At 40.1% G+C, this 288,358-nt stretch overlaps 2 protein-coding genes across 2 annotated transcripts; both read left to right on the top strand.

Moving 5' to 3' along the window:
• Positions 1-56,067: 56,067 nt before the first annotated feature.
• Positions 56,068-250,518, top strand: CPNE4 (copine 4; the record flags this gene model as incomplete). The annotated part of the gene is made up of 15 exons (XM_082499431.1): positions 56,068-56,247; positions 134,651-134,830; positions 149,891-149,962; positions 152,795-152,869; positions 157,842-157,925; positions 158,841-158,930; positions 195,213-195,311; positions 204,535-204,621; positions 205,205-205,264; positions 210,950-211,083; positions 226,484-226,538; positions 236,548-236,599; positions 241,107-241,240; positions 243,464-243,700; positions 250,387-250,518. The coding sequence occupies 15 exons, from the start codon at positions 56,068-56,070 to the stop codon at positions 250,516-250,518; spliced, it is 1,671 nt and encodes a 556-aa protein (XP_082355557.1).
• Positions 250,519-255,915: 5,397 nt separating this feature from the next.
• On the top strand, positions 255,916-288,078 carry MRPL3 (mitochondrial ribosomal protein L3). Its single transcript, XM_082499027.1, has 10 exons — positions 255,916-256,031; positions 258,000-258,178; positions 259,433-259,524; positions 260,070-260,168; positions 264,025-264,124; positions 266,023-266,083; positions 275,216-275,324; positions 277,237-277,314; positions 278,323-278,400; positions 287,459-288,078. The coding sequence occupies exons 1-10, from the start codon at positions 255,934-255,936 to the stop codon at positions 287,606-287,608; spliced, it is 1,044 nt and encodes a 347-aa protein (XP_082355153.1). The 5' UTR covers positions 255,916-255,933; the 3' UTR covers positions 287,609-288,078.
• The last annotated feature ends 280 nt before the right edge of the window (positions 288,079-288,358 follow it).

Below are 288,358 nucleotides of genomic sequence, written 5' to 3'. Positions count from 1 at the left end.
GTTGTGACCATTTGGTTGTTCGTGGGAGTTTAGCACACCAGGTGCTGAACTGGGAATTGGTGATTGGAAGCTATGGATTTTCTGTTGGCTCTGACACTGGTTTGTTAACAAATCCTTTCAATAAATCACTCATTAATCTGTGCCACTGTTTGCCCTCTCATGTCCACCTTGTCTATTCATCTGCTTTGGGACAGGGACTGACTGCTTATTTTATTCCTGGAAAGCCCCAAAACAGGGGGCTTCAGTTTTAGCCGTGATTCCTGGCTGCTGCTTGCAGTACTAGTGTCCAGCAGTTAATCTCACCAATTTATGTTTTGCAGAAGTGGAGCTGGTGTCCAGGCCAGCTTCTGCAACAATAAAAATTGAACTTCAAGTTCAGCAGAACTAAATCTGATGTTTTAAGAGAGGGGAGAAAATCCCTTTTTCATCAGTCTTGAATTTCTCCTGTTAATGCATTTATCTATGAGCTCCTGAAGCTGTCCACGCAGATACTCCTTCACTGGAAATCTGCCTTCTCTTACCTGTTCCAGGTCACCTGCAGTCTCTTTAAAGCATGAGGGGTGAAAAGCAGAAGTAGCCATGTGTAATAATAACATTGAAGGTCAACACGCTGACACCATTGCACAATACAGAAATGAAAACCAGGCTGTGGCTGCTTCTGGGTCAAGTATTGAAAGAAGCAGGAAGACAGATGTCATTGTGACTCATCTGTGAATGCTCACAGCCAGACAATGGTGAATTTAATTCTGATTCTTTAATTGCTTTGCAAGGTTTGTTGATAAAATTATGTTCTTCTCCATGCATCCCCAGCTGCTTTGCAGGGAATCTCAAAGGCTTTCTAGCTTTGCCCATGAAAGAGAGAAAATACACCAGGATGTTCTTCCTTCTCCTCCAGTAGTGAAGCCAACTCTTCTCCTTTTCAGAGTACCACCTTAACAGCCTCTCTTTGCTTGCCCTGGACATCACAACTGGCTTTCCACAGCAAAAGGTAAGAAGATGGAAGCAATGGTTTCCATAATCATCATTGCTAAAAAGAAGGTATTACTTAATGTCATGACTGCAAGAGAGGTGCACTAGGGGTAATTTTGGCCTAGAAGAGCTGCTTCTGAGGTTTAAAATAAAAAATACTAAGAGACGGTAGGAACAAGTCAGACTGGTTAACATTTTTCTGCAGTGAAATACTAAACAATCTTATTAATAAAATTGGAATTCATCAGCTACATTAAGATGTCCTCTTTCTCTATTGAACACTATGCAGAGCAATTAGGAGTCTTAGTTTTCATCAGAAGATACTGAACTTGTGCTTTTCCTGTTTTGTGCATAGAGGATATGTGTAAGGAGTTTTCTGTTGTGATGGTGAAAAACTGATTTTACCTTCATAGAATACTACCTTATTATAGAGAACAGGCTTAACAGTGTCTTTAAATGGTGAAGATAACATGTTTAAGGGCCCTGAATGTAGTTGTATTGATAAATTCCCATTTGGTACTGTACCTCCTTATTCATATGCTCATAAAAACAATAAAAATCACCATCTGTAGGATACAGGGAATATGGGATATTAAATATATTCTATGATATCAGGGCTGTAAGTGTTGCCAGGAACCATGGTACCTTGTAAAGAAACACCTCTGACCCTGATGGTGGGGACTTTTTATTACTGACACACTGAGATAGACTCCTGCTGTGGGTGAAACTTCAGCACAAAAGGAGCTGGGTGTTTTTAAGCAAATCATTCTTTCTAACAAAAGTTGCTTTTTCTCTCTCTCAGCCAATTGTGAGAGAAAGCAACAGACACTTACTGTTAAACAAGCTTTAGAGTTTTCCTTTCCAAGGAAAATAGCATGAGGCTGGCATAATCAATTGCTATTTGACAGAGTGAGAGAAATGCACATTCTATGCAGTAGCTAAAAATCTGCCAAACAGCAGCCAGAATGGCAAATGACTGAGCACATTTCGGCAACAGCATGGCCAAAGTGTTGCATGGAGTGTAATCTTTGCCCTTTCTTAACTCATGGATGAACAAAACACAGTTAAACCAAATCTTTACTTTTAGGTGAAATGTCATGTTTCATTCAGAAAAAGAGCTATGATGGACCAATTATTCTCAGCTTGTTTTAGGCTGTGACCTTTTCTCATTGTCTGCATTGCTCTAGTAGGGGTGGAGGGGGCACAGAAAAAATATTATGGGCTGCCAAAGCACAGAAGAAGCTGGTAAGAGAAACGTGAGACTTGACTGTAAGACTCTTGATTCAGAGTGTTGTTATATTAGCATATCCTTCCCAAACCATAACCAAATTAGATGAGGCCTATTGTAATTCCAGTTCCACCATTGCTATAAGGAAAACTTTCTTCAACAATGCAATGCCATTTTAAAACAGTATCTCTCTGTCTAGATGCTGTGATCTGTTTTCAGTTTTCACTTCTCCATGATCTTCATATGGCTAGTTTACATTTTAACTGTCTTTTAAATTCACCCACATTAAATTCAGATGCAACAAAAAAGGTTGCAAACGGATTCCTTCCATACACTGTATCTTGCATCCTCCTTCCCTTGTCACCATATGGAAGGCAGTATAGTTATGACACTGACCAGAGCCCGTTTGCAGTGTTGCTAGATGCCATGACAGCATCCTTCGTGTTGGGTAGGTCTTACATCATCAGTTTATTGGCCAGTGAAAGGCCATATTGGTTACTGGTACTGGGCTTGAAAATCCATATAGGGTTAAATGGAGCCAAAATAGTGATACTGTAGCAACAGACACAGCCTCTCCTAACTACTTATCTGGTAACATGAAGATTCATGAAATATGTGGAGTGTGGTACCAGTGGGACTTGCAGTAGGGGACTTAACATTGCCTCATTTTGAAGTGCATTTCTGTGATATCTAATTAGAATGAAACAAAAGTAGCTGCAGCTGAATGTGTTTTGAATATGGTTACACAGCCTATAGGGGAGCTACAGGCTCCCTTCTGTAATGAACTCCCTTGTTTTAAGCAGTGCTAAGTCTAAGCATGGTCACAAGTGCCGCAAGTTGTGCCAAGTGCATGGTTGGCTGCTCACCCTGATCTCTACTGAGCTATGTGGTTCTTCATAAATAAACCAGCAAGTAAAGCCTTCAGGCCAGAAGCACACAGACAGGTAATGAAATTGGTAGAACTAAAGACCAGGTGGAATCACAATTGCCATAAGCTCCCCATTTCAGTCCTCTTACACTTGTAGCTGAATTGCATTGCTACAAGACCAGAGGTGTTCTCTGGCATCGCTGGTGGCCCTGTCACTGCAGCCACAAGAAATTCCCTGTGACTTTTCTAGGGAGGATTCAATTTTCCTTTGTTAAGTTTTGGGCAGTGATGAATGTTTTTGTTCAGAGGTAGCATTATTTTTAGTCTTCTCTGTTGATTGACTTGATGTCACTAAGCAGGGCTGGCTTTGTGAGATTACACAATAGGGATGTATGCACTGGAGAAGGGTAACAGTACCACCCCTGGCAGAATGGCCTGGGGATACCTTAGCAAGCTGGACAGGCAAAGCTGAAGCTATTTTTTTGTATCTCGTAATCTTCAACCCTTGTCACTTTCTTTGATTATCTTCCTTTTTTAATAATTTTCTTCAAGACAAGAATCTTTATTACAGAAACAAGGATGTCTTTGCCTTTTTCCCATTCTTCCACTTGGTGTCGCTTCCCAGAGATGTCAGATAGCTCAGCAGGTGGCACTGAAGATAATACAATCTTGCCAAGTCGTTGGCATCAATTTCTATGTCGGTTATTGCTTGCGATTGCCTTGCTTGGGATAACTCTTGTCTCCTGAGAACTTCTGGGCACTACTCAGGCTCCTTAGAGTCATACTAAGGCATGAGTGACTGTGACACAGGAGCAAGAGATGATATTGCTTAGCAGGGCCAAAGCAGCTTTGCTAGAAAGCATGGTGCCTGCCTTTAGGCTAATGTGTACCTTCTCCTCTGTCGTATTACTCAGTACCCAATCCTGCTGACAGCAATGGTGTCAACTTTATGGCTACTTGGTGCCACAAGGCTATGCTAAGGGGCCCCAGAGTGATTAAGGACTGAAGCCAAGAGAATTCAGGGTTCAGATGCTGCCACACATTGCAAGATCACCTAGTTGATAGGGATCCAAAGATCACCTTTGGGATCCAAAGCTATAGCCATAGCCCTAATTGTTGGCTGGGTTTTTTTAGTTTTTTTTGTAATTCCCATGTCATTTTATTTTTCTCTAATATGTTCAGTAGCTCTGAATCCTCTAAAGGCAACGATGTGCTGGCAGAGGCTCTTGGGAATTGCTGGTTAAAATTGTGCTGCCAAAATGATGAGAGTTTTAGGATAATTTCCTGGACTGAGAGATCAGCTCCTCTCTGAATACTATCAGAGCTGCCAATGTATATCTATTGTGCCTATCTATGACACAGATAAGGACCACATACAAAACTAAGAATAGCACCACTGCTGACAGGAAAAAAAACACCCAGTCTCTGTGCCACCTACTCACGATGACTATTGTACGCATAGATTCATAATTCTAAATTTCAGAAGAACAAATCTTACTTTTTTGTGGTAATAACTTCATTAAGAATAAATTCATCAGAGGAAAAGGAAAACTGGAGTTGATCCTATATCAGCATAGATCAAAGATGAGTTTTAGGGCAGTTTGTGACTTCTGATCCTGGAAACACTCTAAAGAACCCAGTTTTCAGAAGGTGGACGACTTGAACCTCAGCCTTCTTTCACTTTCCTAAGCTTTAAAACAAAGGGCTCTTACCTCTCTAGTCATTGCGGAGATCATGTCTTTGGTCTCTAATGCCAGTAATCCAGGCCTTTTGCAAGCAACAATGTCAATGAAGTTTCTAAGCAAAATCTGGTACAAGTCCAGAAAAGTCAGGTGTAAATGTTAGGTGAGCAGACCAATGCTTGCAAAGCCAATAAACACCAACTTGTATGAGTTAAAATGCTTTTAAAACAGGGGAAATGAGGGGAAAAAAAAAAAAAAAAAAAGAAAAACTTTTCCTGACGTGTTTTTGAAGTTCCTGTTTTCCCCCATTTACAACTGGTGGTGGTTGCCAGATTTAAGTTGGTTGAGCTTTATTGTGTGCAATTTAGTCATATGAGCAACTGAACAGTACAAAGCACTCTCAAATTCTGAAGAAAGTGTTCTAAAATTAGCACAAGAATGAGCTTTGTATTCTCATCTTTCATAGCCTTAAGAAATATGGGCTGTGTACTACTCTGCAGGTAAGTGAGGCAGTCATTTGCTCAGCAGTTTACACCCATATAGCTTTGGCCATTAGCACTTGAGTGTTTGAGAGTGCATTTTGGCTTGGGGGTGTGCTGATTTATCATACTGACTTGTCTTAGTATGTTAAGGACTTTGCTGATCTATACAGCTACCAGAAACAAGCGTGACAGTTGTAACATGACAGTTTAAAAACACAGAACAACCCTTCTCCGGTTACAAGTGGAGACCGTAAATCTGTAGCCTCTGATATCCTGGCTTGCACTTACACTTCTGTGTCCGTTTGGACGACTGTGGTGATTCACCTGCATTCATATCTTTGTAACCGTCTCATGGAGGCCTACATGAAAAGATATGAAACTACTCCTGGTGGTGATAAAATTCAGATTTTTCTGAAGTTGTAGAAGCTGAGAGGTTCAATCATGCATTTGCAACCTCCTCTTGTGATGACCGCAACGTGAACACGGCACGGGCGCAAAGTGTGATAGAGCTTCCTTTGTCAGAATTAAAAGGGCTGATGGAGTGATGCTCATTCTTACTGCTTTAAATCATTCATTTAATTTAAAGGTCTACTGGTTTATGTGAGCTTCTTAGCAAAAGCAGGACTCGCGCTGTATTGATATTGGCTGTTGGCAAGCAGGAATACCATCCCTCTCCTCAACAAGCCTTGGTCCACTGAAGATGTTCTGATGCCACCCACAGGAGGACGCAGGTACTTTCAGCAGTTCTGTCCTAATTTACAGCAGCTCTCTGTCCTATTAAGGGTGCTTTAGCAATACTAGCAGGAGACTAACAGGTAATATTAGCAAGCAGAGGAAACGTCAAGGCATGTAGCTGCATGTGAGCATAACAACAGGGTGACAATCAGGGCCCTTATTGTATCCACGCCTCAGAATGGGAAGTATGATTTGAGTGCTGGAACATAAGATAGAGAACAGAAATCTCACACTTAGGGTTCATGCGGACTCAGCTAAGCACAGATGGAGGTTGGATCCTGCTCCGTCCTCTCACAGTCCTCTACTGTAGCTTACCCAAGTGGTAGGCTCCAGTCTACAGCTAGACCACAAATACATTTTGTGAAAATCTTGCTAGCGCCACAGACGTGTGTGGTCTCTCGCATTCCTCCAGGGAATCCTAGGTTTCTTGCTGTTTTCTAGAGAGCCGAGCAGAACATCCGATGTCCCAGTGTGCAGAGAGGCTGTGTCCTGCTAGCAGGAAGCAGATCCAGCGTGCTGTCACAGCTTCCAGCCGTGACACAGCACACCGAGCCTGGGAACCAAGCAGCTTTGCCCAAGAGTTATTCTGGAATGGCACAAACCTGCTTTTGTACTCTTACACGGATTTCCCCCGGGGGCTTCACCAATATATTTCAGTGCAATATGGTTCTGCTGTTATTAAGCTAAAAGATTTGTGGGATCTGAGTAAAACTAAGGGGAACCTTGGCTTTCTGGATAACTTGATTAGTCCAGTGGTTAGGCTGTTATGCACTGGCTGCATAAGGAAAAAAAATCTCAGCTTTACCTTTACAAAAATAGTAACAGAGAAGAGGTAAGCAAAAAAGATAAGGCAAATCATACTGTTCATGACAGTAAATTATATTTACATTAGGTTTGTGTAAATCTCACTGTACTATAAAAGTAAACTAAGTTTATTTCTGTGGATGCATAAGTAGAATGACTGATCTTTGATTTCAATGCTGTGAACAAATTACTGATCAGCAATATTTTTTGCATAATATGTTTTATTTGCATTTTATCTGCACTGTGAAAAAAGTCAAGTTTATAGTGTATATTTCTAACATGTCCAGCAGTATGATGTTAAAGTCTCTAATTATAGAGTCGGGGTTTTCTGGCAGAAGGTTTCAGCTACACCCCAAGTAGCAGTTGTTATTATTTTTAATTTGGAAGACTTGTGATGAGTGCTCCTGGTTTGGGCTAGCGAATGCATTTTTTGGCCTTCTCTCTGTTTCACACCTCACTGCTCAGGAGCAGCAGCCCAGGATCTGCCAGCTCAGCAAACACCTGACATCAAGTTCACAGCATAAGACTGATTTGTTTCTGTTTTGTGCTCCTTTCCTTTCCTTGAAAATTTGCATCACTGGAGAAATCTTCCTTTCAAAATATTTTGTTTATATATATTTATGACTATTTGGGCGAGGATGGGATGCAACTGCAGCATCTCTCTCTCAGTGCATATGGTCCAGGAGCTCCATCATTGTCAAATTGGTGTGCCTTGGAGAAGTTTATGAATTTGTCTTCATCAGATTCTTGTGAGGGAGGGAAGGGAAATGAGGTTATACAGCTGGGAAGCTATGGCACAAAGATGCTATATTCCACAAACATTTAGGCACGTGTTTAACTGACAAGTGCAAATCCAATTCTCCGCGTAATCTGAGGATTTCTGGGAAGCCAGCCAGACTTCGCAAGAACACACTTCGGCGTCGCCGCAGCTGATCAAGAACTGAGTGGCTGTCATGGGTGGGCAAAGTCAAACAGTGGATCCTGCTATCCCAAGTCCTTGTGCTGTGGTTTAACTGTAAGAACTCTTCTTTGCTTAGTTGGGGCCATCCTTTCCCTTCTCCCTGTTAGGACTCCGAGAGAGGCATTGCAGAATCAGCGGGAGGAGCACTGGCCCCTCAGCAACCAGCCAGGCCTGCTCCATCATGCTGCTTCCCTGGCCTGTGGGCCCCGATGCATTTGTGCCGCTTCCCAGCGTGTGGATGTTAATTTACCCGAATTTAACCAAATGCTTAACTTGAACCAGTAGGTTCACTGGGCGTACTGGTTGGACTCAGTTAACCCCTGCAGTGCAAGCAAAGCAAATTCCTTCACCTGGTGACCACATTAGCCAAAACAGCCCCAAAGAAGAGCTCGGTGCTCCCGGCCGGGAGGGCGGAGATGTGCCCAAGAGAGACCCGGAGCACCTCCAGCAACACCCCTGCCCTCGCCCCCACGGTGTAGCCAGCCCGGGCCGCCCCCGCTGCGGCCGCGGGAGGCGGGCGAACAGAGGCCACCGGCAGCGGGGCTGGGTGGACACACGCCCGGCCGGGCGAGGGAGGCTCTGTCCCCGCAGTAGCCCCCAGGGGGCGCTGCCGCGGGTTCGGTGGCTCCGGCACCACCGGGGCCGGGGCGGCTCCGAGCTGGGGGGGAGCGCCCCGCGCGTCAAGGCGCGCCCGCCCGCCCGCCTGCCTCCTCCCTCCGTCCCCTCCCCTCGGCGGCGGCGGTGGAGCCGCCGGGCTCCCTCGCTCCTCTTCACATGGGGCTCGCCCTGCCGGAGGGACAGCGCTCCCGCCCTCCCGCCAGCTGCTGAGAGGGACCCGGCGCGGGCGAAGGGGGCTCTCCGCCGCCGCCGCCGGCAGGCAGGTAGGGCCGGCGGCGCCCCGGAGGGGAAGTTGGGGAGCGGGAGCGGCGGAGGCGGCGGGACGGGCGCGGGGGGTTTTGCCGCCCGGGCCGCTGGTGTCAGTTACGACGCGAGGGGCTTTGCCGCCCCGGCCGTTGGTGTCGGTTACGGCGCGAGGCTGCGGCCGTTGGTGACGGGCGCGGAGCGCGGCGCACGTGGAGCGGGCGCTTCGCAGCCCGCCTTCCTCCCTCAGCGCTGGGGCTTCCCGCCGCGGTTTCGGCGAGGGTCGCGGGCACTGTCCGCTCGCTTGTGGACGCATCGCGGGTGTCTCCTCTTCCCGCCAGCCGCCGCGGTCGGCAGCTTGCCTGGCTGCCGCGGGGAGCGGCGCAACTTTGGGGGGGAACCCGAGCGGGGACGCTGGTCTTCCCCGTTTACCCTGAGGTGATGTAGTTTGCTTAAAGAGCCGGGAATCTCCCACTGCCCGTGCCCCTCTTTTCTCTTAGCTGTCCTACAAAGGTCGCAGCCGCAGAACAGGTCCGTTATTTGTGAAACTGTTTTATGTCAGGGTTTTTTTTTCTTTTTTTTTTCTTTTTTTTTTCTTTTACACTACCAAAGACAAGAGTTGTCGATGCGATTGGTTTCTGCGGCTGGTAGATTAAACACAGGACGAATTCCTTATGCCATTAAAGCGAGACTTACGGACTTGCGGAGTTCATACAATCTGAGATTTTCGCAGCTCAAAATAAACCTTTTCATTAAAAGAGAGAGAACCGGATCCAGTTCTAGCAGCGTTTGATTGATTAGAGCTCCCTCGTGGAAATCAGCGGGGAGTTTTGCCTGATTAAAACCTGTAAAAGCCTCCTGAGGTTTGTTACACAACTGGCTGTAGATGTGCAGTATGGGCTGAGTTAGGTAACTTTGCATCTGGGTCTTGTTTCCACTGGTCCAGCTGAAACACTTTCAAGTCAAATTAGTTTCCGTGCTCCACTTAAAGGAGTCAGCCCTCTCTACTTGATGAGTCTGAGAGAGTGGGGAGGACTGTTTTACCTGCCTTAAAGAAGGTTGGTTAAACTGAGAAAGGGGTGACACCCGTTGGAGGTAGTGATTGAAATTTAGAAACTCTCCGTGTGTTTGGATGGCAGTGCCACGTAAAGTCAACTGTCTTCATCCTGAACGCATTTTATTCCTTATTGCTGTTGTTGTAGTTGAGCCTTAGAAGCCCTTGCTAAGAACCAGGGACCCAGCTGTAATAAAAGATGTACAGGCATGCATGTAATCATAGTATCCCCCTTAAAGAGGATTGCTTTGTGGTGTGATTATGCAGAAATGTTAAAGAAAACAGGGAATTGCTTGCAGGTTGCAATTTCCATGCGTGAACTGACTGTTCTGTTTTTTCTGTATTCCTAAAATAGCTGACAGAGTATGGATTCTGGTCAGTTGCTTGTGGAACTTTTGTTGCTGCAACTGCAAACATTGCTATCAGATTGCTTTTTTTAAGGTGTGAAATTAAGTAAAATAAAATGGAAATTTGCTTGCACTTCAAATGGTGAGATAGGACCAGAGTTGGGGAGGGCGGAACAAACAAAACCCAACACTTTTTCTTTATGCTGCAACTACTTTCAGATGAGAAAACTCCTTTTGGGTGGCATTTCTCAAGTTTGTTCCTGGGTCCTTGGAATTCCAGGTGGCAAAAGTCTGATTGATCTAGCTCTTTGAGTGAGAAAAAGGCACTGTATTGTGGTCTGTGGAGTTCAAGTGCACATTACCGGAAAGTTTCAAATAGCCTTAAAATAATCCTTAGTGGGGTGGGTTTATTTACTGTGTTTGAGACAGTTGGATTTGCATATAAAAGAACAGGTAGTGTTTCTGAACTAGGGCATACCAGTGTACCTCTGTTAGCTTTGGTACTTCAGTTCTGGTGCTCCCAAACTGAGACCGCAATCCAGGATGAATAGTTGCGTGCAAATTCAGTGTCTGTGGATAGATGTTTTGGTATTGCTATAGCGTCATGGCCACACTGGAGGCTTGGATGCCTAATATCCTTAAGGATAAGTCTATGGAACAGCTCAGGCATATGCTTAACAGCTTTCCCGGGCTAGGACGATAGAAAACAAATTGTGCATCGCTAAAAGTATTCAGGAAAGCTGTTAATAACATTCAAAAAAAGATTCTTAATACGTGTGTGAAGACCATTATCAGTTTGTGTAGCTGGACTATCATGCCTAACTGTCCATCTCCTAAACTTTGGGGAGAGATTTTTCTAAGGTAGTGTGCTTAAAGGTACGCCAGTTTAAACTACTGAAGTTAGGTGAATTACAGTGAACTAATTCTACTCATAAGATTGGATGTTTGTACCTTGGACAGAAAAACTATCTTAGCAGCATGCCAAAGCTTGGAGCTCTCCATGCACAGCAAACATAATGGAGTATGCTTTGTGGTGTTACATGTTCAGTGCTGTTTTACAGGAGACATTTATAAGGCAGCTATCACTGATATTTCACAATTGTTGATTTGTCTTCACAGCAGTGGGATAGGAAAATAACACGGATGTGGAGAGACTAAGTGCCTTGCCGAGTCACTCGGAAAGTCTAAAAGAGCAAGAAGTTGAAGTCAGATGGAAAAAGCTCTAGACTGGCCATGCTGCCTGGATTGTTTGCCTTGTTTGCTATAGATTATGTTTGAATGATGCTATAAAATAAAGCTATTTCCAGTTGTTGTATCTAATGATTGGCTGACAAAGTTCAAAATATAAGAGGGATTTTTCTATTATATGTCTTTCTATGTCCTTGCATGCACATGGTGTTTGGTAGGCATTGGTATTTTATTATGCTGTTATAGTTTCCCTTTTCCTAGGTTTGTTATTTTAATGTTTTAAAAACATCTCCATGCAAAACCAATGTTCTGTTAATGGATTGCTAGAGTGGGGAATTTGAATGCCAGCGGTCAGCACTATGGTTCCCAATGCAACCATTAGTCAGCATCACTTCACATAAATACCCAAACTAAAATTTAATATCCGCTGTAGTGTGCTTCATCAAAAAGGTGACTTTAAGCAAGCAGAAAATTCTAACTTGAGGACGAAGAACACATGCTTACCAAGGGCTGTGCTGAGGTTGCTCTGAAATTGGCAACTTAGAGGTTTTAGCATTTGTGACTCAAAACTTAAGTCCGTTTTTGCTCTTTAAAATTGCATGCTGCAGTTTTTAGGAGTGGCTGAATAACTTTAGTTTTTTACGAGATGCCTGACAGCAAAACCTCTGTGTAGCAAAGTGTGCTGCTCCGAGGAGCTCTACTTTTGTCTGCACTTGGAACTGAAGTGTCCTTTGCTGGTCTAGTTGCATGTGCCACTGATGCTGTCTGTAGGCAGTGAGAGGCGTTTATTCTGCATAGACTCAGCTTTGAGTAGCCGAAGACCCTCATGTTGCCTCATGCTAATCAGCCAATTGTAGTTTCTGTGTTTGCTGCAAATTAACAAAAAGAACTTGTGTTAATTTGCTTCTGCTTGCCCTTTTATGCTGCAAACACTATGCAGCTGTGAAGGTGCCTTCTAGCTCTGGTTTAGGAACACTTTTCTTCAAGGTGGTGTGCATGTCCTTAAACAGCCCTGATCCTCAAAGAAAGGTAAGTTGGAAAGTAGCATTTGTACCCTAGAAAAAGCTACACAGATTAGGGGAGCTACGTGCATGCTTAAAAACCTAACACATGCCGAAGTGTTTTGGTGAATAAGCTTGAGTGCTTTGCTGAATCACAGCTGTGAGCATGCAGAAATACTATACCTACAAAGTCTGCTACAGCTGAGTACGGTGCTGGGTAAAGTGCTTGTTACGCATTTCAGTGCAGGTGTTTGGAGACCATCTGAACTACAAAAATGAATTAGGAGAGGGATCGTACATGCTATCACACAGGAATGGAAACATAACATTGCAAGTGGCTTAATTCAGGCTTGGCTGGGAAATCTTATCAGGATTCTCTCTTTCTCCAAGATATTCAAGTACAGGGTGAAGACTGATGCAGTAAATGGCCCAATTCCCATTGATTTCAGTAAGAAAATAACTGTACAAAGGGGGCATCCAAGTAAACTGCCTTGGGACTTCCACCAGTGCCCTGCAGAAACTATGGGATTTGTCCGATACGAACATTTTTGTGACAACCGGTGATGCCGATTTGCTAAGTGGGGCTAGCGCTAAACATGGCAGCTCGCGGCGACGTGCAGTCCCGATACTGACCCGCTCCCGCCTGCACACACGTTAATCACTTCTCTTCATGTGATTAATCTGCCCGAGAGACCCCGGAGGGCAGCGGAGGCGCCGCGGGCAGGGAGCGGTGGGGCATCGGCGGGGCCGGACGGGCTGTACCCCCCCCTCCCCCGGCCCCGCCGGTAGAGGGGCGCGGAGCCGCCAGGGGGCGCCCGAGGACCGGCGGAGCGCGGCGGTGGGGATGGCGGGCGAGGGCGCGCCCGGCGCCCCCCGCTCCCCCAGGGCATCCCGGCTGGCTTGCGCAGCGGGGACATCGACCCCAATTTACCCGATCCGTTCTTCGGGTAAACTACATCGCCCGCCTGGGCGCTCTCCTCTTCACAGTGACGGGCTGCGTTGTGTTGGTCTTACACTCGCTGACAATAGGGAGGTAAACTCAACCGAAACTCGAAGGGCAACGTAGGTGCTCTGCACAAGGGATGTCACACAATTGAAGTGATCCGCTTTGAAGTTGCGTTCAGATGAATTTTGCTGTGTGTCCCAGTGATAAGCGGCTTGTTCCCGCAGGGCCCTGGGGAGAGGCTGTCCAAGCACCCCGGCTTCCTCTCACAGGGAGAGGGCCCTCTGTGTTGGTGGGCGAGATGCTGGCAGGGGGGTGTGAGGCAAGGCAAATGCTGCTTTGGCAGAAGTCCTTTGACAGCAAAGTCCTTTCATTGTGGGCCTGATTATGTTATAGGAGCTTGTCTGACAGGGAGGAGTTTTCTCTCCTAACTTAGCTTGTTGTCATCCCCATGGCCCCTCTTACATTTTCTTACCCCTAACCTTTCCTACTTTTCCAGCCCAGGCCCTCCAAAGCTGGAAATGAAATGGCTGCCAGCTGCTTTGGTAGCCTGACTGAAGGGAGTGCAAGAAGCACCTCAGGATGGGGTGCTAACAGGATCCTTGGCCAGATCAACCTTTTGTGTTTAGAGTAGTGATTTCGGTCTTTAGCTACCCATGTGACTTTGATTCCTCATTTATTTTGAACAGATGCATGATTGACATGGGGAGTATCTACAGCATTTAATTTGCTAATAAGTGTCATTCATGGATCAGCAAAGTCTGTAAGTGGCTGTTACAGACAGTTGGGGTAGCACAGAATAAGATTCCCTTGAAGAGTGGACAAATGGAAAGCAGATGTGTCCTAAGCAAGAAAAGTTTTCTTGGTGGAAAGGATTGTGAGCTGTGGAACTGCTCCGGCATGATACCTGTGCAGTTAATCCATGCCTATTAAACTACTACCTGCTATAATTTCCTTCAGTGAATTATTTACTGCGAATTGATCACTAAATGTTATTTGAATTGTCAGTCATCAGGCAGTAAGACAGACATTCACTATTTATCCGGAGAGGGCAAGACACCCTTCTCACAGGTGGCAAAAACCAATCATTTGGTTGTGGGGTGCAGCTTGGACACAGGTGGTATTTGGAATGATTTTCTAACTCTCTTTTGATTGTCTTTTTACTTAAGGAGTTTCTTCTCTTGCATTATGCTGTCCAGCGCCTTCAGGCAAGATCATTGTGTTTAGTAATGCTTGTCACTGTGGCTCGGCAAAATGTGAAGGACTAGGATTGTTAATATGTTGCTACCCAGAAGAATTCTGTTAATAAGCAACTGGATATTCTGATACATGCAGAATTGGCTCGTTGAATTCAAAAATATCTTGTAAAATATCTGCAGTACGAGAATATCTATACAGTTATGTGAGGGTGGTAAGTGACTGGCACTTTGTCAATGCCAGTAATGTGTCAGTGCCTTGGAAATGTGGACAAATGAATAACCCATAGCTGACAGTGTGCTAAGTAATGTAGACAGCTGGTTCTTATTTGGTTTTATGCTAATTGCTGCTGCTGTTACCATTGCATTTGCGAGTTTATGGAGTTGCACATCATTTGTATACTCCTGGTGCAAATGTTGCCTTGGTACATCATGTGTTGGTAACAGATATAAGCAGATGCTTTTACTTGGCTCTTAATTTACACTGATAGCTTTATGAGATCATTAAGGTTCACTGAGAAATATTGAAAATGACTTGGAGATCTTGCCAGACATTTGGCCAAGTAGGCTCAGCTTTGCATAGTGATCAAAGAAATGAGGGCGAAAAAATCTGTGAAAATATTTGTATGGAATTAGTGTACGGATGAAGGAGAGGAGAAGAATAAGGGAAGGGGAAATAGAAAATTGGACTAGCCTGTCTGTCAAAGTGCTTTAACTAGTGTCCAGTTCCCTGTGAAGGATTGCAGGCAGTTTGTAAAGTGCCCGAGTATGTTCTTTTTGAACTTGCAGAAAGGCTTTCAGTCTTAAACTTGTGTTAATGGTCTGAACTGAGATTCAGCTTCACTTATGTTGAAGAAACAGAAGAAGGTTTGCTATGCTACAGCTTGGGTTGTGGTCATTTTGCAGATGTGTAAAAGACAACATCAGCTCCTGTGTGTTGTGGCTGGTGGTACAAATGGGAGTTGGCCATAGACAAGCATAGAAAAAGCAATAACAAACTTTTAAGGCATGGGTAGTTTTCTCTGAATTTAGGAAAAAAACTTTTGTCTTTTCATCTAGATTAAATGCTGCTTGAGTAACTTTGATTTTAGTTTTGCTTCTTGTTGTTAGCCATGCTAACTCTGATGGAGATTCCCAATAAATATTTATGTCAGCTTTGATTTGATATCATAAAAGCTTACACGCAACTTGTAGGAAAAATGACAGCATCAGTCTTTCTTCTTTATATCCATCACAATCTTATCTTCAAGAAGAAAGAATTTGCTGTAGGACTATAGAGCAGACAGAACTAGGGAAGCTGGTGAAATATATTTGAAAGTAACTTTTTCTTCACAAGCTCAGATACCTTGTGTATGTCTGTTGAAGGGCTAAGAGGTGAAGCTTCAAAATAAATGTTTGTCATACGCATTTGTAACTTCAGTTTAAAATGTCAGATGTAGCTTATAATTAGAAACAAGATACTAAAACCTCATCTCTTTGAACATGGATTTGTGATGAATGGATGATTTAGAACAAAGTATACACAAAAAAGCATAGAAAAATGTTTAAACAATTTTTTTTAATGAGATTATCCCTTAGTATTGAATTAAATGTTGTTTCACTTCTGTAATTATTATAAATGCCAAGAATGATATGAAAGTGACTGATTACACAAGAAAGTATTTTTTTGGGGTGGAATTTTATTAGTCTTGTTTATAGGTGGACTATGTTCAACTGTGGACCCAAGGAAGAGATACCACAAGAGAGACCTGAATAAGCAGAGGTAATGCTTCCCCATCAACTCAAAACAGTTTGAAAAACAAGTATAACTGCAACATTAAATAAAATTGATTGCAAGGAGAATTTTATTGGAGAAGTAGCTTTTAGATGATTAATTCTTAAACGTTTTCCATGGACTGGTAGGGGAAAGATGGTATTCCAGTTTTTGCTCACAAAGATAAAATGGCTAGTTCATAGGAACTTATTTTGAACAAAAACTTTCTTATTTCATTAGCGCATTTGTAACAGTAGAATTTTAAGAACTCTTCAGTATACTTGGTCAGCAGCATAGATCCTGTTAGATGGATCCAGATCCTGTTCACTGCCCCCATGGGGCAAAGCCAATGCAGTTAGCTGTAATGCTCTCTATTGGTCACTTTGTTCACCCTTTACTGTGCATGAAGAGACTATGAAAGCAAGATATACGTAACTTTAAACTAGTTATTTATTGACAGAGATGTGTGGTAGATAACTAGGATTAATGAGCAACAAGGCAAAACATTGACATAGCACCTCCAAGTAAGATATCTGGTTCACAGAATAGCTGAGGTTGGAAGGGACCTCTGGAGGTCATTTAGTCCAACCCCCTTGCTCAAGCGAGGCCACCTAGAGCCACTTGCTCAGGACTGTGTCTACATGGTTTCTGAATTTCTCCAAGGAGGGAGACTCCACAACTTCCCTGGGCAACCTGTGCCAATGCTTGATCACCCTCACAGTAAAAAAAGGTTTCCTGATGTTTAGAGGGAACTTCCGGTATTTCAGTTTGTGCCCATTGGCTCTGGTCCTGTCACTGGACCCCACTGGAAAGATCCTGTCTCTGTCCTCTTGTGCACCCTCTCTTCAGGTATTGGTATATATTGATAAGATCCCCCCTGAGTCTTCTCTTCCCCAGGCTGAATAGTCCCAGCTCTCTCAGCCTTTACTCTTCTGTGAGGTGCTTTAGTCCCTTCGTCATCCTCATAGCCCTTTGCTGGTCTTTCTCCAGTATGTGCATGTTGCTGTTGTACTGAGGAGCCCAGAACTGGACACAGCACTCCAAGTGACACCTCATCTGTCCCGGCAACGTTGCTGGCCTGGCAGTCATCAGTATTCAGGAAGGCTGACTTCTGTTATGTCTTGGATGGACTGATTCTCTGGACTGTTGCTGAGTTGCTATATTCTGACTCTGTTTTTTTTTTTTTTTTGTTCACTATAGGTTTTCATAGATTTTCACAGGGTTTTGTTTTTTCTTGAGTCCTTGGACCATTAACATTCCATGTGTCAAGGATCTTATGTCTAGCTGCAAATTTACTGTTCTTATCTATCATGGCTCTAGTCTAAGCATCGTCACACAGCTTTCTTGCAAGCTGGCAGTTTCCTGAGGAGTTTCATCCAAGGTTACACAGTTCTGCTGTGTCAAAACTAGGCCTTGGATCACAGACAGCTGAACCCCTAGGAGGAGGATTCACACAAAGCTGAGGTGTGAAATCAGTATGAGCTATGCTGTGCCGATTCCCTTAAGAGGACACACAGTGAACAGTAGCTGCAAGGTTATTTGAACTGCTTTCAAAATAACTGGATGCCTGCAGGAGAAGCCTTGTAACGTCAGCCTTCTCTGCGCTGGACATTTACCCATCAGTCTGTTTTTGTATGTATTTCTGACATTAATGTGGTTTATAATTGGCTCTTTGCCTGGTCTTAGACAATGACAAGTGGTCCTGATATGGATTGCCTATGGTAAGGAAAACTTTTGGGTGTTTTTTGAAAAGTCGTTGAAAGAAATAGAGGAAGATGAAGCTCAAGATGTTGACAAGAGTTGTAAAGGAGTGATTGACTGAGGGTGAGAACCAGTACACTGGCCTGCTATATTATATGCTATTTGACAGTATAGGAGAGAGTGGTACAGTAAGTAAAATTGGAGAGAAGGAAAATAACAGTTTTTATGAAGAGAGGAGAAGATACTTTTGGTATTTCCTGAGGGGTAGAAGGATAAAAAATTACAAGTGGGTTTTAATGAAAAAACAGTGGGTAAAGTTCTGACTCTTGTGAAATGCAAAGCAAAATTTACATTGCCTCCACTGGTGCTGGATTGTTCCCATCTTGAATGTCAGGAAAGAAACTTAATTTATTTTTTTGTATTTGTAAGTTTACAGACTTGGAACGTTTGTTATCTGCAATAGAAAATCAGGTCAAACATTGGGAAAAACTTTCTCACTGGAACAGTACTGTAACCTGAAAAAATTTCTAAAGGAACTGAGATTTCAATCATCTAGAAGTTTTAAAAACAGAGAGTGTCTACCATGAGATTTTGAGACACAGTTAATTTAGTTTTGGGGGCAATTGATATTTCAGTCACACCCTTTGTGATTTTATAAAATTTTCCAAAAAGTAGCCTTTCAAGAATGTTTGATCCTTTCTGCACAGGACGCAAAGCTTTCGTAAATTATAGCTCTCTATGCAGCACATCAAGGAAGCCAACATGTTTCTGACGTAAAATCACAAGAATTAACAAATTGTGAAAATAGTGTGGTTTGATTGGGGTTGGGTTTTTCTTTTTTTCCCTTGAAGTAATATTTCTGATAGTGTGCAGCAGGCAATGGTACTAATTTGTAAACTGGCTATTTATTAATGCTCTTCAATATTTTTGCTGTTGCAACTTAGATATTCATTTACCTATTTTGACAACCAAAAGTGGCCCCTGTGACTTGCAACTGTGTGCAAGTATTAGTCTCACATCTTTGAAATGTGCCACCTGTCTTGCGATGTTAGAGATATGTAAAGTGTGCTGTGAGTGACTTCCCGCTACTTCTTATGAATAGGGACAAAGGCTGTGGTATCTTCATCTAAGAGATGCCACTTAAAGCTTCAGACATAGTGGCATAAGCATTCATCAGGTGTTATCAAAGTGGCTGGCACATCAGTAATCTTCTAACTACTTCAGCAGTAAAATGTAAGTAATTGGATTGTTAAGGATTATTTTACACACTGGAGTGGTGGTGTTTGTGTGTGTTTTTTTTCTTTGGTGTGTTGTGTTTTTTGTTTTATTTTGTTGTGGGGTTTTTGTGACATTCAGTTGGAGAGCAATTAAATTGCAGTGGTCTTTACAGGACAATTTCTGCTAGTTTTGTTTTTGGAAAAAATTAACTGAATGGATGGCAAGACGGTATACTTTCCGAAATCATCATTTTTATCAGAATGTGATGCAGAGGAAGGCCTTTCTTCCATCCGTGATGTTTACTTTCTGCTGTAGCAAAACAAAAGCTTGCAATGTTTTTTGCATTCAACTGAGATTTCTTACAGGAGTGTTCTTTCCAAGTGTTCACCTAATTATAGGTTGAATTTGCTGCCTTGTTTGTTTTTTGTTTGTTTGTTTTTAAAAAAAAAGTCAAGAACATCAGAGACCAGTTGTTTCAAAGTCCAGTAAAAACTTCTTTGAAGCATCGTTCTTGAAACCTTTTGGAGTTAAATGCTCATAGAGGTGTATTTGAAGGTTAGCAGTGAATTTCAGGAGGGTTGCCTGGGGGAGTTTGTAAAATTAGCTATTTTAGTTGTCAATGAAAATGGCTTTGGTTTGAACCAAAGTTTAAGCAGTGTTCACAGAAAGTAGTTTCACATTGAAGGTACTTGTTTCCTGACTTCATCCTTAATTTCTACACCTTGCTACTTGTGATGTTAATGTATTGGTTTCCTTTCCTGTCCTGTTAAGCTATATTTGGCCTTCTTTTACTGAAATAAATCTGGTCCTGACAGTTTTTGTACATAAATGCTACCTACATTGGATTAAAAAAGTCTAAACCTGGTCTGTACTGAGTAAGTATAAGATGAAATGTGACTTTCACAAGTAGTGATGACAAAGCCAAACGTGTTCTGTAGGCATTTAGGATTGTAATTGGCAAAAAGCAGATTTGTACGTGACTTGAGTTTTTATTACCTTCTTATATATAATGCATTTCACTGTGGCAAATAGTTACTGTATAATCACTCTTCAGTGAGTACCCAGAGTTAGTTTACTTGTTTGCGCTTATGTCCTGGTGACATTTTACTGTGGAAGTAGTTATGTTTAATAACCCATTTAGCAGGTGAATAATTCTTTCATGCTCTTGTATCCATTTCCCAGTGACCATCCATGACTGTCAGATACTAATTTTTTCAAAGGGTGCAGTTTTACATCTGTGACCAGAGGCTAAATTGGAGTTGAATGAAATAGTGAAGAGAGAATGTTGAGGGTTTGATCAATTTGAAATGGTCCATTTCTCCTGCAGTTCAAGAGAATCAGGGAAGATGGATGCAACGAGCGGCTTGCAATGTAGCTGATCTCCCTAACTTCATTGACAAAATATGAGCTGCACTCAAGCAATGTTCACAAATTACCACTGTGTAGGTTGCCAGCAGAATGCACGAGATCTACTAAAGTGGCAGTGCCCACTGGTTTCTTATAAATATGAGAAAACAAAGGAGAGCGTAGCCCCAACAGTTTTCATGCAGCTGTTGCCAAGAAAATTCAGTCGAACATAATCTCTTATTGATTGTGGTTTCCTTGGCTTAGTGATAATATAAATTAGACTGCAAATTCAGATTCTCTGTACTGATTCTGATGTGACCTGTCCCTGGCTCTGATAGCAAAGAACTTCTGTAGTGTGGATTTTATGCCTTTTTTTTTTTTTTTTCCCAAATGGATTATGGATACTGTAAGCAAATGGAAACCACCAAGCGGAATTGCAGTTGGAAAATAAGCTAGAAGTTCAAGTCACTCATGCATTGAAGTGGAGGAAAAATTAGTATGCAGCTAAAAGCTTATTCATAAGTGAAGGATTGGTGTTAAATGTTCTTAATAGCCATGTGTTGGGAGGAAAACACAGGAGCTGACTTCTGTGGAAAAGGTAATGCATTAGCTGTCAGTAGAATATGTCTTGTAAGCCTTGTAAAGAACAAGGTAGTTAAATTCGGTTTGTTTAGTTTGTAATCTGCCATGGAGAGTGGGTTGCCAGAATGCCTGCTGCAGAGCAACCCATGAGCAACAGAAGATTTGGGGCAGAGGGGCCGAAAAGCGCCAGTAGGAGTGGAGATGGGTGGAGCTGCTGAGCTCCTTGCAGGAGGTCCTACCTGAATTGTCTGTTACTACCTACTTGCTTGTACATTTGGGTTTATATAGATGGTGAGTGTCTGAAAGGGCCCCTTGTGGCAGCTCCCACAGTGAAATCCCTTGTGTTACCAAGGTGTGAGTCATGAGAGCTCTTGTCATCCCTTTCCTGTTGAATGATCTCTGGGGTTTCTCTTTAAGTGTCTTGGGTAAATGTCTTGAAGCTATATGGGGATGCTGGTGTGAGAATCTTAGGACTAGGAAGGCTGGCCGTACCTGTTTTAAATAGTTTGCTAGATCGTATTTAATGCTTGCTAGCATCCAGATGTTTCCAAAGATGCACTCAGACCTTAAACAGAATAGATTAAATAAGCTTTAAGTACGAGTATGATTTAGCAGCATAGATTTCCCCCCAAGGGTACATGGAGAAAGGCTATGAGGTCCAAGGGCACTGATTTGGTGACTTTTCCTAATTGGTAGAGAGGGGGTGATCAGAACATATCCCTGTTGTGAGAAAGAAACAAGGATGCTTAAAAATCAGACCCAATGGTCTCAAGGAAACAAGGGACTAAGACACAGTTCTTGCTCCATTGCTCACAGCATTTTTGTTGACTTGGTAGTCTGTACCCAGGAGCCCTTTCTTTTTCAGCATTAGCCCCACTCCATGTTTTCATGACATCTCATGAACAAGAAGTATGAGGCAAAGATGCTAAGAGGGTTTTATTCAGTAATTCTTTCTTGTGATGTTTAAGTATTTCATGCATATGGAATACTTTGAAAACAGAAAGTGAGACAGGAAACAGTATTTTCTGTTATGTTTTTTCTCTGGGAGTTTATTATGTAATGCATAGTTTGGGGATTTGAGTTGAAAACACAGATGGTTTCTGATTTAAAATGCCTATTGGTATAATCTGTGAGCCATAAGATGTATTGGTTTCTTGTTATTTCTTTGAACAAAAGGTATGTAACTCAATGCAGAATTACAGCATTTGTGGGACCCAGTTTTGGGACTTTATTGGGTTTTTTCCTTCATAAAAAATACTCACAGAGCATCAAACAACACTGAGCTGGGTAGAAAATGAGTAAAGACACCAAAGCAAACAAACTACAGTGTGACATAGTTTAACATTGTGCATTGTATTGTCATCTTGATTTCTTGTTAGGGGTAGAAATAAAAATGAAAGTTATGAGCAGTGTCTTAAAATTAAATGTAAACACCTGAAAACCAAGGATTTTTTTTGTTCTATTTAAACAAATGACCTATGAAGATTTCAGCTGAGCACTGGGGTTTTTTTTTTTGTGTTATTCAGATATAAAAAAAAAATCAGGTTTTAGCACTCATTTAATATCTAGCTCTCGGTTCTACTTAACTCTTACTTCTAGTGTATTTTAAAGTAGAATTTAAGGTGTTTATGTCTCTCTTTAACCATATTATTAAGATTGAAAGAGTTTTTTAAAAACACAAACTTACTTTTAGTTACTTCAGATTTGTATAATAACTCTTATTTTTCTGATTCTAGAATTATACTTCTAATCCATTGACCTGGATTGAAGCAGATTTGCTTTCTGGCTTTCATGTGTCAGGAAACATTTGTCTTTGCTTGCAGGGTTGGGTGAATGAAGTATTTTATTTGTTTATTTGGCCACTGAACCAAGTAACCACAAATGTCTGGTTTGTTCTGATACAAATCTTCATCCAACTTTTTCATTTTGAAAGAAAAATGAAAGATTTTTCTTAAAGAATTGGGAGGGTCAAATGAAATATTCCTTCCCTGAAAACAAATTTTGTTTTCCTCTGAAGTAGTTTTTATGGCAGCAGAACACATAGGTGTCCTTGAAAAAATCAACAGCAAGAATTGGATGGTCCTTTGGTGCACAGGCCAGTAGTTAGAGCACGTTCTGTGGGTGGATGAAAACTTTCTGTAAAATGTTTGTACTGAAGCTGGGCCAGAGGACGAGAGAACCACCTGGCTTCCCTGCTCAGTCAGCTATGGTAGGGAGAGGAGGTGCAGTGCCTCCGGCTTCAGCCTGCTTTCAGGTAGTGTTGGAGAACGTCACTTGCAGGGGTGCACTGTCTGTGGGAGAGGCAAGGCAGCATCAGTAAACTGGATTAATAGCACTAATATTTGGAAAGACAGAGGAAAACCTTTAAATCCTCTTGGTTAGAGGAAGGACTTGAATGTCTCTTTCTTGTCCAGGGCCAATATCCTTTGGACAAAAGATGGAGCTGGTAACAACTCTTTGCTATAGATAGTCATTCAATTTTTAGTCAAAAGCACTTAGCACAGTGAGTGGAAATCACAAATAACAGTGACAGAGAGACTGAAACTCTGGGATTTTGGGGTTGGTTTTCCTAATAGACATTTTTGGTAGCTCTCCCCCCATCCAATTCAACTTGATTGGAAACTCCAAACAGTACTGCTGTTGCACAGGGTATTACTAGGTGTCAGGGAAAGTGGTGACTCAGCTTTTTCTGCTGTTGGCCCTGTAGGGAGGGAGCAAGGTGTTCTGGGGAAAGCAGGGTTCAGGTGTGAGGGACAGCTGGGCAGCAATGCAGGGTGACACATCTGCCTTTGCTCCCTGTCATGGTCTCTCTTATGTGATGTATTTGGGAGCAGGTTTTACCCCCCCAGGATGGAAGAGGCAATATGAAAGGTTGTAGCAGGAAGAAAAGGAAGGGAAGATTAAAAAGAAAAACTGCCTTTGAAGTCAGTCTAACCAGCCTATGAGTTCTTACAGATGTTGAATAGTGGTGCTCCTCTGTGCCTTGGTGAATGAGTCACAAATATTGCTGCTGTGCTTTTTCAAATCCTGTGTAAAGAGGGGAAGTAATGCTGCTCTGGCTCTACTGACTGGGAACTGAGGGACAGCAGGGTTATTTGATTTGTCTGCGATCATACTAGGGATCTGTGGCAGTGAGGCACCAGAAGACAGATGCTTGGACTTCCAGTCCAGCACACAATTACATGCATTTCCCCTAAAAAAAATCTTTGTGATACATTGTTTATAATGGAGGAAATAAAAGCAGGATCTTGATCCCAAAATTCTGATTAATTTCTAGTCAAACAAATTAAGTGACAGGCAGAAATAGGTGCTTGTGACATTTCAGTAGCGCAGGTATGCTTTTGGCCCATGTAGAAGCACTTGTGGAAAATTTACTATTTATGAAGAGATTTAGAGCTATTTCTCTTCCATGAGCTATTTACTTCAACTGAGATAACATCTATTAAACATTCATTCAAAGTAAAATACCCTCAAGAGTCAATTTAGGTAAACTGCAGTACCTCTTTCTAGACTAAAAATTGCTTTGCATAATGCATGTAGAAAAATCCATTAAATTAATTTTTCTGTTCCTCTCAGTCTTTATTATATGTTGAGATTAAAAAAATTTTTTTGATGAGGGAGTAGGGAAGGAGAGAAGAAAGCTCCTTTGTCAGCTGCATAAAGGGACAGTCAGAGCTTTTGTGTGTAAGGGTTTTTTTTAATCATGTCTTCAATTTTCTTTTCTTTTAAGTTGAATATGCTATCATGGCTGCAAACTTTCACACTCCCATTGTCATAAACAATAGTCTAATAACCTTTAGAGCTTTGGCATTTTCCAGCCTGGCAGCCAAATGAATGTGTGCAAGAATGTTGAAGACAGTGACTTAAATCATGTTGCAATACACAGTTAGCCTGTCCTTTACTTCAACTACTGTACTGTATTTTTAAAACCACATGCATGCAGTAGTGGATGATGTTTGAGAATTAGGATCACCTTTGATTACTGTTTGAGAAGACAAGCAGCTGTGTTGTGCTGCAGGTAAGAAACAAGATACTGCTGAACTGTACAGCTTGCCGAGTTGAGAGCTTGAGGGGCCAGGAGGGAGGATGGATCCAGGTGAGACCTGCATAGAGGTGTGGGTCCTGATGGGAAACTGGAAGGATTCGGCTTGTGTTCTATGTTGGGTGGTCATGAGGTTCTTTTGGGTGTAGCTCAAAAGTCATCTAGCTTTGATTATTTTAAAAATCTTTGCTTAATAAGAATCCACCCTTGACAGGTAATGTGGCATTAGCTTGCTATAATTCTGAGTGCAGCTAAACAAGTTTTAAGCTATTTTCAAACATGCAGATCTATATAAGAAAGACTTATCTCTAAATAACCAACATGCCCAGCCAAGCATCTTCTCAACCCAGGGTCCCAAAATGGCTAATTGCTGGTTGTTTTGTTTTTGTTTTTGTTTTTTGTTTTTGTTTTTTTCTTCACTCTGTGTACCATACTGTACTAGTAATATTCTGGCAGTCAAACTGCAGTTCACAGTTCAAAATGCAGATTTTATTTGCTACTTGTTTCCTCACATGACACTTTTGCCATCTATCTTTCTATATAAAATACTCAAATTGAGCCCTAGGAGCCATATTTTCCGAGCTAAAAGTAATTTTTTTTCTCAACAGGACTCAATGGCACAGTATTTAATGCCACACAGGAGTGTAGCTGTAAAAGGTTTTTCTTTTCTTTCTTTTTTTTTTTTCCTCCTTCTTCCCCCTTAAAGTACTGCAAGCACACTTTAAAGTAGCAACAGTCTGGAAGGTTTTTTCAAATAATTAATTGCTTCCTAATTCTTTCATATTTTCATATTTCTGTATGTGAAATATTTTATTAAAAAGTTGATTTACAGCAAGAAGTAGCAGATCTCTTGGCAAAACAATTTCAAGCTCATGTTATATCAAAAAAAAAAAGGAAAATACTGAACTAATGCTGTAAATCAGTTATGAACAACTGAGCATACTCAATAAGCCAGTCATGCAATAAGGTGTTTGTTTTAATAACGTGAATATTTAATCTTTGAACGCACTTCTTATGGATGAGGTGAATTCATTGTTATTGTAAGTTTTATTCATAATTTCTGTCCTTTTAAAAGTTTGTCCTGTCACTCAATGATAAATCAGTCTTGCTATAAAACTTAGGTGATACATTGTTCACTTTGTGATGCAGAATATCAAATTTGTTGTTCACAGCAATCCTTTCTCCCTTTAAAATAAGAGTCTGGTTGCAGAATCAGGACTTCAGGATGCTAGTTTTGTCAGTCTATATACATTGTATTCTACATTTGTTACAATGCACTCATCTAGTTGAATCATATCTGGATTTTGTTGTAATCAACATGCCTACTGGTTTTCCACAGTAAAAACAAGCTCTTGCAGCTCTTGGGGGGGAAATGAAATTAAGGAAAAGCTCAACACGTCATACTGCTTAGGTTTGGACTAGGGGGGATCTGATGATTTAGCAATGATGATACCAGAAACCAGAAAATTACTTCTACAATGATTGATTTTTCTCACCTCTGGCAGACATAGAAAACAGATCTGAGAGCCTGTATTTCTAATTTCTGCTCTGTTAATGTGTCTACAGCGAATTGGATAAAAAAATGTGAAAACAAGTCTCCCTTAAAGTCTGCTAGTTTGTAAAGTGACAAGAGATTAGCGGATATACATATATATGTATGTGTATTTCCTCCCTATTGTCTTGACGCATTATTCCCTAAGTGCTTCTGCAACTCTGTTCTCTACTCCTTGTGCTTTGCTGATTACAGTAAAGTCAAGTGAGCCTACCTCAGAGTCAGCATATTGTTTGTAGGACTGCACCACAGAGGGCTATGGGGAAGAAAAAAGTGCCAAAGAAACCTCTATATATGTTGCCATCAAAGGTTTCCAAAGCATCAGGAAAACAAATGTATTTAAGTCAAGTCTCTTTGAGGGTGTGTTGGGGTGGGGGGAAGGACACTAACTACTTGTTCACTGTGTTATATGTGGCGATAGTGTCCCATTTTAGACTTTCCCTGACCTGAATCTGTCATCTGTAAGACAAGGCTGTTTTAAAGTGCATGGAGTCCAAAGAATGTTTTTCCCGGCCTCTCCTTTACATCATTTAAGTCTCCTTTGTGTTTAATGGATGTAAGTAAAATACCACAGCATGCAGACTGTAGTAGCTGAATAAATGTTATGACTGGTGGGTGTTTTAAAAAGAAAAGCCAGTTTTAGGAAGGGCTGTTTTTTTTCTTTCAGAGATTATAGTTTGCCAGTCTCTGTGAGTATCGTAGCCCTGTCAGATGCTGCTTATGAATCAGAAAAGGAGATGGGAGAGCTGTAAAAGGGCTGATTTTAAAAGACGGAACACATGCAAGATGAATTTTGAATGATGAGGTAGAGCTCTGCTTCAGGTCACTGGTGCTTGTATGAAGGCTCATCAGTGTTGTGCACTGGAGTGAATTTGCTGGTGCCCAGATCTCCTTGTGCTTTTGTGTAACAGGCTGCAGAAGGGAGCGTGTAGGTTAGCTGTCAGCAGGCAGCACAGGGCACGCTCGCCTGCTCCAGGGATGTGCGCTGTGGCTGGTGGCATATGGTGAGGCTGCTGCTAGGTGTGGCATGTAAAGAACCTGTGAAACCCTTGAATGAAATAGAGTAACTCCCTCTGGGATGGCATGAAAGGGTAGGGATTTGTGATTTATTTAAAAAACCAAACCAACCAAATACCACCTCCGCCCCCACCCCACCTCCCGACAAATATCTGTTTCCTCTGAATTGTTTCCATCTCCCTTCCTCCCTGATTCTTGCTTTGGCCTCTGCTCCGAAAAGTCTGCAATTCCCCTTGCTTGGCAGAAGGGATGGGTGCCCTTGATGACTCTGTAAGATGGGAACAGGAGTGCCCATTGTATGTCCAACACCAGCTTCTCAGCTCTGTGCAGTATTTGAATGGCATGCTCTGAATGCCTCTAGTGCTGGTATTGCATCTCTTCTCATTCAAAGCACACCTAGATAGCGATCATAGAGTATTATGTGACTGGTACAGTAACTGTTGTTACTAATGCACTGTTCCTAATACTATTGAATTGCATGGCCTCTAGATTAACAGTGGGGAGAATTGCTTCTAATTCACACAGTAACAGGTTTCTCAATGTGGTCATGCCTGAACTGACCTTTTCTTGGCACTGGCAGTGCATTGCTTGCTTTGCAACCCTATTATCAGGGCATCTTGAATACAAGTTGGAAACACGACGTGGGGGATTTGAAAATGGGGATCTGGAAATATTGGTGTGAATACTTAAAAGTGGTGGAGTGGAGGGGAATTCCCAGAATGTCCTTGTTTTACCCCGTTTCCCTCCACAAGAGGAGGCAGCGTGCCCCTGAAGTGCTGGAATGGTAGGTATCCCACCCAAAAGGTACTGTCCTTTTAAAGGAGAGCGAATATATGGTTATCATCCTTTCTAGTCAATCTATGTGCGTGCTTTCTCGGTTCAAGGTCAGCCACCTCTAACTCACTCATGCAAGTCCTTTTGATTAGTTAATTCGTTGCCCTTATTGAATGTCATTCTGAAATTAAAAGGCTGGCGCATGAAAGCTTCAACACGGGACCTTTGATGGGCCTATTTGCTGGGCTCCATCCCTGGAGCAGTCCGATCCTTTTAACCAAGTTACTGAATTTCTCTGTTCCATTGGGCATATTCTGGTCTCCTGAGTCTCAAGGAACTTGTTTGCAGGAAGAGGAAAATGTAAAACCTATTCTAATTTAATAATCTATGTTCAGAAAAGGGTAAAATTGCTATTTAGGTAAGTAGATAATGAGAAACCAATTTTTAAAGGAATTACTAAGTCTGCAAATACGCTTTGGCAATTTTTCATGACAAATTCAAGTATCAAGGTAATGCAGTTTTCAAGGTTTTGATTTATATGGATGATTTTACAGTTCTGCTTTACTCTGTAAAATAGGGTAAAGTGCTGTGCAAAAGTCATCTTGAGAAGTTTATTTGTGGTGATTATTTGAGACTGCACTCTCAGCCCAACAGTCTCTGCAATACAGAGGCTGTGCACCCTTTTTGGAGGAAGGGAACCATGTTGTCTGCTTGGTGCTGCGAAGTATAGAAAAAAATCTTGCTGAAACTCCTAGATGAGATATAGAATGGATGTCCAGGATTAAGAGAAGATAACCATGAATATAAATCACACAATAAAAAGACACTGCAAAATACTATAAGGTCTCTGAATCACTGCTTGTGTTAACACCCTTTCATAAATACATACTGAAAACTGACTAGAGAATTTCTCGCTGTGGCTGAAGTTATTGCTGTGTTACAATATCAGATTGGAAATACCGCATTACTGACAGCTCAAGTGGTAAATTCAAATGTAGTCTCCAAAATCAAAGGTCCAAAGTCAAGAACCATCTTTTCAGCATGTCGTTTGAAGGATATGTCTTACTCCTCATCAACGGTTTTAATCATCAGGGTGATTAAAAAAAACAACCAACCAAACAAACAACTAAACCAACAAAAAATAAATGAATCACAAATAAGATAGGGTGATTTGCTGAAGCTCAGTTGGGAAGTCAAATTTAAATTTGACTTTCTGAAATCCTGTTCCACTGACCTATCATTCAGAGCAACCTTTCTTGATCAAAGCTAATGCTAAGAGAAAAGCTAACAGCAAGCATCTATAGCATTAGATACTTGCCTGATTCCTATATCTGCATTGGTGGAAATCAGTGGGAAGGTAGGCACCAAAACAGTGTAGAGCTGTCCTGAACTCTATATTTAGTGTTCTCTTTTAATTTAAAAAAAAAAAACAAAAACCAAACCAACAAACATTTAGCAGACACCTGAAGCTAATTGCATCAAAGTTCTATCTAGACCAATACTGAGGTATGCACCGTTGCACATTATGCTGTGACCATAACAGGAGGTAAGTGCTAGGTATAGGAGCAAAGTAGCTTAGCTGTCACTGTGATATCCTGTTATAGAAGTTATTTCTTGTTTAACTTGGAGAAAGAATGTGAACAATTGCAAATAACACGCAGCTTGATTCTGTGGACTTCTTAGAATTGCTTCAGCTGTTTAGCCATCTTGAAGGCTACAGTCCTTTCTGGGGACTGTACTGGTGCTAGCATGCTGGAAAACTTAAAATAGTCTAGAACTTCCAGAAACCCCAGGTCAGAATGGGTAAATGAAATTGATTAAGCCATGAGATTATTTTGAGTTGCTGAATACAAAAATCTATTTAACAATCACTTATCAAACAATGCGTAAAACATAGAGGATCTCTGCTTTAACCTGCTGTGGGGGCTTCAGTCTTAACTCTCTGGTCTTGATAGATCAAGCTGTTAAAGTAACTTTTTTAGAAGTATTTAATGAATAAAGGCATCTATATTAATATTTGCTTAGCTGCTCTTTCTTGCTGTTCCCCCATATTTAAGTATGAGCAGCACATATCACATCCTTCTCTAGAGCTGACCAAGAAGTGATCTTCCTGCTGCCCATTGTGTGACAAGGGCTTTTTCAGTTTTCTCAAGTTTCGCTGTGACTCTGAGGTCTGGCAGGATAGAGCTGGCAGAACAGGAAGGAATTAGGCTCCTCAAAGTTAATTCTATTGTCATTTTCTGAAGGTGCTTTTATTTGGAGAATAGTTAGGTTTTGCTTGTTTTCTAGCAGCCTTTCTTGAATGCAAATGCCTGGATAAACATTCTGGTAATCCTAGTTTAGTTATTTAACCTAGGACAATAGGACCTAGGCCTTGTGTGCTTTAAGAACGCTCATATCGCTCAGGCACATGTGGCTGAATAATTGATCTGGAAAATAAACAGGAAACCTCAGCAAATGGTATCACACAGTGCGAAGACAGAAACATATCTGCTATACAGGCTTAGTGTAGGGTCATTGTCATCTCTTGTGTGACAACCATTGCAAGGTTGGTAAGAACAGAAAAGTACATGGCTTTATCCCAACGCTGTGTGTAAGCATATGCCTTTTCTCTCCAGTGTTTTTTAACGAATGTTTTCAAGTGTGACTGTAAGTTGAAAGCACTTTTTTCAGTACTACTGTCTGGATGTGACTTTGTAGAAAAGGTTGAGTATTCCAGTTATTGTTATTAGTAGGTCTAATACATTAAACATTTTTCAGGTCAGTATTAATTTAAATATATGGTAGTTATGGGTGACAACCAATGCTTTTTATAGGTTTGTGTAATTGACTTACTACCACAGGTCAGTTGCCACCTCCTCCTTGGTGGGTGCCAGACACTTGTATTCATAGCAAATTCAAACACCAGGAAAAACAAATCAATAAACTTTCCATATTTTATTCTGAATTTTTAATAAAAGCCATTGGGAGTACTGGGCAATGCTATGGAGCTTATTCTGTATAGCAGCTAGATGAGAAATATTCTTAATGTGAATGGAGCTATTGATCTTCCTGAAACTTACCCATTTGTTGAATGCTGTTGTTCTGAAGACACTGAATTACTTTCTGAAGGACACTTTTGAGGATCACGGTGTTTGTTTGTTTGGTTGTTTTTTTATACCATTCCTATCATCAGATGCAGAGAGGATTTAAATTTGTTGTGCAAAGAATTAAAGCCATTGTGCATGCAAGTTGGGGTAGAGCCACATAATCGAAAAATGGTGGGAAATGATGAATAATGCTGCTGAGTATTTTCTGAACAGAGCCATTGGGGTAAAAAAGGGCAGGATCAGTTTCACAGTACCAACTTTATATGTATGTTTTTAAAGACAGATTTGGAAAACAAACATGTCATCAATCACAGACTGCTTCACCTGTAAAATGGTACTAAAACTTTAAAATTAGGCATTTAGACTTTTTAAATATTCCCTCCTTTGGGTTTGACTAGATGACCTCCAGAGGTCTCTTGCAATTTTAAGTTACTCTGACTCTCCACCTTTTTTTCTCTGGCCAAAACTACTTGGTAAATTTAATTTCAAATAATTTTGTTTTCCATGTAATTCTATTTTGTGAAGAATATACTGCTTATTTAGAGCAGGTGATTGCTTTTTTCCCCCCTCTTAATAGAGATTGTGCATGGAAAGGTACAAATTGAAGGAGGACTGTGCTGCTAAAAAAGAGAGTCAATACTGTGGGTGTATAATCAGAAGTTAAGATAAGATGATGCTTGCATCAGCTATGAAAAGAGTTCTGTTTGGCACAGATTTACTTGAAATCAATGGCAACTATATCAGCATTTTTTTGGCCCATTTATATAACCCGTAAATTCATTTAAGTCTAGCAGAAACCTCTCCTTGGAGAGTTATTTCTATACAGTACAACTGTAGTGCAATCTCCCTAATTTTGTCATTCGTTTTTATATTGAAAATGTAACCCTACTGTTGACATGTTATTAAGGTTTCTGCACTCAAAGGTCAGTTCCCCCTGGAGTCTCCTTTTGTCTGGAAGATGGCATATATTAAAATTTTATAACAGTTCCCATTAGTTCCAATCCTATAATCTTGGGATCAATCTGGCTGCCCTTCTTCATAGCCTATCAAGTGCAATAAATGCCTTAGGTGAGCAATAAAGAGATTGGAATTGGATTCTTCTAAGCAAGACTTGTTTGCATAAAGGTTTAAACCTGGCCACAGTTGTGCTGATAAGGCTCCCTTCACTTCAGGTGAAAGGAGCTGCTAACACTTTCACATATAAAACAGCTGATCTTCTGAAATAAGATACAGTAAGTATGGGTGCATGTGGATGTAGGGCTACACTTTTAGCCTTAATTTCTTTCACTTCACAGTCTTCTCTTTGTACGCAAGTAGAAAAGAAATAGTCTTCTCTGAGGATAAGTGTGAATTGATAACTTCGCTGAGGTTTCAAAAGGAGAATGGATTGTTACATGATTCCCAAGAATGGTACCTGCCCCTTCCACTTCTGCTCAGGATTTGCTCTGCGTTTTGGTTATTGCTGTCAGCCCCTGGGTGAGCTAGAAGTGGAGTACCTCCCAGCTATTGGGAAGGGGATCCAGACCATCCAAGAATAAGATTGCTTTGACTTGTGTGTGAGAATACTGCCCTGTGGTAGTCTAAGTAAGCTCTGTGGGTTAGCAGTTGTGGTGGGAGCGGACTTGAGAGCAGAGGCCAGAATCCTGCTTGTTCTTCAGTCTCTGTAAAAGGAGGGTACTGAACAAACACCCGTGGCTGAAAGACTGGGTTTCAGATGTTTCCGTCAGAAAACTTTAGATAAGGTCAAGGCAATTATTTTTTTTTCCCACAGATTTACTCCACTGTGACTAACACAATGGACTGGTGCCTCTGGACACTATTATGCCACTGGACATTATTATATGGATAATAATAAGATTGGCTTAAAAGCTTGAAGAGAGTCACTACATTCATATTTTCAGTGTGTGATAAATTTTTCTGAAACAGCATGACTTTTCATAATTGATTGCATTTTTAAAAATGTCAGGCAGTGTCCTGCTAAGTTTATTGATGAATGCAATGGGTGAAATGTAATATTAAGGGGAAAAAAACAACACAGCATCTAACAAACAAATCACGGTTTTCTTTTACATCTCCTCTTGTCATGGTCTCTTCGAAGGTTGCTGCAACATATCTGTGAGAACTAGTATTGCAGCTCTCTTGAGTATTTGTGAATGAGTAAGATATCTGTCCTCTTGGCCAGCTCTAACAGGGAGAGAATGTTGCCAGGGCCAAACCTCCATGATGAAACTGTTTGGTTGAGCTGCTCCTTTTTACTTTTGTAAAGAAGCCAAACTGTCAAATACCTTAACACTAAAAAGATTTATTGAGTTATGCCCTGGTTGTGAAGGGTTTAGATAGCCCCTATCACCACCATTTGATCTGATATGTGCCCCATTGGGACTGATTGATCACTCGGTGCTTCTCGGTGGATAAGTGTGTGAACAGGACTGAGAGGTACTGATTGAGCTGCCAGGTGCCATTACAGAAACTTGTCACAATTCCAGTGTTAGGTGATCCTGTGCTCTTATATAATGTGATTGCTTGACTGAGTTGGGGGTTAATTTTTTTTTTTTTTTTGTGGATTTGGGGTTTTTTGGGGGGGTTGGAGAAGGGGAAAAAAAGTATGTATCTTAACAGCTTTCCCACTTCACGTATGTGTTGAGTTTGCCTGGCAAAAAAAACAAACATGGCAAGGGTCTTCTGTCCTGTTCTCCATTTCTGTGTCTATATACAAACTCCAGACCTGCAACCTTCTATTCTCATGGATAAATGAATAATTAAAAAAAACCTGAAGAAAGACATGTGGATTAAATTAAGCACTTAATTTCTTCAGAATGTGGAGAGCCTTTCGCAGTGTCCTGGGCAAATCAATGAGTCACATTAAAGTATTTCAGGCAGTAATGCCAGCAGAAGTTCATCTTGGTGGATGCTGAAAGTAAGTTTAAATGTTATTTTAAAAAATGATAATAATGGTAAGCTCCAGGGGTTTGGTTATCTTCTGATATTTTGGATGGGAGGAGACAAATGCCTCTCTTAATGTAGGCATAATCTGATGTTAACCTAAAACTTAATTTGTTTTCTCCAGAATGTATGCTTTTCTTGCTGTAGATATAACAACACCCTGTCTTCAGTACCTCTGATCTTAAAGAAGCTGAGATGCTGTTTTGCATACCTTTACACTAAAGAGAAGAACATAGAGCCAGTTATTACTAAGGTCATCTGACAGATTACACTACATTATTCTGAATTGCTTGCTGATTTTGATAAACTTTTATACTGGAATTTGTGTTCCATACCATGTGCAACCTCCTAACTGCAGAGGAAGGCCAAAACATCCCTCAAGTAAGGTTCCAAGAAAGTGAAATTTTTATACTTTTAAAATAAAATACAGTGGTCTCTTATTTGGACAAGACTAGCTTTTCTATGTTGTAGATGAGGGAATTGAAATTTAGTAGAGTGTCAGTCTTCTGTTCCAAAGAATAGAGTAGACTGAAACCCAGTCGAGTATGCCAGGGTATCTCATAGCTCTGACTGCTCACCAGGCTGCATATGTGTCATTGCTTCAGAGCCTCTCAACATACTTCAGCTGAGATCTACAGGGTCAGGTTTTGTGTACAATGGCTAATTCCCTATCATCTAGCCTGTCTATTTCATAGAATCATAGAATGGTTTGGGTTGGAAGGGACCTTTAAAGGTCATCTAGTCTAACCCCCCCTGCAATAAGCAAGGACATCTTCAACTAGATCAGGTTGCTCAGTGCCCCGTCCAACCTGACCTTCAATGTTTCCAGGGATGGGGTATATACCACCTCTCTGGGCAACTTGTTCCAGTGTTTCTCCACCCTCTTCATAAAAAAAGTCTTTCTTATATCTAGTTTAAATCTTCCCTCTTTTTATTTAAAACCATTACCCCTTGTCCTATCACAACAGGCCCTGCTAAAAAGTTTGTCCCCATCTTTCTTATAAGCACCCTTTAAGTACTGAAAGGCCACAATAAGGTCTCCCTGGAGCCTTCTCTTCTTCAGGCTGAACAACCCTAACTCTCTCAGCCTGTCCTCATAGGACAGGTGTTCCATCCCTCTGATCTTTTTTGTGGCCCTCCTCTGGACCTGATCCAACAGGTCCATGTCTTTCCTGTGCTGGGGACCTGAGAGCTGGACGCTGGGGTCTTACCAGAGTGGAGCAGATGGGCAGAATCATTTCCGTTGACCTGCTGGCCACGCTTCTTTTGATGCAGCCCAGGATATGGTTGGCCTTCTGGGCTGGGAGCGCCCATTGTCAGTTCATGTCCAGCTTTTCATCCACCAGTACCCCCAAGTCCTTCTGGGCAGGGCTGCTCTCAATCCCTTCATTCCCCAGCCTATATTGATACTGGGGGTTGCCCTGACCCAGGTGCAGGACCTTGCACTTGGCTCTTGAAGTTCACGTGCGCCTGCTTCTTGAGCCTGTCCAGGTCCCTCTGGATGGTATCCTGTCCCTCAGGTGTGTCAGCTGTACCACTCACCTTGGTGTCATCTGAAAACTTGCTGAGGGTGCACTCAGTTCCACTGTATGTCATTGATGAAGATATTAAACAGTACTGGTCCCAGTGCACACCCCTGAGGGACACCATTTGTCACTGATCTCCATCTGGACATCGAGCTGATGATAGGTAGCCTCCTGAGCAACAAGACTTGGATAGAGGGAGCAAAAGCCAAGGGAGGTTTTCCTTTTGAATCAAACCAAGAAGCCCGCCCCACCTTTCCCCCAAAACCCTACCCCAAAACCAAACCAAAACAAAAAAACAACCAAACCAAAAGAACTGTTGTTGTAGGGAGAGCAGAGTGTTTTGAGAAGCTCAAGGCTGGTAGCTACTTGAACAAGGAAATTTGTTAGAAGATTGGTGATCTTAGTCCAAATAAAGAGCAGAAATTGAGACTGAGCTAAAAGTAGAAAAGAGGGTAGGCAGAGGTGACAGAAAACAGGAAGGATGAATAAAGGAGCAGTATATAGCTGTGCTATAGTCTTGGTTTGTGTTTGGTTTTTTTTTTTGTTTTGTTTTGTTTTAATTCTTCTACATCTATAATTTATAGCAGAGTTCCTGGTGAAAAAAACCTTCATTAACCAAGTGCTTGCCTCCCATCACCTCTGCTGCTCTTGCTGTGCTTTCTGGCACAAGAACTTTTTGCGTTTAGTGTACTCACTACAAAGATCTGAGTATTGTATGCCTGTTCCAGCAACCATCATTGGGTAGTAATCAATCTCCCATGTGACACGAACTGAAAGTGGATGAGCAAAGCTCCTCTGTGCAGACAGAGCCCACTGCCATATGCTGTGTTTTGTCACAGCCTTTACTTCACTGTGGCCTACAGTAGACAGAAAAGTCTACTGCTCCTGCAGTGTTCCACTTCAGTTTGAAAGGCAGATGTCTATGCAATAAAACCCCTTCTGTCTTGTTGATGTCTGTAAGTGTTTGGTACCACCAAGTGTTTGCTGGAATGGATTGTCTGCTTGTGCTTTGGTTTCTAAATAACTCTGACATATTTCATGTTGCTCTCCCCTTTTAAAAGCAAAACTAAGCACTTGAGGATCAGGAAATGCTGGAAAAAAATATGCCATGTGGACTTAATTGAGCCTTCTAGTTTGTGTGTTTTGACATTATCTTTTATGAATTGATCTCATGTCTGTTTTTCTGTGATGGTCCTGCAACAGGAGGGCTGTTGGCATCTTACGTGGCAGTTTTACCACTCTTTTTGAGAGCGTATGGGCTTGTAGATGACTCACTCCATAGCTTTCCTGCACCAAAAATCAAATGCTGCAAAAGCAAGTGGCTACAGGGCCTCCAGGGCCCTTTGAAGTAAATGGCATTTTTATATTGACTTCAGTAGGCTTTAGAGTAGGTTTCAAATTGAGATAAAATTTGGACTGGAATTTCTTCCTTCTCCAATTACTTAATTGACGGGAAGGCATGTAGAAGAACTGCTTCAGTGCAGCTCCGTTAGTTTTAGAAGCCTGTTTGGTTTTTTTCAGACACTAAGTAATACAAAACAACGTTGTTTTTTCTGTTTCTTAAATATTTGTCTAGATGATTCACTGTTCAAGTGTGATCCTTGATGCAATTTATTAGACTTTTCCTTAGCTAGAAAAACATCCTGAACAGTAAAAATTTATGTTCCAATCTAGTAATCCAATTTACATTATTCTAAAGGATCTAAAATTAGATTTTTTTAGGAATTCCTTTTATAATCAAGGGAATTAAAAAGAACAAAGCATTTGGTAGTGCAAGCTGTATGTAATTGTGGTGGAAGATTCACAACACTTCAGTCTTAGGTTATCACTTGAGAGCATTTTAAGAGTCTTAAGCAATATAGGCATGCAGATTGTCATCTTTTAATCAAAGAATGTTAATAAAAAAAAGCATAAAGTTATTTTTATCTGATTGAAAAACAGTTACTGAAAGCAAGTTTTCCCTCTGACATGTAGTTACCACTTACATTTATATGTTGCAAATTTACTTTAAGGATCTGATCTGCTTTCTCAGTGTGCAGCAGGTCTGCTAGTGATAATACTCTCACATAATTCACTGGAACACCTTGGTAAATGAGAGAAGGCTTCTGTTTGGAAAGCCACTGGAATCCTGCAGAAACGCTGGGGAAATACTACTCCGTAGCCATAAAATTATTTTAATCAAGCAAATAGTTTTGAATGGATACTTTATGTAAGGGATATTTGTCTCTCTCCCTGTGTTTGCAGAATGTCCATGAAGAAGGTGGTAATGCGCTCTGTGTATTTGCTGTTCAATAAAATTTAAGTAGCAAACAACATTCTTCAATAAATATTGATTTCCATTTTTATTACATACTTGTGACCGGCCAGCGGGTGATATTTTGTCTTTCTGATTTGACCTTATATGACCAAAATCTCATGGAAAGAGGATTTTCTCTCTGAGTGTCATAGAAAATGCCTCCTTTAATAAAGCTTTGTCCCTTGTTGCTGTGAAGGGGAAATACAGCTAGATTTCTTCCCTTTTTTGAGTGAAGATAGGTAGGCCCGGTATAAGTAATGATCGCCTGTAGTAATCATCACCCTTTTTGGAGCAGCTGTAGACTCTGTGCAGGGGAGGTTTACTGGATACATTTGACTCAGCAGTCCAGATCTACTTTCTTCTTTCTCTTGCCAGCTGAATGAATCCTATCCCAACTCAAAAAGCATCTGTTCATGTTGTAGGCAGAGAATGCTGGTGCCACACTCTGCGTCCTCTGCATTCCACCTCTCATCTATTAAATCTAGAGCAGCAGACTCAGCTGTCCGTAGCTGGTAATATGAGTGACATTGCAGTGCTGCCAAAAAAGGTTGGGAAGCTGGCCAAGGTGAAGACGGGACAGAAGGGCCGTGATAAGTTTGGCAAAGAAAAATAAATCCGAAAGGAAAGGCAGAGGTAGACAGTTTTGAAAAGAGTTTCATGAGAGCTGCTACTTGCGATGTTTTTTGCAGGGGAATGCTGGCTTCTGTCTTCTCAAAAGTCAATCCTGCAGTATGTTAAGTATCTGAAATCCCACTAGGAGGTTGCTTAGGGGCAGGAACACCTTGCTATGTTCATAATCAATCTCTGATGGTCTATGTCCTTTTATTTCCTCTCTCATGGCTTCTGTGGTTCTCCTTGACCGTGCTATTGCCATAGTAAGGATAGTTGTCCCACTAAACACCCTCAAATAATTGAGCTAAGGGCATTAAAAGGTGCACAAAATACCTTTGGCAAAATACTGCCTTTATCAGATTTAAGCTTTTGCCTCTGGAGGTGTCAGGATTTGGATTGCGGTCGGTCTGGCTGTGGGTTGGGTGTGGAACTCCCAACCACACAAACTTCACTGTCACTCCAGAAGGGCATCAGTTGGTCTATTTTGATTATTGGCAAGATGAGCTATAGGTTGCTGCATAGACCCCTTTTCTAACCAAAGAGCATGTGGGTACAGCTGTTGTGTTGGTAGTAGAAGACAAAATGAGTATCCCAAATGTTACCCTTGGAACAGAACATTGGCTGCTGGAAAAGGAGTAGCCCCTCCACAATTTCACAGGAGCTCTGTTCAGTCACAGCAATTGTGCATTTAGGCCCCATAATATCTGCTCTGGAGACGAGTTGTGTGTGGCTTTTGGTTTTGGCCTTTTTTTGAGGCAAAAAAGGAAGAAAGGTTTTAGTCTTACCTTCTGTGGTTTGGAAAGACTGTCATTGGCTTTCTTGGTGATGACTTGGAGGTCATCTCTGAGTCCTACAGGCAAAATGTTGGTAAATGAGCTTCGTTGTTTGATGTGGGGACTGTTTTGATTTGAAATTAGTGAAGTAGGAGCCAGTGCAGTAATTTGTACCTAAGAATTTGTTGATCTAATGTGCAGGAGTATAGGAAATCCTGGAGGTTGTTGTTTGGGTAAGCACAAACTGTGTGAAGGGCAAATTGCTATGGCAGAAAGAAGTGCCAGGTGGAATTTACCTTCCAACTGAAGATATTTTCCCTTATTTCAAAATGTAGTTTGTAGAAGAGATGTCTGTCTTGTCTCCCCACGATCAGCAGGGAGACAGGTAGCCAGACATGCTGCTTTCTCCCTCTGGGTCACTGATAAACCCCATACTCGCAGGTATATTTGTGGTCTGCTTATAAGAAGACCAGGGTGGGAGACCCCTGCTTGGGGTCTCTGGTGTGTCAGTTTTGGAGTTTTCAGCCTGTGGGTGTTTGAGGGGCAATATCAAAGTTTCCTTGAAGGATTAGCATTTCCTGAAATATACCACTGCAAATGGCGTGGTTTAAATTAAAATAATTTTTTCATGGGGAAAAAAATGAAATGCCTGAGTATTGGGTGAGAAATGGAGTGATATTTGGGCAAAGTATTTTGAGTTTTCATGCAGTCAGATTAAAAAGATTATTTTATGGCCTTTTTAACTTTGTTAGACTAAACTCGCTGTAATCACAAATATGGTGGTTTTTTTTTAACTTAAAGCCATTTTTGAGGAAGCGTTTTCCACTTTTTTTTTGGCAGGAAACTTCTGTGTGACCTTCTATCTAGTTCTAAGGACAGTATTACTTCTCTGTTTGTAGATGGGGAGACCAAAATTAAGTTTTGATGTCTTGCAGCTTTTATCTTACTGTTAGGGGAGTTTGAGGCTATTGTTTCAACAAGAATACAAAATAAAGAAGAATTTTCAAAGATAAGAAATCGAAGATGAGAATACTAGAGATAAGGCTATAGAAAATATAACTTCTGCTCTGAGCTGACTTTTTGGTTTTTGCTTTAACTACTAAGGGAAGGCAAGGCCAGCATCTATCAGACGTGCAGGTTCCAGCAAAGTTGAAAATTGCAACCTGTGTGGCCAGTAAGGAAACCACGATATTGTTAACAAAGATAAGAGCCTATATTAGAGTCTGTATCGATAAGTTTGTTTCCAAATTTCTTTTGGTTTTCCTAAACAATTTTATGTAATGGACAAATTTGAAGTGTTTTCATTTTGGACATTAGGTTGAAGCTAAGGCAGTAATTTTTCTAGCAAACTGCTAAATTTCATGCAATAAGAAATATTAATTGTAAAGGGCAGCAAACAGATAAGCTGAGGAAACAAGAAAGATTAATACCCTTAAAATTGCACAGCAATTTTAATTAAAGTTTTAATTTTAAAATGCTGCAGAGAGAAATTATTACCCATTTTGAAAAATTGGAAGGTAAAAGGAACTTCAAATATTTAATTTTGTCAGTGCAGTCTTTGATTGAACAAAATTCGGTGCCGGGGGTGTGTGTCTCCAGATACTATATGTTTGAGTTCAAATATGTTCACTGACTGAAAGGAGTTATTCAGGAATTCAAAAATACCAAGGAGTGAAAGATAAGGTTTTAAACAGCCCTCCCTATTTATCATGTCTACTAAGCCACCTTTCTGCTCAAAAACATCATTATAACAACCCAGACTAAACTTGTGTTTGTTTGTTTTTTTTTTTTTTTTTTATTTTACCTTTCTTGAGTGTCCCTTGAGGGAATGCATGGGAAGTACTAGACCTCCATGAAAGATCTTTGTATTAATAGTTACTCTGTAGGCAATGTGTTAATGTGATGTTCAAGAGCTTGCAGTTTTGTTTGTAGGGTTTGACCAGCCAAAGTTGTCACACGTTGCAAATGGCTTCCTGTAAAAGTCATTTATGGATGCAGCTCCCAGTGCGTATATTCTGTTTGTTTAATGTAACTGTGGTCTTCTAAAGCCTATCTTCTGCCAATAACATGCAGGAAGTGGCAGGGATCTTTTTCCTTCTTTGTCCTAAATTGCTTTAACTAAATTAAGCAGACCTCCTTCTGATACACACCAGCGAAGAAAGTCAATGAAGTCACAGGGAGTCCTGGTAGGATCTGAGAACGAGCTTTGTTCAAGTGTTAAGAGGAAAAGGCTAAGGGGATGTGGTCTTAGTGCTGTCATCAGAGAAGGTGGGGCCAGGTTCTTCTTGGAGGGACAGTAGGAGGATGAATGGCAACAGGCACAAGTCGTAACAAAGAAAATTACAATAAATTGTTCAGGACGAGGGGTAATGGGCACAAGTTAGAACATAGGAAGTTCCATTCAAATACACGGAAAAACTTCTTTACGGTGAGGGTGACAGAGCACTGGCACAGGCTGCCCAGGGAGGTTGTGGAGTCCCCTTCTCTGGAGATTTTCAAGACCCGCCTGGATGCAGTCCTGAGTAATGTGCTCTGGGCAATCCTGCTTTAGCAGGGGAGTTGGACTAGATGATCTCTAGAGGTCCCTTCCAACTCTGAAAATTCCATAATTCTGTGACAGAGATGGTAGTCAAACAGTGGAACAGAGGCCTAGAAGGGCTGTGGGATCTCCGTCCTTGGAGATACTCAGAACTCACCTGGACTGGACCTGCTTTGAGCTAGGGGTTGGAACAGAGACCCCTGGAGGTCCCTTTCAGCCTAAATTACTCTTATTAGACAAGTTCCCTGCATTAACTGTACTGAAGACCTAGTGCAAGTTGACTTTAGAAATACAGTATTTTGTCAGGTGGCAAAGTGTTAGTGATTGAGAATTAAAGAGCTCCTTTGCAGCATCGTTGTCTAAAGCGATGTAGGTATATTCAGACTGCTCTGAGATTTTTCTTAGGCAGCCTGTCTCACTTGGAAGCATAATTTTGGCAGAAGCCGAAGTTGGAAAAGATGGTCACAAATTACTTACCACAGGTGGAAAGAATATAACTGCTCAGCGGCTGAAAAAGAGGAGGAATAGAAAAAGCAAGCTGAAACTTCATATCTGAAGTAGTAGCTAAATAAGAAATGATGCAGTAATCACTTGACTGAAACAGTTTTCTTAACATGTTGCGAAATACCCATGTTCCTGAAAAGGGGAAAATTAAGACCAGCACAAAGGGCAGTTCAAGTAGGATATATACTTTCATGCCAGGCTTTGAAGCTTATGGTAAAAATCTCATGAGAAGAATTGAGGTTTTCCTCCAGTAAGTATTAAATCTTTGTCTGTGCTATTTCTACCTTCAATTAAGTTAACATTTAAGATGTCTCTCTTTATGTGCTTCATTTAATAACATATTACACAAGTGAATCATTTGAAGAATTCTTCAGTGAAATATAGAAATAATTTTCATGTAACATCAGCAAATTAACATCTTACTTTGATGTATTACTCTAGGTTAATATTCCAGCTCAGTCTTTGTTGATCTATTTACTCCAAAGTTGAAGCAATTTAGAACACTAAATGGTATGACCCTGTATTCCATCTCATTACAGACTTAGTGCAACAGCAGTGAAGCACCTGGTTATTGTATAACCCAATTTTTGTAGCAGGCAGAAATTGTAGGTGAAATTTGCATTTTGGCTCTAGAGCATAGACACATTCACCAGGTCAGATCTGAATTGCTTTAATGTTTGTAATTGGCAGACCATGCTTATGACTGAAACAGCAAGATGCTTTTAAAAGGGCATGTCTTTTCAGAATATTTTAGAACTTTTTAGTACATCTTTTCCATAGGTATCCCGGGCTTGATTTGATAGCACAGATCTATATGCAGAAGCGTTTAAAGATATATCGCTAAGACTTTGATAATTGTGAGGACATGCATTTACTATAAGCCATGTTTTCTAATGTTCATGTGTGTGTGGTTTTTGTTTGTTCTTTTCATCTCCGAGCACCTTTACCTATGGGGACTGCTGGCACTAGAGAAGAAAATAAAAACCAAGTCTTTTGCTAGTTAAGAGGAACAAAGAATAAGATTTTTGAGCCTCATATGCATAAAAGCCTTTCAAATTTCTTCTGTCTGGAGTTCCCTTACACTTGGGTAGACTGAAGCATGTTGATGCATTAGACAAGTAGTTATATGAAATTATGATGACATCATTTTAAAACGGTTTTGAAAAAATAAATCACTGACTATTGGACCTATTTGCAGTGTATCAATGCAGATCAGGGATAGAACACAGAGTACATATTAGATTCCTTGTGTAGTTGGTGTATTCAAAGACCACTTCGCGTATCATCGTTGGTACACTTGCATTTTGGTTATTGTCAACGTGCATATTGCTAATTCTAAAAATCTGTAGGCATAGAGCCTGATGGCTATTCTTTTAAAGTTAAAATCCAGAAATAAATACTTGAACAAGGAAAGCATTGCTTTGTGCTCTGAACAATGATCAGGTTGTAGTGTGTTCTCAACACTGGCACTGTAGTGCCAGTTCTTGGCAGCTGTCGTGGATACTTGGAACCCAGTTTAGTTATCACCACTTCTTTTTGGCATCATAGGGTATCCACTGAGGCTCCTCTGTGGGCTTCTACTCTTCTATGCTCTTAGGACATGTCAATCTCTCCATAAGCGTGAGGAATTTGAGCAGGCTGGTTTTGATGTTTCTGTCTCTTGGTGGTGAGGCCAAGAACATGACAGTGCAAGTTCTTGTCAGTCAAGTGCAGGGTGTGCAGCTAGTGTAGAGGGAATGAGAGGCACAACCAGATGTGCAGTTTGGCTTCATTATTTTCACCAAAACTCTGAAGCATCACTTTTGAGTGAAGTGCTGACAGCTCTTTTATTTAGGCTTATAAAGCTTGCAACTGTTTTGGTATTTCAAACAAACCAGCAATTTAGACATCAGCCTAAGCTATGCTCGAGTGAAATGCTTATTTTCTTTCTTTCCTGCTTCACTTATGCTGTTGCAATTTATCCTTAGGGCAAAGATCGTCATCTTCTGAGGTCTTCACCACCATGTAAAGTGGGCTGTTACATCATGGTGTCCCTGCTTTGCTATTCCTTATCTATGTAATCTCCCTGATCCTTTGCAGCTGTCTCTTAATAAACAGCGTAAGAGAGTGGATAAATTTCTGTTTGGAGAGCAATCATATTCAGCAGAGGGCTAGCAGGGAAGGGAATTCTCAGTTTTACAGGTTTGGAGAGAAAGCTCAGGAATGCCTTTAAGCTTTCAATTCATACAGCACCGTGTCTCAGGTAATCTGACCAGAGCTATTGCAGTTGTGAAGTGGAAACATCTGGCTGGGACTTCAATACCAGCCTCTCGTGTCTATAATCCATTAAGTGCCATCGCTGCTGACTTACTGGCATTGTTTTCTCTCTGTCATTTTAACTAGCAACTACAGTGGGTGGTTCATACCTTATTGCGCTTTGCATAAATTTGTCCTTTAAAGACAGGTGAATGTAGGTGAAGCCCTGTGCAGTACATGCCCAAATCTTAGTGGCATTGCCTGCCTAATGTGAACTTCATGAAATGCTCTCTTACCAGGCAGTGATACCAAGACAGCAGTTGTTATGCTGTTCTTTGTGTGTGGTGGTTGGCAGTAGACCTTCCATCAATACTGATGATATGAGTTCTTTTTTTTGGGTGTGCATTGTTTAGGAACTGAGAACCCCTTCCCTCCACCTTCAAACTCTGTAATAACTAGCAGAGCTGAATTGTTTTATCCTTTTGTTGTCAGTATATGCTAACAAAGACTGGTGGTAACTTGCAGATTTCACAACGAAGGCATAACTCCTGTGTATACTCATAGGTTCCTTTTAGAAGAACTTAAGAGACAATCTTGTGTCAGAGAAAGTTTTATAAAAGACATTCCAAGTACCTTGCTTCTCATCTGTATTAGTAATTGACAACAAAGATGTTTCTAATGTCCCAAGAATTCCTGAGGGAGAGAAACATTTGAAAACTCTTGGTGGGTTGGATTCCTAGAGCTTGTTTTCAAAAGGGATATTAAGCTAAAGGCTTGGCACCGTGTAAGGAGGAAGTAGCTCCATGATAACATTGCTGACACAGCTGTTTTGTTTCCAGGGCCCAGGTTAGGATCCGTGTGAGGCTGTGCTGTGTCTTGACACACTAAGACCCAGCTTTGGTAGCTCAGTAGAGCACTGTTCCTGTGGAGCATCTACAAGCCAGCAGAGGAACAGCGAGGCACTGGCACCAGTAGTGCGTTTGGCACTGATAGGACCTTTTGCTGACAGCATGCTGCAATTCTTTTATGAATCAATTTGATACCAAAAGTAGCCACTGGCTTCACCAGAGACTGAGTATGTCATGGTATGGGGGTCTGTGGTTGGGAAGCACTCCCAATAGGGAGCAGGATATAGCTCCACAGAGGAAAGCCAGACTAAGGTAGTAGAGCTGAATCTAAGAAAGAAATGAGCACTTCTAATATAAATATAATTTGGCTGGCAGAGATGCTTCTCCTTCAGGATTTCCTGGTGCCTGCAGTTGGAGCTGCAATGTGATTGTATCCCTTGCTGATTTAGCTGAGACAGGGGCAATGTATGCTTGGCCTAAGTCACGGGGGTGACTCTTCAAACATTTGGTCAAGGATCTTTAAAAGAAAATAGAAAGTAAGTAAATGACAAGAAGGCAAGAAAGGCTCATGCCCTAACTTAAAATAGTGGTACAAGCCCGAGCTGTTGTCATTGAACCTCCATGGCAAAGGAAGTGAACTCAGGACTGGCTCTAGTCAGCAAGCAAAGCTGGGGCCATTGCCCAGCAGCCCCCTGAGGGTGGTCAGGCTGCTCCTTGGATGTCAGAGTCCTGGGCGGCCACAGGAGTTCCTGCTGTTGCTGAGAAAGGGATCAAGCATGTTGGAAGAGCAACTATGAAGTTAGAGAGCAACTGCTTGCGGCACTATCAGTTGCTCCCTTTCTTCTGCTCCTGTCCTACCTGACAGAGCAACTTGACATTAAAGCTGTATCCCACCTTTGAGCTTGCCATGGCCCCAAGAACATTCCTCTGTAGTAGATAAATTCAGTTTTTCTCACACTGCTAAGAAGCTCTGAGCCAACTTGTAGTAAGTATACCTTCTGGTTGCATTGCAAACGCAGGAACTGAATGGTGAATGGGAAGTTCTTCCTCACTGTTGTTCTTGATGTGCCTATCTTTGGATTAGCAGCAGAAAGCAACTTCTCTTGTAGGATCATTTTTGTGCTGCAGGAAAAGCTGTTATGGCCATCTGTTGAGGAAAATGAGCAGTTTGCAATATGTTACATCTGTAAATGGATAAAATCTTCCAAGCATTATGTGTGTTTATGTACATACTTCTGTGTAATTGAGTATAACTGGGGAGCACAACTTGCTGCTTCATTTCCCTGTAGTTGGTAACCAGTGTGCATTTGCAAGGTGGATAGTGAGTAATTGTCATTTCAAATGTGTTTTACGTATGTGTTGTTCAGAATTGGCTAATTATTTAAACAATTATTTTGGCTCAAATGTGTTCTGAAGGCTCTCAGCTGGGTTTATTTGATAGCAGAATTGTAATAGCTACACCTTGGAGTGCTGGGATTATTTGATTTTGTTCCAGGCTTATCTTTCTCTGAAGTATAGTGGAATATCAATTCAACTTCAATTATTTAAGATTCTTGGATAAGTGACTATATTGCAAGGCTTCAGAGTTCTTGTTAAGACTAACACTGTTTTATTTTCCCTCTAATAACTGGGAGAACTGATTTAAAAAAAGCAACAAACACATACCCTCAGAGCGAATAAACTTTTTTTTCCATGTTTCATTTGATGTATCGACTAGTACAAGCGGCAAACTAAAATGGCAAAGTTAAGAAAATTGTGATGGCTTTTAGTGATAAGTAGTCAAATACATATCATGTGCAAGTAGCTTTGAAGTTGTTGATTAGACAGAGAGAGATTCAATTACATTTTTGTGATTTACTATGCTTCCGTGTCACTTATTCACAAACCACACATGGTTTGCATATAATAGTTTTGTTTTTTGTTTTGGGTTTGTTTTTTTTTTTTTTTGTGAAACTCCTCAGTATGGTGTTTGAAGTGTTTCAGTGGTCCTGAGCTTTTCTATGTATCAGTGCCTAGTCCCTTTGCTTACAGCTACTCATGCTTCAGTTATCATCTCAACAGTAATACGGCCGACTTCCAAGACACAATAGCCAAACTGGTAGGCAAATCATTTACTTATTTGGCAGCCTGAATATTACTGGGGCTTCGTGTTATTCAGTCCTACTCATAAATCCAGCTCATGGCTTCATGTTATAGGACAGTCTGAACCTTGCTGGCATTTCTTTCTATTGTTTTTTAAATACTTTTTTAACTTTTATAGTTGGGAGAAAGGGCTGTAGAAATCAGTTCTCATGGCTTTGCAAATGGAAGTGAAATCAAGAAAGAATAATTTTCTTTACTGTTTTCTGAGATAAAATATACCGGTTTCATGATTTGGAAGAGGAACACTGGGACTGTTTAATGTTTTTTCTTAGCAGTATTGAGTTGTGAGTGAAGGATTTGGACAGACATATTTAAGGAAACAAGACTGTGGATAAGAGGACAACTGTGGGGCTAGCTGTTACAGTGTGTCAGTATATAGATGAGTCAGTCTGTTTTCTTTCTGGCTTCTGCACTGTTCCCAATAAAATATACTCTGTTATTCTATTAAGACACCATGCTGTCTTAGAAGGTGTCATTTTGTAAACAGTAAAAAATACGCACCCTCTGTACAAAAGCCTAGACGCAGCCTTGCCACGGGAAGAGGCAGACTCCTGACTGGTAGAAATCCAGTGAATGTAAATAAAGCAGGCTTTCGTTAATTCTGGGAAAAATATCTGCCACTTGTCCACTAAAAAGCATCGGTACTGCCTTCCAGTAGTGGAGGATCCTCTTGTCTGCATTTATCCCTAGGGAAGTTATTTTCATCTCTTATCTGTTCAGTCTCACGTCTTTTGTATTAATGATCTTCAGATTTCTCTTCTCCTGCATATTACAGCATTGTAAGCAGGAAGACAGTGGGAACTTTGAGAAGAAAGCGGTGACTGATGGCATTAGCTACGTACTGAAAGAACACGGGAAAATCTTAGATTTGCACTTCTAATAGAAGATAATAGAATATACACGTATTTTAGGTGCTGACTCTTACCGGTGCTTTGCATTGCATCAAGTGAGTCTGACTTCAATGGGCAATAGTCAGAACATCCAGAATTGAGTGCATTCAAGAATGTCCCAGTGCTCCAGCTATCGTGGGGTTTTTCCCTTCTCTTAACTGAAATGGGGTTATTTGTATTGGTGCAGCACACTTTTGTACAGTGTTCTGTCATACATTAGATATCTCAATTTCTTTCTGGTGACTTTGCCTTCTCCCCTTACAATTGAACCAGCTGGATCTATGGTAATGAGTCCTTTTGAACTGTCAGTGTGTGTATATTTCCATTTACATAGCTGGCACTTTATTCTGAACCTTCTCCCCTTTTGTCCAAATGAATTACTTACATTATCAGATCTGTCTCATTGTTCACAACAGTACTGCTGTGGATTCTCCACATCCTCCTTGCTTACTGGGTTTATTGCTCATTTTGCAAAGGGCTCTTCCAAACTTTGGTAGGTGTAGCTTTAAATAATTCTCATTAATTGTTGTATGAGTCAAAGAATCAAAGGGAAGGAGGAAAAATTGTATTTTTAATTGCACAAACTATCCTGTGGAGGGGTCTAGCTAACCTGTTGACTTTTTGTTATACAGTAATTTATATTCAAATTAATTTTGACAGCTGGCGTTTTGTCTATATTAGCTGTGATCATTTAAACTTCTGTAGCAATTTATAATGTAGTTGATGTTGACCAGAATAATTTTTTATACTGATAGGAGGAGAGTCTTGTGCAGTGATTAGAGATACAGCTGATAATCAGGAGTCTGTAAGCATGGTCAAAGATAAGTAGTTGAATGACCGCGTTTTAAGATTGTACTGATTGTTCATGAGGAGCTAGTTTCCAGAGACGCACAGAGAAAGGCCAAGAGGCAATAGTTCATAGTGAAGTTGGTCAAACAATGTAACAGAAAATCTTATGCTGTGAAAAAAATATTGCATTACAGAGGAAATAGAAGGCAATGAACATCAGTTTCTGTGGCTGATCACTGGTTCCCAATCAATGATATACATTTGCAATAAAGATAGGTCTCTCTTATCACTCCGGGCTCTTACTAGCCTGTCTTCAGTCCTGGGGCAGCCACGTGTCTTAGCAAGTTCCTGATAAAGCACACGGAATATTAATTTAGTCAACTTGCTGAATCAGGACCTCCTGATGAATTCCCATCTTTCCTCATTTGCACAAGGCTTATTTGCCAACCACGCAGCTGAGAGAGAAAGAATGGGTTTGCTTTTCACAACCAAGGAAGCCTTGATGCCACTAACTGATAGAGTAATTCAATGAGACTGGGAATTCCCAATGACATAAAGTTTATTAAAGAGAAATAATTGCTTATCTAAATTAGCATCATGCCCTGAAGGGGGTCCACGGCCTACATTCTGCTGGAGTTCAACAGGTAACTAAACAGAGGAACCTTTTAAAACTTTTCTTCCTGAATACCCAACGTAATTTCATCGTTTTCTATAAATTTTGCTCTTACTGTATTTTGTGTAACTTGGTCTTGCATCATAATGGGAGATAGGATAGAAGCATATAAAATCTTCAAGGCTTAAGAAAAGCACATTTGAAGCCAATGAATGAGCTTAGTGGCATATGGGTCAGGCCCCAAGAGGCAGTTCTGAAGCACTTGAACTGTCTGTGACTGATGATTATGTTTCGTTACTGTGTTGCCAAATGATAAACTACACTGAGAGAGGGCAGGATGGCTTGGAGCGCTATATTACTCAGCCGCCTACTTTATTGAAATCAATGGGTTATTTTCTCACTGACTTCTGTGGATCTCAGATGAGATCCTCTAAAATATTTAGTGTACTTTCAAAATGGCATTTTATTTAATCAGATTCTCCTTGTCACTTAAAGCTAGTGATTTCACCTAAAAATGAACCTGACTACTTATATTTTGATTTTGCCAGAGTTGTAACATAAATCAAGAATCTAGAATCTAAAGGAAAGAGCTTCTCTAGTGCTACAAGGATTGCATTTCTTAATAATGTAGAAAAGTTGTTTTCCATCTCTTTCAAACTGTGGCACACTAACTGTTTTCCAGTGGAAGCTGTTAGTCTGAGCTTTATGAATTTTAAGCTGTTAACTGTAGACTTAGTTTTCATATTTACTTTTATTAGACTGTAAACCCTGGAAGACCCACAAATTCTAGGTTCAAAGCTTTCCGTCTAGAGAGTTCAACTGCTCCTGTGTTTTCAGTGCTAAATGTCTCTCCTGTATATAATTTATAAGTACAAATAAGTAGGGAGCAGCTAGTGCTACAACATCCAGTGCTTTTAGGTCTTGTCCTCTTTTGGAGGCACTTATTCACAGCTCATATTTCATATAACTCTGCCATTAGTATTTCCCACTGCATGCCCATTCTGTAAACATCATTTACCTTTCCAGGAGCAGAGTCTTGCTGTTTGCTTTTGCAGAAGCAGACAGATGCTATTGGCTCATTTCCTTTTCATGACCAGGGTGCCAATAAAACAAATGATTCTGACACAGCCCTCAACATATAGTGATGGGAAACCTGCAACCCCCAAATCCATTTGTGTGGACTTTGGTCTGGAATACAGGTTTCTAAATAATGAGCCCTGTTTCCAAATGCAGAGCACACTGGTCACTGCCTTTAATCTCAGCATCTTTCTCATTCCCTACTCATTTATTACCTGAACAGAAGGTGAGGCTGAGTGTGCATGTTTCCCTGATTCTTCACAAGGTGCTGTAGAGAAGAAATCTCTTTGTACTTCATCCAGACAACTTGCAGAAAAACTTTTGGAGACTCTGTGTGTGTGTATGAGAGCAAAATGAGTGGGCAGAGGAGAAAACTTGAAATCTGAATTTGGATAACATCTTAGATTCCTTACACAGTGAATCTAAGGTTCCTGGTTATATTTTGTGGTGAGGTTCTCTCAAGCCCCTTGTGGATCATAATTTTTTAACAAATGCCGATTGTGAGAGCTGAAATCAAGGGTTTTGGATCTCTGAGAGGCATGTACTGTTTGCATTTCACATCACAGGGACCCTTGCTTTAGTAGGTACTAGATGACTAAATGTTTTTAAGCCATTCAGTACCTCCAAGAGGAGAAAGGCATAGCTGGCAAATGTGTAATGCTGGTTTTCAGTGTAATCCAGTTATCTAGCCAGACACAAACTTCGGGACTTGTGTGCTGTTGCTTTTGATGAAGTATCTACACATAGGAGCCTTTGTAGCACTAGTTACCAGAAACATTGGGCTCATGTCTGTCTTTTGATTTTTCTCTATGGTTTTGGAGACAAGGGGCCCAAATCATAGATCAGGACCCACCTGTGCTAAGCACAAGAAAAACAGCAGATCACAGAGGCAATATGTACCCTAAAAGTTTTACAATTTGATTATGTCCTACTTACTCAGAAAGTATCAGAGGTTGAAAAGGACCTCTGCAGATCATCCATTCTAAACCCCTGCTCAAAGTAGGTTGCTTAGGGCCACGTCCAAGCAAGTTTTGGGTGTCTCCAAGGTTGGAGACTCCACAAGCTCTCTGAGGAGCTTGTTCCAGTGTTCAGCCAACCTTACTGTAAAAAGCTTCCTTTTCCTTAATCAGAATTTTCTGTATTTCAGTTTGTGCTGATTGCTTCTTGTCCTATCACAGGGCACTGGTGAGAAGAATTTGGCTTCATGTTCTTTATTCCCCCCATCAGGAATTTATACACATCAATAAGACACATGAATCTTTTAAAAATGTCAGAGCACATTATCTTCTATTAAATGAGCTCTAAGTATGCCAATTTTCCAAGGTCCTCACTTTGTATTCCATAGGGTACGTGGTGCTATCAAGGTCTTTCACACCTTTTCTTTTCTTTTTTTTTTTTTTTTTTTTTTTTTTTTTTAAATAGTACATATTTTGATTTCAGCACAGTGTACTTTAACTTTTTTTCCAGCTGGTACTGCCTTCTTCTTTGCTGTTTCACCATGGAAAGGTGAAACCGTAAGGCCTGGTCTTGCCTCCTTCTTCTGTGCAGTCTAGAGCTTGCTAAAGAGTTTGTGTGAGAAGTGTGTAATGATATGCTGTTTTCCTCTTTTCCAGAGGAAATGAAAGAGAATGTATGTAGCAATGAACTGGAAACTTCAGTAGTATGTGACTTATCACTTAGTTCACTTACTTTCATAGCTACGCTATCACTTTCCTATTACAAATACAGCTCTTAATAAGTGCGTATTAAAGCCACGTGGATGTTGAAGGAATAATGTGGTTCTAATGATGTGAAAAAGGAAGAGTTTATAGCAAAGAAATATGGCCAATTTAATTCTCCATCAATAATGTATGTACTCAATTGACAAAAAACTTCATACGCAATCTAACTTGTCTATGTTTATGTAAAATAATACTTTTTTTAGCCACTTTCAGTAGGCTCAAAATCTATTTTCCAGGCCCCTAGCTTCCTGGTAACATGACATCAGTACAACAGCCCAAGCTGGTGATTATATTAAAAGAAGAATATAATGAGACAAAAGAATAACACTGCGGCTTGATCTTTTCCATTGATAAATTTAGAACTTGTAAAAGCTGAAGTAACAGTTGTAGTGATAAAAAGAAATATAATTTTATACTTACCCACTGTTCTAAAAAAACAGTGTATAATTATTGTGGGAGGAAGAAAAATACATCTCTCCCCCTCACTCTGCTACTTTTTTCCCTTCTCTTTAGTGTTGAAATCATCCGGTTTAATTAAATCACAAACCTATTTCTGCACAAAGGATGACATTTCATTAATGATATAAGATGTGCATGAGACAGAATTAACCCAATTTTCAAATGGATTTCAATTTGGAAAGGGCAACATGTAAAAATGTCTTGTAAATGTGTGGGATGAGCTTGTTGAGCAGCTTTCTGAAGGAGATGGGATTATAAAATGATGAATAATTAGACAACAGTCCCTCCCCCCACCTCAGTTTCTAACAGCCTTTTTGTAATCCTAGTTGATGGAAACTTAGGTACCTGGCATATATCAGGGATATATTAGGAGCAGAATAAAAAAAAAAACAAACAGACTTGTGATGATTGCTAGCAAAGTACATATAAATACATACCATTTTCTCTGTAATTTTTAGCTAAATAGTAGCCTTGAGTGGCTTTGTCAAAGTTACCATCACGTTAGTCTGTTCCCTTTTTGGAAGAAAAAGCAACAAAAAGAAGAAAACCAGTCTCCCAAACATTGTTTTGAATCATCACTTTTGGTAGCACTTTTTCCAGACACTTATTGTTGTGCTTAGTTGAGGTATCAGATGTCAGGTCCCTCTTGCGTGTGGATCGCTGCTTCTCAAATTATGATTTTATCAGAGTAGTTCCAATTAGGCTGGAGCCCAGTTCCCCCTGTTTGCCGTTGCTTTCAAGCTAGGACTGTGATCTTGCCATCACTGATGCGAACTGATCCAACACAAAATGTTGTTCTCCACTGTGTAAAGATTTTGAGAGTTGAGAGGTGTTGGTCTATTTGCAGTGTCAGGAGTCTTAGCTAAAAATGTATGAGAAACTAAACTAGTGTATAGCAATACACTGTGTAGAAGTTGAAGTCTCTGGGCTTTATAACATAACCTGATATCATTACCTTTCCATATTTTATTTAGTTTTGCTTTTTTTTCCTGGTCATGTTTCTTTCCTAGTGGTGAGTCCAAGGGAACATAGTTTAGGTGTCAGCATTTACAGGTAACTGGGAAGGGCTGAAGGAGGCTGTTTTGATCTTACGATGTTGGGCGCTATGGTGGTGGTGTGGCTCACGTTTCAAGAAGCCTCTTTTACCATAAGGAAATACGCCCGCAGAGCCTGCAGAGAGAGAGGTTAGAGTCCATCCACACCCATTTCACTGACAAACATATTGAACCCAACGGGCTGGGGTTTTCGCAGCAAACTGGTGGTTATACAGTAAGTTGCTGTATAGATTTGGATACATTTGAAGAACTTTAAATTGTTAACAAGCTTTTCTCTCATCTACAAGGAGAGAAGATAATCTGCCTCATCATTCAAATTTATATTCCTGAAGCTTATCTATCTGTATTAGGGGTCCACACCACATTGCCAAATCTTCTTACTGTGGATTCAGAAGTACCTTTCTATTTTTCCCTTTATAATCCACAGGGAACTTGGATATTCTGAAGATGTGGTTTCGTGTGGTGTGTTTTGTGTTTTTTTTTTTTTTAACTTCTCAGAGTTGGGGAAAGAAAACTTGACTTTCCTTTCCAAATTGCCAAAATTTAGCTTTTATCAAAACAGTTCTCAAAAATCATTAATGTCTAAGAACGGGGTGTTATAGAAGAGATAGTGAAGAGGTTTGAAACAGACCACAGAAAAATCTGTTGATAATCTGGTAAGATAAGTCTGCCCTCTAAAAGTGTGAAATTAGTTTTTTGCAACTCTTATGTGTGGGGTAAGGGGGATGAAGGCACTAATCCTTGTATTAGAAGACAAATTTTTAGGGGTCAGACTGTGAAGCTCAGAACAAGTGAGCAAATTAAAGTGTTCCCATGTTCTTTACTGATGCAAAAATGATCATATAATGATTTTTGCGAAGCTTTGTGTTAAAAATCTTTTTTTGTTGCGTCTGTTGAGAGCAAAGGCTTGAGTTGCAAGATCGGTGGTGTGTTTAATGAAGTAACAGCCAGAGGTTCCCACTATTCCAGCCGTCTGTGTTCACGTAACTGTGATTCCTGACCCAAAAGAGCAGACACTGTTTCACAACAAGATTTGCCAGCATAAATATCCTGCCCTTCTGCTTTTGCCATCAAACTTGACTACTTGCTTAGGGATGGAGGGAGGTAATCTTCTGCAGTAAGTGTGAAAATAGTGAAATGTGTTTTGGAATTTAAGGTTGATATGAAGGGGGACTTTGATGGCATTTGCACAAAAAGTTTGTGTAAGATAAAGCACATGCTTTTTAGATGGACTATGGAGAAATAAAAGCAGATCGAAGGAGCGCTGAACAAATTTAACTTAGCGTTGTTACTGGAATAAGGTGCTATCAGTAGAAATTCAGAATTACCATCCTGTCTATCCTTTGCCCTGGGGAAACGTGGCTCTATGAGCAGGAACAGAGCTGGAAGTTGAGGTCACAGTTCATCCCCAGGGCGTGGTGGAAAGTTTCATTCTGAAGTTGGATTATTTCTAAACCTACAAGATGATGTATTTCTTTCTTCCATAGGTATTCCTTTGCTTTTAGTTTCCCCCCTTCTTGCTCTGGATCTCATTCACAGTTATGGGGTCCCATTGCCTAGCAGAACATCGCATTGGCTTCTGCGTGGAAGGACGGACTGTACTGTGCGTGCACTGTTCTTAATGGACCTTTTCTCTCTTGCAGAAAAAGGAATGAAGAAAATGAGCAACATCTATGAATCAGCAGCCAATACCCTGGGAATTTTTAACAGCCCATGCCTGACTAAAGTGGAGCTGCGAGTTGCATGCAAAGGCATATCAGACAGGGATGCCCTTTCAAAACCAGATCCTTGTGTCATCCTTAAAATGCAGTCGCACGGCCAATGGTTTGAGGTGAGTGTTTAAGAAAATAAAAATGATTCTTCTGATGCTTTAGAGATGCTTCTGCATAGAGAAATGGAGGCAAAATTAAAATAGTGTCGTTGTTGGGACGGACACGACACTGAACATCAAGTTGCAGCAATCCAATTTCTTTATTTAACAAGCAGTGCTTTCTTATATTCTTTTACCCAGGTGCTTATCTATGCACATATTCTAGCATTCTACTTTTGCCCGACACGCTCTCACATCACACGCTGTTCATGCTCTGGTCAAAGCCAGGATGTTTGCCAACCCTTATCTTTTTACTTAGCTCTTCTCAGGACTCCCCAGTCTCTTCAAGGGTACATGGATATCTGCTCAAGGTTAATGTTAAACTCGCATTCTGATCCCTCGGACCAGCCGAGGTTTCCCACAAAATAGCAACAACAATAAAAAGAAGCAGCAATTTGAAGCCTGTGGCATAATCTTGTAAGAGTGAAGGGAGATTTTCCATTAACTCTAATACACTTTGAGTCAGACTCTTAATGAGACTTTGAACTTATCTTTGGAGTCTAGATTAAAAATGAAGATGATTAAAGAGTGAAGCGTCATAAAACTTTTCCCTTTAGGCTCTCTTGTTTCATAAAAGCTATATAACAGCAGACATAATGATAGTGACCATCATGCTTTCCAATCTAAAGAAGAGAAATGCTGTGGAAGAGTGGAGTATTTATTGTTAGAGTTGGTAAGGAATTTGGTGACAGAGTAGTTTGATTTGCAAATTTTGAGCATTACAGTTGGATTCACAGTTGAAGTTAGTAACTTAAACTAATGCACTTGCCTTATCAGTTTGTGTTATAGTGCAGATTCCATGTTTGATTAAAATCCCACTTCATGTCATTTTACCTAACCTTAGAAAGCATTTGATTGATGAATGGAAACAGGATGTCTTAGAGACATGCAAATTGTAAATGAAAAATGTGAGAATGGAATGTAATATTTTAAATGAAATCTCGGTGGTTATTTTACTTAAAAGTTACACTTGCGTGTTTGTGGTTAATCAAGCTAAAAGGTGTGAGTTTTAACGGAAAGCATGCATGAGAAAACTAGGAATGTATTAAATCCATTTCTTATTTTGAGTGACTATTCATCCCTCTCTTTTCAACAGTTTTAGCATTCAGAATAAGATTGTGTTATCTACCAAAAGATAAAAATAGTAATAGCTATGAGCATATACAGAAAGCAAAATCCTAAACAGATGAGTTTATTAATTTAGCATTTTCAGCCAAGTCTGTCAGATTTTGGGGGTTTTGTTCCAGTTATTCCAATAGTCTGGTTTGGACCTATGGATCTCTGAAATTTTTCCAGTGCAGGGCCAGCGCCAGCATAGCAAACTTAAGCTTTTTGGTGGTAGTCTTACTTCTTTCTTAGTTCACTGCAGTGGAACCATTAGATAGATTCCTGGTAGAAAACCAGTCTATAAGTAGAAATAAAACTCTCTTGATTGTCCTAGTGCTACAAAATCAGTGTCTTCATGTAATTGAAATTTAAGGTGATAGAATAGTTAGCCCCAAAAAAGGTAATTCTAGCTAGCCCTGTAGAAAGGAACATTTAGCTGCACTGTATGTAATCACTTAAATAGTGGAAATTAACCATGCAATGGATTAAATGTCAAAATAAGTAAAATGCCCCTGTTTAAAAAGGACGGACTGAAATATTTTGGGCCATTTCAGCTCTCTGAGTAACTTTGAGTGCGTTTGACAGTTTGTCTATGGCCAGTTATGAGCAGGGTAAGTATCTTTAAATAATATATTCTTATGTTGTAATGGAGATTCCCTTTATTTGATGTGGTTTTTAATTGGAAAGTGATTGTCCTAATAGAGTAATTCTTGCAGAAAAGATCTGTTCAGTGATACAATTCTCATCTTACGTCAGTTGTTCCTGCTGTCTAATGAAAGTCCAGGGTGTTCATTTTAGTATGAACAAAAAGTTTTTATTAGTTCATGTTCCTATCAGTGCTGCAGAGCTAATACAGCTCTGACATGCTGAGTCTTTACCTATTATGGCCCACGCATTCTCAACAGAATTTTTAATTAAGTTCCAATTGCTGAGCTAAATTGAGCAGAGTCACTCAGGTATAGCTGAAGACATAATCTGGCTGGACGAATCTTCTGCTGATGACAATCAATGATCCAGCAAGACCTGAGAGAGCAGACAGACTAATAATTTTTTAAAAATTTAGTTACCAGTGAAGTAAGTATATTCACCATAGAAAGCACTGAATGATGACCCAAAATGGAGTGGAACTTAAAAGTTTTGTATCTATGGATTTAGTGACATCACGAACTTGTCCTGGATTTCCAGATACCTTAAACCCCTTGTAGGTTGGATAGCTCCAAACAGACTGTAGCAAAATCTGGTATGAATGAAACATGCATAGTGATCACATATTCTGGTTATGTGGAGTTTTTATGAAAAGGGAGCAGCTGGTTTGAAGGTGCCTGAAATACAGGTTGTGGCCTGTATATGGTTGGGCTTTTGCAAACAGATACTTTCAGCTATGGAAGGTACAGAGGACTGACTGCACAGACCCTACTGGGCCAGATACAGTTGAAGCTGGTGGGCTTAACTTGATGGGATTGCACTGTGCATGCTATTAGAGACACTGGGATGTGATGGATTCAGTCTACAGATGCAGAAAGATGAAAGTGAGAAATCTGTGCATATGTGTCTCTGGGAAAATTTTGATAAAACATGTCAGCCTGTTGCTGAGGAGCAATTTTTTTTTTCAGTTCTGCAGCTGTGTGTGCATATGTGTTTGTTTAAATTATGCACCCGCACATATAAATATAGAATGAAAATATCCATGCTGTTGTAGAGTGGGTAGATGCTGTTTCCAGAGATTGGAAATGGCATATATATATATATATTTTTTTTAATGTGGTTGTTTTTCTGGTTTGTGGTTTTGGTTGTTTTTTCCAGTCACAGAATGCGTGAGGTTGGAAGGGACCTTTAGAGGTCATCTGGTCCAACACCCTTGCTCAAGCGAGGCCAACCTAGAGCCACTTGCCCAGGACTGTGTCTACATGGTTTTTGAACACATCTAAGGTGGGGGACTGCACAACCTCCCTGGGCAACCTGTGCCAGTGCTTGGTCACCCTCACAGTAAAAAAAGGTTTCCTGATGTTCAGAGGGAACCTCCTGTGTTTCAGCCGGTGGCTGTTGCCTCTGGTCCTGACACTGGGCACCACTGAAAAGCAGCCTGGCTCTGTCTTCTTTGCACCCTCCCTTCAGGTATTTATATACATTGATAAGATTCCCTCTGAGTGCTCCAGGTGTGGCCTCACCTGTTCTGAGTAGAGGGGAAGGATCACCTCCCTTGATTGTCTAGCAATACTTTGTCTAATGCAGCCAAGGTTACCATATGCCTTTGCCCCCCCCCCCCCCCCCGCCCCATCTACCAGGCCAGTCACTTCATTATAGAAATTTGTCCAGTTGATCAAGCATGACTTCACCTTGGTGAAGCCATGTTGACTACTCCTGATGATTTTCTTGTCCTTAACATGCCTGGAAATGGTTTCCAGGATTAACTTCACCACCTTCCCAGGAATCAAGGTGAGGTTGATGGGCCTGTAGTTCCCTGGCTCAATTGAGGGTGGCCACATTACTCCTCAGATGTGAAACCGTTAGGAACACAGGCAGGACATGGACAAGTACTCAAAGACACCTCAGTGTCGTCCTCAGTTCTGGCCCTGATATGCTTTCTGGTTTTCTCTTCCTGCCTGGGTAGATTTTTCCCTATAAACAAACCCGCATGTGTACATGCACAAATGTGCACACATACCTCCCCTCCCACGTTTCTTTGTGTATGTATGTTGAAGCTGTCTGAAAACCACTATCTCCACCAATCTAGAATTAAAACGATATATTGTGTCTTCCAGGAAAATTGGCAGTTTACTCTTTCTCTCACATGAAGTTCGTATTTTTAGCCTGAGGTGACAGGGTGTGATATAGCAGAATTTAAGATTATGCTATCCATACGTACTAAAAGACAGTTTGCTGATCCAGGGCTGAATTTTAGCTCTCCTGGCCTTAGTTTTGGGCCGGTACACTTGCAGAGTGGCCAAATGTACTTCTTAAACTGTTTGTTAAAGATAATAATTTGAGGTTGCTTTTTGCATATTGATTTGAAAGTGTTCAGGGGGTTTAATTACTGGACTAAGCTTCAGATGGTGAATGGCTGAGTGGGGTAGTGGAGGGTAGTGGAATCAGGCAAAGGTACACTATGATAAATTCCTTTGCTCCAATTATTATTTTACCCACCTGCAGTGTGAATATCCTTGTGTAATAAATGTTAATTGCGTATAGCACTGCAGTCTTCAGCTGAGATGTGCTAGCACTGAAATTCTCATTAACTTCTTATTCCTAAGAAAGTAGCTTGGGCCTGTTCACAGGTTGTTATTTGCATATGGCAAGTAACATACTATTTTGAAAGTCGAGTCAGTTGCTGAGCTGTGGCCGGTCATACGAGATTTACATGAGATCAAGAGGTGTAATATAGACTGACGTAGCCAGAGGGAACGTGAAGTCTGTGTGAGTTTAGGAAGGCAGAAGCCACATTTGGAAATCAGGGAGGGCTTCCTGTAACTGTACTCTTACAGCTTTCTACAGCAGGATGTAGAGCATCAGCTACTTTGTGGATTTTTAAAAAGCTATTTTTGCTTTTTCCCCTAAGTTTTTTATTAAACTTGAATTAACTGCAGAGCAAATAAAGCAGCACCCAGAGACAACACGTAGTTGCTAAAATTCATGTTGATGGAATTGAGTGAATTTTTTTTGTTGAGTGGGTTTGTTGACTGAAATAGGTTTTTTCATTAAAATATTGGCTGAGGTCACAGATTTGGTGAAACTTAGCCTTAATAAAACTGTGTTGGGCAATCCCACAAGTTTTCATTTTGGTCTTTTTAAAATAAAAGGCATTCACTTGTCACTTAGCATGACATTTGATTTCAAGGATCAGCATGGCATGATTAAAAAAACAAAACTAAGTTTTCTTTTTTCCTTTTTCATTGAGCACTAACCCTGCACATCCACACAGACCTTCATGCAAACAGACAGTAGAGTCCTGTTAGCTTGAAAACGCATGGAACTAATTAACGTGTAGAATACCAGTGGAGCCTACTAAAAAGGCTACCTCGGAATCAAGCTATAGAAAGGACATAGTCTTGCTCTTTGTCTCTATTTGCTTTTTCCCTTAGGTTTGCTCTCTCTTTCGCTTAATTTCTGAATTAATTCCGGCATTCTTGTTCCTCTGCCTCCTCACCTGCCTCAGTTCCCCATTTCCATTCCCATCACCTGCTGTCTTGTTTTGCTCTTCTGCATATTGGAGGGTGGAGGAGATTCCCTACCCCTTCCTAGCACAGGGGAAGGATGTGAAGTCCTTGAGGGAGGCTTCAGCTACTTGTTTCCATAGATACCCAAAAGCCTCTCTCATGTTATCCATCTGTGGTTGTTGCAGCCCACCGCAGAAGCCAACAAGCCATGAAATAGGGGAGTCTGTGGGTTGACATGTTCCATGACTCTACCAAACTGTTCCAAAATAACTGCAAAAGCACTGTGAAGAGGGAAGAAAACCCCCACGTAAATAAATAAACCCAAATAAATACATCTTTTTTAGTGTATGTAGATGAACAGAGTAATAGATGAAGTATTTGGATGGAACTGAAAGTTTAATGATCAGAAACAAGAGCTACCACCACTAGCAGCCATACAGAATCAGGCTCAAGGTCTGCCTAACCCCATTTCACATCTGCTAGTTGGTGACAGTGAAGAAGTGTGAGATTATGGAAATATAAAAGTGTCTTTCCACCTTGCTGTGCCAATCTGCAGCTCAGGGAGTTCTTAAACAAGAATTTGTGTCTTTGTAATTAAAAAATGTTGGCAGATTTAACTTCCATAAATTTGTTCAAATAATTTAAAAAGTATTTGTATTTAAAAAAATAAACTTTCATGATGTCCTGAGACATAGAGTTCTGGAGCTTAAGAGTTGGTTGAAAAAAGTAGTATTACTTGTGTCTTTTGAACTTGCCACTTGCTGATTCATTTTAAGTCCTTTGTTCCTGTATTGGAGGAGACACTGTGAAAATCCCTATTCATCTTCTCAATGCCATTTGGGATTTTAGTCTTATGATTTGTCTATGACTGTATAAGAAGGCAACTAATATGTCCTATATTTTGAAGATTAAGTATATCTGTCCCATCAAGAAACATGGATTAGATTGAAACCTGTTCATTTCAGAACATTTTGGGGATATAGTGCCAAAAGCTATTGCTGTATTCCCATAGAGATTTTCAAGCCGTGATTTGGGATTTATTCTCTGCTTCAAAGAGCTGCAAGACTTCAGAATGGATTGGATTATTGGATGTTTGTTGGCTTTTTGGATTATTATTTTTTTACTATTATTCAATGCTAGAGCAGATTCTAGATATTCTTTTTCTGATTTCACTATAAGATTTTAACTTGGTGAACAGACATCCTGTACAAAATTAATTGTAACTAATGAGGTAGCAGTAAGATGAACATACCATCTTATGAAGATTTTTCTCTGACAAAGAAAGGGAGTTACAAATTTCCAATGAAATGTTTTGTAACACAGTATGCACAATTTGGTGGCAGGGAGGTGCTTTCACTGAATATGAATATATTATGAAATTAGCTCTTCTCATTGTGAAGAAACTTCTGATTCATTTGTAGATTTGGGGTTTCTTCTCTTCCGGACATAGAATGGGGCTGATAATTGGAAGTGCTGCCTGCATTTTCTCTGGCCAAAGCTTAGGACAAAGTCTCTAATGAAATACTAGATTTATTGAAAATACTTTTGGATTCATGCAAATCTTGGTTGATGAAAGCCAACAGGCAAGAATTGAGTCTTTAATTGAAACGATCAAGACCTTCATCAGAAAAGATGGACAATAAGATTCTTTTTAATTACGCCACCATGAGGCCAAGGTTCTACCATTCCTGACTTGGAGCTGGCAATTTAGTTGATTGGCCCCTACTACCCAGATCTCTCATGTCTTTGGAGCACTTAGTCTTGGGCACATATCTGTTTTCTGCATATCTTGCAGGTGATGATGTGTTAGCAAAAGTGCTGATTGCTGACCTCTGGACCTAAGAAGAAATGGGAGCAGTGCTGCTGCATTCATTTGCCAAGGAGTATTCCTAGAAGATGATGCTTAAGAGTTTTTCAGGCGTCATTAGAGCCCTCTTGTTCTAACTCATCAAATGGAAAGCTGTGATTTTATTTATGCCACAGCAGTGTGCTTGAGTATATGGCTTTTTAGCCTATTGTAGCCTCATAATGCAATATTGTTTTTTTCTTTCTCCTTTTTCGTTAAGTGTATGTTGGTGCTACTGAATGCTTCTTTGCTTGAGACTACTTGGTAACCTCTGTTGCTGCCAAGATTTGCTTTTAGCCTCTGCTATCTGCTGCTGGTAAATTTCCCTGAAGTCTTTCTGTATGGTGCGAATGACAAAGACAGCTCATCCTTTTCAAACACGACTGGAAGTCTACAGGGTCAGGCTGCAGGCTAATTGAATATTTTATCTCGGTCCATTCTCAGCCTGAATTCATCTAATTGGATATTTTGCTTTCCAAGCCTTAATATTTTGGAAGCATCCTCTGTTCCAAGGGTTTCCTGTTGAAGAACTCCTGTCATTAATTCTTTCCAGAAAAAGTTGTTCACACGGACATAGTCCCATTCTACAACAATTTAAGCAGAGGAGAGCCTTGATGCTGACAGCAAATCACCAGCTGTCTTCTGAGAAAAACAGACTTGGTATCTTTCCTTGTAATTTCGTAGCCTTACACGTATATTTAAAAAGTATGTGCTCTTTGAAAAACCATTTCATTATAATCAAGGCAGGAGGGAATCCACTGTGAAGTTTTCCTCCATATCCTACAGAACATCTTTCATAACATTTTGTTCAACTCCTAATGTACTGAGTACATTTTTACAAACTTATATGCATAAATTAAAAACCTAGAATTGCATTTTATATTACCCTTCTTTTTAAAAAGACAGACAACTCTCTTCCTCTCCCAGGTCTTTTCCAACTACTTATGCAAAGTCAGAAATCTGAACACTAACGGCTGTAAATCTTTTATGTTGGCAAATATTTGATTAGAAGCTAGTACTGGGAATTTTTTCCTCCTGTGCCTAGTTCAGAAACATGAACATCATTAGGTTTTGATGAGATTTTTCTTTTTACACCCCAGGTAGTAATAAGTGACTATTTATTTGAAATCCATTTTATAATAACTCTTTTTTGCTTTATCTCATCCATCACTCACTGCTGCTTTCTCTTGAGCCTCCTCCTTGTCTCAGCATTTAAACATAGCCATGGTGCTTTTTCTCCTGTCTTTGTAAATCAACTAGTCTTTAAACTTGAACTCGTTCGAATCAGACAGATTGTCTCAACTGAAGTCAAATGCTGTCACTTTGAGTCAATATATATGAACTATCATAATGTTCCACTAGCTCAAACAGCATTTTCTGCCTCTATAGTACAGTTTGTGAAACATAATGCATGCGAAAGGAGAGAAAGAGAAAACTTGCATTGCAGAAGTCTCTTTTCTTCCTGAGAATGGTTGTGTTTGGCCTGGCTGCTTCCTCTCTACCAGAGCTGTGGGATCCCCTGCCGCAACAGCAGCAGGAGACTGGCTTCTGGCTGTATCTGTCCAACTAAATCTCTTCAGGTCCTCTGTCTTCATGTCACAGCAAAGTGAAGAGTTTTTTTTCTCATAGTTTACATAAATGAATAAAACCAAGTGTACTCCTGGGAAGTCGGGAGGGAGCACTTCTATAGAGAGGTGGTAAAAGCTACACGGTCTCTTCCTGATCCTGTGGCCTGGAGCATGCTCTGCTGGGAAGATCCGCTGTTGGGACCAATTTCCAGGAGCCCTCTGCCTGGTAAATCTGCCTCTGAGAGCGCCATGGAAATGAAAGAATCAAAAGACTTGTGGGACCATGTAGTCAGGAAATAGTTACCAGCTAAAAAATGCAGCTTAATACTGTACTAGCTTAGATGAAATTCCGAATGACTGGTACTTACATGTTTACATCCTGTTTCAGTTTCCAGTTGTGAACAATTTTTGTATAACCATATTCTGAGAGCCATCTTCAACTAGCGCGCGTCAGTGTTTTTGCAAGCAGCGCTATGCATGTATCTTCCCTTTTGTACCTGTGAAAGAGAGAACTGGCTGCGTTGTCAGATTTCCCTGTGCCTTTGCAAACATTTGTGTATTGTTGCTGGTAGAAACATCTTGAATGGTTTTAAGCTGCCTGAAAATTTTGCCTTCATCTTAAACATTGAGTAATTTGATTGCAGACATGAAATACCAAGAAACAATTGGGAGGAGTTCTCATTTATTCTTGTATTTATCCCATTTGGTGAAAATAATATTGCTGACAAAATATATGACTTTTATTAATAAAAGCTCTTTTTGGCTCGGAAACAAGGCACTTGAATTACTCCCCCTCTCTCCACCTAGTTGTGAATATTTCTTTTTTATTATTGCACTTTGATCAGTATTTCTAATGGTCCTAAGATGTGCTTGCATATACTTTAGTCATGCTATTTGTTGGTTCTCCATTCATGCTTCACTAACTTTTCACAACATTTTCTCAAGATAACTTTCCATGAAAGCTGTGAGTCTTAAACAGTGTTCTCAGTCATATTAATAAAATGACTTTTCTAATATTTACTTTTTAAACCAGGTCAAGCCTTGTAGTTTTGTTGTATGAATAGGGTGAAAAAAACAAAACAAAACAAAACAAACCATTCAAAATACTCGCAAAATTATCTAAGGAAGATATCAGGAAAAGGAAGGCTTTAACTGTTTTGTTAACGCTGGATAACTGGCTTGGTTATCCGTCACAATTTATATGTTTATAGAATATATATGAAGTTGTCTGTTACACCTGTAAGACAGAATACCGATGTATGGTATTTATTAGTAGTAGCCTTCATATTATCCAGAAGATCAGGAATATATCTGATGGCTTGCAAATACCCTTCTTTCCATGGCTAGCTGGGAGTGATTATTTTCTTATACTGCAGAAAGAAATCAGCCTTTCTCTAAAATCTGTAGCAGTAATCCCTGATTGCACAAAAAAAGGACATGAGCTTTTCTATACACAAGTGTGTAGGACAGCTTTTAAGCAGAATGACGGCCTCATCGGGTAGACGTGCTTAAAGGCGAGCGGTATCTTTGTTTTCATGTGTCTCTGTGGGGCAGAGACGAGGTAACGCGGACTGAGAATGTACAGGTGGTGGGAAACCTTCAGTTGTGGCTCCTTTGCAGGTCAAGATAAAAGAATTGACAGCCATGAAGGGTGAGTTTAAGAGCAAGCTTGCTTTCTCTCCATCTCTCCCTTTTAATCAGGAATTAGAACAGAGATTGTAAAATAAAAGCTGTGATATGTTTTCTCATGCAATACTGTACTAGGGTTTTGCAGATATAGATCCTTAGACAAGCTTTTTCAGAGGCATTCAGCAAGTAAAGGAAACCAAAGAGCTGATAATGAAAATGTAAGAAATAATTAGAGAAATGGTGCTGCTACATAAAATTAAAAAAAAAAAAAAAAGTTTTGATGCCTGATGAAGAGATAGCATAGAATACCAGTAGGTCACGTGGCTGAACAGCCTCAGGGAGAACTTTCCAGAAATCCAGCCCCAGTCTGTGAAGTAGACAGATGCATTATCACTACATTTAGCTTTAAGCATATCTTGACTTCATTGACTGGAATCAACCAGAAGGAAACTGCTACAGTTCTGCATGGGCGGAGTTGCCATACTGCCACCAGCAGCCCAACATCCGAAAAAATACATTTTTGATTCTTTTGCTCTCTTTCCCTGCAGTTTAATTATCTGTCCATCAGATACATAATATTTTAAACTTAGGTGAAGAGTCTAAGGTGCTTTTATCATGGGCAGGCAGATGTACATTTCAGATTAACTCACTGATATGTCTGCCTCTCATGAGCTACTTATTACAGATACACAAACTTCACACATCTCCTGGACAGATTTTAAGCCTGACTTGACTTTAGTAGTCTGACAGATTGTGATAAACCTACAGTAAACGGGAATCTTTGGACCTGGTTTGTAAGTGTAGATAATTCACTTGATTGATTCAGTACACTGATTCGTAACCTATAGCATCAGGACGGGATTGAGAGATTGTCAGCAACTTGAAGCTCTTCTGCTTTTACTGGGAGGGCCTAATATGAATTGTTTCCTGAAATGAAAGAGCAGTTATGAGACTCTGAGAATAGGTGATTTAGAAAAACAGTCTGAATTACTGGTAATGTTCTTTGAAAAGTCTTCTATTCAAATATTGATTGACCAGGGACACCAAATTCATTAAGCTGGTTTGGTTTAAAACCAGTCCCTAACAAGACAACATGCTGTTGATATGAATTGATGGAGTTGTAAGTTTATGCAAAGGGAAGCAAAAGCAATTTCACTGGAACTGTTGTTTTTCATTTTCCCTCATGTTTGGTAGTAGCTTAAAAATATATTGCATTAGTTATGTTGCAAACAGGCCAGAATATGAACTCCACGAAATCTAACTGAGAATTGAAGCGTCCAAACTACATTTCCATATAGATGTGCTGACCTTATCTGTTAACAGATATTTTCAGTCTTTGCCTGAATTTTTTCCATTTAAAAAAAATTGACTGGATTGACTTTTTTTTTCTTTCTCACCTGCAAAACTTTACCATTTTGTATATAAAACCCATGAACTCCAAGCAAAGCCACCTTGCATCAATTATCTGCATAGCTCTGCATTGAGATTTCTTGTGACGTTTATGGTATTCATCTTGTATGTGTTGCTGGTGGGTGCTCAGAGCATAAACAAAGCAGACTACGAAGCCTGAGTGTTTTTCTAGATAAATTACACCCTCCTATCCTAATTTCTCTTTTGAATCTTACTTGTCAAAAAAAGGGGCTTTTTACCCATCAGCTCACAGCTTGCAGACCACCTGACTGACTGAAATGGTGTTCTTGTGCTTTTGTCGCAACGTTGCTTTAGGTGTTTCACATTTTCTCTTTGGAAGCTAAGACTGTGTCTAAGTAAAACATCAGAATCGTGACATCAACTTCTGTTTCCTTTACTCTCCTTTGCATTCTCCAAAAGAAGATGTCAGATGGTGGCATCTGTAAACTAGTAAGAGACTACCTCAGGAGTAAAGCAATGGGGCTGAAAAAGTCCCCTGTTCCTAGCAGAAGGCTTGGAATGGCTGCAACTACCATCACACCACTCTGCTGACGGCAAAGCAAACTCTGGCTCTACAAATGTGCTTACTTGCTAAGAAAAGTTCGGGGCGCTATGGGCAGTCTATACAAAGTCTGTGCTGTTTGGGTGTAGGTTACTTTGGTAAACGTTGGCTTGTCAAATTTACCTGCCTTTTGTTCAAAAATATCACACTTAAAGATGGCAAAATAAAAATATGTGATAAGCTAATTCTTGGTTTAAAGTCTTCTCTGGAAAAGCAGGTAAGTCCTTGGAACTGGAATCAATGCTGTAGCTCCCTGTCAATAATTTCTAAGTTCAAAGGCGTAAAGAATATTGTTCAGCCAGTTTCTTTATGATTTAGGTTGAAACTCATCATAAAATATTAACCGCAACTATCTAATCTCATCATGTTGTGAGATGCTCAGTTTTTATTCCACACCACTAACCCAGGATGTTGTGTTTTTGAAGCAGAAAACTATATATTGTGGTAATCCAAATTTGTCATGATATACTTAGCAGAGGGAAAAATATGAGGTTTGAGGGTTTTGTTTTGCAGATGTTTGGAAAAACTCAATGCCTTGCTATTGCATCAGCCAGCTCATGTGTGCCGTTGGTGTAGAACCGGCTGCTGGTGTAGAACCAAGTGCACTACATCACTTCTATATGCTTCTTCAGGGAAACATTGTGATGATCACTGTACCTTGTTGTATTTAACTTTAAATGCCTTTTGAGGGTGATTAGTCTGCTGCAGCCTTGTTACTTGTGTAAACTTAAAAGCTTATGCTGTGTCACTGCCACGTGAACTGGACTCATTTCAATAGCCTTTACTCCCCTGGCTGCCCTTTGCATTCCACATGGCTGCAGGAACTGGTTTTACTGACAGTGACATTTGCTGTTTTGAAACCCTATTTGCACTTCTCCAGCTTATGTTGGGCATGCCGGCTGCCATGCGTGTGCATTTCCTATTCCGCACAGGAGTATTCAATATAAATTCCTATACTGTTTTTTCTCTAATTGAAGTTATTGCCTTATGTTGTCAGTTACCATTCGATGTTTCAGCAGTCTGTTTACAGTCCAGCGTGTGCTTAATTTTATTCAAGGCCCTGTGCTTGCCTGCTTCCTTCCTTGGTTCTTTAACATGAATCCCGAAGTGGTTCCTTGACCGTCTTTGCATTAATCTTATTCTTTCTCTTAATAAAGACGCTATTAATGTATTTTGTAAGGAGTGTGCCTTCTTTCTTCCTTAGGATGGTAGGGCTGACTTGATGTTCTCCCATGTTTAGCCTAATAGCTCCGTGATGAGGTGACGTCCAAAATCTTACAGCCAAATTTTCCTTTTTTTGTATATATAACTGATTTTTTTCACTGGGAATTTATTGAGGTTCTGTAATAATAGTGGAAACTGTTGATCATAACTAATCCTGTGGTAGAGAGTGAGACTGATCCTTAACAAAAGTTAAAATTCTACATGCAACTCTGATTCCACGAGTGTTATTTTTTAGTTCAACTTATATGTGATGCTGTTTTCTAACTTCTAGAGATTTTTTGCCTAGGTTTTGGTTGGTTGTGGATTTGCTGCTCAACATTAAATGGCAGGACTGGCACCAAAAATGAAGTGCTTGCATGCTTGGTTTTGAAATTTATTTTATAGACTTTGTTTTTCTGGATGGATCTAATGTCATGATTTGAAGTGGCCACATCCTGACCTTCAGGTGCCCCTGCGTTCTGTGGGAAAGAAGGTGGTTACAAGGCGCAGTTTTAATGCAAAATAACACACTTAGTGTTGCTCCTTCAACTAGATAATAGTTTTGTCTCTGAGCTTTTCTCTTATGATGGAAACCTTTCCAATTCACATAGTTTGGAGTTAAAGAATGAAAGGAATCATTATTGCACTTTAAGGAACTATTCAAAAGCCTGAAGTTTTTCTATAGAATGTAGAAGAGCTGTGTGTATTCTCTGCTAAGCTGGGCATTAGCTGTTCGTGTTGGTGTTATTTTTGGAAGGGTAATACTAAGAACCCTGAGGAATATGTGCATCTTTAATAAACTTTGAAACCAAGGAAGTCCGTATTTTTGAATGCATTTTAATTGTATCAGGTGGGAATAATTTTAAATAACATTCTGGCACAATAATAGAGTTCACAGAGTTTACATTGTCATAGTATGCCTCTTTCCATCTGTATATCCTCTTTCAAAGCAGCCGTGTGCTCTTATCCATTTAACTGGAGCACAGCTGATGTGGGCTAATTATTTTTTTCCTCTTCTTCATTGTATCACTCTGCTTTTTCTGCTGATTTCAGCTGGAGTTGGAGGTCAGTCTATTTAAAGAGCACACACTTTTATCTCGATGTCTCTTGCGAACTGTTGTATAATTTGGCTACTCCTGGGGATCTTTGCGGTGAGAATACATAATTTACTGACCATCTGCCTGCTTTTTCCTTTTCCTTTCATTACAGACGTGGGGAGGAAAAGCTGAAAAGGAGGCAGTCATATATGCATATATGCAGAATCAGTTGGTGAACTGCTGACCAAGTTCCATACTGTGTTTGTCATTCAGAAGTCAGCTTTGTGTCAGCGGTTGTTGTTGCTACATGAAATACAAAGGAAGGCTGGTGGTGCGTCTCACATAGTACTGAAGAGAAATGTTTATGATGAATTAGTTTGTTCCAAAAGCAGTTCTCTCAGCTTTTTCATAACATGATCGCTGATTTCCTTACAGCTTTATATTGCTTTCAGCCAGTGTTCAAAAACCCAGGCTACGCCTCACTTTGTGACCAGCATTCTTTTACGGTAGCTCTGCGAAACCTTGTTCTGCCCAAACAGGGAGCTATTGAGAGTCCTGAATGATCTGGCTGGAAGGGCTCAAGCTAGATATATTTGGGGATTGTATGTTTGTGTGAATGGGAGAAAAGAGGAAAGCAAGATAAGATGGAATAGACAGTAATGTAGGATCAAAATGAGATTGTATCTAAAAACCAATAAGCATGGAAGCTTTATTACAGCCTAGAGAACAGTGGTGGGCGGTCCCAAAAGAAGCCTAGAGAATAGGCTTCTTGATCTGAGATTTGTCTAAAGGACATCTATGGCTGTGAGGAAGGAAAAAACGTTGGTGATTTGACTTCTTTATGAATGTTTTAAAACAGTTGCATCAAAGCTACCTGACTGTAACCCGTTTTCATTCTCAGTGGCATAATCTTACAGGACCCAAATCTTGGCATGTAGTTCAGGTGGGATCATACTTCAATGAGGTTTATACCAGGATGGACAGTCTTTGTGTTGGATACTCTTCCCTTTTTGCAGAAGTTGCAGTATCTTTGTATGAGAGTGATTTATCGTGGTGTGTCTGCAGAGTGATGTTTCATGGGGCAGGTTCCAGTAGGCATAGGTGTGATGGACTTGTTCTTCACCATTACTGCTAAAGGTGATCTCTTAAACCCCTACAGGGACCTTATATCCAATCTCACAAATTGCAGTTTTATTCTAAAAATATGTGCGTGCAAACTCGGACCTAAAGTAGTCTTTTTGCTCTGATGATTTTTTTTCCCCAATTGCTTGCCATGTTGTTGTTTGTTTATGAACTGCTTTGATAGAAGCTCTTAGGGGCAGGAAAAGCCTCTTCTGTTTTATTTGCAAAGGATAGTAAGAACCTTATTTAGGTCTGTAGGTGCTATCACAATATAAATAATCATAATGATAGACCTCTGAGTAGTAGTAAGTCTAATATAGCTGAGATGAAGAAGTAGCTTACCCTGGAGTGAAAGTTTTTATTTGAAGTGCCGAGAAAAGAGAGCAAAACATACATGGATTATTTTTTTGTTATCTTTTGCTTAGAGAAAATATTAAACATGGCTTGTCACTTAACTTGGCCAGGGCTATCTTGTTGCAGCTTCTTTTTTTTTTTTTTTTTTTAAACCAATTATTCTGCAATATGGAGTGTTTTGATTTAGACACGCTTTGTAAAGATCAGCATTCGTGGCACATGCTGTGAAGAGCAATTTAAAATTAAAAGGCTGCTTTAGACTTTTAAGAGCACCTGGATCTTATTTTAGAAGCAATTGGAACTCTGGGCCAGCACCTTGTAGGGTAATTCAAATTCTTTTTTTTTTTATTTTTTTTAATACGAGTACTTGGTGAGGAATTGATTTGAACAGCGCGGCGCTGAGCTCTCTAGATTTTGAAGTACTTCCAATTCCCAATCACATTTAGCCGCAGATCATGATTTTCTCCTCTCAATCTTACAAGGCCAGCCACCTAAAGAATATCCTCCAGACAAAGAATGAATCTAGGCTCTTTTGAATTATCAAACATTTTATTTCGTGTATTTCTTCGCTTTTGCTTATGCATAGAAGAAATTCCTTAGGTCAACAGGAAGACATTTAAAAGTTTCAAAAGAAAATACGGGCATGTAAAGCTAGCCAATTGTACCCTATCAGTTCAATATATAAAGGAAGTGTTATTAGTGTTAGTAAAGTGTTCACAATTACGGCAGTAAATTATGTGTATTAATTTGTCCAGGGTAAAAGCGAGGGGAAGAAATAATCCTTCAGTTATATCCAATACTCCATTTGGGAGTATGGTCCGTGCTATGCCCCATGTGGGACAGCAGACCAGTGGGGATGAGGTGCAGGGAAGGAGGGAATCATCATGTAACCATCAGGCTTATCATTAAGCACAGGCAAAAGAGAAACTGTGGCTGCATAGTCAGTCTCCGTTCTGGAAATTACTACCCCGAGCAGTTGGCTTTGAACCATAGTCTTCACTTTAATGAAGACTTTATGGATGTTTTTGGGATGCCCTATGCAAACACAGGAATATAATGATGCTTTACTTGTATGAAGTGTTGATACAAGACAGTCATTTTCTTTCTCAGCTTTATTTTCAAAAGTACAAAAATGTGGGGACATCCAATCTCAGCAAGAGGTAGTAGCTGTCCTAAATACAGGGATTTTTGTTCCTGTTCTCCATAGGGCAGTCAGCCCCTTGCAGATGTGCACAGATGGGATTGTGAGCAGCTGGGGCTCTAGCGGTGAGTTAGTAAGTCACTGGGAAGTCACTGGGATGCGAACCACTAGCAAGAACCTATCTGATACAATAGCTGCAATACAACGAGAAGCTGCCAACAGGCAGCTCATGCTAACAGCTTGCAACTGCTTGCGGTGGTGCTTAGAGATTGTGTGGGGAAGTGTACACCAATGAAGAAATGTTTTGTAAACCGGAACTGGGAAACAGTGAGGGTGACATTAAACAGCATCAGCATCTCCCCGTACTGGATGGTTTTCTTATAAGAGGCTGGAGGATGCTGATATTTATTTGGGGAAAAGCTCAGTGTATTTTTGCCTTTGGGTTGAGATAAATAAAACATCATAAGGTACATAAGAGATTTCACTGGAGTGTGGAGGAGGAGAATGTAAAGTCTGAATATTTTGTTTTCTGTCTGAATCACTAATGTGCTACCAGTCAGTTTAATTAGAATAATTAGTCATGAAATATATAATTGGTCTGAATCTTCCTGCAGATTATATAGAGAGCTTTTGAAGAGGAATGTGGTTATTTGATACTGATCCTGCAAACATTTACGCACGCTCTTAGCTCAGTGTGCATGAATCAGCGTGTATGCAGTGACATCCCATTGACTGGGGAAAGGAAACTCTCCGTTAGCTAAGGCGGCGCTCTCAAATTAAGATTCACCAACAGGCTGCATTTTACTGTGACCGTGCGATTTGTGGCAAGGCCACTGTTTTAGGGATTCCTACAGTAGGGGACTGCTTTTACACTGAAACAAATATTGGTGTTTGCAGAACAGTACCTTTGAGTGACCAAGTGGTGGCATGTCCTCTGTGGTTTGGTTTCTATCTCGACCTCTAAGGGGGCGCTTCTCTTCATACCCTCTCTCTGAGGTTATTTGGGCACCAATGTGGTGGGTCCTGCTGTGGGGAAATGACCCAGTTAAGCAGTAACTCTGGGGAAGAGCACGCTCTCACTTTCTTGTGGACTGTGCCATATCATTTCCCGGATCTGGTTCAGCTTGTGGCTGTGCACACACCTAATCCTGCGACGTTTGGGAGAACTGAAGGGAGGATGGGAAGTTGCTGGTGCTGTGTGGGAGAATGGGCCTGGGGTGGGTTAGGCTTGTCTGGGTTTGGGTCGTTTTGCTTTTCCCTGTGGAAAAACTTTAAAAAATAGAGCAATTATTGTAGATATTGACAAGTGCTACCGTTTGATCCCTTTTTCCCATCCCAGAAGAGATTTTTTTGTTCGTGATGGGTTTTGCTGTTGGTTGTTTTGTTGTGTTCTATCATTTCAGTGTCTATGTTCATTATAAATCATATGAATGAATGATGTGTCCTTGATTTTTTTGCAAGTTAGGAGCACTGATGTCCATGCTATTACTGTGCATAGTCCCATCCAAGTAAGTAGGTTTAGTCCCATCCAAGTAAGTAGGTTTACACTTCATAGAACAGGGAAGTATTTTAACTTGTGTATACACGTTTTAGACTGATAGGAGGTTATTGTGAGCTGAAGGAAAAGGACTATGTAAGAAGTGCTAAAGCTAGTGTATTTCTGTATTTCCTAGCTACTGTGTACCTGGATTTTGAATTTCTGCTGACAAGAGTCTGAAATTGCATTCCTTTTGGCATCCCGTTCAGTGTGATAACAGAATGCTTATGTGAACAGGAGATATTTTGGTCTAGAAACACGTGAAATGTCAATTCATCTTGTTTCAATTGCATATTGTCTAATGGTACCAGTTTTAAGTTCTTCCAGTTTTCTGAGAAAGTAACATAAAGAGACTTGTTCTCCTTACCTTATTTGTTTCTTATGTCAAAATTATTTCTCACCCTGAGATTATGTAACAGTTTCATTATAGTCAGTAAATTTAGTGCCAAAGAAATCCTGTAAAGGTATTTAGGCAGCCCTGCTATATGCATAGGATTTTCTGCTTGTAGCATATGCTTCTGTGCTTTGGTCTAGTTTGATAGTCTAATTGACTATAACAGTAGATTCTGTACATCAACTGTGTAAGAAAACTTACAGTATTCATTGTCTTTGGCTGCAAAGAACAGTTGTGAGCGTATGGAGTTTCTTCAAATTTTTATGGTACTTCAGTTAACCCCATTTCTCTTTTGTGGCATGCTGTACGTGTTTAATATAAAAACACATGATTCAGCAAAAGCTATGGAAGGATTTCTGTTACTGTGGTGTACAGAATTGCAGATACTGTGAAACAGACTGAAATAAAAAGAAGGGAATATGGTGTATCTGCAGGGTAGGACTGTCTCACCCTGTGACCTTACTTATCAGTTCACAAAACTAATTATGGTGTTCCCTTGAGTATTCTATAGGCACTAGAAATCCCGCTGAAGCCACATTAGATACCCTTTCCTATCCAGAAAAGCAGAAATCCCCCAGTGTTTAATGAAGTTGCATGTCTCTCTGACCAGTATCAGCCCCAGGTAACCTTCTCATCAGTTCAGCTCTGCACCTGTTATTTCCCAGGGGCTGGTCTTGCCTATTTGGTATTTTTTGTCCCTCCAGCACATCACTCAATGCACAGAAGCCATCCTTACCTTTTAGACCCAGTCCTGTTTCCAGTGTCAGTGACATGAGCAGCACCAGGAGACTGGAGCAGTGATTTGGATCTAAAGTGACATAGGTTGAGGACTTTGCAGATGGACGGAATTGTGAAGCGCAGTCTCTCCTTACTCTATCACAGGGGAAAAAAAAAACCAAACAAACAACAAACTGGGTTTAATTTTTCACGCTTCTGCTTTCACAAAAGTCTGTTTTAAGCTGGGCTGACCCAGGACCTTCCTCTGCAACTTACAAATTATCTTTGAAATTAGGACTCTTTCCAGTTTAAGTTGCTTTTACTGATTTTGTTGAGCCCTCAGGCTATATTAGTATCAGTAAATGACACAGGCCAAAAAGAGCAGATTTGTAAAACAAAATAGTTTGTGCTAAGAACCTGACATCCATGTTCCTCTATGTATTTTATACTTCTTTTCTTTTCATTATTTAGTTGTAGCTCTATTTTTTTTTTTTTTTCATCTGATCCCAGACACAGGATGTCCACTAGTGGCTGGAGTGTGTTAGGTGCACTCCTGGAGTGTATCTTCCAGTTTAATTTCGTGCAAAAGGGGTGTGGATCCATGTGCACCATAATGTCAACCAATGCATAGTTAGAGTAGATGACCAGGTGACTGGCTTAAAAATTTCAGTCCTGACTGAACTAAAGCACTAATGTAAGTGCACCATCAGTTAAACTGGATCACCTCAACTGCAAATGTCTTTTTACTTCTGTGCATGTAAGATATTTTTAATGACCCTTCCTAGTCTGGGAAGGCTGTAGTGTAGCCCTCGTCAGCCGCATTGCGTTTTCATTCACTTAAAAGCATTAAAAATGCAAGTTTTTCTACTATGACATTGTTACTATTAACTATGAATTCATAAGTTACAGAGAGAAAATGTTCCTGAATTGTTGAGTTATGTTCTGGTTTGATGGGTAGTGTTGGCTGTTGTGTCTTGACATATTTGAAAGTCCCATGGTATTGGCTGCTTTGCATACTTTTCATTCCGGATCATGAATTTAGCAAGCAAGTATCAGTGAATCTAAGATGAATTACAACTAGTGTCAGACATGGTTTGAAACTCCTTAAGTGGAATGACAGAAGACACAGTAAGGTGTATGTGAAATCAATGGCATGACCCAAATTTACCGAAGCCCAGCTATTCTTTTAAGGGTGCTCAACAGTTGATAGCACAACATTTCTCTCTTGGCAGCCAGAAAGTTTAAGTAATTCAGATTAGTGCTTTTTGGCTTTTTTGAGGAGCAGAGTACCCCAGGCCTGTCTGTGTAAGTACCATAACATCCTCTCCCAATAAGATGTTGGGTTTTTTGCATGCTGAAGTTTTGGCTACGTTGGAAGACTCTGTATTTGGGGTTTAGTGCCTTATCAATGTAGCTTTCTCTATTCACACAGTGTACCTGGGGATAAGCCAGGTGAAGATGACACAGTAGTCCTTTCTAATACTGAAGGTCACAGATGGGGAGGATCTTGCTGTCACCGTTCTTGAATAACCACACGGCTTCCACTGAGGTCTGGTGAATAGAGTTCGGGTAGAGGGGCTGTTGCCTCAACTGAAAACAGCTCTGAAAAGCCACGTCTGTAGAATGAGAGTTTCTTTGGGATGCTAGAAACTGGAAATAATATAAAATGTCATTCATTTAAGCTACTTATTTTGATGGCTAGCCTTGAATTTATCTAAACTTCTCTATAGTCTTTTGGACTCTGATCAGGCAATAAGCCTAGCAGAATTTATATTTTAAAAAAATGTGAATTCAATGTTGGTTATGTTTCAAATAGCCATTCAATTGCATTCCTGTGCAAACCATGCCTTTCCCGTCCCAGCCTTTCTTTAAATCTCATCTTTGGTGTCCTTGCATAAAATAAAGAAAACCAACTGAGCAAAAACCTCATATGGTAAACTTCATGCAGTAAAATGTCCATTTGTTTCCATAAAACACCAGGGATGTCTGTGATGTTTTATGTGGTTAAGAAAAACAAGAAGAAAAACAACAAAACCCTCTATAAAATTCTAGTACAGGTTCTCTAGGGTTGTCACAAGAAAAATTACTCCACACCGTACAGTCCAGATTATGCAGTAGTCCAGAATAACCTGTTCAGTTCCTTCATTCTGGTGAATGTTACAAGTCCCATTGCTCAAAGCCTAGCATATTTGTCCGTGTTGACTGTTGTTAACTTTTTTCCTAAACAGTTGCTCAGAAATTCAGGACAAAGCTGCAAAAACATGTAGATGTATAGAAAGGAGAGCAAAAAAAGAAAGGGGGGGAGCTCTAAGTGTGTATCAACTCAAAGTAAAAGAAAAAGAGAGTAGAAAAAAGAATATTTGTTTTTTCATGCATTTCACAAACTGTTAGCAAAATCTGTGAGCAGGGGGAGCTGGAGACTTGTGAGGAAGCTGCTGTCTTGAAAGATTTGAGGGGAAAACACTTCTCCTTGTACATTTAAGTTGAAAATTACTGAGTGCCTTTCAAGCAGCCATATGCTATAACGTTTTGGCTGAAAGAGAAGTATGTGTTTGTATTTTTGTATTTTAATATAAAATGTAATGAGAAAATTGACATTTCCTTGTTATAACAACAAAGCCATCTCCTGCCTAAGCTTTGGCCAACTATGTCCCAAACTCTCTAATTCCTTCAGGCATTTTAGAGAGGAAGGTAAGCATCATTCCTTTGTACCAGTGGGTGAGGAACTGAGAATTAAACAGAATTGAGAATTAAAGCTGGTCTGTGGCAGAGCCTGGATACTGGAGTTCAGTGCCTTGACCAAAAAGGCTTGTCTTTCTGTTTATCCGTCTATCTTATCTACCTTGTTCACATAACATTTGTTTACCGGTTCATTTATACTTGTATGACCTCTGTGAGGCTGACAAGTACTGTTGTGCTCTCTGTATAGATGTAGAATCCAAGAACCGGTGATCTAAGTGAGTGCCTATGGTTACACAAGAAATCTATGGACTAGAAGGGACTGAATAATGCTTACTTAAATGCCAAGCAATAACCGTAACTTTTTGGTCCTTACTCATTGGCTTGAGAGAAAAGCAAAGACAAAAAAGGAGGAGAAAAAAAAAAAGAAAGAGAAAAAAAAAAAAGAGGAATGTGGAAGGGGGTTATCTTCTTTCCCTTGAAGACTGGTTTTCCATTTTGATTTCAGAAACAAAACCAGTTGCTTTCAATTTTCATTTCAGAAATGGTACTTTTTTCTGGCAGATGCCAGTTTTTCAGAGTAACTCTCCAACTTCACAGAGAGGTTACAGTAAGGAAAGAGAAGAGGAAGAAAATTAAAAGAGGAGGAAAAAAAAAGAATTCTGTGAATGGATTCTTCCTCTGTCCCAAGACTTCCCTGCTTCCACCTGCCAGTGTTGTGGCTTCCTTTTCAGTCCATGCCTCTGAAACTGGCTTACCCGAATCTCGTCCCTTTCTAAGATGGGTGTTGTGTATTCAGTCAGAGCACCAGCTCCATGCTGGGAGGCATGGGGGAGCACGTAGTGGCATTTCTAGCGACAAGCTTGTCAAAATAAACAGCCTTGCTTTAAAAATATGTATCTGGAATGTGTTGCCTGCTAATGCATATTCATGTCTTAAATGCAAATATCTCCCTTTCCTGCACATATTGTGGATGTTTGCCCTCTCTATTTGGGTTGTGTATCATATGGCATGTAAATAAGAGATGGCAAGTTGTGTAATAAGTGGAGGGGGGCAGAAGAAGAGGAGTTAAGGGGAATTGATTTAATAAGAAACATGCATAATTTACACACACAGCACTATTCCACTCTGGTCTTGCATAGTTTAATTGCCAATCCTGTGGCTTCGTACCAAGCAATATCTAACAAATAATAGTCTTTTACTAGCCTTAAAGATAAGATTTCACAGATTAAGTTTGCTTGCTAGAATACACATCCTGCAGTGGTTTAGCTTTACCCCGAAGTTTGTATATGTCCTTGTTTCTTTGCAAGGTGAAGGCAGATATGTCAGTTTGGCTAGATAAATCAAATATACAGTATGAGCAAGAAGACATGTTTTAGGTGATGTTTTTGTCACACCCACGAGTTGGAAATACAAATCATTTTAGGATGGATTTACATCTCTTAGACCTGTAAAGATCTAAGCTGAGGGCAGAAATTAATATTAAGATGTTGAGGTACCCAACTATCCAGTTGTATGCCTTTGCAGTGTGGTGGTGACATAAAACCAGAGGGTAGTTTAAGAATATTTTTTATAATCACTGGTGTTTGTTCCAGAACATGGAACTGACCGCATGAAATGGGTTCATTTTGATACTGCAGTTGGAGTCATGCCTGGGAATAGTCAGCTAAGTGTAGCCTGCTTAGGCCTGAAGGAACAGATGACTCTCACTCTGAAAAGTTAGACCTAAATAAACACATGGCTACAAAGAAAGCATATGTACCACAGGAAGGCCAAATGTTGAGTTGCTTCCAGGATTCTAGGTATGGATTCCATACACGTGCATATCCTGCTGCATACAAGAATAAAAATAACTTGAAATAGGCAGAAAATTGAAAAAATACTGTGAGATGTCATTCGGGGAAGCTTGTGAGTGCTTGGCTTCACAATCAATGACAGACTTCATGGGGGATCAAATCCAGTCCCAAACTACCACAGGGACTTGACTCTTATAAGCAGGGGGAACATGAAAATGGAAGAGAGATTGCGAAGGGTGGCACAGAGAAAAGAAACGGGGCAGATGAGCTTTCTGCATAGAAAAGCTTAAGCTGGCACCTGTTTTTTGTAGAGACGTCCAGTGCTTTTGTGAATGGTTAACCATGGACCGCTGTGCTAGTTCAGTAGACCTGAGCTCCTTTGTCATATGCTTTGGAATAGCTTTGCTGTGATCGAACACCATTGTCTGCTTCTTACTTGTGGGCTATGTAGACAGGCCACCAATTTGCAAGTTGCTTCCCAGTACCCAAATAAACTGCTTCACGAGCCCTTATTGCCACTGCCACCAAACCCAGAGCAGCATTTCAGGAGTTGATTCTGACCTGGGTCAAAAATGGGTTCTACAGTGAGGCAAACCCATAAAGATTGAACGTGATTTTGGATCCAAATTCTACTAGAGTTTGTGGGTTCATGATCTTTTTTTGTTCATTTTTAAACATGGACTTATCTATAATTACTGTGAAAATTCCATCTCTTCCCTGTTTCCCTGTCTTTTTTTATTTTGATTTTTTTCTTAAACCCTATCTTAGACATCAGTATTTCAGGCAAGTGCCGACTCAAAAAAATGCCATTGGGCCACTGAAATGAATAGCAGTGCTTGAAGTTTGTTGTGATATGAGTAGAGATACAGCTGAATTAAAGAGCTTTTTACTGGAAGGTAGCAGTTCAAAACGTGCTTCAATGAACTGTTCTTCTGGCACCAAGTGAAGCCTTGATGGAGGAGTTCCCATGACATTCCAGCCCTGACTGGTGCAGGCCTCAGGTGTATGTCACAGAATCACAGAATCACAGAATCACAGAATTATCAGAGTTGGAAGGGACCTCTAGAGATCATCTAGTCCAACTCTCCTGCTAAAGCAGGATTGCCTAGAGCACATTACTCAGGACTGCATCCAGGCGGGTCTTGAAAATCTCCAGGGAAGGGGACTCCACAACCTCCCTGGGCAGCCTGTTCCAGTGCTCTGTCACCCTCACCGTAAAGAACTGTTTCCGTGTATTTGAACGGAACTTCCTGTGTTCTAACTTGTGCCCATTGCCCCTCGTCCTGTCACTTGGAACCAATGAAAAGAGCCTGGCTCCATCCTTCTTCAACCCACCCTTTAGATACTTGTATGCCATAATAAGGTCTCCCCTCAGCCTTCTCTTCTCCAGGCTAAAGAGTCCCAGCTCTCTCAGCCTTTCCTCATAAGGGAGGTGCTCCAATCCCTTAATCATCTTAGTTGCCCTTCGCTGGACTCGCTCCAGCAGTTCCCTGTCCCTCTTGAACTGGGGAGCCCAAAACTGGACACAGTATTCCAGTTGTGGCCTCACCAGTGCCGAGTAGAGGGGGAGAATGACCTCCCTCGACCTACTGGCCACACTCTTCCCTATGCAGCCCAGGATTCCATTGGCCTTTTTGGCGACAAGGGCACATTGCTGGGCCATGGATAATTTACTGTCTACCACAACCCCCAGATCCTTCTCCTCCAAGCTATCTCCCAGCAGGTCAGCCCCTAACCTGTACTGGTGCCTAGCATTCTTCCTCCCCAGATGCAGGACCTTGCACTTGGTTTTGTTGAACCTCATTAGGTTCTTCTCTGCCCAGCTCTCCAGCCTGTCCAGGTCACGCTGGATGGCAGCACGGCCCTCTGGGGTGTCAGCCACCCCACCCAGTTTGGTATCATCAGCAAACTTGCTGAGGATACACTCTGTCCCCTCATCCAGGTCATTAATGAATATATTAAACAAAATTGGACCAAGTATTGACCCCTGGGGGACACCACTGGTTACAGGCCTCCAACTAGACTCTGTGCCGCTGATCACAACCCTCTGAGTCCTGTCCCGCAGCCAACTCTCAATCCACCTCACTGTCACCTCATCTAGCCTATACTTCCTCAGCTTCCTAATGAGGATGTCATGGGAGACAGTGTCAAAAGCCTTGCTAAAGTCAAGGTAGATGACATCCACGACTTTCCCCTCATCCAGCCAACCAGTTATAACATCATAGAAAGCTATCAGATTGGTCAAGCACGATTTACCCTTGGTAAATCCATGTTGACCACTTCCAATAACTTCCTGTTCCTCAACGTGATTGGAGATGACATCCAGAATGAGTCGCTCCAATACCTTCCCAGGGACAGAGGTGAGACTAACCGGTCTGTAGTTCCCTGGGTCCTCCTTCTTGCCTTTTTTGAAGATTGGAGTGATGTCGGCCTTCCTCCAGTCCTCAGGCACCTCTCCTGTTCTCCATGACCGTTCAAAGACGATGGAGAGTGGTCTAGCAATAACATCCGCCAGCTCTCTCAGCACTCGCGGATGCATGCCATCAGGGCCCATGGACTTATGAATGTCCAGCTTGGCCAAGTGGTCTCTGACCCGGTCCTCCTCAACTGAGGGAAAATCTTCCACTCTCCAGACCTCCCCCTTTGCCTTCAGAGGGTGGGATTCATGAGGGACAGCTTTAGCAGTGAAGACCGAAGAAAAGAAGGCATTCAGTAACTCTGCCTTCTCTGCGTCCTCCACCACTAGGGCACCTGTCTCATTCACCAGCGGGCCTACATTTTCCCTAGTCTTCGTCAGGTGTCTGGTGTGGTATCTTAAGGCATGTTCTCTTTAGTCATGTCCCCTCTTCATACAGCATGGAGAGGAGGGAGAAAGAGAGTTCAATGTGTGTTCCTGAACACCTACTTTATGGGTCCTTAACCCATGCATACTGTTTCTGGGTCCTAGGCTGAATCCCAGGGAGGAGAAAAAAATCCTGTTGGTTTTTGGAGGCAGTTCAGCCAGGTTTAGTCTGAGGGAATATTAGAGGGGGAGATTTATTTTGTTGAGAATTTCTTCCAGTATAAGTAAAGCTTTTCCCAGCTCTCTTGTATGAGGGTCATGAAAAATGCTAATATCCTATCTTACAGGGGTGGGAAATCTTTGGAGGTAGTGTTGTTTCTCTCTTCCCACTCCCCATACGAAAGACTCACAAGCAGAAGGAGCACCAGGCATAAGGCACAAGTAAGATTTGCCTCCTTCTCATACATATGCCTTAATGATGAAGGAGACCACTTCTTGTCAAAAATAACAGTCCCTTATGATGCTTATAAAGCTCTCTGCAATGACACGAGCAGTTTCATGATTTAACTTACTGGGGAAACCAAGATGCCCATTGCTCCACACATTTTCATTTCCATGCCGCTTATGTAAAGACATGCAGTCTGTAGAGAGGTGTGTTGTATATCTAATCCCCAGTTGGGAATCACTAAACACACTGAAATGGAAATAATTAATGATGATTTTTTCCCCTTATTCCGTATTATCTCCTCAAAAGAGACTGAGCAAAACAAGCAGCAAGTAAATGTTCCTCTCCAAATAAGGAACTAGGAACTTGTCTCCTGAAAGCTGTTGAATAAATATGGAAAAGAGTAAAATTTACTTTTCTGAATTATGGAATGGGTTTCTGAGCAATGAACTACCACTTGTCTCTTGAATACCTTTCATTGGTTTTTCTGCAAAAGTACGGCATATATGAATACTTATTGGAATTTTATCTTCAAAAAAAAAGCAGAATTAAAATGAGTGTGTAGGTGAGGGAGTTTACAAATGCGAGGTAATTGCGTCTTTATCAAGTTTGCTGACTTTCTGTGTTTTCTCCATTTTAATGCTTTTCTCTATTCAAGTTTCCTAATCATCCATTTGAATAGATAAAAATATATTCTGGATAGTTGCAAAAGCGCTACTTTGGCTACGTCCTTCCCTCGGCAGTAGAGGAAAAGTAATCAAACTTTAAGTTCTGATTCCTGGTGCCTACTGAGGAGGGGGAGTTGATGTTTTGCGAGAAAACCAGTTAAAGGGTAGGATCTGAATTTGGTGGGATTTGTTCTGGAAAAAATTGCAATGCAGAGTGGCGTTTGGGTTGGGAGGAGGGTGCTCTGCTACTGCTCTGCTGTTGTCATTTTGGAAAGCTTTATACTTGCTTGTCAGTGTGGGAGAGTTGGGAGTTGCTGAAGTTCCAGCTAACTTGCCCCTTTGCAGGACAGGTGGGCATGCAGCGGTGGCTGAGCGCCTCTGTTGCTGGGGGGTCCTGTGAGTCTGAGCAGCAGTGCAGGATGGTTGTAGGTCATGGGGCCGGGGAGTATCTATCTTGTAAGGCCAGCTAACTGGGGAATAGAGGCTACGAAATGTCACCTGTGTCGGGTAATAACCTCTCTTCCTGCTGCACTGGCATTCCCAATAGAAAGATAATCATCAAGCACTAAGAAGAGTGTAGGTTTTGGCATATCAGCACTGTCTGGAGATAAGCTGGTCAGCAGGTAATGATATCGTAGTGGTCCACTTTACTGAAACCTCTGTACTGCTGGGAGATAGTAACTGTACAGACAGTACAAGGAAGTAGCCTGGTGATTGGAATGGAAAGGAAAGGAAAGTTAAGTGCTATGGTCAGTGAAGCAGTTGATTGGAGAAGCTGATCGTAGAAAGCCTAGGCTTCCCGCCCTTTTATTATACTGTATATATGCCGCCATGGTTGGAATCATTTGGAATTCAGATGTTTCTGTAGCCTGATGCAATGTCAGGGTTGTTTGTTTTTTTTGGTTTTTTTTTTTTTTTTTCAAATAATTACCTATTTAAACTAATGTGAGGAAAAATTCACAAGCTCAAGAAGTGGGAGAAGTGGGCCCGTGTTAACTTCATGAGCTTTAACAAGACCAAGTCCTGCACCTGGGTCAGGGCAACCCCCAGTATCAATACAGGCTGGGGGATGAAGGGATTGAGAGCAGCCCTGCCCAGAAGGACTTGGGGGTACTGGTGGATGAAAAGCTGGACATGAACTGACAATGGGCGCTCCCAGCCCAGAAGGCCAACCATATCCTGGGCTGCATCAAAAGAAGCGTGGCCAGCAGGTCAACGGAAGTGATTCTGCCCGTCTGCTCCACTCTGGTAAGACCCTAGCGTCCAGCTCTCGGGTCCCCAGCACAGGAAAGACATGGACCTGTTGGATCAGGTCCAGAGGAGGGCCACAAAAACGATCAGAGGGATGGAACACCTGTCCTATGAGGACAGGCTGAGAGAGTTGGGGTTGTTCAGCTTGGAGAAGAGAAGGCTCCAGGGAGACCTTATTGTGGCCTTTCAGTACTTAAAGGGTGCTTATAAGAAAGATGGGGACAAACTTTTTAGCAGGGCCTGTTGTGATAGGACAAGGGGTAATGGTTTTAAACTAAAAGAGGGAGGATTTAGACTGGATATAAGAAAAACTTTTTTTTATGAAGAGGGTGAAGAAACACTGGAACAAGTTGCCCAGAGAGGTGGTATATACCCCATCCCTGGAAACATTGAAGGTCAGGTTGGACGGGGCACTGAGCAACCTGATCTAGTTGAAAATGTGACTGCTTATTGCAGGGAGGTTGGACCAGATGACCTTTAAAGGTCCCTTCCAACCCAAACTCTTCTATGATTCTATGAAAATACATGATTTTCGGTGGGAGGAAAGTAGTGCAATACCAGATGTATTATTTAAAACCCTTGCATTCTGACAGCCACTGCTCACAGACTGGAGGTGCTGAGAGAAGAGAAAGGAAGGAAGGGAGGGGAGTGGGGAAGGAGGTGAGCGTTTTGTTCCCAGTACATCTGCTTCCAGAGCCAGGCATGGCAGAAAAAATGGTAGTCCTGGCATGATGCAAAATTTGTCCTGAAGCTCCCTTCTCAAATCGGTATTCATCTCTTGTCTCAAATAGGGGGATGTGGGCTGATCATCCTTTGTGTTAGCATCTCACACTCATGACCTGGACTACTCACTAAGTTAAGTGTTTTTGTATTAAGTATATTAGTTCATACAGCAGTCTGAGGGGATGAAAACATAGCTGCATGCAATGTAAAAGTAATGCGTGCTACTCTTTGGATACATATCCAAAATAGTAAACACATGAAAATTTGCATCAGATAGATTGCAATAGAGTAATATCTTATATCCTTGATATCCACTGATACTAGGATTAACACACATAGAGAAGTTTCTTATCCTCTTTGGTTACCTTCAGTTATCTGAGAAGAGAGACCTTTCCCTCCCCTGTGCATGCTTGTATATTTGGAAAAACTTTGTGTGAGGAGGGGGTATGGTTGCAAGGCTCAGGAAATGTTCTTGAAAGTCCTCTGTTTGCAACACCATGTCCCTTGTACCAAAGCGCCTGGGTGCTTGCTCACTTCTTCATGTGTTATGGCTGGAAAGGAGACCTCTGATGAGCAGGGATCCAGGCAGCGGAGAAGCGGCCTCCTTTGGGAAGCGCAGTGTGCTGCAGGGGCTGCTGGCCTGGCCATATCTTGACCTGCCATTCGAGACTGGAGGCGGCAGAGCTGCCGTGAGCTGCCCACGCTTGCCCCAGCACAGCACCATGCAGTTGCCAACTTCAGTGCAAATCCAGAGTGCTACAGCTGCATCTTTTTTGCTGAAAGAGAAATCACAGCTTGTTAAAGATCTGTAAGCAGTGCGGTGTAAAGTCAGCTGCTCGTGCTTTACAAGGGGAGAGTGCTTCTCTGGCCTCCCAGACGGAGACTTGATTTAGCCAAGCGCGTTGCAACAATGTGGGTGGCAAACTTTTGGGTTGCTGGTCCAGTGCCTTGTGGACATTACTCACACAGTGTGCAGCTCTGGCTGTTTAGAATTCAATGTCTTACCGAGAGGATGGGTAAATCAGAGAAGCTCTCACTCCCCTAGCAAATGGGAGTAATGGGTGATTTACACTTACATTGCTATCTTGGTGTTTATCAAACTGACTCCTGTTTGGCTTTCAAATCCTTAATTTGGGTTTTACACTTGGTTACTATTAAATATCCTTTTATCACCCCAGCAACAATGTCAGCCCGATGTCTCGCTTGTCTTCCTCCTACTGACATGGAAATATCAGTTCACTGATCTGTTTATCATTCCTTCTTGAATACTCTCCCAGGGTGTATTCACTAGAAAACAGCCAATTCATTGTACAATGCTATTACTGCTGAAATCTAAATGAATATGAAATAAAGTTCTCCTAGATTATGCTTCCTGCTACAGGAGATTCCTGCTGTGCACTGAGTTTTAATGGTTCAGGTTCAAATTCATCCATGTTTCTAGATTAATGCATGCGCTTCAGCCTCAGAAGTGCAATGGTTGAACCTCAGTGCCTGTGCTTCTCTTCCAAGCGCTCTGTAACAGACATGCATAGTTCAGAGTTTTATGAAAATAGGCCAGAGGCCAGAAGAAATTAGCTACTAAATCTTCTTTCGATAGATTTCTTCAATGTCATCACTGTCATATCTAACAGTATGGAACAGCGAATACCAACTTAATAATGAGGGACAGCTAATGGGGAAAATGTTGTGTTGTGCCCCACAGGAAAAGATCTCAAAAAATATGTTGCTTTTCTTAATGCCAGACCTCCTGACATAATGACTCTCCATGTTTTTTTGGTTTGCCTTTTTTTTTTTTTTTTCAGAAAAAGTGTATAGGTTGCTTTGTGCAGAGAAAGCAGGACAGAGTATATCTGTAAGGTCGCAAAAAAGAGTGTAAATTTTGGACTGTTGAATATGTAACTGTTTTTAAACTATGACCAAATCAACAACTCATGATTTTTGAAGCCAGCATTACTGTTTAAGATGCTGAGGACTGACTTGCAATTTTTTTACAGACTTCAGCTTAGTGAGACAAAGGATGAGCAGATTTCAGCTCCTCACTTGTCTGGTGTTCCAGTCAAGCAAGATTTGGTAATAGCTGGCATCTTTACCCAGAAATAATTTTTGCTTTGCCTTTTTGTTCTAGCCTCTCTGAATGTCATGTCTTCCTGTGGCCTGCTCATCCCTTTGCTGTCCTCAGTGGCAGCTATTCAATTTCTAACTTGACAAGATGAACACCACTTGGATTAGTTATTGGTGCTTCTGTGCCAAGAAGGCTTCACAGTTCAGTCCACCACAGTGCTTTGGTGTGATACTATACTGTAATAAGCTTACCAAGAACTGCTAACAGCACACTGCTGTATTAACAAAAGCACCGGTAGGACCATAAATGCTTTTGGATGCTTCCATGCTAAAAACTTGTGTTCAGTTGCTTATAATTTTGTGAAGCTGTTTCTGTTTGGGTTGACATATTGCAAGAGAGATATAAGCCTCCTGGTGAATTTTTTCTTCTGAAAATTTGGGGCAATAAAGCTCAGCCATTTAATGCCTAGAGTAGGGCAAAATAATGTTGTTAGGAAACCAGCGGTCAGAATCAAACTTGAGCTGCGTACCCATGGTGTAACCTACACCAGGCTAAACATAGTGACTTTGCCTACATCTCTGCTCCCATCAAACTTTCCATTAGGGGTAATTAATGATGCAGTATGTTGTACCGCCTGTATTCAAAGTATCACTCATTTTATTTTGGGTAGAGGCAGTGCCTCCCACCTGCAGTTTGGTGAAAGAGGATGCCCATTGCTGGCTCCAGGAAAATCTGCACAGATTTAGCAAACTAATAAGCATGGTTTAAATCATAAGCTTATATTTAATCAAGTTTTCTTATATTTTAGTGGATAAACTTGTCACTGATTGTAGAGAACTTGGATACCACTCTGATACACAGCTCAGAAAATCCCATGAAATTGTTAATGCTGTTTTGAGAGCCCGGTTTGAATCATATGCGGTGTATAAGATATGGGGTCATGCATTGAGCAATGAGAAGAAAGGAAGAAGGTGAATAGCTGCTCATTAAGTGAGCATCATCTGTTCTGTGTGTTGAATGAGGCAAAGGTTAGGTAGAAAGAAGAGGGGATGTGAACATGTAATTAATAACTATCATAATGCATATGGACAAAAGGGCCAACATTAGGGTTTTACAGGCAACCCTGAGAAGCAGAGAAGTGTGCTTTGTGTATTAACTTTAATAATGTTTTTCTAATGCAAGTGGGGGGTGTGAGTATAATTAAGCTGCGTAACATAAACATAGTACGCAATAACACTATTGCACATCAGAAAATGCTGAGCATTTCTCCCATTTAAATTTTTTCCTGCTATATCAGAGGAGATATTAATTCTGCATCATAAAAAAAAAGCTAACAAAAAGAAAACTGAATACTACTGTCCCTGCTACTCTGTACCCTCAGAATGCTAATTCAAATCTCTAATTTTCATCATACTTGTAGGAAGTCACTTCTGTTTGGTTAAAACTGACCAAACTCCTTCAAAGTTGATCAAGAGGTGCTTGTAAAAAGGGACAAGGCTGTGACAGCAGGTGGGTGTGAATGGCTGTGGGGTAACTGTGTAGCTGCTGGCTGTTCGGGTTTGGTTTTTTCTGACTGTGCTTAACTCTGTTCCTCCCTTGCCTTCTTCGGACCTGGAAGCAAGGAGATGCAGATCCAGCTCATCCTAAAGGAGAGACACCTGATAGCTCCTTGGCTAAAGTGATGGCTCTCTGGTCTTTCCAGCTCTGCTAAGTCCCCATTGGCCATAATGGGAGGGTTAGACATCTAGCTCACACGTAGACATTAAACTGTGCCATCTTAACCTTCAGGATAAATCCCACCCCTGCAGACACAGGATTCCTGCCTTCTGTGGCTTGAGGCATCATCTTTGGAACTAAGAACTGAAAAATTACTTTCCAAACAGGTTTAAATTGGTTTACTGTGATATTCAGTACTTTTTTCAGCAAGAGGTACTTTCTTTTAAGCAAATGTCACTTATTTCTACACCTTGTAGCATGGTATTTCAGAACAAAAAAAGACAGAATCTGAAGAATGTGTGGTTTGATAATGGACGGCTTTTCATTATGTACCTCACACCATCAGCAAACATCCGTTAGTTTCAGGGAGAAACCAGAAACTTAATAGAATTTTTATCTTCTGAGGAGTATTCCCCTGCCTCCCCCCAATCTTTTTTTTTTTTTTCCCCTGACTTCAGAAATGGCTTTATTGCTTCAGGCACTCCTGCCAAATTGCCAGGTGGTCATTAAATAGCAGTAGAATATCAAATTAACCTTAAAATAGCCCTCAAATTGATTAGGGAATAGGGAACTGTTTGAGAGACATGCATTAAAATGCAGGGCCCTTGTGATTTTTGGAGAGAAATCATATTTCAAGAAAATGTGTTCTTGGTGAGTTTTCAGTAAAATTTTTACACCTGCCTTGGCTTTTCTAAGTTTTTTTATCTGTATCCTTCATATGTACAATGTTTAGAAACTCTTTTAGTTTTAATTATTTGGGGTATTTCTTCAGCATGGTAAGAGAAAGAATGATATAAACAGCATAAATCTTGTGACTAGAAAGAGTAGGAGCTTACGCTTTCATCTGCATGATCTGACTGCCTTTGTGGTACATGCAGTGGCCTCTTCTTGATTTAAAGGCTCGGCCACTGAGACTGTGTAGCTCCGGCTTCCTAAACACCCAAACTGCCCAGGTGAGTGAAAAATCAAGCAGGCAGAGTTGAAGTAGCATTTAGGGGAAAGAATTCTTGAGGCCTAGGGATGTGACTGCAAAATATCCAGTGTGGTTTTGATTATATTTTTGAATTAACGGTATTTTATTACAGGAGATCTTATTGTTCTTAAAAGTTCTTTTCTTAAAATTAACTTGACAGTTGAACGGTCATGTAGCAGTGGGTAACTGAAAGCAAGGATCCACTTGTGAAAGTGATGTTTTGTGTCATAGAAGTGGCAGCCTCTCGTAGAGAGTGCACTACTCTTTGATCAGAAATATTGCTGCTCAGGGACCACAAAGAAGATGTTACCTTTGAGTGTCACTCTCAGCCTGGCGTGTTTATTGCATGCAGCACTTACTCTCCAGTTATGTATTTAAGACTTTCTTCTTTATACTTTTTGAAAGAAGTATGGTCATTGTTATTTAGCCAGTCACAGGTATGGAAGAATAAGCATGAGAAGCAGTGTTGTTAATATCTTCATGACGTATCCCACTGGTTTCATCTCACTTCACCTGATGGTGTTCTTGTACTGCCATAGTTGTCTCTCCCCAGCGCTGCCAGCGGAGTGCTAGACTCTGCACTGCAGCATTTTCCATTTGCTTCTCCTGTTTTCTTGGTGATTTTTTTTTTTTAAACACTTTGATGACAGTGGTATTATTTATCTTTCCCCAAGATACCTCAGTGAGTAATTATAACTGAAATTTTAGGTGGTAAATTTTAGTGGCACCTCCCAGTGGATGCAATGCATTTCATATATATGAAAATAATTTCAATGGGATTTACCATCAAGAGATTAGCCACTTCAGAGGTGTTGCCTACTCTATAAACTTTGAGAGAAGATTAGATAGAAAAGTATAAAAAAATGCTGATCACGGCACAAATGACATACGTGGATGAGTGTTTCATTCACCGCTTTTCATTACGGTATCAACCACTGCAGTGTCTTAGCATTTTCAGCAGGTGTGCTCTTTGATTGATTACTCCCATAAAGACTTTGGAGATTCCTTTCCTCAGTAGACTAATGAAAATGTAAATGCAAATTATCAGCGGTGTAAACTTGCACAGCTCCCCTGCAGCGAGCAGAGCCAGGCCATTTTCTGTCAGCTGAGGAGCAGCCTTGGAGTATCAGTAAGCTGCAGATCGGTATGCTTTGTCGTTTCACTAGAATATGAAGTGCATCCGTAATGTAATTGCTTTCAACCTCAGGTTCCCCAAACGGCTTCATCTCAGAAAAGGAAAGAATGCTGATCATTCTTTTAAACCTCTGCCGGTAAGATTTATTTGTGAAGTCTCACTTTTGAGCAGAATGCAGATACTTGACTAATTACTGCAACTTGTTATTCTCATATCTGCTTGAGAGGGAAATCTGCAGATGTTTTGCCTAGCTCCCTGATTTCTCATCCCATCCAGCAGCCTGCTGGGGGAACTCAGACTGTTGGCCAATTACGGTCAGATGTCTTTTTTTCTTTAAGAAAATAGGTGTTGTGACAAGAAAGGGAAAATTGTCTTTTAAACTTTATTGAGAAATAGTACAGAAAGAACAGAAGGGCAATGAGAACCTGACCTAAGAGCTGCCTTTTTGGGCCAGGAGTGGATTGTTAATACCTTCAGATCACTGCAGGCAGAAACCTCCACCTCTGTTAAGCAGCACTTGCTCAGGAAGCAGAATCAGCAATCCAGCAGATGGTGTGAGCTCCCTGGTAACTGAGCATTTTATTCTTTCAGTTACTCACCTGTTGCCTGTGTCTAATGAAATCCCTCTCTCTGACTGTGTCTGATTCTTAAATGAAACCTAATCCAGCAATCTCTGACACACAAAAAGTGCTTTGACTGTAGCAGTAGCCATCACTAAGGCACCCACCACTCCTGCTTTAGCCTTAGCTGTGTGTTAAAGAAAGCACTTCTCTTTGCAGTACCATTGTGCCCGTTCTTTCCATGTTCTGGTAAGGACGGAGGCCTGTCTGATACTGAGTAGTTTCAAAAAGTCATTCAGAGTTGGTTCTTTTCTGGATACCTCTCCCTGTTGTTCCCCCTTGTAAAGGATCCTTTCGCTGTCCTTCACAGAGCTGGAAGGGGCCTAAGACCTTGTGCATTTTCTGTGTTCTAAAAGCAGATGTATATCTCACCTCTTCCTCAAGACCTCCAGTGGCGGAGACTTCAGAGCTTCCCCAGCCATCCTATTTTAGCACTGTGTTACTCTTTAAGCTCGTTTCATTATACTTTCCATTGCATCTAACCTTAGTTTTGTTTTCTTGCAGTACCAGCGCCTAAATCCTCTAGGCATGAAGCACAGACATTTTACTCCTCTTTTGAAGTAGCTGTTTGTAAATTTTTATCAGTCTTTTCAGGACAGCAAGCCCAGTTTGTTCAGTCTTTCCTCATAAGTCATGTTTTCCAAACCTATGATCATTCTTCACTATTCCGCCTGTGGTCATGCTGAAGTGGCCATTCCTGTTTTGAAATGCAATGCACCAAACTGAGCAGGTACTCCAGCTGGGTAAAGTTGAGTGGAAAGATTTACTTTGTGCGTTTCACGAGCTGTATCTCTCCTTGTACATTGCTGTAAAATGGTTGTCATGTTCCCAACAGCATAATGAAACAGTTGTCACTTGTCCATTGCTGATCTACAGATTGCCTTCCCTGTAGCCAGGTTATTCCCTGACTTGCAATGATATACCTAATTATTCCTGCTGAGGTGTAGAACATTATACTGCTTACAAGCAGCACGTGCGCTGACTATTTTCAGCCTATTCTCCAGTTTGCCAAGATAGTTTGAAGTCCTGCTTTCCAGTATACTTAAAGTCCCTCCCATCTGGGTGCTATTTAACAACCTTTTTTTTTTTCCTCATCCTTCAGTTCATTAAGAAAATTATTCAAAATGTCACACCTAGGACACTTCCCTGTGGAGTATCACTGAATGCATGCGTCTCTCTTTGATTATGATGAGCCATGTATGTTTTCTTTCGGAGTAGCCTTTTCCAGCCATTTCTAGAGCGTCCTAATATTTCCACCTTGTTTAAGACTATTTCACATGAAACAAGTCAAACTTACATAAGTAAAGCAATATGACAGCTACTGTTTTTTCTCTATCCCCAAAGGCCATTATCCTGTCATAGCAGGAAATTACATTGGTTTGATGGGACTCCTTCCTGACAAATCCATGCTGCCTGTTATTCATCCTCTTGTTTTTTTTTAGGTATTTACAAGTAGTTTGATTATTTATTCTGTTACAGTTCTGGGAATTTAAGCTAAGCTGTTGGGTTTATAGGTCTGTGGCTCCTCCTTTTTATTGTTTGCCGTTTTGCAGTCTTCTGGTAACTCACTGTATCCCAGGGGACCTCCAAGATAAATGCCAACAGCTCATCCAGCAGCTCTTCAAGAAAAGCCAGACCAAACTGAAAATGTCTGATTTACCAAGGTATTCTCTAATCCTTTTCTTTCCTGATTAGAGATTCATGTCTCACCATCTGTTGCTGGTATGAGAGCTAACTGATGTTTAATGAAGTGATGATGCAAAAACGAGGCATTCCAAATTTCAGCTTCCCAGGTGACATCCCTAAGCAAGGTCGTAGTTTCACTGAGTAGTGGACTGACACTTTAGTTGGTTTTCTTCTTCTATTAAAATACTTATAGGACGCTTCTTGTTATTCTTGATGGTCTTTGTTAATTGGATCTGACTGTGGCCTTGCCCTTCCTGGCTTTGAAAGTACCAGCTCATACTGTACTTTTTACCTGCCCTTAACAGACTGACCTGCTGCTTTTAAACTGTCTTGGATTTAAGGTGCAGCGTGTGCTCAGGGCTCAGTCAAATCCATCCTCTAGCTACATATGCTGTCTTACTTCCACCCACAGGATGATTTGTGTTTCTGCCATTAGTATTTTTTCTCTAAGGAAATGTCACTCTTAACTACCCTTTTCCTTCAGATCAACATTCCTAGGGATCTGTAGTCACGCCTCTGCGCGTGCTGGAATTCGCCTTCCTGAATGCAATTGATTTTTATTTTGCTGTTCCCACTTTCCTAAGCCAAAGATTGTGAACTCTGTTGTAGTCCCTGTTGGCTTTGGTTAGGTAGGAGGAAAATGCAAAGGTACAAACTTCCACATTTAAGCCAGGCCATTCAGATTTTGGGAATATACTGATTGGCAGTGGCTTTCCTCAGCCTACCTTCATCCTTAGTAAGTTCAAGGGTAAAAATCACTGGTTCAAGCAATAAGGTCAGAACCTAAAACCCCTACGTGGTGGCCCGGTCAGTCAGAGCAGTCAGTGAGAGCAACGTGTCTGAAAATGTGAAAACCAGTGGGATTACAGAGTGACTACTGTGAATGTTGGCTACCGTTCCTCTTCTCCGCTTTCACACCCCTGAGTATCATGGAAGCAGTAACTCACTGCCATCAAGCCTTTTTTAAAATAAAAGCAAAAATCATTAGTTGTCTCTTCGATCCTTTACCAATTAGAGAAGTTAACTTAAATTGTCTGCATCAAAAAATAGTACAAGCTTGCTTTGAAATTTTGGGAAATGCGTAACTGTAATAATTTAAAAATAGGCTTTGAAAATTCATTTTCTCTTTTGGCAATGTTGGTTGCCATGGAGTTCAAGTAATAGGTTGTGATGTTTAACACTGAATTAATTACTACTTCTCACTCACAGAGAACATCTAATTATACATATTCATAAAGAACGGTGTTTGGCATTCCTGAGGGAGAAAATATCTTTTTTAATACTGTGTATACGTACTTTTGGAACCAGATGGGGTCTGTTGAATGCATAATCTTACAGCACTTTTTCCCAGGGTTTTTAATTATTTCCTAGTTTAACAAAATTTGTAGTTTTAAATATTGTCTTAAAATAAACTCCTTGTATTATGAATATTTACATTCGGTGAGTACAGGAATTTACTTTTAAAGTTCGAGAAGTTTAGATGGACATATAGATGGATGAATACGTAGGACAACATATACTTTATTTTTTTCTCAGGCAAAACAGGACTACAGTGATTACTTAGACAGCTCTTTGGCCCTGATATTTATCAGTCCTTGCTCTGTTGTGGTCAGAGCAGCTAAATTAATGGATATTGATTATAGATGTGGGCCTGGGATGTCTGCAATGAGGGTGTTGTGCACTTCTGGCCTTGCAGAGCTCTTGCATTTGGCTTTCTCTAGCTTCAACAGTAGCTTCACAAACAAGAACAGCCCTCAGCATAAAGGCTTACAAACCTAGATCTTATTTCAGCGGGACTTTGGCTCCTAACTGTGTGTGTGGCTTTGGGTCTCTGCTCAGGAAGGCATCTTTGCTCAGAAAGATCTGTTGCTGCTGAGCACATTCTTTAGTGCTGTCCTGAGTGATAGTCTACTGATGGGAACCAAAAATGGTGGCGTAGGGCATAATTCCTTGCAGACAAGCTATTATAAGTGCTTTGGCTTACGCAGACAGTTTCCTGGCTCTTCGAGAGTCACTGTTACGAGCACCTCTGTGTAGACAGTCTTGATGGGCCCCATGAAAATGCCTTTTATGATACAGTTAAAATAGCTGGTTCTGACTACAAGCAGTTTTTATTATAAAACATGCACCTAAGCTTAAAAATGTTTGATCTACAATTTCTGGGGATCATGCAGTTTTGCACGTAACTGTCTTGTGCTTCTAGAAACTGATCTTGTGTACTTGATGTCAAATCACTTATTTCAAAGGAGGCATTCAGTGTTGAACCTGTTTTCTACATAGCATATATAGTTGCATTTACCTTCAATGAAAAGTCATTTAAACATCAGAGGCAGATGGAGAGAAGGAAGCGAATCCTTGCTGTCTATTTCAGCTGATTTAGCATTTTCGAGTCCTCCATAGGAAAGAATATGATGCTTAGAGATAGATTTGTTGCTTTTAGATAGTAAATCACATTCTGTGATGGATACTAGTATCTATGGCTTTGGTGAGCTAAACTGAGAATCACCCTAGATAAAACAAATGAATTACCTGATAAAACATCTCTAGAAAACTTTTGTGAAAACTGAACAACTAACAGCAGTTAAGTATCACTGTTGTTAACTAGAAAGGATGAGGTGTTAAATCACTGGTGTTCTCTCATCTATCTCCAGTATATTTTGTTTTCTAAGAGTGATCAGCTGAGCTGTGCTTTTTTTAATGCAAAACCTCATAAGGCGGAGGTTGCATGAGTAACTGTCTTTTTCTTTCTATACAACCTCACTCTTTCCACATTCTGTCCACTGGTGTATATCTAGTTGAAATTAATGAGATCTGTGCTGTCATTCCTTACGCGTCCAATAGCAATAACTTGCAGTTATAAAAAATTGCAGTGATTTTCTTAAGACAAACTTGTCGTTGTAGAGACGGACACGACACTGAATATCAAGTTGCAGCAATTCTTCTTTATTTTACAAGCAGTGCTTTTTTATATCCCTTTACCCAGATGCTTATCTATGCATATACTTTACCATTCTATTTGTGCCCAATCCACTCTCACATCACGCACCAGCCAGCCAATACAATTGTTGATCACGTGCTGTTCATGCTCTGGTCAAAGCCAGGATATTTGCCAACCCTTAGAATGTTTATCTCTTCAAGGGTACACGGGTACCTGCTCAAGGTCCATGTTAAACTTGCATTCTGATCCCTTGGACCAGCCGAGGTCTCCCACACAAACTACCTTTACATTCCCACTTTTAAAACAGTAAGTCAGATAGCTACATTATCAAATGTTAAGGCAATAGACTATATATGAACTTCAGCTAAGCAGATAACAGAAAATGTTGGAGAGAAAGGTTGCCAGAAAGATTTCTAAATTCACATCTCTACTTATGTGCAACAGGTGCAAGGAAGTAGTCATGTGGTGTTAGTGGATTTACTTTCTTTGGGCAGTTAGGGCAATTCTGAGTTGGTTTTACTCTTCTAAAGAAGTGCTTTAATAAACTGAAACCTGTTTCCTTTTCCCTTCTTCTGGCAGACAAAAAATATTGACAATAAAGTGGGTAAACATGTCAAGAATGAAGTGGCGATGCAGGAAAAATTTTGAAGGATGCTTACAAGTTTGCATGAAAATGTCTTTAAGAATTTTTTTCAAGAGGAAAAAAAGTTAATAAATGTGTAATAAATTAGGCACTTAGTACCTTTAAAGTAACTACATTAATTCAGGTGTTTGAACCAGCAATTTTCAGCAGTTGGGAACCAGCTGGGGTTTTTTTCCCCTGTGGCTTCCTATCAAAAGAAAAAAAAAGAAAAAATGAGGCTCAAGAAACAATGAGGTTTGCTAATCATCTTCTGATGGCTGCATAATCCACACTGTGCTTTTCTACAGGAATTTCTGATCCTTTGTGTCATCACAGCACATGATGGTACTTGGAATTCCAGCTAGCCCAGAGTCTGGATTTGGTCACTTTCTTGTAAACCTGGCATTTAAAACAATTTCCCTTCAGAACTGTTGCATTGTTAGCAGTTTTCAGTGGTAATAATGAGCACCTTGCTATACTTCTTCTAGTACTTCTATTCTTTGGATGTCAAAGATGAGGTAGAATCAGAAGTAGGAATAATAAGTGAGAATAAAGATGGTTACAACAGAGTGCTTCATTATGAAAGTTCTTGTATGAGTAGGACATGTAACATGGGAAGCATTACGATTTTCCTTTGTGAGTTAGTGTGGAGTATGTTTTGTATTCTTGCAAGGACTATAGGATGGGGAGGTGAAACTTCAGTACTGCTGTGTATGACACGGAAATTGGGCATGATGAGTGGCACTGGTACAGTTTTACTGATAACTCACAAGCTCTTGAGAAATACAACATTCTGTTTTGCTCAGGCAAAGAAGCTATATCCACCCTCCAGAAATCAAGGGAAGACCCTACAAGCCCCTAGTAATCTTGTTATCCTGTTCAAACCACAACTTTTAGTCTGCTTTGTAACCAGTAAGCAGCACTATTGTCACCAAAGATGGTTTGTATCGTCACAGCTCTGATCGTGCTGGTCTCAGTATTCCTTATTGTTTGTCATTGCCACCTCTCTTGTCTTGCACTGAGTGCATTGCACTGTCTGTTGCTATTGCAGCTCTAAGGTCATGCGTTTTTGCTATCTGTTCTGAAAAAAAAATCTGTGAGCGCGCTGCACATTTTTGTTCTGGTCTTGTTTCTGTGAAAAAATGTATGACGAGTTTGGTTTCACGATACACACTAGGAATCGTATAATAGCAGGCATTTTCCTTCTTCCAGATTCCAAAATTCTGCTCTCTCTGTATTGGCACTCTAGGAAAAAAGCTGTGTTTCAGACCCTCTTCCCTCTTGGGGTCAGGATATGTAAGTGCTTCCGTGGATGTCCCAGGCTTTCTGCCATTTCTGGGTTTCAGGTTGTTTGGGTTTTTTTTTTCTTTTTCTTTTCCTTTCTTTTTTTTTTTTTTTTTTCTGGCAGTAAGTGTTCACATACATGATTCCATCAAAGCAATACCCATTTTTTGCCTTTTCTTGCAGCCATCCAGAGAAGCTCCATCCACCCTCACGTTGCTGCTCCTGCATGCAGGCTCTGCTTTTGTGTGGTGGCTCCTATTGTTCAAACTTGTACTATTCAAAAAGGAGCTTAACATCTCAGATTTAACAGCTGTTGTGACACAATGTGTTCCTCTCAACTGCTGGTCCACCACAGTGCAAGCCACAGAAATGAATTTTAATGAAAATGAAAAGGTTCAAGTAGGAGGGCAATTTGGAAATGTCACTGTTTCCCCAGGAAGAGAGTTGCCGACAGTTCAGTTGATTACAGACCATGTGCCTAACGAGGCTGGCCTTGGCCAGCTCTAATTTTTGTCAGCGAGGGAGCTGACATTGAAGGTGTGGCATGGCAATAGCTGTGTGCGTGGAGCTGCTGTGGGAGTTGGGTGGTAGGGCACGATGTCCCTATGGGAGGATATAACATCCTTTCTCTCTCATAGGGAGTTCCAGGAACCGTCTCCCTTTGGGTAGATTTTGAGGAGTTGCTGGCTTTGATGATAATCGGAAAAAAAAAATAATCTGCTCTTTAGCTCCTCAGATTGATAAGTGTTATTCTTGTTTCTCTGCTAACAGGGGATCTACATGCATCTGCATATCGATATGATTCTCACACATGATTTTTCTTTTTTACACTTTAAGATACCTAAAGCCTGCACCAACTTTATCTAGTTCCTTTCAATCATAGAGATTAATATAAACTGTAAACCTACCCTGATCTTATTAATATTTTAAGGTGATGTCAGATTTCAAATTAAATCTCACTTGGCTGTATTAAAAAGAATGGAATCCAGCCAGCCTGAAAGTTGTCATTAGTTTCCAAAATGCTTTTAGGAAGACAAATATCTGGTAGAAAATAAAATGTGTAATTAGAAGAGGAGCTCTAAAGAAGAAAGTTGTATTTAATATTTAAACCCATAAGTAGTATAGTAATAGCATTTTCTGCCAGTAACATACTTTTATTGCATATTAATGCAATTAAAATTACATCACAGTCTACTAATTTCCTTCCAGTTCTGTACACTTAAAAGCAAGAGTAAATCCTGCTGATTAATGTTTGTAAAGGGAAATCTTTGTGTGAAAAGTATTGCAGAAGAGCAAAGTTACACAGCAATGATGGGTTGTGCGGCCCTGTGCAATTTTTCTTTTTGCCCACTTTTGTCTCTTTTACATAGTGTTAGTCAACTGAAAGCCTTACTACTGATTAAAAATGACACTGCAGATAGTAAACAGTCTTGAAGTTCTAGATTAAAAAAGACACTGCAGATAATAAAATCCCCTCTGTCTTAAGGGGATCACATAGCTTTGTATGTTGGTGGGTTTTTTTTGTGCAGTCCAATACTCCAGGCATCATATAAATTCTGGCACAAGAACACAGTATTCAGGATAACACAACCTTTAGAACTGCTTAGAATGAGGCTGGTGGAGCTCAGAATGGCAGTCTTGTTTCAGACAAACTTTTCAATTCTCTCAAAGTGAGTGAGTTATAAATCACATTAAAAAGTTTGATTGACATTTTCCTCAGAAGGGATTTGTCGTGAGCTTTGGACCTTGGAAATCCCAGGCTTCTTTGGAGCTCTGAGCTTGGCTTGTAGGTCCCCACTTGGAGGTCTTCAGCTCCAAAGTACTGTTGCTGGCAGTACACCTAGTTTCTAAAGTAATTTCAGGATAGAGCTGTTTTGTTTTGCTTTTGGTTTTTAATTATTTTCAGAGTGAAATGAATATGGCAATGCCTGGTACTGAAACACCTTGCTGGACCTTTCCTCGCTCTACTTGGATCGTATTGTGAAATTCAGAGGCGTCCACATGTGATGTCCCACTGGACATTCCAGCCTTTTCTGGATTGCTTATTTACTATTTTCACTGTGCCCAAATATTGCTGTAATTAGACATTCTTTAAGAGAAACTTTTTTGTTGTTTCTGAACTCTCCAAATGTCTCCTGATGCTCTTTAGCTCCACTTCTCATATGTGTGATGATTTATTTTGTTTATTAACTCTTTAGTTTGTTTCTTAACTCTTGCATTCCTAGTAGCAGTTGCAGAATAAGCATTTCTCTTTGCAACGGTTGCACCAGATTGACTTAAATGTTATCTTGGAGGAAGTACAGTTCAGGGACTGGCCCTCCAGTGGCATTTGGCTTCTCCTCTCACTTTGCCACTAGCCAACTGTAAGAGCTAGGATAATTTGCTCCTTTTCCCTGTCTTCTGATACATGGCAGCGGTTGCCAGTTCTGTCCAACTAACCCATAATGCAGAGGCATACAGGTTTAAAACAGATTGGATTAAGAAGTGATGTAGCCACCCAAGCCAAGAAGCCCAACTGCATCAGCACGGCACTATAGATTTCAGATCCGAACTGGTGTTAATCTATACTCATCTCAGATAGGGTATCCACTAGATTTGGGGGGTGAGGGAGGGTTCGATCTCTGTACTGCACTCATTTTCCAGTGTAAATGAGACCCATTTTTCAATCCTGGTCTCCGAGACAGATCTTCTGGCTTAGCAGCAATAACTTTAATCTGCAAGGGATGACAGGGACTTCAGCATGCGCTAGCAATCACACCCATCCTTGAATCTCTTCTCCATTATGCTGGTTGTGGCTGCAGGTACGGCTCGCTCCATTGCAGTCAGATCTGCACTGGCTCTCGCCTACCTGCCTCGGGTTGCCCAGCTCTCTGACCTGAAAGGGAGGAGAAAAGAAGCTGGTAGGATCCCAGACTGTGAAAGTTTGTGGGAATCAGTCCCCTGCACAGGCTACTCTTCTCCATAGCATCTCTGACCGACCCTTTGGGCACTTGGAAACTCTTTCATCACCTTACGTGATCACTGCAGGCTTTGTTCGAACAATCAGTGCTGCAGTTCATAGGCTAGGGAAGGTCTCCCGACCTAGTAGGCACTGTTGCTGGGCCTGGCATGGGGTCCTTTAAATCGAAGTAATCTTTGAGAGGCTAAAACGAGAGTTTTGACTTTTTAGGTATGCTGTATTTGCTCACTTAGGGGCTATGAATCCCTCCCCGTCCTGTGGATATATTGCCTCAAAACAAAGTTGCAGCTGTTTAGGCTTGCCTGTTCTTGAAATCGCCAGTGATCTATGGCTAGCTACCAATCAGGGAACATCCGCTAAATGTGCTAATACAGTATTTAAATTATTGAGTACTAAAAAGTACCAGCTCAGAGAGCCTCTGTGACATGAGACAGAAGCTTCTCTGAGCTGGCTTTATTAGACTTTAATGGAACAGCAGGTGCCACACAGAATAATGCATATTGTCCATTTGCTTGGAAATGTTGTCCAGGCTTTTCTGTGTTCTAGTTCTCTGGCAAGACTGCAATTTCTGCAGCTCCACCTCCCTGCCTTCAGGTCTGAGAATATGATATCACCATCTCTTTGAGTTTTCGGTCATCCAGCAGGTATTCAGTGCAACTGTCAGCTCTAGGAAAAGACGGAATAAATATTTCATCTTTCATTTATTAAAAAATAATGTAGTTTGTAACAGCATTCTGGCAGGTGCTCAGCCATGCCTGAATCGAATCTGTGATTCCAAATAAGACTTTTTTGACTGGTTCGATTTGGCTTTTGAGAGGAGAGGAGCTCAGACAAAATCAGGAGCATCTGTTCTGCACATCTGGCCAAAACTCATACTCTGGAAACATTTCAGAGGTTTTTGTTTGGGATCAGAGATCTCTTTCAGGGTATGCATTTTTTGATACATTCCCGCTCTATCTTTCTGCAGTGTTTGATTTATGGCATCTCTGCAGGGACAGTTTTACCAGGTTCTTAGGGTGGAGGTTATTTGAAGAAAAAAAGCTTGCCAAGAACTACAAAAATATGAAGCTGATTTCATTTAAATCTGAATGACAATACGTGTTTATGTAATGCGGGTTTTTAACTATTTATCTCATTGCTAGTGATATTAATAAAAATAGGCTTTTTCATAGCTACTGCTTATGTGAGCTGCCCATAAATAACATATAAGCCAAACGGTATTTATTCAGAAATCTGTTTCAGCTTATCAGCTATATTTAATAAAATACTATAATATGTAGTACGTTTTAAATGCTGGTTTTTAAACCACACTGATTTCATTTGGAATTAGCAATTATTTCATTTGGACTTAAGTCTATTATTACTGGAACTTATCTGTATTATTGAGCATGTGACTGACTGCTTTGCTGAGGAAAGAGTCACTGAAATGCAACTTAGAAGCCCGGTTTAACCGGGGCTTGAGCAGTTGCTGATTTATATTTATATGGGGTTTTAGAGTGGTTCTTTCTTGATTTCAGGCTACAGTCTTAACAAAATCTAAGGAACTGAAAGCTACAGTTAATTGCTCATTTTTATATAATCTTTGATTCAAGTGCTTGAGGGCTGTTGGGAAGCGCAGGCTGTGAAGGCCTAGCAGATAGGTTTACACAGCATAAATTTTGCAAGTGAGTTTCCTTTAAGAAAACTGCAAAAGTAAAACGATAAGGGAATGAACGTACATGAAATCTTTGAGGTAATATCTTTCCAGGATACCTCACAGACAGTTATTATTAAAGCCAACCAAACAAGATCAATTTAAATTCAAAATGTGACCTGGGTGAACCTTTTATAGTTTGATCTCATTTGTACTCAGTGGCGCTTTGAGAGAGAAGACGCTAAATTCTCTTCCCGTATAAAGCACTAATCCAGATTTTCATTACACAGTTTGAATGGGGCTGATTTTATCTCTTTATCCTTGTGGATTTCTTTTTTTCCAGCACTGACCGGAATTTCTTCACGTGCATCTGTCCCCTTCTTTTTGCTAATTTGAAGTGAAATACTGTGCTTTGTCTACCCCTATGGAGCCTGTACTCTACAGGCAGGGCAGCGGAGCTCTGAGAGCACAGCCCCTTAGCAGAGATGTAAAGCGTGGTGCTGTACCTACGCTTTCTGTCGCTAAGATGTGCACCAAGAGGACAACTGCTCTTTCTTCAGTATACCTAGAAGGGGCTTTTTGGGTTTAAAAGTAGTGTGATTTTTTCAACAGGGAGCTGGCAAGTATTCCAACCAAACCCCTGGGAACACAGGCTGAACTGAGGAATAATTCATCTTAGGTTTAAATGATGCCTTTTCCCTCAACTTCTTTTCATACAGAATTTAAGTATGTATTTAAACCTCCTGGGTATCAGTTGGACTTGACTATAGAGTGTGCAGAACCGGGGCAGACGTAAGAGTGTGCTTGAGACTGAACTAGCTTGAATAAAGTCCTTCCGTGCTGCAATCCTATAATGTATTATGAATCAGATTATATACTGTGGTATGGGCATAAGTTTTCTAGTGGATTTGGGGTCTATTGTAGTAAATTAATTATTGTGGAAGGAAGATGATATGATAAGCCTAATAGACTTTGCTCATACAGAAACACAGAGGGCTGGCTGGCAGAAATTGAACAGTGCAAATATAGGGTCTGCTAGTTTAGATGCTCTGAGTATCCCTGTCATTGCACCAAAGTCTCTATGAGTAGGGCGCGTACCCATCTGAATTACACCTTCAGTGCTTAACGTACAGTGCTTAACGCAGCAAATACTGCACTAAGTGTAAATAAGGGAAGGAAACGATCCTTATAGAGTTGTGTGATGTTTTGTCCTTTTTTACAATTGGAAGAGAGGTAAGGAGAAAAATGGTTGCCAGATTTTAAAGAAAGGACATCAAAGTTAAGTAGAACAAATACAATTTTGTTGATTTTTTTCTCCTTGTATTAGCTGTTGAGGACTCAGCTCAGAAGACCCGTCAGAAGGGAGTTTCTGCTACTTTTCTGACAGTCTTACTGTTGGTCATGAGTGTTGTTGGGAGGCCTTTTTTATGTCAGAAAAACAAAGCTGTTTGCAGACTCCTGTGGTCCGCTATCTGTCTGCCAGTTGAGAAATATCAGTACGCGTGCTTAAGATGTACAGCGAATTACTGTCCATGTTGAAAGAAAGCAGGCAATTTAGAAATGATCCCTCCTGTTGTTAAACTAGATCATTTTACAAAAGAAAGTGTAAACATTTTGCATTTATCTTCATGACTGACACTTTCTGTAGGTTTTCAGCGAGTCCCTCAGTTTCATGGGAAAAGTCTCTTAGGTGTGTGCTTCAGTTGTAGTGATCATTTTTTGGTAAGCAGCGGGACTCTTCTGTTTTAAAATGGCATTGTGCAGGTACAGAGGAACTTCATGGAGAAGAACGTGTGAAGAGAGGACTGTGTTTATGTATATATCCCAGCCAACTGAGAAATCACTTGAACAGAAGAGGCTACAAAGCCTCATTTTGTTTTCTATTACGTTTCTATTGAATTTTTAATCTTCTGATTATTCTCCTGAAAGAGAATTAAGTAGTACTGTTGTGTGGGACTTTTTTAGACCACGGTAAGCATTTTTTCTTACCCGGTGCGTTGTCTTTTGTGTGAACCATTTCCCTTTGGCAGTCACATTTACTTTCAGCCCCACAGCAGGTACACACAACTTCCTAGATTTCAAAGACACAGGTAACCGAAGTGTGAAGTCTGCACGCACTATTAACGTGTGTATGCACATACATACACAAGTTTGTGGAGAATTCACAGTTAGATTGCCAAGTATGTCAGTGCTAAACGGCCACCTGTACATGCCCTTTATACCCATGCATGCGTCTGTACACACAGTAAAAAGAAAAAAAAAAAAAGAAATACACACAATTAAGGCAGGTCATTTATTTTTGTGCAGTGGGAGTTTGCAACAGGGAGTGGAGAAAAACACCTCCTGAATTTTATATCCTCATCTCCCCCCGCCCCCCCTTCAACCCCTTCCTTGAATTCACGTACTATAAATATAGTGTTTATAGAGGGTTCGGGTTTGGGGTTGTTTTGGTTTTATTTTTTCAGTCGGTCTATTCATGTCTGTATTTGGCTGGCATTGTGCCTTTTCATAGCTAGTTTGCCTGCAGTGGATGCCATATGATGATGGATTTAGCCACCTGTGTAGCACTGCAAGTGATATTGCTATAACATATGTTTGCTCTTCACCCCCAGCAAAACTATTTCGAGGCAAAGCAATGTCAGTAGGGAATGAACGCAGTCCAGATTCATGTAATCAGTGTTGTGACTGAGCAGCTTTTCCACCAAACAGCTCTTAGGGGGTACAGCTAACATTGCCCCTTGGCTGGCAAAGCCTGTGCAAACCCAGAAAACATCCCGGGTGAAATACCTTATTGGCAAAGAACAGTTTTGTTGGTAGAAATTTATTTGGTGGGACTTGGTGATATATCTGTGTTACTCAGGAATCACGCCTGATATGGCTAAATCAGCATAAGCTCAGGGCAGAGAGCTGTCACCAGAAGGTCAAGGGAGGAGAGTCTGAGACAAGAACCAACATTTCCGGAGAGGTGGATTCCTTTTTTTTTTTTTTTTTTTTTTTTTTTGTAGTGGCTCTTTAAGTATGTCTCTCGAGCTAAATACACCAACATTGTTGTCCCCCTAACAAAATAAACTGCTATGTAGGAATCTAGACCAAGCTGGAAACAACCACCAAATAGCATCCAGTGGTTGCACTTTGTGACTTTGTATGCGCTCCTCCAGTGGCAAGATAAAACTGTGTGCGTGGGGAAGGCAGCGATAAGAAGGGGGGAGATGCTGAGTGGTGAGAAACAGGGCTAAGAGTAGCTAAGCTTGACCATTGCTTGCAATCATACATTTATATGGGACTAGATATAATGAGGTCCAAGTGTGCTGGAGGTAGCACGTGTGACAGAGCCAGGTGTGTGTATGGGGTGGCTGTGACACTGCCATAGTTCACTCATGCTTGTCAGCTCTGTAGGTGGAGAACACTATAATATAGACACTAGAACAGATTTTCAAAGCCAAGAGAAGACTTGGATCCTCAGCACCATTTTGTGTCCTGATTTCTTGAGTGACCTTGTCCCACCACACCATTACTCCAGGGGACTGATAAACATCTACGCAGCTTAAGGAACATGCTCAGGCTGTTGGAAGTACCTTCAACAAAACTGAGACCAAGTATGTTTGATCTTGCATAACCTCCTGGACACGTGATGCACGTGATGTGTATTGTTAGAGCGCTCCTTGAACCAGCTCACACAGGTAGAAAAGAAAGGCCACACGTGGCTATAAATGTATTTGAACGGAGGCCGGGAAGTGCTTTATCTGCCAAGCCCATGGCACCTCTTCTCACTGGTGGGAACATGCGTATTACCCTGCCGGTAAAGTATTCACCCTGAGAGGAAGAAACCTGCGGGCCATTGCTCTTCCTTGTGACTCCACTGAAGCCTTTTGAGTAAGAGGCTCTGTTCATTTGTAAATGTGGTGACATTTTGAGCTTTTGTACAGCAAAGGGAAGCTCCCTGGGAAGCTCATGGCTGAGTGATTTCTTCCTAGAGAGCAGTAAATGAGGTTAAATCAATTTCCTCCTGCAATGGGAGGGGGACGGAAGGAGAGGGAATAACATTTCTCCCTTCAGCTCTCAGAGAAAAGTAGTTTTATTTACAAAACTTTTCATTATATTTCACCTTTTAGTTTCTTTTAGTCATTCACGTTTCCAAAACTGGGAAATCTTTTGTCTTGGGCACAAAATCATCTTTAAATCTGTAGTAACAAATATGACACTGGCTTATCAAGAATCTAAATACCAAGAATATTCCTTTTGCATCAAACCCCTGTTACTGTTATGGAAAAATCAGTAATCGGTACTTAGAAGTTTGGTAACACACTGATATTTAATATCTCTTGTAACTGTCAGATATGTGAGATATTTCTGACAGCTGATGGAAACACTGTGGGAGTCAGGTAGTACCTTTGCTAGATTGGAAAAGTGAGGAAAAATGCCTCTCCTCCTCTCCCTGCCACCCTGCCTTTGATTCCTTGCAGCTAAAGAGGTTTATATGTATTTTGTTACCTTGCTGTCCTTTGCATTCAGATGTGACGGGGTGGAAGGAGAGGAAGAGCCATAGTCTTGTGGAGCCATAATCTCACTTCAGACATGCGGATGCACACATGGGTGGTGATGGTGGACCGGGCAGTTTGCTATTTCTGTGTATTTCTCCTCCCTCGGCGTGGGATAAGATGTGAATAGCACTGAGAGATGAATGATTGCATGGAAAACAATAACTGGGACATTTTGAGCCCCCTGAGAAAGCTTGGCTTTGCTGCCCTCTGTGTTTTGGTTAGTTCTGAATTATTGTCTAAGATGATGTATGCTTCTCTGAATGATTTTGAAAATTCCTGGAAATCTTTCAAGGCAGGATGGTAGCACACTTGAATGACAAAGACCAGTATCTAGAGCTCTGTTGCCATCTCAAATCCATTTCTGACTAAAATGCAAATGCATTGGGTGAATTGAGCCTGGGAAGGGCTGATAACCTGCCCCGAGTAAGGGCACTGCAGTGAGGTTTATCCCTGTAAGAAAGAATATAGATTTGGAGAGAAATATTGAAGAAGGAAAAAAACTCTATGAGCATCATTTCGTTCAGAGGTACTGAAAACTTCCTCCTCTGATTGAAGTGCTCAAGTCCTTCGTAAATACGACTGAAGTACCTATTTCTAAAAGCATATATATATGTACATATATTTTTGAAGAAGTTGTGTGGAAAGAACTTTTATTTGTCATTTGATAAATACAGACTAGAAAATATCAGTCACTTTCAGTACCTCCCTAGCCCAATAGCGATGTAAACCTGAGTTAGACTGAGGCTGTCCTCATTTTCCTTTAAACAGCCTTGTATTCTGTATTCTATTTTTTTAAGTCTTCCTGAGAGATTTGGGGTTTTTTATTTCTATCAGGCTAAGTGGTGGAGGATTTTTTCCCTTACAATGATGAGCATTTTATTGCCCATGTGGTATTGCATTACATAGGATTTCCTCCTCATTTACCAGGAACAGTCCAATGGAAGAAATTCTTATAGGAATGGTATTTGGATTCAGGAGAAAGGTAAAGTAAGGACAGGTGGCCTCAGAGTTGCTCTTTAGTTCTAATGACTCTCACTTATTTCACACTGTACTCCCGTATGTCTTAGGTTACTGGAGGCAAAATTCTCCATGCTGAACGGGATGGCTCTGGTGCAGGTGAATCAGAAGTTCGTAGTAGCTACACCACATGTTTCCTGAGGTGTAGCTTTTCCAGGAGTGTTTTATAACCCTAGAGCAATTCTGGCCTTTGTTTGAATTACTTCATCTAAAACACTGGCACTGTCTCTCGATGCCCATGATGCTCATGGTGTTCACGTACAGATTTAGGTCCATTTCTTTCCCTGACTGATGGTATGCATCAGAGTAAATCATTGTGGCTAAATGATTTCTGCAAATATTTTTTTATCATCATCCTTGAAGATTAATGAGGGCAAGGAACAATATTTTATAATTTGTTGACATGAACTTTCTGACTGTATGCTTAATAGGTGCATGATGGGCTTAGTTTCCCCTTACCGCTGTCAGACAAGACATTACTCTTAAAGCAGAAAAGGGAATCTTAACATAAAGATTGAATAGAAAGGTGCTTGTGTTTGCAAAGTCAACACAGAAACAGCCATTTAAAATGTAAAACAAACTGAATTGTGTTGGTTTTAGTGCAAGTGGACTATACATCCACTGAACACTAAGGAGGTTTATGGTTTACTACCGGTTCTTTAGGACAGTCATCATCTGCTCTTGAGCACGTTACTGAGCAGTGATGTGGTTTTGTTTTGACATCTTACAATTCCACCCCTCCCCCCTCATGTAATTCCTTCATATTAAGTGTACAATTACTGAAGTACATGAGTATCCAGGCAATAGGATGATGCAACCATAAAGAAAAAATGGGAAGAAAATGTCAATGTTTACATGCAATGTTGGTAAACAGTATGTATAATTAGCAAGTGTTTTATTGGATGGCTAATATCACTTCTGTTAGCAGTTGTTCAGGAAAACAGATTTCAGAGCAGATTCTACATGTGTGAAAATCTAGAGACACATCTAAATATGCTTCCATGTGCATATGGATTTACAGCAGCTCTTCTGCTTCTCCTGACTTTTCTCTGCTGTTACTTCTTTGTGAGAAGTAAAGCCTGTGGTGGGCATGTGTTCAGCAGAGGCCTGCAGCTTAGAAGGATGGGGTGGACAGTCTTCTCCACTAGTGTCAGTGCATGTCCTTCTGTCTCTGGGCTGCCTGGAGCCCTATTGAGCAGTCACTATTTGATGAGACATGCTTGGATTCTGCCTTTCTTTCTCTAAAGAGAGTTAGCTACGGTTGGCTAGCACAGCCTTATGCCACTGATGGATCATACTACAAATGACCGCTGTCTGACCAAAGGTCTACCTAGTTCAGCTGCTTGTTTCTTACAGTGGCCAATGATGGGTTGCATGGAGAAAGGTACTAGAAACAAGGCAAATATTGGCTAATGCTTTCTTTTGTATAGCTTCTTAGCGTTTGTCAGTCAGAGACTTACAGGTCCCTTAAAGTCAAGGCTGGACTCCTTGATGAGGGCTGGCTTACAGCTACCCAGCTTGGAGCACAGGTAAAGGAGATCGGGTCTTTGTGGCCTTCATCACAGGCTGCCCAAGAATGCGGTTCTCTGTTGCGTGTGGTTGAGTTTTGGGGGAAGCAGGTGGGGATAGTAGTGTGTGCACACACAGTTTGGAAGTGATATGAATTAAAAATGTGTTAAGTTGTAAATAGAGGTGTTGATGATACGGTTGGCAATAACAGATGTACTTGACAGAAGGTGTGGGTAGCTGTTTAGTACTCAGGAGGAGAGCATTCAGCCCCCCTGCTCTTCAGGAGTTTTATTAAACACTGTCAAACCCAGTGTGTATTTGAAAAGCACCCTCATCCTTTCAGCCAGCAGGACTGTATGTGAGGGAGAGCTTATGCTGGACTGGATATGCGTTCGCTGAGCTACCTCTGTTGTAATGTACACCTGCTGTGAATAAGAGAGTGCTGTATGATCCTGATGGTTTGTTTGGCTGTTTGTCACAGGATGCACCTAAAACCAGGTTCGACAAGTCTTCTCTTGTAACTGATTGGTGCAGTGTCAGAGATATCATCTCGCTGCTTGTTAGCCACTTCTAGTGCTGTTGAGAGCCTCCCAACCATATGTGCACTCCTGCACACGCTGCTTAAATTTTCCATATGCCACCTGACAAGCTTTCCGTGGCACTTTATACCACCTTGAAATAACTCCCACGTCTTGTAACAAAATGTGTCATGTGGGAATATTTTTGCCCTTCAGAATATTTCACAAAGGCTTCAGACCTTCTCATGATGTGAGCAGTGCCTTTCCAGAAAGATTTAGATTTTCAGATTATTACAGTCTGCCACCATCACAAGCCAACAATACTTTTTATTCTTTTTGCCCGCTTAGATCTTCTGGCAGCTTTTTTCCATGGTAGGCTTTTGGTATCCCTGTCTCCATAGAAGCAAAAAAGTCTCTCAGAATAGACTATGTGGTATCTAATGTGGGAACTGTATTATTTTCTCATTTTTGTTGTGACTCTAGGGAGTACATTTCTGCAGGTAACATCAAAGTCGTCCCTTCCCTCTGAATCTCAAGCCTCTGAATGATTCACTGTGGCAATCACCTGTGTGGCATTTTATCCACAGAAATTGGAATTTAAGCACAGTTTCAACTTAAATTTTGAAATCCGGAGTGGGCAATTTTCCCTAATGCATCCAGAGCTCCATCCAAGCATCACCAGCACAAGTTTGGATTTCAGTTTTTAACCCAGGAACATCTCAGAAATTCAGTAGCATGAGAAAAACACCTACTCCAGAAACTTGCTGATTATTTCTAGAGGTGTTGGCTTTTTTTCTTTTCTTTTTCATACTCTGATTGGTTTTATAGCTGAGGAAAACTGTGCAAAGTACACATTCTTTTGGAACTTTTATGTAAGTTACCTTCTAAAAAAGAACTGGACTCTGGCCTTCCAAATTCCTTTTCTGGAACTGGCTGTTTACATAGCTGTGTCACATTGTGAAAAGATCAGTGATATATTAAGAGTTTGAGTGTATAGTGGGGTGGGTTTGTATTGCAGGGGGGGAAAATCCAAGATAATGCTCTCAGGACTTTGTAATTAGGTGGGGGTGTTTGCCTTTGCCTTACAGTACTTACATGCCACGTTACAATTAAGAAATTGCATTTAAAAATACAAGTGCTCTCTGCAGAAGATAAAAGGGGCAGTGATTTCATTCCTTTCATTAAGGTGGGTGTCATGATTAAGACAGACACTGAAAGGCATTCTGCTTGATGCTAATTCCCAGTAGGGTTTTACAGTACTTCTGTAATATAGGTGAGAGATTTTAAAAGTTTTTTTAAAAGCATAGATTAAAAATCCTGTTGCCTCCATATGGAGTAGGAGCAAATGTCAAGAATTGTAATTTTCTGTTGCTGAGGAAATCTGTGGTGGTTTATCTGTGTTTTTTTCTTGTATAACTGAGTATGTTTATGGCAGTCCTTCAAAGAAATGCCACAAAAAGCAGGCCTGCTACCTCTGGGGGATGCCCAGATCTTTTTGAGTTTCTCTGCCTCATAGACCATACTAGTTGGAGTGCTGAAGCCAGGGTCCGCACACCCTGCCTTCTCTGCAGTAGTTTTCGCCCCAAATGATGTGCGTCTGAAACTAAGCCATAGCAAAGCTTTCCTGTTAGACTGAATAGTGCTCGAACATTTAGGAAAATATTTGTGCCGTTGTGTGTAGCATTACTAACTGAAGGCCCAATTATAACTGTAGCAAGCAAAAAATAAGCTTGATTTGAACTATTGAGATAATTGTTGGGTCTTTGTCATTTCAGAGACATGTCTAAAATTCCACTGAGCAATGACAAATTAAAACAGGACCGGTGTGCAATTTAAACAGCAATATTGTAACTGTTAGCAGAGATTACTTTTAAAAGTTACATTGCTACATAATTAAAGTATTATGAAGTGCTCCAATTCACAAAACTCTTAGGTGCTTCATTACCTTTTGCAGTCTGGTCATCCATTAAAACTGGGGAGACTTCTGTGCCTGCATGAAAGTAGACACGTAAACGCTTCATTGAATCAGGGTTAAACTAGCAGCACTACCTACTATTCCATGAAAACTTAGTTTCTGATGAGCCTTGCAAAGTCTGGAAGATTTCATATATACACTAATAAACAATTTTCCTAGAATAGATAGGGCAGCACATGAATAAAAAAAGGACATTTTTTGAAAAAAAAAAAAAAAAGATATGACAGCAAATCTGTTCTTGTAGTATTTGTAGAAACACTGAAAAGTTTAGCAATGATTGAAAAACATCTTTCTGCCTTGTGGTTTTACATGGGTTCTGAATATTGATATATCAAGCATGGATTTACTGGCAAGCATGCAGTATTAAACAGCTTTAGGCCACATTATCACTGATGTGTGTGATCTGCATTTCTGCGTCATCTGACATGGGTTCAGCTGCACAGATGTCCTTCTTAAATCTTCCCACCCCTGTTATATCAGTGCCTGTGGTGAAATAATCTGCTGCTAAATTAGATTATAGGAACATCCCCACCATATCTTAGAAAAGCTAGTTCTTGCTTTGAAGAGTCTATGATTAGGAAGACAAAATACAGGCTAAACTGGGACGATGGGGAGCAACGAAGGAGCAGATTGCTTGGGTTTGTCATTCATGTGTCTTGTTTTGTGGTTTTCTGTTCAGAGTGGTTTGGTTTTGGGTTTTGATTTTTTTTTTTTTTTTTTTTTCATCAACAGTTTGTATACCTATATTCACTGTGCAAAATTGTGTGTCGTCCATATCTGATTCATCAAATCAGTTTGCTTCACAGCTCATTATCCCTAATGTTGAAATGTTCTCTTCTGAGCTGTGGTCTGTGTTTTGGTACACCTATCCCTTAAATATTTTGTGGCAGCAGCCTGTACGGTCATGTTATAACATATTAGAGTAACACTTAGGTTTCTCTGCAATATCTTTACATATTTAATGGAAAAAAAAATGAGTTTTTTCTAATGCTGAGCTGGATTAGCAGAAGATTGCCCTTCCCTGCACCAAAACTGATTCTGAAATTGAGATAAGTGATTTACATTCCAAAAGGCTCATTAACTGTCAAACTGCTCTGGATTAAATCACTAATGGCATCCTGATGGTTACATGCAACTTCCAGCAAATTTGTTGGTTGCTAGCATCAAATCCATTTGAATTATAATGGGGAGGCCCTAATACATAAACATTTATTAGCAGAACTCTGTAGCTATAATGACTGCCAGCTCTGTATTTTAATTTTCACTAATGGTTTCATGCTCGTGCTAGATATTGCTACTCACAGGAACAAGTGTGATGGTATGCTTTGGCAGTTTATGTCAGAGATTCAAACCCAGGATACCAAAATCTACAAGTGAAATCCTGGATTCATTCCCTACATGTGACCCAACCAATCGTGTCATTACAGCAGGGATTACAAAGGCTGACAAGGCCAACTTCACATATTTCAGGGCATCGCATCAACTCTCCCAGCTTGTGAGATCATTAAAAAAGAAAGAGATTAAGAAAAATCAATCTTACCACCATTTCAGTTGCTTGCTGTCATCCAGTTTTCAGATTACTAGATAATTCTCCGTATATTTCAGGACTCTTCCCAAAAACATAAAGAAAAGATCTTTAGTTAAGAAAACTGGTATTTTGTCATTTGGGATCTTTATGATAGGTGTGAAAACTCATGAATCTTGCAGCAAAAGCAAGACAATTGGAAACACTGGAAGGGATGGAAAAGGTTATTGCAATGAAGTTTTCCATGCATTTACCAATTCCCTGACCTACCTTCCTCCCATCACTCTCAGCAGCATCCTAGCACAACTTTGCGTAACTCCCAGGATAAATTCCGTGCAATCCTCTTCGCTTTTCTTTCCTCTGTGCTCCCCCACACCTCGGAGGAGCTGAATTCTCTTGTAGGAAACCTCCAAGATGGGTTGTGGCTGTCCTGCTACTCACAGGTTTAGATGTGACCTTCAAAAGTGGTGAGTGCTTCCAGTCCTTGCTGGAATCAGTTGGAGCTCTGGGAGCACAGCAGCCTTAAAAAACAGACTGCACATTTCTCAGCGGATAGGCCCTGAAACAAAGATGCCTGAAATGAAAGGCCACTGTTGAATACATTTAGTCCTAAGAGATTTGCTTTGTGCAAATGCGGGAAGTGATGTTAGAGACAAAATAAAATCTGCTAACTGTTAGAAACATGAAGCCATCCTTCACTAGCGATAAAATAAAAGCAAAGGTAGAAAATTGAAGTAGACAAAGAAAAGAAGAATAAACACTGTAGGACTCAATCTCAGTGCATAATTAATTGATTGTACTATTTTCTTACTGGTTTTTAGCATTTCTAGATAAAGAAAGACATTCTCCTTGAGCTGCTTTCTTCTGATTAAATAGAAGCATTGTCCTATCAAAAAAGAACAGCAGGAATTTATTAGAAGGGGTAACTCTTAGTTTAAAACAAGTTGGCCTTCTGGAGATGCAGATCGTTTGAAGACCAGTTATGTCTCTATTGTATCTCAGTATTGACATGTTTTGTCATGGTTGGTATCTGCTCGACCTGGTTCTGTCCATTTCAAGCTGAAGAGAGCCGTGTGTCTGTGGTAGTTATTCTTTCATACCACACTCTTTATTCTGCAGGAATGGCGATAAGATAGCAGAATGAACAATGTTCCACTCCTGATTGTATCGTGGGAGCTTTGTGCTACTGCTGTTGCTTTTCCCTATCCTTTATTGCCCTCTAGCCATGCTAGCGATTCACCTGTCTTCTCCCCACTTCATACGTCACTCTGCTAGACCACTGATGCCACTGCTTCAACCTGGCAGCAAGCAGGTCCTGGTTTTGTCTCATGCAAGGAGAGTCAGCTCAATGTCCTGTGCTGAAGTGACACGGTGAGATGAGTCATTTAGTGCAGTATGTTTAAGTCTGTTTCAGGGCTGGCAACTGGAGCGCCGAGCACACAACAGACTGATCGGGAATGGATAACAGGACTTCTCACACTTGTTGAGCAACCTACCAGTGCCCTGTCGGTGACAGAATCAGTGACCAAATGGCCTAAGGGCTCTATCAGTAATATCTACGCACAGGCAATACTCCTACAGTAATTGGAACAGTTAAGGTTGTGCCCCGACATGCTGCTCCTGCTTTCCACTGCGTGGTTCAGCCAAGATCCCTCTTGTATGCGGTCGCTACAGGGAGAGTTGTCTTTTGACGTTGTCAGTCATTGGAAGGATTTGCTGCACCATTCCTGAGAGTACCTAACACCAGGGTTGGTTGGGTAGGTGGCAGCCTGATGGAGGTTTTCACAAAATTACGCCTCAGGATACATGCAGTGTGCCTGAACCCATCTCTTCCTTGTTTAAATTTAGCCCTAATAATCCCAGCCTGTGGTCAGCACAAGGCTCTGAGCTGAACCTACTACTGAGAGCGTCCTCTCTCAACCGTCACGTGTTTTGGGGTGGCACTGTCAGTCCAGGAAAAGAATGATAAGTGCATTGCTGTAACTCTCTTAAATTGGAACAGAATGCAAGAATGTGTTTTCTCTTCTGCCCAAAACTGCACAACAGGAATGATTTCTTAGAGTATTCCAGGTGTAAAGATAAACTTCTATCAAGCATTATTTACATTTTTTATTTTCCTATCAGTTTGTTAATAGAAAATTCCATGTTGCGCAGGGAAGGTATTGAAAAGAAGTCTTGTCAAAGGGAATCTCAGAGGGGATATGTGGAGAGCGGGTATTAATTTTTTTGGATGGAAGCATTGGATAAACTTTCTGAATATGTCAGCTGAAATATATTAGCATATTACTATACTGAAAGACCAGTTTAGAAAACATCTTCTATTTTATGCAAAAAAATTGAATGCTTTTTACACTGCAGATACGTAACAACAGTACTACTGGTTTCCATTGTTTTCCGTTTCCATTGTTTAGCAAGACATGAAAATGTGTATTTGAGTTTTGTTGGCTTCAAGATTAGTGGTATCAGGCAAAGACCTCAGATACGCAGAGAGAGAACTGAAATCTACTCAAAGCTTTCTTAGGTTTATAATAGGTTTACAGTTGCTGAAGGTGAAGCCAGGACAGCCTTACTGCCAAATGTGGTACCTCTGTGTGAGTCTGGCATGGCGACCTTTTGGGAGAAGAAAATATTTGGTCATATTTAGTTGCATTCATTTTTCTTTTTTTTTTTTTTTCAAGTGGATAAAATGCAGGACTTTTTAGCCAAAATGTCTCTCAGTGATGTGTTTCATTCCAGAGGCAGCTCATAGCTTTTCAACAGTGTCAGCAAAATTAAATTTTTGGACCCTATGCATGAAGACAAAGTGGCTTATTAATTACTTAGTAACTAATTAAGCAAGTTCCGTTGCAGTGGTCCCCCAGGGCAGGTAGTATCAGAGCTGGGGGCAGGGAAGTTTGAGTGTTGCGAACAGCCTTGGGCACGACTGTCTCCTGAGCCATCAGGTTGTAGCCCCAGCTGGGCTGTGCATGCAAACTGGGTGAGAACTGGGCTCTTGCCACATGGTCTCGGCATGCTGAACTGCTTGGGTGTGCCGAACGTGTTGCCTCTACTCTCTAAGCCAGAGCAGCCTGGGCAGTGTTTTCATTTTGAAGTTGTGTTTTCGCATGCCTATATGTCTGCCTGTGCCTAAAGCCAGCCTTAATGTGAGCCCCAGAAGGGCAGTCCTGTTCAATATATTCATCGATGATCTGGGTGAAGGGAGAGAGTGTACCATCAGCAAGTTTGCTGATGACACTAAACTGGGAGGAGTGGCTGACATGCCAGAAGGCTGTGCTGCTTTACAGCGTGACCTGGACAGGCTGGAGAGTTGGGCAGAGAGGAACCTAATGAAATTCAACAAGGGTAAATGTAGGGTACTGCATCTGGGGAGGAATAACCCCATGCATCAGTACAGGTTGGGGGCTGACCTCCTGGAGAGCAGCTCTGTGGAAAGGGACCTGGGAGTCCTGGTGGACAACAGGATGACCATGAGCCAGCAATGTGCCCTGGCGGCCAAGAGGGCCAATGGCATCCTGGGGTGCATCAAAAAGAGTGTGGCCAGCAGGTCGAGGGAGGTCATCCTCCCCCTCTACTCTGCCCTGGTGAGGCGGCATCTGGAGTACTGCATCTAGTTCTGGGCTCCCCAGTTCAAGAAAGACAGGGATCTGCTGGAGAGGGTCCAGCAAAGGGCTACAAAGATGATTAGGGGATTAGAACATCTTTCATATGAGGAAAGGCCAAGGAACTTGGGTCTCTTCAGAGAAAAGAAGAATGAGGGGGGATCTTATTAATGCTTTCAAATACTTAAAGGGAGGATGCCAGAGGGATGGGAGGAGTCTTTTTTCAGTGGTGACCATTGATAGGACGAGGGGTAATGGGCACAAGCTTGAACACAGGAAGTTCCATCTTAACATGAGGAGGAACTTCACTTTGAGGGTAGTGGAGCACTGTAACAGGCTGCCCAGAGAGGTTGTGGAGTCTCCCACTCTGGAGATGTTCAAAACTTGCCTGGATGCTGTCCTGTGCAACCTGTTGTAGGTGACCCTGCTCTGGCAGGGGGATTGGACTAGATGATCTCCAGAGGTCCCTTCCAACCCTGACTATTCTGTGATTCTGTGTGAACTAAGCCTGGGCAAGTCTCCATCAAAATCTGCCTTGCTACAAGCTGCTGCTTTGCAGCTTCAGTCATAGCTAATTTTAAAGTCTACCAAGAAGACCAAACCCTGTTGATGCTGCTTATTGATTGTGGCCATTAGTGCCTACAGTTTCACGGGGCTTGCCATGAGTTCCATGGGGTTTACCTGAAGGTTGCTCAGATTTAGCTATTCTGTGATATTTTTGGCCTAGGTTTCTTATATAGCCCTATTGACTGCTCTCCTAATAGGCAGTACCCTCCACAGGACATGGTGCTCTGTCTGTTGGCTGTTTCATTGTAAGTTAAAACCCCTGAGTGCCAGGGCTGAAATATCTCATGGTGGAATATACAGAGTCCGTATCGTGAAATGGTTCTTTAAAGCAGTCGGTGACCTCTTAGGCACCCTTCATACTCCAGTGTAAAAACCCCAAACTCCCTTGCCATTATGGTGCTCTGTAAGGAGACAAAGAAGGAAGTTGGCAGGTATAATTTCACTGTGATTAAATATACCTTGTTTTAGGTTCTTCTCTTCATGCTATTAGACGTGTGTTTTCTTAAGCTTACCGCCTCAATAAGACAGGAAAGCCTTGAGGTGAATTTTGTTTTAGCCATGAAATTATTACCGCCTTTTCAGACTGAGTTAGTAAGTAAAGGTTTAATTAGCTCATTGCTGGTCTAGGGCCTGATTGCCTCTATTGCACATCTGAAGTCTGTGCTGTAAAGTGGGAAGTAATAATAGCTCTGACTGACAGGATCTGAAGGACAATGAGATTAGTTGGGAAATAAAGAGAGAACATGCAGAGATGGGAAATTGGTTAATTGTAACGACATAGAAGTAAAATGAAGTTTGGGAAAAAAAAATAAAAATTGAGGGACCACTGGAAAAACATTGCTGAATAATGTTAGAATCTGCTCTATTGAATGAAGAATAATGAAAATACCCTCTGACATGGAAAGATGTATTTAATTAATTGGTATAATTAGGGTGCTCTTGCAAATGCAGGTGTAAGTGCCAAATTGTTTTTTTTTTCTTTACAGCAAATGAATTTTTGAAGGAATTAAAAGTTATTTTGCTAAGACAACATAACTCTGTTCTGTTTCACATCTGGTAAGGCACCTGATTAAGGAGCAAATCAGCTACTAAAGAGTATATATATCACAGATGAGGAAAACCTTTCTGAGCTCAGAGCTCTCCTGTGCACAAGGGAACTTCCTAATCTTTCTGTCCCGATGGCCTCAAATAACAAGGTGCCAAAACTTTTGAGAAACAGAGGACTTAGGCACCCAACTTCCTTGAAAATTCCAGCTCTAAAGTAACACACTCAGCAGTATAATATTGAATTAGGGCAACTAAGATGATTAAGGGAGTGGAGCATCTCCCTTATGAGGAAAGACTGAGGAAGCTGGGTCTCTTTAGTTTGGAGAAGAGGAGACTGAGGGGGTGATCTTATTAGCGTTTATAAATATATAAAGGGGGAATGTCATGAGGATGGAGCCAGGCTCTTCTCAGTAGCGACCAGTGATAGGACAAGGGGTAATGGATTCAAGCTGGAACACAAGAGGTTCCACTTAAATCTGAGAAGAAACTTCTTCTCAGTGAGGGTGACAGAGCACTGGAACAGGCTGCCCAGGGAGGTTGTGGAGTCTCCTTCTCTGGAGACATTCAAAACTCGCCTGGACGCCTTCCTGTGCAACCTCATCTAGGTGTTCCTGCTCCGACAGGGGGATTGGACTAGATGATCTTTTGAGGTCCCTTCCAATCCCTAGCATACTGTGATACTGTGATACTGTGAATCATATGGAGCGTGTATAACTTACACCAATAACCCTGTAATTACAATATGTAGAACATGATAGTAGGAAATAGTGTTGTCTGAAAAGTGGATTTGTGTGTGGCGTGCAATTAACCAATCTCACACACTCCGGAGAGATACTGTGTTTATTCAGGCCTGGGTGCTAGGTGGATTTTCCACAAATCAAGCACACCTTATGCTGGTTTTCTCGTTATATTTGCACACAAAAGTTAGAAGGTATTCCCCTCCCAGTTACAATGAATGGTTAGTAATTTACATATAGTTACAATATCTGCTGTGTCATTCTCTTCAATCACTGCGCCTGAGTGGGGGAAGGGTCTTCACCTGGGCAAGGGTCATCTTGACCTGTGGCTGTGTTTTTTAGTATTATAATGAAGGTCGTTCACTTCAGGATATCTTAAAAGTAAGTTCTGTTGCCAAGTTGGCCAGCTGGGTCTTTATCTTGCTAGGTTGTCACTTAACTCATTCTATAGACAATCAATCCTAGATGTTTAGGTCCAGAGCACAGGAACTTCAAACAACACAGCATTCTGTTTATTGCTAGCTAATTAAAGCTAGAAGGACTTCAAACAACACAATGTCCTATTCATTATTAGTTTCATTATTAGTTAACTAAGACTATCATAAATAATATTAACATAAGCTAACTTATTAGGTCAGGATGACCTCTGTCAGTAAGAGTAGATATATGGACTACTTTCACTTAATGGAGGTACCCACAAGACTAACATTTGTCTTTTATGATCAGGTTTTGTGCTCATTAGTTGAAAAAGTCAACACTTAGCATCCCTGCTGTTGCCGAGAGGCATGCCAGAGGTAGATTTGGTGTGATCTGCACGTTTGAACCTGCTTCACAACTACGCATATACCAACCAGTTTTATAAATCACAGTGAATGTAAGCAGGACTGATGTGTGTGTGTGCTGTGTATATCTCATGCATGTGGGCATGTCAGACATATTGTTTACAAGCAACTGAAAGTCATAACACCTTCCAGGAGAGTCTGCAGTCATTACAGGAAGCAGCTTTGGGCTGCTTATTGCCCAAAGTGGTTGTGGGGGCAAGTCAGGTTTAGTAAAAAAGGTCCCTGCACGTAGCATATCCCTGTCTGGAGTCATTCTCAGGGAAGGGAAAATTGTGGTCGTCTCAAATAAAGCTTATATATCTTTGGGTAGCATGCATGTATATCAGGCTTGATTACAAGGCTTTTGTTTTCCACAAATCATTTTGGAATAGATATTCCCAAATAAACACAGGAACCATAACTCACTGACATCCTTCAAGATTAGCACAAACCAAACAGCCCCTGAGTCAGGAGTTTGATAGGATGCTGTCTGCAAAACTGTAATACCGGTCAGCTAAACTTGCTCTCTACTTCTCATCAGTTAGTTGTGTGCTATGCAATGCCAGAATGTGTGCTTGTGGGTGTAATCGCGCTCAAAGCCAAATAATGTCATATTCTATTTTCCTGGGTTTTGTAGTAGTTCACAGAAAGACTTCCACTGCTGTTCCTGGGTAGTGGATCAAGCTGTTGGGCTGCTATGGTTTTGGTAAATGGCAACCCCATTGACAAGCTTAACAAAATGTGTGTGTAAAAGAAAAGAAAGAATAAGAGTTGCTTATAATGGCCATGAGTCACAGGAAAACTGTTACTTTCCTAGGCAGTCATTTGAACACATGGTCCGTATTCCCCAGTTGTGTGGGAAGACTTGAGCTGGTTTAAATGGGACTTGTAAATTGTTACTTCTGGTATAGGAATTCAGTAAAGCCTGGTAAAGCAGTGTGTATCTCGCCTAATAGTGCGTGGCCTTCCTGCTGCTAATGCCTCAGTGATATAATTGATTTAGCAGTTGAATTACAACATTAAAAGTAAATTAATAAATCTTTAATTATGAGCACTTCATTAGCAAATAAATTTCTTAAACTAACAACTTGACTAGGCCTGTATCAATTGATATAATTCATTAACCCATCTGAGAATCCATATTAGTTATGCTTAACTTACCTGAGTGTATGAGGCAGGAGATCTTTCTCGGTATAAATAAATTATCAAATCACTACTTATAGTCAGTTAATTAAAGAGCAAATTACTGAAGCAGTGTAGATTTCCTGCTTAGTATAATGTAGTCCCACTGATATTCAGTGAGCAAAGGATCATCCCATCACTTAATTTTTCTCCATTCTCAATTACCTGCAAGCTCCTGAGAAATGGTATGAGGCCACATTTCTCTCTCGATCAATCCTGTGATGCTATGCAGTCTTCCAAAGGCCTCTTCTCAGCCTTGATTGCTGCTCAACAGCAGCAAGCATCTGCACTTGTCTTTGAATGGGCTGGCACTACTACACTTTTGTCCAACTTTGAAGTCTCTTTCCCTCCAGGACAGCAGGCAAAGAAGAAACATGTCTGTAATTGCTGTGGAAGCAGAGGATGCGAGATTACCTGAAAGTGGCTTAAAATTAATTCCGGAAGTCAGCCTTGGAATAATGCAGGGTGATAAATAATTTGCATCCTGATTAGAGAAATTTTGAGTTCATTTCTTTGTAGCCCAGTGCTGCAGCAGAATCTAACTGTGTGAGTACAGTATTCTGGTAATGAACTGAGGATTCCCAAGTGTCGTGGTTTAACCCCAGCCGGCAACTAAGCACCACACAGCCAGTATCCCCCTGGTGGGATGGGGGAGAGAATGGGAAGAGTAAAAGTGAGAAAACTTATGGTTTGGGATAAAGACAGTTTAATACGTACAGCAAAAGCCACACACACAAGCAAAGCAAAATAAGGAATTCATTCACTGCTTCCCATGGGCAGGCAGCTGTTCAGCCATCTCCAGGAAAACAGGGCTCCATCACATGTAATAGTTACTTGGGAATACAAAACGCCATAACTCCCAACGTCCCCACCTTCCTTCTTCTTCCCCCAACTTTATATGCTGACCATGACATCATATGGTCTGGAATATCCCTTTGGTCAGTTGGGGTCAGCTGTCCCGGCTGTGTTTCCTCCCAACTTCTTGTGCACCCCCAGCCTACTCGCTGGTGGGGTGGGGTGAGGAGCGGAAAAGGCTTAGACTCTGTGTAAGCACTGCTCAGCAATAGCTAAAACATCCCTGTATTATCAACACTGTTTCCAGCACAAATCCAAAACATAGCCCCATAGTAGCTACTACGAAGAGAATTAACTCTACTCCAGCCGAAACCAGCACACCAAGCAATGGTGTTTGGAAAAAGCAACCTTCAGGTACTTGGAACGTTTTAAATCATATTCCAAAACCCAGTCATATTGTAGCATTTTTTTGTTGCTGTTGTGCAAGCAAGGTCCACATTGCACTGTGAATCAAAAGAATATTCAAAACAGAATTTCCTTTTAAAGTAAAGAACTTAAAATTTAGCTGATCAGGAGACGTTAAATTATCATCTGCATGGGGAAAAACAGTGCAGTGACTGATATATACCTTCATAAAAACCTGTCCCTTCTTGCGCAAAAATAATCAACAGAACTGTGTTCTCCCTGAAAGCAGACTAAAAATGAGCAACCAAATAACAGTGAAATTGAAAGTCCATCAGTGAAGACCTGTATTCCCAAGGTTTACTTTCTAATCTGTGGGGGAAACTGTGTGGAGAATATATGTATGAAGAGCTTTCAAATGGCTGCATAGTGCTCTGACTTGCTGCCAGGCACCGCACTGCTTACTAGTGTTTTGCGGCTAGTTGAGAGTAGAGCTAAATGGTATAATATGTGAATATTTTTGTTGCCACGTCAAAGGATCAGTCTTGTTCTCTACAAAAAGCCTGTGTCCTCAGAGACATGCAGATTAAGAAGATTGGATTGAAGCTCTCAACATCAAATGAAGGCTGGGGAATAATAAATGGCAGTCGTCATAGTCTTTAAACGTCTGGGCTGTATTTGGGATATAAAGTAAAGGAAGATTTAGCATCCAGGGTTCAGCTTTGACGTAGCGTTCAAGAGTTTTCAGTGAAAAAATGAATTCTCTTTTTTCCTGTGCCAGTGTAATCACATCTGAGTGGCTTACACCACCTTATCCCATGAGTTGATGCAGGTCGTTATCCACTTGTGTTGATGTTTGCTGAGTGCTTGTTAAATATGCAGGGAGCACAGCACATGTACATCTCCTGCCACCGAGCGATTTCTGTGAAGTCCTTCTGCAGTACTTAATGGCTGGGTCAGAATGTATTGACTACCTCAGAAGAAGTACTCTTTAATACCAAAGTTTCTATAGCTGCCAATTTTATATGATTGTTAAGGTTCTGAAGGTCTTACCAGAATAAGATAAAGGGCTTTGACGTAATTCCATTTACTCTCTGAACCTTCAGCAGGAATAGCATAATCATTGCTTGACTCTGTTTAATTACTCTGCAGTAGGTAAGCTGGTGCAGAGGAGAGTGCAGCCCTTTTATTGCTGCCTGCTCCAAAACACAACTCAGTCCATGGCCATGGTCACACTGGAAGGGGTGGCCTCCAGAATATTGTCTCCTGCAGCTACTGTGCAAAGGTAGCCTTGGGGAATTTGCTGAGCTTCCTCACTAGGAGAGTGTGTGTGGGGCGGCTCAATCTTTTTTTAAAACTTTAATTCATGCTCATCCAGTCTGGTGTTCATGCAGAAAGGTAGCTCTTGACCTGTTGCAATTTGCTGTATATGGCAGCTGGCAGTAAAATCAGAGGGACAGTGGCAATTCACATTGAACAGAAATCTGCTCAAAACACTTCTGGAAAGGGAGTGAACAGATTTTGGAGATAAAAAGGGAGGGGTCCTCAGGCACCTTTGGGAAATCTCCTGTCAATGACACTATGATCACAGCATGTTATCAGCACAGAGGCTTCTGTATGAAGATGGAGCCATACACTCCCCTCAGCTGTTGAAGAGCATCAAAGGTCTGGCATATCATTTATACGCAGCGATAGCTGCCACTGGGGAGTGATGGCTCTGTCTCACAGGCTGATACTACAGTCCAATCTACTGTGCATACGTTAAGTTAGGTAAACCGATAAATATTGTTATGAAAGTCAAAGCTTTAAAGCAACTAGTTATTTGGAAATGTAAGCCTAAATTTTTGGGTGCCTGGGATGGTATTGTGTTAGGTCACCTCTGAATGATAGCGTGTAGCTCATTGTAAGGACATTGTCACGGCTTAAGCAGCAATACAGATGAAAGGGCTTACACAATCCTCTCTGCCTAGGCATGAGTGCTACCTAGGGCAGTGATAAGACAAGGGGCCAAAAGACAAGAGATCCCTGAGCACCCAAGGGAACCTACCCTGGAGGCTCCAGGTGAGATTAGTTCCTTCTGCTGCTTGCAGGAAGTTTGGTTGCTTGTCAAGAAATTGCCCAACTCATTTATGAGCACCTGAAGTGACATTCTCTCTTCAGACTTGTCCTTCTGATCTCTACCAGGACTCAAAATATTACAAACAAAAATTCTGAAAGTGTTCCCATATTGAATGTAAGAAAATGTAAAACATCTTCTACAAAAGGCAGTTATTGCTATCTTGCTAAGTTATCGTGGTCCTCTCAGTGTTCAGTCCAGTTAATCATTGTTCATTGGAAAGACCTTAATTTACGCTGCATTAATGATGTGCTCTAAAGAGAAATTGTGCTTTTCAGGTTCGCTGAAATGTTCTGCTACTGCCTCTTCAAAACTGGCTTGAATATTCACAGTACAGCAGCTGGTACAAGAAGTATTGTCCTTTGTAACCCAAGGTCAATAGATGGGAAAAAGCCTCAAGTTTTACAGTTTTTACTTACAGAAGAAGTTCTGCAATTAGGCTCAGAGAAGCTGCAGCATTTATGTTTGTCCTCAGTTAAAATTTCAGGGCTGGAGTTCTTTACTAGTCCATGCTTTATGCCAAATCTTAATTCACAGGAGGCAAATTAAAATTGCCATCCATGTTTCCCTTACCATCCCTGAGCCTGGACTGGCCAGGCAGTAAGTGAAAGCCTTTGCAGATGACACAGTCTGGGGCTTCCTCCTTTCTGGGAGAGGAACTTCCTTGGGGAGGTGGTCTCAGTTCAGGAGTTCACCAACCCCTCTGTCCACCGTTGCTTCCCCCTAACGAGCCGGCAGACGGAGAAGAGTCAGTGCAGCGCCGGCAGTGAGCTGAGACAGCGACTAGTTCAAGAGGCCACGACGGGTGGAGGATTAGCAAGTGATGTGTGTGCAGACATTTGGCAGTTGGGGCTCACTTGTACGTGAGCCCAGCATGACCCAGAGGTACCCCTGTGCCGGGGTCCTGGTGACCCTTCCTGGCCTTACGTACCGCATGGTGGGACCGGCGCTGGTGCTGGGGGTCGGCTGGTGTTCCCCTACCACCAGCGCAATGGCACTGCATTCATGTGTCAGGCAAAGTGAAGGCTGTATGTGTCACTTTAAGGCATTTCTCATGGTCGGGAAAGGTGAAGTCACATGGTGGGACATGGGACATGAAATCTGCTTCTCTGGGACAGTGAGTATTTTATAATTTATTGGAAAGGGAACACAGGGGGAGGCATGTGAAATAGCCAGTAGCCTGGTGGCTCAGATGGCCCTCGGTGGTGTGAGGGACCAATGTTAGGGTTTCTGGTCTGAATCAGAGCAGAGACCTTGATCTGAACTTCTGATGACCAGGAGGAGCAACTGGGTTATTTTCAAGCCCTTCCAGTCAGAAGTTTCATCAAACCTCTGTGGCTGACAAAGCCACCAGACTTCTTGTTTGACCTAAGTTAATGTTCCAGTGATACACACTTTCCCTGGAAAATGCCTGACCATCTCCATACTTACAGGGGCACAACAGGTATGACTCATCTCCTGTGATACAAGCACATATACTTTGTGTATTTTTTTACTGAGTGTGTATAAATCAGGTGCTTTGCAGTTTACCACTAGGCCAAAGTAGCCTTTTAGTCCTTTGTAAAAAAATGTAAAAAATATTCTGTGTGACTTAATATTTTAAGCATTTTACTATTATACATTAATATATTAATATACATTAATTAATATTGATACTAACATGTTAATATTTTTTATATGGTGGTTTTAATATTTTACATACTTTTAATGTTGTTATTTGGGAAGGTTTTATTAAAATATTGTTGATAGGAAATGGGTGAGAATTTACCCAGATTGAGTCAATGTCATCCAACTAACACTTTCATAGAATCATGGCAGAACAGGTCTCCCAGCACTGACAAATGCAGATGGAGTCCCATCAGCAATGTTAACAGGAAAGCAATTAGAGATCCAAAGGGATTACATGAAAGTCTCCCAACAAAGTAACAATTTTAGTCTGTTTGCTTTCATTGCAGTCCATACAGTGACTAAAAATTATCACTCCAGCCCAGAAGATTTGGGTTTTGTGACATTAGGCTGAGAAGACTTGGTGTCCTCTAACTCCCAGAACTATTTGAATGAAATTAAAGCATTTCTTTACAGAGGAGAGTAAACTAAAAGTGGGTATCTAGTCCATTCAGGGACGGTGTGACTATGCATTAATGCATTAGTTGAGCACTTGCTTTTTTCCTCTCATATCTGAGCTTTCCTAAATGAGAGTGAGTGGGAGGAATGCTTTTGTACTTTCCAGTGTCTTTATGCAACCTAGAAAGCCTGGACTTAACAAGGACGTCAATGACAAGAACTGCACGTGGTCCTAAAGCGAAAGAGTGCTGTTGTAGCTTCCCCAGAGATCTCTTTTGTTCCAGAAAACTGGGGACTTCCTTGGCACGAGGGTTCCTAACCAGTTTAGGTCCTGCTTTCTTCATACTGGGGATTGAGCATCACTCTTGCCCATCCCAGCTGAAATGATCTCCATGTTCTGCTCCTGAATAATGTTACCAAGATTTGCCTGCCACTAGTAGTTAGCCTGTATTGTACCTGCAGTTTTTTGCAGGTTTTCTAGCTGTGAGAGCTTGGGGTTTCTCAGCTGAGACTCTGAAATTTATACTGGCTGGGGGTCTGCCAAGGATCAGCATAGGGCCTTGAGTGCAAATATTGGATGCCTGTCTGTGCGGTGGCTATTGTAACTATACCATATTTTGTTTCTGAGTAGATGAGATCAACTGTGCAAATAGTTATCAACAATCATATTTCTCTCTTCTTTTAAAAGCTAAGACTGTATAAAGCAAACTCCATCCAGGAACTTCTCAAAGAATTAATACATAGTATATATATTATAAACTGTTTCCTGCTTCAGAGCAATGACAAGTAACTGAGAAAGTAAAAGTAAGTAAACAGAGGACAGTCAGTGGCCTTGAACAGAGAAGCGGGATTTCTTAATGAAGAACTTTTCAACTAAGAAATAATAAAATTGCTTAGACTGGAGCCCCTTGAGGCCTGGGTTGTTTATATGTATTAGTTTTTCCAGTGCTTGAAAGCAGGTCTTCATGGTTGTGACTTGGAGGTTTACAAGCTATCCAATATTTATATCACATAAATAAAAGAAACTACTTGCAGATAATTTCCAGACTGTTCACATTAAATGCTTCTCCTCCAGCCAACCTGCATGCATCCAAAAGTTTTTTGCTAATGTTGACAAGATTGTGCTTAGCTTTGAGCTCTATAGCCTAAAAAGAGTTAAAGACCTATTGGTTTCTTCTCACTGTTTTCAAACATCGATTAAACTGAAAACAAGGGCTATAAATTATGGTGACCTTTGCAATGACTTTTCATTTGTGGGATAGAGATGTGATGGTGTGAAAGCACTGTTAATAATAAAAAAAAATTATTAATAACTTCCTCAGGAGCCACCAAGCAAAGTGTAAATTGCTTTCTGCTTGGTATCAAATTTTCATGTAAGGTACTGTATCATGGAAATTTTCAATCTTGTTAAAATTCAGATGACCTAAATATAATGTTACCCCTTCACCTCTGTACATTTTGTCATCTCAACTGACAAATGTGATTTTTCTAGATTTAATCAGCATTTTATAATGACTTCTCCTGAAAGTACAGCCTGTTGGTTTTTCCTTGTTGGCCTGTAAAATGTACAGGGAACAGTCGGTTTACTTGTTGGTCTAGGAACTTGCTAAAAATGTAACAGCCACAAAAAGCATGCTTTGGGCCAAATAGCAGCACCCGCTCTCTAATTAATAGAATTTGCATGGTTACGACTTTTCAACCAGTTTCTTAGAAACACTTAAAAGAAATGCAGCACCAGACCATAAATCTGTAGACCAAAGATTTTGCTTAGTTCACGAGGCAGCTGTACCATTATTGACTATAGCAATCCCATGCTATTTCATGAGCATGATTAAAATTTTCCTCAAAGAACTGCCCTTTTGGTGAGACGATAGTGGATTCTCCATGGCCCTTTGGATCTTGGCTGCTCTTTGCCTCAAAGATGTCAAGTAACAGCCACTGAAAATTTGATGTTTTGTGGTAGTTACATGTTTTCAAGAAATAGAGTGGAGAGCAGATAGGTACCAGTTACCTGTGTGGGCCACTGAGTTCTCCACACAGATGATCTGGGCCAACTGCTGAAGCATGGCCTTGAAGTGATGAGCTTTGGGTGCTGTAGATAATTCACCATTTCTCTGGTAGCTCATTTCTCGGTAGCTCACAGCAAAAGATGCAAACAGCATAAGAAGCCTGAACTTTAGTATTTGTTCATCTGTCATTTGAGCTTGCTTTAATTTGGTGCTATCTGACTGCAGTTTTGCAGTTCTTCAGCAGTGATGGTGGGTCAACAGGAAAGCAAGCAAACATTTCTGCTAACTGCCCATCCATGGTAAGCAGTACAGAGAGAAAACAACTTTCAAACCTAGCTTCCAGCTTCTTCTGAGTTTGACAGGAGGATTCAGAAGGCCCAAAGCAAGAAGTCCTTTTCTTTTTTATATTTTAATTCCTGCTGTTGAGATGGTGCCTTACACTGTGGAGGCCTACTTTGGTGTTTGTATGTCATTCATAGTTCCCCAAGGGGAATCTCACAGGGTGGCTGCATCCAGATGGGCCTGCCAAATAATCCTGGTGGCTCTGCAGGGTGCCACCTTCTGTGGAGTGACAAGGGCCTAAAGAGATGAAGAGGGAAAGCAGCGTGAGTCCATCCCAGGAGGGCAAGATGCAAGTCCTTTTCTCTCTATAAATTGTCCTTCAAGGGAAAGTGCAGGTAAAGCTGTACCATGAAGCAGATGTTCGGATCATGGTGTCAGCTGAAGCACTGCTCTTTTTAAGGTCAATTTTAACTGTTGACACAGCCCAAAGGTGCATGTAGCTGTCAATTGTTTCTTTTGAAAATTCATTCTGCTTTAATAAATTGAAGAAATTTCTTGTTCTAGCAAAGTCCAGAAATAACAGATGGCTCATTTGTCAGGCATCAGCAAATCCTAAAGCTGTGGGCATGACCCCTGTCCATGTCCTGTTAATAAATCTACCTGCCTTCAGGATTAGGTTGCCCAAGAGTTTGGTATTTTCTGTAACAAGACCAAAAGTGTAAGTTCCACTTGCTTATAACATGCTGTTGTTGGACTTAAAACCTCTTTTCTGCAAAAGTAATGGAGATTTAATGTGGTTGCTGCTGTTCTTCATTGTATTTTGGAGAACATTCAAACTGAGAAGGTCTAACTTTCTGAATGCTCAGTTGAGGCTGGGCAAAGCAGAACTGTGTTTTCTGCAAGCATTTGAGCCTTCATCATCCATGCAAGTGGAAGTGGGGTAACAACTGGATTAAGGACAAATGGCATGAGGTCAACATCTTGTTAGACTGCTATGGGCCTCTGTTTTGGGTTAGCATGGAACATGTCACCAGATTTTGCTTGAAATGAAACCAGTCCTGCAGGTATTGGGATAAGTTGTTGTGGTCAAAAACAAGTCAACCTTTTTAAGTGTCTACAGCACTGGAGATCATGACTTCCTTGATGATTAATTATCAGCATGAAACTGTACCTAGCAATAGTATTCTCACCAGTTTTCATGAAGGTTTCATGCTTATCCAGCGTTTCTAAAGAGAGCATTAAGTCTTTACAATTGAATAAGAGAGCAGGAACACTCAAGAAAGAATGGCCTCTAATGAGTGGCAGAAGTCAAAATGAGGTTATACATTTTGTTTATATAGCATCTTTTAACCTAGAGGGTTCCGTGAGAGTTAGTGAATTTATTGAACTGTTCTGTTCACCATTGCTTCTTCATCATGAGTCACTCCAGCCAGTTATCAGTGCTTAGTCCTGCTGCACAGTAATCAAAGCAAGGGAATGGAGCTGGGCTTCCCATGCTGAGGACCCTGCCAGACTTTCTAGCCAAAGAATAGTGTAACTGAAATACGCTGACAAAGCAGACTGGAGACAAGGTGGACTAATAGGGCTAATGCTACTGCACGCTGCTGGCTGCTGAGAGAGGCATGAAGAATTTCATATTGCTTGTGGGAGCTGCTGGCATTGCTTCTTTCTATATAGATTTTTCTCACGTAATCCCATGCTCTGACATGCTGGCTTGATGTATCATCTCAATAATGTGGGAAGACTGGGGAAATTCAGTGAAATGGCTATATTTCAGTACTGTGTCTGTCAAGGGAAGGATGTCAGTCAATCACAGGGTGGAAAAAGCAAACAGTTTCTTATCGCTATGTGAGACTAAAATTCTTAATGTCCCTGTGTGCAAACCTGTGCCTCCATTTTCAGGCACTTCACTCCCTGAAACAGTCACATATTTAACCTCTGTTGAGCTTGTGTAAATCTTGCTGCATTCTGCAGCGGAGAACCATTTCCCCACATTCCAGCAGCAAAGTAGAGATGGAGAGAAACATAACAGAGAAACTTCAGTTACTGACTGAGGAGATCTGTCGTAACAATGAAGCAATTAAAATGACGCCATTAAATTAACAGTTTGTACGCTTACAAGGAATGAGTTTAGGAGATTGCTGTGGCTATGAAGAAAGATTTAAAACTGATCATCTAAATGTTTTGATTATTGGATCTGCTGATGCGGTATTTCATGAGATGACAGCTCTTCTTCTGCAAGTGGATGGAATGACTTGCCACTTAGAAGAGATCTCAGGGACATCCCATTGAACTGGCTGGTCATCTGGCATAGGGAATATTTCATGTTGTAGCAGTAATAGTGATTTCAAGTTGCATTGATTGCAAGTGAGATCAAAAAATATTTGAAATACGCTAAGCACCTGAATGAAGTTATCTGATATCCTTTCTCACTTATGTTATTCTTACTATGCTTTGCATCACTGTTATGATAACTGTTGTTTTTAGCCAATCTAAGAAAGAGATTAAGAATTGAATTTGTAAGTAAGGCTGCTTTCCTTTTTGTGATGGTCTCATCTTGACATAGTCAGAGCACATTGACACAGCTGTGTGAGGAGACAGCAATGGTAGCACTGGTTTGCATCTGCTCAATGACTGGTAGCATCTGTTTGATGATTAACGAAAGGATTTCAGCTGTTAGAGCTGTCAATCTGGCACCTTTGATGAGCACTAAAATAAATCTGTGCTACCAAGAACTGCTCATTTTTTTTTTCCCCTGCTTTTGATTTACTTGACTCTTAGTGTCCTTGCCGATAACTACTAGCAAGGCTAATGCATTATAAACTCTGAAAAGTGAAGCAAGCGGCTGTCATTTTTTGCACAACAGATGTTCCTGATCAGGAATCAGACAAAGGATCTCATCACTCTTCCTCTGAGCAATTTAATTTGTCTGTTCCATGGCACACTCGCCACCTCCTGTCTAGTGACTGACATGCCCAAGTCCTACTTCATTTTAGGATCAGTTCCTTTAATCTTACAGAATTATTAGGGTTTTTTTCTGTGCCAGAGCAAAGAGAGTGGAAAAAAGGAAATTGCTTCATTGCTTACGGTGTCACCAATAATGCATCATAATGAAAAGTAGCAAAGACCTACTTCAAAACAGGAAGCCCAAGTACTGCATTTTAAGAGAACTAGAAAGTATTCTATGAGCACTTTTTTGAAGAAATGGCAATTTAGATTTGATGCTGTTTCTTTAGCAGTTGTAAGTCTCAGATGTAGGGATAAGCAGCATATAATCCATCAGATTCTTGTAATGCAACTTAGCAAGGTGGAAAAATTGATATATTTTTAAGAAAAGTTGTTTGCTGTGGATCCAGTTCTCCACTCCTTAATCACACAAGTTGTCCAAAATGAGTAATTACTGGGATTTTTGCTTGCTTTTCCCTTTAGTTTGATAAAACTGTATCGCTCTGCTGCTCTTTTGTAGTGATGGATGGGTACTGCTGGAGATGTAAATTCTATAGTTATTCTATAGTTAATTTCCCAGTAATTAGTCTCGCACAAGACCATCATTTTGCCTATGCACAGCTCCTGGCACTGCCACCTGACTGATGTAGTATACCCAATGGGGGGCAGTCATGGCACACCCTGTAAAGGAGGCTGTGGACTGTGCCCTGTGTCCCTACCGGTACCTGCCAAAGACTTGCTAGAAGGGAGAAAAGCAAGGGAAGTTGGCCTTATCTTGTGCATCTCGCCAGCCCTGCACAGAAATGGCAGCTGCTGCCGCCCCTACAACTGGTGGTGTCTGTGGCCACCATGGCAGCTGGAAGTCCTGATAAATGAGCAAACTGTATTCGCGGATTTCATTGTAGCCCATCACTGGTAGAAAGAGAAACCACTCATATGGCCTCTTTTCCATTTGGCAGGTTGACAGGACAGAAGTGATTCGAACCTGTATAAATCCCGTCTTCTCCAAGCTGTTCACGGTGGACTTCTATTTTGAAGAGGTGCAGCGGTTGCGGTTTGAAGTCCATGACATTAGCAGCAATCACAATGGGCTGAAGGAAGCAGATTTTCTTGGTGGCATGGAGTGCACTCTTGGACAAGTAGGTATCGCTGCCATTTTCCCCCCTTGTCTGTCATAGTTTGTATGTATATGAAAATTAAATGACTGATGGGTGAGATTTGTCATTCATGACAAAATTCTTAATTGATGCTTTTAACAGGATAATTAAGAACTTCTGCTGATTTGATTTACTGCTGTAGTATAGCTTCAAGTCAGCCAGTACTATAGGAAACTGAGTGTCGGTGATTGGCCTTGTACAGTAAAAGCCCAGGCTTATTACACCAGTGTTGAGAAATAGACTAATTTGGGAGAAAGTTATTGCTCCTAACATTATATGGTATTTAAAGCAAGTTCCAAGTCCAAGGAACACTTATAAATACACTTTACTCACAGAGGATAGTGCCTGGTGATGTGGTAAATAGAGAGGCAGGGTTGGATTCATTTCCCTGACTCTCAGTCATCCAAAAGTTAGGTGTCTAGGCTAAGTTACTCTTCTGATTTCCATCTTTAGTTCAGCGGAGAGAAACAGACAGTTCCAGCAGTTGATTCATTCCACCTGAGACACCCATCACAGATTAGGATAAATTGCCTTTAGGAGATACCTGTCTTTCCCCATCAGTTATCAGGAGAGTCTAGACAGCTGGCTTAGAGTAGATACCTAACTTTTTAGATGGCTGAATTTAAGTGATGAGTCCTACCCACAGGATCGATATCTAGAGGTTGTCAAAGCCAAATCTGCAGCAAATTCCTGTATTGCTGACTGGTAGCACACTACAGTGTCCCAGGTATCACAGTTTATTTCTAACTGGCAGACTTTTTGTTATGTGGGGTCTCATAACACAAATCTCGGTTCTGTCCGTAATGGCAAAGCCGAGGATGGTCTCACACTGAGCTAAGTGTAAATTTGTTCTCCACTCTGTGGTGGATGAGACCAGGCAGTGTTTTCATTTAGATTATCTTTTGCAGTGCTTCCGCATAAGTTTGTAACCTGAATGTGGTAGCTTGGCATGGAAGACGCTGCAAATCTTTGTTTCCTATTTTCTCACCTTTTGTTGTTGCTCCCTTGGCCCCACCACACATGAATCCCTTGATTTTCTCCCCAGAGTTATTGGGCCAAATGTGCTGAAAGAGGAAAAGTCCTCTCAGTGAGAGAATTGATATGAAACATATATATATTTACGAACTTGAAAGCTTAACGTGCAGGTGTTGGTATTCAGAATACCTACAACGCACAGTAAAGTGTGTTCTTTTTGACAGACTTCTTGTGGCCTTAATCAGTGAAAACAACCTATCCTATAACACTAAGGAGAATGAGAAACAAAGAAAAAAGTTATTACAATGTTCTTGTTGCTTAATTGGCTTGAAAATGAAGGGGAAAAAAATGTCATTGCTGCTGCCTGTAGCATAAATGTCTTTATAATGTCTCTATAAATAGCACACAGCTGGGTTGGTTGCAGTGTAATTTTAATGGTAACCAAGAAAAAGTAATAACAGGGTGAAATCTGTTCAGAGTAATATAGCCTTGAGGACTCTCATCTCATATTTAGACTTTTGTGTATGTGGGTGGGTTCCCCCCTCTTTCTAGTTTTTTAACTTTACATAATTCCTCCACTAATTTAAAACCCCAAAATGTTAGCACTGGAATTGTCATCCAAGCAAAGCCATTATGAGGAGTCCAGTGCTGAAAATCCTGCAGCACAGGCTGTACATATGAAGCTAACACTCATGCTTAGCTGGTTAGTGTAACTACTGCGTTTTTGTAATGACAATAATAGAGCTGTGGCTTTTCTTGAGATGATTTTCACATGAATTTGTTGCTCTACATCATTTTAATGCCTGAATAAAACATGATTTTGTGTGAGAGTGTGTGCCTGCCTATCAATTCACTTTCCCATTGCAAGTAGGTCTTACCTGAGACATGCAGGAAGGCTGTAGATTTTTAGGCGTAGTCTGAAAGAGTGATTCCCTCCCCACCCGCCAGTAAATGTGCCAACTTCTATTGCTCTCTTCTAGGTAACAGTTGATCTATAAGAACTTCACTGCTACCTGTACCTGTTTGTACATCATCATTTAGATGTGTAGTAGACCTGCATTTTAGCCTGAATCACGTAATACTCCTACCTAGAACAAAATTAGTAGGCGTAATAAATGCTGGCAAAGGCAATAGCATGGTTATACAGTAAGCCGACAGAAAGAAGCGAGTTTTCTCTTTATTCTGATCTCTAAATCCTACATGTGTCCTACCCGATAGATACAAGCTTATTGGAAATTTGGGGTCTTGGATGCGAACGATGGAGAAATGCGTTGCTTCGGAAAGTGTCATTATTAGTAGTCTCCTCCCAGTGCTGTAATAAATGTGTGTCCCAAGAGAGTGATGAGGGCAGTGACTTGTAGGCTGTTAGATCCTGAACATACACTGTCTAGGGACATCCTACTGGATATTCAGCAAGATTTATTTCTACTGCTCTTGCCAGGTCAAGCCAATTCTGTACATCTACTAGTAAGTACTGTGGTTAGCAACATCCTGGCATGCAGTCAGTTATACCTGGATGTGAAGAGTAGATGCATCAATGGGCTTTTCGTATGCCACATTATTTAAAGACAGTAGAACAGATGGTTGTGGATAGATACCTGCTGAGGGTAGTTAAGAAAACGTCAATGTGCTAAATAGAGACATTTCCTTAAAGTGGTTTGTTTTGTCCATCATGCTGGAATGTGGCCCTTTCAAATAAAACAATAGCAGATTATCTTTTGAAGGGATTGAGGGGGAGGAGGTTTAGTGCAAGAGTTTTGGGGGGATTTTTTTGGTGTGTTTTTAAGTACTAAAAGTCTGTTCCTTCCACTCAGGGTCTTTTTACATTCCAGTTTCCCAGCTTCTTTAGAGCGTCCTGGTAATGCGCCGATTTGCAGAATGTCAAGAAATATGTTCTGTACAATTGGAATGATAGATCAAAAAAGCCCTAAAATATTAGAGAAGGTACTACAGTTGAAAGTGCAAACAGATTTTCCTCAGTTAGTAACATCATCTTAAAATATGGTCTGCAATTACATGTAGTTTATAAAATAGATTTTCTTAAGGAACTTTACATCAAGAGAATGTACCATATCCTAACAAATTAAGCTGTCCCTGCTGTATTACTTAAAGTGGCATTGTTAAATGGTACATGAAGGTGCATAATTAAAATCTATGCATTTTTAAAATATGCTATTATTTTTCATTTTGCAGTTCATTTCTAAGTAACTGCGTAAAACGAATATCTATAATACCATTTTTTAACAATTAAGTTGTACGGTTATATGATAGTTACTCAAGCAAGGAAACTATACTGTGTTGTGATTGTAACCTCTAAAAGATTATTCTGAATCTGAATCATTTGTGAAATTATGGGACACTTATTTGGGACAATTATGGACAACTAACAGTGTTGTCCTTTAAAACACAACAGAGCTTGAAACATCCTTTATCCAGATGAATTTGTGAAATAAATGGTTTGGGTTTAACCTTTGGCTTTGGTTTGGTTTGGTTTAGGAATATAGTTCTAGAAAGAGCAGATGAATTCTAGCAAACTTAACATTTCTAGTTTTTACCCTAGTTTTAGGTATCTGTGCATAGAATTCCTACCTGGAGGACATTTCTTATCAGAATTTGAGCATGCAACCAGCTCGTTCTGACAAAACCTGTTAATTCTTGAGTTCAAGGCTCAGTCTGGATAATTTCATCCCACGTGAAATAACTTTGAGGAAGATATAATTGAGAAACTTGTGTGAGGCTGGACATGGAGACGAAACTGTGGCAGAATAGTGGGTGTGTTTCAACTGAGCTTAAAGAAAAGCTGAAATTGGAGGGAAAGTTTAGTGCAATTTCCTTGAAATGCTACGCAAGGAGGTAGCATAGACATTTTGGAATGTGTGCTCTTCCTGTTGAAATCGTGAAGTACTTTAAGTCAGAAGGGACCTCTGGAATCTCGCATTCAATCTGCTGCTCAAAACAGGTTAGACCAGGTTGCTCAGAGGATTGTCCTGTCCCATTTTGAATATCTCCAAGGATGGAGATCTCACAGCCTCTCTGGGCTTTGTCCCAGTGCTTTGCCACCCTCACAATAGCGACGGCTTCCTGTCCCTTCGGGTTTGCCTACCTCTGGCAAGGCCAGAGAAAAACAGAGGCATAATGAACCCTCACTCCTATGTCGTGTGGAAACATTTATGAATACTTGTAGTGGCCTTCAAATGGCAAAGGCAAGTCCGAAGTGACAAATTGAAAGTAAATAAAGCAGGGATGATTTAGCCATAGCTATCTTGCTTTGGGAGTAAGGGAGTAATAGCAGCCTTCTTGAGCTGCTGCTGTAAATGGCAGCTCTCATCCTTTGAGTGGGAGTGTTGGGGTAGAGCAGTGTTTTGGCACTGCGCTTTCCACTGCAGCAGAAATGGCTTGGGATGCTCCATCAGGCTCTGCATCTGCCCACTAGTCTTGCAGCTCTTTAATTCACTCTAAATAGTTGCTGTTCTTTGCGTAGGCACTGGCAAGCAGAGGCACCTGTATATCTTCGCAATGATAAGCTGTGAAATCACAAGCAGTAATATTTTAACTGCCATTTTGGGGAACCACCGCATAAAGGTGACTTCTTGCGTTCATATAGGTGCTTTAGGTGCTGTAAATCAGTTCGTCCTTGGTTGCGGTTTTACGGATGTTGTCTTTAGCAAAGGAGAGTAAATTCTTCCCCTTCTCTTTCCCCTTTGTTTTTCCCTTCCCCAGCCCTAGGAAAGGTGTTCAGGCACTCCACTCGCCCAGACTAGTCACTTCCAACTGAATCCCCATCTAATCACTGAAGGTTTTGTATTTCTGTTGCTTTTTGGTGGCTCACAAAACCTGTGATTGTTTGTTTCGTGGGGCAGGAGATGGATTTTTTATTTTTTTTATTTAGTGGGTTGGGGGGGTGTCCATCATAAAACAATGGAAAAAAAATCTTAGAGGGACCAACACTCAGAAATTTGACAGTCTGATTTTCATGATGCTCAGCTGGGATGGCAAAACCTCAAACCCAAGTCCTTTTCTGTTTATGTGTTAGTGCCTTCAGGTGTTCTGAGCCTCTCTGTTGCTCTCTTATTGGAATTGTTCTGGTTTATATTCCATAAACTTTATAAAGCATTGAAATTACATCATTTAGTATATTACAGGCTCAAACTTTTTAATAGTGAAAGTTATCTTCTTAACCACACGGGAATTAAGTATCAGGAGGGGGGCTTAGGAACACTTTTTTCCTCTGAAGTTTCACCCCAAAGTCTCAGCCTGATCTTTAAGAACTCACAACAATTGCTTCAATGAATAATCATTTTCTGACAAGAACTAAAGAAACTTACGTTGCCAAGACATTCTTGTTTACTGCTTAGCTGTGCCTGCAACATCCTTAAATTATAGGAATCAGTAAAGTTGTTATTTCATAAATGCTGTGAACCATCCCAGTTCTGCAGTGTGGGAATAGCCTTTGTGGTTTTTCTTTCATTACTTACCACAGCTGGTCTTTGCCATTTTCAAATTTGTGATTCCATTCCTTGTTTGGTTTCTTTTAATTTACAGAAGTGTTAAAATATTGTTACAATTCACAACTTCCTTACTTGCTCAACTGGTAGCACAAGTAAAGAAAACTGCGGAGATATACATCTTTTGCTGCCGAGAACCTTTTCAAATATTATTTAGAGGTTTAATATTTCGCATACATGCATTTGGGTACAAATTATATTGAAAATCTTCCTTCTCGGTAATGAGTGTGATTGTTTCTTGTGTGCTTTTAATAATATATGCCATTAGCAGATTATACACTTGAAAATGCTGACTGATTATTAGTTCAGTTTCAGCCATTGCAAATCCCCTTGCTCTTGAATTGGAGAAAGGCTAAAAGAGCCATGATTGCACCTGAACTAATTAAATTGAAATAGTCTGTATGAGAGTATTTGTTTAACAGACTGTTGACTGCTTCTGTGGTGCGAAAGACATAGGACCAGCTTTTTCAAAGTATTTGAATTCCTAAATCTCATTAGATGTCTGTATGCCTCCTTAGGTATCTAAATACCTTTAAATACTTGGCCCTTGATCTCCTCCAAATGAAGTTGCTCAATTCATTAGTGGGATGAATAATGTACTTTATTAGATGTGAATGTAATTTTCTACCAGGGTTGACTCAGAGCAGAAGCAAATCATCAATGCAGCACTCTTCCCTAACTTCAACTAACCTTTTAAATATCTCAGTTATCCCCAGGAAGCTCTTAGTTTGCCATTGCAGCATTATCTCTGAAGCTGTAAGATTTTCAGGTTTAGATGAATCTTGCTAGTCAAAGTTAATGGAATTACTTGAACAGTTTGTACTGCTTTGTTTTTACTTAGTTTATCTTTTTGTATGATTACTGTAGCAGTCTTTAGAAAAGTAATTTAAAATGTAGTTTGCTATTATAATGAGTTATTATTATGACTAATTGTAAAAGGGCTGCTACACTACATACTAATTAAATTCAAAGACCTTTTATGATATTGATAAGCTATTTCCTGTAATAACATTATTGCCTCTTGTGATAAGGATATCTTTTTTCCTCAGTGTTCTGTTTTGATTGACTATTTTCAGGTACAGATATTTAACAAAACCAGGAAGAGGTGTAATTCAGCTGTAAATAGACTGTGAGCTGATCAATACTATAGGGAACCAAAGAAATCTTGAAGAGTGTTGAATGGTACAGAAAGTATCATATGTATGGGGAGGATGATTATAGCAGTAAAGAATTCTGTGAGCAGTTAGACAGAATGACTTTTCCTCCGTTATGGACATATACATCTGAATTTTTTTTCTTGCGGGGATTCCTTGGTATCTGTGAAAGGGTGAACTCATCCCCAGAACCTTTTTATCATGAGAGTGGAGTAATGTCGCTGGCATCTACCCGCTGTCTGCTGTCTTTTAATGTTGAAATGTAGCATGCTTCATACATTTTTTACTATCTGCCACCATTCATGGAAATTATTTGATGGATTCAGAAGTGGCTGGGGGATAGATAGCAAGACAGACACAAGCACATCAGACTTGTATAAATCTTGCTTTGTCAGAAACCAGGCTAAAGATGAATGCGTGAAGAAGGAGAGACAGTTTTTACACTGAGCCGGAGCTACCTCAATTCTTCTGCCCTTGCTTAAGTCAGTCATTTACCCACGCAGGTACAATGTTAGTAAAGTCTGTCATTTTATTTGTGGGTATTTAGAAGCTTACAGTATCTCACTTAAATGGATTCGAGCAAGAGCATACTAATATTTTAATTCGCAAGCTTCAAGATACATTTTACAAATGTCAAATCTCAACTCGTTTGTCTAGCCACTCTGGTTGTATCATTCTACTTACAGCAATACCATGAAAGTATTCATTTGGGAGACTTTGTAGCTGTGAAAAAGGTGCCTTAAGGGTCATACTTATTTTTATGCAAGAAGGATGTGAGCTTAAGAGACAGTGTACCATAACTAGTAAATACTTTTGATCTGATTATGTCCCGAGTTTTATATATCACAGAATCCTCCTCCTGCCATACACCGAGGACGAAAAGGATTTTGGAATTCAAGGATTTTCAAGTCGTTTCAATTGTATGTGTTAAATTCTCTGCCCCAACTTGGCAAGATAGCAATTGCTCGTCAAGAAAGGAACAGAACTTGGATAAAAGATACTTTAGGTTAGGCCAGCTGTGCGTTTTAGCATCTTTGGTAGCAAACAATTCAAAAAGCTGTAACTTCAGGGGGCTTTGAAAAACTCTTTCAAATCAGCTATTGTTTTAAAAAGGCAAGTTGCTGTACAGTGCTGAGCAATCAGCTTGGAGGCTGAAATTTCACAAGTACTTGTCTCACTTTTTGAATTCAAGCAATGCTGAGCACAACATGGTACAATCAAAAAAACCCCAAACTAGTGACTGAAAGACCCAACGCAGTGATTCCTCCCAAAAATGTGGAGGAGAGCCCAAGAAGGCTTAAATAGCATTCATCCTCTGTCTAAAAGCGGTGGGGTGCAAGCAAAGAGGATGACAGTAAGGTGGAGACAGACTTCTTATAAAGTGGGGTTGAAGCATTTAATGCTTTAGTAGCTATTAGTTAACTTAACTGGAGAAGGACAACTGACACTGTAATACAGGAATTTGAAGAATCCCCTTTGAAAAGGAACATATTCGTTCACTTTTCTAAATTGAGAAAAACAACATGAAAATATGGAAGGCTGATGTAAGGTTGCAAACTCAGTCTTGTCAGTTTGGGGCATTAACCGAGCCCATCTTAAGACAACAAATCATAACTGAGGCGAAATGTTTGGAAAAGACAACCGCAGGGCTCAGAATTAGCCCTTGCCCAAGTTTAAGAAGGGAGGAGGAAGCAGAGCTGTGATGTAAATCATTACACCACAGGGAAATGCAGTTTGGGCAGAACGTGCTTCCTAGCTGGCCTCACGAGCACCACCACAGGGAGGTGTACAAACTGTTGTAAACAAAGTAGTGGCATGTTTAAAAAAAGATGCTGATAGTCGAGTGAAATATGAACTTGAGAAGCACATGAGTAGTGTGAGCAAAAAGATGAGATGATTAGCTCAGAGAGGTTCACTAGAGGATCGGTAGGTAGTATCACAGCTAAAGAGGCGTGGGTTAGCAGTCCAAAAGCAACTGAAATGTTCAGGAGGCTTAAGATGGACACTGGTGCATGAGCTAACGTGATGCCAAAAACATGGACAAGCCTGAGAGCTTACAGTGGTCATTCTGCAGGTAGAGAGGTAGTTCGAGTGCAGTTTGGAAAGATACAAACTGAAGTAGTGCCTCGGGGAGGTGGGGAAAGTGATGCTTGTTGAATTAGAAGTCCCATCAAGCCGTGGAGCTGATCAGGGATGAACGTCCACCGGAGGGTGGGGAGATGTTTAGAGAAAAGTTTGCAGATTTTTGCAGAGCTTGGTGAAAGATTCAAAGGGACATGTTTGGAAGAGTATGATAGCTACTTTTCTTTCCTTGATATATCAACACATTTCTAGGGCATGCTGTCAGAAAAACACTCTGTTTCTACATGTACCACTGCTGTTTGTTGGGATTTTGCTTCTCCAGACTCGAGGTTGAGTTGTGTGTGGCACCAAGGGCTCTGCACTGGGCAAGTGAATGCACTTGATGGTGAAAATTCAGTCTGTGTAAAAAACATTTGGATCAAGGGAAAAATACTAGTAAAATGTGACTAGGTGGTCTTTGCAGTCCTGAAAAGAGTTGGGTCTGCTAGAAGAAAGTTAAGCAACTGTGCAAGTCCATGTAACAGGAATAACACATCTGGGAGAAGAATTAACATGGAGGTGCTGGGAAATGGTTGTTCAACTAAAGCTATTTGCCTGATTACCCCAGCTGGCAAGGAAGAGATACAAAGACTTCAAGTTGTGTACTGTGGAGGGAAATTTGTGCCTTACCTGGCTGTCTAAATAACTAAGTTTGGGGTTCCTGTAAGAAAGTCAAATGGGCAGAAGAGGCCAGTCTGAATAAAGAATTTGAGACATCGAAGGAGTGATTTTAAGTGGTCCTAATCTTCTAGTTTTGTAACCACAAAGCTAAACTGCGTACACTCTCACATGTCACTAAGCAGAGTATTTGCCCAGTCCTTGGTTCCGTTAAAATCAGGGACCAGTGGTTCCACACGTCACAAGAGTTAACAAAAGCCAATTGTCACATGAATAGCATAGGAGCTGTGGCCATTATCCCTGGATGTTTCAAGAAGCCTTTAATAAAAGAATATCGATGTTATGTCCAGAGCTAGATATTATACAAGTCAATTTAATTGAATCAAGTAAATAAACAAAAAGCACACAGTTTTCTGATCCCCGAGCAAATGTGGAATGTGACCATCAGGCCTCCGGCTGAGGGTGGCACCTTGCAAAACTGAGTCAATGCTATTGAAAAAATTTGGATCAGCCCCAGATGTCAATGTAAACAGGACTTCTCAGTATATGGGATTTATCTGTTCCTGCCAACGGTAAATCACTAGCTTAAAAAGCCATATTGAAATTTTCCTGTTAGTTTGATTTATAAGCATTGGGAATTCTGTATGATATTATTGAAAGTTATCCCTATATTTGGTTAAGGAAGGACCACATGTTTTAAAAGGTTCTTAAACAAGCCAGGTAAAATAGGTCATTACATTTCACAGCTCATCTTACACAGTGCTGATTAGTCACGACTCAGACATAGGAGAGAGCAAACCTTCATCAGACTCCTTGTCTCTGAGTGACTGCTGAGCAATGCACTGTACACAGCTGGTGTCACTGCCTCGGTGCTTTTATCCAAAGTGTTGCATCTGTTCATACTTTTAAAATAAAAAAAGCAAAACACCTTTTATGTATTTTAAATGGGAAAGAGGATCAAACGGCAACATGGGAATCCAGATTTAATTCCAGCAATATAGAGCATCTGTTCAGGTCTCTCCTTAACCTGTTTGGGCTTGTATGTAATAAGGCAAATTAAGATCATCTTCAAGGGAATTTCCCACCCCCATCTTACCACAAAGCTGATATCCCTTAGCGCTGCCGACCAGAAATCTAGTAAAGATGGTCTGTTGAGATGATTGCATATTTGATAAATAGGAATCACTTCATGCACATATCCTCCCTCTCTGAAACAGAGCAGCGGCTTTTACGTTCTGTTCCAATTCTCATCTCTTGCAAATGTATTCAGTATGATATGGATTATTGGACATGCAGCTGTCTCAGACCAGAACTAGTAGTTTATATGTGGCTGTAGCCACAAGTAAACTTCAATTCTTAAGTGTCTCGTAGCCTCACCTCTTAAATCTCTGAGATTTCTACATCCATTTGTTCACCGGTAGATCATGCTTCTAATAAAATGTTCACGTTTTGGAAACGTGATGGGGTTTACTAGGGCTGAACTGGATTCTACTATCCGTGTTTTAGAAAGAAGAGAGACATTTACTTTCTGCACTTCTTCACATCAGTTTTGGACAAAACTGTTTTAAGTTGCAAGTTTTGGAAGTAGGAGTCAAACTGAAGACTCCTGACAAATGAAAGACCTGTAGTTAACTACCTTCTTGTAAGCCATTTTGCCAGTTCAGTAATCTCTGTAGCTCTGAATTTAGACGAATGCTTTATAGGCCCTCGAGTTATCAATGTTTAGGCTTGCTGTCTGGCAATCGGGTCAGCAAACGCTTTTTATGATAATGTTCAGAAGAAGATTTACACTGATACATAAACAGTAAATATGATATGTGATTGATGGCGGCTTCTTTAGAAGTGGTTCTTTTAACCAATGAGAGCTGGTCTGTATGTACAGTGCATGAACAAAAAGGGCAATTTACTGCTAAGGAAAATAGATTCCTTGACAGTTATTGCAGTGATAGTCTGTGGATCCTAAATCGCTAGTTACAGTGTGAAGCAATGATGTCAGCACATTGTTGCCAGATGGAAGATTCGTTTTACGGGCCACTTAATTAACAACTGGTAAACGGTTGTACCCAAATACACATATTTACATATGCAGAGTGCTTACTGTGTCACAATGATGCTAATGGCTTAGAGAGCAAGTCTTATTAATGCCATCTACTAATGGGAATGTCAGAATAAATTATCTTCTCTAAAACTGTGAGTCGTCTATCTGCCACCTGCATGGGAGCTCCCAAGCTTCAGGTTTCTGTCTGCCCGATGCCTCCTGAAAGCTGGGATGCTTTCCAAAGCAGCAAAGGGAGCTGTAGGAATTTGGGTAGTTCATGGGGAGAAGTTCTGCTGTTTCTAAAGGAGGCTAGCTGAAGGACAGGTTCCCAACCAAGCTCTGTCTCATACCAGGGGTATATATATGTAACATATCTGAAAAGTTTTCTGGTACGCAATAAGCTGATCTTTTGGTGAGAGAGCTTAATGTATTTTACTAAGTTGTCTGTGCATCTCAGGGAAGGCGGAGAGGTCATAGAGATAAATGGGTCCTGCTACCCAGCTGCCATAATCCATTGTTTAGTTGGTTCAAAACCCATAATTTAATTATATACTAAGACTAATGTGTTGTATTTCTGTATTATCTCCCATTAGATAATCTCAAACCAGGTTTTTTAAATCGCACCTCACAGTTCACAGAGGCACAACAATTTATACTTGCATCTGTTTAGCTGGCAAGAAAACAGAGGTATGGGTAACTTAAGGGGTCACAGCAAACTATCTTTCCAAGATCCTAGGGAGGAAAAAGGATATCTGAATCCTGGCAGTACTGATCGTCTTACCTGTACCCCTGTCTGTTGTTGCTACTGACCAATATGAGTGGTGAAATCCTGACGTTAATTTGGAAAAGTCAGTGAGATGATGGCAGCGGGCAGGTTTATGGAAGGCAGTCCAAAAAGGATGAGTGTTAAATTATTCACTTAAGTAATAGCCAGCTGCAAAAAGGCAGGGTAAGAAACAGCTGGCAATCTGAAATGGTCGTAAAATGAACATTAGATACCAGTTTCATGGTGTTCTTAAAATAAATCAAATGCAATTCTGGAGTTTAGCAGCAGCATAGCTTGCAAGACACAAGAAGGTCTTGCATAGGAAAGACCAGGAGTATTATGTCCAATTTTGAGTGTTGTTCTGTGGGTAGGATATGGGCCAGTCCATGAGGGTTCATCAGAGAGCAGTAAGAATGGTTTGAGGGGGAGAAAATTTGTTCAAAAAGGAAAGAGAGGACAAACTTGGGTTCTGTAGTCTGAAGACGGCTGTGGAGAGTTGATATTAGTCTTCAGATATAAAGATTGTCTGAAAGAGGAAGGGAAAAAGATTGTGTTACTTATTCATGGTGCGTTAGACAGAAATAATGGGATTAAGCTGCAGAGAATTGGGTTAGCTGTTAGGAAAATATATTTACAGTAAGGATAATGAATACCATAATATATTGCCAGAGGAGGGTGTTTCCCTCTACCTCTGGATATCTTTAAGAACTTATTAGACACACATCTGTCAGGTATAGCTGCCCCAGGTGTAACCGGTCCTGCATTAGGACCGAGAAGCTGAATAAAGTGATTCTGGATGTCCTGTCCGGCCCTAAGGCAAGCCTGTGATCCAGCCCTGTAATGGCTCTCCTGTCTCACATGTAAAGCCCATTCAACACTGCTTTTGTCCTGCTGCCTCCATCATGACAATCACAGAATCACAGAATTTTCAGAGTTGGAAGGGACCTCTAGAGATCATCTAGTCCAACTCCCCTGCTAAAGCAGGATTGCCTAGAGCACATTACTCAGGACTGCATCCAGGCGGGTCTTGAAAATCTCCAGGGAAGGGGACTCCACAACCTCCCTGGGCAGCCTGTGCCAGTGCTCTGTCACCCTCACCGTAAATAAGCGTTTCCGTGTATTTGAACGGAACTTCCTGTGTTCTAACTTGTGCCCATTACCCCTCGTCCTGTCACTGGGAACCATTGAGAAGAGCCTGGCTCCATCCTCCTTCAACCCACCCTTTAGATACTTGTATGCCATAATAAGGTCTCCCCTCAGCCTTCTCTTCTCCAGGCTAAAGAGTCCCAGCTCTCTCAGCCTTTCCTCATAAGGCAGATGCTCCAATCCCTTAATCATCTTAGTTGCCCTTCGCTGGACTCGCTCCAGCAGTTCCCTGTCCCTCTTGAACTGGGGAGCCCAAAACTGGACACAGTATTCCAGTTGTGGCCTCACCAGTGCAGAGTAGAGGGGGAGAATTACAATAGCTGAGGATAATCTGAGGTCCCACTTTTGCTTTTCTGTTCAATTCAGCAAACTGATGGGCAGGACAAACATCTCTCCCCATGATTGTGTGAGGCTAAAATTTACATGCTATTCACTCCTGTCTCAAAGAACCTTTTTTGCCTGACCATGACTTTGCGTTACTCGCACTCCTCCAGCTCTGGCCGTTGCCTACTGATTGCGGTTTATTGCTGACACGTGTGTGATGCTCAGCACTCTAACAAAGGGCCTGGAGCCGTTCTTTTCCCTTGATGATTTCCTCTCTTACAACCAATACTTTTGCATATTTTGCCAAAGATGTCTATTTGTGGATCATTTTAGTTGAAGTGTTATAGATTAGCCATCCAGATGAAGTTGTCCAAGTAATGTTGGATGTGGGAGAGGACCATTTCTGGTATAAAAGCCACATTCCAGAGGTTAGGGGTTTTCCTAGGGCAGAAGCTCAGTATCTGCACACCATGATCCTGCAGCAGTATTGTCACGTTAAAAATCATACTAATTGTGATTCTTAAGCTGTGTTTGGAGTTACTTCTACATCTGTCTACACTTTGAAATTTTCCAATTAAAAAATAAATCAATTAATACAGCATTAACTTTACAGAGAAGAGGGACCTAATATAATGGGACATCGCTGTAGCTTGCTAATTATGCATTATGGTAAGGTTTTTTCCTTTTCTAACATTTTTATGGTCTAGTTTTAAAAATCTCAAGATTGTTTAATTTAATGATTATTTATATGGGAAATAACATCTTTTGTCAGTGTCACATTTATTTGAAGTGCATTTATAAGTTGTTCAATGGACAAGTTAATTTGCAATGCTGCATCCTAGGGGAGGTCTGGTACTTGGTAAGCAAAGGTGACAATTTTGGAACTAAAACTCTGGGGCAGATTGCTTGCTTATGTCCTGAGTATAGAGTTGCTAATATTTTGAAATAAAATAAAAGCCTTCTCTTTGAAATGGACTTCAATTTCCTATAAAAATAAATGGGTTTTGGAGGCATCTCTGATAGATTTGCTGTGTACAGCTCGCCTCTTACTGTCTTTTAAGTCCACTTGAAGCTTACATCTGTCCTGCTGTTTCTGTCATGCCAATAGTTGAGGAAAATCTGACAAGTGGTTTCCACTATTTTGTTCAACTCATTGAATTGTCTTCTTCCCGTTCTGCTTCACCCCATCTGCTTGTTTTGTCCTTCCATTGCATCCTGTCTGCAGGCTTCCTGGGGAACCTTTCTTCTCAGTCATGATCGTACTGTGCTAACTGCGATTGAGGATTAAGACGCTGTTTTGATAAAAAAAAAAAGGCAACATAAAAATGAAATCACACTAAGCTGTGTATTTACTACAGATTGTTATTTTTTCCCCTTTGTTTTTATTTTTTGCAGATTGTTTCTCAGAGGAAACTCTCAAAGTCCTTACTCAAACATGGGAACACAGCAGGAAAGTCATCCATAACAGTAAGTCAGTCTTAAATACGTTCTTATTTTCCTTTTAGTTAGAAATATATACTCTGACTAATTCTCCCTAAAAGCATCCTGTTAAGTCACCAGAACAACCCTTGATTGAGAAATGTATTTAAATTGTTTATTTAACAGATTATTTTTACTGTTTCTGACACATGCTTGTTGTAAGAAAATGACAACAAATAATGTATGATTTGTACAAAACCCATATTTACTACTACTGTTAAGGTACTTTTATGACAACAAGAAAGTTGGGCTGCTTGATTGCTTTTAGCTGAAGGTCTAGAACCTTCGGAAATTCATGTTGACCTGCTTTGACACACGAAGGAGTCTGATGTTTCTCGGCCCTTGGGCTTTTTCCAGTTTCTAAAAAAAAAACCCCAAAACACTCAGAAAACACACACATATGCACCCAGCAACACCAGATGCAGGAGTTTGATGAGATTAGGTATTTTAGCTGTGTTGTAATGCAATTATGGACTGGATAGTTATAGCCCCATATGTATCCTGAAATCTGCAAATCAGTGTATTACCTCTCTTTCATCTTTCTTTTTGCTGGCTTGTTTGGGAGATCAAGCTTTTCTGCACTGAACCTAGCATGCTTGTGACATTTGCAGCTCTGCATTAAGACAAAGGCTATAATAAAATATTCTGCTTTGGGGATCTCTGCTCTGTTGCCTCATGAGGTTGAGAAGGATTTTTTTCCTTGATGTGCAATTAGCCAGATGGGTTTCTTTTGGCTTGACTGTTCGGAATTTTTTTTCTGCCTTCAGCCACAGAAGAGACAGCAGACTGAGAAATAATGCTTTCTGAGAGCCCAGGGAATTTTCTTAGATGTCTTCCTTGGTGCTTGGTTATGAAGGGAATTGCTTAAATGCATAAGGTAAACTCATTTTTGATCCAGGGTTGGAAAGGAATTCCCCACTCATCTGGCTGAATAGAACCAGGAGAGAGTTTTGCTCCCTAAATAATGTAGTGTGGTTTGCCTGCTGGGGTTATCTGGACGTATTTCATCTCATGCATCCCCGTGGTGTTCTGGACCCCCGTCCTGTTCTATGAGGGACACAAAGGAGTTTAGTCTTATGAAAACACAAATACTCTAGTTCAGCTAAAATCGTTAGGCTTGTCAGTAGGGTGTTCTGGCAAAAATTAATGCCCTGTGATACACAGAAGATGAGAGAAAATGAGTTAATAGTCCCTGCTGGCCAAACACTTGATGACAACCATGAAATATGGACCTTAGTTATTTGCTTTGGCTTCTGGCCAGTTGACTTTACTTGAATGGGAGAAAACTGAACTCGGACAAAAATTATTGTATGAAAAGTTTGCTGTCTCAACAAAATAAGTCAAAATGGATTATTTATCGTTATTTCTGGACCTCGGGTACGTACCAGGTATCTTTCAAGTATGCAAGTTACAAATACAAGATTCCTAACTTGTTCAGTGTAGTGAATTACAGGTTTTTTATCGGATTTTGAAAATTCCAGTCTCGGCATGTTTTGCTGGAATTTTATTAGACCTTTGACTGTGTAATGTCTCATCAATACAATTTTATTATATGACTGTGGGATAAAAATAGAACCTTATTCAGCTTCTCCAGTTAGAAGTCTGTCAGCCTATGTAGGAGAGGGTTCATTATTTTCAGTTAAAAATATTTGTGAATCTTGATGTGCAAATCCCGGAGCACTGGTGATCATGTACAGCTTATGATCTTTTAAACCATCAGACTACGTGGAAGAGAAATGTTGTGTCAGAGACTACAAGCGAAATTTCCAGCAAGTTCTCATTTGCCTGGAATATGTGAAACATCGCACGCATGTCTGATGGTACTTTCATGCACAGTCAGGCATCTGTGCCCCTACATGGCTGAATATGAATCTTTTGCATGAGTAAATACAATAATTTACTGCTGTGAGGTGTCACAGCCAGAATAGTCTTGACTCAGGGAATTTTACTTAATTTAATTAATTGCCAATGATACATTCTTTTGGGTGATTTAGTCTCTGGGGAGAATATTTACAATACGGAAAGATTTTATTACTGTCAAATAAAATGTAATGTGGTTTGTTTCAAAGAATATTTTTCAGTGAAGTATCCCAGGTTTGGTTAAGACTTTGTCCACTGAAGCATTTTAATGGCCTCGTTAGGAAGGATATTTTGGTTGGTTTTGGTTTTTTTAACAACATTGCACGTCACAGTGACTAGCATCATTATCAGCATGGCTTATACCACCTAAAAGAATCACACGGCATTATTAGTGTTACTTTCTTCTGACTCAGTCTATAGTAAATGGTTTTGCCAATGTAACTGTTGAAGAAAAACTATATCAGGAGAACTCTCCTACTGTAAATGTGCCTTTCATGGCAACTAGTGACAGGTGACTTCACTCCTTTTTCCATTTAGCTTGCCAAATGATGCTGAAGCAGCATAAAAATAATTAAGCATTAGATTCAAATAATACAACTCTTGTATAGCTTTTTTGTCCCCTTGGACGCTTTGAGACTGGATTTCGCTGTTATCCTATCCAAGGTAAAGTACTTGGTCACAGGAAAGGGATCCCTGATGGATGTCCATTGACAGGTGATTGACAAGGCATAGTTGCGTGATATAAAGTGATTCAGGTTTGTAGGCTTAACAAGGTGCCACCCATCAACTGAGCAAGGGAATCACTGAATACTCTTAGCCCTTCCTGATTGCAAAGAGAAACATATTAACTTGTACCACACTTCAGTGTCCTAATGGGGTCTACAGTCTTCACGCTGGAAAATGGCGTCTTTCTCCCCTTTCATTCCACCATGCAAAACTCATATGTAGCTTTCCATTTAGGTGATTGCTGAGGAATTGTCTGGCAATGACGACTACGTTGAACTTTCATTCAGTGCACGGAAATTGGATGACAAGGTAAGCTGCTTGATATTAACCTTACTGAAAGATATAAGACTGCCTGAAAATATAATTTGATGAGATTTTCCCCAACAGATATTTTTTGCCTTATATTATTGAACACATCAGAGATTTCAGATGAATGTTCAGATTGAGGCTTTCCTCAAGTTGTGAAGTAATTAAAAAAAAAAAAAGCCTCAAGGGAATCTAATTAAAACCAAGACAATTTAATTACGCTACAACCAAGACAATTTAATTATTTAAAATGCCACAGATCAGAAGTGCTTCAAGAAGTGAGCTTTCCATAAGTAGTCAAAGACATTATAGTTGAAGTAAGTGTCTTAAAATAAAGCTAGAAAACTTCATAACAGCTCAGTCATGATATACTTTTTGTTCAACAAAATGTAGCTTGAATGTGAGAAAAAGACTCTTGCGTATTTGTTAAAAACTTTTCCCCTCTTTAATAAGAAAACTCTCCACCGACTCAAACACTATTCTTCATTATAAGGACTACCTCTTTCTGAAAATAACCGTTGTTGTTTAGCAATACACTTTTAATGAGCACCTCGAGCAACACACAGACCAAGAAGTCCAGATGACTGCTTGTAAGGCTCGCTCTCTGTTATTTCAGTGTAACAGAGACACATAATTATTTGAAATAATCTGGCGAATATCTTTGTAATTAATAGATGTTATAAGACTATGACCCTTTTTAGTCCTGTCTTATATATGAAGCTGCTTCTGATTAGATATATATGGTAACACTATATGAAAGTTTACTGTGGCGGATTGAAAGACACGAACTCCAGCATGCAGGATTGAAATCCGCTTTATTAAGCAAGCATGCTCTTTATATACTTTTCTACCAGGGCCAGTAATTTTCTACTTTACTTGTTTACACCATTGCGTGCTCTAAAAGATCATGTTCCCACCAAAAAGGGAATCTCTCTTCCCTGTGAGCAGCACCTCCTAACCTAGGGAGCAGCTTCACACAACTTCATCATCTGCCAAAACAGTGCTGCAGCTGCTTATTCCTCCCTATTAGTTCTACCGCACTTAACCCTTCTTTTGCCTCAGTCCCCACAGTTTACGATTCTGATGCTCCAAGTGTGTGCTTGGAAACATTTGACATGTGGGTAGCTTAAAATCAAATCAGTGAGAGTACTTTTGGATACATACATCAGATTTTCAAAATCAGGTCATAACTGATGAATAGTATTTTCGTTCGAAACTGCCAGAGAAACTCAGGCAAGCAGAAAGTACACAGAAAGATTAATAGTACTGGAATTTATTCAAAAGATACAAGTAAATAACATAACTGTGCTCAGGGTCACTAACAGTCATAAATGATCAGGACCTGAATTTGTTTCTTATCTGAAAGATGAATTACCTTTTCCTTCGGAGTTGCTGGAGTCTTAGTGTTTCTGAATCACATAATTTATTTAGGTGTCAAAATGTAGATTTAACAACCTCTATTTAGACAGCCATCTTTAGATGTGATTTCCAAAGTTGTACACAAGTTTCTTCCTGTTCCACATGCTGTCATATCTAGAAAAGAGGAAAGGACTTATACAACATAGGATGACTTCTCTTGGTTATTCCTTTTACAGAAATGTAAAATATAATCTGGTGTAAATATCATGATTTGCTTGTGGCCCTTGTTTGTATAAATTAAAAGGATGCTGCCAGAGTGTGCTTCTGAGCTAGATCAGTGTTGTCTGGTCAATAGCTTTAGAGAGTGGTTGAAACACTTTATGGGGATAAGTTAAGGAGGATCATTCTGAAATATTGCGAGAACATTGCCATTCTTGCCATTTTAACATGTCCAGTCAAGGTGGGCTCCATCTAATAAAAAAATTCCTGGGTGACGCAGTGTGGAACTCAGGCAATGTCTTATTGTGTGTTATCTGAATCAAAACCCCTGTCTTCAGCTGATGAAAATCACTGGAAGCCTATTACAGTTGAAAGAAGTATTTAAATTTCTTCCAACTAGAGACATAGCTCTAACCCTGACTGAACTTTGGCTTACCTCATTTATAAGAAAAGGCTATGGCTTTTTGTATGGCTTATAATGAACTTTGACATCAGTAGATGCAAGACACTATTAATAATTATTGCTATTAAGGTTTGAAATTATTTAAATTGCATAGTTCAGCCATTGGTGAAAAAGCATTAGTGCCCTGATGTCACATAAAGGTTCAAAAAACCATCAGAGAATTGAGAAGAGCCCATCTTCTAAAGTTCCAGGCGTGGTTTTGCATGCCTCTCCCTGCTCAGTGAAGACCTGAGTAGGGATGTAACATCATAGAAGCAGACCGAGGGCTGGAACTGGACTTGGAGTCTCCTGAAAGACAGAGGAAGCGTGTGAGAGCAATCGTTCATGCTCTGCTACACAGGGTGACTTTTGTAACCCTAGGGGTTCCTGCATTGGTAGCTGTGGGGGTGGCAGAAGACCAGTTGAATCCTAATGTCTCACAACCTGGGGATAAAAGACTGGGTGGGGGGAGGTTCTGGACATGCTTTAACGACAAAAACAGATCGATTCTTTCCATCCATTGCTATCAGTGGTATCTTGAATGGACAAGAATTTTCTTCCTCCACCCTTTGAAGGAAAACTCCTTGAAAGAGGATCCAGAATGTAGTCCTTAAAAGTATGAGTTTCCTCCACTAAGGAAAAAGGTGTGAACAGCACATTTCTGGCAGATTAAACAAAATTTGTTGGTCTAATTTAACAGGTACTATATGTTTATTGTGGTTTTTTTTTACTCCCCTGACATAAAACTGCAAGAGTTTTAGAGAGGCCATAAACCAAATAAAGCCTACTCAATTTTTCTGGGAGGGGTGGCTAAAACATTCAGTAAAAAAATATAGGAAAGTCACAGGTACGAAAGTTTCCTTTAGTTAACTGACTTTGCAGAGATAAAGGTTATATTTTTTTATTGCAGTGCTTGTTGGGAAGGTATAACTGCATTTTCATGTTTTATTGAAGCCCAGTCAGCTCAGATGGCACATCTTTGTTTCAAGAGATCCACGGAGAACACTTCACAGTGGAACAATAACTTTTGGAAAGGTTCTATTGCATTAATAGCCGTGTCACAATTACCATAACAAGCAGCTACGTTTTTATGATAGCTATAATAAATTGTGAGCACTGAGGCAGGCAAACTGCTTTCCCCATTCTGAGAAAAGCAGTTATCATGGCTTGAGAAAGATTATCCAGCAAATGTCTGCAAAATACAAGCTAATACTGCTTTTTTATATATTTCCCCAGTACTAAATGACTGCCAAAAAAATCCTTAAACGCCGTGTGTTGATACAGAAGAATTGTCAAAACTGATTAGTTTTTTGGCTGCCTCAGCCCTTTTCTATGGGACCTTTAGCTTGATCCCAAACCTGAATTTTAAAAAGTGCCATGCTCTGAAAATGTACTAAAAGATGTGTCAAATTAGGTGCTCAGAAATGGAGGTAGTTAATTTTTTAGAGCTTAAGCCAGGTACTTGTGTTATTACTATGTAGCTGCTGCACATACTGAAAGACCAATGTGCATTGTACTGCTAGCAAATGCATTACATTAATCATTTAAATATTATTAAAATATCAAAACATTAAACCTTTATTGCTGCTATTCTTCTTTCAGAGGATATTCTTGTGAGATAATGCAAAGCTGTTAGATTCAGCATAACAACCAAAAAGCTTTGAAAACCTTAATAACTATGAAATGAAATGTTTCTTCAGCGTATCATTTTTGAGCTGTTACAAAGCATCTTCAGTATTGAAGGATTTTTTGTTTGCACCTTCATTCTAAAAGGAACTAGGCTTTGTTTTTGCATTGAAGGGGGAATGATATAAGCTATCATCCAGCATTAAAATCTTTCCCTTTAGGTGGTATTGCCTTGGTAGTTAAAACCAAATATTAAAAATTACTTTCCTTGTGCTGATTTGCTGTTTCAGCTTTCATGATACTCAGCTGGGAATGATACTCTCTTTTGAGTATTACTCAAAATCCAGGTTTCCTTTCTGAATTTTTTCTGCACTTCAGGGTGCATTCTTTGGATGTATCATTTTGAGGTGCTTTCTTTCAGATAACTTTTCTTATCAAACTTGCGTTTGATAAAGAATCTGTTAGCATTAAGTTTTTATTCAGCTTCGACCAGTATACTTACATGTAAGAAGAGGCAGCTCAATCTTTTTTAACCCTATGTACTCTGGGTTTTGATGTCACTATGATTAAGCCAGTGCCCTTGCTCTTTGCTTGTTCTCTTTGCTATGCAGCAGTAATCTAATGGGATTTGATCACCAAAGCCCCCTGTATAGTAGCAGTTTTAAGTTCTGAATAGAGTCCAGATACTAAATCTCCATCAGGGCCTTGAGGCAAACTCTGGAGTTACAGACTGTTGACTTTCGCGGTGGTTCTACACGCTTTTACATTGAATGTCTTGTAAGCACATAATTGGAACAAATAGGCAAACATACAGCTTTGTTGTTTAAAGCTATACAGGATAAGGTTTAACAAATACATATGCAGATGCTTTGCATCAGTTTCTAAACATACCATCACCTTTTCTCTAGTAGGAAAAGAAACGGATCATTCACAGAGCAACACTCTGAACACAACGTTGATAGAGCTCATCTTTAAGGCATGGAAAAGACTTTAGGTTGCTTGAGCCTTGCCTGAGGCTTCATGGTCCCTAGGGACTCGCCTAGTCAGGAATCTGGACTGGGTTGTTAGAAGGGAAAAGGCTGTAAAACGACATTTTACAGTTCTGCCTGCCATGATTGTATAGTCAAACTGATAACAGCAGCAGTGCCATGGAAGTCCTTGTGGAACAAGGAGAAGAATGAAATATTGCTGAGAGACACCAAGAGGTCTCACTAAAACTATACTGGCTCTCCTTTTACATTAGCAGTCAGGGAAGCACCAGTGCATGGTACCTGAAAAGCTCAAAGAAAAAGAAGTCTCAAGAGTAACCTGTCCTATATTTCATTTTAGGATTTTTTCAGCAAATCTGATCCTTTTCTGGAGATTTTCCGGATGAATGATGATGCAACCCAACAACTTGTTCACAGGACTGAGGTAAGGAATAGGGTTGGATTTACTTTTCAAGGACACAGATGGGCTGTCAGAAGGAATTGTATATACTTCCCGTGTAACAAAGGGTATTGCAAGCACCCACATTTAAAAGCACTATGATCTATTGTGTAATTATTGATTAATGGTTATCAGATCTTGACTTATGCATATGAGAGGAAGGGAAGATGGTACTGACGCCAAAGATCCAAGTTTAATTAAAGTGGCAGATATTCTGTTTGAAGGTCAGGAGTTATTATATTTCGCCCAAACCATGCTACAGACAGTATCATATTTTTCCATTAATACTATGTTGCATCTTCTCCGCCTTATCCCAAGTTGCTGGTGCTAAAGAGATTGTAATCTGAGTGCTTTACATTTGTTTCCTATGTCCATTGTCATTACTTATTCCATGGTAATGACTTGTACTGTGTTAAAAAGTAGCATTTACGTGTGCAGGGTGGAGCTGTGGCAGGTATTTGGGGTTATGAGCCTGTCTGTTATGGATCCCATAAAGTCTTCCTAGTAAGGCAGACCATGTGTCTGTAATTTGTCTGCCCATACCCATTGCCCAGTCCTGCATCTCTTCCATGGTTTCCAGTTCAGGGATGTATTCCACAACATAGCTGTTGTGAGTTATGCCCCCGCTGAGTTATGGCAGTGCTGGGGCAATCTCTGTAGCATGTTCTGTGTATGGGTCCATTTCCCACCTGTGCTCCTGTTTGGGGCATTCCAGAGGAGGAGTGTTGCAAACTGCAGTTGCTGAAGGGCACATATCCCATGCATGCTGTTCTGCAAACCTCCAGCTGGGCTCTGCTTTCTTCTTTTTCTGGTGAACATACTGTATTGAAAATTGTGGCTCTTGTTAGCATTCTGTTTGGGTATGTCTTAAGGGCTCCCTTCCTTTCTTTTCACTCACAGGTTGTGATGAATAACTTAAATCCAGCCTGGAAGACCTTTAAAGTGTCTGTAAATTCTCTGTGTAGTGGAGACCAGGACCGCAGGCTAAAGGTCAGAAGTTATTCCTACTTTTTAAATAGTTTTACTCATAGAAAACAAAACTTTGTCTTCCTTTTTCAATTGAAGATTGCTACTCTGCACTGCCCTCTTCTTTGATGGAAAAGATGATCACACAGCTACTTTATGATTGCCACAATCAAATTAAGGATGCAGAAAAGTGGTAATCCACTGTAATCAGTAGATTATGCTCTATACTTCTTACAGTAACCTCAAAAAAATGATGGGGCCTGTTTTGCCAATCAGTTGGATAATTCGAACCCAGCATCATTTAACTGGTGGAAGTATACTCAAGGGAGGTGACAGCCCTGCCACCAGTTTAACTACTATTTCCTCACTTTTATGTCTGGAGGCCTTCTGTAAAAGAAACATTGAATTATGAGATCTGTTATTACATACATTTGAAGAACGGTGTGGCCACAACAAAACATGTGCCGTAGTAATGACAGTGTTACTAGTCAGCAGAAAGACTGATGGTTGGGAACTTGAAGCTTTGTGTAGAAAAATTAATCTTCTTGTGGCTAATTTGGGTTAAATCAAGGCTGAATCCAATTGTTTGTATCTTCTAATCAGGTTTAAGGTTAATACTAAATTAAAAAATGTTAAACAAAGAGCACTGTCCTCAGTCTCTATTCAGCCTCTTGGACCTGAGGAAATGACATTGGACCCAAAAGGATGTCTTTTATTTCTTCTTTCTTACCATATGAAATAGTCTAATAAAAATTTTTCCTTCTCCCTGCAAATGTTTCTTCTTTTATCATTATAGCTGCACAACCCTTCAGAAACAATATTGTGATTTTTCACTCATATACTGCAGCATGTGCTGTACAGATAGAAAAAATAAAATGTCTGGTGTCTACATGTTACAATGCATCCCACAAATGGGTGGAAAAGGTAAAGAGGAGTCTTAGGAATGCTTGTATTCATGCTGGTTGTGCTGATTGTGATTTTTAACTTCAGAAAATCAGCCCTGTTTTTATGCAACCACAGTGGTACTGACACAATGTTTGCATGTATACATTTGTATGGTATTGGGGATGCATGAGGAAGACACAGGTATGAATTGTTATCTTTATATATTGTTTGTGTCCCTTGTGGCACTGTTGGGCAAACAAGATGAGTCCAAAGGCAAAGGAAGTACCAAAGGAGGTGAGAGAAAACAATAAGCAAGGAAAAGTGAAGGATGAAGTAGATGGAGCACAGGATCCTTAGGCCAGACCAAGGTGTTTGTGACAGGTTCATCTGAGTTGTTGGAAGGAAGCTCAACACCTGAAGTGGTACAGGGAAGCAGTTGTGAAAGATCTTTCCATGTACCCCTTAGCTGGTAAATGGTCAAACCAGTTGTGTTTGGCATGTCCAATGGGATTGAAAGAGAGCTGGAGCAGATGAAATAGAAATAGAAATTTTAAACTGCAAGGAAAATTAACAGTATTGGCTAAAGAGGATTTCTAGTGAAAATGAAGAAATGTAGAAGAGTTATTTATTGTAGCACGTGTAGGATGACAGTAATGTGAAGCATCAGGATAATGACTTTATTATCTTGGGAGGCTGCAATTCTCTAAATTTCCCAAGTAGATTAAATATCTATAAGTTAGTTCCCTGAAACACAGAAGTCAAGCAAATTTCTCCATGTTATATAAGCCATATGGATCTCCAGGAGATAAAAAGGAAAAAAAAAAAAGAGCAGCTACCCTCCAGAGGTAGTAACATGACTGACTCAAAGGACGGTCAAGGACAAGTAGCATTGCCATGTCTGGGACTTTTTTTGGTGCCTCTGATGCCTGGCCTGCAACTTCACGACAAAAGGGAAGTGCTGGAAAAAGCATAGATGGTCCTTGTTTGGAGGATGAGTTCACATCACAGCTCAGGCAGGGCTGGGAGCTGAGCTTTTGGTTTTGAATGGGGTGAGCTATGAAAGGCTTGGAAGGGGAGGGTGAACAGTTCTTTGATGTACTAGTGACGGGCGAGCCACTGGTGGGACATACAGAGAGAGGTGACGTGGTTAAAGCAGGTGGGAGTACTCTCGCTGCTACAGCATTCTGCAAAAGTGAAAGGGAGAAGAACTGAAGGAAACAATGCTAGAGAGCATGGTATACTCAAAATGTGAGATGCCGAGAGACTGAAAACGAGATGTAATGTGACAGATTATCTGCGTTATGCAGCCTCTCTGATGGCGCGCCTTACACAGCCGGATGCAGCAGGTTGCACCCTGCCTTTTCCTGGGCACAGGGTCCCAGATCATCTCATCCAGCTTATATCTCACAGTCACTTAGAGCAGTTATTTGTGCCTGCCCGTATAGGATCTGCTTCTTGAGGTAGCTTAAACTGGAACAGGTAACATCCCATAGTAATGCCACCATGTAGGTTCAAGACAAAAGACAGATCATATTTCTGCTGCTCAAATGAAAAGCAGGTTTAGAACAGCGCTGCCTTCACCACATTGCATGTCTGTGGCCTTTAAATCACTTAGATGAGAAAACCTAGAAAGAGATGCAAGGAAAATGTGATGCCTAGAATGTCAAAAGAAGTGGCAAGCCTGTAAGGGTAGAGGCATGCAGTTCTGGAGGGAGAAACATGCTTTAATCTCTTTGAAATTGAGGTGAGAAGGTATGAGAAGGTACGAGAAAGGCTGAAATTTCAGCTTGGGCAGAAGAAGATGGGTCTAGGAATATAGGGGGTGTTTGAGCTATGAGCAGAGAGCCAGTAGTTCAATTTATTTGTGGATGCTGCTGCCAAAAGGCTGAGAATAGACAGGACAGAGGGAGAAGTGAAGAGGAACAAGAATAGCACTTTAGGACTGCCTGTAGAGAAGATGAGGGGAAAGTCAGTGAAGGAATGGGTGAAGAAGAGAACCAAGGCAAGATGGATCTTACGAACCTATTGACAATTTTTAAAATAGTCTTGATTCTGCAGGATTTTTTTCTTTTTTTTTTTTTTCTGGAGAATACGTTTTTATTTGTATGTGCAGGCCCTGATTTAAATATCTGTGTATTTGCCTGACGCTGCAGTTCAGACGCTTGCAGAAAAGCTAAAAGTAGTAAGGTTTGCACTAGATCATTCATGACTATAGAAATATTTTAAAATTAATTGTGGCTGTAAAAGAAGAAAAAAGCTTGAAGCTTCTTTAAAATTCAGTCCCTTTATGCCTTTTGGTGGGTACAAGGTAAGGCTGCTATGGAAGAGCAGTCCCCAAAATCACTTGTGTTTGACAGATAGCATGTAGTACTTGTTAGATGACTATACTGTTTGCTTTCTATGCCAACTATAAATTAGGAATTTGATGGCAGCAAGGACAGAAGAGTGGAAATTATAAGAATTAAAGAGGTGAAGTGTCTGTGATGGGTTTAGCGCTGTATGAATGTTTATACTTTGATTTACATTGCCTAAGCATTCCAGTCTTCACCCTACCATATTTTAGAAGATTTTACTTTAGGTGCTTTGTTTCGCTTCATCAAGTATATAGCAATACTTTACTGCTAAGTGTTGGAAGAATCCCCTGTGCCATATTTAATGTGAGGAGATTTAGTGTATTCCAGCTGCCTTGCTAAGCATCAGCTTCTCACCAGGATTGCCTGATCACTCTTAACACTAATTGCATAAGGCTGGGTAGTTTTGTACCTGTACCTGCCATTTCTATTTTCACATACTCTGGAAGGTGTAATCCCAGTTAAGGCTTTAGGAGGCACCAGAAATGCTTAGAGGGAAATGTCAGCTTTTGGAAATTCTGCAAATGGAGGGAGACTTCTTAACAACAGCAGAGACATCGGAACCATCACTGCCCTTGGCTTGCCTCTGTAGGCTGTTTGGAGGGCTGTAGTCTTGGCCTTTCATCTCTGCCACTGAAATCCCATGGCTCTCAGCTGTCTGCTTTGCGTTATGGGGAACGGGGATTGACATGGCAAAAATACACTAAAACAACTCAGTTTAACTTACAGAAGTTCACTCTTTGTAAGTCTTGCACCCAAAGCAGCCTTTACACTGTCTGGGCATTTGAAACTTTCTGGTTTCAAAAGATAAGATAAGATAAGCCAGGTCATTAAAATCAAAGCAACCAATAATTAGGGTCTCCCTCAAAAGTCTTTTGCTAGTGTCCTTTACAAAGTCTGTGAATTTGAACTCCTTATGGGCTTAAAAAAAAAAAATATCTAATTTTGCTTTATTTAGCTGTGGTGAAGAGATCAGTTATTTTTTTATTCCTCTCAGGATGCCTTGTAAAACTTTATTGCAATTATTGCTGCTCTAGGTTTTATTATGAAAAAGATATATTAGATTTATGAACCTACTGAGCTTTTCTTCCCAGACATTGAAACCATCTGAGAAGTCTGGTCACGCTTCAGTGCCAGTCATAACTTCTTTTAGTGCTAATGGTACAGACAATTTGTGTATACCTCTTTGATTCAAAAGTAGTGCATTGCTTTTCTAATATGTAAAGAGATTCCATTCACAACAGTAATTACTGACAAATCTGACTGAGGGATATAATCCTTCTGAGAGCAGTTTTTATCCTAGTCTGCTATGCTGGAGGTCCTGTGAATTGTGGAACTTTGACATTCAGGTTTGGCTTCAGCATGTGAGGTATGCTGCCTTTATCAAAGGTTTATCTGAAAAGACAGTCTTGCATTGTGAGTATCTTCTGGTAGGGATCATCTGCTGTCCAGCCATTCTAATAGTTGTAGGTTCCTCTTTTTCTAGAGGAGTCCTGGTAATGTGCACTGAAAAATAATCTCTTTTTGTTTAGGTATTAGATATTGTAATACTTGGGAAATAAACACCTAACAAGGTGCTGTAGACGCACAGACCAAACAGTGCACATGTCAGAGAGTAAGAATATCTTCCGCTGAGCTTGTCCAGAGAATCTCACTGAAAGAAATTCTGTTCATAAGTAGGAAGAGACAAAAAAAACAACCTGGAAGAAAAGCATTGCTGCAGGTGAAGTGATAAAAGAAGCTGCAAGGAGAGGAGGAAGCATGTGTCATATCTATATAGGAAGTCCTTTCCATCTTCCACCCACATAGAGGAACATTTCAAAAGAAGAATGTCCATTAGATTTCTACCTTTCAAAAATCTGTATGTTGCAACTGTGTCATTGTTGTCAGTTTGTTTATTGTTTCAGGCCTGCCTAGCCCAGATTACAGATGATGATCCTGATGCTGATGACATTTATCCGTGTACAGTTATGAGTGGGACCCACAGCTGTGGTTCCCAGGGCTATCACATGCATCAGGTCATAAGGCCTCTCTGTGTATGAATGGCTCTTTACATCATGAAGCCCTGAGACATTACTGTTGCTTACCTTTGGGTAACCATGAGGTGATCTCTTCCCGTGCACTTCTAATGAGGTTAAAATCTGGTTGTGCCATTCTTCCCCAATTCTCTTATGTGTATTCTCTCTTATGTCCAGTTGATTTCCTTGGCTCGGTCCATCCGATCTGTTGGAGTAGCTGTGTCTTAGCCCATGAATTATATGTTTGGTTATCTGCTGAGGGGTCTATCTGCATGTGCTTGTAGGGCCCAATATATCTACGATGCTCTAGTGCTGGCAAGATACATTCAGGATTTTAAAGGCTGTGTGATTTTCATTTTATTTCTGTAATAAGACCTTTACAAATAGCAATACATTGGCCTTTCCAACATGAATTTTCATAGGGCGTGAATTTTCTACGTTTTTGTGGTAGATCATTGTTAACATGGTCTTCTTGAGAGATCTGCACTTTGCTTGTATTAATAATCTATGCAGTGCCTCTTCTGCCTTGCTGATACCATTGTATAATGTGATCCTTGCTTACAATATTAATAGAAGAAGCTCCACAGCCTACAAGAAAGATTTTCATGTTATGCTGGATGGAAATAGGCAACCGCTTTATTTTTATTTTATTAATTTAAAAAAAAAGGTTAAAAAATTAGTATTAATTTAATAATCTTTTCCCCACGGTCTGTTTTGGCATTTTGAGGGGTGGAAGGTTGGGTCTTCCTCAAATAGTTGTAATCATGTTTCCTTCTGATTTGTTCAAAGTGTTGAATCTTTCATGCAAAATGATGGCTCATTAGGAGAAAAAAGTTTCTTAAAGGTCTCTGTGTTGGCAGCTCCATTCTGAGTTAAGGAAAAGCAATAGCAGTGGTTATTTTGATATTCGCTGAGTTATTACTGCAGCGTTCTCTAGATCAATAAACTTTCAGTGACCTTTAATACTTGACTACAGCTCTGCTTATACAGGTATATTATAAACTGTAATCCTTCAATAAGCCTTCAGTATCTCTGAAAGCCAGTGGAAAAGTGGAAGTAACTGAGCAGTACCTGTGAAGAAGGCCAAGCAAAGCTTAAGAAACAAGCAGTAAGTAATATATTCAGATAAATCCATTAGTGCTTTTATTCTTTCACAGTTTAGCTGTCATAAACTGAAGCACTAATGTGGAAAGATACGGTTTATGGTCAACAGCAATAATTTTTGCAGGATTTAAAAAAAATACGTGGCACAAAGGGCAATTCAAGCAGTGTCAAATGATGATTAGAAAAGCATGAACTGAAGGATTTCACATTGTTCTCTGAGTGAGAGAAGACTCATTGTTGTTGCTGTTTTTTTGGGGCTTTTAATTCCACGTAGAAGGAGTCTGGCACCAAGAACCAATTACAACGTAAGCTAGCCTTGCTGTTTATGTACTTGATTGGGTGATTTCAGTCATTCCCGATTAACTATGCGGTTCTACATTTTCCCCTTCAATTTACTCACAAAATTAGTGCCAGAGGAGCCAATCATTCCCTGCTTGCTTACTCTGATGTTGGTGAAGAGGTATTTGCGTATGGAATCCTTCTTGTTGAAAGTGTTCAACAACAAGAAAGAGGGACTCAACCTTTACATGTCTTTAATATGAATTAAAAGATGCCTTCAAATGACCTTTTCAGTAAGTCATTTCTTTTTCATTACGTCAGGGCATTTTCCTGGAATCCTAAGAATAATTGCCTCACTCTTGGACGGTGCAGATCTTTCTTTATAATCTGAATATATTTATTTATTAGTCATTTTAAGGATGTTATCGTGTTGTGAATTTCCAGAGAATTTCTTGTAAAACTGACCGTGCAGCCGATAATTTTAGATAATACAAAATTCCTTCTTGGTGGTCAAAAGAAACACCAAAAAATTAGGCTGAAATATTGGGATGTGGTGTATATTTAATACGCTTATAGAAATATGTGTATGAGTACTCACTGCTCAACCAGAGTAGGAGATTTAAAACAGTATTCCGAGAGGTTGATACGTTATTTTGAGGATTATTATAAAATTAAAGTAAATGACACACTGTAAAAGACAATCTCTGAGACCTCCTTGCATAAATGTCATTGGACCTACTTTTCCAGTAAGTGATTCATTAGAATACTACAATTCTTAAGTTTCTTTTGCTTTCTGTCTCATGTTCCCCCTTGTTCTCTTTACGTGCCTGTGGTTGCAGGAACACTACACTGATTATTAAAAACTCAAGTGGCTGCTTCACAAGGTCTACAGTGATTATGGGGAATTTGCTGCAACTACTCACTCTCTTTTGTCAGTTTGGGTTAATCTATAATTTAGCAATCCATTTATAATATGAGTGCCCCCGGAATTCATTAATAGCAGCAGTGTGTTTGGAACCCTGATTTATCTGAGCGTGTCAAGGAGTGATCCAATCAATCTTTGTAAACTTTATGCGGATGGGGTGCAAGATTTAAGATCATCCTTAAACCAAAACTGATTAACTCCTGGTGTGTGTGATCTCAGCTCACAGATTCCTTTTTTTCCTCTCTCTTTCTTTTCCCTGGCTGTATTTTGGATAAAGCAGTTGATGATGTCAGGGAAGAAAATACCAGATTGCAGTGAAGATTTAGGAGAAATAGACTCAAGAAATGAGCTTGATCTCATTTATGTTAGAGTCGAGGGAACTCATTCTGATGACTTTAATAGGCACTAGTTTGTTCTCCATTATTGTAACTGCTGGATATATAGCAAATTAATTGTCAGATTAATTAATCTAGATTTGGGTTAATTGATGTTCGTGAAGTGCTTTGAAGATGAAAGAGCTATCTAAATGACAAGCGTTGTCACAACAATTAGGGGTGCAAGTGGAGTGCACATGGGAGAGATCATCTGATATACAGCGCTTAAAAAGAAAAGACATGATATTCACATCTCCAAGGGCTCGGGCTGCTGGTAAAGATGGTGGTAGAAGGCTGAAGAGCTGGTACATATGACTAAAACAGGCAGGGTAGCAACAGATAGGAGTCTTCCTCCCATCTGTTGGGTGACTCTGACAGACCGAATTTCAGAGTCCATCCTCTAAAAGGAGATTTGCATGTCCCATTCCTTACCAGAGCCCTGGGGCAGAAATGGAGAAACTTCCCCCTGACATTGCAAGGAGCATTCACTGAGTGAAACAAGGGCAAAGAGAGGCCAACAAACAAGCAAAAATACTGCGTGTGAATTTGTTTGTCTGGATTAGGGGATCCAAGGAGTGTTTTCTCTGTTTCTCCTTTGTAAATAAGAGAGGATTGCCTTCAAATAATTTGTACGTTGCATTTATTGTGCACTTTCTTCAAGTTGCTTTCTGCCTCCGTGGTTCCATCCCAAGACACATAAATACAGCCTTCCACATCTTTGCTATGCAAGTCAGCAGTATGAGAAAGGTTTGGAAGGGCTCTCTCTCGCCTCTCTTGAGCTGTCTTTGAAAGTGAGTTTTAATCCCCTGAAAATGAAACAGAGGCTCCTGCAAGTGCTGCTGACTGTAATCCAAATCAGAGGTGTCTGGGTCCTTCACAGGGCAATAGCTGATAAAGTACTAAATCCCATCCCTGGGACCATTTAAAATGAGACAAATGCTGGTAATGAGGATCAGTTCCCCACTGGAGGGTGGGGCATAGGGGATGCCGATGAATTAAATGACCTCTACATTATTCCCGATTTTCAGATCACTGTGTTGCTAATGCAGCGAACACCCTACAGACCCCGGTATTAGCTGCAGAACTGCTTACTGTAGAAGTTTAGAAACCAGTCCTACCGTTTTGAATTAAAAGAATAAAATGAAGCTCTGCTTTCACTAAAACAGATCAGGATTAAGGCTCAGCTGTAACCTCGTAAAACAGCTGAATGCTGTAGTCAGAGAGTTTTGAAGTGTTGCATATCTTAAAGAAAATCCATCAGCCTCATACCTTTGTGCCTACAGGACATTTTGCTGTGTGACTTACAGTATCTCATGATATTAAAAATGAGAGAAGATGAAAGTGTAACCCGTTTTTCATATTCTTTTTTCATTTCTTTCAGTCGAGACTGGAAAGAATATTGAAGGCAATTTCCAGACAATCTCATTTCAGACTCTCATAAAGCAGCAAAGCCTCACATTGGCTGACATATAACCAACTTATAAAGACCTTTGGTTTCTTTTCAGATATCTTTTACTGTGTAAATTGAAAATTACACACTCATGGAAATTCTTCTCTTGTTGTTAAAGCTTGTAATAAATGTATTCTTTGCTATTTTTCCTACTTAAATAGAAAGCTTACCTTAAAATTCTACTCATAAATCGTATCTTTATCGTTTATATACTAACGTACTGCCATGCAGAAATGGTTACACATTGAGGATAATAAAATAGATGTATTTTAAATGGTAGTATTCTCAGGGAACATAGCAGAGTCAAATTTAAGGCAAAAGAATATACTTGTTTAAAAAAATTACAGTAAGTATCTTCAGGTACCCAATTATAAATTAATATTTGTGACACTTTAGGCAGCATTAGGGCAGAAATAGCTATTAAGTGTGACTAAGCTTGAATATTTTAAAAGATGTCTCAGTACATAGGGATCACTTGAAAAGTGTGAACTTTATCTCACACAGGAAATATGTATTTAGCCCTTCCATACACAGTGGCCCTCACCTACATGCGTTCTGTTAAAATAATTTAGATCTTCGTTTTCTGTTTGCCAAAAACATTTTTCCTCCCAGCTAGACGACATACAAGTTTTGTAATGTGTACATACATGTGTATAATGTCTATGCACCTTACATAACAAATGGAGCTGTGTTTTGTAATAAAAATGTTTTATCTGCCTTATCAAATCTAAATTAAGCATGTTTATTGTGTATGTTGGATCTCCAAATTAATTTGAAAATGCTTGATAGCTGTGCTCTACAGTACTCCCCAGAAAAAGCATTTAGCTGATCACAGCCCTCCTTGTGGTAAGGGAAACCCCTCTGAAAAGTGCATGGATCGTCCATACATCCTTAAGTGAAAGAGAAGGCGAGTAATGTTAGAAATCGTTTCACAGCATTACCAGTATTACAGACTGTTGAGTCTTCTAGTCTGCTTTCAGAAGAGATCATAAAAAAGGCTATAGCTGGCCTGGCCCCGGCATTCTAAGTTGCCTCGGTCTGAAGTTACAGCATATGAACAGCAACAGCATCAGCAGTTGACCTCTTAGACAACTCTTTAGACACCAACTGCCCTAAGGTTTGTTCAGATCTATTAATCACCTGTTACGTTGCTGACCATCGTGTTACTAGCCTAGAGTTCCTATTGAATCTCCTCATTTATTTATTTCTGAGAAATTCCAGGATTTACTGGTAGCAGTTTCTTTTCTATACTAGGAAATCTCCTCATGGGGTGTCAGCAAGATCTGTTTAGTCTCACGCACTTTTCCGCACTCTTGTCAATACTTGACAAGTGTTCAGCAGTAGAGAAGGAGTATTGGACAGACAAGGACTTTGTGATACGTCTTAAACAATGACAACAACAGCAGGACAAGTTCTGTCATTCATACCCATCTCTTGAATTAATAACACAGCATTTTACAGAACAACATCTCAGAGATCTGAAGAGTAGTATCATTTGCAGTTTTAATGTAAATGAAGTATATAGGGGACCTTGAACCGCATCAGACCTACTAAGTAACTGCAAGAGCCAAGACCATTGTGTTGGGTCCCCAAAGAGGATAAATGCTGGGTCCATTCATACAGTTGTGCAGAATGCACAGTTAAATGTTTATTAAGTAACATAGTTTCTGTTGACAGCTTTTCCTGGAATGAAAGAAACGAAACAAAGGATGGGAAGAAATGGTGGAAGTTATCAGAATGGTTATATTCTGATATATATCTGGCTGGGGCCAGATATTGTTTAAGATAGTCATAAATGACCTGGAGAAAGGGAAAAACAGAGTAACAAAATTTGTAGGTGACCAAATAATCTGGGATTCTTTTGACTTCAAAATGTCATGAAAGGTTCTTAATGCTAATGCTTGGCACTTAGATACAAAGAAAGTCAACAAAAATAATCATGGGAAGGCTTCCTTCTGCGAAGAGACTAAATTCAGACTTGAAAGAGAGATAATCTTGTAGAGGTAGATCTGAAGTCATGAATGACTTGGGGGAAATGACAAAGTAGTGGTTTGATTATTTGTCCTCAGGGTATGTGAAGTTGAAAATCACCATGACCAAGCACAATGCTTAAAACAAAAGGAAATTCTGTTTCCATACAACACCGTTCAATGATGGGATGTGTTGTCAAAGGATGTTGGGAGGCCAGAAACTGTAAATATGCTAAAAATGGGACTAGACAAATTCATGAATGATTACTGGATTGGCTGGCTATTAACAGCATATATCAGATGCTCTCTCCAGCTTTAGGAGAGTGTAAAGTTGTTGACTGGCAGTGACTGGGAGAATATGATGAAGTAAAGATGAATGTACCTTTCCTCGTCTTATATAGTCTTTCTCTACGTATTCACTAGCATTTGACAGAAAGATGATACTGCTGCCGTGTACTTTTAATATTTTCTTATGGTGAACGCTTGTAGCTTTCAAGGCGAAATTTAAGTGTTGATTTTCATTTGAAAAAGCTCTAAATGGTTAGGGTTTCATTATTTGAGCAATTGTGCATATTCATAGCAAGGGTACGCACATACTGCTAGTGGGTCATGGTGCAAGGTTTCCTCTCCTCCAGTACAACCGGATTATTTAGAGCTACAGTGTGTCTAGTTTGCTGTGTATAAACACACAGGCAAGCCAGGCTAGTCCTTTGCTATTCTGTAGCCGCTGTAGTAGAGTATAGGGAATTCTGTGTATGCCTTCAGTTACTCACCCTGACCCTGGTTACACACGCACAGCCCTCTGCTGTGTTTCTTTCTTCTGTATATTAGCTTATATATTTTTCAGAAAAATACCACCCTTCAACAGAATCACTGTTCGATATCAGCTATTTTTGTTTTTTAATGAATCCATTTCTAGTTGCAAGCAAAACATCTGAAAATCTGCTAACTAGATGTCTGGAAAGGCAGGCTGATTTTTACAGGCTAATTAAAAAGTAGGCTACTCACATTAGGCAGTCACGATTCTTCTCTTAGACAGACAACAGTGTTTCAGACTCCTGCTCTTCAAAATATTGGAAAAAAAAAAATACATTGTTAAAGTTGTACCAAAAATGAGTCTTTGACTCGTGACCAGGCTAAAATGTGGAAGTAAAAAAATTGCCTATTGTCAGATTTCAAGGGCATTTTCTTCATAATACTACAAGCAACCATTCATGAATAAAAGGGAACTTGGGGGGGGAGAGGGGGGGGGGGGAGTGGCACATACTGCTGCAGACTGACTGATGGTAAATATTATTAATAAATTAGTTATGTTGATCTAAGCAGTGCTGAAAGTTATCACTTAAATGTGTCATGACGATGTCACTGAGAAAGAAAGGTAGCAAGACACAACCAGATTACCTGACAGAGGTTCTTGTGGGGAAGGTGTCTCCTTCATCCCTAGGTGTCCACTCCCCAACTAGTCTGAGCTGTCTGGGAAGAGTCAGGATCCAGCCATGGGGGACTTCACCTTCTAGTTGTCTTGGGCATGGTAAGAAAACCTGTACACCTTCTCACTTTCTTTCGAGTATGGGGTCCATCTGCTACAGTTCAGCCCTTCTTCCATCCCTTGTCCCTCTCCTTGGAGTCATGGATGACCCTAGCTCTGGCAATTGCCAGGGGCTGGCTGGGATGAGGGAAGCAGAAGCGTGGCTTGTCTCAAGCCATTCCCCATGCGAGTTTGGGTATGAGGAATTCATGCAGATTAAAGCCTACCAGCCCTGGGGAGGGCAGAGGTGAAGCAGAGTGGATGAGCCAGAGCTGGGCAGCAGAAGGTGCCACATGCGGTTAGAATTGAGGTTGTGGTAGTATCAGCCCCCAGTGATACTACGGACATTTGAAACTGTGTGTCCGCTGCAATGTTATTTTATGTTCTGTCCCTGAAACCTTGTCTTGTGCTATACTGAAGCTGCGTTAAGAGCGTGAGATAATGGCATTCCTCATCAGAATGCAGTGTGTGCTTCTCCAAGCAGACTGATGAATATGTAAAACTTGCACAAAATAATTAAAAATCACTAACTCATACTTTTAATCATCTCATGCACATTTTAAAATGTAGAATTGTGATTTTAGTCGCCTAAATTTGTTTGTTCACAGCACTTGAACCCTTAATCTCCTTAAGAGCTTTAAATCCTCAACACTGCGTAGCTTTAAGGTGACTTGCAAAAGTAAAATACAGGATCCTGGTAATGTAATGTTCGTTGAATGCTCTCCGAGGCTGACTTGCTCCCATTTTCCTGGCTGTTCACAGCATTAAGCATGTACTTATAAAGTTGTTGACATTTGAGTTCTTTCCTTCGATCTTTAATGATACAGAAATAAGGGCCTGATCTGTCTTATATACAGCTTCTTGTGCTGATTTCTTTGGCTGTTTATTTCCTGCCTTCCTACAGAAAGCAACACATCATTCTGACCACCACTACCTAACTGTCGTTGCTGTGTGCACAGGGCCAGGCTTGCCACCGAGTTTAAGGTCAAAATCAGTTATAGGATAGATATTCAGAGGAGCTTAGGAGGCAAAGGTGAACTTTGGACTAGAGGAATAAGCCAAAGCAAGATACTCCTTTGTTAGTCTTGTATAGGCGAGTGTTCCTTTATAGGCAAATAGCTGAGGTTTTCTGTAAACCCAAGTGTTTTCTCTATAGGAGATTACTTTTAAGCACTCTTTCATCTTAAAAGGCATGCAGAGGTTTGCCTGTGGTTAATATTTTTATTTTAGTATTTGTCTTTAGAGGAGTACCGCATTAGCAGAGGCCAGTGCTGGAATCAGTTCTGCTTGTGATATTTTGGACATAGGATATGTGGCCCCCAATTGCAGCTGCAGATGCAGTGATCCTTCACAACCCAAAACACTACAGATTCTGGCGAATTCTTCAAAATATAGGCATATTTTTAGTACTGAGAGCTTCCCTTGTTTGTTTGCCAGGACTGAGAAAAATGAAAAGATGCACATTTCGTAAGCACTGTTCTGTTAATAGTTGCCAAGAAAGACCTCCTTCTTTCACTTTCTGTATTTTATCTGTCCATCAATTTATGCTGCTCACAGGATATCCATTGCTACAGCATCTCAGCATTGTACAAGTTTTACTTGTTGGAGACATCCAGAATTATTGACCCTTTTTCAAAAATATTGTCCTGTATCTTTTAGGAAAGTTTGCACAAAATCCAGTGGTGCCAGAATCCTTTTGTGACTTTTAGATGTGTGCTTCTGCTTGATGTTCTGGAGAGAGAGAAATACCTGTGCGAGTCTGCAGCAGAGTTCTACAATAGCAATCCCACAGGAGCACTTAGTGAATAGCCTATTTACGCCAACCCAATGCTGTGCCGAAGGAGAGCCTCGGGATAGCAGTGTGTTCGCTCCCTTTTTCACCCATCCCTCTGCTCATACCATCTTTATGCTTAACGTATGTCTCCCCAAACCAGCATAAATACAAAGGGCCATACAATGTTTGTCAGGATTTTCATCCCAACCTTTTTGACCAACACCTCTTGCTTAGTTCAGCTGAAACAATCTGAATCTATGGCAGCTTTGCCAGACTGTTCATCAAAAGAAGTCCCCCCAAAACCAAATGTGGGGTTTCTTTTGCTACTCAAGACAGCCTCTTTCATAGATAAATGTTCTTCTTTTTAAGTTTAGAACTTTTAAACTTTAAGTTTAAAGACTGGGAATTGAAAGGTCCTGACTTTTTCCTGTTTTCTTCTTTTTTTTTTTTTTTTAATTGGTTTGGATCAAACAGGGCAAGTTTGTGTAATATATTTTGCAACCCCCAGTAAAAATAGTGGTTCACATAGTTCTCTTGCTGTGCAAGAAGAGTGGATGGTGGTGAGCTCAGGGTGATGTTCCTGGGCCCCAGGTTGCATGTAGTCAGTATCTTTGCTGTTCAGGTGCTCGATTCAGTCCCCCTCACGGTTTGTAGAGAAGTGTATTTTGGAGGAATACGTTTCATATAGACAAGATCTGCACTTCCCAGCGGTCATGTATGAAAAGGGACCACTGATTAGTCATTTTAACTTTCTACCTGGAATATTTTGTAAATGAAGTGTCTTGAGTATATTCTGGAAATCTTAAAATACTTCGTAAATTTGGAATAGTACTTGAGAAGTTACACTGCCATTGGTTTTGTGATAAAATACTGTTTTCATCAACAGCAGAGAGTGTTATTAAAACGAATGTTACAGCACTGCAAGGAGCAAATGCGTGTTCCATTTACTATCATTTCTTACAACAGAGAAACATAACCATGTTTGAGCATGAATACTTTTATTCAATGAACAAGAACAGATTGTTATTTTGAAATTAATTGTGCTTGGAGTTTATAAAAAACAGCTTAATACATGACTTCTTTTATACTCCGCTTTGATTTCTTAAAGGCTGAAAAAGCTGCCTGAAGCTTCTCCTCCTTGAGAATCAATTTTTCATGTGGTATTGCCATGCTAGTAATAATTCCTTAGTGCCTTTTCCTCTTCCAGACCTCAGTGATTTTATCTCTAAAAAAGAGGTAGTAGTAGCTGGAAAAAAAAAAGCTATTGGCTTATTTTCTCTCCTTCCTTTCTGCTCAAATTAAAAAAAAAAAATTGCTCTGAAATAAAATGGTCACTAGCTTGCTCTCTTACCATCTTTCTTCTTCTTATGACCCATCTCCATTTGTATTGCAATTAATGAAAAGTTGTTCTCATTGACCCACCATGCTGTACTTAAGCATCTGAGAGAGGGACGTTTGTTTCCGAACTCCGGAGTGTTTCTGATGAAGTCTTGCTTTTGTTCTTTTTTAACAGAAAGTGTGCAAAGTCCTGTTACTCTGAACACAACAGTCAAGCAGCAGGCAGTTTCTTTGCTCATACTTTCAAGTTCTTTTCTGCTGAGCCAAAATGATTTTCCTGCTTTGTTTTTTGGCTTTCCGTTGATTTTTAGCCCAGCTTTTCCTCTGCTATCCCTACTTTTGTCACAGGAAGACAGAAATATCTACCGGAGACATTTCAGTGAAACTCCTTTTTTTCAATGGATTTTTTTGAGAGGTGATGTGAATCTCCTTTTCATTTGGAGTCTCCATTGCTTCTAAGTGATTTCCAGACAGGGGCTTGTTTGTTTCATATATTTCTCAGTTGTTGAGAATGGCTGTTACATCTCAGTTAATGAGAAACAGGTGGATCCAATCTATCAAGAAGTATTTGATTTTAATATCTGTATCTGACCTTGTTCCTACATTACCTTGAATTTCGTATCCAACCTATTTCAAAGCAAATACAGATCTGAGCATAATTTCTTTATTTTTTTTTCTCTCCACTGATAACTGAAGGAGGACAGTCGCATATCCGAAAAGGATAATATATTGTAATATTCAGGAATGGTGCTTAACTTTTTTCTAGCCATTTCTGTTTCAGTTGTGACATCATGGTTAGCCAACATAATATCAGCACTTCTAAAGTGTATTTTTTTCTAGAGATTTTATTAACGTTACATTTACTTCCAAAGTCCCCTCAGAAGTCCTTAAATATTTTATTATATCCACTATATTAATAGCATAAATAAAGCATATCAGTGAAGTGACTTCAACAGTAGAAAGGCTTTCTGAGCTGGGATGAGATTGCAGGTGATCTTCAGACCTGGGTCTGTACTGAGTCATTGGATAATAGACCTCCCTCGGTTTCAGGAGTCATCCCCTGGAAAAAATGTGAGTAATTACATGGCCTTCTGTTAATATTTTAGATCTAGATACACATAGATGATTACAAAATTGTAGAATAATTTATCCTGGAAGGGATTTTAACATTTTGAATTCAAATGATCTTGTTAACAGTATTTTCTCTTAGATGAATAAGTAGAATGAGAATAAATATGAAAGATGTTTTTATCTCCAAGCCCTGTCCCTAAATTGGAAGTAAACTGAAACCACGTGACCTAGGTCTGATTCAAGTGCTTTCAACTGAGATACACTGGAGATCATTGTCTAGGATTTAAAAAAGTACCAATTATTTTTGTACACCTAACCCGAGGCAGTCTAGGAAGATTTGACTTTTCAAAGGGGTACGTTCTCAGTGCTTTCTGAAAAATCTCTTGAAAGGTTCTTAAGCTGGAGGAATCAAAATCACAAGTCTCCGATGAAAAATTTTGTTTGTGAAGTCATTTCTGTATCTTGTCTTTATTATTTTGCCTTGATGTACATCTAGGCCCCCTCTGTACTAAATTGTCTGTTAAATCGAGTGACTTGTTAAATTTTACGAAACAGAGGCAGGGGTGGTTGTTCCCGGTAGGGGCCAGTTAATTGTCATGTTTGATGAATTCCTGTGGTATTTTTTAGTACTCTGAAGGACAGGATCTTCTAACACAGTGAGAGCACATCACTAAAAGACACTTCTGCTAACTGCATTTGATTTTGTAACTTCAGCTAGTATGCTGTGGTAATAAATAGCCTTTTTTATGTAAGCGAATGAAAGATTAGAGTCATAACCACTGGAAGGAGCTTTTCCTTTTCTTTCCTGCTTTCTTGTGTGTTCATTAAATACATTTCTTTATTTCACCATTTCAATATGTGGAACTAAAGTATCTTTCCTTAACAAGTTTACTTAATAGATTTAATATTCTGTATTTATTCAGAGCATTTCCTTCAAGGATTTTGAAATAATTTACAAGGAATTATTTTATATACTTGTGATGTGAAGCTTGTTAACAGCAATACAGCCACCCTGGAGAGAAGTACAGAAAGTAAAGCCTCGACCCTGCCATTACCTCAGATAACGCTGCCAAGCACCGTTGTTCAAAATAATGAATTAGATCTCAGCAAGTTACACAACTGAAATAAAATCATAACATTTTTATATACTATTGCTTACCTTCTGTTCAGGTTTCCAAACTTTTTTCATATGTACAAAGACTCCCTTTTTTTTCATATGTGAGTTGAGATATAGTCACAGGACTCCAGGAGGTCAAGCATAAAAATGTTACGATACCTGGGACAAGTGTCAACACACTTCTGGTTTAATGCAGCAACATCATCACAGAGGCAGCATAGCCAAGAAATTCTGCGCCCTGAGTCCATTTTTTTCCTAGTGCCAGTGGATGGGAAGAGTGATAATGTGTATGTAAATAATTTGATGGAGATCACATCAGTGTTAGAACCAGGGTGCACTGCCGCTTCTTCTTGACGCTCAGCAGTGCTGTACCGTGGCTACTAAGCATCAACAGATGTTTTCCATAGATGATTGTTCACCAGAAGGGGTTGATTTAACTGCATCTCAAAATTGCATCTGGAAATGCACCTATTTTGACAAAAATTTTCCTTGAGAAATATTTTAAGCAGGATAGGAAATTCTGGTTAGAATGACAGAGAGAGAGAAAGAGAGAGAGTGAGCGATTAGCACTGCAAGAGCTCATGGCCCAGAACAGCTGGCTGAGATGCGGAAAAGTCATTTGAAGTCATTCGCATATTGGCTAATTGCGAGCTGATTTTACCAGCCTTTTCTCTTGAAGGAGATCTACATTATATAATTGGACTGGGGGGAGTGAACAAGAGAAAGGCTGATGCTATCATCCGATATTTAAACGCTCGCCTTTGATGTGGGAAACTCAGGTTCAAAACCTTGCCTTAATAAATATTTAAAGGTTTATGCAAAGCAAAGCAGCTCCAACAGAGAAGAATAAGAGAGAGGCACCGAACAGACGCCTAGAATAGCTCCTCTCTCTGTGGATAAAACCCGTCACTGAAAAGCGGAGAAAATGGTGGAGCAGCAAGTCAAAGCAAAACGTGCCCTACCCAGAGGGCAGAAACACTCTCTTCTGTTCCCTCCCTCAGGCACGAAGAGAAATGTGCACAGTCTGAGGTTTGTCCTGATACAAAAGGAGGGAGGCTTCTGAAATCCTGAAAGTCCTCCAGGCAGAGGAAAACCTTTTACCCCATGCTCTCATTAGAAAAAGGGTTTTTTTATTTACAACTGCTATCAAGGACAGGCGTACCAGGCAGGATCTTAGGGACAGGATAGCCAGGCTCTTGACTAAGGAAGGGAATTAGAATATAGCATGAGGAGCTAACAATGCTCAATAAAAGCCACTCCTTTTAAAAGGAGCAACCCTCTCTTCTTGGAGACCTCTTCGTTAGCATATCTGACAAAAGTACTTAACCAGCTTGATTATTGTAAAAAAAAATTGCGCAGATGTTAACTCCTGGCCCCAAGTTATTCTAGGGGTTCCAGACACTGCATCTTGTGCTCAGGTACCTACAGGTCATTTCAGAATCTTAAGCAGTTTGTACAAACTTTTTCTGACTGAATGTAGCAGTAAGATGGTGAGAATTTAATTATGTGTAACAAGTTGACATCTTTCTGCTATTTTCGTAGTTTATTTCAGCTCATACTTGCATAGTGCAATACTGAAATGAAATTATGACTTCAAAATGAGTCCATTTTCTAGTCCGAGATCCATTTCAGCGATTTGAATCTCCATTAAGGACCATGCCAGCTCTTTGTACCTACTGGAATTAAGCCTAACACTGCTCTGTGGGCAGTCAGAAAGCAAATTGTATGACAAATATTGCAGAAATTTCTATCCTGTATGATCGCTTGTCTGGAATAGAGGTTTCTCTAAGCCTTCCGTGTTCTCAGGCCCATTCACATAAAAGGTTATTTACCTATTTCTCTTCATATTTCCTGAGAGATTCTGCCCTGAATTTCATCTTTCCACTTGTGAGTCCCCACTGACTACTCAGCCTCACCTTAATATCTTGACTTTTAACTGACTGACTGGTAAGCAACAATATTTTTCCTACATCCAAAGGCGGTCTCCCTGGTACAGTTTATATAGCTCTGGAATAATTGATCAAACTGGTAGGTGGGGGCTGGCTTATAGGGAGATCAACAGCTACTACTGACTTACAAAACTCCTCCTCGTGATCCTGCAGAAACCTGAAAGACAGTGAAGCTAATTGCTGACATGCTGGTGCACACCTAGTGGAAGGGAATGCTTTTTTGTGCTGTGCACCTTGCATGATGGTCTCCTCGCTGGCAAGAGGTACCTCTTTTGAGTGCTCCACAGCTCTCTCTGGGGAATTGGTGTTTCTGTACGCTGCAGAGTCATCACAAATTGGAAATATTTCTGTGTATGTAAGTGAAAGGTGGAGAAAAGTCTGTGCTGACTGCAGAGCTTCCACGGTTAGCGTGCTTTGTTGGGTGATTCAGATTTAGACGCAGGTCTAATGTATTCCTCACGTACATCATAGCACAAAATAAGGTAAGTGGTGTTAGAGTTCCCTCTTCTTCCAAGCAGCTCTGCAAAGCCAGCATCCTGTTCCTGCCAACTCCACCACAAACTTCTTGTTATCTGTATGGAGGAAAGCTTTTGGGAGGATGGTAGTTGTGTGCAGTATGGGTTCCTGGTACACTGCTTGCTTCCATTGTAAAACATGAATATAATATTTCTAGAATTTTATCCATACTTTGTAAGCAATGTTGCCACGTCAGTGACGTTCCTAAAAATGTCACAGCTTGATTTTTTCATCATTATATCCACTCTTCATTTCATCACAGTGCATAGCAGAATTTAATGCACTGTGGCATTTGCTTTACTCCTGTCCAGCTGTTTTAAAGATAGAGCTCTCGCACTATTGCGCTTGCAGATTTTCTTTTCTCAGGTGTTCCTTCTGAGGGCCCCATCCAAAGGCCATTGAAGGTCAATGGGACATACTCAGCTGGTGTAAATGATACAGCTCCTTTTACTTCAGCTAATGTTGACAGTTTGCATCAGATGATACCTCCTAATCTTTGCCTCAGAGAGAATTGTTTTTCCTATATATGACTAGTATTAGATTGCATACTTTATATTCATAGAGTACTTCACTAAGTAGGTTAGACTTCTCTGTGCTGCCTACTTGTCTCAGGAATAATGTTGTTTCATTTCATAATGACATAATGGTGCCACCTGCAGTCCAGAGCCTTATACAAGTGGTTTCAGATAATGTGGCTCACAATAATAAAAGCATTGAACACGGTAACGGGAAGGATAACAATAATCAGTCATTTGTAGAAGTCACTGCACTTTAAGAAAAGCGGCTTTATTTCTGTTACCATAATAAGAGCTTAAATTTCTCACTATTTTCCTTGAAAATTAAGTCAATCAAACCAAAATCTGCACTGGTGACTTGTCAGGGGCATCTGATAAAGCTCAGTAACATGATTCTCTGTAGCGCTTTATGATACTAAGTGTTAAATGCAAATGTCAGTCCCTGTGCACACCTCACAAATAAGGAAAACTTGTGCCTTGTAAACTGTGTTTGAAACGAAGGCATTTTTTTTTCTTATTATTAGCAGGGTAAAATCGTAATGACTGACTGGCTAATGTTTCTCTTTTGTGTCTTACTCATCTGTCCGGTGGGGTTTTCTCTTATATTCTTCTATAGGGAAACCTGTCTCCTAGTGCCAAAGGACACCCAACTACTGAGTATTCTGCTACGAATTCTTACTTTTAATATGTGGATGTTGACGTGTTTCTCAGTGCTTTATCTTCCATCTCCTTTTCACAGTTGTTAAAGATACAGTACATTTGTGCTTTACATAAATGTGCAAAAATATATCTCAAAAACCGGCAACCTGTACAGAGCCAATGTGCAAACATACCACATGGTTTGGGAGACTGGGAGAAGGAACATGATGGAATAGAGAAGATATTCAACAATCCTGTTAGTTCCAGTTGCAGTTGTTTAATAGGATAAACTTGGTATTTATGACTTGGATTTTTTTTCAATTACTTTTCTGTGTGGGTAGTCTTCAGAGAATATCTGCTGACCAGTTAGAATAATCCCTTTATTCTGCCTGAATATTCTCTTCTGTGTAGGGTCTCTTTTTTATTGAAATGTGATCGTTGTTTAATAGCTAGCCTATTGATAGAGGCACATGTTTTAACTTAAGCGTCCTTACTTCCTTTAATCATAGTGAGATAAATCACCCACATTAGGAGAAATAGGGGTTATAATTACATTGAATTAAATGTTTGATTCTCCTTCTTCTTCCATTGGTAATTATTTTAATGATAGCTTCGGATTTCACCTAGCAGAGTAATGAAAGAATGTCCACACCTACATCATTTTCCTGAACACAAAGGAAATTGCACGTTAATCTGACAAAATGTTGACATTAGGGAATGAACTATCTGCTCAGTTTTAACCAGGTCTCTTTTTATTCACCTCCAGTTATTTGTGGCATAATTTTGATCATTTATGCAATCAAAGTACCTGATTGCATAGTCAGAGAAGGTACTTGGATATCTGAGTTACTTCCTACCATTTATTTAGAGAACTAACACAGAGCTTCACCTTTTGAAAGTGTGGGGTTTAGAGTACTAGCTACACTCTTTTACTGAAGTTCTCATTTTTTCAAAATGCTGCATTTCTTTGTGTTCTTAAAGCACCGGAACCCTCTGATAAACCCAGCAGTAACAGGCATTGCTGCTTTTTTCCAAAACTGTTTGCTAGTTTTATATGCTACAAAATACTCCAGCGTGATAATCATGCTATATTTCTCCCATTCTGCCTTGCAGTATTCTTCAGTCTGGGGTGCGTTAATTGGTAGGTTTAACCTGAGAGAAAGCATACGGAAATGTATGGGGTTTATTTTTACAGAAAGTTCACAGGCAATCAGCCATTTTCTTTCATTTAATCTCATCACTCCTATATACCCTGGGTACTGATTTGAAGTGCAGAGAAGGAAACAAAATGGGCAGATATGTTCAAATATTTTCATTTTATCCTTCTATGCCATGGAAGTGGCATAGAACTTTTTTATTTTAAGTTGCTCTTCACAACTTAGTCATCTTCACTAACAAAAAGGGGTTAGACCTAGATTTTCTTCAAGTGATGAGAGATGATGGTGGAACAATAGGCAGTGAAGGTGCTTAGTCGCTTTCAACGCTGTAATTGCAAAGTCTTGCACATGAGCAGGGCTTCATCTGCTGCTGTTACGCAGCCATCTCTGGGGGTGAGCTGCAGCAGCTCCTCAAGAGGACGCAGAAACGCTCTGCGACAGTTCAGGGCAGGAAGCAGCAAATAACACTGTTCCAGTCGGAACTGCAGGGGTTGTTGAGATGGTAGGAATTTAATTGCTTGTGCTGGAATCAGGCCAGTAAACAGGGTCAGCTCTCTTGTCCTTTGAAGAAGTATTTTGGCACATCTCGGGTGCAGCAACAGCACTTGGAATTGCAGCAGAATTTTTTTGCGGCAATCTTCGGTCCCATCCTGAATGTGGAGGGTGGTCCCTGTACTGAAAAAATCCACCCTATAACCCTGTTACCTAAGGGTTCATTCAAATTACATCAGTGCCAGCCACAGTCCAGCTCAGAGCATTTGTCTTCGCTAGTATCTTTTGCCAAAATCTTGGCTCTGTGGGGTGGGGTGAAGGTGTATCTCTGCCACTTCATTTGTATGCCACTGATGATAGCCATGTGTCGGTTTCTTCATTTGGCATTAATCTTTATTTGCGTATTTTGAAGGAGGAAAGGTGGCTGGATCCAGGATTATTTTCAAAACTGGTAAGTATCTGTTAGAAATGTGATAGTTCAATGGAAACAGAGAAATCCCAAAGATAAACTTGATAGTAAACATTACCTTTAGTTGTCGCTGGAAAACATGCCAAGAAACAGAATTTGAATGGGCGTTTCCTTCCTGAAGATCTTAATGTTGGGCTTCTCATGGCTAATTCTGGGCACTTTGGGCTCTTAATTTTGCTGCATTGCGAATATGTCAGAATTTTGTTGAGGTTGTTTAGTACCAAACTTCGAACCTTCACTTAGTCACAACAAATTGCTCACAAGTGAGAAACAGGATAAGCACAGAAACTCTTCAAAATAAATATATCATTTCACAGAAATCATCATCTGTTTGTAGATGGTTCAGAACAGGGAGGGAGACAAAATTAATCAAATAAATTGCTGTTTGCACATGCTTTGCTTTGCATATTTGGCAAAAAAATGTCACAATAGTGATTTAAGGCGATGACTTTCTAGAGCATTCTGTGTGCGGCGGACTATTTGTCTCTTAGAAATATTGTTACACTCACAGAAAGCTGTCAGATTCCTTCTTTCAGTTCCAATATATGTAGCTGAGTTACCTTATGAGTCAATGTTTACACAACATCATGTTCCCTTGCTGAAGAAGCAGGGAAGGACTCGTATAAACCAAGATTAATGTATTATTTTCATTGTTGATTTGGACTGTATATATATTTTAAATATATATGATACTATATATACTGTATTTTATTCTATATTCTTGGCGTTAACGTAGAATTATAATACGCTACATTGTCATGTATATGTATATTCCACAGTGTCTCATCTTCTCCATAGGGGAAGAATCTGGCCTCACTAGATGCTATAGCAAAGCACTCAATTACCTCATTAGGCTTAGGCTTTCTTGTGGTTTCTAGATCATTTCACCCATGTGGAAACCTCAGTGGTTCTTTTTTCCTCAGTGTATTTTCTGACACGGGTTTTGTCCCTTCCTTCCATGCCCCTATCTTTACAAAATGTTCTTTCAGAAAAGGCTGCTGTGTTCAACCCATCCATATATAGGCCCGGACCTTCAGGTCTGCCAGTCATCTAGGGCAACTGGTGGTGCTGGGCACCTTGGGTTTCCAGTCTGTTCCTTCCTGATTTGCAAGAGATGTTGGAAGCAGGCCTGATTGGCAAATGCACGAGCTCCCTGTTTGTGTGCCAGTTTTCCCAGTGAGCTGACCCTCAAGTTTCCACCCCACCATGCAGCGTGTTTGCTTACAGAAAGTGTCACATGCGTTGTTATGGAAAGGGATAAACCCAGAAAATATAGAGCGGTTACTGAGAACTCATAATTATGGAGAACATTTATTAAGCACTTGAGTGGATACCAGGGGAAAAGAATTAGGAAAAGAAAACTGTATAGATTTAGGCAGGCAGTTAGTGTATTCTGTTAAAGTCTTTTTTTCTACCCAGTACAAGAACAAAACCAGAAACTAGGTTACTGTACATGTACAAAAAAACACAAAGATCTGAGCAGTTACATAAAAAATATGGTATATGTCAACAGTGTTACTGTTTCACAGGTTCAGCTTGTTCATAAGCTTCCAAGAAACAGGAAAATATCTGCTATTTAGCTGGTAGGTAATCTTTTTTGAAAGATCCAGACACCATGTCATGATCTTAATTTAACTCTTACTGGAAATCTTTGACGGTACATTGCCGTCGGAGCTTGTGGATGAGCAAGGTTTTAGATCCTTCTTGGAGATGCTTTCAGCATCCTTGCAGGAGATGAATTCAACACTAAATACAACATAGGAGATAAAGTAAGACTCTGGCCAGAAAACTAAAAAGCAGTGCTGAAAAAGGCTGGAGGTTTTAAGTACGTAATCTGTGCACTAATCAAGAGATATATGGAAGGTTCACCTTGAAGCAACAGTGTGCCCGTGTGAAGGCACTAACTGAGGCTCAGAACAACAGAAAACCCAGAAATGAGACCATTTACACCCAGTGATGACTTCTATAACAAGTGCAAAATATTCAGTAGAAGTTTCACAAGGATGGATTTAAAAAATCTAATATGTGAATATGAGATAAGGAACTGTGACCTTTCTTCTCAGACATTAACCCTTAAATTAAGCTTAAGATTAACCTTGACGTCCTATGTTACTCTAGGCATGTAATGGCCTATGCACTATGTCTCTACTTAATCTAGAAATCTAAATATTTTATCTCTTCTTTTTATGTAGGAAACATGGTTTAGAATATTGTTTAATAAACATTTGGAATTCCTTCACATGGATTTCTACATTGATTTCAATTGATTTCTACTCCACTTTCTACTAGAAACTTTCCAGTTTGAAACCTCTGCTGGTCTCAGTTTTATAAATTATCCATAACTGGGAAGATCCACCTCCTGCGGTATCATCTACTGAATAGAGTGACCGGTTCAGGGCCATTAAACCCAATGCTGTTTGCCAGGTCATTTGTTTGGAATGATATCCAAAAGACGTGTAATTAACTCCCCCACTGATTGACAACAGAAAGAACAGTGTAATCAGTCACTTTGTATAAACACTCATCATTATTACAAGTGCTGTTTGGGGACAGGTTCATGCTGCTCTGGTGGGGAAGAGCATTTTGTACTCTTTCTGCCAAGTCTCATCATCTTCCTTTCCTGCTTGAGATATAAGGCAATGGTTGATTTTTATCTGCTGACTTTCAGAGTGCAAGATAAAGCTAACTTGAGCTTTTTTTAGGAACCGAGAGTAGACAGTGGGAACTGGATAGAATCTTGTTCTGTCTGAGAGCTTTTTGATGCACACCCATGAATGATGATAAATTTCACTGCTGTGCCTGCAGAGAGGCCCGTCAATGAGCAATGCCTTTTTTTGGTACACAGGGAATTGTTTGTGCATTAGATGAGCACGAATCTCAGATACATGTTGGTAATGAGAGGAGGCACTACTGGGTCAGTACATTAGTTTATGACCTCTCACAAAAGTTTTGGAAGACGGACCCTTTTGCATGGGGACAGAACAGACTGCGAACTAAAAGGCAGGATACTCATGGAGAAAACTACCTGAGACACATTAATAGTCTCACTGATAAAGCACCAAAGAAGCTTTAGGGCAGTGTTTGCAGAAGTTGTTGCTGTTGTTATGCTTTGCTATTGATTTTGTGTTTATCGTATCATATATGAAAAAAGCTGCAAATTATGTTATGGACTGTTAGGCCAAAGACACAGGCTCAAAAACTGGAACCTCATGGATTCACATGGAAAGTGGCCATTTTATATGTGCTTTAAAAATGTTCCAGCCTGCTTACTCGTTTGTTGGACAACTAAGTCTTCAGGAACACAAGCAGGATACTGAAAAATTGTCTCATTTCTGTGTTGTATATTAAGGTGCTTTGGATGAGGAAATACAAAAACGAAATGTTTTACTTAATATGGAGTTCTTTGCCCTTAACATAAAGAAAGTGTAGTTTCTAATAAATTTACAGGCGTGCACGGCAACTACACAGACCTCTACTTCAGGCCAGTGCACAAATGAAAGTGTGCATTCACATCTATGCTGAACCTGGTTAGTAACTGCAGTTTCTTGTATATATACTGAGGATTTTGTTGCGTAAACCTAACTGTGACTGCAAAGGAGACATTTATTTATTTTGTCACCATCAAAACCTACAGAGTCATTGAAAATCCACTTATAAGTTGTCCCTCAAATGATGTAACTTATTGTAGCATGTTTCTCTCTTTCAGAGGAGTGTCTCTGGGGTTCATTTGTCAGCACCGAACAGGGTGAAATATCTATGTCTGAGGCTCCTAGGCACCCTTGTAATACAAATAAGGGTAATCAACTAGCTACGGGTTTAAGTAATTGGTTTTGAAATGACCCTGATGGTTCTTAGCTGCTGTGAGCTGTCAAGAAGAGGCAACATCCAACTGTGAGGCTTCCCGTCACAGCTCAGCCACTGCCAATGTGCTCCAATCTCCAGTGGTGGTGTAGAGAGACTGGCTTGGTGATGATGGTTCTGTAAACGGTCCCTGGTTTCATTTGGCAAGAAGCAAAATAGGCTCAGGCTGGTGTCATATCACAGCCGTCAATAAAATGTGACTCACTCAATCTGATCTTGAATCAGAAGACCTGCCACTTTTGTAGAAAAATAAGAATTCTCCTTCCCTGCACTCTCCTTCTCTCCCAGGCAGATAATTTGAAACCAAACTTCCCATGTGTTTTGAATTGAATCATAGAATACCAGGTTGGAAGGGACCTCAAGGATTATCTGGTCCAACCTTTCTTGCTAAAAGCACAGTGTAGAAAAGGTGGCCGAGCACTCTGTCCAGCTGAATCTTCAAAGTGTGCAATGTTGGGGAAAATGGGATCCACAGGAAGGTTATTTTTCTTTGTTTTTTGACCGTGCCTTGGGTCTGCAGTGTGTCAAAGGGAATCATTTACCGTTAAAAAAGAGGAAGCTATCAACAAGTGTCTGTCTCCAGTCTCCTTCAAAGGCAAAGGATCTGAATCCAATACAACCCTGTCAACTTTTAATATATCGATCACCACCATCTATGTATAGGAGGCACAAAAGTATTGATGAGATCCTGGCGGTTGTTGAAGTTGATAGGAAAAGTCTCATTGCCTGCAGTGGAGCCAGTATTTCACCTAATGCTTATGGAGCAAACTTGGCTGCGCTGGTGCACTGATCAGCATCACTCCATTCAAATTTGGCAGAACAGAAGGTGTAGTTTTCAAAAAGAGTGAGGCTCTGTAGTCAAGAAGAAAACTTTGAAAGTTGTTTCTAGGTTGGCTTAACGGAGGCTGCACATAGCCTAATAGTGTTGGGTTGAGCTCTTTTCCCCCTATTAGTCCAGGTTTTTTTAAGTAGTTTAGTTTGAAGAATTGAGGTAATCTTTCTGAGAGGAAAAAGTTCAAATATTTTATCAACAGGGCTCTGAAGAAAGCTTTACTGCAGCCAGTGAGAAGCTCGTGAGAAACATTGGTTCATTTCAGCTAGTTCACTCTATTCTCACTGGAGCTGAACTTCAGAGGAAATCTGAAATGAGCCATAAAAGGTTTATTTTAAATTTTTGGGGAAGCCCATCTACTGAAAAGAGAAAACTGTGATGACCAGCTTGGATGAAAAAAAAAAACACAAACAGAGTGAAGAACTTTGTATACAGCAGGAAAGACCAAATTCCTGTACAGTTATTCTCCAGCATGTAACCCAGGGTTGTGATGTGTATAATGTAGAATTTGGCCTTGGAACATCATGACTACAGAAACAGGATAACTTGAAGTGTTTTAGCTTTTGTACTGAGCCTTTTGCATAGCTTTTCACATACCCAAGTGGGGAGAATGGATAGGTAGTGGATAAAGGCCTTCCTATAAAAAGACTTTCTTTGAAGTATTCCAAGTGGGGTACATATACTTCAGGGAGGTGGAGTAGGAGGTTTAATTTGTTATCAAGTAATAATAACGCTGATGAGAGACAGACTGTTCCAGAAAAATCACTTTGATGATCAAGTAAATATTTTCTGAGATTTTTTTTCACTTTCTTTGTTTGGCTTTTCCGAGTCTTTTTTTTTTTTTTTTTTAATGTTGTCACTGATCCTAGAGAAGAGTTTCTGTTTGTAGCCTTTTGCCACCTCATACCTCCTGTAGCTCAGAGTGGTTCTAGAAGTTGAGCAGGTCACTGACATTTGCCTCATGACTTGTTTCTTTGAGAGACAGTAAATGTCATATAAACTCTTACCTTAAAATTATTGTGGTCTTATTTTAGTTTAGAGTTGAATGGTAAGAACTTTATGAGTGACTGGGCTGTAATTTTTTGCACTCAAGTCCAAAAATAAGCATTCTCCTTCTTGCCTAACCAAAAGAAACCTTGTTTCACAGAAATGCAAGGAAAAGCCACCCAAGACAGTTTTTGTTCAGAATTTAAACCGTTCTTGTTCAGTACTGTTGCCCTAAAACCTAGCTAGGGACTGCAGACAGTTAATGGACAAAGATAATTCTCTTCCTTGAAAGGTATCCCTTCCAATCCTTATTGAGTTTCAGGGGATAGAAACTGAAGTAGCAACACACAGAGAAATCTCATTTCTAATGCAGCATATGAACTAGGATCTCACCTGCATCAGAGCCAGGTCAGACTATGGAGCCTCCTATTCAAGGGACTAGTCTGGCTGCTCGAGGCTGCTGCCCTTCTGACTGCACAGAGCAGCTGGAGAAGGGACCAAGGATTTGGTGTTCTCTCCCACCCAAGCCAGTATCTTTTGGTCACAAGTTAGTGAAGTGTTTTCAGTTAAGTAAGTTCTTATGTTGTCAGGAGGGCTGTCCAACACCTTTCCAGCTAGCTGGCAAGGTAGTACCAGCACAAGCCGTACTAACATTTCATAATTGGACTTTGAGCATACACAGAGCTGGAGAAACTCAAGCTTGCATGACAGAGAATTTTCTAGGTTTTGCTGGCTTTGTGCATGCTATAATCTGCACGCAGCGTCTGGCCAGATGAGGGAAACTTAAATGGATTATTTTCAAGAAGTACATTTCCATGGTCTGGCTGTCAGCTGCCTCCAGATAGGATTTAGTCATGAGACTCGCTGCCAGTCTTTTAAAAACTAACCTTCAGAGTATGTTTTGGGCTGGTTCATAAATTGCAAGGTTAAGTTACAAGTCTCTCCATTACCGCTACCCAAAGGTGTTGTATATAATAGTTCTCTCATCATGACAACCTAATGACGACAAATCACTTGAAGCATTTCCCCAGAGGTACAGAGGGAAAATAATCTCAGTACCTACAGACACCCCCACACAAACGCATACTTACAGTAGTCAGTCTTTTCTCTGACTTCGTTCTCTTTGTATTAAAGCTAGATAGGATAGTGAGCATGGTAAGAATTATTTTATGACAATTGTACAAGAATTTTGCTTCGTGAAAACATAGTCTGACTCTCATATTGAGACTTGGAACAGCATTTTCTGAAGTCAGATCACAGAAATTAAACTAAAAAGATAACGTTTGAGTTTGGATCATATGGTCTGGCTCTGAGGTAGGAATTCTTTTTTTGCTGTTGAATTATCAAACAGAAAAACTGCCTCACTCCATGGGAGACACTGGATAGAGAAATTGGTTTATTTCTTATCCAGGCATCATCACATCGCAGAACATCAGTATTGGCTGGACAGGGAGGATGGTCCAGATTATATTTTTGTGAAATATAACTAAAATCGGAAATTGTGCAAGTGAGTTTTTTGCTCACGTAGAGGTAGCAAAAATAATCTAGCTGTCAGCTTCTGCAAAGCATTAGGAAATTCAGCCAGAGAAGCCTGTGCTGTTGTAGCTCCAGTGCCAATGCAATTTTTCTTGCAGGCTGCTCAGAAGTTCCCTTTGAAGTGGGAATATTGTCAAAATCTACGCCTGGTGAAAAAGCTGGAGAGAAATAACCCCCAGGGAGAATTTCCATCTGCATCCACCTGAGATATCTTTTTCTTTTTAAAATGGACCTTTCTCCCTTCTTTCTCCAGTGAAAAGTTCAATTTCAGCCTGAAAGGAAATCTTTCATTTTGTGGCATTTACACGAAAAGCTGAAGGGATGAAAATGTGGATACCCAGAAGTGATCTTCTGATGTTCTCTTAACCGAGTCTACTGGATAGCTCTACCAGGCATAGCGCCTTTCCTTGAGAGGGCCTGAAGCAGTGTTCCCTCTCCCCGCAGTCAGCAGGTATTTTGGGGAGGGAGGAAGGACCGTGGAGGGGTAGATGTTCTCCATCATTCCAGTCAGCGCTATTCCATCACTATGCAGCATTATACAGAGTTTTTTATTCCCTGCCAATATGTAGGAGACTGAATTCTTTCACCAGTTACCTGAACGCTGATTTACCAGTGTTTAAAATTAAGCATATGGAAAGCCTCCTTAAATTAATGAGACTTTTAATAGAGTGTAGGTATACTGTTAATCATCTGCTTAAGCAACCTGTAAGAGTACAGACCCAAAGAACACATTAAGTCGCCTAAAGATAAAGAATGATTTATGGAGGACTTGATTTGAAAAGCACATAGGACCTTCTTAAAAAACAAACAAACAAACAAAACCAAAACCAAACCAACCAACCAACAACAACAACAAAAAGACAAAAAACACAAAACCAACTTTAAAGTATTACATAGGGGAAATAATCCTTTAATTATCACCTCTGGTCTTTACCTGATTCTGGATTATTTGCAAAGTCCTTCCCTGCTTATTTTATCTGTCTGAGTGGGTTTTTATAAAAACTTCTAGACCCCAATATTTATATGTTTGAGAAATGCTTTTCACATACAGCTGAAATGCAGGATCATTGCTGTGTAGAACGTGTTTTTCAGAGAATAAAAATTAATTTCTATGGCCAGATGTGAAACGTGGAAAAAAAAAGAAGTCATAACGGATGTACTTGCAGGAACCCCCTTTCTCCCTTAGCTCTAATTGTGCAAACGGCACTGAGATAATACTGTAATTGTTTGTCTTTTCCATGAAGCCAATATGAAGATTAAAGTACCATCTGGCTTTCTGAAAGCTAAAGTTAGCAAACCTCAAGCTTGAAAGAAACAAGCAGGTGGATGCCTGTTGGGTGGACATTTTAAATGTAATTTAACTTTGCTTGTGTCCGGTTAAAATTCTAACCACAAATCAGCACTCAGTGCTTTTCCCGCTTCCTAAAAGCTAGCATCCTAACAGAAATTTTTTGAAATATCTTTTCCTGGAGGTCTTTGGTAGCCTTGGGTCTTTTCTTGTATTTATGCTCCAATAGAGTTTAAAGACAGAACCTGAAAAGTAAATCTGGTTGGAAAATTTCCCGAGAAGGGTTGGGTTTTTAATTTGAGAAACAGCCATATTTTGAAAACCATTTTTTGAAGAGTTGCCAGCATTACTAAAATGATATTTTTTGCACACTTATATCAATTTTGCTATGATATTTTGACAAATCTTTTTACTTAGTGTTACTTTTAGGATCTTAAATAATTTTCACAGAATTACAGAAAAAACAATCTTTTCAAGTCATGCTTCATCGGTGAAATCCATTTTTTCATTAAATATTTAGAAAGTAATTTCAATACAATTTGAGTATTTTAACAAGAAATTTTACAGAAAAAGAAAATGAAGATATTACAAACTCTATGGAACAAACATGTTTTCGGGGGGGGGGTTGTAAATTAATTTTTTCTTCTTTCTTCTTCTTTTTTTTTTGTGATACCAGCTCATCTAAAAATTGCAGTTAATAATAAACATAGAGTGATTATTAGTGAAGATTTCATCATATAGAATTCACCAGGGCTGTCAGTGATGAAAATACTGTGTCTAGCTTTGTTCCAGGCAACATTACCACTATCAGAACCAGAAACCCACTCTCATTTGATTACTGTTGGATATAATTTAGCCTATGCGCAAACACACACAGGAATTCCCCCCACCCACACTCCCTCTACCCTCCACGTTCCCGACCCCAGTTTCAAAGCTGCTAAAAAGGATCTCCAAGTCTTTGAGCAAAATATTTTCCCTTTTTGATCAGGAGATCTTCCTTTTGTCTGGAATCCCTTCATAAAAAAAATAAGCAAAATTGCAGGTGATAGGATGGAACAGTAACAGAGGGCTCAAGAACCAGGTCATTGCCTGACCAGTGAACTGTTTCAACTGGTTGATGTCTGTAGCAGTAAGAGATGTGCTTGTACTCTTTCCCTACGGGCAGTCCTTTGTAGCTCTACCGCCCATCCTCTATATGAATCAGAGAAATTCCTCTTGCATTGAACCAAATCTCTTTCCTGGGGCTAAGTGGAACAGTGTTGAAAGTTCAAAAGAAAGCTGGAGTCATTATCAGACAAAAAAGGAATCTAAATGATAACATGGGTGGTGGTATGCTGCCTGGAGGAGTCCTGGGTATGAATTTAGTGAAATCACCACCTGTGTTGCTTCTACAAAGGCAAATAAGGTGCCTGGGCACTTACTAACATAATAAAATCAGGTGACTGGCTTAGATATACAGATCAAATACCTTCCTTCCTATGCTTCAAGTCAATGCATCTCACATCGACAAACATTTATGTGAAAGAGGCCATTTATTAGACAGTAAATTATCCATGGCCCAGCAATGTGCCCTTGTCGCCAAAAAGGCCAATGGAATCCTGGGCTGCATAGGGAAGAGTGTGGCCAGTAGGTCGAGGGAGGTCATTCTCCCCCTCTACTCGGCACTGGTGAGGCCACAACTGGAATATTGTGTCCAGTTTTGGGCTCCCCAGTTCAAGAGGGACAGAGAACTGCTGGAGCAAGTCCAGCGAAGGGCAACTAAGATGATTAAGGGCTTGGAGCATCTCCCTTATGAGGAAAGGCTGAGAGAGCTGGGACTCTTTAGCCTGGAGAAGAGAAGGCTGAGGGGAGACCTTATTATGGCATACAAGTATCTAAAGGGTGGGTTGAAGGAGGATGGAGCCAGGCTCTTTTCAATGGTTCCAAGTGACAGGACGAGGGGCAATGGGCACAAGTTAGAACACAGGAAGTTCCGTTCAAATACACGGAAACAGTTCTTTACGGTGAGGGTGACAGAGCACTGGAACAGGCTGCCCAGGGAGGTTGTGGAGTCCCCTTCCCTGGAGATTTTCAAGACCCGCCTGGATGCAGTCCTGAGTAATGTGCTCTGGGCAATCCTGCTTTAGCAGGGGAGTTGGACTAGATGATCTCTAGAGGTCCCTTCCAACTCTGATAATTCTGTGATTCTGTGATTCTGTGATTAATTTATGGCTGTGGTGGGAGGATGTTAGATGATGAATATTGGTTATGGCAGACTTTGTGTGAGACCCCACTTGCAGCAAGTTAAGTTGTTGTTAGATAGTTTTTCTCGTGAAAGATTTTTTGTCCTTTTGCTCTCATGCAAATAATTCAATCATTTTGCCCATATCTCAAGCTTTCTATAGAGTATTTTCCCCTACCCTCAAAGGGAATTTACAAACCACCGGTTTGGTGGTCCAATGAAAAGGGATTGGCCATGGTGCACACATACCAACTTCGACTGAATTATTCAGGCTGGTTAGAAAGTGTAGCCGGTGGACGTGGAAGTCTGTTTCAATAAAATGCTTTTTCTGAAAGTATTTAACACTCAAGATCCAGTCGAGACCTCGTGATTTCAGTTTCCTTCTGGGTGAACTCAAAGTGCCCCTTTGAACCAAGCAAACTTCAAATGGCTTGAGGACTCTCTGAGGAGCAAACCTCACTCTTCCTCTTGTGTCGTTTGACTACTAGTGCTGTGTTAGAAGCACTGAGCCTAGTTCAGATGAAGTGACCTGATAAAAGCCACTGTTTTTAAGCCTGGTACCCCAATATTCCTGCCCTACTGCCCTCAGTTATGTGTCATTCCTGCCTCTCACAGTTGGGGGCTCCTCCACTACTGCCACCAACCCAGTCCATCACCCCACACCCATGCATAGACCGAGAAGAGTGGCCCTTAGAAGGCACTCAGAGTTACCCTCAAGCCATCTGATAGCCGAATGTCAGCACACTCCTCATGTGGCAGTGCAGGTGGCTTTGAGGCATTTGTGCTTTAAAAACAACATGAGAAAGAGATGTTTGGTAGCAGGACGTTTTCAATAAAGGCCTCCTGATTCTGTCAGTGTAAGAGAGCTTTAGCTAGGGACACCATGAAGCTGACTTTGGGATTTTGTTCTTTAAAGTTGTGAGCCCCTTTGTTGTCTTTGGGCCAGTTTTAAAATTAATATTTACCAAAGCGTGTAGTTACTGCTGTGTGCTTCAGTCTTGGCTAGCTGAATTTTATTTAGCAATGTCTGTAAAATAAAATTCTTACAGATCAAACTCACTGAGATATTCATGTTTATGGATGAATTTAGGAATGACTACCAGTGGGGTTTGGTTTGAATAGTCATTGTTGAGCAACACCTGAAAACAGCCAAGATATGGGCTCCAAACACTGATGTGTATAAATTCAAAGCTGTTTCAGAAAATGATCTCTGTAACTATTGTCTCACCTTCATTGACTGTAAAAATGAGAATGGTAATCTTTGCCCATGGCAATTAGTGTTTTGAATATTAATTTATATTTGTAAAGGACTGCAATGAGGTAAGTTACTCTTAATACAGGACACCATTTGACCATGACCATGCAAATACACATAATCCTGTATTTTTACACCTAGCAAAGAGATGGATTCAAGGAATCATTTCTTTCTAAAATACATGAGCTTGCTTTCATCAGCCAACAGCAAGCTGTGTTGAGATTCCACTTGTCGTTTCATTTTGATCTGGACAAGAATATGTTTTGAGTATATTTTGTGATCTCCTTCTAGATAAAACACTCCACCCAAAGCATACCATAATTTCTCCTGTAGTATTTTCAATAAGACCTGTTTTCTATCTGAAGAAAAATGTGCTCTTTTGCTCTTTTCCCTTTGCCTCCCCAGTGCATAGTTTGGGACTGGGATTCCAACGGAAAGCATGACTTCATTGGAGAATTTAGCTCGACTTTCAAGGAAATGCGGGGAGCTATGGAAGGAAGACAGGTAAGTGGAAACTACTCAAGCAATCTCAATATGTAAGCTTTGTAGAGCAGTGTTCCTCAGACAATCCTGTGATAAAGCAAGTGATATCGCCTCGTCGTCTCTTGGGAGTTTAGTTGCTGTGTTGATCTCTCCCATAGGTTTTACTGTTATCTGGACAGTAGTCTGAAAACACAAAAAAGCAGCCATTCCTGTACTTCATGCTGCATTCATTGCTGCCAGTCTACATCGTGATGAAACTAATCAGTTTCCTAAATATCTCATGAATTACAGTCCGAATGGAAAATGAAATTGTTAGCTTATTAATAATTTCTCTTCTTTATGTTAGCCTGATCTTTTCAAATTGAAGTTGATGGTAATTATTGAATATGATAAATGATTTGGTGTATCTAATTCCAGAAATTGTCATTTCCTATTATTACTTACTCCTGAAGGTGTTAGTTTTGATAAATTCTCTGAGGGGAAGTTAAAAATGTTGGTTTTCTAAACTGCTGATAATTTGTATTCACTGCTTCGTCGTCACCTCAAAACCAAACGCAAATGCCTAATAGCTTTATTTGGGTTTTACATTAAGATTCTGCTTATAATGTGTTAAAGAAAGCTAACAGAGTCAAAAGATGTTTAATAAATGGTAAGCAGTTAGGCTGTTCCATGGGTTGAGAAGTTTTTATGATTCTTCTAGATCTTCTACTGATGTTCTTAGAACAACCTAGAGTTTAGCAAATGTTGCCCGTGCATGTAAAATACTGTTGATATATATCACTCATGTATTGACGCATTATAAATAACTTCTAAACAAAACCTGAGCGTAAACAAACCCCCATTTTATTCTCTCGGAGTCAAATTAAGTCAGAGGATGAGTACCCACTTACAGCATAGTGGGCTGATTTTTTGCAGCTTTTACAGCATGAACTGGTACCTGCCAAAACTTAAACCAAACTGAATTTGAGCAGAAAGAAAACCTACCTAAAGAGGTAAACAGATTTCAGAGTGAATAACATTAATAAGGCCAGTGATGTGACAACACTCCAATTTGTATACACATACCTGTGGCTGGGAAAGTGTCTGTGTGAAAGTGGTAAAGGGTGTAAAAGTCCAAAGTAAACATCTTCAAAATAGCATCACAGTCCTTCCCAAACAGACAGTCTTGTTGGCCAAGACAAAAGACTTGCAGTCCAGAGTACCAGGAATGGCTGTGAAGGATAAACTATATATTCTTTATTCTGATGGAGAAACAGTGTGCTCTTTTCATCCCCAGCTAGCGAAAAGGATGGTTACTCTTTCAGAGGCATAAGAAGTTAGTACAGCCATTTGTCAGTTCTTGTTCTAGGTCGACAATGCAGTATCAGAGTGCTGTCCAGGAATGTTTTAATGTTGCAGAATACTTTAAGTGTCTGAACCTTTGTCTTGCGCCTGAGGCATTGTGGCATTATTTCTTCCTTGTTGCTCTCATTCTGTTGTAACTGTGCAGTTATTCTGTGGGCTTGCACCTGCAAAACCCAATGCTGTTGTGATAGCCAGTTCTCATGGGACGCAGTTGCCACCTGTGTGAAAATCAGTCCTTCTCCCCCCTCTTCTTTTCTAATCCTTGCTTGTGGTCTATTCTAGAGGAAAACAAGAATTAGCGGATAAGGTAGTAGGTAATAGTCATTTAAGTAGCTAATAAATATTGCCCCCAAAATATACAGGCACATGCTAGACGACTCCTGCACCTGATGAAAGCAGGCTTCAGTCAGCACTAGTAGCATGACAGGCAAGAACAAGCAGTCGGGAGTTTGAGCAGATCCTGGTGAAAATGATATAGTTATCATGGAAAAAGTATTGTGGGAGATCACATGCTATACAGGAGAGGTCACTTTGTCACATGGTCACATGGGAGAACATGGCACTTGTCACTTGGCTGTAGCCAGAGAGCATTTTCCTTTTTCTCTCTTTCTCTCTCCCTCCCCCATCCTCTCTCCTTTTTTCTCTATTTTTTTCTCTTTCTCTCTCTCTCACTGTATCTCCCACCCTTATCCTATCTCCTTTTCCTCTATTCTCCAAATGTAACTATTGCTGCTAAAGGCAATATATGCCATTAGCTGTAGACCCCATAAATACATCATAGTTTATCTTGACATCCTTTGTGCAACATAAGGTAACGTGATTAGCATTTGTCATTTTTTTTCTTTAGTTTTATTCCTCCCAAAGAAAAAGCATGTGCAATGGAGTATTTACTTTGAATAAAGGCAGTTTAGTAAACCTTGAGAGAATGGCAGAGGGAGGAGGAAAATGCTTTGCCTTCAAGTGGATGTGTTGCTAGGTATTTCTAATAAGGAAGACCACATCAGAGAAATAGAATTATATGTGGGTGAGGACATGAGTAGGTTACGCATAGTCCTTCCTTCCTAGAAGCCTCTGATCGGAAAATGTTCTGTTTTCCATGTAGTACTTCTTTCAGTCAGAGGAATAAAACTGCCAGCTCCATCCTTCAGCCCATGGCTTTAAGCATTCTTTCACATAGCATCACAACAGCAAGTTGGGATGAGGACCAAACCTGGAATTTCATCTCAGATGCTGTCAAAGCCAGTGGAAAGAGCAGAACTCAGATATAACCTCCCTGTTTGAGTTGCTAAGGAGACATAGTAAAACTTTTTAATCTGGTTATGTTTTCTTTTGTGCAGTAGACTTTATGGCCAGATACAGTACATTGCTATAGTTCTGTCAAAGGATAATCAAAAGATAATCAAAACATCCTAGTGATTGTCAACCAGGGTTTTTCACTCTCCCAGGCAACCAGAGAGAATAGGAAGGAGGATTTATCACTGACAGGGGACCTAGAAAGTCCCCTTAAGTACCAGCTGCAAATCTGTGTGGTGTTAAAGGAGGTTACACCAATGGCACAGCTTTCCCTCTCTGCCCATCAGCAACATCTGTATTAGTTGGTATCAGCTCCAGAAATTATAAAAGCATTAAGCAGTAAGGGTAGGAGTAACATCGTAGTTTGTGCTGGTGAGCTGCAAGAACTGTGTGTCATCTTTGAACTGCTAGTACTTCTCACCATTTCATCAGCTCAGCTCATCTCTGGAGGAGTTGACAAGGATCTTGAAGTTGCCTTTTAGTTGTACATAGTTCGTCCTCCAGAAAGCACAGAGTATTCTGACCCATTCTTCAACTTCCCCCTCAGTCAAGCTAAAAGTATCTTGTAGCCAATCTATCAACTGCTATAGAATGACTTGAGATGGCCAGAATAGAGATGTGTCACCTACTTACTTACAAGAGGTGATGGTGCTTCTAAGACTGTTTCAGTTTCATCCCTGGTCTGGGTATTTATTATCCCACGATTTGAGTGTCAGCCTCTGATACATGAGCTTATTGTAGTTGGCTTGCTGGCTTGCTTCCACTGTGAGATTTCTTGGGAATTTGTGTTTGAGAGGAAGCATCATTTAGATAAATGTTGTGAATCTAGCATTGGCAGCTTACTAGCTGTTGAACCGGTAGCGTGTGAAGGAAGGAGAGAAGATTCCTTCTCTGAATAATTGATCAGCTGTTTTGATCAGGACTGGTGTGAGTAGTTTATGAATTTCTTTCCTAAAAGTGGCAGGTCCTGGGTGAGATTCATGTCTTGAATTCTGACTCCTTCAGAGTGACAGTTGCTTCTCGATGACTGAAAAGGGAATTCTGGGAATTCTGGGAATTCTGGGAAAGCTGGTTGGTCTTTAGTTGGTGGTGGTAAAATTAATTCATGCTGTTTAAGAAGACTTCCTGATCATGAATGACCCTTTCAGTGAAGTAGGATAATAGCTTGGTTTCTGTTCCATAACTACCTTGTTGTCATAGACTGTTCTATTCTGACACCTAGCCTGTTTTCATACTGACCACCAATAAAAAATGGCAAAAAGATATCCTGTTGTTCAAATGCACATCTGAAGCAGGCATTTCTAAACCTTCTATTTAACATTTTCCACCATTCCAAAATTCAATTACTCCTTCACCATAGTCTTGTCACAAGGAAACACAGTAAGATAATTCCATCCCTATTTGTGACAGTTATTTTTAGTAAAATACTAGTAAATACTTAGTTTATTGTATGCTTAGGATTTGTTCCAAATAGATGTATAATATATATTTTTAATACTTGTGTATAGTGGCAGTTTTGTATGGTGTTCTAGTATTAATCTATTGAACATTTTAAAACAAGATTAGAAAAGCTTGATAAAAATTTCAGGACTATTAAAGGTTTTAATAGTTGAAAGGAGAAATCCTCCACTAATGAGAAAAAAGTGACAATTTTTTTAAACGGAGGCAACAAAACCAGAGGGATTTGGGGGAAAAAAAAAGTCATAGAAACATAACCCACCTGGATCCCCATGCAGCACAGGAGTTGCGTAAGGGAAAAATCTGTTGCTGTGTTACATAAAAACGGACACGTGTGTATACGCACACACACAAAAGGGAAGGGGAGGAAGAAACCCTGCTGTACTTACCACCTCCACTGACATTCCCACAAGTTCAGGGAGTTATTAGGGGGGCAGGGAGGGCTGCTGAGCTGCACAAGATTGCTGCGGTCCCTATATAGTGTAAACTTCTTCCAGAAACCAATTACATGAATATAATGTTTATCAGGCTTAAATAATGCAAGTTGAGTTCCCCCATTCGTCCGGATATCTGGATCCTCAGATAACTGGGTATGGATGAGAGACTTAAGCCTTTGGTATTCCATAGAATTGTTTTGGTCAAAAGAGACCTTTAAGATCATCAGGTCCAACCATTCAATGGGCCAAGGAGTTTATTGACACCAATGGACAATTCCCTGTCTGGTTTTATAAGGAGACGGGCAAGTTCATCCAGGACTGTCTGCAACATCAGCAGCTGCTGTTGGCTGCAGAGAGGGCAACAGAGGCCTCAGAGGAGGGTGCAGCCATGTCAGGCACCTGCCACATCCCTGTGATTAGGCAACCAGTGGTGCAACCTCAGGAGTGTGGGTAAGGGGGGGGCCTTGGCTGAGGAGACAAGATATGCTTTGATTTTCACTTCGTTCCCCAGGTGCAAGTTTCCAGAGGAAACCTCTGATAGTGATTAAAAGCAGCTCTTCTCCCATGGTGGGTGTCTTTCTGGGACAGAAGGAGAAAAAAACCAACCATCCTGTCCTCTTGCCTGAAGGGTCGGCAGGAATAAACTCGCCTCTCAGGAGCTGCAGTTCACTTTTAAAAGTGACTTGCTTTTCTCGAGGCATCAGGAAGAGATAATGCAGGATATAATGCTGCCTGCTATCGACTGGGTTTTTTCGCCCTGTCCATTAGACCGTGATGCCTCCTTTGTCATTTGCAAATGATGCGATTTGTTGCAGTAGCTGTACATGAAGGAACAAGAGAGAAACAAAAGAATTGCAGGGGAAGCAAGAGAACATGCTAATGAAAACCCAAGCTTTGCCATAGCTCTCTAGCCTTTCCCTCAAGGGACTACCCGATGCGTGCAAGCACAGTGTCCCAGAGCAAGCAACTGCTCTGTATCATGATTTCTCTGCCTTAGGGTACATGAAACTCTCCTGACACCTTTATTTCTTTCTCTGAATAGCTTGTGCTATTGGTAGCCACATACTGTCCAAATTTTCGTTCTACAATGCTTGCCTGCGTTCAGTCACCTCCACTTGCCTTTGCTGGTGTGTGGCATGGGTGGTTGCACCGTTTGCTCTTCTCTCCTGAAGGTTTGGTAAGAGAAGGAGTAAGGATGTTTGGGAAGGCAGCATCCTTCCCTGCAGAGAGTAACACCTCCCATTGAGGGATCTGTGTCTGCTCATTACAGCAACGAGAGGATTAGCACTTTACAAGCGTCAGCATTAGTTTGCCAGCTTTCATTGAAGAATAACTGGATGGGGTTTGGTTTACATTCAGAAATTCTCCACACGGTGGTTTAAATTTTGGGGTAAGTCAGAAGCACCCAAGCAGTATAGTCTGGGGGTTCATTACCAACATTTGCAACAGCACTTTTGTTAAACTAACAGAAGATAAAACCAGGTTGCTTTCTGTTTCAGATTCACTGTGTTGTTTGACAGGGAAAGAGATTGCATAGCCCAGAGCTGCCAGGCGTTCGGAGGAAATGCTAAGTGACTTTCAGAATGATAAATCCAAACTTCACAATGTTTACTGTTAGTGTCAGATTGCAGACTTTTGCATTAGTTTCCTCTCAACTGAAAAGTTAATTTAAGAGACAAAAATGAATCGATAAAAATCAATGTCAGATACCAAATCAGTACTGGGAATGTAGGAACAGGCTGAAAATTGAGCTTGGCCTCACAATGCAAGCAAAATATTTGAAAATTGTTTCTTGTTATTTCTTACCTGCTTGGAGCTGTATTCTGAACTCTGCTCTCTTCAGGAGAGCTGGAGATATGACAAGGCCTGTATAAGGAATTTCCTTCAAACGATGCCTGTCACATCTTCAGCTCGAGCTGTGGGAATTGCCGAGGTCAGAACTGGATCTTAGTGGGTAAGTGAAGATAGAGTTTCATGTAAAACAGTCTTATCGTTTTTTTTTAAGCCTACCTATGAATTAGGAAAGGACTCCTCTCCTCTCCTCTCCTCTCCTCTCCTCTCCTCTCCTCTCCTCTCCTCTCCTCTCCTCTCCTCTCCTCTCCTCTCCTCTCCTCTCCTCTCCTCTCCTCTCCTCTCCTCTCCTCTCCTCTCCTCTCCTCTCCTCTCCTCTCCTCTCCTCTCCTCTCCTCTCCTCTCCTCTCCTCTCCTCTCCTCTCCTCCCCTCCTCTCCCCTCCCCTCCCCTCCCGCCTTCCCTTCTTTATATTATCACATCAACAGATTTAAAAGGTGCAAAATTGTTCTTTCTTTCTGTTTTGTAACTTTCTAGAAATTTGCTAGCCTGTTCTTTCCTTTGCTTTATTACCTACATTAGTCAATGACATGTCAGTGACTTGCACGTGGAATATTTTAATGAGCTTTTAGATAGTTGCTGAGAATTGTTACCCATACATCTCAAAATGCATTGCAAAGGTAGGTGAACATTCCTAGTTGCATTTTACAGTTAGCACAGAGAAGCTGAGAGGCTGGCCACAGGCACAGGTTTTTCTCACCTGAAGCAGTGTTTTATGCTGCTTTGGTCCTTATATAGTGTAAGCTTCTTCCGGAAACCAATTACATGAACGTAATGTTTGTCAGGCTTAAATAATCTTTTTCTCGAGGAGAGGAATTATGTGTGTAGTGGAAGGGTTTGTACAGGTCAGGCTTTGTTTCAACATGCGCATCGAAAAGTGTTACATTAAGGAAGTGCACCTTGGACATTCAGGGAAAAGCAATGAGGTCTCTCCACTGTAGTTCAGTGTCAAAGGGAGGAACACAAATCTTGACTCCTATTTTTTCTCTTTTTGATATATATCAGTTTCTTTGTAACATACAGATATTACAGTTTCTTTATAATACACAGACAGCACGATTTCTCTGTAGGAATGCTTCCGATAAGTTTGGAGGCAACTGTATGCTAAACTGTTTTGCCAGACAGCAATGTATCAAGACGTGAGTGGGCAGTGCTATTGCCTCGCTGCCAGACTGCTTTCCCAAATATCAGCTTATTGCACTCTGGCGTTGTGTCATACAGCACTCTCTTTACTCGGAGAGAAGGGCTTTTATTTCTTAAGCCTGACTGCTTCTCTTGAGCAGAGAAAAAGTGTTTATGGAGGATTTTCCCTGAACATGTGGGCCTGCGTCTGCCTGTCTTCTCAGTTGGAAAATTCATTTCACAAGACAAATAATTGAGCTGTAGGCTAACTGGGAGAGCGAGCAGATGTGCTTCCTGCAGTTGGAACATTTTTTTGTCTTTTCCCTTTCTTCACTCTGTCACCTGTCTCCCGTAACACAGTGATGAAAATACTCCTCCTCCCCTGTGCAGAAAAGGTCTCATATTGCTCCAAAGCCATATGTTTTGCCTTCCCTTTTTTGACATTTGACAAAAGCTCTGTTTGAAATGCTTCAGAGACATCCAAATAATTGCTGTTAGGCAGTGATTTGAAGTTTCATGAAATTGCTGGGGCTATTCATAAGGTAAAAACAGTTTTACGTGCTCAAACACTTTGCTCAGACAGATCCTATATGACGTCTTCACTATAGACAAAGTATTGTAACACTTATGAAGGTGTTCACTATAGGCAAAATATTGTAACGCTTAAGACAGATACATTTCATTTCAAAATGTCGTAATAGGGATTTTTAGATAATAGGTCATCCTGGTTCCCTTTGGAAATCTTCATGTTACCCAACATCAAGTATTTTCTCCCAGCACTTGAAAACACCTCCCTGAAAGAAAATAGTAATGTTCTTAACTGTATTTAGTAACACATTACAGATGCAAATCTAGTCTGGACTTACAAATGCCAATAGATACTGGCACATACAAACGTACATTTTACTCCTGCAGTGAGAGGCATGAATAATATTGCAGACATTAGAGGTCAGGGTCTGAAAGCTTGGCCTTATCAGTCTGCCTGAAACCAGAGGAAGGCAGAACATTTGAAGTGGAAATCAGTAAGACTCTGTGAGACGTTATGATGGGAATAAGAAAACATATTTCAGTGACAAGGTAGGACTATTTTGCTGTAAAATTGACTATTTGTAAATAAAACTAATCAGTATATTTTCATAAAAGGGTTTTAATAGATTCTTAGGGATAATTTTCAAATATATCAGTAATTAGCTAACTGCATCATTTTATTGATTTTCTTAACTTTTTATTTTACTATTGGGCTTAAAGGAGAAACTATTGCTCTTTTTCAAGAGGGAGCGAGATGATCTCTGATCAGAATTTCTCCAATGAGTTTAATACAAACCACCGGTGTTACCGAGTAGGCAGTTTTGGAATTAATACAATGCATCAGGTTGCTCCCTCCCGTATTTTCATTTGTATTAAGCTCCCTCTTTTTTTCTCCTCTTAAATAATCTCAAAAGATCCTCAATCTTGCTGATGTGACACCTGAACCTACAAAACTGGAAGACAACAACACACGTATCTGGATATCTCTCTTAGTGCTGTGTCCACACGTATATGTTCAAAGACAGATGTTTGCCTGGGGCCTTTTTCTATTAAGATCATTCTCTGCATAGTTAATGGTTTTCATTTTTTCTTCTGTGTGCACCATTATTTGATAGGATTTAGTCAACTGTGGAAATCAGGCATTGCCATTTTTGTTAATTATTCAATTTGTATATAAATTTTCCTTCAAGCGGTGACTGCTGTTTTCCACAGGTACAATGGGAATGCATTAATCCCAAGTACAAAGCAAAGAAGAAGAATTACAAGAACTCAGGCATCGTCATCCTTAACCAGTGCAAGGTAAATACATGTTTTGCTTTTTGGCTGTTTCTGTCTGAGATGTATTTTGATGGTGTTTGGAAACGTAAACAGCAAAGTGGAACTGCCTGTAGCAGGGGAATAGCAATGGAAACTGATCCGACTCTGAAAAGTGAAGACAAGGACTCGAATCCCAAAAGTACTGTCCCCATCTCTCGTCTTTCATTTCTCTTGCCTTCTCCCGGCTGTTGTGCAGTAGAGTAGGCAGCACTGAGCTCTCACACCTACAGGCTTGCCAGTTGGCCTTTCGTGTGTTCCTCTTCTAATCCTTCCATCATTTCTACAAAATGGCTCTTGTTCTTCCTAAACCAATAGCAAAATTTCCACTGACTTCCCACTGAGAAGGTTCTACTTTTGGTGTGAAATTTCCTTTCTGCAGTTTTATAATCTTGATATTTTCTCTGTTTACATTTTTGTTTCTGTCTGAAACTACATTTAACGCTTTCTTCCTTTACCTTATTTTTAGTTGGTCCCTTCCCTCCTTCCAATTTACTTTTTTTCAGGCAGTTCTCCAGTGTTTTAGCAGTACACAGCTAATTTGAATGTCTTGCTTCCTTGTCTGCAGATCCACAAGATGCATTCTTTCTTAGATTATATCATGGGAGGCTGCCAAATACAGTTTACAGTAAGTGTCTTACTTCTCTAACTTGTTTTAACGGAAGGGAATCCCCTTAGATACTGTTTCCTTACTTTCACAGAGAAATGATTCTTACGTGCCATTCCTTAGTAAATTATTAAAGTCTTCTTGCAAAATGTATTAAGCCCAGAAAATCACACTATGCTAATGCAGTAAGACTTTTCTTGCACATGCTGATTTACTTTTATGTTTCGCAGCAATGGCAACCACACTGCAAAAAGTAAAGACAACTTCATACAGGGGTGAGAAGCTAAGCTGGTGTAGTCCCACCGATTCCATCTGAGCTACACCCAGTCCCAAAAGCTGGAGAACTGAATTAGCCCCTGTGACAGTAATGACTGGCCTTTGGCTTTTGAGCCTCAGTTTGTTCACAAGAATTTCAAACAAATTCTCTTGCTCAGACTGTATCACGGGGGGGGATTTCATCTCACCTGCCTTTAGCCACTTAAATGTGAGATGTCCTGCTCATCAATCCTACGAGCCAGTCTTCCTTTCCAGAATGAGTCATACATTAAAGCAAGTTGTTTCCCCTCTAATGGTGCCATACAGAAAATCACAGGCAGAGAGATAGTCCAGCCAGGGACCTCTCTTTGTCAGTCTGGGGTAAACACTAGGGTAAGTGCTGATGTTTCATACCTCAGCCATAACTACCAACAGTAAGATGGCACTACAGGGGGATGAAGTTGTAATTTAGAGTGAATTCAGAAGCTATTCAGTTCAAGGAACAGAGGATAAAATGACTTGCAAAGCTCTCCATAAATAGATATACAATATTTTGCATTTCCAAATAATCATTTTTAGAAACATTTATTGCTGTGTGGGTTTGATCTTTTTTTTTTCCTGTTTTTTTTTTTTTTTAATTTTTTTATTTGAATTTGGGAAATAAAATAAAAATAAAAATTAAAAAAACCCACAAAAATAAAATAAAATAAATCAGTATTTCCCATAGCATAGGAATACAGATTGTGGCTCAGTTCCAGTCTTATTTATATGACTTCTAATTACATGCCAGTTACAGGGGTAAAATCTAATGCTCCAAGGTAATATTCTTCTGCTGGAGATCTTTTCTTTTCCTGTAGCACCTTGCCCTTTTTCTGCTCCCAGGTATCAAGTATCAGACATTGGATGCTACTGAAATGTTCCATTTCACTTTTTCCAGACAAGCCTTCATTTTCCAGAATGATTTACCAAAAAATAAAGATTTTTTTTGTCCCAACAGATAGTTCCAGCAATGGCAGCAGCTATAGACAGTACCGAGTTGTCTTCTTGTGTACAAATCAGCTTTTTGAGGTGATAAACAGGCACTTTGCCAGTATGCTTCGCAAACTCATTGAATAACGCCCAGAACTGAGGACCCTGTTTCTGTTTTTGAAGGAAATACCTACAGTAGTGGACCAAGATCTTTATAGTTGTCTTCTCTCAAGCAAAGAATCCTGTGTAATTACCTCTCCGCTTTACCCAGCTTCTTCTTCTGTTATCCCACATGCCTGCAATGCCTATCGCTCCTCCAAATCTGAAACTCGCCAATCCCTGGAAACCCTTTTAATTTATCTTTCCTGACATTCCCTCCCTAAAAATATGACTGAAAGAACTCAATTACCAAATGAGTTCAAGGTCATTAGCAGTAATGTCTTTAAGTAATATTTAAAAGCCTTTGCTAATCAGGGCAAGTGCTTAAGCACATGCAAAGACTAGTTAATATGCATTTCCCACAACTCTAGCTCAAGCACAGGAGCACTGTAACCATTAGAATGTGTCTAGGGATATACGTATTATTATGTTACGGCTGTGCTTTCCAAACTCTTTTTGATTCTTCCTAAATGTTTTCCAGTGGAAGAGCGGGTCCTTACACAGCGCAGTGAAGGGTTGTGGCAATTTGTTTGCCTTTCATTTGCTTGTCACGGATTTCCTATTAGTAGGCTGTGAACCAAAAGCTGAAAAGTGTTGTGTTAAAATGGATAGTATTGCTTCTACTACATTTTACTATTTTAATACTTCATTTTGCTGTAATGAAACAAAACTCTTGATAATAGGAAACTTAGGTAGGTTCACCTGCAAGGACGGGCAGTGACGACATAAAGGAAATGTAAGATCCATTATACTGTGAATCGCAGAGATCCCTGAATTACTGCTGACCTCAGTGGTAAATCCACCAGCTACAGTATTGTGCAAACTCATCGCTATCAGATTTCAACCTACATGGACTCAGGGGAAGTCATCGTGGATGTCTGTGTGCCTATAGCTCTGTTCATGCATAACCTAGTGGTTCTACTCACAAGAGTCACGAGCTGACTCTCCGCGTATTTTAATTCCTCCCGCCTCAGTTGCACCAGTCCCCGGTGCTGATAGCATAGACTGGTTGTGAGATGCGTTGCTGTTCTCAGAAACGTATCAGAGATTCTCCAGTGGGCACTGAAGCAAAAGGGTGCAGCCTGCAGGGGAGATATCCAATGCTCCCTTGCTTTCTGCATACATCATATAACCTCCTTTTCACATAGTCCTAATCTGGTTAATTCAGACCACTGAAGTAGAGGAGGCCTGTTCCTTCCACCTTCCCAGCTTTCCATTTCTTTTAAGTTGTTGTTGTTGTCTTAATATTAATGACATTTCTATTGAGTTCATGCTGTTTACAGGCGGTATGATACAACTGTGATTTGAAAGGGTGCTTGCTGAGGGAGGAAAGCTGGGATGCTAAGCATACATTTGATAACAAAAAGCTGTAGTATGATGTACCTGCTAATTTAAGGCACTAATGAAGGCTTTGGTAACATCATGCTGTGTGTTCTAGGGATACTTTTTACATCTATTGTGGGAACAGAGTTTGTAGTTAATAAGAATGTCTCTAAAAAACAAAAGTAAACTTTTCATTCACTTTAAAACCATTTATTAAGAAGCTTTCATCTATAGAGATCAATAGTGCTGATTCCAGTCTGCTATTTTTATGCATTGCTTATTGCAAAATGCTATCTCTCTTATCAGTGTTCCCCGCTGCAGAAGAAATGTTCAGAAGTTGGCAGTGCAAATGGGTCTGTAGTCAGAAGACATTTTCATCACTTTAGGAAATACAGCAGAAAGGATGTGTAAGATGCATAAAAGGAACTGTAATGGAAAGATATATTGGACAGATTCTCTCTCGGGCAGGTCCCGGTACTGGGCAGGCCGATTCATTGCTGACAGATCTAGCAGGAGATCCGAGCTATGTAGGATGCTTTCAGTGCAATGAAAGCAAGTACTGAGTGTAGTTATTGCTACGTTATGTTCTTATTTAGCTGTGAGAAGATGACTGGTACATTGGAACCGATGCATTTAAAGATACGCTGATAAAAATCACATGTACGCACTGTAGGGAGGATTCCTACTTTGCTGCCCACAAGATTAGTTCAGGTGCGATATTAGCCTAACTTCTGTGATATGTTAGCTTAGTTTTACAAATCTTTATCCTATGTATTTGTAGAAGACTTTGGCACTGCTGGGTAATGCTAAAAGAGCAGAGCTATGCATTATTTTGGAATCGTGGAAAGTAACAGCAGTGATCTTTCTTAAAAGTCTTCCCCTTGGGAGTCAAATGGAGATTTGGATCAGCCAGTCACACTGCATCCAAGTACAAATATTCATAAAGGCTTCATCATAGGAAATTAGGATATTTTTTGCTTATCAGCAGATCTCTACTACAAGGACCTTTTCCAAAAAGGAAGCTCGTTCAGGGTGTTTTTTTTCCTTTCCCAAACACTAGCTTTTTTCCAAGCTCGTGAAACACACCGCTTATTCCTACACTGTGCTCTTGTTTTCAGTTAAAAAGCATTTAGCTATGGCTAACAGCCACGAAGGAAGACTTGTCCGGTTCTGTCTCATGTGTCACTCAAGTCTTGTTTTGAGATTATCAGTAAAAATGCCTACTTTTAAAAATTTTACAGGAATGCCCTTTGTTTCTCTATCACACAGTGAAATTTTTATACTTTCTATAATCAGAACAAAAACTGAACGTTAAATTAATATCAGAGAAAATATACATCTTTTAAAGAATATGCACACCTTGGTTAAGATTTTTTTAAAAATAAGTGTCCCAAAACTACGCTAATCCATACAAGTATCTATGGATTTAACTTAGGTTTCACAAACCACTACTATTTCTTTCTTCCTCGGTTACGTACATGCATGCAGGTGAGAACATGAGAGGTTTCCCATGGATTTATTCGAGTTAAATCAAGCTGTAATTTTCAGAAAAGATCTATGTGGAAAACAGACTCACTGCTTCAGTGCATGAACAGTGAGTAGGGAAGCAGAGGTGGAAGATTACTTTATTTGCAAACCAAATCAAGCTCATATCTCCCGACTGATATGTGGTGAGGTGGGGGGGATTCATAGTTGATCAAGGTGACAAAGGCATTTCCAAGCTAAGTGGAGCCCAGGGAAAAACATTTTTCTTCAGCCAAGAGGTAGAGGTGGAAAATCAGAAACGGTGGGGAAAAGCCATCTTGGGTTGACCCACTATGGTTTTTCCCTTTTAGTTTTTAGCTGAGGGAAAAAAAAAAGTTTCAGGAGGACTGTGCCATTTTTTTAAGGCAGAATGAAAATGTCATGTATCGTTTTCATTTTGTAGCTGTGTAAAATAGTCTTCCCTGTGCCAAGCAGAGGCTCCAGCTGGGGAAACTGCACATTCACAGAGGCAAGCTGGGACCTCAAAGGTCTTTTTGCAGCCTTCAAGAAGGTCCTTACCTGTCAACTGCACTGTAAAACTGAAAACTGAACACTATGCATTTGTCTATTGAATATCCAAGTATAACGGGTTTTCTGGAGGAAGAGGTCATTGGACAAAATTGTAAGGAAGTTTGTATATGGCTTTGTTCCTTCTAGGAGACCCTTTGGGTTTCTTGTTGCTCCTTTTAGGAATTCCTAGAAAGCAGCATCACAAATTCAGGAAAGGGCATTGAAGATGCATGCCAGAGTATATCTTCAGTGAGAAACAGAGCATTATAAAAGGGAGAAATTAATTTTAAGAGGATTGATTAATATTTGCTTTTGCATTGAATGCTTCCCACAGTCTTCTCTAAGCCTTTTCAACACAAAAGTCTGTGCAGGAATTTTACCCTGCAGCTCACCTTTAAGCTTGCCATCATCTATGAAATTTGGAGGGTTAATTATTTGATGCTTAGGTGTTTTGAAGATAAAGAATACCAGACAGCTAGTATCTACTACTATTACTACAGCCACAGTAAGTTTTAAAATAGCTAAGAAATGTCCATAACTAGAGTTTTAATTTATAGTTTTAGTAGGACTTTTAGCTCTCTTGGGATGTTTTTGCTGCACAGCTTTTATGTCCTGAACATCACCTGAGCTGGAATAATTTAATTAAGTATGAGAACCTAGAGATAGTTAATTTGATTCATCTGTATTAGAACATAATCTTCCACATAGAATAATAATGCAGTTCATTTTTTTCCCAATTATGCCATTTTAGTTTTATTATCTCTTATTTTATAAGCTGTCATTTACTTTTAGACATATTTATCATTATTATCCTAACTCAAATTTGATGAAGTACACAGTAAAATGACCTTTGCTTTAAGGCTGCAGTCTCTACAGAAAACTCTTTCTGGTAAAGATACACGGTTGGTGTGGGTGTACTTATGCCCAGAAGAGCTCCACGACATATTGACTTTTCTTCTTTTCCAGGTAGCTATAGATTTCACTGCATCAAATGGTGATCCTCGGAACAGCTGCTCACTGCACTACATCCACCCCTATCAACCCAATGAGTACTTGAAAGCATTGGTAGCTGTTGGGGAGATTTGCCAAGACTATGACAGGTAAATAACCACATTTGATAACAGAGTTGGCCGTAGAAAGTGTTTTCACAGTGTGAAATCAATGACTGCCTGCTGCCGGCTGCAGTAGCTCCATGTTTAGTCACTTAAGAGAAATGACTGCACATCAGAAAGATGAGTCTACCTTAACACGCTTTTGAGAGCGACAGTGGGTTTAGATCAGCTTCACGGTAATGAATGGCGCGGTTCTTGGCTGTTTGGCTGACAGGTGTTAAGTTTCAGGTTTGTATTCGCATGCTAAAATCGCGTTTGAGTGGATTTTTCATGTGTGCTAAACTTGAAGCCTGTTTTGCAGATGCTAATAGCATCCTTTGGGATGCTTGGGACTCTGGTATTGTCACACCCTACAGAAAAGCGTTCCCAAAACGTTGTGTTGGAAACTGAATTTGTCGTTGCCTAAACTGCTTAATGACCATGTCTATTCTCAGAAGTAAACGTGCAGTCTTTTTCAGTGTTCTGCTGGCATAGAGCTGGCATAGTGGCTGCATAGAGAGTATTACAGTCTCTTCTAAAATAAATATTAAAAATAGTGATAATGTGTGCACGTAACATGCATTTAAATAAATAAACAAATGCACGTAATTGAGCCAAATATGCTTTGATTACATTATGTACTTCTGTTGCTTTCAAATAGGCTGCACGCTTCTATCAAATTAATTGCCCATTATTAATCTAATTACCTAGTGCATTTCCTTTAAATGTTCTTTCTTTGTTGGTGAGGCATAGCATCTTACACCATTATTCTTTCTAATCTTTGCACATGTAATAGACATCCACCCACCGCTTTGCCATATGTAAATACCAGATCTCAAAAAACAATGGTATTTCCAGTCAAATTTGAATTATACTTTCCGTATAAATTGTGGAGTGATTTAATAGTGTGGTTTGCATGTTACTTGTCGCATATAGCAATTAGCCTGCTCAGAGGCACTTCCATTTGCATGGTAATTAAATGTCTTCTCAAAGAAGAATGAGGAAAATAGTGCCCTGATACCATTTCTGTAAGAATTTGATGGTCAAACTTAGTCAATGAGTCTGAGAAAATTAATATTTTATTGTAAGTGAGCTGATAATTCCTCAGTGATTGTCCAGTAATTTAATAATTACTAGCAATAATTCAGAGGATTAATATGCTTCAAAATAGGGAAAGGGATAAAAAGGGCTGGTTTACGCACACAGATTTTTTTATTTTATCACATAAGGGGGATTTTTTAAGAAAATGAAATAGTTGAGTAGTACAGTCCCTCCTGTATGGAGATATTAATCCCCAAACAGGATTATTCTGTCAATATAGCATGTTCCAATCAGTACAAAAAATAACGGCTAGTCGTTTTTTAAATGAAATCATCACCATCCTTCAGTTCTATTGTGCTGCAGAAAATGCCTTTTGATGCTAATCAGTGCAACTAAAGTAGTATGAGCTACGGACTAGGGCTGTACAAAAGCCCTAGTCTTTTCCCGGGGAAATGTCACCTTTCTGGCATGTGTTTGACCTATACATGCTCTCAAGTTGTGACACTATAAATACGTTCCCATGGGCAGCTTGATTCAACATGGCCAGTGCTTTCCTATCAAAATGTCAAGTGAGGACCTTTTCTTTATATTTGCACATTTTGAATCCAGCAAACTGGAAATGAAAATTTATGATTTCTCTAAAGAAGAAAAGAAATTCCTAGGAGCAAATCTTCACACAAAATAATCTACAGGTTCTATATAGGAGTTCTTTTCGTATTTAGTTGTAGCCTTGAGCCACATGAGCATACGAGACCTATAAAGCGGATCTTCTGCACATGCGATTTAAAAAAAAAAGTGTTTAAAATTCAGTAAAAATCCAAAATGTGGCACAGATCCGTAACTGCTCCAATGAGTCCAGTTGTGCTTCAAATACTGGAGTGGGATTTCTGTTTCCAGGTTAAGATCAGCCAGAAGTGAAAAGAGAGGGACCTGTTGAACCTAAGGGCTGTTTAGAGCCAGAGTGTCACCATTTGCATAGGGGCATGTCTTTAGTAAGATTAAAATAGGAGAGCACAAAGATATCAGAGTTCTTACCTGAAGTTTTATAGTTTGTACCCATGAATTATCTCAAATAGGAAGAACTGGATAAATTTCATTCCAAACCAAGGAAAAGGGAGTGGTTTTCTTTGGGTCTCAGGATTAATGTATTTACATCAAATGAAAGAATAGTTGGAATAAAGTAAAATCTGTTGTTTGCAATGCTTTTTGCAGTCCAACAGCACAGCTGTTGAATGTTAAGTATTTTTGCTACACTTATATACCAAAAAACTGCTTTTTTACATTTGGGGGAAAAAAACCCAAACCCTATGGCTATTACTTAAAATACTTCTGTAATTAGAAACAGAAAATTGGGAGGAATTGGATTGACAAGTAATATACAGACGGACTACACTCAAAATCCAAAATTGTCTTTTATATACTCTAGTTTGTTCTGTCGATCAAGCCAAATCTTCTCACAATTTAGGTTTCTGTACATATCAGCCTAACATAATGTATCCCTAAGTAATTAATGCTCCAAATTAAGTGCTGCCTCACATCCCTTGAGACAGTGGAATAACCCCTGCTCATCCAAAAGCCCATTTGTCTGTATGGTTCAGAGATTCCTGAAACAGTTAAATGAATAGCACCGTTCTGCGTAGTTAAGCGTGAAAGAATAAGATTCATCCTTTCATCAGCAATATTCAGAGAATGAGAAATAGACTTTGGTTATTATCCTGATTGTAGAAATGCTGCAGTCCTGTGGGAATAGGCCAATCTGATAATGGTACGGGAAATGGAAGAGCTGTTCACCTGCACAAAAGACTTAATACTTTATCTATATGGTGGAATTGTTTCAGGCTATAAGAACATTTGTCATAAGACAGAAGATAAAGTTTGTATGGGATATAATCAGTGGCTAAGCAACAGCAGCAATGGATCATAAAGGAAGGAGAAACATTCATTAGTTTTAAGGAATTAGGCTTTAAAATGTAGTTAGAAACACTGGAAAGAGGAAAACACGTTAAAAACTTATTGTTGAAAATATTTGGTAAAATAAGCAGACAGCTTCATGGAGAAGAATTTATATTAAGATAAATGGCTAATGAATGTTTAAAGATGACATCATGAAGCAATAAGTCAGAAATATATATTTCCATGTAAACATTTCCATAAGCTTTCCTTTATATTAGCAATTATATCACTGGAATAACTTTACTTCAACATTGAGCAAGTCTACACAACCTTCTTATAGTGTACAGAAACGAACTAAAAGGATGAAAAATCATTGGACACTGAAGTGTTTAATATTAAAGGGACCGGCTTCTGTATCATTCCAGATTTATTCTTTATCTCAGTAATTTCAGTATTGAGTTCTCTGGATCAGAAGCCAAATCAAGCAGTTTCTGATGACCGGCAATATCAGCCTAGCCAGGATCCTGAAAAATCACGTGATCACTACCATGTCACACGTCCCTCTAGGTGTTTTGAACAATGAGTTCGCAAACGTACTTAAGGCAGATGAGGTTATACGTAGCTCTCTGTGCACTGTGGCTGGCTTAGGACTTCTAACCTTCCCAACTCTGACCAATGGTTTTGGCCACTCTTTTGTTTTGGAGCCTGGTGGAGACCCCCTTCAAGAGAATGATATTTTCAAAGGATAGATGGCAGGTGTCTGTAAGGTTAACACTTACCCATGCAGTAAAAAAATTGATTTCTCTTTTATGCTGTTTTATAGCTTCCCTCTCCGCAGAGCAAAGCCATAAGTCACAATAAAAACAGTGCACAGTTTATTAAAATGGCTGGTCCTTTGATCTTAATGATTTGTTTTACCAGAGCTGGAACACAACCAACTAGCCATGAGTGTAGCTCATCTTTCATTCTGCAGTGATTGCTGTCCCTAGCAAAAGAAAAAGGGCTGGAATAGGCCTGTAAATAGCTTGTTTGGAAGGATAAACGCTGTTACATGCACATAATGATAAATGCTGAAATACTTCCTAAATGATCTTACATTAATACAGGTTTTGATGATGATGTTGTGAGTGAAACCCATGGCAGGACTTCCAAATCTGGTCCTCAGTTTGAAATCTGATTTATTCAGCTTTCCTTTCTTTTCTGCTTATTAAGAATCTCATTATATTACATTAAATATTTATCTTTACATTAAAACCTCTATTCTGATTCAGCAAGACACTAGAGCTTATTATCTAATCCCATTGAATTCAATTTGACTCAAGCAAACACTGAAGTATTATGAAAAATATAGATGGCACTACCATGGGGTTAAGAGTTTTACTGAATTTGAACTTTATTGTTAATTGTTTGCCCCACACCCAAATGTTCAGTGCTTCCCATATACCTGGATGATCTTTATGATTCATTTTACACATAGTTTCATATTTGTGCATACATTCAGATTTCTTCACTGGATTAATAAAAAGTGCTCACAAACGTGTCAGACGCAGCTTTTCTGTGGTCAAATCATTACTCGTACCTTGAAAAAGACACAGGTTAGGTGTATTTTATCAAATACTTTTAAACATTCTTGCATTGGATATTTGTGGAACTTCCCATTCTTGATGGACCATCCCCGTTCTGATCTAGGCACTCAACTCATGATTCCATGTGTTTGACCACATAGTTTTGTAAAATGATGTCATAAAATTGGTCTTCATTTTATTTGTATTCAAAATCTATTTCAAAAATTAGCTCTTAATTGTTTTAAATCTCGATCTCTGTTTATTCACTGCAGATTTTTTTTTGTTTGTTTCCAAGAGCCCTTGAAGATAAATTCTGTTTCCTGACACTAATATCCTTTTTTGTTTAGGCAAATAGCCTCCTTAACCCTAAATACTCAAGTAGCTCCCTAAAACTGACATTCACACTGTGATCATCTGTTAAGAAATAAACTGCTTGTGTAAACCACACTTGTCTAGCAACCTCCCCAAAGGCCACTACTGAGCAAAGAGTACATTTCTCCTGCAAGGTACAGAAATTATTTATGTGTGGAGCTCTGTAAAACACTTAAGAGCGAAAATTTGAAAACTGGGCCACGTTCCACAAAAGACAAGAAGTCAGTTTGAGTTTCAACATTACCTTCTGCAATGAATGAATTGCAGCAGTAGCTGACTAGATGTAAAAATTCCTCTTTATGATTTCTTCTTCAATATTTTAGTGTGCGTTCACTCGGATTGAAAACTGTGTATAAAACCTGCCTTCCCTCATGCAATAAAGTGCACCTGAAAATTAAGAAGGGAAAAAATGAAAGGAGAAAATAAAAAGACCAAGGTTCCCAGTCCAGCACATCCCTTTCTGTGTAGATCTAAGAAAGGAAAAAACTTAAGAACAGTCAAACGAGGTCAAATGAAAGGTCTATCTGTCCCAGAAACACATTTCCTGAGGTACCCAGCAGAGAGCAGGTAGGGAGGAGAAAGAAGATAAGGTATATATAATGCACTACATGTTATGGAAGTCATTTATAAATCAGCGCAATTAGTCCCAAACACAAAGATCAGTAGGTACTTAAATGATGAGGTTTGGATTGAGGCTTTAAGCAGAAAAGGGATCCCAGAGTTTACACCTCACAGTCTGCTTTATCAATCAGAGCCTCATCCCCAAGAATTACTTAACAGGTCATTCATCCTGAAGCTGTGTCTGGGTTTGTGGATGAAGACGCAGAGAATTACCTTGGCTGAAGGGATCTGAGCTAAATACCTTGAGGTAATTTTGCCAGACACGAGGAGAAAAAGCAGTAACTTGCTTTGGTTGAGATAGTAGTATAATAATAGTTCATTAAAACCAGGGTGAAAGAATGATGCCGAGGGTATCTGGCATCTTATTTCATGAAATCCTTACATAGAGCTATAGATGTTAAAATTTAATCTACCCATGCAGATCAATAAATAAAAATATGCTTAATTATTAAGCATCTCTCTTTATCACTTTAATTACTGAAACAACCTTCCTGGAGGCTGTTAAGCAAAAAAGCTGATTTGCATATCTAAACAAGTTTAAAAACCATGGGGGAAAAGACACGAATCTTTTTATTTAGTGCTTTAGTAGGAACAAATTTGCATAGACATACAACAGAAGAAAAATAGAAAACCAGAAACCTACACAGAAAAACTTGTAGCTTATGTTCATCAATAAGCTCAATTGTGGGTAAACATACTCTGAAGTGTTTGGATAACCCAGGACTAGAACTGCACTGGGGAAAAAGTGCAGTGCTAATACTTTTAACCACCAAACTGGATTGAAAATCCTTGGATTTAATTGTTGAGGTACTAGGCTGGCACAATTACATAATATATACAAACACATATTTAGTATTTGCCTTTGCAGAACCTGTACTTGCACACTGCTGCCACACAGGCATTTCTACAATCACCACTTTTTGTCCAAAGAATCAGTGCAGCAGAATTAGTCTAGTACAACTGTGTTGGGAAGGTGACTTCGTAACAGTTTCTTTTGCATGTGTACATACATACATATATTTGTGTGTATATATGTGTATGTATACATCTGCATGCCCTTTATCTGGGCAAATAATGTCAATTCCTACAGCTCTGCCTTTTCCCTTACTAAGTTTCCATCTTTGTGTCCTCTTTACGCTGCCTCTTCTTCCAGGAACCGAGTTCCTACGTCAGTAGAGCAGTCATGAGCAATCCCTTCCAAATTTCTTAGCAGAACAACTGCTTCCTCCATGTGCTTTTCAGAGACCTCTGCTGCATTCTGTCAGCTGGTAGATGGATCAAAATCAGAACCTTCTGCAGGGCTTTTCTATGCAGTCTTTACTGTTTTTGAATTCAGCTTGAAATCTCCTCTGAGGAAGAGCTTTGTTCTGTGCAGCAGTTGACACTTCTCTGGGATGATGCAGGCTGGTACCATTGGGATTTCTCTGTCAGCGTTTCCTTCTGAAGAGAATGACTTGAAGTATAAAACCCTACAAACTTTATTTGAAATGACATATCACCTACCACTGTAGAGACTAGACAGCTGTGTAAATAAATAAGTATTAATAAGTAAATAAGCATCAATAAAGGAGATAGCAATTTATCTTGCCATTTTCACTGCTGCCATCTGATACTGCTCTGGTACATCTTTAATCGATGCAACCATTTCCACAATTTCAGAAGCGTGAATTTCCTCCTTGCATTGTTAAGGAAATAACTAGTCATCCTTGCATCGTTAAGGAAATAACTAGTCATTCTAGTCATCCACTCTATTATATTAGCATATAGCGGAGAAGAAAATTATTCCCATTTGGAAACCTATCCGTCCATAAATGAACACCGTGTTCTAAATCTTCTCATGTAAGCTTCCTCCTTTACAGAAAGTGGACAACTTTTGCCTGAGTCAACCTGAACAGGATGTTTGTGGGTCAAATTGCTCTCAGTTAAAGCTAGGCAATTCTTGTGGATTAGATTTCACTTACGATCTTACTATGCCCCCCAAACTATTGTGAAATTAACCTTGATCAGAGATTTCAAATAAGCAGATGAACAGTGGGTAGTAGCCCATTTCCTCCTGCACATTCAGTGATGCCTAGCTGAATGTTTAGTCATCAGTATATTTCACTTACAATTTCCCTCTAACTTGTTTTGATGGTGTTCTTCGTTTTGACTTAATGTCATTTTGATTTCGGTAAAATTACATCAACAACTCACTTGGTCACATTAAATCACAATATAATCTCTATAATGGTTTTATCCTCATCCTAGAAAGCTCATTTGTATCTTGAGAATATTTGATGAGAAATTCCTCTCCCAGCACCTCCCTGCACACATATGCCAATACAGTCCTGTAGTCCCCTCTTCCCAGTACACCCCTTATAGACAGATATTTTCTGATAGAAAATCACTGCAGAGGAAGGTCACTGACAAACCTTTTCCACTGTAATCTGTAAAAAAGGACAAAATTATGTGCATGCATAGCAAAGCTTTTGTTCTTGTGGTTGCTTAGTGCAGTACACCCCAAAACTTGAAAGCCCTATTTGTGTTTCAAGAGGGCTGGGCCCCACCGGTGTTTGGTTTGGGGTTCTTCACGATCTGCATTTTACATGATGGAATTCAGCCTGCCACCTGCAGTGTCATCTTCAAGTCATGTCAGGTTTTTAACATCTGAGATTACAGTCTGTGTGAGAATGAGCTTTTCCGTGATGGTAGTTTTCCATATATGATCCCACAGATATGCCAATTCACCATAGAATTAAGGTTTTGGAAGGTACCGGGACATATGTGCAACCCCTTAAAATACATACATAGGGCTGTCAGGAAAATGCCTGGATTTTAGAAGTTAAATATAACTCACTGTAGCCTCTTGCATCATCCCCTTTGCTAGTTTATTCCAAGTTATAAAGTGCCATTTCTTTTTCAAGTTACATTTTACTGTATTGGGTCGTTCATGTAGGTATAAATCAGGTCATTGCAATTTATTTGTCATCTTGCAGGGAAGTTTGACATTTTGTCTCACCTTCCTGAGTATGCCATTTTATTAGGCTATCCTTCTAGCAAGTGATGTATCTCACTGCCATTTCATTTTGCTTAACCTACTCCTCCCCCAAGCTCTGATGAGTTTTTTTTTCTGTGGGTATTTACCTTTCGCCAGTCTAGGGATTTCTGAGTTCACTTGGTATTTTTACCCTGCAGAGCCTCTTTTGCAACTCTTTTAATGTTAACAAGCGGAAGTTTAAATCCATTGTACCCGGATTCAGCTTTGTTATTTCATGAGTTGATGCCTTTCTGTGGTTAGCTTCAGGGAATTTGTATTCCCCTGCTTCATTAATTATTCCCCTCGCAGGTGAGACAGGCATTCCCTTATATTCTTGAAACCCAATTACATGACAGTATCTATTTCTCAGTATTCAGCAGATTCCAGCTCCCCTAAGGTGACTAAGAGCTGTAATTAAAGATAGCGAATGAATTTTAATGTCAGGATTTTGCACATGATTGTGTAGCATCTCTGTCTGCGACAGACCAAACAATGTAGCTGTTGCAGTGATTTACCATTGATTTGCGTGCTCCAGGCTCTCTTTTGTAACCAAGAAGTATGAGAATCAGTTCATTCCTGCTGCTCCATTAAAAATCACTGTGCATTATGGACTAGATGCCAAGCCTTGTTAGGTACAGTGCAGGTTTGATTAATCACGCAGTAGCCTGGCCAAAACCAGAGATGTGGTTGTATCAAACCGGGCACAACCGCCCAGTGAATATGTGGTCAGCGCAGCGGTCCCCCAGAGAAGAATACAGATTAGGGGAGGGGAGAACACTGCTGCTGCTGAACTCTTGGGGTCTTTCTGACTCTTACTGGGGCAGGCTGAGAACTGGACCACAGCCCAGCTTTATCCCCAGCCTGTCCTGGAGGAGCACAGGTGGCTGTGCAAGACTGAAAGGGGTGAAGCGGATGGCCTCTGGTCTTTCCACTTAAACAGCTTTGTTTAGCCCTATTCGATCATACAGATCGTGTCCTTTATTTACCTAGCTCTGCTTGCAAAGCAGGAACTGAAAATGTTTAAATATTTCAAATGATTTCTGTATTTTCTTTGGAACTGCTGCTAATTCCTGTAAGCTGTTATGATTCAGAATTTACTGGCATCAAGCCCTTCTCGGATAAGTACTAAGTAATACACTCAGGAACATGATTCATTCATATGCTTTAGAGAAGAAACACTTAATTCAGCTCATATTCTTCCAGTTCATTCCCTGAACATGAAAGATTACAATTTTAATTGAGTTTAGAGATGAGTCTTTTTTGTTTCTGGCATTTGCCGTTTTCTCCTTTTTATTTTCCTTTCCCCTTTCTCCTCTCTCCTTTTCCTCTTCCTTTCCCCTTGCCCCCTCCCTTTCCTTCTCCCCCTCCTCATATTCACACTTTTTTCAATTACACGTGTAACAGATACTCCCGTTTTATTTTTGCAATTCAAAACTTCCTTCTAACAGAGGAAAATTATTTGATTTTATCATGGGAAAAGTACGTAGAGTGGATTCACAGTTTATTCTTTTAAGATTGGAATTGAAAACGAAAGGCACAGTAATTGATTTTGCTGCATCCAGCATAGTACTTTGAAAATAACTCCCTGGTAATTCTGATCTGATCCCAAACGAAAATTACAAGTGACAGCTTAATATCCAGGGATTCTAGTCAGGTATATTCCTTGCAAGAGTTTCAAAGAGCTGTAAATTTAAGGTTCTTGGTCATTTGAAACCAAAAATGGGTTCTTAGTGTTTCTTTCCCCTCTGACCCCCCCACCCCGTGTTTCTTTCTTTTCTCCCCATTCACTGCATCATTTGTACCACCCCTGCTATGATGTTGCTCCAGCATAAAGTGAGCGGGTTTCCATGCTGAAGCTCTCCAAGGTCAGTTCAGCAGCATCCGTACAAATTGCTGCATTGACTTCAGGAGCTTAAAAGTAAGCACATCGATAGCTACATACCAAAGGGCTTTCATGAGCACCAGTAAAATGAGTACCAAACAACCTGTGTAAGTGGCTAGCTAGAAGTTCGTCTTTCAGAATGAATAAATGGCACATTGAATGACTTAGGCCTTTTCTCCCCCTACAATTACTCCATACAATTACGAACTTAGATTCCCAATTTAGATTTTAAAAAGCAACTAATTTTCAGAGAACGTAGTCCTGGCAGCTCTTGTTTTCCTGTCCGAATACAGGTATTGCCGTGCTGGTGAATATCTAGCTCTATCTCCAGCATTGTCTATGCCAGCAGCTTCACAGGAAGTTGCAAAAGACTTTCTAATGCCTGAGTAATTAATTTCACCCAGTGGAAGAGTTTTATCTGAAATCTTGTCTTAGGAATTGCACATCCGTCTCAGAATAAAGCTGAACTCCAGGTTTCGATGATGCTACATGTCAGAGGGCACCAGTGGTTAATGAGACAAGATTTTAAAATGTTCTTTATTTTGTCTCATCTTTATTTTAATCATATTTCTTACCTTCCAGTAACACTAGGCTTTCTAGTGAAACAGAAATATCTGTTTCTGTATCACTACTGTTTCTGTTATCTGTATCACTTACTAATTTACAAAACCTTACTATTTCCTCTATTCACCTCTTCTCCTGTCTGTGCAGTACAGCTCACTGAAAGCTCTCTCCTCTCTGTACCTGCTAACGTATCGATTTGTCATTGTGCTTCCTCTGTTTCCACTAGATAGCGTAAAGGATGGGTGACAAAAACTGAGCAATGTTCCGAAAGAATAACATGGGATATTTTGAGAATTTATTTTCTGCTGTGTGTTATGTTATAGCTGAGGGACTTTTCTCTAACTGGTTGTATTTATGTTTAGAAGACTGCAGTCTTGGAGTCCTGACAATTCCTTTCTGGGGGCATTAATTTATATCCACCAATATGAACACTGAACCTGAACCCTCTCCCTGATTTTACCTTTAGAGTATAACCTAGATCTGCTCAGTCTTTGGTATCTTTCAGTAATATATGCCTGTTTGGCTGGAAAAAGCACCAGAAGCAGCATATATCCATCTGTGCTTGCATGACTACTCATGACCCTTATATAACTAGGTATAAAAGTCAAAGTCCAATGCTTTTGTTCTTTTGATCTTCATTTCAAGTACTTCAGCTTTTTGAAAACTATGCCAAGTTTTAATTTTCAAGGGAACCTGTGTAAACCGAAGAACAATATAGAACGTGAAGTAGGATGTGACAGAGTAATTTTGTAAAGATTTTACCAAGCCATGATCCTCTTTTTCTTACTTGATCTTGTAAAATTCAGGTTTTATAGAACCAGCTTGTTTTGCAACTTCTGTGTTTCTCTCCTGTCCCTTCAGCAATCTGTCTCCAACAGGACAGTGCAGGCAGTTTCCTGGCCTGTGCCAAGGACTCTCTGGCTAGGTTTAAACAAAACAAGTCAAAGATCCTGATGTGGCCTGAGGCCAAGGACATGACACTGCCCACGTCCTTGTATCTCGGCTTTCTTCCTCCCAGCACAAACTGGTGTTACCCAAACTGTCACTTGGGAGCAGTCTGAAGCACAGCTGTCCCCAGCACTGTCCCTGGGAAGTCTCTGGGGGCTTCTGGTTGCCAGGGGCCAGCACTATGCCAGGGAGGGCGCAAAACAGACCATGTCTACAGTCACATCCCAGTGCTTCAGCCAGGATCCCAGGCCTATTTGCTGGTATAAATGAAGCCCAAATGCCGGAGCAAGCAACATAAAGGAAAAGAAAACTGCTTCTCACTTTTCTTCTTTTGGGTGAGTTTAAATTACAAAGGGAGAGAAGTCATTAGAGCAGATCCCTTTCCTGCTGAAACGCCAGGTTAGGAAACAGGGCTGGAGTCTCTGATGCGTGCAATTCACCCTTGAGGCAGGAAGAAAACCATCTTTTCATTTTCTGACTGTAGTTTCAGTCCCTGGATGGCCTAACCCTTGACACAGCTTCCAGAAGCTGAGAAGCTGCTCTGCTTTTCGCTGCAAGCTGCCGTCATAGCCCTGGGTCTGGCAGAGCAGCTCTGTCACACCTCTATACCATGACGGCTTGTTCTGGAAGCGAGAGAATCTTGGCTGCCCTTCTGAGTCACTTTTCCCTGCCGTGTCTCAGCAGTGGGGGATAAGCAGAATGAGGGCAGCAGGCTCAGCAGCTGGGTTTTTTCTCATATGACAAAGTGAGGGGTAGGTGGGAAGACCAGAGAGGGTTACTTTGTAAAATATCGCTAAGCCATTAAACTGCACACTTACTAAAGAGCGAGACCTTTATACTAGCTGACCACCTTGTTTTGTGGGATAGAAGGAAAAGTATTGCTTACTTCAAAATTTTCTTTTTTTCTGAAAGCTGTCAGCCAAAATTTTGAAGTGTGGTCAGGGAATAAAATTATTATCTTTTTTATGCAAGGGATGTCATGAGTGATAATCAAAAGGTTCCCTTCTTACCTTAATGATCAAGCTCCAGGAGCACATGAAAGTTAATTCCTTGGTCCCAGCAGCTTGAATCAGAATATCAGAGGTATGTACCTAGATTCTGGAAAATTAGGAGCTTCCTAAGGGGAGTGTGGAGCTATTCTGGGTGAGGCAAGAGAAAGTATTAAGCACAGGAGTAGACCCCAAGATACCCCTCCTCTCTAGAGTTCGTGCACTTACCTCTAAAAAGCAGCCGCATGGAATCCCATCTTGAAGATGTACACGATCAAACTTTACTCTTTCACTAGGCAATGGTAGCACTTGCTCAAAAAGGAGATATGGGAGATTCAGACATAAAGGCAGGTGTCCTCACTGTTGGTGAGAAGGTATTCTGAGTGCAGAATAACAGTGGGGGCTGTGCCACTGTGTGACTGGGAATGTGGGAGTCTCACCACCAGAAGGAGAATCCAGGCTGCTGGAGGGATCACTTAACGCTGTCTCTGAATTGCTGCAGAGCAGAAGATGGAGCTGCAGATACAAGAGTGCCTACACTTGTTTACACTCGAGAAACATTGCAGTACAAATGCAGGCACTGTATGGGTTTAGGCGTCTCCCAGGTTGGGTAATTGCTCCCAACGTCAGATTTTTTGATTGCTTTATTGAACTTAGACACTTACGTTCTACCTACGTAAAATTATTTTTTAGTCTTTGTTTGCTCTTGCCCAAAATCAATTAACTTGCAGCTCCACAGGGTTTGATTTTCTAATCCAACCATGCTTAATCATTGATGTAAACCAAGATTTTTTTCTCCCCTCAGATTCTTTTCTAATGGCTTCTTATTTCTTGCCCTCTAAGTGTGCGCCTGAATTCTCCACATCTATTTATAAGGGCTTCCCCGCTTCCAGGAGTGTTTAATCAAAGAGAAGGCTATCAGCAGGTGGTTAGAATCAAATGTCAGCAGCTACTTCGTTTCTGACATCTCTTGGAAAAAAGGTTTCATTACCATGCAAATGATGTTAGTCTTCCTTTCCAAGATCCATTGTCACACAGTGTAACATATGGTACAGAGAACTGTGCTCCTAAGATTTATGCAGCAACTACATTTCGTAGCAGAACAACAATTGTGAGAGCTAAGCCATCAGATGACAGTCATCGCTGTTTCCCAATGAGCTGGTGAATATTTCTTTATCTCGTGGTGGCAACTCTAACTTCAGCGGGGGGACTTTTTTTAAACCCTTCCATTTTTCCTTAGCTTGTATCCGAAATACGATGGTGCCTTTCACAGCCTATGCCAGACAGAATAGCCCAGCAGCTTAAATGGGTGCTCTTATCTTTCTTGAGTATGTCTGGTAAGCAAATTATTCACTTGATACTTGAAGTGGCAATGTCTTGAACTACACAAAGAAAATGGAGGCTGCTGGCCTCTCTTGGGAATTTTTGAAAGTGCCAATAATGGTAGTAAGAACTCAACTTTTCCAAGGGCCCTGAAACCCTGTAAGCAGAATGGGACAAACCTGTGAGGGATTTGATTCATCAGAACACTGGAATACAGTTCAGCGACTTCAGCGGGGCTTCAGGATGTGTTCAGAGTTAAGCATATGTTTGGGTGAATTGTTAACCTCAAGTGTGTGATCAAGTGCTTTGCTGACTCAGGGACGAGACATTCCTTACAGCTTGTTGTTTTCCACTTTGCCATCTGGGAAGAGGCAGCTTGACAGCACGTGGGCTGTGTGAGACATTGCATTTCTGAAAGGGTATTAACAGCCTTGAAGTTTCCAGGTCCTCTGAATCAGGAATTTTAATCTGTACAGATCTAACTGGGGTAGAACAACCTCACTGTAGTGTTTGAAAGCAAACTGACCATGCCGCAGCATTTACTAGGTTATCAGTTAACCTAGGCCTAAGTCAAATAATCTCATGTTTTAGTGGAGCTACTAAAGATGCAGGTGGAAAGCTTTACAGAACCTGCAGGTTTGGGGGCGGGAAATTGTCACTTTTAGATTTTTTAGGAAGTCTCTTTTGCACCTGGACAACTGTAAGAACCCAAGTTTGTAAACACGTTTAATTACAGAGTCATCTCTTCATTACACCCATATTCTGAGCTGGGGGAGCACATCCGTATTTATATGAAATACATGTTGTTACATGCTGTTAAGACAAGTCACCCTCATGCTGCAGCCTGGTAGTGCAAAAAAGTGGGTAATACCAACCTGTAATTGCATTTGTGGGAGAAGTGCAAAATATCTTGATGCCTCAGTATTCCCAAAATGATTTTAACTGCCCAAAAAGTCTAGGGGTTCACCTGAAAAATCTCCCATATCACTCCCCCATCTGGTCAGCACACGCCCCTCCTTCTCTAATCCGATACCCCTCCAGTCTGCCATGCAACACTCCTGACCTAAAAGCCATTTCTGGACTGTTGTGCTGCTTTGCATTTTTGATGAATGCTTACAGAAGAATAAATGTTTATTGTAACAAAATGCATTTCTCTGTGGGAACTTGTCTTTTTTTTTTTTTTATTCTTTTCCAGTGACAAAATGTTCCCAGCCTTTGGATTTGGAGCAAGGATACCCCCAGAGTACAAAGTAGGTGTATAAATTACATTTTCTAGTTTCCTTGGTTTATGAGGCACAAAATAAAGGAGAAACGGTTCAGCGCAGGGCAGGGGCCAGGGGCAGCAGCTCCTACTGCTTGTTTTCTTTCATCTGGCTTTCTCACCCTGTGATACCTCACTGAAACCAGAAATCAAGGTTAGACTTAAAATAGTTGTGTTACACCCAAAATATTTTATGGTATTGGCAAAGCTTTGTTAATGGATGCTAGTCTAGTAAGACAACTGATTTTTTGAACGCTTGCCAAGCGTATTTTGAAGTTTGCAAGCCCTGGTTTGACAGAACCCATGTTTGGAAGATGTATTTCAGTGAGCGGCCTAGTGTCTATGCTTTTATCTTCCTGAAAGTAAAGATCTTTGAAGACTTTTGCTCTGTGGCAAATTTCTGTGTCACGGTGGATGTCTTCAGCACCAGGAGGAGAAATATAGCAGTGCATATCCATGCTAGAGAGAAGTGGTATTTATAAACAAAACAAAGTAAGAGTGATCCACAGTGGTGGTGCAATTGTGAGCATACATATGCAGGCTGGTAGGGCTGGAGTGAAGACAGTGGAGTGAAAAAAGGAGCATCCAACAGAGAAAAGCCTAAAAAGAAATAGGCAGAAGTTCAAATCCTGCATTGCACATGCAGAGGTAGTCTGGGCAGAAGAGTCGTTCTGCACAAATAGGTAACCAAAAACTAGTTGAGGATTCTGCAACTCACATGCTATCTGGGAAAGAACATCGTAGGATTTCTGATCGTGCAGGCTTCATCCAGTATCCCCATGTCCCCTGCTCAGGGTTGTGTCTCTCAGCTGTGGCTGCGGTAGGGAGGTGAACGCTGGCCAGGTGAGAATAGCTCTGTGCAGAGAGGGACCGTGTTTCCACTCAGCAATGTAAAGCATGAATCAGCAGGTACCGGTGCGTTCCTCATGGCTTGTAGGTTTGATGCATGTCTAAGAATAATAGTAGTGTTGTACAGCAAATGTGATAACATGTCTTGCAAACGCGTGTCTAAGGTAAGCCAATGTACGTCTTAACACTATTGCCTTCTAAACTAAAAAGCACAGTTATAAGAAAGCAGACTGTGCCTGACAAGGTGTTTTGCAGCGCTCTGTTCCTGAAAAGTAACACCAGTGTTAACGCTTTCCAAAATCAGAAACAGCTTCCATTAACTTTGATTCAGATTTTAATGTGGTAAATGCACACAGAACATCTGCGTCTGTTGTGTATCGCTTCCAACTGCAGCAGCTGACAACCATCTCTGCTATATAAGGGGGGAGTGTTTTGGAGAGTAAACATACTCAGCAGCCCCCACCACCAGACACATTAGTGAAACACAGTAGCTACTCCTCAAATGTCCATCCCTTTGCCACCAATGTGTGCGTCTCTACCCGTGGCTGTATAGCAGTGTTGACTGTCTGAGTTGGACTATATGTCACAACCAGATTGCTCTTTCAAGCCCAGTGCTGGCCATCCTGACAATGGTATGTACTATTGTGATTGTCCTAAACAAAGGTGCCGGCCTGCTGGTGTGCCAGGGGCTGGTTGTTCCATCATCTGCAAGGTGACCATCATTGCATGGGGGAAAACTCGCAGTTCCTTGAGAAAGCTGCACTTATCTAAGAACTGCTCGAAGGAAGATCTTGCTGTGCCTGCTGAAGTCTTTTCACTGGTTTGCTGGTGATGGCAGTAGAGCAGAGTTCGCAGCACAAGACTGCTTCTTTCTCATCCAAAATAATCAGCTGGTGGCATTGATGCCTCAGGTCACATGAGCATATTGGCAACATACCAATTTTATTAGTCCCAAGCAACAAACAGCCTCTTCTCCTGATTGTGAGAGCATACCTCAGGTGTCATCTGAAAAACATTTCTTGCCAGAAAGTGATTTCAGGGGGACTTTGTAACCAGATATTCCTACAATCACCAACACCAATTGATCTTCTGCTTTGGCAGAACTGGTGTTTGGATAATTTCCTGACAAGTACTTTTAAGAAAGTCAGAGACTTGTATTGAACTTAGTAGCCCATGCATGGATAAAGGGTCTTGAGCTGCCCTGAGGAGTCTATACGTTACTAACCTCAAAGCAAGAAAATGGATGAATCAGACCTTCAGATTTCGAGAAGTTCAGGAAAAGTAAGGGAAAACTTAAGAAGATGGGGGTACTTGCTTGTGGATTACATATATGTGAGTAAACAAAACAAGTCCCAAAGTAAATGGAGACACAAGTAAAAAGACACATCTTTAATCTCCGCTCTGGAAAATTGTCACGGAAAATGACAAAGACAAAATTACATATGAGCTTACCAATGTAATAAAACTTTGAAGAACCAAAGAACCACGTTGCAGGAGGACTAGTCCTTCTGTGCAACAGATGGGGACAAATAATTAGCTTGGTGTCTATCATGGGCACATCCAACTGGAACTGGATTAGGAATTAACTGTCATCTGTGCTGTTGTTCAGTCCCTCCCTGTGATACTTTATACAGTCCATACAAGTATCTATCTTCTTAAAATAAACTGTATCAACACTTTCAAGTCCCTGCTTGGCTTTGGCTGCACTTCTAAATTGAAAGATACACCCGTTAAGAGAGTGAAGAGTCATCCTCATCATGATGCATTAATAAGTCAAGCCCAATAAACCTGAAAATCCTTCAGTAATTCAGTCTACACTGGTATCATAAAGTTAATTTAAAGCCAACAATGATTAGCGTTTGATGTGGAACATAGCCAAGATGCATAGGAAACAGTGAAAAAACTTATATCATTAAAAGTAACAAAGGCTGTAGGCAAAAGTGCTCCCAACTTGTCTCCCCTAACTTCTTATCTTCTGCTGCAAAAATATGGTAACATTATGGACACCACAGCAACACTGCAGATCTCTTGCAATTCAAATGTTCTTCTGATGCTTTCAGTCAAAGGTATTACAAGTCATTCATATCTTTTGTTTTATTAAAGGGCACCTGTAATAATTCACATCTTCAAATTCAGGTCGAATCATTATGAGAACTTCAAAGTTCTGGCCCCATCATGTGGATAAAACAGCTTTTCATTTTAATTTAGAGTGCCTGTTTTCAAGTCTTCAGTTCTAATCTGCTCATAGCACGTTGGTCTCTGCACACCAGCAGCTGCCCTTTTATTTTTCCAGTAGACAACAAATTGCTAGAGCTCTGGAAGGAATGACTCCCACTGCCAAGGGTTTCTAAGTAACCATGAGAGCCTTCACACAGCTAAAATAACATAGCTTCCTTAAAAGTCTAAATGAAAGCTGACAATATATGCAAAGCAAATAATACAGTAAGGGAAGGCCACAGGTAAGCAGTCTGATAAAAACAGTAGGGAAAGTAAGTGGATCCGGTGGATTCAGGTCTAACTCATGTCATGCTCAATCACAAGCTGTAGAAAAACTCAGGATTCAGCATGAATCAATGGTAACAAGTATCCATTGCTATTTAGAACCAGCTGAAGGCTGGCCATAAGTTTTAAATCGCTTTGCCAAGGTTTCCTCAGTGCAGTAGACCCCATGGGAGAAAGGTGTCCTTTTGTGGTGTTACATCAAACCAGTGCCTTGGTTTCATACTGACTTGAGTTCCTGCCAGTAGCTTGGGACGGGTGTTGGAGGGCAGTCTCCACCTGTCCCTTTAGTGAGATTCCAGTTTCCTCACATCCTTCTACATTCTACAAGAAAAGCAATGTTTGCTACGCCAACTATTATTCCCCATGGGAAAATACATCCACCATTTTACATTAGCACTTCAGAACATGACTGTACCCACCTCTGCAGGCTCTTCATTAACCACTTGATGGTGAACCCCTTTAAAAACATGATTTTATATAGGTTTCCTACAGAATTTTCATTTCAAGAGCGCAGTGCTATGTTACGCTGACTTTATTTTCCCTCGTTTCAGCTCCAAATGAAACACTTCAGCTGTTAGTGGAAAAACAGCAGTATCTTAGTGGCATAAGGAATCTGTGGGAGTGAAGGAAGCAAGACATGCCATATATAACGTTCCTCATCAGTCTAGAGATCTTTCATCCAATATTCGGCAATATGATCTTTTTTCCCCACGCCCTGACAAATACATCACCCTGCTCCTTGACTGCTTGATCTAAGTAGACCTCTGAGATCAATGTTCCGCACGTGAGTTGCTAACACATGAAACTTGCAGAACATGCTGGGTATTCCACAGCAGTGTTTCCAACCCATCACCTTTTTTTTTTTTTTTTTTGCAATGAGAAGAAGTATCTGAAAAGTCTGATGTAAAGTGAAGAGGTGGCAGATAATATGGACTCAGACACTGCTGCAGAAGGTCAGAGTGAAGAGGAGGAAAGAAAGTTGAACGACACAACCTAATTTCTTAGCAGGCAGAACTCAAAGGAGTTGAAAAACCACACAGCAGCACAAAACTTACTGTTAAAATGAAAAGAAAGTTAGAATTGTGTCAGCCCCATGACAGGTGTATTGTCAATAATGAAATGTTCTTTCCTAAAGAAGAATTGCAGGCTGACGCCTGAACAGGTATGAAACAACCTGCAGTTTGTTTTAAGACAGTCCTGGTTAATTCTGCATTTTTAATGAAAGCTTCATTCACTGCTTATGCTGGGAAGAGTTGCTGGAGAGAACCTCACTGCAGTTACAGAAACAATAAAGCATCTTTAGGACCTTAACCTGCACTGTCTGGTTTGCTGGGCAGGTAAGGGACTTGAAAAGTGCCGTGGTCTTTGTGATTCCCGCACTTTGCAGGAGCCTGAGGACAAAAACATACGCAAACCTGACAAATAAGAACCAACACAAGGATGTGTAAGAGACCAAGGGGAAAAACAGAATTTGTCACCTTGTCCACACAACCTGGATTTAGACATGGAAACTGGGCAGCATGCTCAAAAATCGAGTACAAAGGAAAATAAATGGCCAAGCCTTGCCAAGCAGAAATGTCTACAATGTGGTCTTAGCCAGAGACACAAGCTGTCCAGCTCCCAAACTATTTGATTAATGAGCATTCTGAAAATAATAGCTTTTGAGCAATGTTTTTTTCAATTTGTTAGTCTTAAGCTTTTGCAAAATATGCAGACATTACATATTTAATTTTCGGACTGGCAGTGGCTTAATAGCATTCAATTTATTCACAGATAAGTGCTAAACATTGTGCATTGCAGCATTTATGCTTGTATGCATCTATTGTTCATGGATTTTTGACAATCTCTATTTAAATTAGTCAGAAAGTGTTCCTAAACATGGCTGAATTTGTCAGATTGTTTGTCAAGTAGTTCCAGGACCATCACCATAGAGGTTTCTGGAAAACTGCAGCTATTTGGGACAGGGAACTTAATTTAATGAGTTCAACAATCTAGAGAGGGATAAAAAGATTACTAATTTTTGGAATTGAGGCATCCATATTCAGCATTTGCAAAATGAAAAAAATGTGGTTTCTAAGTCAAAGCCACTTTTATTTAAAAAATTGAAGTTCAGTTACAGTAAAAAAGGTTTAAAAAATGTGGAGGCCAAAATAGAATAACATGTTTCAATGCAACTTAAATAAAATGCATTTGTAGAGTCCTAAAGCTTTCCAGCAATATGCTTTATATTTTGTGGGTTTTTATTATTTGTCACATTCCTAGGTAGGGGTTTTGTTGGTGTTTTGAGGTTTCTATCTGAGTCCAGAAGACTTTTTTTTTTAAGAAATCTCAAAAATTCTTATGAATTAGTAAATTATCCTTTCTTTTCAGCCTGAATTAGAAACCTATTTAGCAAGGGACATGCTATGAGGATGAATTTCATTACATCCCAATGAAAGGTAAATAAGTTACCTGCTATCAAGGTGACTTTTCTACTAAGCTGGTCATAAGTATGTGAAGGTATGGTTATGATTCCTGCAAGAGTCTCATGGGTGCCATCACATTGATGGACAACCGCCTTTCTGTATGCAGGTGCTTGTCACTGTGTATGTGCAGGCAATGGAGGCACTGTACAGTGGTAAAAAATATTTTACTATAATCTCCCTTAGCAAAAATATTTTAGACCATTTATTTAGTTGATATATCCTCAGATATGCTGCTGTTGTAATCTACATCACGACGAATGGTAGAGCTACTTATATTTGCTTGTTAAAAACCTTGGTGAAATTACCTGAGAAATAATACATTCCTGGTGTGGGAAGTTCCTGGACATCTGTGTTTTAATAATCCCACATCCATGATGGTATCTGCTAAATAATTTATCTGGAGACCTGCAAATGGAAAAGATTAATACATAGCCAAGTGCAAGTAAATGTCCTTAGTTAGAGGCTTTGAGTGGTGTTTTGTGCATCAACCCAGATAATGCCACGCTCATTATACGTAATCACCTCTGCGCTTCAGAATTTCTCTCTCCTTTCTCTTTATGGATTGATTTTATGGATTGATGTTAAGAGAGAGGAGGAGGGCTGAGCATAGAGCCAGCTACATATTCAAAACTTAACCCAGGGTCTGTGGCACGGTTCTGCAAGGATGTTCCTTATTGTGAAGCTGACTTCCACCACGGACCATGGTCTGAAGTTCTCTGCAAAGTTCACTGTGCCAGGTACCAGTGTAAAGCAGTCATCCTGTGTTTGTGTGGGCTGACATATTCCAGGATTTCCTGACTGTTATATTGATCCATCATAAAAATTACCCTAGTAGGTTGTATAAACAAGCTTGTTTCTGAACAGCCAAGTGTCTCGTTATGTTTCCCCTGAGGATTCCCAGTCTTCAGCATCTTAGATGTTCACACTTTTGCCTCTTTTTCCCCATTAGCTTATTAGTTCTGGGAGTGCGTGAGGGCTGTGTCATTCAGTATCAGAAAGATGCCATTTAATATACCAGCTTTTGGTCCTCTGTCATCAGCACAGTTTGCTTTTCAGTCATAAAAGCCCTTGCATCTTTAATAAAGAAAAGAAAAGAAAAGAAAAGAAAAGAAAAGAAAAGAAAAGAAAAGAAAAGAAAAGAAAAGAAAAGAAAAGAAAAGAAAAGAAAAGAAAAGAAAAGAAAAGAAAAGAAAAGAAAAGAAAAGAAAAGGAGGGAGGGTCATTAACTTGCACTGTTTTGAAAACTAAAGCATTGCATAATTGATCCAAACCACCTTTTGACATGGTTGGGCTTTACACGGAGTCCTATTAGGTAGATGCCCGGGTTTGGTAAGGCCTTCAGTACATCTCATGTGCCTGAAGTCTCTGGCTGGTTTGGACCCTCTTGAATTCTGGCCATGACAGGGGAGACAGCATAGGGGCAGGTTGAAGCACAGCTGGGTTTACTCACCTGAGTGGGGAATGAGTTCTTGGCATTTGGAGAAACTCTGCTTTAAAAATACCTGCTGTTGGCTTGCCTCAGGTGATGATTTCCTGTTTGTGAGCCATCACTGACCTGCTCAAAGAACTTCTCTCCTTCACATTCTACTTTAATCTTGTTTAAATTGTGATACATTGTTCAGAGAGCACAGGAAACAACCCAATACTTCTACATTCATTGTGTTTCCTTTCCTGCCTTCAGGATAAATTTTAACACTGTTCTTGGTGAATCAGGATGACAGTGCATGAGGGTCACTTGCTTTAAGAGAACAGCAGCCATTGCTCAGACAATATTTTTTTTTTTTTGTCATTGTGCACACTTACTAAACTTGTGCTTTCCTTATAGGCCTGAACTGTTGTCTACATTTTTCTTAAATAATAGCCTGGGAGCCATAGCTCTGATCCAGAGAAGTTGTTTGTATAGTGTGATCCTGAAAGAGCTATAGCAACAAAAGCATCCCACCCATGCTTGCATGTAAGATTGAAATACTGTATTCATAGCTCTGGAAAAGAATCGTGGTACTCCTTTTGCTATAATTTCAAATGCATTCATAATAAAGAAATAAAATCACTGAAGAAGCGCAGTGTTGGAATAATCAGCCTGTAATACATAAAAATGCATCACCATCCTTGCTGCTCTTGAGATGCAGTTAACGCAAAATACAGAAAGCCTAAAGGAAGAAGAAAGGCTATTGAACAACAAAAAAAAATCATCAGTGAGTGAAAACTCACATAACCCTTCTTGACAGATGCAATTACCTTTGGCCTGCAGCTGGTCATGAGACTGGCAGATACCAGCTGGGCAAAGTGTGCCAAGAGACATACAGAGCAGCCAGTCAGAAGGGCTCTGGAGCACCTCTGAAGCGTATCTGACAGCCCTGCTCTTCTGTGCCTTCTCAGCGAGGAACATACATCGTGACTTTCTGCATTATCTTCCATGGCCGAGTAGGGTAGCCTGAATGGCCCACGTAAAACCCTTTGTAAGAGGCGATTGATGCTTGGTGTAGGCATAGCAAACTCCTGGCTGGGCTGAGCTGGCTGCAGATTCTTCAGTAATTTTTTTGCTTCAGTCCTTTCCCATCATGGTGGAAGTCCTTCTTTATTTAACCTCTTAATAAGTAATGGCAGGCATCACTGTGGTAAGCAAGGCCTGCGCGTGATGGAGAAATTTGATTTCTCTACGAGAAACTCCCTTTGGCAGTAATTAGCCAACTTGCACCACTTTGCCTTCACAGATGCTTCTCTGTAATCAGATATTTGATCTACGGGTCTATTAGTCATAGACCAATTTCTGTGCTGTGCTGTGAAGTCATCTAAACTAGCAAATATAACAGCGACATCCAACAAATAAATTTCTTTCTGCAAATAATCCAAGTTCCATTGTACAGGGAGTAAACACATTGCTTTCCGTATGACTAGGACTGTTGGCACTTCTGAAGGTTCTACAGAGATCTATAAAGTCTCAAAGGTGTGTAAGTAAAGTTAGCTATATAAATGCCTTCATTAATCTGGGATGATATACCTAAATTCAGCTTTAAATTATGCAAATCCCCCTCTTAACTCTCAGCCATATCCACTTTTTGCAAACCAAAATATATATCTTTATGTTGTGCATTGCAAAACAAAAGTTGGGCTTCATTCAAGACAATTAAAGACAAACAGGAGAATTAAGAGCCTGAGTTTCAGAGCTGAAGAGATTAAAAGGAATCAAGCCTTCTCAGTGATCAAAGAAAAGAGTAAAAAAAATCTGGATCAAATGCAGGCCAGAACAAACCTTAAAACCAGAAAGGAGCATCTGAAGAAAGTTTTAGTGCCCACAGATTTGTCTTGTGAATGCAGATCTGTAAGTGAAAGACAAATAGAGGAAGCCTGGAACCCGAGTCTTGCATTATCTGTGCATATGGAGTCTTGTATTATTTTCCCAAGCCAATAAAGATACAATGCCTTGTTTTTATAAAAAATCAGCAACTTTTTTTGTATTCATAGTCATTTCTCCTAGCAAATACCTCTAAAGTATTTTATTACAGGCAGATTTAGAGAGAGAGAGAATGGGACAGTCACTAAATTTGAGGAAAAACAAGAGTCTTCAGGTTTTTTCTTATTAATTTCCCCCCAGCCTAGTCTAATTTCTTAACCATCTTAGACTCCTTATATTTCATACGTTATCATACACAGTGGGTTTGGGTGACTGCCTTGATCTCATTGGAGAATAAATTATTAACCAGTAATCCCATGGCCTTCGAATGAGGAACTGTTCACCCATGGGAATGCCGGATTCAGAACGGGGCTGAGCTTGTGCTGTCAGTGCTGTATCACAACCTGCTTTCTCTCTCCTACAGCCTGAGATGCTGAGCTAGGGAGAGCTGGCGTTTTTATCTCCTCAGCAATAGATCCCTCCTCTGTGCCTGGCACTGATAGCCCAACCCTGACACCACATTTATGTGATTTCTCATGTACTTTGGTGTTTTTTCTTTGTGCTGTTTTTTCTTGGGTTTGTTGTTGTTATTGACAAGTTTGATTCCAGTTTTGTTACCTTGTTTCTGCAGGGAGTTCCAGCTGGGACTGTATTTCACACTTAATGGCTGAAAGCTTGAAAGATCTTTGGTTTAACACAGAAAGAATGTAAAGCGGGTTTAACCGCAAGTCCTCTTGGAATAATTTTTCTGACTATAGTCGTCTTCTCTTCTTTCCATTTATCTGCAGGTGTCTCATGATTTTGCAATCAATTTCAATGAAGACAACCCAGAATGTGCAGGTAACACCCACATGAGGACGGGCTACTGTGTTTCCTCTGTGTGCGAAATGTGCTTCTATTTTATATTGTATCCCCTGGGTATTGTTTAAACTGGTTTTTAAAGAAAGCAGCTGGGATTTTCAAAACCTGACAGACTCCAAGCCACCAGGCTTAGCTTTAGAAACCTTAGGAATTGGCACAGATTGATTTCTTGAAAAACGGGTCCCTTTGAAAGTACACCATATTGAACCTTCAGCACTTGAACTTCTCCGTGTCACTAGCATTTCTGAAAACAAAAGCCGTGTTTTCTAGATTCATTCCAGATCTTCGGCTCCAGCAATATCAGAGGTTGTCCAGCTAAGAAGGGCAGGATGTGCAAAAGCAGGCCATGCACCTCTGTGATCAAAGACTGCCTCTCTGTAGATCCAGTTCTTTGGCCAGATCTGTAGCAACAGAAGCCTGCTGCAAATCAGCCCAGCGATGTCCAACACCAAAGGCTCAGGGCAGCAGCTGAGGACTACTGTGGTGGAAGGGAACACACTTCCATGACAGTGAATGCAGCAGGACGCTGCTTTAACACAGCAGAAGATACTGGTGTGTTCCAGCAACAATCACTAATCCTCGGTATTCAGAGGCCAGATTCAAGTAGCAAATCTTGCTCTATGTCTTGTATTTGTAAGTGAGGTCTGCAGTGACTGATGCTGTCTTTCTAGAATCTCTTGCCACAATTCACACATTTTGTAAAAGGTGAAAATTACGGGACAACAATCTCTAAACAGTCAACAAGTAATCCCAGACTAACACTTATTTGGGAGTCTTGGTCAGATGATCATTTCTGTCTAAAATCCACAGGTTTTCATTCTTCCTTATCCTTCTGCTACCTTCCAAACACTGAAACTGGTGTTTCAGAATGCTTTTCCTGTTCAGTTTTCTAGCTGCTCCGTTCAGCCCTTCTCAGGCTTATTAGTGGCTTGATTTCAGGCATAGTCAGTGGAATACGTTCAGGGTGAGAATTAAGATGCCAAGAAATGAAGCAAGGAAAACAAGATAGGACAAGCAATGCGAAGGAAAGAAACATTAAAAGAATTTAGAGTTCATGCATCTTAAATGCAAGACCTCTGGTTTCGGTTCAGTGGACATTCCTGCTTTGTTGTTGCGCTTGGATTGTTGGACTGCCCCAGCCTCTGCAGGTCATATGTTTGAAATGTAATTGGGCATAAGTCAGCTGCTTGATGTGTTTACACAGCTTTTTACATTGCTTTTATGGAGTTAAAAGAAGCTGAAATTATATGTATGCATCTAGATGTGCCTGTGAGCCACCATAAAGTTGAGATTTTAGTCACAGTGAGAGTGGGGGGTTGACGTGGGGAAGCAAAACAGACCTCAGAATTTTGTCTGGACCATCATATTTTAAAACGTAGTTGACTTGTCTGCTTCTGAACACAGACATATTGACATCTACACAGGGCCTGATCTGTTTAAAACACCATAGTTAACAATGGTCAGTATTAGGTGATAACATATTATGCCTGTAGTGTTCAAATGTAGATTTCTTTACAGTTTAAATGCATTTCTGACCTTCTGTGTACCTCAGAAAAAAAAGTCCTAGCACTTTATGCAAAGAACACGTTTTTCAATCCCCCTCTGCTGCCTCTTTTGAGTCGAAGGCTGATTCTTTTATCACGTTGACATTGTTACGTAATGATTTGTATTGATTGGTACTTGAAAAGGCTGTCTCATCTATATAATGCCAGCAGCAGGTCAGAGGGTGGACAGACAAACCCTCTGCAAGAACTTACTATCCATACCATGCTATGTATGCAAAATAAAATGTAACGATGGTAATGTGAGAAGGTTAAAAAAAATGGAAGGAGCTGCTCTATGAGCTTTGTGTTGGCTTATGTCACTTATATTTGTTATGTATTTAAACTTTATTTGGTTCTTTGCATAAGGATCAGTTATCTGATAAGTTAACCCATCACCTTAAAGGAGTTTTAGAGCTAAGAAGACATAAAAAAAGACAGTTGCAGCACAGAAGGCGGCCAGGGAAGAAGTTTTGCAGCAGTTGCACATGCACCTACAAGATATAAAAAGCACTTCTTTGTCCTAAATGATACCATTTAAAATAATATCCATCTGGATGAAAGCAAGAAAAGGAGACAGATCAGAAAACCTGTTGTTTAATCATCGGCTGCAGCTTGCTCATCACCTGCCTGTCATAGATGCTTGATTAGTTCCTACCGCCGATTGTTCTGTGATGTTTTCTAGATGCTCTCGCTGTATTAGGTGACACGGAGAGCAGTAACACCAGCATATCATGTGGAGAGTGGATGCAAGAGGGAGAGGGAGATAAAGTGCTTCATGGCCACACTAATTTTCCTTGTAATATTTAGCACACTTGCCAGAAAACAAAGGAAAATTGCAGAAGAGTATCTTGCTTTTGACCGAGAAACAGAGGCTGGATCCAATATTAAAAGTATGTGTCTAATTTGCTTTTGAGGAGTGAAATCCCTTTCTTTGTGGAAGTAGTGAGCTTTCACTCGCAGAAGGTAGTGTGAAGTAGCATGCTACATTGAATAAGGACCATGTATTGATATGAAGATCACTGAAATTCATAAAATACAGATACCTTCACCTTTTCTCCCCTATTACCATTTCCATTCTTGAAAATTTTAGTATTTATAGCCTTATATTTCGTATATATATACTATATTACATTTATAGTCTTATACAGTATTTAGTCTTTATTGTCTGAGGAAGAAAGTGACAACCTCTAATCTGAATGAATGCTTCTACACATGCATGCATTTTACATGCATGTAAAACCCATATATATATGCATACACTGGATTTCATCAGAGCTATTGCAAGTGGATTCCAATCAAAAATGTAAAGAGTTGAATTTTAAAGAAAAATGCACATTGGTTCTCCCTAAAATAAAGGGGTCAAAAAAAAGTAAGATACAAAGTAAGCCACTCATATCCTGTTGGATTTGTATATACAAGGACAGTAGATATTTCTAACAGATATTAATGTGAGATAGCAAACAAGAAATTATGTTTCTAGAACATGTTTCTTTCTAAGATGAAAGCAACTTTCTGACAGGAATCATGCTAAATCTGTGTGGAATGCAGGGAGTAAGGTTTATCTCATACTATTTTAATGCACAAGAAAAAAACTACAGTGTATCTTGTCATCAGCTTAGGGAAGATTTATGAGGCCTTCATGCAAGATCAGTAAGTATATGTAATGAAATCCTTAGCAAGTTTAAAATTGGGAGTCAACAAAAGGTCAGTTTTGCAATATGTAATTTAGTCACTGAAATTACCGAGGGAAATTTTGTAACATTAGTCTACATTTTAGCCAATCATAACTATAATTGGAGCTCGTTCTTTTGTCTATGAGCACTGCAATGGAAAATTATGTTTGCAACTATCCATAAAGAGAGAAGACTGCATTCTCCACCATTTTTTCACGGGAGGTTCAGGTGTACCATCGTAAAGCAATTACAACGCCCTGTGATTTGTTAGTAACGGGTCTGCACCCGTATATCCTGTAAACATGGTTGAGTAAAACCTCATGAGTGAGCTAGTCTCAGTGCAAACTGAAACTGGCTTAGGATCTTATTGAAGTCATTTTGTTCTTCAGCATCCATTACAAAGCTCTTCAGTCTATCACTTTAGACCTCTAATCCTTTAGGTCTAGTAAGCTGGGAGCTCTGAATGCAGAGGCTAACGTGCATCACTTCAAGAAATCCTTCTTCTCAGTGACTGAAAATACCAATTTCCATTCTGTGATCTGTCAAGTGTGTCAGCAGAAGTCTGTTCTCCCTGGTCTGGCTATATATCCTGAAATGAAAAAGCCAAAAATAGCTAGTTCTCCATCAAAACTTCTTGACTAAAGCTCATTTTTCTATAGACTGCAAAGCATTCTGCTGTTTCTTCCAAGATTTCATAGCTCTTGGTCATAGTCTAATTCAATCTGTGAGCAATTATGCAAATTCACCCTGAAAAATTATTTTCTTAGCACAGGGGAGTCAGGTATTTGCAACGATGTTTGAATTCCTTGACAGCTCTAGGTTGTAAGTACAAAGGGCAAATTCGTTGGTAACTACCATGATAAACAGAAATAAATATTTATCTGAAGAGGAGGAGAGAGAAGTGTTGAAGTGTTTTTAATTAGGGTCTACCCTTTTAGCATGAATCTTAGCTGTTGATCAGGAAGTGATCAATTACACCTTGAAGTGAGAAGGATGGAAGCTATTGCGTTGCAAGCTGATACCAGGAAAACAGGCATTAAAAGCTGCTGGGAAGGAGAAGCATGGTATACTGAATTATATATTACAAACTAGATTCAAGGCAGCTAGAGACAGCTTCTTGGAAATTATCTGAAGTTGTTAGTCCTTGCTAATCGTGTAATATTTTTTATTTATTCATTAAGAACCTGCCTTTTATTTACATTTTAAACAAGCGTGGTAGTGGTGATGTGCTCCACATTTATTCGCCTTTTGTGTGGCTTTTCATGCCAGGAATCCAAGGTGTTGTGGAGGCTTATCAGAGCTGCCTTCCCAAGCTGCAGCTGTATGGGCCGACAAACATTGCTCCCATCATCCAGAAGGTGGCAAAATCAGCATCCGAGGAAACCAATACCAAGGAGGCCTCGGTAAGGGCATATTGCTGTGTTTGGCTTTTTTCTTGTCGTGTGATGGATCCCTTGTAGGCCATCAAAACAAGGTCTTTTCATCTATGTGAATCATGCCTTCGCAGTTTTCACAAACTTCCCTCACAGAAGGCAGCTTGAGTCTGTGTCAGCTGGAGCGGTGTATCTAGCCTCGATGGCTTCGATAGTCACAACTTTCAACTCTTCCCCCGCTGTTCTGTTTCCTGCTTTTGGAGCTGTTTTACTGTGACACACCCAGTTCTTCACTGTGGAAACATAAATGGCACCGCTAAGGGTACAGAAATTTAGGGGCCAAGCTCTAAAGTGTTGATCGTACAAGAAGATGAGTTCAAATGTTTTCCTTCACAGACTACCCAATTTCAAGTCTCTAGCAGAGGCTGTACTACACCTTTTTAGTTCAACTAGGGGATTTTTTCAACCTGTGCAAATTGTAGTGATACAGTTTTCAATTTGCTATTACTGACATGGAGTATCCTGTGCCTTTTAGACATCAGGAGACAAGTCAGTGAGCCTGCATCTGGTACAAGACTCATGACAAATTTCGTGGGCTGAAAGACTTAAGCATAGATCATGTTTTAAACGTATGCCTTTGAAATGCATTAGGCTTATTTTTCTCCTGCCTTCCAGACAGAATGGGAGAAAGGGAGGATGAGACAATTGAAGAGAATATGTGAGCGAGTAGGTCTGAAACATTTTCAAGAGCAGTGCTGTGGGAGTAAACGATGTAAGAGAGAACTTGTACAGTGCAGCAAGAAAAATGCCTATGTATTGGAACAGAATAGAGCTGTTTGTTGGCATGCATCTCATCACCAGGCTTAGAGCTTTCTCTAAGCTTTCTTCATGCGCTGAGCCTTTTTTTAAGTCCTACTGAGGCAGCAGTTCCCAAACATTTCTGTCCATGAGTCTGGGCTTATGGTTGTCACTCCACCGCTGTTTCCAGGATCTTGATAGTATTTAGGGTCACAGTCCTAAACTGGGGAATTGCTAGGTTTGAATTTCGATACCCACCTAATCCTGAGGTGGCTCACTCTGTTCCCAGTGCTGCCTCTGAACTGGTATGTCATATCGAATAAGTTGCTTCATTCTTCTAAACCTAAGCTTCCCCTCTTTCTGTTTGAAAAACAAATTAATTTAAAGCATGAGTCTTCAAGATAAAGTTTTCTCCCTGTGTGTTCTGTTTTATTAATGGAAGGAGGTGTAGAACAGAATACTTTGAGTTTATGTAGCTGCATATACATAAACTTTAATGATGTTCGGTGTGTTGGTATTGCTCATACAGAGTGACCAAATTCTATGACCTGTTCATTTTTCCTATTAATGCACGTTTGTTAAATAACTCCAGCTGCCTAACAGTTCATAAAGGATCCTTGTAAGAGTCACTCTTCCCCATTACCAAGTGAAGATATGTTGTAGCCCATGATACCAGTTCAGTGGGCTTTGGAGTTTTGGGAAAGAAATGACAAGCGCATGAAATTGCTTGCTCTTCTTTGGAGAATGAGAAAACCTCTCTTCAGGGCTCTGTATGAAGTGTTTGAAGATGGATATATTCCTCCCTGTCATGTCCTTGCTTGCCTTAGGGACCCCATTACTCTGCAGAACACAGCAGACCTGCCATGGTGTGGAGCTTCTCCCACAGGCAGCAGTGGGTCACTCTCCAGTTTGCAGATGGCTGCACCCATCCCACTTGCCTGTTAGCAAAGCTCCTCTGCAAAGTGCTGTCATAACCTCCGTGACAGCTCTGCTACAGGCTTGTAACGCTTCAATACCCCATTCCTCCCTGCCTCCCACTGGTTCCCAAAGGGAAAAAAAATGTAATCGGAAACTGTCAGAAGAAGTGATTGTGCAGCAGATGGAAAACAGGGCTAGTGAGGATCTCAGGACTATTCCAGACTTCCCAGCCAAAGTCCTGACTCTCCCAGCCCTAGCAGCTAGAAACCCCCTTTTCTACACTGTGCATCCCTTGGCTCCCTCAGCTCCTGGAAATTACCTGAACTACAGCTAAGCTCCAGAAGAGAAGAAATTAGTAGCTGTAAGGAGGTTTGGATGGGAAATGCACTTAACCTTTGAGTCCCTATAAAGGCTCTCTTCTATTTACAGAAGTCCATAAGTGAGTTACCAGAAACACTTTTATACCGGAAAAGGGGCAAGCAGCTTTGGAAGATTAACTAATGATATAATTTTTCACTTCTTTTCCAACAAATTCAGCAATATTTCATCTTGCTGATTCTGACGGATGGCGTCATCACAGACATGGCTGACACCAGAGAGGCCATTGTCCATGCCTCTCACCTTCCCATGTCAGTCATCATCGTCGGGGTGGGGAATGCCGATTTTAGTGACATGCAGATGCTGGATGGCGATGATGGGATCCTGAGGTCTCCCAAGGGCGAGCCTGTGCTTCGAGACATTGTCCAGTTCGTGCCATTTAGGAACTTCAAGCACGTAAGCTGACTTTTCCATCCATTCCACAGAAGGGTGAATGTATATAATACATAGTGAAAGCTCCCCAGGGCTGGGCCTAACTTTGGATGGGGATGAAGTGTTTAGTAAACCTATGGCATTATTGTGTCAAAAATAGAAAAAAAAAAAAGAATACAGAATGAAATGCGCTCCATTAGTGAGATCATGAGGGTGGGGAAAGAAAAGATGGGGCAGAATCCATGTGCTTCTTGTGGTGCCAGTCCTTCCCTCCATTTTCTCCCTGAATTCAGTTTGGTTGCCCTCCCTGACAGATTTTTCCTTGTGTCTCTTTTCCATTCTGTTCTATTAGGACTACTGTATTCTGCTTTCCCTCCCTTCATTTCCACAGGCAGCTGAAATGGCTGTGGATTTGTACTCACAGTGTTCCCCAGGGGCATGTTTCCTTATTGAAATTTAGGTCCCTAAGTTCTCAAAGGCACGACTATCCACCCACAGCATCCTGGTTGCCTCCAAACCCTCTACCCAAATTCTGTACAAGAACAAATCCAACAAAGTGCTGTTACTAAGAGCCTCTGCGTGCCCTCAGCACAGTTCCCTCCTGAGCCCAGCATGGAGTAGGAGACACTGTGTAGGAGAGGAAGGGATAGACCCAGCATTAAACTGCCAAACCTGAAATAATCCCTTGGCCACGTACTTTACTCCTCAGTCACCTGCCCTACGTTGCAGCATCTGTCCCAGGGACTTTTTCAGCAGCTGTGTAGAGAGTGTTCACCCACAGAAGGAGCTTTCCCACACACGCCGGGTTTGTCAGCATCCTTTTTCTCCTTATGGAGGCATGAAATGGCCGTTGTATTCCTCTGAGATATTGATCACATCCCTTTCCCTCTGGTTTTCCCTCTTTCTCTCCCTTCCTTCCCCTCTTCCCTTCTGTTATATTTAAGTAGTTCTCCGGACTGTTTTTCACTCACCTGTGTCTAGGAAGGATATCCTTAATATTTTATTTGAAATTTCTTTACTGCACAGCCTAACTGACTCATTCTCCTCATGACATTGTCCTTTCCAATCTGCTCTTTTACACTAGTGATCCTTAGATCTAGATTTTTCACACAGAAGTTTTCAGTTCTGTGTTGGTTTTGGTCAGTGTATGTGTTTGCAGTGCTTACAGTTCTTTAGTTTTTCTAGGCTTTTCATTACCACAGGAGACTTTTTTCTTTTTGCTACTTCCAAAATACCTTCATTTTATTTTCCTCTTCTCAAGAGTTGTTCTTTTTTCTCTCTTCAAAATATAATCTGGCCATGTTTGTCTTAGACAGACACATTCTTACTTTCACAAACCCTACTGAGGAGTAAAAGAAACAGACTTGTTCCTTTTTTTCCTCTACCTTTATGTAAAGAATGGATCCTCATAGGAGGTAAAACTCACCTTGTATTATAGGTTTTGTGACACCATGCCAAATGACTGCAGATCTGCCACTAATTGTAGATACATGCATTTCTATGTTGACAGTGCCACTCAGTCACCTGTCTGCGGGAACGAAGTATGAGCACAACCTGCTCATAGCCTGCGATTCTCCATCAGATAATCACAAGTGCGTAGTGCTGCACTGTAGTCTATTGTAAAAGTGTTGAGAGGCGAGTTATTTATGGGCTCGTGCTAGACCTACTTTCAATTAGTTGAAAATATGTTTCTGCAAGGAACCGGCAAAGCCAGCTGCATTTGGTATTTTTAGTTGCATTTTGTGATTTTATAACAAAGTTGAAATCATCCTTGATTGAATAGATTAACGCTGACAGTTGCAGTTCTGGGCACTGAATATATTGTGCCTCTGGTGTTAACTCATGAGTGAGTATATGTGTGATTTTAATTGCTAGCATTGGTCAAATGGCAAGCATGTATTATTTTTAGCTGGTTTAGATTAACTTCCCCAGTACTGGGAGAGGATAGCAGTCTTAAAAATTTATTGCTCCTGTTAAATAGTGATATTTTTCTCCCCCTTTCACTCAGTAGCAGAGATAATATAGATGTAGAGATAGATCATGTATTTGCTATATCAAAAAAGTCAATATATCTTATGCAACTTGATATTTAGTCTGTTTATTGTGATCCTTCAGCGTTTCAACAAATGTCAGTGTAATGGATGAGTGCCCTTAACAATAGCCACTTCTGGTTGAATTTCTTTATTGTCATATCTCAAATAATATCTCTCTCTGAGCAAAGTGACATTCACAGCTATCTTGCTTACTTATCCAGAGCAGAAACAAAAGACTATGCCTTTTGCATCAACTAGTGAAATAATTTTTCGTGATAGAAATGAGTGTGATGTTTTGATTCAAACTTATTTTTTTTCCCCACAGAAAAATGCAGATTTAACCCATTTGGGAGATTTTTGTCAGATCAGTTCTGATCGCACACAAGAATTACCATAAATCAGCATATTACATTTAACAGCTTTAAGTAAAAGATGTATTTAGTTAAAAATTACATCCCTTTTGTCAATGTACCTTGTTTTGGTATTTAGGATGTTCAACTACTAAGCAGAAAAAAAAAAGCTGAAGGATCTTTTTAGAAAGACTACAAATCAAGTTGTATAAATCGAGTATTTATTTATGCCTAAATCTGTATTACCTCCACTACTGATGGAAGGAGGAAGAAAATGTTATTTGTGAGCAATTTTTTTTTTTTTTTTTCTGGAATAGTAGACCAAAACTCATTTAGAGTCAACCCAAACAATATTTTTTTTCATTACTTCAATTTTCAGGTCAGCCTGGAAGTCAAAATCTTGTATCTATTCAAAGAGATCAAAAATAATATACCCAAAAGCTGCCCCTGTGAGAAAATTGAAAGGAGGGAGAAGGAAGGCGTAAAAATAACCTACAGAGTGAATCCCTTTTATTTTATAAGTTTGACTTCAGAGAAGGTTCTGATCCTGCACGGCACTTATACAGGCATTTAACACATTTCAATTACTTACAATTATTCACATACCTAAAACCTCATACCCACTTCAATGTTTTACTGTCTCAAAACCCAATGTAGACAGAAATACTCATTGTAAGGGTTTAGTCTCCTACATGATGTAGTGTATCAGGAGTACTTCAGTAAAACATCTTACCTTTTTGACTCTCTCTTTAAGGAATATCTTTGAAGGTATCAAGATAACAATAACAATTGTAATGATTCTTGGCAAATCCTGTAGTTTCAGAGGCCTGATAAAATCAAGGTAACCATTACTGTCTAAAAAAATGTCCCATTGTATAGTGGGTGACATATGCAATTGACTACAGGGAAACATAACAAAGGGAAAATATTTTCCCTGAACCCAAGTGAATTTCTTCTCTCTATAATTATCACCACTCCAGCAATGTGAGTGTCCTTCACCTGAAACTGTAGAACAGTGATGCTCACAATCACTGAAATGCAGTTGAAGAAAATCACCTGTCTCAGTCCATTCACAGTCATATTTTAAGAGCTGAAATTATCTGCCTTTACGATGCATGATATATTTACTGTGCACAAATCTGATGCCACAGGTAGACTGTATTGCACTCTGCATTGTATTTAATCATAAAGGCTAACGACTGTGACTTAATTACACATATATCACAAATGAGTGCGGAAAGCACAGCTCTTAACCACTGCAAGGAGCAATATTTTGCACTATGCATTGCAATTAAAGATTAAGCATGGTGAAGCTATAGAACTGAATCAACAGTCATTTGTAATATACACTAATTATCATCACAGGGGATTATTTTCCTGCTGCTGGCTGATCTGATTGTTGTGTATTAGCCACCAGTTCAGAACTATTCATCTTGAGGTGTTTATTGCTAGGATGCTCTTCAAGCATAGCAGTTAAACAACAGAGAAAACATTACATTACAAAACAAAACATTAATATACCATCTATGTTAAAAATCCAGCAAAGATAAGTCTTACATAGCACTGCTGAACTGGGACTGGGTTTTAGCTCAGAAGTTCCTGTGTCTGATTCATACTTATACAAATGCTGCTTTGCACCATCAGGTCTAGAAGTGAAGGTGGTTTACCACCACAAAAGTACGTAAGGTGCAGGTGACCTGAACCATCAGATAGGAGGACACCCCTAGACCCAGTTTCAGGATGCTCCCTACTAGAAAGAGCCCCAGGACCAACACACATCACTGTGCATAATGAAACTCTGTAATGCAACGGTTGCCCATGTTCAGATTGAAGCACGGAGTCAAGCCCCCTGGCCCAGGGCAACCCTGTGTTGGGCCAAACGTAGCCTGTGGGCACAGTAAATGTCTTTGCTTAAGCCTCAGTGAAAGGCTTTTTACTTCACATGCACGCTGCGCAAGGAGTGTGTAGCGCAGTTGACTCTTCAAGTGGGGGTGATTCAGCCGTGCGTCTGAGCCCTGACAGAGCCTGTTCTAGAAGGGCTGACCCTTCACTCAGGAAGAATGGATGTGGCATCAGAAGAGAGAGGAGCTGCGATGGGAGGATGATGCAGAGAGATGAGTGTTGGCCCAACTCTCAGACATGTGGACTCCATGTGATCCAGTGAAGATGGTGGCAAGGTCTCCTGCCCAGCATTTTTAAAAACAGAGCAGAGTGAAGTTTCCTGATTGCTAGGGCTTGTGTGTGCAGCGATGGCCCCAGGAATCTTCCCCCACTCCCTGTTTTTAACTCTTTACATAAAGTTGTATTTTTGGTGGGAAGGCACAGAGGCAGGCTAAGGTACACACAGCTCTGGCACGCTGGGAAGGAGATTAAAAAATTCTCAGTAGCAACACAGAAATCAGCCATTTGCCTGACTCCAAAGTGTATTTTCTGCTGATTTCAGTGAAAACAGGTTTAGGCAAGAACAGGATAACTGTGGAAAAACATGCATTTCACTTTGAAGGATTAAAATAAATGGGTTCTGTTACTGTGTAACACCTGAGAACAGTTGCTGCATTGTCAGGCAAAGTATGGGCTCTGCTTTGCCAGTTTGTTCATGCAGAAATGTTTCGGGCTTTTTTGCCTGCACAAATATTTTAGTATAAATGTCACAGTAGGGAAACAGTGGTTCATTCTATTCCTTACTAATCGCATATGTGACTCAAAATACCAAAATACAAAGAGTAGTTTTGTTTCTAGTTTGTCTAGCATTATCTTTGCATTTGTAGTATTGTTACATTTGCTACTGGAATTTATAATAGCCCAGGGGCTTTTTGCACCCCTGGATTAGCTTACCTATGAATAGTTTACCATTTACATCCTATGCAAGCCTAATTTTAAGACTCTGGAAGGATAAGGATCCCACCCTATTAACAGAGTAGGGCAATAAACAGTCAATACGACTACTTTGTGACATGGTAGTTTTGAAACTGGCTGACAATATTACAGACAGTGAGGAGGGAAGTGTTCGTTGGTGTGGGAAAAAGTACTTGGTGTGCAGAAGAAATGTGACCCAGCCACCGGTTGAGGAATTCCCATGCATCATCTGAGCTGCAGTGTGTGATCCATATGTGCTCCATCTGGAGATAAACACATTAGTTTAATCTTCTCAAACTGATATTTAAGCATTTGCGTTTTTAATGCATTTTTGTGGTGAGCTCAGAGGGAACTGGTTGAGGAATTCCTGTGCATCATCTGAGCTGCAATGTGTGATCCATGTGTGCTCCATCTGGAGATAAACACATTAGTTTAATCTTCTCAAACTGATATTTAAGCATTTGCATTTTTACTGCATTTTTGTGGTGGACTCCGAGGGAACACGATCAGGCAAGGCTGGCTCCGGGGGGGGGTGGAATCAGCTCTACCCAAATACTTAGAAACGAGCAAATCCAAAACACGAGGCAGGAAGGTGCTATTGAGCCGCATGGCAGCACAGGAGCCCAGTTCTGTCACTGCTGAATACGAGGGCTGAGGGAAATCCCTGCGCCACGTGCAGGTAGCAGTTGCCCACAAAACATCCACAGGCCCCCTGTTAAAAATGAAGCATTGTCATGTGTGAGGCAGCAGCTGTGTGCCATCAGCGGAGGGCATGGTTTCTCATTGCACTGAGGGGGTAGCGCACCTCCCTGCCTGTGGCGAAAGCCAGTGGCCATCTCTATACCCATCTCTACATTTCAGGCTCATCAGTTCTTAAGTCTGGTTGACATCCACCATTTAGACATTGCAGGAAGAGCTTTAAAGCCTGCACAAGGCCTAGGATTGAAGCTTTCTCATGGCCATGGTTTCATTGCAATGAAAACAAAAATATTTTTTATTGAATTAAAAAATTCCCCAGCCATTAAAACACCATGTCAGATACTGAAGAGCAGAATGGTGATGAAGGCCTCCCTTTTACAGTGATGTCCATTCACATTCACCTTGAAGCTCTGCAGGGTTCCTCACTGAGTACAGATGAATGAAGTCTTTGCAACCCTTTTCATTGTGATATGGTGCTCTCCCAGGGTGCAGGGAAGTTCAGTTACCCTCAACTTAAAATAGGCCAAATGGACCTGAAAAACATGCAGAGCGCTTTTGGCTTTAGCGTACTTTCAGGCAGCTACACCTACAAGCCCAAACTGACTCACAATATGAGCTTCCAGCAATAGTGCCACTCACTTGGAGTCTTTTTTGCCTTCCATTTCTGTACCATACTTCCTACCTTGACCTCATGGCACCAATGCCTGTAGAAACCATGGCACTTCTAGCACAGAGACAGGTTAACACTTGTGTTTTCTACCATTTCCTGCAGGCATCCCCAGCTGCTCTAGCAAAAAGCGTTTTGGCTGAAGTTCCAAACCAAGTCGTGGACTATTACAATGGCAAAGGGATAAAACCAAAATGTATGTCAGAGTACGAGTCTTCCAGGACACTAGCTCCATGAACCTGCCTGCACTCTTTTACAAAATTAAAAAAGAAAAATGCTACTGTCTACAACTACTGTACTTAAAAATGAAACAAACAAACAAAAAATAGCACGTTTTGGTGATTTTTAACTACAATAACCATTTTTTTTGCATGTGTAGCCTAAAGGCTTAAATCTGTTAAGCGGTTGTATTGTTGAAAACTTTTTATGAGAAAAAAACGTCCAGAAAAAAAAGTGAACTCTTTACATTACAGCATGTCGCCTTGAAATAAAAAGTTATCTGTATCTGTTTTTTATACAGGTTTGTTGAAATTTTGCTAAATTTCTTATCTTTACACTGTAAAGCATTTTGAAATATTTATTGAGAGTTGATAGCCAAAATGTCTTTGGTTTAATCTGCTATGAACTGAGAGATTTTTCAAAATGGCAGATGCATGAACTGTATTTTGCATGTTTAAAATAAAAACAACACAGTTTTGCAGCTGTTGTCTTTATTTCTCTCTCTGCCACAAGGCTGCCTGCTTTCAACTTCCATGTTCCAAGAAAGGGGTAATAAAGTGTTTCAAGAGACACCCAGCCTGAAGCACCGGCATTTCTAATGTTGGCAGCTTGTAACGTGGGCCCCCCAACATGCCCACTTAATCTGTGGCCTGAGTAGCCATTTTTCAAAAGCCTGATACATCCAGCTGTCACAAAGGGTTCAGACTGTAGCTGTAAACAGATCTGGCTTGGAGGGCATGATCCATCGGGATTGCATGTCTTAAAATATGCCTTCTTAATCCAAATGATCTGGCTGGCTGGCTTTCGAACAGGTTGTATTTTGGCTACCCAAATTTATAACCTCTTATGTTCAGGAATTCTTATTTTGTTTCATTTGTATTTTTTAATCTCGCACCTGATAGCCAACTTTGCGTGACACGTTTCGCAAAAGAAATTTTGCACGGCCTGATTTTGTGACAACCAGTGATTTGTAATTTCATGCACACACAGATCAGTTGATCTTGTGTGACAGAAAATCTGGGTTTATACCAAAAGAATATTCAAGCCACCTGTTTTTTTTTAAAAGAGGACACACAAGAACCAATCAGCAGTGGATTGATCTTTTCATTGAAATATTTATGTATATAAATGAAGAAATTATATCATTGTTATTCTTGGTGTTTGAATTTTGACTTCATTCGCTAAAAGACAATAGTGAAAGATGTGACTTGTTAGAAGTTAAGGATAAAATCTGACCAAAAATAATTTGTGTAGGATTGTCCAAAGGGCACAGCTTTGGATGAGCTGTGCTCCCACTGAATTGAAAACAGTCTTGTTGCTTGTTCCAGAATAAGCTGTTTTGGACCAGTGCTAAATATTTTGGAAAATCTCACCTGGGAGCAAGGGGGTTTGGTTTTAGAAATACATATTTTTAAATGAGTTTGCAGGTAATGTAGAACTCTAGCTCCCCGATTCTCTTTTCAAAGTAAATTCCATGGGATCAGCTTTGATTGATGATTTTGTACCACAAAATGAAGGCAATGGGAGAGCCAGGATGCATGGGGCTGTCTTCCCAGTGCATTCAATTCTGCTCCGTCTATATCCTGCAGCGCAATTGTTCATGCCTGCTAGTAAAGATTCCTTGAACTGATCGGATATTAAACAGCAGCCAGTATTACTTAGTCATAGGTATAAATTGTTGGAAGACATCCTGACTGAAAGACCTCAAACGCACATTTCCATTTAATGGTTGAGTGTTCATTTGAGAGCTTACCCCAGAAGGCTGCATGTCTCTCCCTCTATGGATGCATTTCAGCTGGAAGCTATTGTGATTTTCCCTTATATCTCATACACCACTCTGCCAACATATCTTAATTCTTATCTAAAACATCTCTATTTTCTTATTCCCATTTCTCCCCTTTTTTCTTTCCTTCTCTATTCTCAGATGGAGCATTTTCTAGCTGTTAAAGCACATGACTGAAAAATCTATGACTCCATGTTCTTTGCTCCTCCAGTATCTTACTCCAGTATCTTGGGCAACTTGTTTAACTTTTCTGCACCTCAAATTCCTCATCTGTAGAATGGAGGTCACTGCTGTGTATTCATAAATATCTCACAATGGTACTGGGAGACTTTAATATTTGAAAAGTGATTTGAGATCCTCAGAGGCTCTCGCCATATAAAGAGTATTCCTTTACCCTGGGAATAGCTTTAGGGATGTAATGTACAGCCGAGGAGGCATTAAGCCTTTGCTTTATTATTTGCCAGACTGAAGGAAAGTAGAAGAAAGCTTTCAGAAAAAAAAAAAAAAAAAAAAAAAGGACTCAGGTAAATTGTTCTTCTGGTTCTTTGGCTAAATGGATTTTTCAAGTGTTTATGGTTACACGGAATTGGGCAGTTACAGCTCTTCATTGGCAGAGGTGTTACAAGGTGCTTCTATAATGTAGCAGCACATAAAATGCAGAGATCAACACATGGTTGTTCAATGGTTATTGTATGCTAAGCTATATAAATTATCAGTCATTTTCATGTATGTCGGTGGTCGATCTAAGTGTCTCAAGAGAATCACAGTTGCTGCAGATCTTTCTGTTTACTTCACACAATTCAGATTATAAATGTTGTCTATTTAAAAACAAATCATTATCAGTGGTAATATAGATCAGCAATTCTGTAGCAGCCCTCAAGGTACTTGAAAAGACACCTCTGTGATATTGAAAAATCAATTGGAAATCTCCTTCAATCTATACAGTTTCCAGCATGTAAAACAAACACATAATAGTGTGGTGAGCTGGTGTAGGAGAATTCACAAAAGACAAAACTAGCCATATGGTAAAGGCTTTATAATGAGTCTTTGAATGTTATTTTCATTGCTCCAAGTTAGTGCAATAAGATAGTATGAGCTTTCTGCAGGGTAATATCATTAAGTATATGAATATATCTCTGAAATGCATTTTTTCTCCTCTTTTATCTACTAAGGGTTTTAGCATGGCCATTCTGCCTTTAGGCTGAACCACCATCAATTTCTCTCATGGATTTTTTTATGCAAATTTAAACTTCTACTGCCTTTTGACGGATCATTTTAAATTCTGAAAACTCCTTTAAAATAAATTATATCTTGTCCTTTTGAGGTAATTTATGATCTGAAATATCTTCTCTGCCTACTGCAATCCTGCCTTCCTTTTTACTGCTTCTCAAATCCGATTCAAAACCCAAAAGCCCATGAATACTCAAAGACATTAATGATCCCTATTAGCTCAAAATACATTAACATCCGTAATTCTTGAGCCAGATACTCAGCTGAGCTGTATTTTTAGTGGTGTAGGGGAAACTAAGTGTACAATAAATTAAAAAAAAAAAAAGTGCTAATACACTGCTAATTGCTTATTGCTTTAAGGTAAAACCTACCTGTGTAAAGTTTTTACCATGATAAGCAATAGAGTTCTATAGCATTTGATGAAAGAGTCTACAGGTATGAAATGAAAATTATAATTATAATAGTAATATTGCTTTAAAACATATATTTTCTTTTAGTCTCCAAATATCAAAGGTACACAACTGATGACAGCCAAAAGTTTACAGTTCGATTCGTTAGAGGCCGGCTGAGTGCAATGGAGAACAGTGGTCCAAGCCAAAGCTTGCTGCAGATTGCAGAGGTGATATTCCAAAATGCACGGGTGGAAGGCCCTGGCTCTGAGCAGGTTTGCATGGCAGAGCCCTGCAGGTCTGCAACACTCAGCTACATCCCTTCGGTTTACTCGCACACCAAATACTGTGATGGAAGGGCGTGTGGCTTATTGAGCCTCATGGTATTGCAGTAAGATTCTTCCTGCTGAATTAAACACTGCTGCCTCCTTTAGCGTAGCTCTCTGGCTGCACGAACAGGACACAGCTTACTCCCTGGAAGAACCCAACTGGTTATTCAGATTGACCTTTCTCAGTTGGGATTACGGGTCTTGCAGTCACACCTGCTATGTAAATCTAAACTTATCTCCAACCTTTCCAGAGGGAAAGAGGTACTAGACAAACTGCCTTTACTCCTAAGCAGCAAGGACATTTCAGGCACAAACATTGGTATACCTACAATCACGTTTTTTGGAATGGGAAGGATGAGGACTCCTAAAATAAGGTTACATTTTGCAGATTGGGTTTTCTCCCTTTATTTAGAGGAAGTGCCATTTGCCACAGAGAAAATACAGGAGACTGTGTGTGTGAAAGATGTTGGTAGTTTTCTGGATCACAGTTTTGGGTGCAAATGCCCAAATTCTGCTGTTACCCACTCTGAGGTGCCTACGGCCTCTCTTGGATCTGGATAGCTGGCCACAAGCCTCGAATGCTAGACACACACACCCCACAGTGGGAAAGAAAACAGAGAGGCAGGGTAAAGAGGAGAAGCAATGACGGACTACAGCTGGCCACACTGAATGGTCATGTATCTTTAAAAAAAGGTATTTCTGTTAAAACCAAAAGGGAGTCTTGGGATCATATCCGTTCACTGTCCTACCTAGTGCTGGTACCCTATTTAGAAAAAAGGCTGAATTAATTCTGAACACAGATGAAAGCTGGATCTCACTGAAGCCAGAGAGGCAGAGGTACCAGCCCTGCGCCAAGCTGCCCAGAAATCCTCTGCCTGGTCCACCTCCGTTAACTTTTACCAGTAACATCGCTAACTACAACGTTGTCCTCCCACCCTTACGCGGCCTACCTACTCACAAGGTGCGCCTGAAGCCCTGCACCCTGCAGCCATTTGATAATGCCGGGAGAGTTCTGCCCAAACCCCCCAGGGATCCACTCAATGCCTGCGTGGTGGGGGAAGGTTTTGAATCCATGTGAGGGTTCTTCAACCTCGTGTGCCCAAGTGGTGCTTGACAGCGATAAACTTCACCCACCGCTGACACTTTCCCTCATTGACCCTTATTTGTTGGAGTCTGCTGGCTCATGGCTGGAATGGAGGCAGGGGAGCCATGGCAGTGCTGGCAGGGCCGAGGGCAACGAGTGCCCATGGCGATTTCTGCATATCCTCTCCCATCGCCTCCCTTGGTGAGGTCTTCCGCGCCCCCCCCAAGAGAAGCCCCATCAGCCATGGGTGGTTCAGCCCTGACCCGGGGGACCTTCGTGCGAGCAGCACTCGCTCCCCGGGCACACAGGCGCCCAACCGGCCGCCAGCCAGGGCCCGGGTTAAACCCTAGGCAGTGCCGCGGGGCAGATCCCCTCCCCACGGGGGAGCAACCCGTCTCCCTGGGGCCAGCGATGGGGGGGGGGGGGGGGGAGGGTGAAGGCTGACGCACGACCACGTCCTTGGGTTGGTTCGGGACTTTTTATGTTAACTCTTGAGTAAAACCCCTCCCGCCGCCGGCAGCGCCGGCCGGAACCTTCTTTCCGAGGCAGCACGGAAGGTTTTCAGCGTCGGACCAGGCTGCGCCGGAAGCCGCCGGCGGCTCCGCCAACGGTCGCGGCATGGCGGGCTGGGGGCTGCTGGGCCGGCTGGGGCGCCGGCTGTGGGCGGCGGCACCGGGGAGGCCGCTCGGGGCGGCGGCGGGGGCTCCCGGCCACAGGTAGCGGAAGGGCTGGGCTGGGGAGGGGGGGGAGGGGAGGAAGGGGCTGCGGCGAGGAGGGGTGGGAAGAGCGGGGACAGAGGGGGACCCGGCCCCTGTCGCAGCTCCGGAGTGATGGACGCCTCGGCGGCCCCTTCCCCTCGGGGCGCTTCCGGTCTCCACCGTTTAGAGAGGCGTCTGGGTGCAGCCTGTTGGCAGCGCCCCGGGAAGTTTGCATGTGCGGAGGTGGTAGGTAGGGCCGCGGTTTACTTCTGGGGCACTCAAGCCTCAGTGATAGCCCCGGCCTGCGCGGGAGCTGTGGCGGGAGATGCTCATTTGCAACCAAAGCACCTTTGCTCCATAGTGGAGTGACTTGGCCTACTGTGTTTTGAGTCACCTTGGCCAGCTGTTACAATTAGCCACGTGCATTCGTTAATTGTATGGTTAAATACTCCGTTTCGTTGTACTTGCAGAGGATTGAGGCGCGTTCAAGCTTTTCTTAGCCCTCACAAAAATTATGGCAGTACAGTGAGCTGTTTAGCAGTGAATGTAAAATCAGAGAGTTGTTGGGGCTGGAAGGGAGCTCAGGAGGTTTCCAGTCTGGCCAGCTCTGAGGTCAGACCAGCTTGTTCAGGGCTTTGTCTGGTTGCGCCTTGAAAGTCTCCAAGGACAGAGGCTGTACAGGGTCTCTGGGGCCCTGTTGCAGTATGTAACTGTCCACGGGCTGAACATTTTTTCCTTATGTCAAATCAGAACCTCCTTTTTCAGTTTATACCAATTCTTTTCATTCTCCTGGCATGCATCTCAGTAAACATGGCCTGGCTCTGTCTGGTCAGTAACTTTTTCATAGGTATTGGAAAGGTGCTGTGAGGTCCCCCCTCAGCCTCCTCTTCTCCAGACTATACAAGCCCGGTTACCTCAATCCTCCTCACAGGTCAAGTGCTCCAGCTCCTGTATTTTTATGTACCACTGCTGTACTCGCGCATCTATAAACATCCCTATTGTTCTGAGGACTCAAAATTGAATTTAGTATTGCAGATATGGTGTACTTTGAGTGCTGGAGAAAAGGTGATGACAGTTTCCCTTGATCTCCAGACCGTGCTTCTGTTGATACAGCCCAGGCTGCTGTCAGTCTTCATTGCTGCCTTCATTGCCTGCTGGCTTCTTTTTTGCCTTTTTGCTCCCCACAGGACTCGCAGGTCTTTTGCCTGGCTGGGGAGCAGCTCTGCTGAAGTCATGGCCTCTACCCTTGCAAGAGGTTATTCCATCCCAGGTGTGGGACTTTGCATCTCTCCTTTATGAATTTCATCAGGTTCCTTGTTGGCCTGTCCTGACTAGCAGAGGGACAACCTTGAGCATTATCAGTTGCTCTGTTCAGTTCAGTTTTATTGGCAAACTTAAGGGTGTACTCATCCCCTCTTACAGGTTGGTGATAAAGATATTAAGCAGGGCAAGGCCCTGAATAGACTCTTGGTGATCTCTGATTGTAACTGGCCTTCTGGTAGAGTGTGAACCATTAACCATGACTGTTTCAGCCTAATGATCCAGCCAGGTTTTTGCCCATCTGATAGCCCTTGCATCTGTGCCATAACATCCCAGCTTGGATAGAAGGATGCCACAGGAGATAGTGTTGAAAGCCTTGCTAAAGTTAAAGTAAACAACACCCACTGCTATCTCTTTGTTCACGGATCTAGCTTTTTTTATCATAGAAGGAATGGTTGTTTTATTCGTTGTTGCTTGCCCCACCTTGATGTATTTTAGAATACTTTAGAAGTTATATGAGAGCATGACAAATAATTAGGTGCTGTTGGTCAGGGGTAGCCAGTTTGAATGATGGTGGTTGAATAGCTTGCTAGTATAATTTTGATCTTTATGACTGTATAATGTAATGATATAAATATGTAGTATCTATTGCATTATGAACATATGTGTTATGAGACATTATTTGAACTGATAAGACACTTAAAACTTTTTCCCACCACTGGAAAGGGGGCAGCTGGGCTTCGTAGTCAGGCATGTTAACAGTACAACGTGGTGGGATGAGCATCTTTCTGAAGAGAATGTCCAGTTCCTCAAGAAGATAACCGCGGAGGAGTACAAAGCTCAGACAGCCAGCAAACTGTGCCCTCTGAAAGATGAGCCATGGCCACTGAATGAGTGGAAACCAGGTGAGAAATATCTCTTCTGAAGTACCAAACTCATGCTGGAATTACTGTTGTTGTGTTGCTGCATTCAGTAACATCAGAATTGTGTCTTGTAAAGTACTTTCCTTTTTGCTTTTATCTCAATCATCCAACACATCTCCTAGTAAATAAGTAAATGTAATACATCAGTTCCCTAAAAAGCATTTAAAATATTACAAGATGTTAGGAATGTTTTAAGAAGTTAGGTTTTACTCCAAATCAGCTCTTGGCCAGTCCCAGCTGAGCTGCACAATAACAAGATAATAAACCATGAATTAATCAAAAAAGACTCCCTAGAATATAAAGCATATGAACTTGAAAATGTTCGTGTAAATATTGCTAGACTCTGAAGAAAAACTGTAGTATATAATACATCCCACTTCCATTCAGTGATTCATAGAATATCTCAAGTTGGAAGGGGCCCATAAGGATCAGTGAATCCAGCTCCCTGCTCTTCACAGTTCTACCTAAAATTAAACCGTATGACTAAGAGCATTGTCTAGACACTCCTTGAACTCTGACAGGCTTGGTGCCGTGACCGCTTCCCTGGGGAGCCTGTTCAGTGACTGACCACCCTCTCACTGAAGAACCTTTTCCTATTGTCCTAATGTCTTACTGACTAGAACACAATATAAAGTTTTTGAGCCTTCAGAAAGGTCACATAATTTGACAGCAAACAACAGAGTCTGCAAATCCATGACAAGATCTGTAGGTATGACAGTGGAAACTGGAACAAAGAGCATTTTTCAAACTTTAAAGCATTTATTCTTCATCTGTTTTTCATGCCATGGACTGTCAAAGCCAGACTTGACAGTTTGCCTTGGCAGTACAGTTACAGTGACAAAAATACACAGGGGTCAGGGTGGGAGGAACCTACTACAGTAAACTTTTCCATAGTTAGTTTGGCTCTAGTGAATTAGTATTACTAATCTATTAATTAGTATTAGGCTCTAGTATTTTCTAAAAAAAGAAGTCTGAAGCGTTGGTTGTTCTGAACTTAATGGGGAACTGTTTTGCATGTTTAACAAACACAACTGGAACAAATAGAACTTTACTGCTAATGGAATTAAAAACAGTGAATAGGTTATTCCCAGCCTACCTGCAGGGAGGTAGCGATGTTTCCCCTCCTTCCTCAAGTCCTTAGAAAGGTCTGAGTTAATGGGACTTCGCAAGTTATGACATGGGCTCTTTTCAATACTCAAGTGTGGAGTTGCATCCATGTTCTGTTTCGATCTACAGATTCCATCAGAGTTGGTGTTGTTGCAGTAAAACTGGGAATGATGCCAATATGGACCAAGTCAGGAAAAAAACATGCTGTCACACTACTTAAGGTGAAATAAATCATAATTAATTTCATCTCCTATACTGTATTCAGATCATTAACCAGAAGTTTCAGGCAAAAGTAAAACTAGCACTTATACAGAGTAGGAAATCCCTAAAGAAAGGAAAGATTTATTTCAGCCCTGCATAGTACACTGTGCCTGTTCTCTGTTTATATCCTAAACTTTCTAGGAGCAGTCTGCCTTCTGCCCCAGTTATTCAAGTGCTGCAGAACTGTGTGTAGTATTGCATAGGTGAGGGGAGATGGGAGGCGGGAGGCAACACAAAGCTGGAGTTAACTACCCCACTTCACTTTTTTTTTTTTTTCTTTATTTTTTTGCCACCTGCAGGCACTTTGGGATTAGTTTCACCTTGGTTACTGAACCTTTGTAGCCCTACAAAGGGCTCCTTGTACAACTTGTAGGCTGTGTCACCTGTTACGTAGATACAAATGAAAACGGAGACTGACTTTGTTTCACTTGTTTTGATAATCTCTTACTATGGTCTCAAAGCGAACACATCTACTTATACTCAAATAAATGCTATTTTTCTTAAGGTGCAAGATTGCCATGTTTTAAGATACATTTCAAAGGAAGAGTCGGGTGGAAAAACATCTAAGCTACTTGTTGGAGGCAAAAATGCATCTCCTTTTTTCGTAAGTGAACCACTTTTGGTGTTTTTGTTAGAATAGTTGTTTCTGTTGTGATTGCAGTGTAAAAGTAGCGCAGGTATACTTCTCTAAGAGATGAATTGACAGACATGCGTGCTTTGGAACTCATCTTTTCTCACGTGCACCCTTTCTTATTTCCTAATGCTCTTGTTGATTCTTGGTTAAAAGAATAGTTTTACCTATAATTCTCTAGGAAAGCTGTGGACTTAGGAAGTTGCTTTGAAGGGCAGCGTCCCATGATGATGAAAGGGTCTGAAGGGCCATTAGCAATGTACAAACACATGTGTTCGCCATGTCTGTGGACGTGCAATACGAGACGAGGGCTGTAAGATACACACATTCATGGCCTCTTGTAAACTTATCCAGCTTCATCGGTTGTTTAGAAGACTTTGCTCTCTAGCTTACTCTTTCATACTCTTTTCTGAGCTTTAATTGCAATTTTTCCGCAGGTCTGTTGAGATTGTTTAATTTTCATATAGTTTTACTGATGAATAAGTTTAAGACTTATATTTTCAGGAAGATGGCTTCATGATTATAGCTCATCAAGAGTGATATCAAAACCACTCACTTATTTAGACACCCCAAATGCCTGATGTGGAATTCCCAGCCACTTTCAATGGCTAAGGTTGCCTAGCAGAGCCCTCATTCCTGAGAAAGAAAATTGAATTATAAATCAAGGCAGGAGCGAAGCTTTCCCTCAAAGGATTGCGGTTTCTATGATCCTTTATTTGTATCAAATACCACTTGTCACTTCTTGCAGTATCCTGACACTCATTTGTTTGTTTTAGGCAAGTGGAAAAAAAAATAGGACTTAATTATGAAGCAGATTATCTCAGTGATTGTGGCTTTTTGAGGACTTACATTTCCCTTTTTCAAACAGAAGGTTGTCCCAGAGTCTTGAAATGAATCTGTATACTTGTTTTTGCTTTAGTGGAAGTGAGGAAAGAAGGAGCTATTTTAATTTGATGAATCTGTTGGCTTTTGTAGTATAATCTACTTATTTTGAATAGGCTTGTATTTTAAGGTATCTTTTGTTTATTCAGTGGGTTTAGGCTGTGTTTCACCATCACTACTACTACTTTTTGGGTATCTATCCTGTCACTTTAGTCTATTTCCACTTTCCAGGTGTGACATTTTTCCTGGAGATGTGTTTTTTCTTTCCTGTTACCTTGGTTTAAGACATGCAAGAATCATGTGAATAATAATTTTCTAGTTGCATTATGCATATTATACTCCTTACAATTGTCTTTTCATAAAGGTGATGTTAGCAATACATTGTCAGAGTAAAAATGCCCAGCAAGTAAGGAGGAATGCAGAAAACTTCTATTTAATTAGCTCTTGTGAACCAAGAAAATTTCTTCAAAGCAGAACTACCTAAAAAGGCAACTCAAGGATTTTTTAGTAGTTATGTTAATGATTCTTTTGGACATAACGTTTACCAAGTTAGGTCCTATTAATTTGGTTGAACATAAACTTATTTTAATAAAGAAATTGATTAAATATCCTTAGACAAAGGTGCGGTGAGGACCTGGCCTGCGACTGAGCTCTGTACTGTTGTTATTATTATCATTCCATAAGCTACATAATTTCTAAAAATTTGGCACACAGATTCTGAACAATTGTGCTAAAGTACTAACAGACAATGTCTTTCTGTGGTTTAGCTGCAGGTTTGAATCATGGCTCTCCTATGCTTACCAGTAGTTTTGTGTGTTTCTTTTTCTCTCTGAACTGTCTGAATGTGAGAATTAAAAGAAAGCTGAATGATACTGTATTGTATTAGCATAAACAGTCTATCTTCTGTTAATTCCTCATAGGAACATCTGTCTTCCTCAGATTCCTCACAGCTACTGATTTTTAATGAATTCAGTCTAATGATTCCCTCAGTAATTTTACTAACAAAGAGTTATGTGTATTTCTTTTGAGTGTCAAATTGCTTAAAAATGATAAAGGGTATTGCATTTTTAACAAGTTTTTTTTTTTCCCCCCCTTCTTAGCTTGATGTTTGTCAGTCTATCACAAGTGAACAGATTTTTCATTATTTTTTAATGCAAAATTATTCTCAAAAGTACAATTCTGTCAGTGTTCTAACAGTTTTTTTTAAAAAGTACTTGTATATGCTTCTCTTAAGTGAGGGCATATGGATAATTTTCGTATAATACTGGAAGATATTGCTGGTCTTTTTAAAACTAAGAATATCTGAGAATTCACTCAATGTTCTCTTCAGTATTGCTTTTTAGGAAGGCTTCGTAAAGACTGCAGTGTATTTTTTGTAGAAATACATCTCTGTGACCTGAACTGCTTGAGAAAAACTTGCAGAAATAGAACAGTGCAAGGCTATAGTAGGACTCTTGAGATGGATGTGATTTTTATCCTTTGACTCCACTGTATTTTTTTTCAACTGTGGTAGCTCTTTCCAGGCATCCATGCTGAGCACAGGGCTCCCCTTGCTGTCATCTAAGGTGGTAGTTTTACATAACAGTGGAAACAAAGGATTGATATGCAGGCATTTAGTAGGAAGGAGATTTCTTTACTTTTAATTCCTACATATGGTACTACAGTTTAATACAGTCGTCCTCCATTGATGCCTCAAATTTTTGTGGTCTTCGGGAAGATCTGTATTTAGTTGATTTTTTTATTTTTTTTTTTAAGGGTATTTGAAGTATTCTGTACTCTGAACTCAAGTTTACAAATCACTCAAAAAATCCTGTTAACTCTCAAAAACTTTCTATCCACACTTTCTCCTCAAAACAGGACAGATTTGTAAGGTTAAAATTTCTAGGGTTTGTCTTAAGTCAGAGATCCTCATTATCTTGCTCTCTCATTCTTCACAACACTTCCTCTTTTCTCCTAACACTACTTAACAGATTTTTAAAAACAAAAGGAACAGCAACATGCAGATTTTCAAAATAAACTAAGTAACAGTTTTAAAGTTATTCACATTATTTTGTCTTAAAATACACAAAATTATTTTTGAGAGAGAGAACTGCACAGAACTTTGGAGAATTGAACCTCAGAGATGCGACTAGCCGAGTGTGACAGTATTGTCAGATGCTTAAATTGCTTTCTAGGAGAATTCATTTGAAGAAAAATCGGCTGCATTGCTTTTTACCTATTGCCACAGCTTTCCTGCGTCACTGTTTCCATTGTTTGGTATCATCTCAGTGGTCAGCTGTTCTGTGAGTTGTCTTGTTTAAAACAGCTGAGAACAATTTAAAGTACTTTCAACTTTTCCAGACAACTCTAAAAAGAAGAGCCCTTCTTTAGTAAGTCAGCAGTGCTTTGACACTGCTTGTACTTGGTATATCTTAAAAAATACACGAATCATAAACTTCCTGTTCTTAATTTTTCCTTTTTTGTCCAGAGACTCTAGGTTCTCTTCTGTGGGAAGTTTAGCATTTCTTCAAGACCAGGCTTAATTTCTATGATTTTGTTACTTAAATCAAATAAACTATGTGGTGATGTGGAACTAAGTCATTAGAAGCTTTGAAAAAAAACAAAACACTTTTCAATTACTACAGAACTCTTTGAAAGTCATGAAAAAGCAGTAATATATTTTATGTACACTCTAAATGATTGGTTCCCCTTTTCTGACCTTAGAAATCTTCATGTATCTCTTGTTTATATGATGTAGCTGTAGGGTAACTAGTTGACAGAAAATAAAATGCAGACACAGGAGTTTTAAATTAATTTTAGAGAGAGTTAAAATGCTAGTCTCAGGATAAAAGTGTAGTATGATATAACTGTTTGTCTGAGTGGTGTTGACAGTCTGTAATCACTTTCTGTACAAGGTTGATCCTTAGGTATTTTAAGATTACTTCTTTATGTCTGCTCTTTGTTACAGAAATCGGAGTCTGCAATGGAAATTTTTAAAGAAGCTGGAGTACCACGGAAGCAGAAAGTTACAACATTTAATGTAACAGATGATGCCATAATTAAACCAGGTAATCTTTCTGAGCTACTGGGTATTATATGCATAATCATGTAATCTCTGCCACTTCTTCTAGATCTAAACCAAGTTATGATGTATATTTCATTTTTGGTTTGTATGGAAATTTCTGAATTCTTATTTCTTTGTCACTGAGCACAAACAGACTTTTTTCTTAGGGAAAAGCTAGAAAATGGACTTTACTTTCAAGGTGATGAGAAGTAGGATTTTTTCTTGTCCTTAGTATGTTTCCATTGCTTAGAAAATAAGTCTAATCCAAACTAGCTAATGTGAACATTGAGTTAAAAATTAACTGTGTCTTACCTCGACTCACTTGTTGGGAATAAATATGAACGCATTTACTGGAAGTTCTCCAATTATCCTTATGAGAGGGCCACCAAGAAGTTTGTGGTAATGTTTCTCAGGAGCGTAAAATAGCAGTTTGAGGTTTGTTTCTTCTTGCTGCATTCAGAAGTAGGACTGATGGCTGTCATATATGGTGTTTTTTTTTCTGGCAGCTTGCAAAGTAGAATGCATTAAAACATGTTATAACAAGTGTTCTCACTGAAAATCGGTATTATAAGTTTGGATTTAATGAAAAGTTTTGTTTGTAAGGTTTTATTAGATAGTGTATTTAGGTTGCTTTTATTTTGTGCTTTTTGACACTTGTAGGTATTTTTAGGTTATGTAGGGTGGGAAATTCTAATATATTACATCTCTATTTGCCATTAGAGAAGGTTTTTGCAAGACCTTTTTAAGACAGTGCGGTAACTGATAAAAATGAAACCTAGCACGAAGAGGAAGTTTGGACTGATAAATGGAAGCAAATGCTTTAGATAAAGTAGAATTGCAAGTTTACAGTGAACTGATTTTGCACGGTGTGTATTTTGTACGTAACGTCCTTCATGTACATGATTTTCTATCAGTTGCTTGCTGCTGACGGGCATCTTACCCCAGGTGTGTATTGATCATATAAATATAACATGAAACAATATGAGGATTTTTATGCTTGAGACTTAGGATATGTTTACATCATTTCAGTTTGCATTCATACAGATTTGAAAATAGCATGAAAATGGGTGTGGACGTGAAGCAATTAAAATTTCTTTTTTTTTAATTGACATAAGAGACTGGAAACTGTTAAAGATGCAGCTGCATGGATCTTCAGATTAAAGTTCACTTATAATGAACTAAGTTATCAATTCTGGTTTTCTGTTAAAAGCTTCTATTAAACGAATATTGCCCTTGGATAAAAAAATTGCTGAAGACAAAATAAATCTTTAATTAAAATTAAAACTTTGATACTACAAGCACTTAGGCAAATGAGTAATTGCAGTCAGATAAGTGATATCGCTGACTGACACTAGCACTACTTCTAGTAAAGGCTAGTGTGTAGGTAATTCCCAAGTGGATGAAGCTGTACTTCTGTCACAGCCTTTAATTTGGAAACACTGCCTCTTAGACATTGCAAAACATTTTTCTATTCTTAAGCCCATTTTTTAAGGGAAGTGCTTTGGGTTGTTTTATAAAAAAAAAACAACCCTTCACCTTCTGAAGTTCTAGTACTATAAGTGAGGCATGTTCTCTTTTCTTGCCAAGATTGTTCATTGTGAGTCTTAACTAATTAAGCATTTTGGGCTCTGTCTCTTTCAGTGCAACATACCTGAGTAAAGCCCCGACCCTTCCTTCCTACTCATCTGAAATTGGGCTAGGAACTGAGAAATGTGTTTAAGTAGTAACTACAAAGCATCTATTTTAGTCAGTGAGGTTTATAAAGAAGAACAAATAACATGTGAATCAAAACAAAGTTGTTTCCTTTCCTGTGACTGTAATGTACCCTGTATGGTAATGACTGCAGAGTGGTTTGAGGATTTCAGCACTCAGTTGAACGTGATCTCTCCTCTTCTTTTGAAGGTACTCCTTTGTATGCTGCTCACTTCCGCCCAGGGCAGTTCGTGGATGTTACTGCAAAAACGTAGGTTCCTAATGATTTAACATGTATGGTTCATCTTTCAAATAGACTGGTTGAATTCCCCCCCCCCCCTCTATTTTGGCTTGAACTCATGGCTCACAAAAGCTGAAATATAATTGCAAGGGTAGCGGTGGGAAACAGAAGTCCATCAGCCATTGGGTCAAAAATATCTTATCTTTCTTTGCTGGGGCTTATTTTTGATTTTGAACATAGTAGGTAAACAAATGATACTATTAGGGCTATGGTTCTGCCTGTGTTGTCTGTTGCACGTAAATGATTAGCATGGAAGGGCTTGACAGACAGCTTGAGAAAGAGGTGCTCAAGCTTATCACAGGCAAAGAGGTCTATAATGCAGCATCTGTGGTGTGTAGAAGTGGGGAATAAATGCTGAAGGGCATCAGTTCCCAGAACAACCGCTTAATTTTGATTATGCAAGAGATGCAAAGAGAGATGTATCCTGTGAACCAAAGGAAAAGCAAAAAGATAGTGAATACATTTAGCAGGACAACAGAGCTGTCAAATTCCCTTTTTTGTTTTCTCTTATATTCCAGCTCATCTCCTTGCCAGTGATGGTTAATGATCTTTTACTTTAACGTGGGAGGAATGATTTCCTCTCAGACCACTGTGAGTGCCAAATTAGAACTCAAGTGGTACAGGGTGTCAAAAGAAAAACTGGCATCTTGCAGCAAAGACTAGTCATGCCTCTTCTATTACATCCATGATTTCCACTGCCCAAGAGAACTGAGAACTCCTATGTCTGTATTTCAGTGAAGTTTGGTTTTGTTGTGTTGTGATACAACAATGATGTTTTGCATTTGATGGGGGTTTTTGTGTAATAGAGATAATACCCAACTGGCCTTGTTGAAATATCATCCATTGTAATTGTCTCACATATGTGTAATGCGTATAAATGTCTAATATTATTCACAGCGCTTTGCATATATGGGGAAATGGACCATATCAGTACAGCTGAGTAGTTGGTTCTAATATAGCTACACCTGACTACACCTATAAGGGCACCCTATTCAGAACAGGAGGTCAAAAAATTGACTGGAATTAGTATTTTTCTATGTCAAGCCTCCATATGTAATACTTAGATCTGGTATATTGTTCATTCTGATTCGAAATTGCATTCAGTGAACAGCCTATAAGAGACAGTAATTCGTTTACAGAGCAAAGCACAGTGTCATTAGGCATACAGTCATTCTATGTAGATAAAGTGCCACACTTTGTTAATGCAGAAAAGCTTTGTTTTTCTAGAAGTATTTCAAAAACTAGGAAAGCTTTTCGTCACTGGTAAGAGCCACAGAGTATTGATTTGTATCTTCCTATATGTATTTGAAAATCCTAGCAAGCTAAAAATAGACTGGGTTCCTTGCCAGGTTCAGTGAATCTATCCTATCTTTTAATTCAGTATTTCTAATCTATTTTCTCCAGATATTTCTATTTGATCCCATTTCAGAAATTAGCTTTTTGTTTGTACTGCTGACTGTGGTAGCGTGTTACATGTAATCGTACTATAGAGGTGCCTAATATAAAAGGAGAAGAAAAAATTTTTAAGCTAAAGAGTAAGATCAGGGGTTTTTTTATCGTTTTTTCTGCCAATAGGATTAGCTAAGCATTTCAGTCTTTCTATATCCATGTTTTTTAACCTTTTTCTGTGACTTAACTTGCTTTTTGATTTCTACTTTTAATGTTGCTTTCTTCTTAATTTGTACTTCTCTGGAATGCTGCATTTATCATATTAGGTTAACTCTTGTGCAAGAATTAAGTTATTTGACTACATTTCAGTTTTTATTTCGGTCTTTTACTTTATTTCCTGCAATTTCATCCAGTGTTGCTTAGTCTCATGTTTGAGTGCGGGTTATTTTTCATTATCTTGAAGAGTGCTGTGTCCATCATTCTTAATTACTGTACCTGTAAGTACAGATTTCGCAATGTCACAAAAATATTCAAGAAATGCTTCAGTGAAGGGCAAAAAAAGTTAGCTTGAGAATGATTACAGTATTGAGCTCTAGCATTTGGACTGCGCTGTAGGGGAAAAATGAGAATGTACTTCATGTTGTACTTGTGTTCCGAACCCCCTGTCAAGAGAAGTCAGCTTCTCCCGCTGAACAAGAAGGGAACCCAGGGAGGTTTGGTCCACAGGCTGAAATGAGCCTTTGTATATTACTCTCTGAAGTCCCATTTTCAGAAGTGATGTGTAGGCACTTGGAAGATCCGAAGTTCTAGGAGCATTTGGGAAGGGTACGTAAGAATACAGTGCTGGGTTACAATAGGGAGCACAGTTTGACTTCCTCTTCTTCCTCCTGCAACTTCCATCTTCCTGATTCAATCCATTACGAACTTAAAAGCCAATAATTCCTAAAAACTTGCTATCACCACTAGTAAAACTTTTGAAATATTTTTACCTGAACATGTACTTTACGTTTTTAAGATTGTCAGTAATTTTACTTAATGGACAAAACACTGATCATTCATATAGATGATCATAACAGATGATCATAACAGTGCTGTTCTTAACAGCATGATTAATTCTAATTATTCCTTTAAAAAAGGAAAGAAAAAAAAAGCTGTCACCTTAATGAGGAGAGATAAAGTGGAATATAAAGAATGTTTTAATTTTTTACTAACTCTTAATGTTCCAGATGAGCAAGATATCCTTTTGTATGCTTCCTTCTACCAAGACAAAAATCAGAAGTATGCCCCTTAAAAATGAGCACCAGTGTAGGGTGTTTTACAACTGTTTTTGTTGAAGTCTTTTGAAATGTTTTGATTCATTTATACCTCTGTAAAGGAAAACACTTTCACAGACACAAGACGGTTCAGTTAAAGATGTACGCGGTTTGTTTTTATTTGAAGTCTTGTAATTTGTTCAGCACGGTATGAGTAGCTTTTACAGTGCTGACAGTAGGCAGTGTGTCTGCATGCTGTCAGTCTTCTTTAGTACTGAATGTTTTCCTTAGTACTTACTTTCAGCAATTCAAAAGCTCAGTCCTTAAGTCTTACAGCTGTCTTTAATGAGAAGACTTTTCCTTGGTGTTTCAGAGGTAAGTTTCAAGAACGTGTAAAGGCTTAAGCAGTAAACTTCAGCAATCCTGTGGCCTGCTCTGTTTTAGCCCTAGTGTGCTTAGGGCTAACTTACATAGCACTGTCCAGAAACGCTTCTCTTGAGGCTGCTGTAGTAGAGGTTGCTGCCCCAACTCCCACGGAGTTCCCCTTGACCTTCTGTCGCTGGTGCTGGTGTCCTGAGTTGCATGAAAAAAAATATCAGTGTGAGATATCTGTATTCTTCACTGGGTTAGTTTTCGGCTGGATCAGCTGCATGTCCCAGCTCTCTAGTCAGCGGAGGGAGCTTCTGCACTAGTACTAGACCTAACCAAGGGGATGGGGAGAGGTGGAACCATGGATTACAGTGGTATTGCAAAGCTGTATGGAGATGGAGTTGCATTATTCCTCCTTTTTCTGCCACTTCATGACCTATTTCATGAATGTTTCGGGAAGCCTTTGGATCAGAAATTTTGCCACTTCAAAGAAAAAGCCAACAGTAGTTTTGTTTGAAATGTGTCAGGATTAAGTGGTGATTCTGGTGTGTTTAGTGGTTTACTTAGGCTTTGCTATGTTAACGGTGTAATCTGAGCCTGAAAGTATGCTCTGCAGTTGTCTGAAATTATTTGACTAAATAGTTGGAATCCTTTTCCTTTACAGCATCTGAATAATAGTCTTTTAAATTAGCTAAGTGTGAAGAGTTAGCAGCAAACTAAATTGTTGCTAAATTAGAGTGCTTTGTTCCAGTAGCTTTCTAAATGAAAGTTAGCTCATTAGGCACTGGCATTTTACTTGTATTAAACCTGGCAAATGAGATTTTGTACAAAATTAGGTGGTTGACCTGAACAGCTGCTTTCCTGCGGGTGAGACTAGAACAACTGTTGTAATTAAACTCTGGTTTTAATTCTACAGAAAAATTATTTTCCTTTTTAACATTTATGTGTCTTAGTTTTGCATGCCAGGGGATCAGGCCTAGTCAGGATGGGTTTATGGAAGGCAGGTCCTGCCAGACGAACCTGATCTCCTTCTATGACAAGATTACCAGAATATTGGACAAGGGAAAGGCTGCTGATATTGTATACCTGGACTTTCGAAAAGCATTCGAGACTGTCCCCCATACAATTCTTGTGGAAAAACTGGCTTCGCACGGCCTGGATGAGCATATGATCTGCTGGACCAAGCACTGGCTGACTGGAAGGTCCCAAAGAGTGGTGCTCAATGGATTTAAATCCAGCTGGCGGCCGGTCACAAGTGTTGTGCCTCAGGGCTCAGTGTTGGGACCATTTCTGTTCAACGTCTTTATTGATGATCTTGATAAGGACATAGGGTGTATCATCAGCAAGTTTGCAGATGACACCAAGTTAAGCAGGAGTGTTGATTCCCAGGAGGATTGGGAAGCTCTACAGAGAGACTTGGATAGATTGGATCACTGGGCCAACATCAATGGTATGAGTTTCAACAAGGGCAAGTGCCAGGTCCTGCACTTGGGCCACAATAACTCCATGCAGCGCTACAGGCTTGGGGAGGTGTGGCTGGAAAGCTGCCTGGCAGAAAGAGACCTGGGGGTTCTAATTGACAAGCGGCTGAATATGAGCCGGCAGTGTGCCCAGGTGGCCAAGAAAGCCAATGGCATCCTGGCTTGTATTAGAAATAGCGTGGCCAGCAGAAGTAGGGAGGTGATTGTGCCCCTGTACTCAGCACTGGTGAGGCCACACCTCAAGTATTGTGTCCAGTTTTGGGCACCTCAATACAACAGAGATATTGAGGTGCTGGAGCGAGTGCAGAGGAGAGCAACGAAGCTGGTGAAGGGCCTAGCAAACAAATCATATGAAGAGCGATTGAAGGAGCTGGGACTGTTTAGTTTGAGGAGGAGGAGGCTGAGAGGATACCTCATCACTGTCTACAACTATTTGAAAGGGCACTGTAGAGAGGTTGGTGCTGGTCTCTTCTCACAGGTAATTAATGACAGAACAAGAGGGAATGTCTTCAAGCTCAAACAGGGTAGATTTAGACTGAACATTAGGAAACAATTTTTCACAGAAAGAGTGGTTGGGTATTGGAATAGACTGCCCAGGGAGGTGGTTGAGTCACCATCCCTGGATGTGTTCAGGAGACGTTTAGATGTGGTGTTGGGGGATATGGTGTAGGGGAGAACTTTGTAGAGTAGGGTAGATGGTTGGATTCGATGATCCCAAGGGTCTCTTCCAACCTAGACAATTCTATGATTCTATGATATCATTGCTGCCTGAGATTCCTTTCTGGGACTCAGGTAATCATGCTTCAGCAAAGCTAAGTAAACTAAGTGACTAAATTCCATGTATTCAAGAACAGTGGCATTATTCATATCAAGTGGCATTATTCATATTCATATCATCTAATAAAGATAAGTCTTGTGCATGGTTTTTTTTGTTCCAATGTGGTGTTTAATGTTACTGTTGTCAGAACAAAAATATATAGTCCTTGATTTTAGCCAAGACAAGTAGAAGATGTCTTAGCAAGAAGTTGCAACAGTGTAAGTAGGATGACAAACATTCTGCTTCAATATAGGTTCTTGATTGTTGTATCTCAGATACCGCACACATAACTTGATTCTTTCAGAGTGGAATCTAGATACCAATTCTGTTTAGTTAATATATGGTTATGGATTAAGATCCCACTTATGTTCAAAAAACATTAATATTTGTCTATCTGAAGTTGTCAGTACTATACCTATTAAGAGATTTTGGAATTGTACCTCTTATGCATGTTTGAGTTTGTTCTAAATTAGAATTGTATTGTGTTTCTTTTTAAAGATTTCAGATTTCAATGAACAAGATGTATTGGGATGTCAGTAGTTAAGACTTTGGGGGGGGTGGAATCAGGGATTCTTCTGATGCATTTTTAAATGAAATTGTGATGCAGATCATCATAAGAAAAGTAACTCCAGGAGAGGCACATGCTTGGTTGGTATCATTTATGCATATGTTGGCTAATGTGAAATTACATAGCATAGAGTATATAGTATGCAAAAAGTAGTACATAAACATATTGTATACATAAAATAGTATGTATTACGTATGTGATAACTAGATATTTTAATCTTCTGAGTTGGCTAGCTCACATTAATTTAGTGTTATGAAATATTTGTTGGAAATGAACTCTCAAGACTTAATACCGGATCTTTTATTACTTACTTTTGGGCGATTATTCTGTGTCATTCACTTTTGCAAAATATTGGTTTAGGTTTAGTTTCAGGAATTATTTTTCTTGTATTTTATTGGTGATACTTACTGAGTGCATTCACACCTAGTAATTTTTAAGAAGGGTGAAGAGGGCGATTAAGCAATTTGAAATTAACAAGTGTAATTGTTTTTCATCTTGATATGTGTTTAAGGAACATTATACATTGTTTATTCTTTTAAAGAAATAAAACTGTAGCTTCTTCTTAATAAAAACTTGTTTTTATTTTCAATCGTGATGGTGAGTGAGTCAAGTTAAATAGAAAATTAATGTTCAAAAAATCATAAGATGAAGTGTATTTCTAGGTAATTCAGAGACCTTCAACCAGGTCTTTGCAAATAAAAAAATCAAACTATTGTAAAAAATTATTGAATTATGATGAAAGAACCTTGGTAGATAATAAACCATTGTGCATTATGACATACCCTAATGTCAGCATTGAGATACCTTTCCTTGACGTTAGCCAGATATTTCAGAGCACCAGAGTGCTCTTTTTTAGTCTGGCCTTTCTATAAATTTCCTAAGGCTTCAGTATTGTAAAGTCTAAGTCTTTGTTCACTGGAAAATACATGTGTGATTGGAAGGACCAAAAAGTAGATGAGCGTAGTCTGTTGCATAAGTTGTTAAACCCTAGGAACTCTATCTTGTAATATAGTTGCTTCTTCTTGAAGATACCTTACAGTATGTGATGAAGTAAACCTTTTTTTTTTTTTTTTTTCAAAACGTACCTCTTACAAATACTATTTTTTATATTTTTGTATTTTATTAAAAAGTACAATTTACAGTATTCTAAATTGTTCATGTCTAAAAATGAGCAATCAATGAAATATTGAAGTGGTTTCATGACATCAGGGATTTATGCTACTTGATTAAAGTTGACAATACTGTTTTCTTTTGAAATGATCGTTTTCAATGGTTGTGTGGTTTTCTCTGACTTGCAAGTACATTTCTGCAGCTAAGGAATTAACCATGCCCCCAGTCTGCTTGCTCTGGTAACTGCACAGCTGTTGTTACGTGACCCACTTGCAGTTGGTTTCGAAGAGTTTGCTAATTCTATCTTCCAGCTAGAGATGCCAGAGGTCTACTTGGAAAACGTGGCCAATAGTAGGAAGTTTTAAAGAAAAGATAGCATTTTGGCAGAACAGCTACAAGTTTTCCTATAGTTCAGTTTCTGCTGTGTTTTGAAGTTACTAATCTCCCTTAACAATCTGCAGAAAAAGAGAAATTTTGAGCCTCTGTTAAAGCGTGACTATTTTTCAAACTGTTTTTTTACAACTATTGCTATTCATTACCGCAAGCTTTTAAAATAAGATGATTTGTGAGAAAGTGGTGTAACAAAGCCTTGCATCCTTTAATTTTCAGTCTCGCGTTCCTGATTCCAGGTAACCCTGGTCCTCCCTCCCGCGGGTGCCTTCAGCTCCATCTCGTGGCCCTGACCCTCTCCATATCCCAGTGTTGCATCCCTGTCTGCTGGCCTGAAAAGACTCTTGCTGGTGGCAAGCACTTGCACGACTGGCCAGCTGGCAAGCCAGAGGAACAGATCACTACTTTAATGATGTTCTAGCATTTCTTTGCTTAGTTGCAGGAAAGGAGCAAAGAAAAAAAAAAATCAGGACTTTCTAACCAATAATTTTGATTTCAAACAATTACGTGTCTTGTCTTCTGTGCCAAATTTAACTGGAATTGACTGCTAAATTCTGATCAGGGAAGGGGAAAACCAAGAGACGGACACTGTGATTGCACAAGTCTTGTTTGATTACAGTTCTGTGGCTTGTAGTTTGACCTGCTCTAGGCATCTAGGCCAGCCAGTTTTTGTGAATGTTGGTGTTGTCCGCATTCAGTTATTTCCTCTGGTTTTTAATGGTAGTTCTTTCCTGATCAGGGGAGTCAGCAAAATGTACTTATATACGGCATTCTGTGTGCATGCTCATAACCCGATTTTATTTTCCTGTGTTTGGCCAGAAAGTTCTGTTTGAACTAATTGGACTGTGACGTTGCAAAGTGCATTAGCAGAGAAAGGATTTCTGTAAATTGGAGGAAAAGGATCATCTTGTTAAATTAATTAAATAATCAGTGCAGCCATAAACCCTGTGGTCAGACTTTTCCTTTTGGAAACAGACAGTCCCAGTTTAAACACACGCTTTAATCAGCTTTTATTTTGGGCAGTGGTGAGGCAATTTTTCCTATGGAGTCCCTTCTACTTCCACATCCCTGCAGTAAACGGAGAACTCCAAAGCCAGTAATACTATCATATGCCTCAAAGAGTAAGGCATAGACTCTGAAAATATGTTTTATTTGTTATTGTGTTTTAGACCTTATTTGTCAGATGAGTACAGATGAAGAGAGTTCAGTGTTTTCACTACACATAAAACTTTTTCAAGAGATGAGTTTATTGTAGTTTGGAAAAGAAATGTTCCTTGGTTTATTTTTATGCTCGTCTAAGCAGCCATCTCTTTCCTCTCTTGATGCTTAGGGCCTGTCATTAAGTTTTGGTATGTGTTTTTACACAGTTGCTTTTTATTTGGGTTTTTTTGGTTGTTTTGTTTGTTTGTACTGGTGTCCACTTGGTGAAAGCTTCAGTATGGTACCATGTATTGCGGACCATCACAGCAAGAAACAGCTTATGTTCGTCTTTTTGCCTACTTGACTCTCTTCTAGTGCTTTGTATTCTGTAAAGCAACATTTAAGTATTGCACTAGAATATGTTTATGGTATAAAATACAGATTTTTTTTTTTAAATATGTTCTTCTCTCTGCTGAGCTTTCCTAAAGGTAAAAAGATTATGACCCTGACTGAAATTATTGGTTATTGCTAGAAACCTTAAGTCTGACTAACTCAGGTTTGTTTCTTAATTATTTTTCTTTTCAGAATTGGTAAAGGATTTCAAGGTGTCATGAAAAGGTGGGGATTTAAAGGTCAGCCTGCGAGCCACGGCCAGACGAAAACTCACAGACGGCCTGGAGCAATATCTACCAATGTGAGGATTCTTATTTCCTGTTTAAACATTCTTCAGTATTTTTAGAACTGCTTACTAAAAATGAACAATTTCACAATAACTGGTTGTTATCATCTACTCTGTGGTGGCAGAGAATCAAAGGAAGTTCAGAAACCAGTATAATGAGCAATGCAGACAGTCGTTCTCTTATGGCTCTACTTATGAATATTCTGTATTGCTGGTAAATGAGGAAACATATTTTAACTGAGCAAATTGTGGTATTTTGTAGTATAGAGAGAAATAGTCTTAATACTTCAAAGAGAGTTCTAAGAATCTTTTACCACAGCATTTATAGATTGGAAAGGATGTACCTGTTATTTTACACTGCAGATATTGCACTATTCTGTGGAACCTTGATTGCTTTTATCACCTTGCCTGGCTTGTGTAGCTGGTTAATGAACTCTTCAATACCCAAAATAGTTTGTTGGCTTCTAAGCGTTTTTAAGCAGAGTACAGAGTAATATTTTTAAGTTTCAAACTATAAATAATGTTAGTTTAAAAGCTCTTGGAACAGATTCATTTAAAACTTTGTCCCTATAAAGGTTGCATGATGTTTAGGCTGAACTAAGAGGGCTGTTTGCAAACTAGCTTTGTTATACTGAATTAAGACCAACTGAATCACAGTACAGAAACTGAATCCTCTGAAATGTTCTTAGAGAAATTAAAATAAAAATTAAAAAATATTAATAAATCTTAAGAGAATAGGCAAAAAGGCACCAGCCAATGAAGTTAGAGTAATTGAGATTGTAAAAGTGTACAGTACTGATTTATAGTCCTTCATTTCAGCTGGAAAATGAATTCTAAACCTTGCACTTTTCTCTGAAGAACGTAAATCTGTGAACATACAACACTTGGTTTTAGCAGATGGCATTCATCATTCCAAAATAACCCCTCTTTACTTTTCTCTAAGTTAGAATTTCCTAAGCAGTAACACTGGATGTAATTTCACAAAATACATAGATTGGGCAATAGTATTGGAATTAGGTATGATGAAAAGGAAACAAGGTGAAAGGATGCAGTAGGTGAAAAACGATGCCTTGAATTGTATTTTTCAGTGTAGTGTTGACCACCTCAGACATTTTTGTAATCCTGTGTTGTTCAGTACAGAATCTTGTCCCTTGAATTTTATTGCAGCTGATTTCCTGAAATCATAATTTTCACACAGGTTTAAAAAAAACCCACAACATTATTAATGAATAGTAGAGCAGTGCAGGAAACTGAAACAAATCCCTTGATAATACTGTAGAACTGAAAATCATTGCATTTACTACTGCCTTGCCTTTTCTGCCGTTGTTGTCCAGGTTACACCCAGCCAAACAAAAATGGGATACAGAAACTAAGCAATAGCAGGGAATGTAATTAAAAATTCTGTTCTCAAAAATACATGCTTTAAAAAAATCTGTAAAATTAATGGATTAGGGAGAGGGGACAAGCTACAGTGTATCTTCATTTTGGCAGGACTGCTCTGGACCTCTGTGGTAGCATCCACAAGTAGTTTAGGCAAGTTTCCAGTTGCTAAAGTGTGATGTAGGTAAGAGTCTTGTGTTGACAGTGTTTTTAGAAAAAAACCCAACTTTTCTTGATTTTCACAAAGCGATAGTATGGGATGAGGGCAGATTTTGCTCTGAATCTATACACATTAAGTATTAAGCAAAGCTTAGAATTACTTTTTTGATATAACGGTATTTATAGCAATTCTATGATTGACGTCAAGTATTTCAGATAACGTGTAGAGTAATACCTAACCTCCAGGTATTTAAAATGCTAATCAATATTAGATATTTTCGTTATTTTCAACATGCGAAATACCAGCATATTTTCTTTGATGCTTCTCTTGAGTTTGTAAGTGTACCTCTTGCAGTTACATGATTTTTTTGGCCCTGTTTTTATCTAGAAAGCTGCCAAAGTTTATCGCGGCAAGAAAATGCCTGGTAAAATGGGTAACATCTATAGGACATCTTTTGGATTAAAGGTGAGTTCTGAGTATACTAGAATGTGTATGAGGTGGTTGCATTGCCTACGAATGGACTTGGTCATGTAGCCTTGTGTTGGTGTACTCTCTGTCGTTTCTGTCAGAATCAAGACAGGAGCATCTTCAAGTAAGCAAGCTGGAAAGACAAGAGCAGCAAATGTGTGCTCCTGTCTTGTTGTGGGTTACAAATAAGTTATCTGAACTCCCTGTGCATATGTATACCCTGGGAACTGGGATTTCAGGAGATACTTCCACATCTCATGTGTTTTTCACCATGTCCCTTAACTTCTGCCTTTGAAGCGGGAAAGCAATCAGGTCTTCAGTTAGTGTTTTCATGCCTATTTTACTTGTTCAAACCCAACCCAATTCTGAGTTTTCTGAAGTCCTAACATGGTCCTTCACTTCGTGTGCAAAGAGGGGATTATAGTTTCTGTCTAGATTCTGGTGTATACATAGCTGCAACAATTCCTGGACTATTAGAACAACTATTCTTCATCTCTGAAGGCAACCTCTGCAGTTTCCACAAAAAGCATATTAACATCTAGTTTGCAAAAAAAGGTTCTCTCTGCTAACTAAAACTAATGTAACAGAAAATGTGCATGTTCTGTTGAGCACCTCATAGAATTAAAAAATTAACAAATGGTCACAGTAACATTTGTGTGAGCATATTTGTTTTAATTTGTCAGGTGTGATGTTTTTCAACAGCTGTTGCTGCTAGAGGTAAAAGAGACTTGGGAGCTTGGGTTGGTGTGATGGTGAACAAAGAGCTGCCTTACCAAATATAGCCTGGTCACAAGCCCTTTACAACTGTTTAACAGACTGCTATATTAGAAAGCGAAGAGGAGCATGCGACTGAATTTTGTGGCAAGTTTAGGCCTGTGCAGAACATTCTTCTTCCCCAGAGTACCACCTCCACTTAACCAGGTTGTGCTTTGCTGGACTACTGTTTGTAAAACTGGAAATAGTCTCTAAAACAAGCTCAATGTCTGCATTTTTTCTGTCTTCTAGGTGTGGAGGATCAACACAAAACATGACATTATTTATGTAAATGGGTCTGTTCCAGGTCACACAAATTGTCTAGTGAAGGTATGTTTGCTAGTTGCAACTTACTGGTATTAGTGACTCCCTAGCTCTCTCCAACTCTCTTCTTACAAAAGGAAAAACATTGGTGGAACACAGTCTTCATTTCTTCAGAGTCCCATCTTGTACTATTGAACAATTACAGGACAGTAGGATCAGCTCTGTAAAAGAGGGCAATTAATAGGGGCAGTGGGTCGCTACTTACTCTAAACGGCTCGTTCTTAGCTTTGCGCTGGGGTTGTGCACACCCATGTAGCATACGATAAACCAACACAGTTGCTGTAACTCTGCGGTAAGCGTCTCGGGGCTAGGTCCAGCCCCTTTTAACACTAACCTAAGTCAATAGCATGGTGGTGAGATTTCCAGAATATTATGTAAGGGCTGTATTCGTGAACAGAAATACACAGCAACTACTGCTTTAAAGGTAATGCAAAGCATTCCCAAACACAGTAGCAGTTACCTTTCCAAGGCGCAGTTGAGGAACAGGAGGAGACAGCTGGAGCTCACAATAATGATGTGAATGAGTTCCCTGTGCAATCAGTATCAATGTGTGGGTGTTAATTTCTGTGGCATTCTACAGAATTCATTTCAGTTTTTATGGAAATTGTTTCAGTTTTTCACAGACAATCCTGAAACAATGAAGAGTCCGATATGGGTTCTAACAATGTAAATAATCCACATCAAAGCAAGAAAAGTACTTTTAAGGTTTATTTTCAAAATAGCCTTTTCTTTTTATTTAGGTACATTCTGCACATGTGTTGATTCCTTTCTGACTTAATAGATTACAGGGTATCAAGCATCTTTATGATGAGTGATTATAAAGATTTTGTTGTATGTATACCTATATATCTGATATATATTTTTATATCTTCATAAGCATTCTAGGGATTTAAATGATCCAATTCTTGAAAAAAAAAAACAAACAGAGTTCAGAAAGTTCAGGTACTTTTAACTAGTTTATTTTGTATATTTTACTATGGGCATCCAGTTTCTGTTATGTATTTCCTAGTTGTGGAACAGAACTCGGCAGTTACTGGGCATTAATTAAGCAATGCTAGCTTTCAAATAGGTGTTTTACACACAGAAAAATGAAATTTGGTTTTGTGTTTATCTCATTGGAAATAAGGCCTTTTTTAATGAGCGAGGTATCTCTAAACTGCTTTGGTTATAATATCCAGCCCAAGCCTGGAGAATACATTACACATTTCTCTCCCAGGATGTTTTCAGGATCATTTCTGCAAAATTACTAGGCATGACATCAGTGACATAGAATTAAGACTGTAGTTTGACTGGCTTTTTATCCATGTATCAGACTGAATGACCTTTTCTTCAACTGTGTTCTAAGTATTTTTTCTAATCCTGTGCTATGAACCTGATTGCTATATGTTAGTCTGAGGTTTAATTAAGTGTGAATTTGTTGTAGGATGTTATTTTAAAATTATAACGTATGTATACAAGGTACATAATTTAGCTGAAAAAATGAGTAATGCTTGATGCCCAGATTTTATTCTTTGATCTTAATAGTACTCTTAAGCAAGAGCTAATCGTTGCAAAAGGTTGTACATCTTGTTCTCCTAGTCATGCTGTTAAAATCCACACTTACATGGTTCAGTGGCAACTGCATGTAAGTGTCTCAGATGTCGTCTCTGCAATGATACAACATTTTATGAAGCCACTGAGACTCTGAATGCAGTACGTACTTCTGCCAGCTCATAACTTCTATTCTGACTAGACTCGGTAAATTCATTTTTTTGATTTTTAAGTGAGCTAAGAAAACAAATGTTTATTAAACACCTGTAATATAAACTGTTTTTAAAAGCAAAGCTATGTGTATTAATACCACACATTCTTATGTACACTCTGAAGATCTCATTTAAACAAATTTATGTCCCCTTGCTGGTCAGACACTGCGCACTTCCACTTGGAGAAGAACCTACTGGAAGTGTTACTTGCTTTCTCTCGTGATTGGGTCACTTCCACCTTCTCATTTTCTTTACTCAGACATTACTCTTGCTTAGGCTGGAAAGCATCCCCCTTGCCACCTTGGATTTACTGATTTTGTTCTGAAAGCAGACCTGCTTTTAGTTGAAAAAGATCCTTGAGGCAGCCATACTGCCATAGTCAGCAACTTCATTAACAGGAGGCTGCTGGGCCAAGCTGTCTGAGCATCAGCAGTAAAACAACAGTGTTGATGTCTGTGATGTGAAGAGGATAATGGACTTTGATTGCCATGGCAGTCTGTTGCATACCAGTTAAGTGCTTGCGATGTCCAGGGCTGATTTCTGTTCAATCCATTCACCATGGATGATCACGGAATCACGGAGTTTTCAGAGTCGGAAGGGACCTCTAGAGATCATCTAGTCCAACTCCCCTGCTAAAGCAGGATTTCCAAGAGCACATTACTCAGGACTGCATCCAGGCGGGTCTTGAAAATCTCCAGAGAAGGGGACTCCACAACCTCCGTGGGCAGCCTGTGCCAGTGCTCTCTCACCCTCACCGTAAAGAAGTTTTTCCATGTATTTGAACGGAACTTCCTATGTTCTAACTTGTGCCCATTGCCCCTCGTCCTGTCACTTGGAACCATTGAAAAGAGCCTGGCTCCATCCTCCTTCAACCCACCCTTTAGATACTTGTATGCCATAATAGGGTCTCCCCTCAGCCTTCTCTTCTCCAGACTAGAGAGTCCCTTTCCTCATAAGGCAGATGCTCCAATCCCTTAATCATCTTAGTTGCCCTTCGCTGGACTCGCTCCATTATGGTTTTGGGTTTTTTTCAGGTAAACTTAATCAATTATAATTATTAACTAAGTGGCAGAATGGACATTTTTGACTGCTTTACTAAGTCTTGTACGTGAGGTCTACAAGATGTAGAATCTGTATTAATTGTATTTGGAAGTTACCTTTGTATGAAAATGTTCCAAGTCATAGTTACCTACAATTTAGAAGTCCCGAGTATCTTCAAGTATGCATTTTGGCGTGCACATTGCAGAATTGCAGCCAATTCTGTTATTAGAAATGAGGGTTGAGGATCCATGGGAAGAATAAGGGATTTCATCCCTTAGAGCTCTTTGAGTAACTTAATACAATATTTGAAAGATCTCGATCAAAGTACTTCACAATCAGACTTTCACGGCTTTTTAATAATAAATAATCCTGCTTTGAGATGAAGATACAGGAGTTGGTATTATTACTATTAGGAAATAGATTTGAAAAAAATTGTTTCCACTTGCATATTTGGTGTGTGGAGAGAGTATGTAGTCAGCAACAGTTCATTTCAGTTCTTCGAGCTGGTGAATCCATTTTGTTATTTTTCTTCCATAAGCCACAGGAATTACATGTATTAATTAAAAAAAAATAATCTCCCCTTATATTTTCAAATACATCTCTGAAGAGTAGAGAAAGCTTTAATTAAAAAAGCATGCGAAGCAATACTATTTGGTATGTGTTCTCTAATTTCTGAGGGGTTTTGCTCTGTTTAATCTTGCTGCACTCATCTGTAGTGTTTTTAGTTTGTGTCTTATGCTTTTCTTCCAGGGTGTTTTCATGTTGGATATAGACTTCGACATCCTATGCATTGTTGCGTATCTGTTTGGATCTGTAGCTGGGGAGAGAAATTATGGGATATTAGTGTTCATAATTACTGTTCATTCCACTAAATGCCTGCCTATAATTAGGTAGGACTAATGTCTAGGGGATGCGGATCTCTCTGTCTTTGAGCTCAAAAAGTGGAATATCACGTAATACTTTTCTCTCGTGTATCTCTAAGAGGAAGGCATTGGTGTTCAGTACCCACTCTGTGTTGCTTGGTAACCATTAAAACCACAGTCTACCTTGAAGCATTTATTTATTTTGTATGTTATGTATTTTTGGAAACTTAGTGCATCAGCAATGTATCCAGACTGAGATGAAGCACGTAAATTTTTCAAGTTTCATTTTCAGCAGAAAAAGTGCACATTAGTAGGATTGATGGATTCCCGGTTTAATTAGGAATCAGTTTTCATTTGATATTGCACACTGAAGCATGCCGGTAAATAACTGACATAAGTAATGCTTCCAGCCAACTGTAAAACTAATCAAAAAAGCTTACTTTAGCATAGATTTCTTTCTCAATGACAAGGTCTCATAAAATTAAGAAACTTCAGCGCTATGCTGGAATACATGGAGTTTTTCTGTTACAAGAGCAACATTGCAGAGTGAGCATCTGTAAATTATTGTGTTGCGCCTATCGCGATAGCCCAACTCGGGTAATACCTGTTTCTCTTGGTGTAACCTCTTAGATTACAAGGCCTAGAGTTACCATCCATTGTGTTGATCCTCTAGAAAAAAAGCTAATAGTTTTTTCTTTTGGGAGCTTATGACTCAATTTCTCTCACAAGTGAAGTTAACTCTTCTGTCATTCACGAGAGAAGCACAAGACTAGTTCCCTTTTTAAACAGGTGCTTTTTAATGGAGGGGATACTGTAATATGGTATATCATAAGATGTTATAGTTTGTATTGGATAATGTTTTATACCTGTCCTAATTTTAAGGCATCTGATTTTCTTAGGACATAAAATGTTGATCCCTTTGAATATATCACTTGTAGTGAAAGCAGAAATTCTGGCAAATCTATGTAACCCGTAGAAAAGTCTGTAATAGTTTGCATCCTACTTATCTTGTATAACACTTGCCAACATTACTGTCTGTGTTTCTAACTGCTGATGCCAGAGTTTGGGTGTGCTGAGCTCAAAATAGGGACATGCAGATATAGTGGCATGCCTTGACATCTTTCCTGTTTCCTGTCTGGGACTTCACACCCCATGATAGAGTCGTGTGAAGGTAGTTTTTTTAAGGTTTTTTTGTTGGGTTTTTTGAAGATGAAGGCTGGTCAGAAATGGTTCTTGAATTCAATTTTCTGCCTAGCTTCAGAAAGAGCTGAAGTAGGGAATGTATAATACCTGAGGAGATAATTTCTAACATTGTGTATATTTAAACACATTTTCCTGTTTACCAAACAACTTGCATTCTTTGCTGTGGTTGCTAACACAGCCTGAAGCCCTGTTAAACTGCAAATGTGAGTTGTGATTTAAGCATCAAGTTTTGATGCTTGTTTAAGACCATATTAAGTACTTCGTGCTGATAGGTTTCTGAATTTTTATTTGTTTATACTACCTGTTACGCTGTCAATATATGGGACATGCCTCTGTGCGGTTTATTAAGTGTCTGCAAAACCCCATATGACTGTTTTAAAGGTTTAGTGACAAAATCCCAACCAGCTCCAATATCAGCTTTCTCTAGTATTTTTCTCAATACAAAACTTCACAGAGAATGTACTGTAGTATATATACATTATCTATCTATAGTATAGTGTACTATAATATATAGCAGTATTAATAAAGTAGTTAACCAAGCCAAGTGTTTATGTTACATTGAGTTATATAGTGAATGCTTTTATGGATTGTAATAACCAGTTGGGTGCTCAGCCCGATTCCTTCTGTGTGTGAGAGCTTAATTCACAGGATTTTAGTAACACATAGCATTAAAACTTATTCTGATGTCATAGTGTTCCTCTTTTTTTTTTCTTTTTTTTTTTAATAGTATATTGAGTGGGATCAGTGCTGTCCATTGTAATCACATTGGATTTATATTAGCAGGAAACCTGCAGAAAAATACTTGTTGAAAGTTTAACGATGTCATGTCTAAGATTTTGACTTGTAGACATCATTTTTTTCTTAGGGCTTAAAAGCAGTTATGAGAGAAGATTGCATGTTAATTTGTACAGTCTTACTGTAAAAGCTTACCAAATCAATTGCTTGTAATGCAGTTTCAGCATAGAATGTAAGAAATACTTTATGAACTTCAAATAATTGGGAAGGAAGAAAGTGAAATGTTATTTGGTACACTTTTATATTCTTTGCTGTGAGGCATTGTTTTCATAGAATATCTCAAGTTGGAAGGGACCCCTAAGAATCAAGTTTTGGAGCTGTAGTGTAGGGAGAAAAGGAGGGGAAAGGGGGGAAAAAACCTCGTGGGTTGAGATAAAGACAGTTTAATAGAACAGCAATGGAAAATAATAATAATAATAATGGCAAAAGAATATACAAGACACAAGTCACTCTCACTGCTTGGTGAATTGGTTGCCCAGCTTGACCTGAGCAGTGATCGTGGATCCCTGCTCCCTGGCCAACCCCCGTTTATATATAGAGTGTGACGTCTATGGTATGGAATATTTCACCGGCGATTCCATTGTTCTGTCTGTGCTCCTTCTCAGCGTCTATGGGAAGCTGAAAAAAAGTCCTTGAATAGTATAAACATCACCTAGCAATAACTACACCAATATGCATTATTGACATTCCTTTCATACCAAATTTGAAACTCAGCAATCACTAGAAATAAAACTAACTCTATCCCAGCTGAGACCAGAACAACTGTTACATGGTTTCAGTTGCTAATAGGTGCTTTCAGATGTAAGTTAATTGAGTTCTTCCTTTTGATAGGAATAATAATAATCTGTCTAACAACTTTTGGAATTTAGAAGGGAGAAAGAGGTGTGTTCATTCAGTTTGGTATTGAAGCTCTAAGATGGTGCTTCAGAAGTAGAACTTAAATTGCATTTGAAAGCGGTGAATGTAGAAAAAGATGGAAGGAGAGCTGTAGTTTTCACCAGTCAAAAGAAATACTGTGTCAATTATACCAATCAAAAGAAAGAGCATATCAGAAGAAAATAATGTTAACATCAGATGTGGCTTGTGCTTCTGGGATCTGTCAAGCTTCTGAGGAGTTTGGAAGGGGCAAAATGAAATAGTATTGTACTCCTCTGACAGCAGCAATGGTCTGTTGAAAATGTTTCATAAAAATCTACTTTAAGAATTCTTCTTATCGCACAAGAGGCACTATCTGCAAAATGCCACTTGACATTAATATGTAAAATGCAATGTTAAAGCTGAACAGATATCTTACATTTATTTAGAAGAACTAATACAGGACAAAGATGAGGCAGTTGGGTTTGCCTTCAGTTAAGAGTAGATGTCTTAATCCTGAGTCCTGTGATAAGAAGTTGTTTTAAGAAAAGGAAAAAAAATTAAATTCCTTTCACTTTCCAGGTGTCCAAAACTGTAATAACACAGTCTGTATGTAAAAGCACATGTTATTTCATTATGAGAATAATCCAAAATGACAAAAAAGTACACATGGAAAACATTTTAATAATATACATATGAAATAAGTAAGTTATCAGAAATAAAATTATTTATTCTCATCTCTCTAATGTTATTGTAACTTATGTAGAGACCATGGGGGTTTTTACTGTTGACAAAGAAGGCTTATGATGTGTAATAGGATTAGGGAAAAAAAGAGAAAGGGGCAAGGGAAATAATAGGTAACTGCTGAAGTTATTAAAACGTGTTTTCGTATGGAAAAAGAAACAGCCCTGTATTGAAAGGGAAGGATGACTTCTCAGCCTCAGCAGTTCAGATGGCACTGCTGAACCTATCTGGCTGAACTCGCTGCTGCTGGAACTGTTGCAGCAAAGGTCTTTGGACTTGGACCTCAGCCTGGTTTATTCCGTGTAGATATGTCGTGAAAATTGCCGTCTACCCAGGCTACAGGTACTTTAGTATTTGTGCATGGCAGTTTACAAGTGAATAGAGAACACTTTTAATAGGGAGGTGTCTGGTAGAAGAGGAATGATGTACTGAAAAGCTAAGTAGCCATCCTAACCAACACGTGTGGAGCCCTTCACCCCCTCATTCTTAGTAAAAGGTTTTCTTTTGTTTATCAAGCCTGCAGTTAGAAAACTGTTGCAACTTCCTCAGGGGAAAAACAAAACAAAACAGTTTTTCAGCAGCTGAAGTTTAAGTCAAATTTATTGTGCGCTTCATCTGCAGGAATCCTGGTGGACTTTGGGAAAGGCTCAAGTAATAGCAGATATGAATCTGGTAAATATAGTGCTGTCAGAACAGAACTGTCAGTGGGCATAAAATTGTTTTATTTAATTTCTGGCATAAATCACAATTGTCTTATGTAAGGTTTTTGTCCAACCAAGTAAGAACAAGCTTCCTGTTCTTTAAAAGCCCACCAAAAAAATAAGAGGAAGATCTTATCTTCTCTATAATAAAATTCTGTTTAATCTGTTTGTACTTTTTTTTTTTTAACCCACTTGAGTATAGTGGCTGAAAGGGATTATTACAGCTCAGGAGGAAGATTATAGGTAACAATATAGAAATGAATAATTTCATTTTAAATAAAATTTCACCGCTTGAGAATTTGTAGCTCTCTTTTTTTCTTCAGAGATACCAGCTTTCTATCTTCTACCACAGACAAACTGCTTTTTGCTGATAATTCTAGCTACTAATTTTCTTCAGAGATTGGAGTTTCAGGGGCTAGATTTTAAATCTTTTTACATGTAGAGAGGTCAGTAAAGGAAAGTTACTTCTCTGTAGTACTACAGATCTTGGAAATGAACTTTCTTAAAGGCTCGCGTTCTACAAACTTGGGTACTGATTCCTGGGTGAAGAATTTTAGATGCTTAACGCTGCAGTCACTGAACAGCTCTGCAGTAGCTGGAGGGACTGAGTACCACACATGCACATATCTTTGCAAAATTAGTTGCCATAATTAGTTTGTATCGTAAATACGGAAGCATGTCTTGGTTGTTGAAGAGGTGATTACACTGCATAATATAACTTGATATGTCATGTAGGAAAGTACTGTGGGATATAAACAGTTTAAAGAAGCCATACTTACATTTGTTTCAATGACATTTTAAAATATTGAGCAATGAATTCATGAGAGTAGGTTTTGATTCAGTATGATACAAGCAAAAATTCTCTTTGGGTTTTTTGTTTTATTGGGTTTTTTCAAAAGCTCCTTAGTGACAGATACAAAGGGTTAAATTCAATAGCCAGGACTGATATTAAAATAACTGATTATTATACATGGAATTCTTCAGATAAACAAGTGTAATGTGAACATGCGTGGATTTTTTCTTCTGCATGCAAGGTGATTTCTTTACTTTCTAGTGTATCTCTGTCTGAAAGGCTTTGGGAAGATTTATTAACACCACCCTTCCTTCTCCTACTTTTTAGGTCAAAGATAGCAAATTGCCTACTTACAAGGACTGCAATAAAAACCCTCCGTTCCCTACATTTTTTGCTGATGGAGATGAAAAACTGCCAGAAGATTTGTATGATGAGGAGATTTTCCAGTTCACGGATCCATCTGTCACATATGCATAATGTTCTTCACATCTTTGAAAAAACACAATTTTGTTATTTTCTCAAACTTTGCAATGCTATATAAAAGTAAACCTATGAATTGCAGTCTGGCCAACTGACTTCAACACTTCAGATATTGCCATTTTGGTCAGGTAATAAGATTTACCTCTGTCAACTTCAAACCTGTATTTAAAGCAGCAGGTGTGTCTGAGGGGCAGGTTGTAAAGCACACCAGTTTGTCTACAGTGCTTTTTCACTCTGTCACAGGCTGTGAAAAGTTACGCATTGCTGAAAAGCTGTTGTTTTGAAGATGGTTCCATTTAATTTTTTTAATGCTACCAAACTTTCTGTTTCTCTTTTGTGGGAAGTATTCTGGCCGACTCTGATAATCAAAAAAACTTTCAAATCTGCTTTGGCATCTGGGGAGATGGATAAACATGATGTGAGTCCAACTTTGTGAAGAATTATCCAAAATAAAACAGGAAAAGGCATTGCTCTGTAGTAGCATGAGGTTATTTTGTTTCCTTCTTTTCACCAGAGCTCTTTCTCTCCTTTTCCTTTAATGTTGTGTTGAGTTTAATGTAGCAGACACCCAACATTTTCTAGAGGAAGGGTGATGCCAACCACTGTCTCTTCAGAGAGTTCTGGCAGTGTTTGTGGTGAGGGGGTGTTCGGATGGGAAATGTTCAGTAACAAAGCAGCACTAAGACTGCAGTGGCCACCTGTTTGTCGCCTTCGCTGACAGCTTGTTCTGAACTTCACAGAGGATCC

The sequence above is a fragment of the Vanellus vanellus genome (genome assembly GCF_965231255.1).
Source record: "Vanellus vanellus genome assembly, chromosome: 2".
Classification (NCBI taxonomy): domain Eukaryota; kingdom Metazoa; phylum Chordata; class Aves; order Charadriiformes; family Charadriidae; genus Vanellus; species Vanellus vanellus.
Note: the sequence above shows the minus strand (reverse complement) of the source record. Positions and strands in the feature narration are given on the sequence as shown.

Excerpts from the sequence above, each read along its gene's own strand:
- MRPL3 (XM_082499027.1), top strand. The coding sequence starts at position 255,934 with ATGGCGGGCTGGGGGCTGCTGGGCCGGCTGGGGCGCCGGCTGTGGGCG. Across the intron at positions 259,525-260,069 it reads ATGCTGTCACACTACTTAAG|GTGCAAGATTGCCATGTTTT; the intron begins GTGAAATAAATC and ends ATTTTTCTTAAG. Across the intron at positions 260,169-264,024 it reads AAAATGCATCTCCTTTTTTC|AAATCGGAGTCTGCAATGGA; the intron begins GTAAGTGAACCA and ends TCTTTGTTACAG.